At 39.7% G+C, this 288,358-nt stretch overlaps 3 protein-coding genes across 8 annotated transcripts in view; 2 read left to right on the top strand and 1 right to left on the bottom strand.

The window, feature by feature from the left end:
* Nucleotides 1-58,213: 58,213 nt before the first annotated feature.
* PTPRR (protein tyrosine phosphatase receptor type R) lies at nucleotides 58,214-205,064 on the top strand. The gene is made up of 14 exons (XM_054058098.1): nucleotides 58,214-58,360; nucleotides 70,417-70,721; nucleotides 130,747-130,860; nucleotides 135,135-135,290; nucleotides 142,659-142,769; nucleotides 148,545-148,807; nucleotides 170,100-170,286; nucleotides 176,734-176,818; nucleotides 183,582-183,661; nucleotides 185,699-185,836; nucleotides 193,655-193,765; nucleotides 194,926-195,083; nucleotides 197,307-197,420; nucleotides 203,880-205,064. Exons 1-14 carry the CDS (start codon nucleotides 58,300-58,302, stop codon nucleotides 203,971-203,973), a joined length of 1,977 nt encoding a protein of 658 aa, XP_053914073.1. The 5' UTR covers nucleotides 58,214-58,299; the 3' UTR covers nucleotides 203,974-205,064.
* Nucleotides 205,065-205,622: 558 nt separating this feature from the next.
* Nucleotides 205,623-271,123, top strand: PTPRB (protein tyrosine phosphatase receptor type B). 5 transcript variants are annotated; one of them, XM_054058054.1, is made up of 34 exons: nucleotides 205,623-205,771; nucleotides 207,052-207,441; nucleotides 215,718-215,956; nucleotides 221,562-221,838; nucleotides 228,737-229,015; nucleotides 229,365-229,622; nucleotides 231,172-231,435; nucleotides 233,680-233,949; nucleotides 235,933-236,193; nucleotides 238,998-239,264; nucleotides 240,563-240,826; nucleotides 241,777-242,040; nucleotides 243,013-243,276; nucleotides 244,005-244,268; nucleotides 245,121-245,390; nucleotides 246,012-246,275; nucleotides 247,108-247,371; nucleotides 247,761-248,042; nucleotides 249,244-249,522; nucleotides 251,533-251,682; nucleotides 252,944-253,187; nucleotides 254,321-254,427; nucleotides 254,959-255,058; nucleotides 256,640-256,723; nucleotides 256,841-256,858; nucleotides 256,964-257,045; nucleotides 257,506-257,596; nucleotides 258,802-258,878; nucleotides 259,686-259,820; nucleotides 260,887-261,009; nucleotides 261,221-261,384; nucleotides 262,484-262,619; nucleotides 265,722-265,842; nucleotides 269,738-271,123. In XM_054058054.1, exons 1-34 carry the CDS (start codon nucleotides 205,717-205,719, stop codon nucleotides 269,767-269,769), a joined length of 6,639 nt encoding a protein of 2,212 aa, XP_053914029.1. In that variant the 5' UTR covers nucleotides 205,623-205,716; the 3' UTR covers nucleotides 269,770-271,123. The 5 variants fall into 5 exon arrangements, with proteins under 5 accessions (XP_053914029.1, XP_053914037.1, XP_053914045.1 ...); XM_054058062.1 differs by having other exon boundaries at nucleotides 266,867-271,123; XM_054058070.1 differs by lacking the exon at nucleotides 229,365-229,622.
* Nucleotides 271,124-287,789: 16,666 nt separating this feature from the next.
* Nucleotides 287,790-288,358, bottom strand: part of KCNMB4 (potassium calcium-activated channel subfamily M regulatory beta subunit 4) — a 19,829-nt gene continuing 19,260 nt past the window's right edge. For both annotated transcript variants that reach the window (XM_054056099.1, XM_054056100.1), the window contains one exon: nucleotides 287,790-288,358. This exon is cut by the window's right edge and continues 50 nt beyond it. In XM_054056099.1, coding sequence (XP_053912074.1) covers nucleotides 288,240-288,358 — 119 coding nt within the window. In that variant the 3' untranslated portion in view covers nucleotides 287,790-288,239.

Below are 288,358 nucleotides of genomic sequence, written 5' to 3'. Positions count from 1 at the left end.
AGCTGGATGGTGAAAATCCTGTGGATTTGGCTTGTTACAGAAATTATTGCAGCAGAGCATTCTCAAGCAAAAATATATTACGTTTCCAAGAATGTTTTTTTCTTCTCACTATGGTTGGAAGTTTTGCTCTTTATTTTGCTTTTAGTTAGCTTGCCTAATCTGTTCCTCTCTCTCTTTTTTCTCCTTTTAGGAAGTTAATTTGTGAGTAACTTTAAAAATGGAAAATATTTTTAAAACTATAAACAATTTCTTTTGATTTCTTGTGGGGGTCCGTTAGCTGGCACTGGTCTAAAGACGAAATCCCATAGCTCTTGCAGCTGATTTGTTTTGATTTTCTTCTTTGGTTTATTTTGTAGTTACACAGGCGGGATGGGTGGAGATCAGATTGGTATCATTGCGATCCCTGCTATATCCGTCATTTCACAAGTCTGTTTGCTTTACAGAAATGATTGGTGTTGATTTCAGCTAGTATGTATGAGCTGGTATATTGTGCTTCTCTCAACAAAATGCACCTACTATATCCAAATGCAAGAAGAAGAAGGTTACTTATCCATTGCTCACATGTACATCAAGAAAGATCTATCACTTCTTTGGAAGTTGTGAAACAGCCTCTCCTTTGCTGTGCATAAATTTTCTGTTTAGTAAACAGCTCTGACTTCTTTCTCACCTGCTGATATGACTTTCTCTGTGCAAGAGGCAGCCAAAATTCCACTTCTATTATTAAAATATCTCCCAAATCCTAAATCCTTTGTTCTGCAGAAGATATTGGAAGCAGCTCTGGGCTGACAGAAATCAGCTGCAATGTTGACATATACTTCACAGGGTCTAAGCTTTCATTCAGTAGTATTATACCAGAGTATATATCTTCAAAAGATTTTCTCATAAGAGAATTTCTCAGTCTCTACTCTTTTACACATACTCAAGATGGGAATAGATGATTCCCTGTTAATCTAAAAAGGTGCTTGTCTAGATGCCATATATTTAAATCAAGACAGTATTACTCTTGTCACTCGGTGATTTTGCACCTGAGGCCCCAGAAGATACAGATACTGGCACCACACAAAACAGGTAGTGGAGATTAGGATTCTTTATGTGTCTTGCAGCCAAGAAATCAGATAGTTGCCTTGATCTCTGCCAAATATAAAAAGGTACTAAACAAACAAAGGCATAAAAAACCAAACTAACAAACTGAAGAAAAACCAAACCACCAGTCATCTTCATTTGTTCATCCTACTACTTGGCTCTTTGGCAGAGATAGGTAAAACACTTCTGGGCACATTTATACTATTCTGATTTCCTAAGACTTAATTTATACCCAGTCTTCATGAGAGAGAGAACTTGACGGCACCAGCAATATGCAAAAACTCAAGACTGTGAGTAAAAGATCTGTGCAATGGGAATCTGTATTAGAAAAATGATGGTACTCAAGACAGAGAGCAAACAGTCAACCACAGAAAGCTCAATGCCCAATTTATTGTTAACTTAATTAATCAGTGCCGGCCACATATGAATCCAAAACTTTGTGGAATTGGGTATTATAGAAAACTTTCAAAATAGCTTTGATCTTTGGGAACTGTGAATAAAAATACAAAACAAGTGAATGGCAGAAAGGGGGCTATAACAACTGATGGTGTAAAGTAACATGAGCAAGCAATATCACCTAACCTACCACTAGCATTGTAAATTGTTTCTTCCGTGTAATCTAGCACATCTGAGAGTGACATTTGAGAGCAAGACGAGAATCTTACAGAAGAATAATGCTGGTGCTAAGTCCATTTGCATATGCTTATGTCTGGCAAATGTTGAATTAATCATATACTCTATTCAAGGCTGTTGTTTGAATCAAAACTGTAGGTATAAAAATTGCTTTTCACATAAATTGGTTGCTTTAGTATTTGACCAGAGGAAATAAAGTTGTTGATCTGTTATTTTTCAGTTGCACTGCATTAAAGTGTGTACAGAAGGCTTGATAAAGTATTTTTCATAGAACCATTATTGTGCGACTGATTTATGTGGCCACTTTGATGGTAAGGAAGTTTAATTAGTGATAGCTGCAGTTCTTAAAGAGAATTTTAACAAGATGCCTCACACATGAAAAGCACAGAAGTTTCTTTGTTCTGAACAACCTCTAACAGGGTGTAGAAGGAGACTTTCATTCACTCCATTCATGCTGATAAATGAGTAGGTTGCTTTGAGCAAGTAAGCGGAACAAGATCACAATACCACTGAGCATCAAGTCTTGGCCCACTTAGGGAACAGTTTCGCCATTACTAAATTGATGCAAACATTTTAAACTCTCACAACATCAGTGACGATATTTTCTTCATACTTCATCAAAATGGAGCTTCAGACTCCAGAGACACTTTTCTAGCTGTGTCTACTTTTATATCCAGGATCTAAGCTATTTCCCCTCTGCATGAAGAGAACTTGCCACAGGTGCGAAGCGAGTAATCTCATCCAAACACAAGAGTTTAGAATAAGCCAATTCAATTGCTGTAATCAAATCTGCTGAAAACAACCTTCCACTCTTTTTGTTGCAAAAAAAATAAGGGTGGCTAGTATTGCAAAGTCTCATTAATTCAGGCTGTGTACCCGCCTGAAGAACATAATGCATTCTCATTTTTAAGGCTATTAGATTTTGGAAAGGAAACAGGTAAATAAGTTTTTTGAACCATAAATCTGATGAAACTTTCAAGAAATCCTTTGGTGTTGTTTGAAAGGCAATGCCTACACCAACAACTAAAGGAGGCCAGGGATCATTATCTGTACTAAAGGCCAGCTGGCATAACACTGAACCTGTCTACAGACCCAGAATCATCGCTCTCTCAGAATAAAGACGTCAGGCTGCTTTACGGGAAGGGTTCCTAGCAGTCACTGGATTTGAGTAAGGTCTGTGGCAACACTAACAGGTGCCAGACAGAACTGGGTAAGAGTCCACTCATCATTTCATTGCAGTTGTGAACCTGGGTGTAAGCTGTGCCCTGACTGTTTCTTATCTACTGAAATAGATGTAGTTAAGGCTTTATCCTGCAAAAATATAGTTACTACTGAATAAACTTTCTTAGCAGCAAAAGACCAGAGGTTCAAATGGAACACAATATGTTCTGGCAGGACAAGATAATGATTTCGTGGTGGGAAAAATTCCCTGATAGTTTGATATACTTTCATATGTTCTTTAAAGGAAGATCCCCAAAGAGAAAGTTTCATTACCTTAATGGTCTCTAAGTGAATCATGATCAAATGATTTTTGATTATTATAACTACAGCAGGTAGACTATCGGATAGTGTCTTGAATCCTTTTGTAGATGTAGAGGTGGCAGCTGTCACATATTTTATAAATGCTCTGAAATCTTACAACAGTCTGCCAAGAGAGTGATGGGAAGAAACAAACATTTACTTCTGATCTCTTAAATGTATGGCACGTAAGAGAAGAACTGTAGGCTGAGAATTTGTCAGACATCAGGATTTATGATAAGACTAGGAGAGGTCAAGAATAAAATCTTCAATTCTTTTTGATGAAGCATTTTAAAATTCTTAAAATAAAAGGTCTAAGAACTACAGTGAATAAAACCTCTCTGCAACATCATGAAGGAACTACTTCTCTAGCTTTGACAAATCTAATGGGAACTGTATTGGGCAGTTAACTCAGTCTCAAAAGAATTCAAAAGGCGGTGGATGGACACAAGAGACTAAAACCAAAAAGTACAAATCAGTTCCACATTAACTAGAACTAAACTGAATTTCCAAATGCTAGTGAGATGTTTTAGAAATTAGCTTTTGAAAATATATACCCTGTTTTCCATCGGGATCCCCTCTAAACCTTCTGTATACAGAATTGTGAAGTTATTTTGTGACGTTTTGTCTTCATCTTTAATCTCCAGGACATGAAGTCCTGTGACTCCATGGAACTCTCACATTTGACTCAAATAAATAAGCTATTGATAACAAGGATGATTGTCAGCGATGGGGACGCATGATTGAGTTCCTAGGTTTACTTACAGTGGATATTGCCATATGCAATAAAATCTGAGGCACCTACAAATAAGTTAAGAAATACACAAAAGGATTGATTGCAGAATAAGACTACTGATTTCTGTGCATGCAGAGCCAACGTTTATACAAGCATAGGCTTTAAGGCACGGAGATATTTCTCACTGAGGGCATCCACACACACTGAAGAGAGCTAATACATAGACTCAAACAGATATTTTTGGTCTTCAGTGAATATTTTACTGCAAAGACAATGGGATTCAGATGTGCCATAAAAAAAAGCCCAAAACAAAACACATGTATTTCTTAGTTGGCATAAGATAAGGAGATGTATATAGCCCCATATATTTGAAGTGTCTCAAAAAACAGACAGGATTTTTAGCCCTCACAGTGCTGTTAACGTCTATCAACTTTCTAAAGGTAAGGAAGCAGACAGTGTCTCTTGTTCCTCAGCTCTGCTATTGCAATATCAGTGCAGATGCCCATTGTAATAAAGGTTACTCATAATGTAAATAGTTATCAGCTCTTCCACTAAGAAACCCTGAGCCAGACTCTCCAGCACACTGCAGTGGCTGTGCACTGAATCAGCTCCAGTGCTGCTATCTCTCTTCCCAGGGTTGCAGGTGCATGGCTAGACCCCTGCTGCAATTCCTCTCACCTTGGCCAGCCATGGGGAGCCCCTGCTAACTGGATACACTGCTGTGCCTGCTTGAGCAGCTCCCTTCTATCTAAATTCAGCAAAAATCTGGACAGTATCACCAATGAAAAAGTAAGGATTAAAAAAATAAGCAGACAACGTAGGAGACACTCCATTGCAGTGGACAGCACTGCATCTTGGGTCCATAATGAGTGATATGGACTTCCTGTGGTGGTCAAACTTTAGTATATTCCTGCTAGTTAACTGGTGTGAATTTAATAAAAATTAGCTGGCAGGTTACTGTTTGTTTTTTTCAATAGTCTCATACATAAACTTTTATTCATATGTTTTATAAGCCCTGTCATTTGTGGCTTCCTACAAATTTTTCCTTTAAAATGTAACAAATCGATCAGAGACCTGAAATTTTATTAATATAGGTCTTTGTCATGCCTTTCCTGTCATTCACACCTGAGGTATCCCAGGGAAATCAGCTGACTGAGAGAAGTCAACTGTAATCAGGACAGTTACCATACAAATTAGGAAAAGCAACAGTAATTATGCAACAAATTAATGAATATATTAAAGTAAATGGAATTCTTCTTTTTATTTCACGAAAAGTAGACATAATTAAGAGTAGAGACAAATTAGTGTTTTTTGGTGTGACAAGGGGAAATGTTAAAGTAATGGGCAGATGGAACAGCTAAATTGTGCAAGCGAATAAATCTGGGAGGTAGTAAAAACAAATGATTAACTGAATGCGCTGATGTAACTCACCAAATGAGTACAGTGTGAAAATTAAAGAGCAGAGTGTGCACAGTTACCAGCAAAACTTACTCCAATTTTCAAAAAGAGTGACATTTTACATTAGTATAGATATGCAGAGAGATATATAGATCCATATCACACCTTCCATTGTGCAAAGGATCTTGCAGACTCGGGCTTATTTCAAAGAATGGTAGCTTTGGGGCATATCAGCAAGTATTCTGTTAGTTCACTTATGAAGGCTTCCCCGGTGAGGTTCTCCTATGGGTATCTGCAGTTTGAATCTTGATAATACCTTCAAAGCTTCTCCGGTGGATTCAGCCTGGACAGAGTATGACATGCATCCCATGGCACTCATAGTACTCATGAATAGCCTTTTTAGTGCTTTCTTCACCTGTTTGAAACACGCTGCCTATGCTGCCCGCCAGCATTGCCCAAGATCTAGATATTTGTCATGAGAAGCCTTCCTCATGCACCCCCATGGTCCACCTGGACCCAGGTGTATCAACCCACGTTGTATCCGTACAGGTAGCTTTCTACTCTTTATTTGACATAGTTTTTCCTTAATGAGGTCGTGGTATAAGACCGTCTTGTGAGGTGGGCGCTCCTGATAGCAGTACTTTTGGCCTCATAGGCAAGGTGACTACATACTTTACATGTATTACCAAGTCCTTGAAAAAAAAAACCTCTCACCAAATGTCTTGGGCTCTGAGGTGAACGTAACCATATTCAAGCCATCCTGGTGGAGAGTTGGTAATAGTTGGGTCGCCTGGGCACTGTAAGGGAGCACACCGGAGAGTGAGGTGCTGAGTACCTGAACCAGACATTTTCCCTTCCAGCAATCCTTTTTCATTATGAACTCCCCATGGTATTGTCCAAGACTAAGAAGTTTGCCTTTAAAGCAGCACGTCTTCTTTCCATATTTGTTTTCTTCTCATTTTTTTTCTCTAAAGCATGCACTGAGAAAGAATATATAACACTCCCACAAATCTCCATCTGTATTGCTTGGCACCTTGCCTTCTGCAGTTTTGAGGCTTTTCACCAGGAACGTTCAGCAAATACACTGGAGCCTGAATTAGCACTTATAAGCTTTTTTAGTGTGATATGAAAGCCTTTTGGCAAAACTAAAGGCAACCAATTCATATAGCATAGGACATCAAAAAGGCAAATTTTTTAACTAGTGACGAGTAAATGTATTCTTTAATTTCCACTGCTGATGTTTAGAAATCTCCAGTGTTCCAGGATGGATTTTACTGAGGTATAGAATGTGTAGACAGTGAGAAATAAATTTTTGTCATACAAAATGCACTGATACAGTTTGCATTTCCTTTTTTTTAAAAAAAAAATATTTCAGTCTTACTGAGATTTTTACCTGATCTTCACCACTTTTGTCAAAAGTTGTTTAGTTTTTCATTGCTGAGAGCTGACAAATAGCTTTACGATGAGCAGTCAGCAGCTTTTGCAGGAGAAAACTAACATTTTAAAATTAGCTGTCTCTTATAAGAACATAGTTCTCCTACAATCAGATGGGGTCACCAAATTGTCCTTAGGATAGGACTGACAAGGTTATGCTACTGCTCCAATTCTTGTACTGATTCTTCCTTTATTGCAAGGGCTAAAATGCACATTGCTGTTTTAGTGTCCTGGAAAACAGACAGACATATGCACCAATGCCTTCTTTCTGATAAAAAACAGTGCCTGCATCCCAGGCATTACTATTGAACAACTATAAGAAAAAAGGAAAATGTGTGTAAGAAAAGGAAACTCTACACAAAAGGAAACACTTCACAGAGAAGTGGTAGACTTTGTGTGATATTATTGCAGTTTTTGTTTACTAGGAGAATATGCTAAGTTAAGAGTTACATTTTATAGGAACATAGTGTCTGAGTGTTAAGGTTGGTAAACTACTCTTTTAAAGCTGAACTTGGAACGTGAATGAACGATTGCATTTTGTTATCTGCATGCCTGTAATTACTGTAACTCTCCGCTGGATGTCAGTACCGCTTAATACAAAAGTTGGCTCAGAATTCACTGCTTAGAGCAGAGAAAGAATTGCTTTTAGAGGTGATTACTACGTAAGAGTTTAATTAGTTAAGGAATGTAACTATAGCATGTGAAACCTCATCCATTTGGAGGTAGGCAGAAGATAAATTTAATAGCAAAGATATTTCCTCCCTTTCCTGAAAATTTAAGGTTGCAACTGAGTTTCCATTATGTAGCTGTTGTGCATATTTTTTGCAAAAATTTCTGTCCTGAACAGTTTGGTAGAACTGAGTACCTGGTGTCTATAATTTCTACAGATGATAAATAAAGTATTCTAGAACAAAATCACCCTAAAACCATTGCAAGACTATCTTCCACTTTTTACAGAGAGAGGAGGCTTACAGAACTCAGGTTCTTGAAACGTGCTGCACAAAAGAAAGAAACACAGAGTAAATTTTCATTGAAAAGATTTGTTAAAACCACATGGCTGGTATTAAAGCCAAAATTACTGATTGGCTTGAATAAACCTTAGTTGAGCTCTGAACTTCCAGGAGCTTCCACTCCTTTTGCTCCCACCTAAAATTGATCCCCCAGTGCAGAGTTTTCCTCTACAGAGCAGAGGCATGGTGGAAGTGTTGAAGTAAGAGCCAAGAGAAGGACTGCAGAAGAAGTGGAAACAGAATGAAGGTAAGGAAAAAGGGGAATAAAAACTCCCTGTCCTGTAGATATAGGGATTTGGAGGATATCCTGTATTCCTTCAGAAACCGTGGTGAACTCTCACTCATTAAAAATCCATTAAATTAGTTATTCTGTGGTGCAAATGCAGTAGAGTTTAGCAATTCTCTATTATCCTCCTGCTGCTGTCAGCATAGGTGAGGACATGACTCCCATAGAAGAGGAGAGGGAAACTGTGCTGATCATAAAATCCAAGTTAGCAGAGTATAGTTTTAAAATGAATAACATTTAAAAAATATTTTCTTTTTTTCAGATAACCAGTTTAACATGGTACTTTAGGCAAAGTAGGGGTCTTGGGGATGGGTGGGTTTTTTTCACTGCCATATGTAGCAAATCGGCTGAAACAAAATGTAGAAAATAAAATTAACAGAAGTGATGTTTCAAGGATTGAACTCCCAAAGTTGAGCTGATGCCAGTGGCACCCCATGCTTCTGTGATTCTGTCTAACAATGCCTGCGGTATTTAACTTTCATAAGGATTTAATATTTGATACTGTGACAAGATTTTTTCCAAGCATGCATGGCGGGTTTTTTATACTCTTTTTTTGGCATATTTATTCAAAATGTACTATATTTAAGATTGCTGTAATCACATACATACATTGGCTACTGGCCATAGTGTTCGAGCTATTAATCATGCCCCGGAATCCATGGCAGATGTAAAAATTAAGTTTTGTTTATCAAACTTACTCATTGGAAATGGCAGTCCAAGAAATTTACTCCTTTGGATTTTGACTTTCCTTATGTACTTCTGGCAAAGGGTTCAAGGTTTTAGAAAGGTGTAAATCATATTTTTTCTCAGTCCAGACAGTGTCGGCACAAAACAAGAATTATTTTTCCAGAAATGCAAACTCTTTTGTTTGGATGGCCTTTATTTTTCTGCCAAATTATACCACCAATGTTATTTCTTTAGCACTATTTTCCATTATAACCCCATCTTTCAAGAAACAAATTGAAGCCTTCTACCCTTGCAGAAATTTCAGACCCACAGATATGACCACCTTTCAACGGAATTGGGAAAGTGGTCTCCAGTGATAGCCTTGGGGGATTCAGGCTATTTTTTTCCATAAATAGCTATATGGAATGCCAATAACTGGTAAGGAAAAACAGGTACAAGAGGAAAATTGTTTCCATTATATGATTCGCAAAAGCTCTGTCTCTGAAAACCTTAATATATGGGTTTATTTATTCAAGATAGTGCTTTTGGAAATAACTATCATGAGTACCACTTAAGCTGAAGGGGCCCAAAATGATTGTAGTGCTGTTTCTGTTGCTTGTTAGGATATGAAAAGCTCTTACAACCCAAACTTCATTGAGTTTTCTATTAAAAAGAACAAATTAGGTACAATAGTACAGGAAAGAAGAAAGGAAAACCAACTAACATGCCTAGAATTATGGGACAAAAATATACCCACCATATGAGTGTACAGAGTGCCACGGACTTCTTTCTGGGTTGTTGCTTTTTGCTTGCAAATTGTTTTTGATTTACAAGCATTCCTTTTATATACATATATGATATATTAAAGTGTAAGAACTAAATTAATTCCAATTGCCTTCTGCTTGGACAAAATATATGTTAATGTCTGGGCTTTATTTTATTTGACTTCATGTTCCAAACATTGTCAAAATACATCTTTTTTCTATTTGTACCACAGATCTATATAGCACTGTATCATTCAAAAATCAGTTGTTTTCTTGAGTATCTTATAAACTAACCCAAATGAAGTAAGTACCCGAATGACAGTATGTAAGACAGTGTACAAACACCAGTGAAGAGCGGGTCAGCATGAAAGGGAGACCTCTATTCAAATGCAGCAAAAGTGTTTGGGTTTTGTTCCCCTAGTCCTACCTGCTGCTTCGCTGGTGCTTCCATGGTAGAAGTGTGGTTATGATGGTCTTGTCTCATAAACTTTGAGGAGAGGGTGATTGAGACGTTAGGTGGCTAATTCATTAGGTGCCTAATGCTAAAAGGGGTGAATAAGTTGTGTTCAGGGAACAGAAGACTGTTCTGAAAAGAAAGTTGTTCATTTTGCAGGAAAAAAGGGTTTAAAAAATACACTGGTTGTTTAATCCAGAGTGTTCTGGCTGGTGAACCCTGTGCTCCTCAGGTGGGGATACATACCCACCAACAAAACCAGCATTTCCCCCTCCCAGGTGAAGGCACTTCCACCAGGTGTTCACAGCCCTTGCCCTGGACCTGGCAGAGCTGTTCTGGTATGGTATGCCAGTGAGGCATGGGTTTATAGGGGACAGGACAAGTAGGAGAGAAGTCAAGTAGAGGGATTAAAGTGTTGTAGTCTGCACTGGTGTTCCGTGCTAGGGGAATGTACTCCTCTTGTCCCCCATGAAAGCCATGGTCAGTTGAGGAGTGCTGGCCAGGTAGCTGCATCACCTACCTGCAGTGAAAGACAGGCTGGCTCCAGAATAAAAAGATGGAGGATCCTCCTGCAACATTAGGAGTGTTGAGGTTCATTTTATTTGCCTGTTTTACTTCCTGTGAAGCAGAATTTTTCCCATTTTGTCGAGGAAGGTAAACATAATCTAAACTCAGTTCAGCCTGAACCAAATAGGTGTCTCACTTGGCCTCCAAAATGAAATAGCAACTATCTGCAAAGCCCTGAAGAAAACTGTCACGTTGATTTGAGCTAGATATGTATCAATTCAACAGTTAAAATAGGCTACTTCAAGAATTAGTGGTAATACCCATGCAGTTGTTATGAGGGCAAAGATAAGCAGTATATAGAAGGTTCTAGTTCTATCCATGAATTTAAATGTGGTGATACAAATTCATTAGACATGGTGCTGCTCAACACATTCATTATTTATTTTTTCCTAAATAGTCCTCTCAGGTTTTGTTTTTTACATTTTCCTACATTTCGCCTGCTTCAAAGTCATGTTGTTTGCCAGCATCTTACTTGTAAGCAAAATGGGTAAGATTTGTTTTCTGAAATGTCAGCATTTCCAGGCGTCAATTTCCCTCCCTTTTCAGGCACAGAACTGCCAGAGGAAGGTTGGCTCTCTTTTTCTGGCTCCAGTGTGAGTTAAGTTCAATGTTTCCTTAAAAAGGTTTGTGTTTGAGAACAGCTCATTTAAAATAATAATAAAAAAAAAACCCGACCCAAACTCCTAAACAAGGACATAGAACAGAAGAAAAAGCTCTCAGCTTTGGTTTGAAAGCTCTTAAAGAGGATGAATGCAAGGGGACTAGTGAACACAAACAGTTCTCATCATGCCCCTTCTCCATGCCAACATATTTCTTCCTTCCAACTTCTGATCACAAATTAGTAGTTTAGTAACTGACCCTGTAGTGTTTTGGACTATTATTCTATTTGGGTCTGCTTTCATTTAAATAACAACCATCTGGTGGTGTCTCAAATCAGATTCATGTGATGGACTGTATATAATAACCAGTTCAAGGATTGTCAGGGGAAGGGTTAACATTCTTGCCCTGAGCAGAAGAACCGCAGCTGCATGCTGTAAACTTCACACAAAGATTGTCAGGGTAGAAGGGCTGGGTCAGCTGTAAAGAATTAAGCAAATCCCTCTACTACAAGAAGAGGGGAGAAGAGGAGTGGAATTAAGAAGTCCTTTTCTATTCTTGCATTTAGTTCACAGTAAAACAGGTAAAGGAGAATATTTGAGGAATACATTGAACCTTACCCTCTATATGATTTTTCCTCATGTAGGAGCTTGATTTTTGGTCTCGTGGAACATGAGTAATTCATCTTCCATTCTAATCATGTCCAAGGTTTGCAGAAGGTGTGTGGAAAATAGACCACTTGAACCTGCAAACTCATTCACTGTTTGTCTGGACATTTGTATCCATGCTGTCAATCTAATGTTATGTTCCTAAAGGAAAGGTAGAAGATTTACTCTATGCTGAAATGTTCCCTGTGCAAATTCTTCTTCGAGGGCAAGATTGAATTAAAGTAGGATGAAGGTGTCTTATTTTCCCCAAAATGTTAAAATCCTGCTTCAGCACAAAAAGAAAGTCCGAAAGGCAGAGCTCGCTGAAAGGTTTATCACAGGGATATGGGGAAATATCAGATCTTCCTGCTACAATAAGTCATGGGGTCGCTGGAAACAAAAGTACATGTCACAAAATGTTAGAGATGGAAAAAAAATATAAGGGTTGGTTGACTTTGCATATCCAAAGGCTCTTTTGTGGTAAGAAGGAATGTGAAATGCTGCAACATGCTGCAGAAAGGAGGCTTTCAGAAAAAGATGTGGCTGAGGATCCTATTAGAGCCTGGGACCATGGTAAGGGTATAGTCCAGACTCCTCGTGATTGGTGGGGAAGGCCACGTTCTGCTCTCTTGTGTTTTTCTGTTTTCTTAAGTTTTTTGAACTCATTGAGGTGCCAAGGATTATCAGGCCTTGAGCTTTTTCATTTCTCCTTTTTAGCTGTGGGTTGTAAAATAGTATTCTTCTCTGTGTCTATGTGATTGCAAGGTACTTATGTATATACAGAACCTAAGTATGTATAGATCTAAATATATGCATGTATATACATACAAAAACATCTTTAAGAATATAACTCTTAAAATACCTCATTGTGCAAAAGCACAGCTACGTGTTTATCTTTGTAACCATAAGGAATCCTATCGAAATCAGTAAGATTTGTTCCAGTGACAGCAGAAGCCTGAGACATGTTTTGACAGTTCAGAGTATGGGTTGGCTTTTTTGTTCAGAGCCCAAATCCAGGCACTTGTTGTTCATCAGAAAGCTGCTGCATCTCAGGTGTCTTTGGAAGAACTGTCTAAGTGAGAAGCAAGCTACCTAAAACTTCAGTCCTGCTTTCCTGACTTGTGTGCGTTGATGTTTTTTAAGCTTACTTGTTTCCTCTGTAACCGTTGTTGCACTGCATGTTGCTGTAGCCGCTGTCCATCTGCGGTATTTAAAGCAAGACTCTTGACAGTATCTGCTGCTGACAATGGGAAAAGCAGATTTTTTTCTAGCTTTCTGGTTTTCTTTTTTTTTTTTTTTTTTTTTTGGGGGGGGTAAGGCTGTGCTTGATATATGAAAACATTTTTCACAATGATTAGATAAATCCCTCTGAAATTTGATTTGTTGGGTGGGAGGAGGGGAGACGGTGGAAAAAAAAAATCTATTGTCGAAAGTTTTTCAATAAAACTGCAACAACTAAGACTCCAGACCAACAAACACTTACACATGTGCTTAGCTTTAAATCTGAGTTAGGCCCATGGGGCCTATATTTGTATTTGATTAATGACAATTATTTGAAGAAAGATGGACTGGGTAGAATCAACTGGGAAAATATATGAAGCTATAAAAATCTATGCTTACTGTAATCTATTGTTACACTGTTTCAGTTCTGTTATGTTCTTTTATCTTGCGTATTTGGCACACGGCTGTAGGTTTCTAGCATAAGGAAAAGGTTGCACTGTCAAATTCTGTTTAGGTTTAATGAGAAGTGTGTAACTAAGTCCCCGTTTGCCAACATGAGCCCAAGCAGAAACTTTATTAACACTAGGGAACTTGGTTGCAGAACTAGGAACTTAATCCTAATGAGCTCCAGGGGCTGATCTCCCTTTCTTTCTTCCTCTGGTGAGTTCAGTAGCCCCGCTTGTATGGTTACAAGGTTGAACTTACAGTATGATAGCAGCATCACTTTGTTAACAATCCCCTTAACCCTCATATCTGTTTCAACTTGGATGTCTGCAAACAGAAACTTGAGCACAAAGGTAGGTGGAGCCAGCTAAGAGTTTGTAATGGGATCCGCACAATCCTGCAAGTAGTATTTTTGACAATATGAGAAATAGTAGGGTGCTAGGATGAATCCTACTATGATAGTATTATCAGATCACAGCCAAGCTCCGAGGCTCTGGATGCACAGGCTCTACTTATGTGGGTGACTGCCAGGTTTTTCAAGGCTGCTGTCTGCATGGGTTTCTGCCTTCATCTGCTGAGTGGCTCTGGAAGAACCAGCAGGCCCAGTGCTCCTACCTCAGCCTAGGTGCTTCTGCCCCAGCATCATTGCTCCTGCCTCAGCCTGGACACCTCCCTTAGACCAACTTTGGGAAGGGGAGGTGCCAGGATTGCAGGAGAGGCCGTGCAGCCACCTAACTAGTCTTTTCTTACTGTAGAGACATTCTTACTACCCAACACTTTCTTTCCACTGTGGCAGATAGAGAGAGGAGGAATAGAGTACCCAGATTTAGCATAAGACGTGTTTAGTCTCAGTTCATGTTAGCAGCTTAGAAAAGACACTGCTTTGAGAGCACAACTCAGATGAGGAGAGCCTGAACATGTCCACCTCTAAGCTATTCATGCTCCCTTTGTAGCAAGTGGTGAGAAACAGCCCATAATTCACCTCGGCCTTAGGGCAGTGGTAGGATTTAGCTCCAGACTGACTGCTGAATCCAGGTTCTACGTGTAGGTGTCTTAAACGTAAGCCAGGTTTTCAAGTGTCTGTTGTGGTCAGTGGAGATATTGTCTATATAGAGAAGAGGAATTGGAGGCAGTTCAGCCCACTACAGGTAACAGCATTGTAGGGTGAACTGAGTTGCTTTTCTGGTCTCTACTGATTTGTTGACTGGATTTCCACTACTGTACTGAAAGCTTAGACATATTGCTTCCACATATGTACCTACTTCTGATATGCTTTTCGTAAACTTATCCTGCCCCAGGCTGGGTCAGGAGAATCAAGTCTTCTAAGTGCCTTTTCGCCTTCACTGTCTTCAAAGTTAGGCAGCGAGGTGGCACAAACTGTAACTCAGCTTCCCTGCTCTGAAAGGAGAAACAGAGCAGTGACAACTCCTGGAAAAAGACTTGCTAGGACAGAGTGTGCCAGCTGTGGTTGGGTGAGGGGAGTAGCAGTCTTCTCTGGCCTGTCTCTGGCTCAGGCTTCTAGTTCCTAGTGGATGACTTCAAGCTCCTTCTGGAGTACTCATTTTCCAAGTGCATAAGGACTTAAGCAAACTGAAAAGTCAGATTAATTTATTAAATATAAAGACATTTCTACAGTTAGGTCCTTAACTCACTCAAGAGTTCAAAAACAAATGTAGCCAGGCTTGAGATGCCTAAATCCAAATTATGGTTCTGCACATGTCGAGTAGTGCTTAAGCTCTTGAGAAGGCCAGACCATACTCAAAAATAATGCCTAACCTTGTTGCTTTACAAATAATTGACTGACAAAATTTTCTTAGGGACCTTATCTGCAGGAGCTGGGTTAAGACCATGAATACTGAGTGAATACAGGTATTGCCATTAGCACTGTGAAGTCACGTTTGTCTTCTAACTTTCAGCGTAGTGAGCTTCTGGTTAGAAAAGAGAGATTAGCAGGACTGAAGGTGATGTTTTCTGTATTTCCTAGAATCTACTCCACTCTGAGTAGAAAGCTATTTTGCCATGTGAAATCTGCTCTGAGGAACCTAACTCTTCCAAGACCTCTGTAAGGACTTAAATGCATTGCAGAGCCAGGACACAGTGAGATGATAAAGGTGTCAACACCCTTGTTCCCTTGTGAAGTTGGCACTCAACTATGCCTATGCAGTCAGACACTCATACAAGTTAGTAAATCTGGCATCTAAACTGCTGCTTCAAACTTAGCCTGAAAATATCTTCTTCTCTGAACTGCTGGGTACTGCTGTGCATTGTTTAAACAGCTGCAGAGCTCCATTCCTGAGAGACCAGAATGCTTGCACTGAGTGAAGTCTTGTATACATAAACACAGTTTTGTGTACTTTTTTGGCATCTGCCTGGATAAAAGGTGGTTTATAAATAGAAGATTATCATTGTTGTACAGTGAGGATTATATGTCTAAGACCGACTAGCTGTAGGGTTGATACAGATCTAAATTTTTTTTGTAGTTCTACCCAAATGGAAACCACTAAGACTGAGACAAAACAGCTACACAACACTTAGCCATTTAGACCGTCCTGTTCTGACTAAAGGATCAGATTCTGAAAATGTGTCTGTTTTCTCCTAACCTGACTAAGAGAAGTGGTCTTAAACATATCAGGTCAGGAAAAGCCTACTGGCAAAACCAAACAGAAATGACACTACATCTACCTCTAATGCATGAGGTTGTTAGACACTTAAGAATAATTATCTACAACTCAATACTGTGGATTCAGTGGATATAAATAAAACAGATCCTTGCAGTAAAAAGCTTTTGCAGGCTAACCTTTGGGACATCAGGTCTCTCTTCCTTCTGCTTCCACTGCAGTTCAATTCCTATTGCAGGAGTACTGGGCTGTAGCACTGCTGCTGGGGTGATGCACCGGGAGTTTTGCCTTCCCAGAACCTGTAACTCAGGGCTGTAATCACACACAAATGTCCTGCAGAGACTATTTGACAAACTCCTGGGAAAGCACAGGAGTCATGGAGTCATTTAGCAGAAATTGCAGTGTTTGACATGTCAGGGGACTACTGAAGTACAGTGGAGGTTGGGGGAGAGATTTCAGATTTTATTTTCTGTCGAAGTGTGTTTAACATCTCTTAAAAGACTCTAAAGTAAACAAACTGAATAGTGCTTGAATAGGCTAATATAGTTGTTATTATGCCAATTATTTAGAAATAGTCTTGCCTTTAACAATATATTCCAGAGCCAAGCATGGAAGCCTGTCATAGCACAGTAGCAGGGATATATAATTTTAATATGTAAACTAGTAATAAAACAGAAGCAAGTGTACGTGTAGTAATAGCAAATTAAATTCCACGCACATTATCAAGTGGAAACAATTATTGGGTCCTATCAAATGCAAATTCCTGCAGTTGCCTATCATGACAAGCTATAGAAAATTAAAGGTTTGGCTTCCAGACATCGTCTTGTCATTTTCCAGCTATTGGACCAGCAGAATCGGCACTGGAACAAGGATTTGAGCCCTAGACTTCCCTCACCTTAGGCGACTACTCCAAGAGCTATTTTTTTGGCTGTTTGGTGGTGGTCCTCTGTCTGTACTTTTGAGCAGAGTACATTCCATCATCAAGCAGAGAACACTTTCCCAATCACTGTTTCATTGAAACTGGCACACACTGTGAAAAGCTCTATTTTCAGTGAGTCAGCACTTTCCAAGCAAAACCCATTTTGTCAGAAAATTGCCAGCTAGTTTTCACCCTGTGCTAGCTGCACATATTCCCTGTAAGGAAAAAAAGCCCAGCTGAGAAGGATGGTACAGCTGAGGTAGGCGATACACCCAGCATTCCCTACCATGGATGCATTTGACCAATTACCCTGGCTTTCCTCTGCTTTCCCAGCCTGCAGCCTGATGCCTGCTTCATATGCACAGCACTACTGTTTGGTTAAAGGCACAACGCGCGAGGATTCACTAAGGGGTGAAATATGGAATAATCCTGCACAACGAATTGGGCATGAACTTAATATGAGATGCAAGCTGCTGTTAAAACAATTATTTCTGTACAGTAATGAGTGTCACAGATGAGATCGGGGTCTTACCAACCTTCAGCACACACCCTCCATTCTTCTCCACCATGGGTATTCCATTTTTAAGTTTCTTTATTTTAAAAAACAAAAAAAAAAAAGGAAAAAACACAACTCCCCTGAAAAATATATGTATATCTCAATAAAAACGGGGAAAAAAGTGAATGCAAAAAAAGGCAATTGCATGTGACCAACTGCAACAGGTTAATAGATTTTAATATTCACATTTTTGGGAAGTCACTTATGTAAGGAAGAGAGAGGAAAAATAGTTGAATAAGTAAATAGTGAAATAATGCTGCAAGAGAGGAGTAACTGCTTCAGGAGGTTATAAGTGGGAATAATAAGGTGAAGAGCTGCAAACTAAAGAAGATAAAGTTCACAGCAGGAAATATGAAAAACATGACAGAACAAAGCAACAACTTGCCTCATATTGGTAAATCAGGCAAACTGATACTAGATAAAATTAGAGAAGCCCAGATCTTGGTGCATGTTGCTTTTTTCTTTTTTTTTGGGGTGGGGTTTGGCCTCTGAAGATGACAACAAAGTTCTCAGTAGTTTCAGTAGGAGCTGGTTTCAATAGTTGAGCTCTGGGGCTGGAGAGTATCTCACAGCAGTGGTGCTGAAGGAGACAGGAGAAAGGGTTGAGTGGCAGAAAGGTGGTACTGTATTATCTTTCCTCTCCCCTTCCTTCTAAAGGAGGATTTAATACCAAAAAAACCTGCTGCAATATGGACAATCTTTTTTTTTTTTCTTTTAATTTAAAAGCTGTTGTTACACAAGCTAAGGGTTTGGTTTAATTAGGCTACAGAGCACAGGCTACTCTGTGTTATTCTGAGTGATAAGAAGCACGAGGATCAGGAGTTGAAATTTATAGACTTATAATACATTACTCTGATCAAGAACAACCTGATAGCAAACCACATATATCCATCTTATGTAACTTGTCTCTAAGGCCATTTACATAATCAGTTAACTGAGAAATGCAATATGGTTCTACCACCCTAATGCCTTCATTCATAAGTATTTTGCCTTAATCAGGATAAGAAGGCCCTTTTGCTTTCACCAGAGAAGAGTCCTAAATACATTATCATTCTTCAAATGTGGCACTAGTTTCCCTGGTTTCTATAATATAAAATGTCAAATCTTGAATGTTTCATAGTTCCGCTTAAATGTGTTTCCTAATTTCAGTTTTGGAGAGAATTAAAATTACTGAGCTCTGTGAAAAAAACAAATAGAGTTTTGAGCTAGAAGAGAGAAAAATATTTCTATAGAAGGGAATCTCATCGCAGGGATATTTCAGCAGAATGGCTCTGCTCTGGGCATTCAGGAAATATGTACTGTGGTACCTCGTAGATGAGTGGAAAAAGTAATTATACCACTTTGAGAAGGAAGTAATTTGATTTTATTACCCATTTGGGCAGCATGAAGAAACACCACTTCTAGTCTGGCCATTTAGTGACGCTAACAAGTGCCTGTTGTGACTTTAATCTAATTTGGCCATGAAAATAACATAAATGTGAACTTTCTGCAAATGAAGAAATTGAGCATTGGCCAGAAGGTCTTGGAGCTATTGTTGGACCCACCTGGCTGGAGGTTGAAGAGCCAGAGCAGAAGGCAATAGAAACCACGCAGCTCTCCTGTAACCATTTTTTCTGTGTTGCAAACCCATGCTTATCTTTCTGTATGTGTTTGAATAACACTGATTTTACTGGAATTAAGCTCATGTTTAAGTTTGAATAGGGATGAATCCAAGAGAGTTCATAAATCCTCTCTTGTGAACTAGGAGGTTGATGGCTGGAAGCCAGCACAGCTGTAGTGGTGGCGCTCCCCAAGTACGCATAAGGACATTCTAGGCCTGCCAACAGAGATAAAAACAGGTTAGTTTTGCTTGAAAAGGTTCAGCTGGAGTTTGGAAACTCCACCTCATTGTTGTACACTCCTACAAAACAGAACTGATGCAGTGATAGGCAAGGGAGATGCTTCTAATTGTAGAAGCTAGCACATAACCAAATTTTAGATAATGTTTGTTAAGGAGGGAGCTGATGTGCTGTCTGTATTTCTCTATATTTTAAGACCTATCAATTGCATATTAGGTGCCAACATAAAAAAAGGGGGAAAAGAAAGAGATAGTATCTTAGTATGACCTTTTCCCATCTTTCATCAACACTGAGCAAGTTACCTCTTTAATCTGCATAGTCTGTGTTGGCTGGAAGCCTGGGAACCAAAGCGTTCACTGGCAGCTCAACAGCCACTGCTTCAACTATCATCTGGGATGAGTCAAACTCATTCTTATTAGCAACTAATTTGTTGTATAACATAGGCAGCAGGAGGACATTTCAAAAACAATAAAATTTCTCAAGGATTTGTGATCTACTAAAGACAGCACAATATGCTGTCAGCATAAACTATGAATACAAAGAGATTCGGATTGTCTTGAGATGGAGGCATAATATGCTTGGTCCTGCACAGCAGTTACTTCTTTATCTGAATTAATAAGGTGACCAAGAAAAATAGGTGTTTTGTTTACAAATTAATAAAATCACAATATGCATCATGTCATTAAAATTCTGTGATAATAGTGTTTACCAGTCAGGAATTTTCTTTGATTTGATGTTAACTTACAATATGCTTTAAAACCTGTTAAAAGTATGTCAGAAAAAGAGAAGGTGGAATAGTAAAATACCCTTAAATGCAAAAAAATTCTTGTTGGTCTTTGTGAATATGCAACATACAAAGCTTTATGATCTCTGTAAGGAGGTAGAAAAAAAAATCCTACCCTTGATTCCTTCCTTATAGAAGCAGAAAGTATTCATCAGACCAATTGAAAACACAGTTTGGAGCTAATTAAATTTAGTCACAGATTTCTGCTGACGTATATTGTTTTTCAAAACTATAGGTAAACAAAACAACGTATTTTTAAAACATGATAAATGGCAGTTTCTAGTTCTTCTACTGAATTTCCGCATTATTATTATTACTGCTATTATTATTATTATTATTATTATTATTATTATTATTATTATTATTATTATTTTTATCTACCTTTCAAAAATTGTTCCTTAAAATCCTGAAATTTTTTTTTTTCATTTCAGTGAGCAAACTAAGGAACCTGACTTCAATCACAGACCTTTGGTCTGCTGTGAGAATTGTTTAAGGTGAAGAGCTGGATTTTGTGTTGAATTATATTTTTCATGAACACTGCAAAGGAAAAACATGAGCTTGATAAAACATAACCAAAATTAGTGGTTTGGGATGCATTGGTTAAAACAAGAATGCTTCACTTAAAATAAAATCAGAAAGTCGATTAGGAGAGAAGTAGTGTGAATGTCTCCTACTCCTCCTCCCTATAGCTGGCTTTTCCTTCTGAGCTGTGTTCCTGCCTTGCACTGCAGCCAGAAGGACTTGCAAGATACAGCACAGCTGGACAGTGGTGGGACTATCCTGCACCCTGGGGGTTGTAGTCGCATGGAGACAATGAAATCCCGCAGCTTTTGGAATATTCTGGGGTGAAAAAAAAAAACACAGAAAGTGGGCTGTCTTAGCTTCCCATCAGCTAGAGAAGACGAACAAAGCGGCATAATAATCTGCACATCAGCCAAGTAATGTTCAGGGTATGTGCAAGAACCTTTATTGTTTCTTACCCCTCTATCAGTGAAATGTTGCTACTCAAAGCTTTTATTGTTTTTAGAAATGTTGTCTTCTAAACTGCACAATTAGATTATATACAAAGCTCTTAGCAGTTCAGTGCTGTCACTGCTTTCTTGGACATATCCCTCAGACAAACTTCGATAGTACCGAGTATTATTGCCTAAGAATTTATACTTAACCAAAGATACCTGTGCAGACTGTCCATAAACTTTCAGTAGAGCAGAACCTTACTTGTATGGCTTATTTATCTAACCTGTTTCTCAAAACAATCTACACAGTTCTATAAGAACCATAGCTATGAAAACCTAGTTTTCAGTCACTTTATTCTTACAGTTGACTAATACCTATACCTGACAGCATATTCTCACAGTACTTTTTGAAATCTTTGCCTTACTATCATAATCGGCTAAAACTGGTACAAACACTTTAGGGAAGGAAACAAAGAGGATTGACTAAGCACGAGTCTCACCTCCTTCAGAAATCAATTAAAACATCTCCACGCTCTTATCAAAAGCATAGGCAAGTTTGATATTTAGATTAGTATGATTGATAAAGCTTTTGTGATGGAGTACTTTAATCCTCATATTCTCATAATTTTTTTTTTTTTTACCTTGCAAAACATTCAGTTGTCATCGCATTTTACTGGAACTTTCTGAAAGAAAAAAAAGGAGATACGCGATATTAAAACACCAAGTCTTCCTTTGTCAAAACTGCCAATGATTTGTAGTGCAGGGAAGTCCTGTGACTGAGGTCTAGAGTGAGTTAAACCCTGGAAATATGGCTTTGTTTTAGTGCTGAGCCATCAGGTGTGAATATTTGTCTGGCTGAGAGATCACTCAGTTGTTACTACTGGCTAGACATGCTGACCATATTGCTGCAGCGATAGTAATGCTCTTATTATTCTAGTATCTTGTTCAGAGCTAGAAAATCGAGATTGCAGTTATGATGCTTTTCTGGCCACAGGGAACAGAGAAAAATACATACTTAATCACACCAAAAAAAAAAAAAACCCATAAAATATCTGCTAATTTAGTGATGAAAAGAAATGAATATAATACTATAATATAATGAGTTTTTTTTATATCAGTGGGTGGTCAGCAAAGCTGGCTGATAAATCTTTAGTATTACTACACAGGCCAACTAAACTGAGAAGCCTAAAACAAAGGTGGAGAGTGCACTTAAGACCTGGCTGAACCAAAAGAGTGCCATGGCTGAGTCAAGAACTCTTGATCAAACTTCAGAGCAAAAAGGAAATGCACAGGCAGTGGAAGCAGGGACAGGTATCCTGGGAAGAGTACAGGGATGCTGCTGGGTTGTGTAGGTCAAGAAGGCTGAGGCGTGGCTGGAGCTGAACTCAGTAAGGGATACAAAGAATAATAAGAAGCTCTTCTACAGGTGCTCTAGCCAGAAAAAAAGAAAGTTAAAGAAAGCATACTACCCCAGATGAGCAAGACCAGGAAACTGGTAACAAAAGACAAGGAGGAGGCTCAGGTACTCAACAACTTCTTTGCCTCAGTCATGACCAGCAATCTCTCTTCTCACACCTCTTGAGCGGACAGACTGTTAGGTGGGAGAGCAACGTCTCTGCCACTGTAAGAGAATATCAGGTTCACAACCACACAAGGAACCTGAACATACATAAATCTATGGGACCTGACAAGATGCATCCCAGAGTCCTGAGGGAATTGGCTGATGTAGCTGCCAAGCCGCTCTCTATGATATCTGAAAAGTCATGACAGTCTGGAAAAGTCCTTGGTGAATGGAAAAAGGGAAACATGGCACCCTTTTTTAAAAAGAGTAGAACTAATGACCTGCCAGCCTTATTTCTGTGCCTAGGAAGATCATGGAACAGTTCCTCCTAGAAGCTATGCTCAGTGAACATGGAGGACTGGGAGGTGATTCAAGGCAGCCAGCAGGGCTTCACTAAGGGCAAGTCCTGCCTGACCAACCTAGAAGCCTTTTGTGCTGGAGTGACTACATCAATGGACAAGGGAAGAGCTATAGATGTCCTTTATGTTGACTTCTGTAAGACCTTTCACTCAGTCCTCCATGACATCCTTCTCTCTAAATTGGAGAGATACCAATCATGGGTGGACTGTTTGGTAGATGAGGAATTGGTTGGATGGTTGCTGCCAGAGAGTAGTGGTCAAAAATCCAATGTCCAAATGGAGATTGTTGACAAGTAACATCCCTCAGGGGTCCATGCTGACAACAGTACTATTTAATATCTTCATCAATGATGTAGACAGTGGGATCAAGTGCACCTTAGCAGGTTATCAGACAACACCAAGCTGTGTTGTCAACACCAAATTGACACACTTGAGGGTTGGAATACCATCCACAGGGACCTGGACAAGGTTGAGCAATGGGACCACATGAACCTCATGAGGTTCAACAAGGCCAAGTGCAAGGTCCTGCACCTAAGTCAGGGCAACCCTCAGTAGCAATACAAGCTGGGGGATGAAGGGCTTGAGAGCAGCCCTGCAGGGAAGGACTTGGAAGTACTGGTGGGTGAAAAGGTGGACATGAGCTGAGAATGTGCACTTGCAGCCTAGAAAGTCAACTGTGTCCCAGGCTGTATCAAAAGAAGTGCGGCCAGCAGATCCAGAGAAGTGATTCTGCCCATCTACTCTGCTCTGGTGAGACCTGCAGTCACTTCTGGAGTCCTCAGCACAGGGTCTTTCATGTTTTACTCTGCTGCTTATTTTACTGAGATTATTAGATCTTTATGGTTTGTGATAGGGATGCTACTTCGTGTCCTGTTTCCATCAACAATCATTAGTACACCCATTGGGACATCCAAGCTACTTCAAAAGAAGTGCGGCCAGCAGATCCAGAGAAGTGATTCTGCCCCTCTACTCTGCTCTGGTGAGACCTGCAGTCACTTCTGGAGTCCTCAGCACAGGGTCTTTCATGGGCTTGTGGGTCCAGGGGAGGGCCACAACCATAATCAGAGGGCTGGAACACATCTCCTATGAAGACAGGCTGGGAGAGTTGGCGTTGTTCAGCGTGCAGAAGAGAAAGCTCTTGGGAGACCTTATTTTGGCCTTTCAGTACTTAAAGGGGCTCATAAGAAAGATGAGGACAAGCTATTTATCAGGGCCTGTTGCAATGGGAAAACAGGTAATGGTTTTAAACTAAAAGAGGGTAGATTTGGACTAGATATGAGGAAGAAATTTTTTACTATGCGGACAGTTAAACACGGGAACCTGTTGCTCAGAGAGGTGGTTATTGCTCCATCCCTGGACACATTCACAGTCATGTTGGATGGGGCTCTGAACAGACTGATCTAGTTAAAGATGTCCCTTCTCATTGTACGGCAGTTGGAATAGATGACCTTTAAAGGTCCCTTCCAACCCAAAGCATTTGATATTTCTAAGAGCTCAACATCAACCTGCCAAACCCCAGTGACCTGGATACTTCCACTGTGTACTTAGCTGCTTAAGGAGAGGCTCAAGGCAATCGGCATCTGTCTGCAAAGTAGTTTTGCATGCATCACAGATCTTTATGCATCCTGTGGTCAGTGACTGAGCTCGTCACACAACACATAGGAAACTGCTCATGACAAATAAGCATCAAGACCTCTATATTCATTTAAAATAACTGCATGGAATAATGTTTTACTCTGTTGCTTATTCTACTGAGATTATTAGATCTTTATGGTTTGTGATAGGGATGCTACTTCGTGTCCTGTTTCCATCAACAATCATTAGTACACCCATTGGGACATCCAAGCTACAAACTGTGAGCCAAGACCTGGGTCACATGCAGTCTATTTGTCTGTATTAGCCGAGAAAAAAAATAATGTTCTGTTGGCACAAGAATGATTTGAGAAGAATTTCAGATGGTTTAATGATGCTTGATCTAGTTGTCTTCATGTGAGCAAACTGTGTATAAAGGGAAAGGAATAGTAAACAGGCTGCAGCCATAAAACATTATTTTGGGAAATTCTTCCTTGAAACAGAATTATCAATTAAACACTGCAGTGTTCCTAGTCTACAATAGAGATGTCACAGCCATGTTGCCATTGCTTGTTTTGTCAGCATCCGTTCTGAAGCTACTGCAAGTCTCTTTCTCTCCACTCCCCTGAACCCTGACTCTCCCTCCCTTATAGTTGTGATCTGGTCCTGTTTCGTTTAAACTAAAATAAAATAATTTGTATTATCTATACTAAATGAGACAGAGGCTGCAAATAGCAGTAGCAGCATTCAGTCACTAGGCAGTTTAGATAAATAGGAGGGCAACTATTTTATACAAAACCAGTCATAAATTACCTTTTCACTTAGTGACACTTTTAAAAAGTCTAAAAGTGACTAAAGCTGCTAGAAAAGCATTGGTTTCATCTTATTGGATTGTTAAATATTAAAAAGCTAAATTATATTTAATCTGTATCTCTGCATGCATTGCGTATGTTTCATTGCATACTGGATATGTTTTGATACACAGTCTATTCACAGTGAAATTTACTTCCTTAAGAAATTCATGCAGCTTTCTAAATATTTACAGAGAAATGCTATTTATGCCTTTGGTATTTTTCCTGCTAATGGAAAAAGTAGAAAATATAAATTAAACCTTGAGGCATTTGATTTCTATTATTGTCTCCTATGATCTCTTTGAACAGAGAGATGTTTGGAAAATTAAGGTCTGAGCAGCTCTTTAGTACAAAATTTCTTTCTGCAGATCAAAGCCCTATTAACATGCTACAATGTTTAATGATCACTTCCCTGGTCCCGCTGGCCACACTGTTTCTGATACAACCTGAGATGCCATTGGCCTTCTTGGCCACTTGGGAACACTACTGGCTCATGTTCACTCTGCTGTCAACCAACAACCCCAGGTCCTTCTCTGCCAGGAAGCCTTCTAGCCTGTCTTCCCCAAGCCTGTAACACTTGTTTCCCAGGTGCAGGACTTGGCACTTGGCCTTGCTAAACCTCATCCCGTTAGCCTCAGCACATTAATCCAGCCTGTTCAGAGCCCTCTGTAGAGCCTAGGTACCCTCCAGCAGAGTGGTTCATTTTTTGGAGCCACATGGAGATGGCCTGCTCTTGCACCACCAAGCTTTACTTCTTGAAGAGCGTCCATCCCTCCTGGGATCCTTTGGACTCCTCTTTAGGACTGTCTCTTGAGGAACATTATCAACCAGCCTTCTGAACATTCCAAAGTATGCCCTCCAGATGTCCAAGGTGCCCGTTCTACTGACCCTCTTCCTTATTTCTCCTAGAAACGAGAATTCTGTCATCTCATGATAGCTATGCCCCAGGCATCCCCCAACTGTCACATCTCCCACAAGGCCTTCTCTGTTCACAAAGAGCAGGTCCAGTGGGGCACCTTACCTTGTACATTCACTCACCTGTTGTGTCAGAAAGTTGTCTTCCACACATTTCAGGAACCTCCTAGACTGCTTCCTTTCTGCTGTATTATACTTCCAGCAGACATTTGATAAGTTGAAGTCTCACACAAGAATAAGGGCTATTGATCCTGAGACTTCTCCTAGTTTCTTGTGGAATATCTCATCAGTCTCTTCTTCCTGGCTAGGTGGTCTATTGCAAACTCCCACCATGATATCTGCCTTATTCCACCAATTTCTACCCATAGACACTCAACCCTATCATCACTATCATTAAGCTCAAGGCAATCAAAACACTCTCTAACACAGGGGGTTACCCTATCACCTCTCCTTCCTTGCCTATCCCACCTGAAGTGTTTATAGCCAACCATGGAGGCATTACAGTTATGCGAGTTTCCATGATGGCAATGGTATCATAGTTTTCTTGCCATACAATGACTTCTAGTTTCTCAACGGTTTTACCCATGCTGCGTGCATTTTTGTAGATGCACTTTAGTTGGGCTATTGATCCCACCACGTTCCTGAGTCTCAATTTCTAAGTGACTCCTCACTGTAGTGTCTAACCCATCCATAACTTTTACATCTTAGCTGCCACTTAGAGTGCTATCCCCCACTTCCTCTGAGGTGGCAGACCAAAGGGCCTCACTAGCACAACCATCCTTCAGTCATTGTAGTGCCATTCCAAGGCTTTTCTCTATCAAGCCTGGTTTTGTTTCACTCCCCCTCTAATTTAAATCTCTATTGATTAGCTAGCTTCTTGGTAAGCATCTTTTGGCCCCTCAGGGACAGGTGTACCCCATCCTTTGTCAGCAAGCTTGGTGTTGTGTAGGCTAACCCATGGTCAAAAACTGCAAAGTTTTGCTCCTCACACCACGTTCAGAGCCAGGTATTTATTTCCTGGCTCTTCCTACTCCTTCCCTTATCATTATCTGTAGTTGTAATGACAGATGAGAACACTACCTGTGCCTCTGATCCCTTCACAATATGTCCCAAGGGTCTAAAGTCCCTTTGAATTGCCCTCAGGTTTCTTGATTTGTTTACATTACTGCCTGCTTGGAAAATCAATAGCAGATAATAATCCATGGGCCTAACCAGGGTTGGAAGTTTTCCTTCCACATCTCGAACCGAGGGGTCAGATAGGCAGCAGACTTCCCTACTTAATGGATCTGGTCTGCATGTCGGGTCTTCTGTTCCTTTCAGAAGGGAGTCTCCTGTGACAATGACCCATCTTTCCTTCTTTACAGAAGCCGGTTTGATGGATGGTGTATAGTGTCTTAACCTAGGCAATGTTTCTAAGCTGTGAGACCCAACATTCACATTCCACTCCATCTACTAAATTTATCTTTTCACCTGAATGGAGAAAGGATGGGGAGTCCTCTATCACATGAGGCATGACTGCCTGTTGAGTCTGAGGCCAGGAGCATAAGATGTTGTTCCAGTGGTCAATCTCCCTCTCACACTCCCTGGTGGTCCTCAGCCTGCTCACCGCCTCACTGAGTTCAGTCACTAAGTGGAGACATTCTTCCATCTGAGGACACCTTCCACAGGTGAATTCCCCACTGGTGTCCAGTACCAGCATAAGAGAGGGGCATGCCCTGCAGCCCGGCATCTGCATGCTGCCACTCATCAGGGCTCTGTCTGGGAGGCTGCCTCAGTCAGAGATGATGCAGAGCTTGGAGAGGCCTTAATTTTCTGCTGAGTGACGCCATGGCTCCCTGGTACTTCTAGCCAAGGTCCAGTGCCCTGCCCACATGCCTTTTCTGCAGGCACTCCCTGCCTGCAGGAACTGCCTTGCAAACTGCCTCTCCACACTGTTCTGATGCACAACGGCCCTGTCTGCCTGCTCCTGCTTTCTGTGCTCCTGTTATTGGCACTCCTTGTGGGCCCTTTAAATCTCCTGCTTATGCTTCCAGGAATGACCCCTCCAAGTCAGCTGCCCACATGAGAGCTGCTGCTTCCAGGAGTCAGGAATTGCTACCCCAGACTCCCTCCTGGGCTTACCTCACTCTGGGAACCACCTGTCTGCCTCAATCCAGCACCCAGCCACGGAAATTACCATCCCTGGTTCTTGCCAGTTGAGTCCCTTCATTCTGCAGTGGCCACGTAAAACAGATTGAAAGAGTTATCTAATTCCACACTTCCACAGATGTCACTTTTTCTAGAAATCACTTAACGAGATTTCCCGGATAGGCTGTGAAATCTCCATCCTTGGACATTTTTGACAGAGACAATGCTAATTTAATCTTCTGCTGGTGATAGTCTTGAACTAGAAGACCCCCCTGTACATCCCAGACTACATATCTGTGGGGGTCCCCCCCTTACTGGTGACAACACAAGTCCAGATAACGACCTTTGACATAGGCATTGATGATTAGATGAGATGAATGCCAACTTCAGTCTCAGGCTGCTTCTGTACACAGTTTGCTCTATTTTGATTACAGAGATGTACGTATTCCAATTGTTCTGTGCTAATCAGAAATAAAGTCTTCAGTAGCAATAAATATTAATTAATGGTTAAGTGTGTTAACACCTAAATATACAAATGTTAAGGGGGATCTCTAGGCAGAATAATTTAGGTCAATTTGAGGGAGGCATTTAAGTTAGATATTATGAGTTCTTCAATGTAAATATCTACCAGTGTAGATTGCTGCGGCAGAAACTTAGACAAGTAGCTTTAACTATATATCTAAGATGTAAATAGCTAAATATTAGTGATGGATGGATGGATCATAGATGGGATGTCAGCTTTTTTCCTAAAGAATTTTCTGCCTTTTCTTGGCTTTTTTAGCTACAAGGAAGCAGAGATTGTATTCCAGATACAGCTGCTTGAAAGAAAGAAAAAGTATTATTAAGAAGAACAGTGTTATCTGCTCTTTTTACTACAAAATATGGGGTTTAATCTTCCCTTTTTTACTTTTATCCATTACTAATTTTCACCACAAACTGGTTTCTCAAACTTTATTTGTTTCACAATAAAATAATTAAGTTGTCATTGGAAATAGTAACATTTCAGACAAAGTAAATCTCCCTTTCTCTCCAATACTTTTCATAGTAAGTAAAAATGCTACATGTGTTCCCACTGTATAGGAATAAGGGTTTGGGATGTGCTCTTGGATAATGGAAGTGTGCAGAAGATGAAACAGGGACCGACATATTTTTAAGCAATAAGATAGCAAAAGAACCCTAAGCTGCATTACAGGAGAACATCAATGACAGTGAAGAGACTGCTGCATATCACTGCAGTAATGTTACTATTTTTGGAGCATTACACATTAATTATCTAATAGAAATATCAGCATCTGTTCTTCGAAGATTTGTTCAATTTAATAGTTCAAGTACATAAAATTGTCTGTGAGCGAGGGTTAGTGTTGTTTTTTTAGTTTGTGGGTTTAGCACTTTTGTTATCTCTCACTCTTCCTAACTCCTTTACTGCACTGAGGTATGGCATGTGCTGTCAGCTACAGTTTTATCTGAACCCTTTCCCTGTAACTTAGAGAGCAGGAGTGAACTCCCTGATAGACCATATAGAGGTTCTGGCTCTTCTCCTCTTTCTGTTCTAGAAAACTGTTTACCATTTGTTGTTTAGGGGAGGAATGAGACATGTTCTGGTTATGATAAAATGTACTCTATCGAATAAATGGGGCTGGCAAAATTTCTGAAGTGTGGTTAGACTCTGGATTCATTTAATGTCCTCTGAAGCTTCATTCCATATTTTCTTTCTGCAGCCTCACATGAAGGACTAGACCCCCAGCTGTTTTAAGTCAATACAGCATCACTGACAACAGCTGTCTGTTACCCAGGATAATCTGGGTGTTACAACACTCTGGAACACAGAAACCTCAGCAGTGCAACAGTTTCAAGCTCTGACCTGGCTTACTCAGAACCAGCTTAAGCAGCCCTGGCTGGAATCCACTCTGTAGCTGGTATCATTTCAGGTGCTGAGCCATGTGAACAAGTAAGACTTGTGAGAGTTGACACAGTCTGGTCATCACTGTATCCAGGTTACCAAAGCTTTCCAGACATGGTTGTGCTAAAGACAGCAGAGGCATTGGTGAAGCAATCCAGTGGAGTCCAACAAGGCCAATACTGGACATAAGTTGGAGGTGTCAGCAGAGTCAGTTTGCTTTCCAGAAGCAGAGAGTCTCTTCAATGGTCAGATCAGTGATATAGGCTCAGCACTCAGCTGCGTTTCTCAGCAGCCAAAAACCTGTCAGGCACTAGATTGCTTCTGCAGAATGAATTCAGAACTGTCTTTTCTTAAGGAATCAGTATATCCCAAAACATATCTATCTGCCTAAACCATCTATACAATCTGTTCATATACAAAGGACATTCATCCATCGGTTTGTGAGAGCTAGAAGTCCTGTCTAAAGGCTTTGGCTAAAGTTATGTTCAGCTCCTTCTCCAGTATTCTAGTTAGAATCAGAGAATTATAGAATCGTTAAGGGTAGCAAAGGCCTCTAAGATCATCAAGTCCAACATCAGCCCAACACCACAATGCCTACTAAACCGTGTCCTGAACCGCAATGTCTACACACTTGTTGAACATCTGCAGGGATCGTGACTCCACCACTTCCCTAGGTAGCCTGTTCCAACTATTCCTCACTCTTTCAGTAAAGATGTTTTTTCATAATAACCAGTCTAAGCCTCCCCTTAGCACAATTTGAGGCCATTTCTTTTTGTCCTGTCACTAGTCACTTGGGAGAAGAGACCAAGACCTGTCTCACTACAACTTCCTTTCAGGTAAATGTAGAGGGAGATAAGGTCTCATCTTAGTCTTCCTTTCTCTAGGGTAAACAACCCCAGTTGCCTCAGTCACTCCTCATTAAGATTTGTGCTCCAGACCCTTCCACCAGCTTTGCTGCCCTTCTCTGGCAGCGCTTCAGCAACTTGGTATCTTCTTGTACTGAAAGAGCCAAAACCTGAACACAGTATTTGATGTGCAGCTTCACCAGCACTGCGTGCAGGGTGATGATCACTTCCCTAGTCATACTAGTCACAGTATTTCTGATACAAGCCAGAATGCCATTGACCTTCTTGGCAACCTGGGCACACTGCTGACTCAGGTTCAGCCAGCTGTCAAACAGCACCCCTAGGTCTTTTTCCACTGGACAGATTTCCAGTCACTTTTCCCCCAGCCTGTACATTGCATGGACACTTGGTCTTATTAAATCTCTTACAATTGACCTCGGCCCATCAATTCAGCCTGGCCAGATCCTTCTGCAGAGCCTTCCTATGACACTCTCACCCAGTTTGATGTCACTTATAAACTTACTGAGGGACCACTCAATTCCCTCTCTGAGATCATTGATAAAGATACTAAACATAACCGGCACTGAGACCTGGAGAACACCATTTGTGACCAACCATCAACTGGATCTAATTCCATTCACCACAGTTCTCTGGCCTTGGACACCCAGCCAGTTTTCAATCCAGTGAAGACTATACCCGTTTAAGCCATGAGCACATTGTGGGAGACAGTTGCAAAGAGTGAAGCTGAGGTAAATAACATCCACAGCCTTTACCCGATCCATTAAGTGGGTCACTCAGTCATAGATCGCGATCAGGTTGGTCAAGCAGGACCTGCTTTTCATGAACCCATGCTGGCTGACCTTGATCTCCTGGTAATGTCATCTTTCCTCTCATAAGAGGAAAGCACATAGGAGCTAGATATTTAACATCCTGAAAAAAATACCTTTTAAATTTCTCGCTGAAAGTTTTGCAGAACAGACAATTTGAAAATCAGTTGCCTAAACACAGGAGTTTCATATCTGTTTAGATCCCTGAAGACATAAACATACTGTTTAGCCTGCAGATAAGTATGGATCTTCCACAGGTACTGACAGCCCCAGCTGATTGTGCTACAGCAACCACATGGCCTGTACCTTTTCTAAGTCAACTGAATTGAGTCCTGAGACTACTCACTGCATCTTTATTTGACTTCATGGGCTAGAGCTTCTGCAAGCAATGGTCAAAGAACACAACCCACTAGAGCTCAGGACTGGTAGCCATGTAATGTTAGTTGTGTTTGGAGAGGTCCAAGAGTTAGGAAGAAGTTGATTTGTCAGAGCATGAGTACTGGACGACATGGACAAACTGGAGAATGTGACCACAGCTAGTGCTGCCCCTTAAACTGAGTGCAGGGAAGAAACATTTTGTTTATGTAAACAATATATAACATCAAAACATAAGGTCCCTGACTTTTTTTCTTCTTTTTTCTCCTTGAATTTTTATGGAAAATAGATTAATCTGTCCTATTGTGTGATCCTGCAGCTTCGTGGAGGTATCCCTCTCATACTGCTTTATAAACATAACCAGTGTTTATCACAAACCTGTGGCTCACCATTTCTGAGGTGGGATACAAGGTATCTAAAAAGGGAGTAATAATAGGCTAAAAGTGACCATGTGGGTCCCAAAGGTGCTACAATTAACACTCAGCAAGGGCAAAAATTGGTTGCCTTTAATTTGAGAGAAAATCATATTTGTTTCAAGTTTATACTACTTTTGTCCTGCTAGCAAGTACTTGAATAAATGCAGCGTTTTACATAAAAAAAAATGCAACCCAAAGGGAGGCAGCAATAATTTAGCTCAGAGAACTAAAAAAAACCATAGACCTCTCTATTTCTTATTAAGTTGTCAGAGAAGCCTCTCCATATCCTCAGAAGAAACAAAAACAGATGAAGTCCTACATAGTCCATTCTCTAGTAGGAAGCCGATCATATTTCTCACATCTGTTACCAACGTGGCTGATCTGCTCTGTTCCCATCAGAGGGATAGTTAGGACATAAAGTATTTGAGGTTTTGCCTTTTTAGGATATACGCTTCTCATCTTGTTATGTCTTTTGTTAGTTTTACAGCAGTTTGATGTTATGAAGAAGCCCCTCCTTTTCTGTCAATAATACAAGGTCATCCTATCAGAGTAAAATGATATATCACCAGCTTGCATGCTTCAGGCATTTAAATAGATCAATTTTATTCTGGTAAAATTTAGTAATGTATCTTTACTTCCTGCTTTTCCGTGGACAGCCAGTCCACAGTTAGGATCAAAATAACCGCATATTAAGGTGATATATAAGACTTAAAAAAATCAGATATTGTGAAGATCTGAAAGTACAATGTCATAATGCTTTAGTTCTGGGTAAGTTTTTGGTCTTATGAACTATAAATAAGTTGAATGATGGAAACCACCTAAATGTTTTATCCATTTGCCAACTTGCCAATATGCAGCAAGGAGAGAGGCAAACAAACAAGTTGATAAGCCTTCAAGTCTGTATGGCCTACAGAAAGAAATACAAGGATGAAACTGAAGGATCACAGCACACTTGTAGCTTCCACAAATGATAGTGAACTCTAGAAACTGCAGTACAAAATGCTTCTGAAATGTAAAAGTCTTTGTCAAATCCAAAGATCGGTGTCTTTGTAATGAAAGCTTTGGAAGCACTAAGTCTACCAAGTCTCCCAAATTTTAGAGACGGAAATTGCTAGAATAAGTCCATATGACTTGTGTTCTTCTGAATATCATATTCTAACAAAATTTCATTATTTTCTCCTATTTCAATCAAAGATATAGAGAACAGGATAATGTTTAATCATAATATATAAGGTAGCGATCAGAAAAGACCTTGATATCTTGTATGATAATGTAGTCAATAGTGAAATCTAGTCACTTCTAGCAATGACTTGAGAATAGAAATAGATGTAGGAAATGTGGGAGATCACTGAAAAGTAACTATAACTATAATTTTAATTGTTTGTATGTTACATGGGTGAAGACGAAGGGAGTACCAGCAGAGAGAGATAGAGAAGTAATGAGCAAGCTCAAAATGCTGTCATCAGCCATCAGGTAAAGAAATATTGAAATATCCATGATGCCCATCTAAACAGAAGAACATACAGTGGTGAAAAGTCAGGGATGCATCTGATGTTTTTACACTCACCTGAGAAATTTAAAACAATGAGATAGATCAAACACAGAAGTGTTTAAGGAGGTTAAAATCTGTCATATTCTGCTCCATAGAAACACGTGCTAAATATTTCAGAAAGAATTGTCACTTAAATGTTAAATTTGCCACAGGATATCCTGGGGACCAAAAACTGGAAAGTATATTTCTAATGGATGACTTGAAAAAAATCAGTCTCTTAGAACAGTAGAAGAGCCTATTTCTGCTTAAACAGGTGTCACAGAAATACCCACCATTAAATATTATACATAGCAACAGCAATTTGAACAGCTGGTAAGAAAATTTCACCTTCTCTGTGAAAGATATGCAGAAAAAAAAAGAAAATAGGAGCAACTGCAGCTGCACAACCATTTTAATGTAATTTCGTAGATTAATACACACTGCTTGTTTCTGTTTTTTGGGGGGACAAAACCACGTGTCCATTTCAAGGTGAAGAATCAGTGAGGCTTTTGATTCTGAATCACGACATCACATAAGGGATAAAATTCTTTACGCTTCCAAGTGATTAAAAAGCACTGAGATCCTTGTTTTGTCTCTTAACTTTTGGATGTCAAATTTATTTTTAATTACTATGTTCTTTCAACTATGTTTGGCATTGTAAGCAGATGTTTTTGCTCAAGAATTAAGACTATTGGAAACCAATATGTTTCTTAAACTAGTTATGTTTTTCCTCAAAGAGAATTCTGATCTAATTGGCATGTATATTAAAGGGATTTCCTGTTCTAAATATACTGATTTCCTCAACTGTTGTGACTGTGGGTAACATATGTCTTCAAAATCCTCAATTATCAATGTTTCAGAGTTCATGCTGTGAAAGCTCAAATATCTCACACAATTTTAAAATTTCATTCTTAACTTCTGAGTTCAGCTGGATTTAAGGGCATTTATGACCTTTTATTATGATACATGCAGTATATTGCAGGATCAGGACCTTAAGTGTTGCCACAAGACAATATTCAGAACACGACTTTCTGGATTTTGTCATTCCGAATGTCATAGAATTGGCTCAACACAAGAAATTAAAAAACATCTGGAAGGCGTCACACTTCATACTGATGGTACCTACTAGATTTAGGTAGAACAGCTCCAGACAGTGTATCTTAGGTTCTTATTGTTGTTTTTTGTTGTTTTTTTTTTTAATGCTAGCTCTGTTGGAAAGAAGTGGATACACACATAGCTAAGTTCTTAAAAATGTAGAAAATCTCACGAGATTTGAATAAGAGTTGAGGAGAAGAATTTAGGAGAAACTACTATGACAGTCTTGGGCATGTCATAAGTGTGTCAGGTTGAATATAGCAGAACAGATAGTAGGTGAAAGAACCAAGATATGCAGGATAACTGAAGTTTTAACAAGAAGTATTAAGTGGAATATGAAATATCACATCCATATGCTAGAGAGACCACATGTTGAACAGAAGGAATGGTAGACTATCAAAGCAGTGACTTAAAATTTGTTAGGTTTGGCAAAGCAAGTCATAATCAGTACAATAAACAGAACACTCGAATGCTTAAATAACCTTGAAGGAATCTTGTAACTGCAAACAGTATTTTCCCCTTGATTAAAAAAAAATTGTACTAATTCTTTAATTATTATGTTTTCAGTTTTTTTAAATTTGAGGGTACCCAGCATTACTATGTTTTTTAAACAGAAAATACTACACTCTTGTGAAAATGCCACCACTTGTTAAATATTGCATGAAAAATATCTACACTTCGTGGGCAGCAAGTAAAAACAAGTACAGCATATGCAGCAGCAAACTACTGAGGAATGGAATTGGTATGTATGTTACCTTGCAGTATTATATCATAACATTTTCATGCATTATTTACAGAATTGCTTCACTCCGTGCAATGCTGGACGCTTCATCCATTCTTTTAGAACAGAGACAACTGGAAATAGCCCCTAATCAAAGGGATTTGGTATCCTCCTATCAACACGATATAGACAGAACTGAGAGTCAAGTAGTGAGTGGAACCAAGTCCACCAACAGGGCAGAAAGCAAACGCCCTCTTTGCCCACGCCTCTCCAGGTGCCTCTCCACAACGGGCAGACCTAGCTGTGCAAGGCAGACCAAAGCACAATGTGGATGAGGTTTCATCTGCTTCAGAGGAGGGGCCAAGACCAGAAAGACACTCTCCCCCTCCAGATTACTACAACTGCCAGGAGGAAGAAAAGGTGAGTCATAGTTGTAGGAGACTCCCTGCTGAGGGGGAAAGAAGGCCCAATGTGTCGAGCAGACACTGCTTGTAGGGAAGTCTACTGCCTCCTGGGAGCCTTCCAACCCAAATCAGTCTATGATTTCATGATTCTATGATTTGATGGGTAAGAGCACTGGGTCCCAGCTCCAAATATGAAAAACATGTCTGTTGTGCGACATCAGATAATAAGGTGTCTCAAACAGGAAGGTGTTGATTGTGATGTAGCCTTTGTTTCCATCTAGAATATACATAGACTCATTTTGTGAATTATTTGATTTGGTGGAATGACCACTCATTCACTTTAAAAGGGGTATACCCCACAAGGAAAGGTTATGTGATTTTTGGCTGTTAGATACTCCCAAGATGCCTAATTAATCTCTGAACATTAAGGTTCTTGATAGACTGAAGATGAAGTGCCTGAAATGCATTTATTGTGATTTATAAGAAAACTGGACATTAAAAAAATAGTACTTCTGTTTGTCAGACACTGTTCCAAGGCATTTTTTTTATGAAGTAGACCCACTGTGTGCAGCAAACTTCTATAGCATGGCAGAAAACATATGTGTTTGTTCACTTACTCTTAAGTATGGATTATTGTGAAGCAGCAGAAAGTTTTCCATGTGGTTATATTTTAAAAGAGAAGGAGCAGATAAAAGGTGGATTCTTAAGGCAGGATTTCTTTGCGAAAACAGGGCTCTGTACAAATGTTAGCCATTCAGATGTGAACTGCAGAACCAGCTCTACTTACAGGGAGGGTGGGTGTGTACAAGCAACAGTAGGGTAGGATACTAGCACCTTCTCCCGCTTTAACCAGACATGGACAGTCCATAATTCTAATGTTTTTTGTGACAGCTGTCTCAGTCACCTATGCTGTGTAATTAAAAAATTACATTTCTACTGAAGTAGATAGGAAATCCTTTCAGCCAACTTTGATGTTTTACTGTTTACTTCTCCCCACTGAATTCAAGGCTGAAACGAAGATGGCAACTTCTGCTTAGGTTTCATCTGTATTGCCAACCCACAGAGGTGCAAATGTTCAGTGGGGCAGAGCTCTGCTCTTCCCCTCCAGGGGTGGAGGGCATCCCTCCTTCCTGCAAAAAAAAAGTTAGAGAAAGAGGGAGAGGTCTCCATTTAGGTACAGGGAAGTAGGAAGGGAGTTAAGAGACAGAAGAAATAGTTTCATCCCTAGGCCTAAGGCTTTCCAGTGAGATTATGATTTCAGTTTAATAACTGGAGCACAGCTTTTTCTTCCCAAATTAAAATTGGCAAGTGTGTAATGCAGAATAATTGCATATTTTGCGTGCTAAAAATATTCAATTTTACTTACTCCCTAGACTCCAGAGGGTTTTGATACTGATTTAGGGATATTTAACAGTGATGGCTGTTTAATAGAGGTGATTTTTAATGAATGCAAAGTACTAATTGATGACTGTGAAGAAATTCCTTCACCCTCTTTGGTTCATTTTCTTCTTTGCAACAGCATAATAAGTTTTGGCTTGCTTTGGCTATCATTAATAGTAGTACCTTTGCTAGAAAAGGATAATTAAGAAATTCTCAAAAGAAGAAAAACTCCTGCAACACCCTTGTTTACTGTAGTTTGCAGTTCTGGACTGTAAAAATACTTTAAAGTATATCAAGTTGATCTGGAGGGCTGCATATGACAAAAGTCAGACCTTTTTTCAGCCAAGTTGCCCTGAAAACCTCTTCTGTTTCTTGACCTCTAGACCAAAGGCCAAATGACAGCATAATGCTGTGAAGGCATGAACTCATCCCTGCCTTCTGCTCCATTGTGGAATAGCCCATTTCTGGGACCCAAAGGTACAGATGGTGTACACATAAACAAATAATTTTTCTCATATCCAGAATTATGCCCATTTATATGCTTGGAAATTCCCAATGCTACATCAACTTATCAGTTTTTATCAGTGCAAGGAAGACTGAATCTAAAGCCAAAACCAAGCTTGAAACGTCTGGTCAGCTTTTGCTGGACTGTGAAGACCTGCAAAATGCATCTGGAAATTCATCTGCAAGTTTGAGCCAGACAATGAAGCCAAAGACTACAGGAACATTCAGCATGGTGAATTACTAAGTGTTCAGAGGGAAACTCTTCCTCAGTTTATCTATTCCGAGGTCATTGATGGTTTCTGTAGGTTTTCAAATGCTAGTCTGTTGCTGGCTTTTAGCCAAGCCTATTTCTGGTTCCAAAGAGACTCATCCTTTTTTCAGGCTTGCCTCTGTTACATGAACATTTATTTGTTTGTGGGATATTCTTAGAACACAGAAATGAAAGATCTCTCTGGCATTCAAATGAATTCATTCATCTGATTTATTTGTTTTCCCTAATAGCACAAGAGGTTTCAGCTGAATATTTATTTGGAAGGGCTTGGTATATAGAGAAATGTGAAGAAAAACAAATGTTTTTGTTCCATTCACATTAGCTGGCTATATTGCACATGGAGAATACACAGCCCATGTAGATGCAGAAGAAAAGCCAGTATAAATGTTTGCTTTACAGTATTCAATAAGAATGGCTGGAGGCATAACTTGTTCTGGGGAAAACTGCTTGAGTTCTGTCTTCAGTGTTAACCACACAGCTTTCTGTTTTTCAGACTGGGTGTCTTCTTTTGACATTAGTATCTAGAGACTTGGACTAAAAGTGGGGTACCACTCCAACACATATAGAATATACAAGTAGACAGAGCAAGTGCACTAATGCATGTTCACTTTTAAGAAAGGATAGGAACAAAATTTCCATTACTTTGGAGGTAGAAACAGAGGCTCAGCAGGCTGTAAGGAGATGGTCCACACTCCTGACTTAGGGACTACAGCAGAGTGGCATTTTCATTAAAAAGGGCAATGACTAACTCAAACTTTCTGCTCATTAGGACATCGCATTTAGTTCCTTATGAAGGAAAGAGAGAGAGAGAGATGAGATAAAAGTAATACAGCAAGGCAGAATGATCTAGGCCTCTATAATTCCTTTAATTCAGTCCATGTTTGGATGGGCCTTGAGCAGACTGGTGTAGCGAGAGGTGTTCCTGTTCATGGCAGTGTTTGGAACTATATGGTTTTTAAGGTCTCTTCCAACCCAAACTATTCTATGATTCTATGATTCTATTTCTCTCTGTTGGCTACATGGGCAGCAGGGATTAACAGCCTTGAAGAGAAGACAGTTTCATAGGTTTGCTCCTGTCCTGAAAGATATCATTCTTGTGGTGCCGACAGCTAGAGGACAACCTATGATGGTTAAGATGGCTGCCTATTGTAAAGGCAGTGCAGCAAATCGCCCAATATCAAGCAGCTGAGCCAGTAACCTCGTAGAAAATTGTCCTGTGATCTCCTAAATCTGGCTCTATAATTGTCACAACAAGAGCCAATGCAGATCTAAATGACAGATGCTGTACAGCCTGTGGACATACCCCGTGATGTGGGAGATTGTGCCACATTGCTAGTCTAAATGATGGAGATAGATAAGTGAGTTTAGAAGATAATATATCATTCTTCTCTACTGTATATCTGTACCCGATCCCATGGTAATATTTATCTCAGTATAGCATTGAAGTGCAGTACTGGGGTAATGAAGACTCAACAATGCTACAGATTTCTTTGGTATACAAAGTTCTTCTGGTTCAGTTATTGTTTTATTTTTTAAAGAGCTTGGACACAGAATGCTATCGTGAAAGTGAAAATGTCTGATTTACTTTTAAAACTCAGCTTCTAAATCTCAGGTGTGTAGATAGGAAAATATTTGCCAGTTTGGTTTGCTCTTGGAAAATATGTTCTTTTATCAGAGAAAATAACTTCAAGCTTCCCATACTAATAAAGTTGAAAATGACATTCTAGACTTCAAATTAATGTTATTTCAATGTTATGAGAATGAAATATGGCTATGTTTTCATACCTAAATTTTTTTTAGAAATTATGTTCCACTACATTTTTTAACAATTTAATGAGCCTGTCTGTTGAGAACAGAAATTCCATTTATGAATAGCTGTAGTTGCTGAGGGAAGCTGGAAAAAATGATCATGGCAGGCTCAAAAACCAGAAGACCAATAAAAAGAAACACAAATCTAGTATTTCTTAATATTTGGATTTTATACCAATGCCATGACTGTTGGTGGCCTGACACTGTGGTTTGGCAGTCCTGCATTCATTCAAATCCTAAATATTTTTCAGCTCAGTTGTGCTCTCAGACATTTGTGCATATGAACAATTTGCATATGAACAAGGCATCTGTGCAGAAATAAGTCCATTTGTTCTTAGCTATAGCTACTCATTATTGACTATTTATTATTCAGTCACGTATGAATAGGAACACATTGTGGAAATTGTATTATTTCAGAAATGCTATATAAACAGGGCTTAAACAGTTCCCAAACTAAATCTCAAATACTTGCCATAAAAGCTATTGCTTTCTAACCACAGGTCTTGAAGTGCGTCACAGCAAAAAGGCAAGATGCTCACAGAAATGGGGAGCTGATGCACAGAGCAGTGAAGTGACTTTTCTGAGGTACTGCAGTGTCTCAGTGACAGACTTCTGTACCCCTATGGTTAAATGCCTCAACCTTTCTTGTCGTCTAAAAATGTTCTGTTCATGTGGCAGTGTTAAAGCACTGAAATTCTTCCATGGTCATTTTTTAAGACAAATTACTCTGTTGTCTTGTCCAAAATGGGTAACTATTGACTTGCACTGCTAGACTCATATGGGACAGATGAATTTCTAAGCTGCAATTATTCACAATCAAAATGTTCTTTGAGTAGTAAAGTAGTAATACAGAGCATATGCTAAGGGGAAAAATTTAATTTACCTAAGAGTTTTTTTGCAATATATACAGAATTCTTCTTATTCAGTTCTATACAATGAAATTTATTATCACTTCTCTGTTTTGACTCCTGTATATTCTGACTCCTAGTTCTTCTGTACTGTCCTAGTTGACACTGGAAGATTTGAGTTATACCAAACTTTCATTTAATCTAAAATTTGAGATTGTCTCCCTATGGACCAATCACAATTACACTTGTTATTATTTACAACTTACAATTATACACGTATGTGATCAGGCAAAAAAAATATGTCCCATTTGTGACTTTTAACATTTTCTCCATATATACTTTTAACTACTAAGACGTGACAGTCAAGATATCTTATGAAATATTGTGGAAAGAGCTATTATTAATAGGTTTTCATAAATATTTGTTTTAAAATTTTGTATATAAGTTTCTAGGCAAGTGTTGGAATAAAGCAATGTAAAATTAAGACTAAATTTTACTGATCTTAAACTGAATCAAATCTGAAATTATCTCTTCACATCAGACCCTCTAAATCGATGCATTTTTTATGAGATAACAGCTGAACGAGTTATAGAGTCATAGAATTGTAGAAACACTAGATTGGAAAAGACCTTTGAGATCACCAAGCCCAACCATACCTATCACTACCAAATCATATCCCTAAGCACTTCATCTACACATCGTTTAAATACCTCAAGGGATGGTGACTCAATCACCTCCTTTGGCAGCCTGTTCCAGTGCTTGATAACCCTTTCGGTAGAAAAGTTTTTCCTTATATCCAATATGAATCTCCCATGGAGCAGCTTGAGGCCATTCCCCCTTGCCGTATCACCTATCACTCCAGCAAAGAGATCGACACCCACCTCTCTAAAACCTCCTTTCAGGTAGCCAGCAATAAGGTCTCCCCTCAGCCTCCTTTTCTGCAGGCTAATCAACCCCAGTTCCCTCAGCCGCTCCTCGTAAGACTTGTTCTCCAACCCCTTCACCAGCTTCATTGTTCTTCTCAAATATATAAGAAAAGTTCTGCATGCTGTCACATAGACATTAGGTCTAATATTTGCAGACTATTGGCAAAATTAATTGGCAGCCATCAGGTTGAAGTTTAAGAGTTACATAATTCATTATACAGCTTTGGATTTGGTTGAGAAGAGAAAATAGGTACCACTGAAAAAAATGGATCTCTTTTATTTTCGTCTGCCAGGGGAACCCTTAAGATCAAATCTGGCTTTCCATGTGATAAAATTCATATGGAATCTTGTGAGAGTTTACAGTTTTCACATCACCAATAGTCAGTTTGTTTCCATCGAAGAGTTTAGAAGCTGCCGTCTTATTTTTTTTTCTGCCTGCTGGTATGTTATAGCATTCACACCTGCCAGAAAATGTCAGAATGTTTATTCCAAGAATAAAAATATGGACACATGTCCGCCTCCCAAAATAAATAGTGCAGCAGATATATTCTGTAGCGCCTTCAATACTCACAGGTTGGAGTTAGTCATTCTTCCTGTGAGAGGGTGGCCATCAATCACTGTCAAAGGGAGCCTTGAGTTTGGAGTCAAGAACAGGGTGCTTGCATCAATGGACAAAGAACACAAGGAGCCTGTAATGAGATGATATACCTTTCCCTATGTGTAAACGGCAGCATTGTAAAGTCCCCAAAGTATCTAGACTTGAGGTAAAAAAAATGCTGTACAGAGACTTTGCTGGTTTGCCAAGCAAATTGTCTTTCAGTCACAACCTTCTCCTCCCACAAGATTGAAAGTGAATATTTTCATAATAAAAAGAAATAATTAAATTTTTGTCACTGCCAATGGAACGTATTTAGCAGTCATCTACATTGTTTTACTGGAGAAAAAGGAAATCTTTGTTCTGTTGTGAAGTGGTATCACAATTTTAAGATGGCAAGTTCGTAAGAAACACCAAAAGTGATATTCAGAGAGTAATTTAGTCTGTCAAACTTCCTCTTTTCAGATAAATTCTAATAAACCAGTCTAATTTCAAAATCTTCTATTTAAGTGGTCTGAAACTAGAACAGAACAAGTAACGAAAGTTTTACAGGAAATAGTAATATTCTCTTGCCGGGGTAGGAATTGCCTAAAGTTCTGGCTCAGTAACAGACTACTGGGGTGACTCTGGATTAGTTATTTAATCTCTTTTTGCCACAGTGCTTACAGAGAAGAAAATACTTCCTTTGAACTTTTTGCTTTACAAGGCAAGTATTGAGGAGCAGGTAATGTGGCTTGAATTCATCGGATGGAGAATACAACAGAGCTTCAAGAGTGAGTACAAATTTTAGTTTCCCCCTAGAGTCAAAACAGAGGGATAAGAAGATCCTGAGACCCTTAATGTGGTCCACCTATGGTTGGAAAGGACCTTTGACAGCTCCTCACTTCATGCTTTCAGAGCATAAGCAGCTTGGGGTAACCACAATTCTCATCTGCTATTTGGCTTAGTTAATTTGCCAAAAATAATTAACTTTTTTTCTCCATGACGTTATGACCTCCTCCAGAAGAGCTGGCAACTTATTTCTTCTTTGTGTTTCATGGGTCAAGCTCCATAGCTAGACTGTTTCCCAAGAACAACTGCAGGACAAAACACCTCTCACACATGACCTCATATAAATACAAGAAGGTAATGAGGCCTTAACAGCCTCACGTCTGCAGCACCCACAAAATCAACGGTTTCAGATTTTTCTTCTGAAATTTATTTTACGAGGTGTCTGAAGCAATTTTTTGGTTAAAGTTCTGCCAGTAACAACCTCTTAACTTTCTGAACTGCACTTTAGATGATGGGTTGAAAACAGACAGGAACTCTTTGGCTGTCAAATAGCTACTTATCCACACAGCATTTAAGTCCTCACCTTTTCAGAAAATAAAAGAACAATTAACCAAACAAATAAATAATTAAGTGGTTTTGAAACAATAAGGCTTAGAAGGGTCTGAAATATTGTGACAAAAGCGTACTGGCAGTCTAAGAATGGATGGGAAGCAGTGGCATAGAAAATAATTGCAATACTCATGCTATTTAAGTATTTTATTATGTTGGACTAAAGAGAACGGAAAAAAAACTATCAAATGTGCTGTTTCCAAATGAGGGTCTGGGGAGGTGTTTCAAAAATAACCTATTTCAGAAAAACAAATGAAGGTACCTAGCACAGTTGGTCAAGGCATTGTCTGAAGTAGGAGAATTTGTATTAAATCCCTGATGGAGTTGCACACCAGAGGGATTTGGACCTTGACCCTCACATCCTGATCAATGTTACAAGACTACTTTATTTTCTGTCTTGTTTTCCTTATCTTATACTTTTTATACTCCAGTTTCATGACTGTTGGTGAATCTCAACCCAAATTTATTTCTGTCAATTTCCTGCACCCTTCAGACAGTGGAAGCACCCCAAATATGAGAAATCATCTCTAAGAACAAATAAAAGTAGGATAACAATGTAAATTTTCCATTTCCTTGAAATGCAAATCACAGCCAGAAAACTGTATTGTCTCCCACTCCTCCTTATGCCTATTCATTTAATGCTTTTCTTTATTAGATATATTTTTATACAGATAAAATGATATCTGAGCCTGGAAACAAAAAAAAGTCTTACTTGGAAAACCAAATCAAACCAAAACAAAATAACGTTTAGTTGATTTTTAGCTTTCTTAGATGCAGGTGAGCATGAATACCTGCATCAGAAACCTCAGAGTTTTGTAAGTCTTTGGCAAATGCTTGCTGGCTTTCAAAATCTCTGAATTTAGCATTCATGTCTCAGCAATGAAATGTAACCAAGGAGACACACATTCCCAGGCAGAATATCTTTAAGTAGCATAGGTTCCCAGACATGGATAAGGAGAGTAGAGATTTGTGTGCTTGTAACCTGTGAATTAATGTTACTGTGAATATACGTTCTTGGAAACAAACATCCTGCAGACAAAAACTAGAGGTGGCTGGCAAAGGCCCCCGTCATTCCAAATCTGACAACTATCTCGTCAAATATCTCAGGACAGTCTTATTAGCTTCATCCTAAGGAAGTTCAATGAAATCTTTAAATTTCTCTGAGAGATTCCACATGACAGGAATTTCAATTCACATAAAACTCTTGATGTTGCAGGCTAGTCAAAAGGCTTTGATTTTTGCCTTTCTCCTAGTTGCTCCTAGCAAAATAAAGACTCAGTCTCCCACAGTACTTGGCACTTTGTAGTGCAAAAGACCGTCCATGAAATGTTCTGAGACGGTGTCAAGAATGATGTGAAGTTTCTGGACAAAATGAGAGCAAGATGACAAGCTGAGGTAAGTAGTAGTGACTCACGAGTTTAGCTGATACATACATTTGGCAGTCACATATGGGTATGAATTGAAGTTTTTGTACTTCCTTTTTTTTTCACTTCAGTCATCTAAGAGGGAAACAGCTTGATCTTTTGAAATTAAATTAGACAAGCTGTTAATGAAGACTAATTGCTTTGCATAATTTAAAATACATAGAGAGAGGTCCCTTGATCTGTGCAAGCAGTACTTGGGCTATCACTGGGGCCGAAGACAAAAGGTATCTCCAAGCCATTCACCATTGTCCTAATCTGTAACAAGGCTGAGAGCCAAGATGCCCCCGAGAAAGTTATAGCAACCTAGAAATACACATCACTGATCTTTTGTTCTGCCCTGTCATATAGCTTAGTTGTGCTTTCATGCTTTAACGGGGAGGGAATGTGACTGTTCTCCCCCATACAGTGCAAGGTTCTCACTTCATTGACACAGAAACTTTCCATGCTGTCCTGGCGAATATCTTGTTACCTCATGAGAGCCAGGAGCCAGAATCTGCCTGAAAGTTTTACACTTCAGGATATGTGTTTTGGGGGATAGAAACAGGGAGAGAAGTGAGTGTGGAGCTCTAATTGCCCAGTGAAGACTATGTTAGGGACCTACTTAAAAGAGTGGGTTCCCAGTAGCATAAGCAAGGCTAAGTCAAGGGGACTGGGGTCTTGTCTTCTATCATCCTAGTGACACATTCCCACATTCCCTCCCTGCATTAACCCTGTGGCCAAACATCAGATCTCTTCAGGGAGCTCATCCAAAACAGAAAATTAATCTGATTTTTTCCTCTGGATTAGTTTTTGGCTGAGCCAGCTCACCACCTACCAGACACAAGAAAGAGCGAGCAGGAATGTACAGCTGGAGGCAGAGGTGGGGCTTGCCACACTACTGACTTAGATCAGCTCAAAATGCTGTTCAACTGCACTCTTGAGGGTGATTCACAGCCTAGTTTCTCTCTATAAAAGTAAAGAGTCACTAGGGAGCAGTAGACTCTGCATAAGGCAAGTCAGAGCACCTAAACTTAACCACCTCAAGTCAGCGGTGTGACCCCCCATGTTGAAACATGCTGTTATGCACTAATGATGCTCTGGACACACTTGGGTGACTGATGGGCTGGATCATTTCCCCCCCCAATGTTTATTGATTTAGCAAACCTGAAGGAAAGAGTGCTGAATCTGGCAATTATTAGTGACTCCATGCTGTAGCCTGCCTGTGAGCATACAATGTTCTGAAATATTTTCTAAAGAGCCAAGTTTAACGCAAGCTAATATAACCCATTTATCCTCTTCACAGATGATTACTTCACTAGCAACTCATCTACCTCTTCTTCCAGTCTCTTGTCTTCCTAACAGCATATTTTCTAAGTTAAAATACATGGATACAACCCAGTCCAGTATGTGTGAGAGCACCCACACTGCCAAATTTTATTCATGTAAATTTATGCACTCAGGTAAGGAAAGCCATCTATCCCTGAACTGCTGAAGTACTCACTGGAAAAAAAGAAGCTCTTCCAGAAGCATGCAAAGTGTGCTTCCTTTCTGAATTACTGTGGGAAACCCAGTTGCTTTCTAGTGATTAAAAAGGGAGCCTAAAAAGCTTAACTTAAAACTTAGACATAGGAAGTTAAGTGTCCAAAATTAAGCATTTGGATAAAAGTGTCATCAAAATATTTTCAATTTTCTTTGTCTGCAAAGTGAAAAAAATATTAAGGACATATGAAGCCAGGCATTGCTCATTTTGGGATGACTCTGTTTCTAAAGCACAGAAATTATAAAGTATGGTTACGTAAAAGAATGAAAAAAGGCCAGGATTCTACAGCCATGTACTACAACCACTATTCAATTTTGAGAGAAGTTATTCTTGGTCCATGAAAGGAAAATCAGACAGTGCAAGTGAACCGAGGCATTTGGAGAAACCATTTGGTGAACTATTGAAGTTCTGTACATTAACTCAGTTTCTGAAAATATGAGTTGCTGCACCATTTGTTTAAATACCCATTACATTTAAAGTCAGAAAAAAGTGCTCACACTGGTGAATAGTGACATCTAGTGTGCATTCCGACTGATACTGAGTATCCTTTGAAGTCTTCTTTGAGACTGAGCCTGCTACTTGTCTTAGTTTGGTTTTCTGCTATTTTAACTTTATAGTTTCTTCAGTCTCAACTGCTCGTCTATGACAGTGTCTAATGAATATAAATGGAAAGTAGCTGTGAGCCTGAATGGTGAGGGAGTGGGGTCTTTGAAAAGGGGACTTAAACATGATAAATAAAATATGGTTATGTGTCCTGAGACAGATTTGCTGTAGCAGAGGAATTATGGTGGTAGCAGAGTTGCCTAGGAGACAAGCATCAGGCTGTCAAATGGTCAGGAGTTGCATCAGCCAGGAAACCACAAAGTCTACGTGGTTCATTAGTTCAGCACTTTTCTGGTAAAGTTTCTATTTCTTGGCTCCTGGGAAGCTCCCAGCAGAATTCACTACTGCTGTCTCCTGATGGAGATCCCAGGGCATGTAGCCATATTCACTTTCACTTGCAGTCAGGGGGTCTTCCCAGATACTGGTCTGAATTTTCCATCAGGTAAAGTCAGCATTTTCCTTCCGTACTGGAGTTCAGCCCAGGACTGTGGGAGCGTGTGGACACATCCCTATAACAGTAAAGACATTAGAACTTTAAAATAAAATGCTTCCTAATTAAAAGTACTATTCATTTTACATTGCAGCTCTGTGAAAAAGTGATGACTGGGATGATCTTCCAAGAATCCCTGGACAGGGGAAGAGGTACCTAAGAGAACTGGAAATGCTGCTGTGAAGGAACAATTGTCAAAGTTCAGAGTGAATCTCAAAATGAATGTGGGGATTTCCTAGTAAGGCGGGAAGTGTTCAAGAATCTGGGAGGGGACACAGCTGATACAACTGACCCGACCCAGCCAAAGTGATATTTCATAAATCATAGAATCATAGAATCATAGAATCATAGAATCATAGAATCATAGAACCATAGAATCATAGAATGGTTTGGGTTGGAAGGGACCTTAAAGATCATCCAGTTCCAACCCCCTTGCTGTGGGCTGGGACACCTCCCACTAGATCAGGCTGCTCACAGACCTATCCAAGCTGGCCCTGAACACTTCCAGGGAGGGGGCATTCACAATTTCCCTGGGCAACCTGTTCCAGTGTCTCACCATCTTCAGGAAAAAAATTCTTCCTAATGTCAAGTCTAAATCTTCCCTCCTCCAATTTGTAGCCATTCCCCCTTGTCCTATCATTACATACCCTTGTAAAAAGTCCCTCCCTAGCTGTCTTGTAGGCCTCCTTCAGGTACTGGAAGGTTGTTACTAGGTCTCCTTGGAGCCTTCTCTTCTCCTGGCTGAGCAACCCCAACTCTCTCAGCCTGTCCTCATAGCAGAGGTGCTCCAGCCCTCTGATCATCTTTGCAGCCCTCCGCTGGACCCGTTCCAACAGTTCCTTATGCTTCTTATGTTGAGGATTCCAGAGCTGCACACAGTACTCCAGGTGGGGTCTCACAAGAATGGAGTAGAGGGGCAGAATCACCTCCCTCAACCTTCTGGCCACATATTCGAAACCATGTGATTTTATGCTCAGTATTTAACCGGGGGACCTGGTCAGGGGGAGGAATTTGTCTTCAGGAGTGGGGCAAGTGTCAGTTTTCCAGGTGGTAAGCTATTCAATTGTGTAACATTGGCTTTGTATATTCCATTATTGTTACTGTCATTGTTCTCTTCTTTAGTTCTACTACTGTTTTCATGCTAGCCCACAAGTTTTACCCTTTCTTTTTTATTCTCCTCCCCATCATACCAGGGTGGGGCATGGGAAGAAGAGAGCAAGTGGCCATGCATTGTTTTGTTGCTGGCTGGGACTAAACCTCAACAGGATTATAAATGGTTTTGAAGTAAGCATACACCAACCTGGAAGTCTTCAACATTCCATCAGCATCCACAGCTGGATGCTACATTAGTGCTTGGTCTTCAAAAAACTAGAGAGGCAATCTCTCAGCTGTGTTATAAGCGACCATTATATCCAATTCCATCTATCCAAAATGTAATAATCTATTTTATTAAATAAATTGCATATATTTTATTAGTATTCTGAGAGATATTAGGCCAAATTCAGCAGTGTTTTTCAAAGCAATTAAAGTCTAAGGGAACAATATTTCTATATCTAAGCTAGTTTAAGAAGGCAGAATCATTTAAAACCTAAATTATCACGTCAGCATTTGAAGAAACTCAATAGTAACAGGAAGGCTTGGACTGAACAGGCTGGATCTGAACAGGCTGGATCTGAACATTGGGCTGATGAGACCAATGGCATGAGGTTTAACAAGGCCAAATGCCGGGTCCTGTACTTGGGGCATAACAACCCTGTGCAGTGCTACAGACTAGGAGAAGTCCGGCCAGAAAGCTGCCTGGAGGAGAAGGACCTGGGGGTGTCGGTTGACAGCTGACTGAACATGAGCCAGCGATGTGCCCAGGTGGCCAAGAAAGCCAATGGCATCTTGGCTTCTATCAGAAACGGCGTGGCCAGCAGGTCCAGGGAGATTATTCTCCCTCTATACTCGGCACTGGTGAGACCGCACCTTGAGTACTGTGTTCAGTTCTGGGGCCCTCACCACAAGAAGGATGTTGAGGCTCTGGAGCGTGTCCAGAGAAGAGCAACAAAGCTGGTGAGGGGGCTGGAGAACAAGTCTTATGAGGAGCGGCTGAGGGAACTGGGGTTGTTTAGCCTGGAGAAGAGGAGGCTGAGGGGAGACCTTATTGCTCTTTGCAACTACCTGAAAGGAGGTTATGGAGAGAAGGGAGCTGGCCTTTTCTCCCAAGTGACAGGGGACAGGACAAGGAGGAATGGCGTCAAGCTCCACCAGGGGAGGTTCAGGCTGGAGACCAGGAAAAAATTTTTCACGGAAAGCATCACTAGGCATTGGAATAGGCTGCCCAGGGAGGTGGTTGAGTCACCTTCCCTGGAGGTGTTTAAGGGACGGGTGGACGAGGCGCTGAGGGGCATGGTTTAGAGAGTGTTAGGAATTGTTGGACTCGATGACCCAATGGGCCCCTTCCAACCTAGTCATTCTATGATTCTATGACTGGTGAAAAACTATGTTATATTCTGGGCTATGTAGTTCCTGAAACTGGAGGATGAGAAGTTTATTTTACATAAATGTCTTATCATAAGCTACTTGAATGGATGAAATACCCATTGTAATGTTAGCTTTGTATTGTTTCCTGTGTCATGGCATTTATACTGTTGGTTTCTTTTCTCTCTTTTTTTCTTTGGCAAACACTGGAAGCATGCACACATTTGAGGAAGATTTGTGCAAATATCTAAAATGTTAGGAAGAGAATCTGAAGACTGTCCCACCATATTACTACTCTTCTTGTTTTATCCTTAGGAAACATGTAGAACATGACCAACTCATGGAGGCTGCATTTTAATAGTAGTCACAACAGAATCAAAACAAAGTTTTCTGGGCAACTTAATATTGTTTCCCAACTGCACATTTGACTTTGCTACCATAATACTTCTATAACACTATGACAGAGTCAAACATTAGAAAATATTAAATCTTTTATAGTCTTTACAAGGGAGATATAATTAGTTTCATGGAAGATAGTTGCGTTCAAAACAAGAGCTTCACTTTTTTTTTGAAGACTACTGCCAGCTGTGATAACCACACTGCCACCAACACTGTCTCTCAAGTCCTGTCTGATGTCTCTCAAAACAAGGGCTTTCCTGCAGAGAGCTACTGAGAAGTTTGCTGTTATGAGAGAAAGAGTTGCAACATACCAGTGGAAATATGACACAAGAGCCAGACTGTGCGGCAGACAGGTTATGGGGGCCAGCCACCTCCATGCGATAGAAAGTGTTTGTAGGACAGGGAGAGCAAAATCAATTTTCCCCTTCACACCACTAAGAATCTGATAAAAGCACCATGGAAGGACTGGGATCAGACGAGAACATTTATCTTATGGTGAGGTCTTTGAAAACGTGAGTGCTTTAAGAATAAATCTTCAGCAGTGAAGGCATTTTGTCAATAAGCATGTGCTTTGCTATTTCCTTCCTTGCTCCTAGTACATTTAGTTTATGGTCTTCTCAGAGATCATATTTTAGATAAAGCAATGGATGGAAATTGTTTAAAAGTCCAAGAGAGGGCTGTTTAACAATCGTTTGGGAATCCAATGCAGCTTCCTGACAGATTAAAAAGTTAGATTAGGGGTCTGCCTAGGATTGTATCCAAAAAAGACAGAGCTAGAGCAGTGATACAGTATTTAGCCATTCTCAGCTGGTTTAAAATATGTAAGATTTAGCAATACCGTCTAAACAGTGAGGTATTTGACTTGGCAGTGTAAGCCTAAACACAACGTTTCAATTGAAACCTGCCATATGGGAGTATTTTTCTCTTCAATTTGCATTTTATAAATAACTTGGAACTGTACAGATTCCCAAGAGTCAACAAGTTGAAACCATTATATGGACAATATCCTCTATGACCTGAGCCATTTTGAGCACTGCAGGCTATTTTCCTGCTCAGGGCACCAACTACTGGAGGATGTGTGATGCACTTTGCCTGTGGCTTAGTAGAAAAACACTACTGATTTAAAGATGGTTATTAGTAAAATTGTAATGTTAAATCATTCCAGTCTTGTCAGAGTATTTTTCTCACTTTGAAAAGGTATCTTCTTTTATACCAGTGATGACTGGAGAACATAATAAATATGTATTTATGGATGAGGTTTTGGGCAAATTCCTTTCTGCTAGGAAATGCTCCAGACAAATAAAGGAACTCCTCATCCTTTATTAGTTAAGGATGACTAATAAAGTCAAGTTTTAAAAAGATAAAATACATTATCTGTAAACCACTAAACATTTTTTTTAAAGACTCAAGACAAAAGTTTACAATTCTTTATTTTTTGACTCTTATTTCCTTTTAGACTTCAAGTTGTAAAGTGTACAAAAAGCTCCGTACTTTGTAGGAATCTAATTATATTTGGCAGCAGTTTGCATAACAATGAAGTATAAAAGAAAATGTAAGAGAATAATTAACTGAATAAGGGTTATTATTTTTATATGTCTATTGAGGTATATTTGAATTATTATTATTTGTCACAACACCTCAAGTGGCTTATTTTTATAAAGCCACTTTTCAGACTTTTTAAGACTTACAATTTCTATCTGTTGATCATCTATAAGCCTACAGGTTAGTTTGCCTGTGATGATACATTACATAAGTATGATCAATCATCAGCTGTAAATGCTGATCCAACTATAGCCTACCTTTGTACTTCTGTTACATTAAAATAAGACTTGTTGCTACTTGGAAGTAGTAGATATTCTGGAATCCATATGGTTAGACCATATTCAGTGATGCAGTCTTTGTTAAGGCCTTTCCACAAAGGGTATGAACAAAAAGAATTTAGATTAAATAGCCATTCTCTTACCTCATGCTCTGTTCTTAATTTTTCTCTTCCTTTTATATCAATTAAAATGTCATGGTTAATAAGCACATTTATGTTCCTTATCTTTAATCATTTTGTCCCCTAGGTGTTGGCAAGGGAGCCCATGTGACTAGGAAAGCAGGACTGTAGTTCCTAAACTGGCATTAAGAGTAGCAATTACCAAATGCTGGCCTCTCTCTTTTTTTTTTATTTTTTTTTTATTTCTCTACATTATAAATTGCAGAGGGGAGCTTTGTTTGGATAAATTACTTGCTGCTTAGCAAATCTGAACATGTTTTTTTCAACCCACAAAAAATCTGTCATTCTTTTCCAAACTATACTGTTTACTTTACTGTCCACAGACCCTCATGGTTCTTTGCCACCTACTCCTGTTTCCCTGACCACTTTTTATCGCATCTCTTGTATTTTCCCCCCTCCCTTACTGTATTTCAGATTTACTTTTTCAATCAGACTACATCAGAGTATTAATACCTGTGCTGTCTCATGTTGCTAATATTTTTCTTTTCACTCATACCTGTTTCGATATTCCCCTTTCAGCTTCTTTACACTGTCAGAAGCAGGTCAGGAAATAGGTTCCTTGTATCCCATTCTGCCACCTTGTGACTCTCTGCTGCCAAGAACAGTAGTTACAAGCATCAAAGACAGAACAAATAAAAGAAAACGGTGAAATGGTACCTGGGCTGTATGAAATCAGCGGTGCCACTTGCTGTTCCAGGTATTTACTATGAATGGACTTGGATAGAGAGCCACAAATGTAGGCTAACATAGAATTGTTGATTTTGTTCTTGTGGAGCGCTGATCAGCTCAAATCCACAGATATCTCCAATTAAAAATCTGGAAAAAATACCTATGAGAACAACTTTGTAAGAAAATTTAAGAGTCACCCAAGTAAATAATCATATCATGTCTTAAATTCTCATTACTATCAGTGGAGAAAAATAGGCATTTGGGAGCATGATTCATCCCAAGGTTGACATCAAAAAGAGGTCAGATGAAATATTGTCTAGGACTTCCATTTCTCTCTCTTGATAACAAAGGGAGCTCAGCATGACCAGCTCAGAGGAAGATATCTACCTTGCAGATGTTTCAGGTTAGGTGAAGTGAATCCTGCAACTATATTTGGAATATTCTGACCTGTGTTTTCACATCCCACTTTCAGGCAAAACAATGGGACATCTAAAGCACCACAAGAGAAAGAAAAGCTGACATTTCTGGCACATTTGCACAGTTAGACTTCAGATGGAAACAGTGCTGAAAGACCTTGCCAAGGGCAAGAAGACAAATAGCCATCCTTATTATTTCAAATCTGTTTAAAAGTACTTTACCACTAACTACAAAACTCTGAGACAAGCTATCATCAACCTGGTAGGAATAATCAGCTTTGTATTATGTTTATTCCTCTCCTCCTTCGCATGGAAAATACAGAGAAAGCCATAACCAGCACCTAGATTACCATCTTCATTTCCCCTTCCTTTTTGCAGCATTGTAAACTCCTGAAGATACTGTAGAATGCCATAGCTTTTGGGCACTGTACTGGAAAGCAGGTGACCCGGAGCTATACATATTCACATCGAAAGAAAATAATATTACTTTGCTGGCAATCTAAATGCATGAATGAAACTGGCTGCCAGAAGGGAAGAAATCAGCATGGCTAAATGCATTTGCAAAGACTGATGTCTTGCCCTCAGTACTGGTTAGGGTTACCTCAGACCCTTACAGGTCTCATTCAGTACTTCAGCTGTTCGCACTGTGGATTAACAGAGGTTTGTCTTGTGTCTTTAACAGGCAGCTTTTGGTCAGATAACCCTTTAATCCATTTGATTTTTTCCAAGCAGCCTCATGAAACAGGAGTGAAATATTTCTACTTAAGCTATAGTTACTTTCATTACAAAGAAATAAAATAAAATTATACAAAAAATTATAGCACTATCTTGACAAAATCTGGATCATGGTCTTGAAATTTCAGACCTACACACATAGTCACAAATACCCTGGCATCCCCTTTCTCTCTCTCTCTCTCTGTCTCTGTCTCTTATGCTGTCAAAGTTTTTGTTGTCTCTCAGCTAAGTCACTGTCTGCTTTTCTTGTCCATATTAGATATTCTACAAAAAAAAACACCGGAGAGTCTCAGACAGCCTTAGAAGACTGTATTTCTTTAATGACAATACTTATTAAGAAATATGACTTTTGCATTGATACAATAATAATTTTGCCCACAGGCAATCTCCCAGGACAATCTACCAAGCTACTCTCTTGACACTTTTCCTGTAGCAGTTACCTTTCTGCACTGTTAAAAGAACCCCTCTACCCATTCTAGCAATATTATTTAGTGTGAGACCTAATTGTACACGTCACGAGCTTTCCTCTGCTGAGATCACTGTATGCACATGCATGCACACACACAAAAGTAGTTATTATGCTGATTTGTATTTGTCTCTCCAAAGAATCCTTTGATCTATGCATATAACCTCCTTTTCACCTCCCCCCCTCCTCCAGCCTGCTTTCATTTATTACTACACAGTGGCTTCAGTTTTCTGCTGAAGCTTGTCAAAGGGCAACAGATTAATCTTAAAGAAAAGTGTGATTCTCTCTTCTTCAGATTTATTGTTGGCTTACTAATCTATGTGTTGCTGCTGTCTTAAACTGAAGATTGGTTTTGAATTTGGCTTTTATTGCTCTTGCTTCCTCTTAAAGCAATTTGTCAATGGAAGTCTAATGCAAAATGATTTGCAAAGAAGGAAGATGGCCTACTCAGCATGACAGAGGAGGAAAACAGTAAGAACTCTAACACTTGGACAGGCTCCCTTAATTGTAATCTATATCGAGTGTGACTTCTCAGCAGCATACTCAATCTGCCACATCAGAAGAGAAGAGGGTACTATGGGAAAAACATTGAAAAGAAGTAGTAGTATCCCATACCAGGGACCTCACTTATAATAGTGGTAATGTTCAGAATTCAGCTGAACACTTAATTCAGTTCTAGACTGAATACACTCTCTCAGAGTAAGCCACTCATTAGTGATCTCCACTCTGTTAATATCATGTTTTGTATTTGGAAAGAAAATAAATTAATAAATCAGTGAAGTTAGAGAATTCAAGCTGATGCAACATGTTTTGTCTCACTTTCCGTGTAACTGCTTCCCACTCCACAGTAATGCTTCCATTTTGCATTGATGGGGCTGCCTTTTAAAAAAGGCGCATTGATATAAAATTCAGCAAATTATTTAGTCTTAGCTTCTCATTGAATTCAGCTTAAGTATGAATTGGATGGCTAAATGTTTTCTTGGATGTGGGTTTAAAACCATATCTCAAGACATTTCCCCTATGGAAAACAATTTTCTTAAGAGAGTAGTGGTGAGTCATCCAGTTTTTGTGCCTTAGGGCTCTGTAAGTGAGATGAGTAGATATTGTTAAAGCTCTCAATCGTATGAAACAACAGCTGCCTCATCTGTAACCACATGGGGAAAAATCAATACCATTAGCTTCAGTGGAGTTATCCTGTTGACATAGTTGACCCTAAATCCTTACCTAGAACATACAAAGGTGATCACTTGTGGACAATAACAAAACATCAGAGAGCTGTAAGTGACTTTTTCTTGTGTCTTTCCCCAGGAGTTGGCCAAGTTGAAATTTGCACTGCGCAACTTAATGAGGGAAGTAAGTACAGCCTCCTACTTGTTTTTCCTGTATGTATACGACTGAAGCCTGGGTGCAGAGGAATTGTAGTTGTGGGAGCAAGACTGGGGTGCACTGCACTGGCAGAATTCTTCCTTTCATTTCTTCTTTCATTTCTACTAGTTGGAACTAGCAGCATTAAACTGGAAGGGGATGTGCTGCAATTTGTATTATATATCACCACAACAAGTTAAAATCTCAGTAGAGGAAGCAGCAGAAATCCCGTGACTTAGTAGGGCATCTGAGGCACAATACCTACAAAAGGTATAGCAGAGATGACAGGGCTCAAAAATCCCCTTGATCATTTTAATCCCCTGTTTTGGGCAAACCTCACTATTGAGCACTGTCTTCCAACCCAACCCTTTTCTCACATTGCAGACAAGCAAACAACCTAACTGTCTATATGTATGTGAACAGCTGTGTGGGGGCTGGCAAAGGAAGCTCATTTGCATATGTACAGCCACACATGCGATCACATCTAGATATCAGGCCCTGTGCAGCCCTTTCCATTGTTATATGAAGAAAATTTCTGCACGAAGATTCATTTAAAGCCACTTAGAAGCAAGTGAGTTGTCTTAGTCTCCTCTGTTATTTTGCAACTAGGATGATCATTTCAGCCACAGACCTGACCGTGCGCATATGCCACATCCAGCAGTATCCTGTGGATGGATCACTCACTGAGTAGTGACATATCTGCCGCTTCCTCTCAAGGTTAGCCTCTAGTGAATCTTTAGATCAATTAAACTCATCTTTAGAAAATTATCTCGTTACAGGGCTGTTTCATGTTTGGCCTCTTTATATGGGTCTCTGATAGCCATACAACCAAAATTGCTGAGTGTCTCCCGAGAAGGTGTTGCATCAGTCTGGTCTGAACCACCGCCTGGTGTTCAGCAGATCCCAAGCAGGTGTTACTTGATCAGCCCTGATTTTCACTACGCAGGTTTTGCTAACTGCCTGTGCTATACCACCGTGTGTTTCACAACATATTGGAGGGAAGGGTCGTCTTGCAAGCACAAAACCACGCACCATCGAAGCCCTCGCAGACGCGCCGAATGCTCAGAGACGAGGCTCATGGACAGGGGTTCGCTCGCTGTCCAGGGTGCTGAAAGGCGCTGGCGCCTCCCGAGGCAGGCGTTATCTCGCCCCCACCGCCACCACAGGTCTTCCCACCCCGGCTGGAACCGAAGGGCCCTCCCTACACCCCCCACCCTCGTGCGCTCCGTCTCCCCGTGTCACCGCCCGTGCTGTCCCCTCGCCTCGCAGGCAGGTGAGCGCAGCCCATCGCCCCCGCTGCGCATGCGCACCGCGCTCCCAGGCATGCTCACTGGCGGGGGCTTGGGGGAGGCATCGGGACGCGGTGGCGCGGCGCTGCCCGGCTCGCCTCGCCTCAGCGCGGCTCGCACCATGCGGCGGGCGGCCGCGTGCCTGCGGGCGCTCTGCCTCTTGCTCCACCTCCGATCTGCAGGTGAGCGGGGAGAGGGGAGGGATGTGGGGGGCACCTGTTGTGGCGGCGGGGGGGGCCCCGCGGGGCGAGATAACGGCGGCGGGCGACCGCCAGTCCCGGGCGGAGCGAGCGCCTTTCAGCACCTTGGACAGCGGGCGAACCCCGCGCCCCGGATAGCGGGGAGCTGGCCGGGGCTGGAGAGCGAAGGGAAACCGAGCGCCTTCATTCCCCCCACCTCCTTTCCTTTTCCTTTTCCTTTTTCTTTCTTTTTCCCTCTTTTTTTTTTTTTTTTTTTTTTTTTAATTTACCTTGGACCTGAGACGTTGCTGCTGGTGTTTGCTCGTGGCAGCAGAATATTTTAGGAAAGGAAATTTCAGCTGCGACAGCAGGCGTTTCGGCGATAGCAGTGTAGCAGTGATAATAAATCCTCTCTCTGCTTTGCTAGCAAAACGTGTGCCTCATTCAGAAATGTGGCGAGCGATGAGCGCCCCAGTATGTGCATGAAGTTCCACTGCCAGTTTTGTTCTGATAGTCAGAGCTTGTATTCCCGGCGCAAATCTTAGGTGTTCTCTTAAATCGTGAACACCTGCTTATTTTTCATAGTCTCTCTCTCTCTCCTAACCAGACTTTAGCGTTTTTACGCTTAAGAAAGAAATAAGACCTGGGGTGACTGTGTAATTGAATTAAGTCCTCAATCAGCAAAGTTGAAGAGTTTCTTTGGTTTATCTTTTATGGCAAGCGTAGCTACTTCTTAAGTAGAAAATGGCTGTTGCACTCTGCTTTAAACTTCCCTAAAGTTTAATTAAGGAAAACAATGAAATACACCTCCTAGGTTCTAACTCTTTGACTCTCAGGATTTGGGATTTTTTTTTTTTTTTTTTCAAGAGAGGTTGTTAAATGCAACTAATTTGCATTGTTTTATGGCAGACTCCTTAAAAATAATAACTGAACTTCAAGTCTCTTAATGTTGAAGCAGTGCATGAACGTGTATGCCCCACTCCAATAAGCTGTGTTATGAAAAATAGTTGTTTATTTAGATATATCAGGAAGTGGGCACTGCATACATTTGTTAACTATTGCCTGGAGAAGTGGTTTACCTCAGTTACTGGTATTTCATTGCCCTGGAATATGAGGCTACACTTTGTAACATCTCAGGAGCTTCCTTTCTGTATGTCTATGGTTGGGGAGCTCCTGTTGTTATGCCTTATATTCCTATGTGCAAGAGATTATTGACTGAACAACAGGGAGAATTTTGTGATCTGTGTGAATAAAAGCCTTAAGCTGCTTTTAGATTGTTCTTTTACAACATGTATTAAAATGATCATCTGTACAAAATTAGTGTACAGCCTCTCTTTGACATAACATGCCTTCTAATCTCAATGTATCTTCTATTAATAACAGGCTTTGTGTTAGTTGTTATGTCCTTCATTTTTCTATCCTGGGTTTATGTTCTTCCAGTAAGTCATTTACTTTCCTTACATTTACTAAGTTTTGCTTGTTTTATTAAGTTACTGGGAATGCATACAAAAAAAGCTTGGACTTAATTATGGGAATGTCTCTAATAATGAGAAAAAGGGAGGAAAATAGATATTTATATGGTGTTACTTTTTTCCCTGGGCAATTTTGGATAATATTTGTTTCACAGAAGGCAACAGAGAGGATCAACAGGAGCTGAATTCAACCTTTGCATGTTGGGCACAGATCCCATTGAGCTGTTTTTCCTCTAAGGCAGGGCTGCATAAAAATTGCTCTCATTGGAAGTCATTGAAGATGTCGCCACAATGAAATAACATGTTTCTGTTTCATCTGATGCAAGCAGAAAATCTGCTCTTTATGTAGGTTACCACTATGGTCATCTTTTATGTATAGCCTATATTTCTGAACTATTAATGGTGATTTTGCAGCTTTGGTTCACGTGGAATCACAAAATGCATTCTACTTGCCACTAGTGCTAGGTCACAAATTATATCACAAATGTAATTTTTTTTTGTAATGAGATGGAAACTGCTTGGCTCTTTTGTTCTGAGGCAGAATATACATGAGGCATGCTTCTAGGGAATGCTAAAGACACTGTCAGGAGACATTAACAAAATCTCCTTTGGCATCAGTTGGTGATAATACATTTTAGAGGAAACAGAAGTCTACATTTACTTGAGCTAATGCTACAGCAAAAATAATTCATTCTGTTACATGTTTAAATAGTACTTTGTAATGGAAAGGCAATGCATGTCATCTTGCAAATCTGGTTTGCCATGGAAAGAGAACTGTACAATATCGTGTTACAATAGCCACATATGTATTCACACAAAAAAATGGAAAATATTCTTGTCAAAAATATGATCGGGAGTTTTCATGTGCTTGAAAAGGTACCACTTTACTAAGCTGATGTAGATACTCATTCCAATAAAGCATGACAGCTATGTAAGCAGAAAATTAAATACAATAGTGCTGTTGGTATATCTATATGTTGCTTGTTGAAATCAAAGACACTTGTGTGTGCATCTGGGAAAACAGAATTAGGCCCTTCTGCTGAGTGCAGCAGGTGAAGTAACCAACATATATAAATCTTGCTGTTGGATGAAGACCTAAATCTGTAGCTACTGATTACAGGTCAGCATGAACCTTCAACAAATATTATGTGTTGCATGAGAGACTGCAAGACAGGGCAGATTATACTCTTTTTTTTAGCAGATATGATCTAATACATGTTCTTGCAATAAAAAGCTAATGTCTCCCAAGATGACTAGGAAGCACTGTTTCCTTTTAAAAGAATAGCAGGTGGTAGCAAAAACACAAAGTGATGCATTAGACTAACTTGTAATTAGAACCATTTGCGTCATCCAGATTACTAAACTAACTTACTATTTCACCTCATTTTCCTTTTTAAGAAATTTCATTAAGAGAGTGAAAATATGAAGTTAATCAAACATCCAGTCACATAAAGCTGGTTGGGAAAATCAACTAGACTAGAAAAACCTTACTGAGTTAACAATGACAATATCAACCCACCACCTGTCTTACTTTAAAAATCTCTCTTTAAGAGAGCATTTTTTTGCAGAATTTGCTTTCAAGATGAAACTCTGGTTTTGGAAAAGCAAAGAGTAAACAGTTTAAGACTTGGTCAGGTCATCTAAGTCATGGTTTCTTCAGCAAAGGCCTTACACTAGCTTGCTAAGGGCTTCTGTCACCCTATTTTATTGTACTCTCCATCAGTGAAGAGATGCATTGTCAACCTTAAGCTAATATGGCCCAGGACTTCCCTACTAGACTTTTCAGAGGCATGTAGATCCTTGTCTTGACTTCTGGATGGATCCATTCGCCATGCCCATCAGCTGAATCAGGTAAAGTTCAAGGTAGGAAATAATGGAATTTTACCTGCCTGGAGCAATGCTATAACAACACAAAGACTGCTTATACCACAACTGGAATTTTTTTGACCACAAACTAACACTCGATTGAGTGGAATTCACTATGTGTAGAAACATATTGAAAATATGCTAGACTGTTTCTCAGTTAATTGTTACCGTAGTCCAGAGTGTGATTTTACTAAGTTCTGCTGAGCAGAAACTAGTACTTCAGCATTCCTAGTCAAACATGTACTGGATGGTATTCTCATGGCTGGAAATGACTTGAGTGTACTGTGGCTTCTACTTAAGTGCTGGGAGGCCTGTTTTCTAAAAAAATGCAGAGTGTGTCACTTTTAGAATACTAAAATACTTTTAGAGCAAATACTCCAAAATACTTTTAGAGCAAATGCAAAGGAGCTGTTGATTTAAAAAATGTATTGGAATTCTTCATTACACTAACATAATTTAAAAAAAGGTGGTACTTACAATTGCTGCCTCTAGAAAACTTATCATTGGCCGCGAGTGGGAGTTTTTACTAGAATAGACGTTTCTGCCTTTTACTAGTAGACTCATGGATAATCACAGGGTAGTCATCTGTCTTTTAAAGGTTCTACTCAGGAGAAATAGTTTTATAATTCAGTATCTGACTTAATATTTTTGAGGAAGTATTTAGTTGTAAAAGAGACTTTTGTCGTGTTTTTACATGTGGAAATTCTTACCACTCATAATTTTGAAAATCATTATCTTCAATGAGAGGTTTATGTCCAGTGCATCCATTAGGAAGTTATTGAGGTTTGTGATCTTGGAATCCCTGCCTAATTTCATTTGTTGTATTACAAGAAGACTAAAACATTTGGACAGCAAAGGCTGGTTCCAGCTTCTCTGGAGAGAGAAGCAGGAGACTTGATGAAAAACCATGAACTGGGCTCTTGGGGGAGTCTGGCTCTCTAGAAAGCATCTAATGGGATAGCAGTAGGTGGCCCTTTATAGAGGTGATCCCCCTCCACAAGGGTGTTTTGAGGCTTGATATGGGCACTAGGAGGAAGGGCAGGACACTCACTCCATAAAGCACAGCCATTGTCCTCTAGGATTTTCATCATGGCTTTGGAATAAGTGCTTGGAGAAGCTTAATAATATCTGCTTAAAAATCCTCAGTGTGATTTCCCAGGGTATTTACTGCAAAAAAAAAAAAAAAAAAAAAAGGACAGCCAAAACCTTAAGACTGAACTTGACTTCTGCTCATACCAGTTACAGATTTCTGTGGAGAAACTGTGTATCTTGTGGAGATACTATATATTTACATCCACATTATACAGAACAGAATTTAGCCAGAACCTTCATTTGAAAAATGACAGTAATCACAAAATTAGCAGATCGATGCGGCACTTTCTCACATCTTCTGGGAATAAAAGTCTGATGTGAGACTATACAGTACATTAGTGCCAGGACACAAGTATGGCAGAATACTTAAGTGCCTTTGGGACCAGTGGCTCATCTCTTAAGTCACATGAGTAGACCTAGTGAAATCAATGGTCTGCGGTATTCAGTTTCATTATTGACATATCAGGCAGCAAGCCCATAAAACCAGACGCAAATTGTCTTTTTCAAAAAGATACCACTAATGTGCTCAGTTCAAATTCACTGTAGCTGTGGATTTTTTTGGCCAGAGCATTTTTTTCCTGCTGAAAAGGACAAATTCAGCAAAAACAAATTTGTAGTTGTTTCTATTTTCAGCAGATGGCTTATTAGGCAAGGAAAAAATTGCTTGCAATCATATCCCTTTCCCCCTGCCTCTCTTGTGCATAGTCCCTCTGTTTCTCAGGAATGCTCTTATGCTCTCTCACGTGCATGTGCTTTCTCATGCTCATGTGCACAAATACACACAAAGAAAAGAGATTGTTTATACATCTGCTTACAGGTGTATACATTCATCTGTACACTCATTTTGTAGGAATTGATTTTGTCTTAATTTTTCATTTTCATTGAAAGTTCTGAACATTTTATTCAAGGGTGAATCAAAGCATTCTTCTAAATTTTTACAATTGCCCTTTTCTGTGCTTGCTTAGCTCTGTTGCAGATTACTTGCTCTGAATTTTGACAGGTCGTGGGTAGATTTCCTTTGCTGCAGAAGGTCTGGCCTTTTGATTACCAGACCTAGATAGGAAAGCGCAGAATCTTTCATATGAAGGACTGAACCTTGTAGCTGTGTAATATGATTTTGCCATTGCAAAGGCAGGCTGATGTTGAGGATTATGTTCACTACATCCATTAGGAAATTATTGAGATTTGTGATCAAAAGTTATTAACTCTTTGCTTTTCCAGGACCATGTTTGCCCGGTTTCCCTCATGAAAGTACTTTTAAAAGTATGTTCTCTTGTCTAGCTAAAAGTGAAGTAATATTTTTTCCAATAATTAGCTGCATTTTATTGGTAATAAGTCTTGGTCCAACTTGCTAAAGTTTTTGTTTGGCTAAAGCTGCATAACCTGTCCTAATGAGGTTTAGGTTTGATTGAAGTACTGCTTTGCTGACAGTAAGGCGTACTGTTAACTAGACAGTACAGATACAAGGCATTTTGCCTCCAGACAGCTTTTGTTTTCATTTGTGCTTTCAGCATAATTTAAAATATTTTTATTTCCCACCAGATATTTTGACTCCTCTTGATATATTTTAAGATTTTTTTTCCAATAAAATAGATGAAACAGGGATAAAGCAATAGACTTCTGTATCTTTTACAGTCACAGTCAAAGGAAGATCCCCTTGCCTGCACCAGAAGGGACAATCTTCAGAGCCAAGAGAAGACAGAAGTCTTTTAAAACACAATAGCAGTGTTTATCCTGTGTCTAGAAATTACCAGTAGTTAGCATTTCCCTTAGTATCTTTGTCATTGAGATTCCTGAGAGTTAGAGCCATGCTCATAAATGGATAGCATATTAAGCAATTGAGCACAGATGCTAAGAGATATTATTTTTTCTCTTCCTCTGAGCCAATATCTACTTGGCCTTTACACAGACAAGCGAGAATTGCAAGCTCTGCTCTGCAGGATGTGAGACCATATCCATCTCTATGCACTACAAAGAGGCAGGAAATGAATTTCCTAGCTGTAGGAACATTGGCATTATTGGAAAGGATTGATCAATGGTCTGCATAAGTACATTGATCTGCCTCTCACAGTGACTCTGGGTGGCTGTTCAAGAACGGATGAACTATTGTGCAAGAACTGTTCAAGACCAAGCCTGGTCAAAGTCTGAGGTGGATTTATAGGGTGCAAAGAAAGGTTGTATGGGATGAAGAGCATCTTTTCGATGGTAAGCTAAACAGAAAGAAAAAAAGAATATGAAACTCAGGGTACAAAATTTAATCAAATTTTAGAAAGCCTTTTTACTGAAAATGAGAAAATATTTGGCTTGGCATTAAGTACTCTAACTCAAATTGCATTTGAGCTAAATTTATCTTCGAAACCAATCAGTGAAGTTTCAGCATGTTTTTCTCTTATGAAATGACTCTATATTTTCTGCCTTTTTTCCGCCAATTTCTAGCTTGTTAGCATGAAAATCTCAAACTGTGTAATATACCAAGATATCTGCAACTATAAAGAGACTTCAGTGTTATTGTAGTACTGGTTATGGTGTAGTGAGTTTTAAAACATAAGCACTGTGTGTCTGTATTCACTTGTGCATTTTACTTGCAGATCAAGTATAGCACAGTCATTCTTTCAATGGATTTGAGGTGATGGCACAACCTACAAGTAGTAAATACATACCATGCTTCTCAATACAGGAAATGGGAATGCTCAGGAACTTACTTAATTATGAATCTAATTGGTTCAGATTAAAACAAATAATAAGACTTAAGACAATGACTTCAAATTGCTTTTCAAGATGCACATCAAGACTTTAGACACCATTATCTTGGCTCTGTCAGGTTTGCAAAGGAATGTTGTGTCCCACTGGGGCTCTCATTTTCCAGTCAAATAAAGTTCTGATTTCTGCTCTAGAGGACGTGAGATAAAAAACATTCTAAAGCTGTGATATTTTTATGTTTTAACAAGATAAAACCCTGCTACTGTGTTACTGGCCTATTATTGGATCTCAATTATCTTGAAGGTTTTTGTCTGTCTGTTTTAGAGAAAGTGAAAGTATTTGGGAATTGGGAATATAAGAATTTTCTGGCAGGTTGCTTTAAAATGAGTTGTCAACTGTCTGAGAGTATTCAGGGAGTCAAGAAAGTCTAGAGAAATCTTAGGATTTCTCTGTTAAGCAGAGACCAACTGGGATAGTCAAACGTGCCCAAAATATCCTTAAGATCAGATTTACTGTCTATGATAGGCTTTCATTTCTGCATACATGATAAACATTTGTAGAGTAAGACAGGCTGAGCAGAATGTACTATCTAGCATTAATGTGATTTACCCATCTATTATCATGAGAAAACGTAGTGCTTCCCATATTCAGGGACCATGTGGGTATTTCACATGGGTTTCTATTGACCCATTATCCATCACCTGTAGACTGGATATTTTTTTTCCCTTTTAATTAAGGACAGAATCTTGTATGTTTCTGCAGACAACTAAGAAAATGTGAACACCTAGTTGGAACAAGTAGGAACAGCTCAAACCAGCAGAACAGGGAATTTAGCAGGGCTTTTTCTAATTTTTCTTTCCAGGAAGAATGATGAAGACACACATGACAACTGGTTGCAATAGTGGAAATGCTGAAATTAGCACAGTCAGTGGTTCAAGATGTAGAAAGCATGCATTCTACATCACTTTGGAGCTTCTTGTTGCTCTTTATTAGTGGATAAATAGACAGAGCCTAAGAAACAGAGGTGACCAATCGTGACATTTTGCGTTCAGAAGAACTGGAAGAAAATCAACAAATCGTACCAATATGAAGTCACAGTGCAGCATATGTTACCAAAGGGAATTGGAATTGTTATTAAATGAGATGATCTAGGTGAAAGAGGGTAGGCTGTTTTCCAAGAGCAAAGGGAGATACAAACCTGCTGCTGAGAAGTTCTGATGCAAGTTTAAAAGCCATGGATTATTGTGCATTTTGGAACAAATGATGAAATAAAGTTTTCCATTGACATAAAAAAGCCGTACTTAGTTGAGAAATAAGTGAAGATTCAACATCTTTTTGATGAGAAGAAATAGCATAGAATCACAATCTGAACATCCAGTCTGCTCTCCTAAGTGCCAAGGCAGAATAAATTATAAATTTTTGTAAGTACAGTTGAGGAGAGGGGATTTTAGGAGAAGGAATAAAATTATTTTAGTTAAGGAGTGATATCGGCACCTGTTGAATATTACAAGTCAATCATGAAAAGCTCTGCATTCCGAAGCAGAGTTGAAACAGAGTAGTATGAGCAGACTATCAAAATTCACTTCAGGATCAAGTTTGCTGAACTTATGGAAAGATACCTCTAAGAATTCCATTTTTCAAGCCCTATTATTTGAATTTCCATGTGTTTTGGGGTATCTGAAGCTTAAAAAGCACTACAACCACTCACTTTATGCTATCATGATGTGGCATCTCAGTTCTTGATAGCTTCAGATGGTTGCACCGGAGGCCACAAAGGAGTATTTGTTTTTTCCATATAAGTGCAGGACTTGACACAGGAAGCACAGTGTTGTCTCTCTTAATGCCTAGAGACTAGTAATGCTCAAAAGTGTTGTGTAATGGAAGAGCTAGTGTTTCTAATGACTTACTTTTCCAAGTGCCTCATTGGTGCATACTCCCTCTGTTCAGAGCTGAAGCTTAAGCAGTAACATTTTCCCCCCTTCATCAGATTAAGAGGAAGTTCTAGGTTTCCCTCTAATGTCAAAGGTGGCCCACTTGTTAGGGGCACCTTAGGCATCCATAGAAGTCTGTGAGCCAAAGTCTGATCCTCGTTATGGCCTTATCCATAAACTGAGATTAATGAAGTTTTGCACATGGGGCACTGTAAATGCATGTAACCCACTTAAGCTACTGGGACTATATGGATTTCTCAGAAAACCAAGTTCAGCTTAGTGATTTTCTTGGAAAATACTTGAACTTCTATGCTGTCAGCTGGGAAAAAATAGATTTATATAACTGTAAAGAGGATATTGTGTAATTAGACTGGTTAATTTCACATTTCTACAGGGATGGCCCATTACCGAAGTATATTTTGTTGTCCATCTTTAAAATCTGCTACAATGGATTATGTATCAAATCTGCTTCAGGGACCTGTCACTAACATGATTTTAAGCATTCTAATGGAAGTGAGCCCTCTGGGATTCGGGGGGAAATGGTGATACTGTTATCAAAAAGCACTGTGATTCATGAGCAGGCAAGAGTTTGAAGGGATTCCTTTAGGTATTGTTTTAGCAAAAACAACACAACTGCTCAGGTTTTTCTGTGTTAGTTTGCATTCAGTCAGGATTAACTCTGAAGTCACACTTGGGATTTACTTTAATGTTATTCAGTGAAGAATTTAGGCTAATACTCAATTATGTTTTCTTTTCTGTTTCGAGTAAAAATAAATGAAGTAAATTTGGAATATTGGTAGGACATGCAATATAAAGAATTCCAGGAGAAGCACAGTGGCTTTAATACCCTTGAAAACAAAGGAATATGAAGGAAGGAAGCAAAGAAGAACCTCGGGCACCAAATGTGTCTGTAGTTACATTCCTATACATTATCTATGATCAGTTTTGGAATACTGGTTGTCTGTGAAGGAGATGTGAAAATAAGTTCATCAAAGAGGTGCCTATGAGAAGTAGGTGACTCTAAGAAGTGCTGATTTCCTTATTTTATTTTGCCATTCACAAAATTCACTAAACTGTCAGGTAAGACCAGCCCTCAGGATTTTATCAATGAGGCCAACCACCAGTGAGCTTATCAAGCTTTGAAATTCAGCTGTCTTTAAGCCTATACTCTGCAGTTTCTCTCTTTTTTCTCCTTCTGTCACTCATCTTCCCAATCAAAGCCTGACAACAACTGTACACATGTGACCATAGTGGTCAACTAGGGACTTGTCAGTGTATCTTTTTACCATTTATGAGTAACCTCAGGTTTGACATAGTACTTTATACTAGGAGGATCTCTGTGTCCTGAAAAAACACAGGATTCTGTGTTCTGTCTTCTTCCTATTTATTTTCTGCTCATGTATGTTATGAATTGCTTCACTGCCTACTGACACAAACCCACTGTTGGCAGAGGATGCATTTCCCAATGATGCATAGCAATACTACAGCACAGATGAGGTATTGTCCTTGATTTTCCTAACCAAAACTTCAGGAGGAAATTAGGTCAACAGAATGTAATTACCTACACTGAAATCTCCTAAGGGCACTGGGTAGAGCTATGCAAATGACTGGTTATTTTGATTTGCTTACACAAGCAAAAAGCAATCAGAGGAAAAAATCAGTCTGAATAGAACAAAATTGTTTCTTGTTCAACCTGAATTGAAACATGTTTTTGGTTCTTAGCTATTCTTCATAGCTTATTATGAGAATTAAAATAACATTGATTTTTAAATTATTTTTTTAAAACTAAAAATCAGTGCACAAATGCAACATTGCCAGTAACCCCAACAGCTTCTGAAGAGAAAATTTCAAGCTGATCAGAGTGAGCTCTCCGGGTTCAATATTCTTAGAACACAAAGTCCCTTTTGTACCAAAGTGCTCTTAGAGTGTGCTTCCAGGAGGTGACTAATGCAGCTTCAGTTAATTTTTATCAGTAAAGGAGCTGAACTTTACCTATTTTTCTGCTCAGAGGGACAGCCTGACTTCCAGACTGGGAGATGAACCGGGCTGTTTTGGCTGTTGTAGCTGTTCTATTCTTCACTGAAGGAACTGAAGATTTACTAGGTTTCATTCATTAAAAAAACCCCAAAGCAACAAACCTAAACAACAAATAAAAACTCAAACCCAACATAACTTTAGTTCTGGTTCCTTTTATAGAGACATAATTAGGAAGTACTTTGGCTATCAAAAGAAACTTCTTTTTTATTAATATACAGTTTATTGAAAGCATGTATGTGAAAAGAATTCTTGTGCCCAACACCAAGTTATGCAAGGTGTGGCTAAATCCACACACCTGTGTCTCCTATGCAGAGAGCCATGTGCTCCATTGGCTGGCCAGGGAATGCTTGGCTATAGGCTGGGTCATAACAGGAGCTGGCACGAGGGACTATAAGACCTCCTAATCTAAGCAGATAATCTAAACTGAATAGGGAAAGCAGAATTATGATTATGAACTCAGGCATCTGAACTTTACCATTCTTTTCTTTCTTACATGTTTAAGTCTGATTTTTGGATCTGATTCTTGGCCTTTTCTCCTCGAGTTACCATGTACAAAAGATGATCACAGCAATTCTCATCTTTAGTATTACTGGTTGATTAAATAAATCAGCAAGTGGACTGCATATGTTTTCCTGTTGGAGTTAATGCTGATAAAAGAATTGAACCTGGCTTAGGATTTGCCCTGCTCTTGCACGTCATTTTTGAAATGTAACCCTGGCTTGAAGTATAAATAACATTTTTTAAAGTCCTGTATAAATGAGTTTAAGGATACACAGTAGTCTCTCTCTAGTGTTGTTAAGCTATTGCCATGGAAATTGCATTGTGGGATTTTAAGAGAATTATTGTATTCCACAAATATGCCTTCCAAATCTTGCAGAACCCAAAGATCTCATCAGATTTCCCGCATTATCCACAGAATATCCAAGAAAGACATTCTAAACCTATTCTTCTCTTTCTGCAGGCTGCTTTTCTGGAGACAATGACCATTTTTTGGCAATTCATCACCGAAAGAGTGGGAAACCTGTGTTTATTTATCACCATGTGCAGAGTGTGGAGAAAAGTCTGGATACAGACAGTTATAAAAATTCCAAACAAAATTTCCATTCTGGTTCCCACAACAAAATAAGCAAGCTGCACCCTGCAATAATTGTTAAATCAACCTTCCCTAGACCTGCCTATGACCCATCCCTCAATCTGTTAGCTATGACTGGTCAAGATTTGGAAGTGGAAAATCTTCCTATTCCTGCAACAAATGTGATCGTTGTGGTAAGTGCCTTTTTTTCCTGATTTCTGGAGTTGTTTTGTGAAAATATGCCTGTTGATAACTACAGACATAGACTATAATGTGGAATATCCAAAGTTCATATTCCACTGCCTGGCTGATCATCTAAATCTAAATAATAGCCACACATCTTGAAGCCCTTCACTTCAGTAGAACTTGTATTCATATAGCCTCACCATGATCAACAAGCAATCTGATGAACAAAGGCAGAATATAGCCTCTCTGTAAGTAAAGAACTTACCTTTGCCTCAAATGCCTTTAATTCTCTTGTCTTGATTGGTAACTGTACTGCTTTTACTGAGTGTGTTTTAAATCTGTTCTGTAAAAGGCACAAGAAAATGTACTTTAGGAAGCGATTTAACAGAGGCAATGAAGTTTTAGATGGATGATGCAAAGGTTTCATTCACTTCTATTTCTTCAGTGAATCTACCATTATGCTTAAGTAGCTGTTTTTAAACAAGCCTGTTTCTTGCAAAGAGTAAGAATTATAATTTTTTTCATGTAAGTCATAGGTACTTCTGGGAGATATGAGCTGTCTCTCCTTGTTCAGTTGACTATGTGTGTAATCATTCCCATTTCCAGAAAAGTGATGGTTGTGCTCCCTTCTGCAGTGGAGGACATGCCAGTGGGGCTGCTGTTTTCTCACCCTTTATGCCAGTGGTGCAGCATACTGCCAGTAGATCTGTCCTCTGAGTAGTGGGCAGCATTCTGACTGTGTTTGGTGCAGCTCTGCCTTAACCTTGTGCATACTTAGCCCAACTTGGTTAGGGAGAAGAGCACTGGGCTCATCCTTCTCCTTCCTGGAGAAAAGAACAACTGTTCATAATGGCTTACCTACTCATTAGTGTGAACTAATGAAAACTGAAACAACGTGACTAATTACAATCAGCAACTATTTGCCTATTTCTGTAAATTACTTTATACGGAATATGCTAGTTTAAAAGAAAATGGCCTTTACGAATGAGGAAAGAAGTTAGAGCATAAAACACTGGGGCATATCAGCATGCAATGTGTTTCAGAGTCATGTGCAAGTTCTGCATACAGTTGGTGCCTCTAGAGATCTGCCCTCATGAATACACTCAATACAATAAAGACTAGTGACATGGAAAAGAATAATTAGGAAAAAAAAAAAGGGTAGTAATTTTATTAGTCTAACATTAAAGATTGATAGGTAAAAAATAATACCAGAGAACAAAGCCCAAAAAGCTTTACTCTGGACTTGTTGCATCCCACATGAATGAGATCTCCTAATTTGAGATTAGATGGCTAATACCGTCAATGGACTAGATTCGATTGTACTCAAGTTTCCATATCATAGCAAAACAATGTAGTGACAGCCTTGCTTTACTACACACATGCCAGCTGTACAGACTCCCAATATTTAGTGGTACTGATCAGGAGGAGGAGATGCCAAGCAAGTTGAATACATCCATGCCCCAAGCTAGCCTAAATCAGCAGGGCGAACTCCATAGTAAAGGTAGCTGCTTTCTTTTTTTTCCATAGCAAACATTATTTCACCTCCTGTGATGGTGAATCCTTTCTGTTAGTGCAAGGAACTCAGAATATGTATGGCTTCTCATGTTTTCATTAAATTATGCTGTTACTTATGACTTGTTATTTTAGTAGAGCTTTGTACACTTTTAGAGACCTGCAGACCTCAATTTGCCATGGAAGAATCCTGCAAAATATTCTGAGGCTACCCTGATTTTAGCTGACTGGCTCTGTGCCTGCTTAAAAAGCTAAATGAGGCAGATTTTGAATTGGCAGTCACATAAAAAAGGACTTATTAAATCTACATTAAGTTCTCATTAAGTGACCTCAGTCTGAAGCTTTGCTACTGCATTTCCAAGATGGTGCTGCTGCTCCAAAGCCTTCTGTTCTGACTGTGAACCATATGTGCTTTATGGGGGGGATAGCATCATGAGCTAATCATGACATGAAAGCTGTTTGTTGTTTGGGATCATCAGCTATCTCTGGATGTGTTGAAGGATGGTGTTTTGTGGCTTTTTAATGTCATGCTTTCAGAAAAAGCCTTTGGGGAAGCATATATTTCAAAGCTGAAGTGCTGAGAGCCAGACATCTCACTGGACTAATCCCACAATAAGAAATTTGGAAAGTGTTTTCTTCCAAAGGGCAGCTGTCCCACAGCAGGGTGGCAACCACAATCCAAGCTCAGTCCTAGTCCTTCCAGGTTTCTGCGCTTCAACGTTTTGTTTCTCCCTCTTGAATTTTACCTTAAGGAGATTGCCATGTTAATGTCCATGCCAAGGGAGTCTGTTTTGTTTTTAATACATGTTTATTGCTCCCTCTTTGCTTCAGACTAGCACTTACTGTTTGTTGCTGCTTTTTGGGTTTTATGATATAGGGCAAGCGGCCTTGTTTTATCCTGGCTGACCCTTTTTGTTCCAGCCTTTAGCAATGTTGTTGGTTGCTCAACTTGAAAGGGCAATTGCTAGTGTTAATGCTTCCTGTAATCCAGTTACAAGACTAGTGCACATTGTGATTTAGTATGAAAGCCAGCAACGGGGTTATTTTTTTTTAAATAAATCAATGCTGTTGCAGCTCTGCAGAGTGGGGGAAAACTGAATTAAATCTAATTTCAGTTACTTGAAGTCCATTTTCTTCATGGTCGAGGTGGAGAGGTAGGGTGAATGGATGCGTAAGGTAGACTATTACAAGGTTACATTTTGTGCTAAGGACTAGACCATCTGACAAGCAAAATATTGCCAATGCCCAGCAGAGTGCTATGAAGCCAAGAATTCTGTAGGTGTTGTGTCAAAAAATGATGTTTTGTGACTCCATCAATAAAGAGCACATGCTGAGAAGTAGTTTTATTAAACCCGGGGATGTTGTAGTGATTGTTTGCCTAAGGGAGGAAGAGGAGGCATTTATTTTCTGGGAGTGAGTTTTATATAAGTGAAGGCTTTCCATCGTGTTATCCAGTATTAAGTCCTTGTCTTTGTGTGTGTGTGTATTCAGTACAGATTGTTTTTTGAGGGAAGTGAGGACAATCCAGACCTTTTAGAAGCATTTTGACTGCTCTGTAAATGCCTTAGTGCTTAACCATATGTTCTGTTTAGCTATCTCTGTAAGTTGCATGAGACCAACTCATCTGAAAATTGTTTCATTAACATATGGAATTACATAATCTTTTTTTAATACTTGAGAGTTTTCTATTTGTATGGGTTTATTTTGGATCTCAGAAACTATACGCTCTTTGAACATACTAGAGTTAGTAGTGAAAAGAACAAGTTCTCCTAATGTTTATTTGTGTTTATTCCAAGCCTTTCCAATACTGAATGTGAGCACTACCAAGGTCAATGCAGTACATGGAAAGTAGAAATGGTTTGTGGGTAACCACTTATCACTTATCACTTATAAATGTTGCTGTCTAACATGCTTGTTAAAAAACCCACACTTCCAATCATACATATATACAGTTAGGGCTGAACTTGAGAGAAAAGCAGAAGGACTTTTTGTAAAGGTTACAGGCCAGACTACATCTAAGTATCATCTCATGGAGGTGCTAAAGCAACGGCTTTTGTAACCTGATATAGTTTAGTCTATCCAAAGTCTTAGTGTTGTACTAAGATTGGGTGAAGCTCCTCAGATGCCTTTTTCACTTGTATCCTGTGAAGTGTTTGAGAAATGTAAAGGTAATAAATTTCCTCAGTATATCAAGATTTTCCCTTTCACACCTCACTACTACTGTACACATTACAAAAATGTGAAAATCTGTCTCTGTTTCTGTTGCTTAGAAAGGTCACTGCACTGTACAGTAGCCTAAAATTCAGTCTATCTCTTCAGTTGGGTTTGGTTTACATGACTGTAACTGAACTGATTTAACTATTTTCTCTCAGCTAATGTCATTAGGACTTAAGATTCCCACAGCCACATAGATCTTCTCTTTGCCTTTTCCGTGGTATTTTGTGTGAGGCTGAATACTTCAGAGCTGTAGCTCTGCCATACTGTCACACCTGTTTTGTCACCAATGATTGAACCATCTACCTTCAAGCACACTGAGGACCACAAGGAAGAGCTTCAAGTACTAGTGAGAGGATTCAGTGGAAGAGTAAAGCACATGGAAGTACATATCTGTAAGTAGATATTCACGTGTGAACTAGGTATTGAAACTTCAGTATAGGCAGTGGGAATCTAGCCTGTTGGTAGTCTATTAAGATATCTTCTAAAAAAAAAATGGATGATCAGAGAGTTCATATAGGTCAGGGAAGATATCTAATAGTCAGACTAGATGTGGTCATCCTGTTTTGGACATTAGTACTGACACAGGCTATTTCTATATCAGTTTTCTCACTGCCCGAGAACAGCACCAGATGCATTTAATCTACCAGTGGTACATAGCTTTGATGTCTACTTCAGTGTAAGAGGAGTATCTCCCTAAGCCCAAACGGCTCTAGTGACAAGATTTCTATTGATGATAGTGAATGCTTAAGCATCGGCTGCACACTGACTACTTACATTTTTATATATATATTCATACATACCCACAGACATGTACATTCAGTGCCATCTTAATCTCGATGTGGTACCAGCTTAAACAACACATTTTGTATTGAAATAATGTGTAAATCATCTCCAAATCTAGGCGAAGTTCAAGTAGGTGGGTTGCTTCTGGGTGGCTTTGGTAGCTGAAAACCATGAGGCTGTGAAATCACAGCAGAACTGCTTTTGCACTTATGTCTAATTCATCCCACAGTACTGCTGTATCCTCTTGTCTAACTTTGTTCATACTACATACTCAGAGAAGATACATCTCTGGCTTGCTTACTGACATGGCCTTACACATATAAATTTAATCCTCCATGAGTTCCCCATTTCTTGATGCGTCAGATTTAATTACTGGTGTCAAGGCCCAGAACTCATATATGTTATTTTCCCTGATATTTTATTTCTTTGTTCCCAACACCTTTTTTTCTGTTGGACATGTTTATTTTATTTTTCTAATTCTTTATACTTTCTGTGAAGCCGTGGCTTCTACATAGAATGGCCTCTCTAAGGCCACAGGATGTTCTGCTCCCTCCTCCTTTATGTTTCCACTCAAGATGTATTATTCATGCAAGACTGGCTTCTTCATTTTAAGGATCACCCAGACAAAGGGAACCAGACTACAAAATATCCTTTCTTCTGAACCTTGAATTTGCCTGAACTGATTGGCTTTGTTGAAGTGCCATAAGAAGTACTGTATGAGGAGAGCTTGATAAAAAGATGTGGGGTATTTAATCCTTCCAATCATTTTTAGACCAAAAAATATTTTCCCTGCAAGTACATCTTTTTGTGGAAACATTTAATATAGTTTTGTGCTCACAAATAGGAACAATGTCTGTAGAATTTGCTTTTTACTTTCCTTAAATGAAAAATACATGTCTGCTTTCAGTGGTATTTGGTATGCCCACTTTTTCAAGGTTAAGTTCTAATTTTCCATGGGATAGTTGTAGATATACGTATATGCAGTTCTGTCTTTAGCTAGATGTAGTTATACTGTGTTGAACTAATGGAAGTGACTAAGGAGGTACTTTTTGAATACTGCATGAACTTGGGGTCTTAGTCTCAAGTCTGTCAGACTCCAGCTCCAAAGGACATTTACCTTCTGGTACACAGAAAGACCACACATGGGTTGGTGCAGTTACTCAGAGGGCTCCTCTGTATCCTATTCCTCCTGTTCCATAAAAGTACCCTAAGTTCATTCCCTCTGTAGGCCTTATGAAGAGATTGTCAAAATACTTATGAAAGTATATTAAATTACAAAATGTGATGAGAATAAGGCAAAAAAAATATTTTATGAGATAGGAGAACAAATAGTTCATAAAGTGGCAGCTCAATGAGTGCTAGGGCAAACAGCCAAACTAACTGTCTATGAAACATAACAGAAAGTCAGATGTCCCATTATGTCACTTAACTTCTGTTATTGCCAGCCTAAGAGAGGGATTGGCACTGCACCAGGCAGAGGAGGCATAAATAGAAAATCGGGTCTCTAAGGTGACTTCTCAAAGGACTCTTCTGAGGAGTAAAATCTCAAAATCTAGTAAGGATTAACTATGTCCTTCTCCATTTCCAGGTCATGTGTTTGTCTGATGCTTGGAACAACAGAGGACAAGTGCTATGCTGATAGGCAGTAAAGTTTTAAGACCTTATTATAATTATAGTGCTGAATTGCTAGCAAGCTGTAAATGTTAATCACACATTACAACAGTGCACAATATCACTCAGTATCCTTAGTGTGATTGTTATAATCACTGCTGTGCTCCTTTGCATTTTACATCATCAGACTGAACACTAAGCCTTCATGGTATTTGGCTTGTAGTCTCAAGTTCACCTTCTAATAACACATTGATGCTCACCGTTATCTTAGTCCTTTCTTAAGTAATTCTACTAGGCATAACATGTCTGCAGCAAGCCTTGCAAATAGACCTCGTAGCCTGCAGCTCTGTCATTCTGGATTTTGTTTGCACAAAGAGATCTGGAGAATCTGCATTAGTTGGCCTCATTTGCTTTCTGCTTCCTTCTGTGCACTTCAGCAGGGATAATTGCATGCTGAAACATTATCATGGTATTGTGTTTGCTGTCAGTCTTTGTGGAAAACAGGGAAAGTTGTATTAGGTTGTAACAAGCACTAAAACCTCCTTAAGTCACCTTTTTGTCATCTGCCTTGCAAAATGTTAAAAGAATGTTAGTGAGATATTCAGCAATATAGTGCTTTAATTGATTAGCTTACTGCTAGCAACTTTGGGGGTTTTTTCTGTAACATTCAGTGGGATGGTAAAATTGCACAAAAGCTAGTGGTATCCTTCTCAAATTGCCCAGTTCCTCTTTGATCACAAAGTTTCATTTTCCTGCTTTTTTTTTTTTTTCACTTAAGTGAAGATGATTCTTGAAGTCATTTAGTTTTCTTCATAAGCTGCACAGTGTAAATGAAAACTAGATTTCAGGAGCAGGCATGTTATATGTTTCTAAATTAAAGTTTGAATTTTCATTGACTGTTAGGATTGTACAGTTCATCTGTAAGAAAGTAGGTATCAACTGTTCCATATCTCTTCTTCAGTTGTATGTTCCTATAACTGACCAGTCCAGCTATAAAGTAGATACCTGTGAATAGCAGAAAGGAATTTACCTATGTTTTTCCATTCTTCAAATTGCTGGGTTTTGTCCTCCAGGAACATCTTTCTTAACTATCTATCTATCTATCTATCTATGGTAAAACGGAGATTTTACATGAAATTGGATTGAGTTCAGCCACAGTCCAGACAAATCATTTTTGGAGGTGCAGGGGAAAAATGTGAGAGAAAGGCTGTATACCCAGATGTGAGAGATTGCTCTAAAGGAGGCAGAGGAGAAAACCACATCTGAGTCTTTTTCATTTCACGTCATCTAGTCACTGAGCTAAGGGGTACAGAGCACCACTTATCTCATACTCACAGATGCAAACGTTTGTTTGACCCAAAACAAATTGGTTTAGCCAGCTGAAAACTTGGGGAATCGTTGATCTTGGGTTGATCCAGTATAAATTTCTTGTATGTGTTTTGATTTGGTCTCTGAAATAGGGAAAACCCCCACAAATAAAAAACCCAAACAAGCCCTTTGCTACCTCCTTATTATTTACATATTCCTTATTCCTTATTATTTACTTATTCCTCTGATTGAAATAGGCTTCGGTGCTGTTTCTGTGCCATGTTCTACCAGATTCCAGGAGAAAAGACCCAGTGATCAAGACAGCAGTGGGTTTTCTATCCCTTCTTTTTGTTTGGCTTCTTTCTGGCAATGCCCAGACTGTACTTCGGGTGTTTCAGTGTTCGTCTTTAGAGGTAGCCTTGCAGTCCTTACCAGCTGGAACTGCACCGATTCCATTACCCTGAACAGTATAGACAGTCATTTAATTCGGCAGGAGTTCAGGAGATTGGTATACCACTAACAATGTTCTATTTTCGTTTTACAAATGAACTGAAACCTATTACTGCCTAAATTTAACAAAAGAAAGGGAAAGATTCCTGTCATACAGAGTTCCAGGTGCCATAGCTGGACTCACATGTGCTTAACATCCAAAAATCATAAATTAAAAAAGTGGTCCTACTAGGGTCATGAGACCCACCGATAAATGAATCAGTGACTACTCCCCACAATAAATCTGTGCATTGTGGTGATAAAGTTCAGAAATAAAGACCGAAGAATGTCCCCAACAGTGACATTTAAGAGGTAGATAAAGGGCACTCAGATAAAAAGACAGCATGTGTTTCCTTATCAGTCAATGATGTTTTGTTGGATCTGGCAATTCAGCCTCTTGAATAATCCACTTGGTTTTTCACTTCTGACATCATTCTTAAGAAAAGTGACAGCTTCTAAGAAGTTCCTCAATAGATGGTTCATAATGTGTTCTTGTATGTAACCCCTTAAATATTAAGCCTTTTAAAAAATTGCTTTTAAAATATAAAAATAGTATCTTTTATGTCATGGCTACATTAATACATGATTTTTTAAAACAATTTTGAATCAGAGAAATATTATTAGGAAGCAGAGCACTATATAGTGTGTTCTTCTGAACACACTATAAAATGCTTCATAAGTCAAGTATTACTGCACTTCAGCATCTCTTTTGCAAAGAATAAATATTAAATTCTGAAACGAAAAGTACAGGCTGGGAAGATATTGGAGTTTGAAAGTTATTGCATAGCTGTCAACTGAATATTTTGTCAGTCACCTCGGTATCAAAACTGCTTATGGAAAGGGGAATAACCCAAGGAGGTAAGCAGAGAGGTACAAAGTCTTTGTCTATCTGTTGTTGTTGCTAAAATAATTTAATTGATGTTTTGCTGTCCTTCCTTTGAAGGTCAATATTAGCTGACAGTTTGTAACAGAGCTAGTTCTTATTTGGCTCCACACCACAGTAAACTGGTGGAAAATACTTTTAGTGGAAACAGTGCTTTGACTGACTGTATGGTAGAAGCATTGTGAAAAGCGGTGTGGACATACAGCAAGACTGCTAATATGATAGTGTTGAATGGCATAGGAAAGTGGTTGACAGTATACAGTATATCTTTGTTTCTTCAAACAAGAACTGAAACAGATTCACATCTCAGCCTTTACTAGTTGTTGGAGAATAAGAGTGGAATATCTGCTTTACATGGATTTGGCTGGGGATATGCATTCTCCTTGGGAATGGTCATTGTGTAATGAACTCTAGCATAGAAATCAATAGCAATAGAAATGGAAAATTTTACATTTACAGTATGCTGAAGTAAATTTTGCTTCATCAACTCAATGTCACTCGTTGAATTGAATTTCTCTTTTTCTTTTGCCCATTTTCCTGCTGGTGTTTTTAGAATAATAGGTTATCTTTTCACTGGTGCCAATTATACTAGTAATCTTGTTTTCTTTTTGAAAATGTCCTGAAAGAAATAAGGATCATTTCTGTTACAGTCCTGTGGTGTTCTGGTAAGACTTAGGTCTTTCTGCACTGTTAAGCCAAATTGTTACTGATATGCTTTCTTTGTGCAACACATAATGTATTGTCTAATTAAGAACACAGCTCTGGAGAGTAACCTTTACAAATAGATATGCTATTTCAGTTTCATATAATAAAAATTATTTCATATTGTAACAGCTTAATTTCGGGTCCTGCACCATGTGGTTCCACAGTAGTGCAGTCTTCTGAGCTGACAAGTCATTAAAACACAAATGTTTTCGGTTAGTGGAGGAACCACCTTAAATAAGACACTCTCAGAGCCTTTGCATTCTTTAGGCAAAGTATAGCTAAAATAGTATAGGAATTATATTCCTTTTCTTAAGGTGACGATGAAAAATAAGCCTGAAACAGATGATGTCCCCTAAACCTCTTTTCATGGGCCTTCTGTGGTGCTACAGGATGCTGTAGTTTTGTCTAATAAGCCACAGTAGAGCTGTATACAGGCAATAGAAATTAACTTGAACATTAAAAATACTCACTCACTTTCTTCCACTCTTTTCTGTTTAAACTATAGCTACACCAGTTAAAGACCTCTCTCCTTTGTCCATTGCCTACTATAACATGAACTTAGTTTTAAAGGTTTCTACATTGACCCTGTTAGAAATAGGCTGTTGAAGGCTGGCTGGAGTGGGAGGAAAGAAGGTGATTATTAGCTGCAGGGATACTTCTCTGACATACTTTATACATACTTTTGTGACTGGAACAAGAGACTGTTAACTGGAGTTGGGAGAACATGTAAACTGGAAAATTAAGAACACCCAGATCATGAAATAGCAAGAAAGCTATTGAATGTTGATTAAGAAACCACCAACAGCTGACTACTCTAGAAATAGGTAATAGGGCAATAATTAAATATATGGATAATTTGAAATCCATACACTAAATCAAAGATTTGATTGTAGCTTTAATTTTTAAATATGCTTCCTAAGAATCTGCCTGAAAATTGATATAACCTTTAATGAAATAAGTATAATGTGAGGCTTTCAGTAATGAATGAATTAGAAAACCATATGGATGCATTAAGTGGAATAATAAATGTACCATACGCAAAAGTAGGACATCCATAAATCATTTATGATGTCCCTTCTCATCAGTTCTTGGCTTTTTGAGTCTTAATTGAAAGCCAGGGTAGCTAGATATTAGAAAAACTAAATTTGTTAGTCAGATAACAGGCAGCTTTCATTAAAGCATTAATTAATTTTAGAAGGCTGAGGGCCTGATACATTAAAAATGCTTGCAGAGCAGCCCTACTTTAGTCATGTTTTTTTTCTATTTTAATTACTGTCTTCCTCTGGTCAATGAAAGTTATTCATGTTCTACTTCTGCTTCAGAAAGCATGATGGGATACTATTGTGTTCATAGAATTAAGTATTGTCTTGCCCAAACAATTGCAAATGCTTCAAATAACTGCATGGTACAGTAACAAAAGTAGGATGGCTATTCTTAGAGTAACTGGGAGCGAAGTTGTTTCCTCTTTCAAAAGCAGAGATTTAGAGGACCTGTGTTAGGCAGTTCATTCTATGCACAGTCCTTTGTGCCAGTAAAGACAAGGGAACACTACAGAAGATACCTTTTTCCGTTTTTCTTTTCACTTTCCTTGTATTTAAACATATTAATTTAAACTCCCTGTGTATCGCCTTTAATAGTTCCCTTCCTAGAATCTAATCTCATGAAGAAGATGGACAAAATAAACATTTTGCATCACTCATAAAATTAGAGCATAATGTATACACTGAAATTAATGTAAGACTTAAGCTACCAGCTTACTCTGCCAAAGAGGTACATGTCTATGCAAAATGATTAGAGTTGTTTTAATAAAATACTTCAGGGAAAAAATTAACAAATAACTGCATTTACAATATTGGTTCTGAAAATATGAAAGATTTAGTCTACCAATAAAATTATTCAGTATGAACAGCACATCTTTGTGGTGGTGGTAGTAAATACACAAAGGAAAAGTAGAGATAGGCAGCTTATTTTCAAGGATAATTTTTATTTCTGTCCAGGTGTTAAGAGTGGGATGTTTTTATAATTATTTAAGTTGAGAGACTAAGCGATGTTGTAGATAGTGAGAAAAAGTCCTGATAATGTAATGTAACAATGTAAAGGTATAACTTAGTAAGATCATGATGTAGATGTACTGGGCACAGAGTTAACACACATATATTAGGGCTTGCTAGTCAAGGCCTAGCATCAATGCCCAGAGCCAGCCATGTCTAATGGAAAAGTCCCTTGGAGTTCCAGTGCTGGGGAAAGTGTTGCAGAACATGAGGAGCGTTAATATCAGTGTTGAGTTATGATATCTTCCTGATGCTGAGCTGCCACTGCTTAAGAGCAGTTTTGGTGTCTCTACATTCATGCACCATTAAACTGAAATCTAAGGGCAACTGAGAACTGAGTGTATTTCTAGGCCAGACTTGGATGTTCCCAACTGGCCTACCCACAGTCAAACTCTTTATCTCATTCTCATGTAATTGATCTTTCTTCTTCTGTAATGCTACCAGTATGTTTGGCTGGCCAGCCAGGTGTGTTCAGTGGTTGGCAATGTTTGGCCCACATCAAATTCACTTTTGCTTTATACCGTTCTCTTTCAGTGCTCTTTAAAACTGGCCTGGCTTACAACTTTGGGCTTTCTTAGGGACTAGCTAAAATTTTCTTGTGTGCCCTGTTTGACTCATGAGCTGCCATTTGACCAATCCTCATCTGCTATTGAGCACAGCTCTTTAAATTTTTTTAGTAAAAGTAAGAGGCTTTAAACAAAGAATCCAGTTCTTTTGGCATGCTGAATATTCATTTCTTTTGATCAATCACTGAAGAAATTAAATACTTCAGAAATATGTGTCTGCTGCCAGAAGGGACTGTTCAGTCACTGTAGCCTCATCAATGTCTTGTGTGTTGCCAGTCCCAGTGATCCCAGCCTTTGCCAAACACAGCTGTATAAGTTTGGCAAAAACTGCTGGCTTTTTTTTATTGTTTTACTGTTATAACCATCTCCATCCATTGTTCTACTGCTATTGATCTTCGCTCTCTTGGCCATGTTACTACTATCCTAGTTTCTTCAATTATAATAGAAAGGCATTGACTATAATATTTGGCTCCAGTACATAGTAATTTATTTTCTTGGCTTGTCTACTTTAATACATAAGCTACATCTTTGCTTTCTTAAATGTTATTCTGCCTGGAGGCTGCTTGGCTCTGTCTCTATCTTTGGATTTTTTTTTTTCTTTCCCTTGTCTCTAATTGTGGACTTCTATCAAAATTAATTTGAGGCTTTGCAATATCAAATACCTTCCCTTTGATATCACATCAGCTGCCAGGTAGCTCTATAACAGCTTATTAGTTATGCAGTGGATCACCCATTCCTTGTAGCAATTGAGCAGTACAGAAAACTGATCAAGAACTATTTAGACACTTTATTTGGGAGGTAATGAAGAAATGGGAGTCATGCATCACAAAATTATGAAGATCCCCAGAGCTTAGGGCATAGAACTTCAATGGGCACTCAGGTACAAGCGCCTCTTCTTCCACATCGTGGTAGGATCCAAGACTCACGAGAAGCAAACTAGTTAAGTCACCCAAGTCAGGTTATTTGGTGTCCTTATCTACTTTTAGTAGAGACCTAAGAGAGGCTTATGCAAGCGGTGTTTTCAGTGGACCTGAAGTTGACTTTGCTTTTGATGTATGGGAGTTCCGGAGGGCCAAGTCTCTTTTAGACACTGAAACGCTTTGCTCTCCTTTCCAGATCAATTTTTATTTATATATTTGGACTGAGTATAATCTGTGGCATTGGCAGAAAAAAAATGTCTGGAAGTCTAGCAACACATTATTTCTCAACAGTATAAGACTCAAACTTTTAAGATGAAATTCTGGGGACAGGATCTGGAGAAATAAGTTATTCTTAGCTTTTCTTGTGCTAATGGCCTGTACAAAACCAGGAGGCAGTGTATTGGCATGAGTCTCCACAAAGATTTTCCTGATAAGGTTATACCGAGTACCTCATAAAACCTAGATAGCAGGGAGTTTCTGCCTCCTTGATAGAAAAAAAGTCAAAGGAAATACTATAAATTAAAAATGCAGGCAAGTGTTTCTGTACAGGCAGATATGGCCCCATGCAGTCTGTGTGCTTTATCTGGTAGAGTGAGAAGGGATAAGCTGGTCTTCAGAGGCAATATGAGTCGGGCTACATAAACAGAAAGGAATGAATAAAACTTCAGTGTAGTGGATCTAGCACACTCAATTATTCTGTATTTGGAAAGATCACTTATTATCTATGGAAGACTTTAAAAAATACTTCATGTATAATTGGAAGTCATTTAGTTAAAATCATTAGGTCAACTAGACAATCTTTTCAACCAAACTTGCACTACATTACTTCTGCATTGTTCATTTTTCCCTGAATCGTATTTTCTACTGGACTTACGGCCTGATACTACTGATGTGAATTGATGTGAAACTAACAAGGATGAGAGTCCTAACTGCTTGATATGTTTTATGTTGCCCAATATAAAACTTGTATTTCTCTCCATTTAATCAGGCATGTAACATGTTCAAAAGCATTGATTCAGAAGTACATTGCCACAGTTTTCATGTATCCTTCCTTTTTTTTAATACTTTTCTGGTTTGGCTAACCATTCCATGCTTGCTATACAGTATTTTCACTTCTTTTCTATCCTTCTCCTGTAATAAGTTTGCTGGAGTTTTTGCCCCCAAAATACTTAGTCTGTAGTGCCTTCCTAAAACATTTGTCTCACCATCCATTCAAACTGTCCTGAGTGACGCTGTTCTTCCATTTATTCCCTCTCTGATATGTGCAAGGAAATTAAATCCTTTAATCCTTTCTTCATCAAAACCTTGTCTTGCCTTTTTTTTTTTTTTTTTTTAACCTGTGTTTGATCTTCAGGCTATGATAGGGCAAATATCTAATCTTACACAAAATCTTTCATAATAAATACAAACTTGGAATAACACTTTAAACAGCACGTTCATCTTCCTTGCTTGTGCCTCCGTTTAGGTGCTGGAAGTAGAGCTCTGCTTTACTCCTAGGAGTGTCACATTGGTATTCTGCACACTTCTGCCTATTCACTCTTCCCTTTTCACATCTTCTCATTCTCCTGATGCTCTATTGTTCTACCCTCCTTTCTGCATCTTTTCTGTGTTATTCCTGGCCACAGGCTACTACCAAGGTTTGTCTTTGGTATTCAGCCACCTTCACCTTTGTCTTTCCTTTCACCTTTTTCTTTTAACCCCTCTCTTAAATCTTGTAGCCTCAAACCATTTCACTGATCTGTTTTTCTTCTCCATTTGTACAAATTTCTTAACCCACACTTCTCCTTGGTTACCTTTATAGTATCTCCCTCTTCAGTGGAGACACCTTTTTTTTTGCCCAAGGCCCTTCGTTACCAGATCTCTGACAATGCTATGGATATGCAGACATTTTCTAAACTGTAATGTACATTTTCTCACCATGTATTTTGACAGTAGGTCAGGTGTACTCAACTCTGATTTTAGTCAGATGTTTTGATTTTTTTTTATTATTATTATTCATTTTATTCATTGCAAATAACTGCTGTGGTTCAGTGTGAGTATTTCTAAACCTATCTGCATGTATTAAGTTAGGAAAAAACAAATAGAAAATATTCCTGTTGTTGCTATACGGTTGCTTGCATCTGCAGTTCTCCATGGACTTCTGAATTCCAGGTACTGGGGATTACTGTGGAGCATGTACACCCATGTACTTACAGACCTGGAATTAATGATGGTATAAGTGATTTCTGAAAATCCCATTTAAACTCAAAACTAAAATGTACTTTGAAGTCCAAGATTAAATTTTTCTTTTTTATTCTATAAAGTGTTATAGAAAAAAATACATTAATGGTGCCTAAAAGAAATTAAATTAATATCTGTTCACAGGCAATAAAAAAGTTACCTCAGCTGAAGTAAATATTAATTTAATTTATTTAAAGTTGTACATGTCAAAGATCATTTAGTCTTATAAGAATATGCCTTATAAGAATATTTCTTAAGCGTAAGACATCGAGTAGATTGAATTTGTACTCTGTGGAGTTTTGGAGGGAAATCTCTAGTGAAAATACACAGAAAAATATTAAATAGCAATATCCTCCACCAGATGTCCCTGCACTCATAGGTGGTAATGACCAATATTCATTCAGCTCTCTAATTGCTTTTATTAAAGGCAGTTTACACACAGTGTATGTACTTCCCAAGTCTCTGTTAACCACTGTATAATAAGATCATGAATAAATGGCAATTACATTAACAATATTAGAGAGTGTAGTTATGAAAATAAATTATAGGAGTTCAATGTTAATTTTCTACTTGCCATCTCAGTTTTGTGTGCTTTTCCTTCCCTTGGGAAACAGTCTATCTTTATCATGCATTGCATGGTAGAAGTGACAAATATCGCTTAAATTTGTAATTTATATAAATGCATAAATGTAAATATAGTTAGTCATATAAATATTACCGATCAATGTGTCTCATCTACCAAACCTCTGTAAAAGACTCTGAGCTACTAGAACTGACAGAACTAGTGAATTGGAGGAACATGGCTTTTGTGAACATTTCTTTTAACTGTGGTAGCTGTTGGAGCAGACTCTAGTCACAGTATCTGCATCCGTGCTGGGTGTTTCGTTTCTGTCAGCGGTTCCCTTAGCTTGCCATGCAGCATGCTTCCGCCTGATGCTCATCTGTCAGCTGTCCGTGCATGTTTAGGGGCTACAGCAGGACTGTGAAGTATCTCTGCTAGAGTCGAGAGGCAGCAAAATGTAGTGACGGGCCACTTGGTCACAGGACCCATGTCCAAGCCTTCCTTTTGTTTTCTGTCCAAGTGCCACCATGGCATTGCCCAGGTTGGCAATGTGCAGTCCTGGCAAGCTCTGTGAACCTTCCCTACCTTGGTGTTCTACCACATCTCTGCAGAGGCACTAAATTAGTGTGCTTAGGTACAGGTGCCCTTAGGCAGGGGACAGTGCTTTGGCTTGGAGGGGCCTTCTTTAGATTAAAAAGGAGGTCTATCTCTTGGGAAAGGTCACATGCCTAGTGCTCCAGTGGCTGCTCTGGGTCATTTTTTCCTCTCCTTTTTGCTACAAGGAGCTGGTGGATGATGACAAAAGTCACAGAGGCCTTCCTGGGTAGGAATATGTGGGAAAGACACAGGATGTTTGTGTCGGACACTCAGCAGATCCAGGCACTCCCTGCAGTGTTGACATTCCTAAGCCTATCTGAAGTGTCGTGGGAGCTGCCACGTAGACCTTGCTTTGGGCCTGAGGTGTTCTTGCAAGAATCCAAACAAATAAGCATGGATGGACTACAGATTTACAGAGCCAAATCTTGTGTACCTGCTAAACAATATTTGTGTTGAAATCCCACGTGTTTATTCTCAAGAGTTGCTCTGTTTTATGGAATTACGCTGATACTAAACACATATTTGCAAGAATGCATCTTTATTTAGTCCTGATAAGTTAACTTAAAAGTGTAGACAGTCATAAATTTGTAATAGTAGTTGTGACTCTCCAGGTGCTTCCATCTTTGGCAATGAATTACTTGGTTAATAATGGTTTTATAACCAATCTGCTGCTTTTTAATCATAGTTACAACATTTTGCATGATGCATGGCGTTGAAGATTTCTGTTGAATGTGTATAAATTTATTCATGGGCATTCCTGTTTTCTTCAGCTTTTTAAAAAAATTAAATTGTACTTAAAAATTCTCACTAAAACCAGGTAAATGTTTATTGCCCATTAGTAGTACCTTCTGTTAATGATGATAGAGCAAACCATTCAGTTTCTACCATCTTTCAATGTGTTTGCAATTCTGTCTTTTAGTACATGCATGTGACTTTCCTGGTTGGTGAGCATTTATGTAAGTTTTCATACTAGGTACATAGATTGATCCGTCAGCAGGTGTTCCATCTTAATAAGGTCTCTGCTTTCTGGAGTCTAAGCACTGTTACCTTGATTAAGTAAGGGAAAATCAGTGCAAGACAAAGGAGGCAGGAAGAGAGTAAGAAAGAACAGATTTCTTAACTAATTTGGAGAAAATAACCTGCTTCTGAAAGCAGCAGACATCCTTATCTTGGTGGATGTGGTAAGAGTTTACCTTTCCTATGTTAAGATAGCACCTAACACTTTATTACATAAAATCATATCTTCTATTTATGTATATTTGTGTGTATGCATTATATTTCAAAATGGCATATTGCATGGAAAGTTCACTTTTTAGTTGCAAATTATTTTGTTTCCACAAGACATTGTCTCTCAAGAACAGCTATCAAAGTAATAACAAAGAATGTTTACTGTCATAGCCCAGTAAAACAGGCATGAAAGATTATTTTGAGTCTAGGTATTAGAAAGTGCTACTCAGATTTTCAAATCCATAGACCAATAAAAAAAAAATTTTTAAATATTTTTTCTCAAAAATATATTTATTTTTATTGAAGTATTTTCAGTTTGTGATATACCATGATATTAATGTAAAGAAGCTTTGAGGAAGAATATTTAGTGCAAATAGAAGAGTTTATGTGCATTTTATCCCAATGAAATATACTAAATTTATTTCAGTCTACTGAGCTAACTATATAACTTAATCTTGTTATTTTATTTGCAGTTTCCTGGATTATCTCTAGCTCTTTAATCTCATAGAGTACCATGTTTATTACACTGCTTTCATGAGCTGGGGAACGGCACTGGCTGAAAAAGAAAGAGATAACAAAACTTCTTGCACAACTTTCTTAATTTGAACGTAGGAATGTACACCACCTGCTGTAAAAGCAGTAATGAAGTTTGATTATGTAAGTACTTGTAATTTTTAAACAGATTTTGTGCTTAAACCTTGAAGGAATGATATAAAATAAGCAAAGGCCTAATAACCAAGTTGTGACTTAGCTCTATTTTAACAATATGCTGCAATAAAAGAGCTCGTCTGTAGTTACTTGAAAGTGCTCATTACATCTTGCACTTTTAATTATCTAAATTTCAGTTTACAGACCAGTCTAGCACTGATTAATTTTACAGTGATGGCAGCTATGAAATATTACAATTCTTGTGTTAATATTCTATAAAGTGTATATCATACAAACATGGGTAAGTTTTGGTCAGCAGTTGACATATTTTTTGTAAAATTGCTTCCATAAAACTCTTTGTAGAGGACTTAAAATCCTCTTACTCTGACTTCTTAGAATTGCGTTTGCTGGCAGTGTAACACCAGTGATTAGTCTGGCAGAGCTTCATGAGGAGAGTTGACAGCGGATTTTTTAAGTGAAGGAAAAACATAGGCAGTAGAGGAACTGTGTTAAGTAACTTTTTAACCATATAAATTTGATTAACAGTAGTAAGGTGAAAACATGGATAGAAAAAAATGTAGAATAATTCAATGATTCTGGATATTATCTATATGTCTATACAATGGAAATAAGGTCTTAGATAATAAAGATACACTATTACTTCTTTAATTCTTTTCTTTCATGCTCAGTGTACCTCTATGCCTGCGTGGTTTTTTGTTACCCTGGTGTGGTTTACAATCTGTAGGTGTATGAAGAATACCTGTGTGTACTTTGGACCCATAGGTGTTTCTGGCCCAAGTTCTAGCTACATCTAATTTGTGTCTCTGGGGATCCATTCAAGTTCTGGGTCATCTATGTGCCTGTGTCTTACTGAGAAAAGAGTCAAAGTTCCCATTCTAGGAACAATTATTTTAATTAAACGTGCTTTAAATAAGTAGCTGCACAGGGAATAGTACTGTATTCATTTCTAGAGTGATGATAAAAAAAGGCTCAAGTTCACTGGTAGTTTCTGCCTAGTTAGGACTGAGCTCTCAGTCCTTATGAAAATGAAATCTACAGGCCCACAATAAGTGTAATATCGAAGCACAGCACATGAACGAGGAACATACAAGAGTCAGAATAAGCCCTGTCTGTTTATACATTGTCATTTCAAGTCTTGTATATATGACTGTGTCATCTGGAAGCTCTCAGGTTTCAGTGAGCATGGACAGTTACATTTTGTTGTTGCGAATAGCTGACCAAGATTATATCTGTGGTGCCAGAATACCTTTCTGATAGCTGCAGTACTTGCTGTTGATGAATGTGATGCTGAGCTCTGCCCGAGACCTCCCTGCCAGGGTCTTCAGACCACTAGAGCTGCCCAGAATGCAGCTATCCTTCATTTCTTGCCTTGTCCTTTCTTTCTCCCCATAAGGACTAATAGCACTTATTATATGCTTTTTTCATGCACAAACCTAACACCTGATTGTCAGTGAACTAATCTGTTTACATTTGGCTTAGCTCCATCAAGGACAAACAATATTAAGTCTATTAAATAGCATCCTGGTATTTGAGAGCATTTGTGCATAAGTTTTGCAAAACAGTCCTTAAAGGTTGTTTACACAATGAAAAAGACAATTCTCCCAACTTAGCATATTAGTTATTTCTCAAAACATTTGGATCGCAATCTAGGATAAATGTAATATATTCATAAAGGTAAAGATCCAGGAAGAACCTTTCCTTCAGCAGAGTAGCTGAAATAAATAAACTGTTCCTGATTCTTTAATTGCTTTTCTTTCTATGACTTGTCATATCACACGATAACATGAAATAAAATAAAGGTGCATTTGTCCAATCTTGTGGCCCTCATTCAAGCTGAACTCCACATACTTCAATTCCAACCTCTGCCTTTTAGTTGTGCTCTTCTTGCTACAATAATAGAGGTGAAATACCTGTGACAGAAATGGTACCAGAGAGGGTAGAATATGGGAGAGCAGTTGTTTGCTTGGATAACCATGGCCTTGTCAAACAGCTTGTTTGATTCTGGTTTGGGGGAAGAGGCTAAGAGAAGCGTGTTCCAAGGAGGTCAGAGCTCTGTCTCGAGTCTGCACCCTTTGGAGCAGGGTGGCTTCCGAAAACATCTTTCTTCTAATTACAACCCTGAATCTATCAAGGTACGCTTATATTTCAGAGGCTACCACACACTTAGATGTTTTAGCCAAGCATCTTCATATTTTCAGCCTCTATAAAGATCATTCTCCTGAGTATTTATTTGCTAATTTGATCACATAGCCCCCTTAGAAATCTGAGTAGCAAATAAGGACACATTTATGATGCCTGTTGTAAAGAGCTAGATGTAAATGAACCAGATTAGCTACTGGAAGCAGTTTGGCCATCATAGCATAGTATACTTAGTCTGGTTAACTGGTATGCTTCAGGAAGCTATTTGGTTTTCTCTACACTGCACATCAAAATACCAAGACTCAGCAGGTGACATCTGCAGACATTTGATGCACAGGAATGGACCATGTGGCCCTAAACCCACTTTTCTTCTGGTTCATCAGTGTGAGTGTAAATGGTGCCACCAAATGTCCTCTGAGACGCAAGATCATAAAATAGTGGCAAAATAAAACTTCTGTCATAAACAGGATATCAAAATTGTTGCATGATATAGATATGCGCTATATAGTATGTATTTATTAATAATCATGAATAAGAGGAAAATTAATTTTTAATTCTCTGCAATGTATTAAACATTAAAGGATGGAATGAAATTCTGTTCACGAGCATAAAATGAGATGCGTTACCCAGTGGGCGATGTTGCTTTATTGCTCATAAATTAAAAATGAGTACTTTTTGTATGTGTTTCATTATTATTCTTTAGGAAAAAATACTATTTTTTTTTGTAACTAAGTAAAAAGTACCAAATACTGGTATAAATATTTACTGGATTAAAAAAACAGGGAACAGACTTCAGGACTTATTTTCTTCTGTGCCTAAAGCAGTCACTAAATTGTGGAGTCACAATCACATGTGTTATTTATCTCTCCCCTCAAAAATCTAGGCTTCTTATCTATACACTGAAGTGGCTTCAAAAGGATGGAAGTCCTAGAATGACCTCAGGCTTGTTAGCCAACACTCATTCCTGGGAAATTTTGCTTGAAGTCTCCTTGTAAAAGGAAGAATATTGGACCCACAGTTTTTCTTCCTAATATCCCTAATCCCTAAATTGCTACAAAGAGGTAATAAAGATACATTAACTCCTATATTGTATTTGGTGTAGAAACGGTCTAAGCATAAGCCAGTAAGTAGAGTCCTCCTGCAGAGCTCTGGGTATGACTCCTGATGTGGAATAGGGTTTAAACCACACCACTGTGCACAGTGGTCTTAATTTGGTCACCAGCTCCAGCACAGATTTTATGCATGGCCTGACTGTTCATGCCTCAGTTTCCCCTCCATTCAGTCAGGATATTATTTGAGTTTGCCATATACAGAGGTAAATGCAAATATACATTCATTAACAGTAAGTTTCTCAAATATAACAGTAATCACCTTAAAAAGGAAAAAGCCTTAAAAAAAATTAAAACCAGTATATAAATATGCATGAAAGGTGCTTCTAAGGTGAATTTTCTCACAATAGCAGCAAGGAACCCCTGAGTTTCATGGAGAAAATATATTGATTGAATTGCCTACCTTTCTGGGTTCTTATAGTTTCAGTTTACAATGTATTTATATGGCGTGAGTTGAGTTCAATGGCAAGAAAATCGATCCAAAACTATGGTAGGGGTTTCCTAGTTCTGTATATCTGAAATGCAGAGTTAAAAGCATAGGGTATTTTTACTGCAAACTTTTAGAAATTAACTCAGTGTGAATTAATTTCTGAGAAAAAAAAAACAGACACAGTTTGCATTAGAATCAGAGATTCAGAGTTCTAGGAAACTAATTTCTTGTAATACTAGGTACTGTAGAAGATCCGAAGAATTGCAATTTTATGTGCAGTGTTTCCCCATAAAGCTGTAACACAATGAAAATCACAATGCAGTTTTTTTTTGGCATTATATCTTAGGTAATCCATTCAGTAGGTTGGATATGGCTTTATCTCATGGAGATAGATTATTTGTTATGAATCCATATCTTACAAAAAACATTGCATTAATGTAACCATAAAAACCTGACACAATGAGATATGCCTTATGTAGAAAGATATCTACATTTACTTCTATGACAGTCTAAGGAAGGCATTTTAGTGGAACTATTGGTAAAACTGTGATTCAAACTCTCAATATGTTGGGGTTTTTTTTTAGTGAAAAGCTTAATCTGCAAAGGTGGTGTTGCATGCAGATGTTGCCGGTGAGGTAAAAGCAGGGCATGAAATTACAGACTGCCATCTAACAAATTAACAAATTATTTTGTAAGTTCTGCCTGTCAAAATCTAAAATTTGTGATTAGTACATGGTGCTCAGTTTAAAGCTTTTGACATGACAGACTTCAACACTGAATTCTACTGCAACTAACAGGGGAGATCAGGGAGGTCAAGGCTTATTTCTTGTAGTCTTACACAGGCAAATAAATCCTTGTTCCCATCCTTAGTATCTTGATTTCAGAAAGCTTGCCTCATCTCAAATACATTTTCTTGAAAAAGCCAAGGCTGTGACAAAGAGATGATTGGTAAAACCCTATGCATGTTATTACATGTCTTTTGGTATTTTGCAGAGGTTGGTGGTTAACACTGCAGATAACTATCCCAAACCAGAGAAACTCTGTAAGCAGTAGCGATTATAAATTGTAAAAATTCTCTCACAAAGGATATTAATTATAAAGATAATAGGGCATGCTTTTAAACTCCTGTATATCTTTCATTTTTTTCCTTTTAAAATGAAAATTTTTGATTTTTTTTTTCTCATATTTTTGCCCAACATTGTGGATATTCTGCAGGAAATTATATACCTTTGTTAGGTCAAAAATTCACTTTATTTTAGCTTTCACCTTTGCTTCCCAGTTTTATAATTTCTTCTTTTCTTTTTCCTGCTATGTAATTCAGTAGAATTAATTGTATCTCTGCTTATTGCAGGGTTGGGTTTTATTCATATTTTTTCCACTTTGCATTCTGTAATTCTTAAAAACTTGAAAGGATTTGGATAAGTTAGATAAACATTAAGAAAAAAAACGAAGCAGAAAGAGAAAAATAGGAAAACTGGAAAGGAAATGAAAATAAATAGCAAAGCTGGAAATAATTTCTTCTATTCCAGCTGATGACAAAAAACTTGGACTAGGGATGAAGAATTACTGGGGGAAAAGCATGTATCATAGTTTTTGTTTTCCAAAACTAAATCAATGTAGAATTCCACCTGGAAAAAGGTCAAGTTTGCCAATTTGTTTTCTTGGGGCTATTGTTGGTTCTCTTTTTTTCTCTTTTACTTATAAATTCCATATTAAAAACATTCAAATATTTTCTTTTGTAAAAAATGACACCAGGTTATTTTTCAACGGGAAAACGTTGAGATGGAATATGTCATCCAGCTTTTCTGGGGCTGACAGTTTTTTGCTGTTGTGGATTACAGTCATGAGTCTGAGAAGCTATAAATGCGAATGCCATCAATTTATTGATCACAAGCTCCATCAGCTAAATCAACTGGTAATTTCTAAGTTTCATTTTCACTGTTGTGCATTGTTCCTTATTTGATATCATGATAGAATCATAGGATCATTTAGGTTGGAAAGGACCTTTAAGATCATTGAGTCCAACCATAAACTAAGACTGCCAACTCCACCACTAAACCATGTTCCTAAGCACATCTACACACCTTTTAAATATCTCCAGGGATAGTAACTCAACCACTTCCCGGAGCAGCTTGTTCCAGTGCTAAACAATCCCCTTTCAGTGAAGAAATTTTTAGTAATATCCAATCTAAACCTCCCTTGGTACAACTTGAGACCATTTCCTCTTGTATTACTGCTTGTTACTTGGGAGAGGAGATTGATACACACCTTGTTACAACCTCCTTCCAGGTAGCTGTAGAGAGCGATAAATTCTCCACTGATCCTTTTTTTTTCTGGCTAAACAACCCCCATTCCATCAGCCACTTCAATGTTATTGCATGTGGGCAATGCATAGTTAAGAAAGAAAAATTTAATCTCCATTAGGAAGAAAATATTGTCACCTGTATCAAACTTTGAAATATTAGACTTGGTGCGCTTTCTCAAATAGAAGAATGAAAGTAAGCTACAAGAAAAAAAAAAACAAACATTTCAAATTATAGCACATCTTGCAGAATTTTTTGTGGAGAAACCAGTGAAGTTGTCCATCTTCCAACTGCTGCAGGAGGTTTCTACCTTTCCCAAAGAATGTTAATTGCATCTGCGGTGTTGTCAGCCCTACCTCCCTGCAGTGGCAATAGTGAGGTGAAGAAAGTCAGTGTAAGCACAAGGTTTTACAGACCGCAGGGCACCATTCTGCACTTATAATCAAAGACCTCTGAGGTCTTTGTGTGGCCCTTGAGGAATGTGCACTGGTACCTGGGGAATTGCTCTGCAGGGCCACTTCACATGAATGATTCAGGTCAATATCTATTGAGAAAAACAATTGCAGTGGAAAGACATTTGTGACTTAACAAAAAACCTGAACTTACAGTTTTTCAGATTAGCAGACCTTCTCATTATTATTAACATTTTTGAAATTTTTGTTCATGTGGTCCTGTTTCAAATTTTTCTAACAGTATGGCAAGAACTTAAAAATTAATTCAATTAAAAATATTTGTATCTTTCAGAGAAAATAATTCCCTCAAAACCAGAAGCAGCCACATTATCTTGTTTAACTTCCAGCCTTGTCTTGGCAACTGAATAAAAGAATATGAATCAAAGCCAGTCTTCACACAATATGTTCTCTACTTTACAGTTTCTCTAGCTTGCAAATTATACAAAATGTATTTAAGGATTTCAAACAGTGCAGTTTCTTCCTAATTCCAACCATGCATGAGTATGTGGATCTGATTTACAGTATAATTGCATCGGGATGGAATAGAAGAATCAGAAAAAGTCAGTTCGTCCAAACCCCACATATCTACCTGCATGATGGAACTATGAAGGTACAATTTCCAGCATTGTAGAGAAAATAGACGATCATTCAGAGCAATACAATAAAAATGTAATATGTTCTGTCTCTTGTATGCATGTATATGTGCCCATATGAGTGTGTGAATGGTATTATTTAGTGGTATCATCCATTTTGAAACTGTTCTCCAAATCAGTTTTCCATGCTTGCTAGCACATTTTCCTCAAAGAAGCACAAAGTCTCCTTGCACAAAAGAGCACCTAATTGCCCTGTTTCCCGTAACTCCCCGTATAGATGTGTATGTATAGGTATAAATGTTTTATATATATATACACATATATGTTATACGTATGTATTTTTATACATACATGATGAATATCATAGGTATAGCTGTTATGGTACAAGTCTCTAAAATGCTTAGTAAAATTAATTTTCATAAAACAAGTCCATCAAATCAGATTTCAAACCCCTCAGTTATTTTGGGATGCAGGTTTTACAACCACAATGCTCAATGAATATTGTTTTTTAAAAAAAAAAAACTTTTAATGTTTCTATGCTCTGAATGTGTGCTGCAGATTTGCACTGAAGTAAAACACTAAGTTGTTTCTAGGTTGCTCTTTGTTTATCATATTAAAAACCATGGTGTATTCTTCCATGGATGCACACGTACAACTCCCATTAGTATTACAGTAAGTGTCACACAAGCACTGGGAATGTAGATCCCCAAGCTCTTTATGTTATCCTCCATTCATTGTCATGTGGAGCAGAACAGAATAATCTGAAAATATGAAGGCTGCTGAACTAGAGCTATTGAGCTGTATTATCCTTGCTGCCCTGATTCCACAGAAACAGAAGTAGCAGCAGAACTGATAGAGACAGAGCCCCTCCCAAACCCATAAAAAATACTCAATATTGCCTTTTATCTGTGTATAGGTGGTGTAACAGATATTGATGACTAAGATTTTTCAATAGGTCATTACAGATAACATTAATAATGTCCTTCAGCCTTAAAGGTGGTGGAAACATGGATTTTAATTATGAATAAAGTATTATGTCTTTATAATGTTATCGAGTATAGATAATTTTCAATATAATATAGATAACCTTCCAGTACCTGAAGGGGCTACAAGAAAACTGGAGAGAGACTGTTCACAAAGGCTTGTAGTGATACGACGAGGAGCAATGGGTATAAACTGGAGAGGGACAGATTTAGGCTAGACATAAGGCAGGATTTCTTCACCATGATAGTGGTGAGGCACTGGCACAGGTTGCCCAGGGAAGCTGTGGATGCCCCATCCCTGGAGGTGTTCAGGGCCAGGTTGGATGGGGCTTTGGGCAGCCTATTCTAGTGGGATGTCCCCACACATGGCGCAGCAGGAGGGGGGGAGGGACAGAGTGGAATTGGATGCTTTTTAAAGTCCCTTCCAACCCAAACTATTCTATGATTCTATGAATTTAAGGAGAAAAATCTACTAAAGCAATGCGTTCTACTGAAACAGCCTTTTATGACAATAACTTGTTCTGTCAGGGAGTTTTGACCAAGATTTTAGGTTGCGCTTTTTTTAGCAAAACTGTGATAAAAAAGTAGTGGAAACTTTTGGCCAGTAGCTAAACTAGCTCTAATGCAAATAATATTGGTGTGCAGTTTCCATACTGCAAGATGTGTCTACTGTCCATTTAAATGTGACCTCACTCAGAAATTCAGTCCCTTGAGGTGCTGAGGGTCATAGTTTAGGGAGTGTTAGGAATGGTTGGACTCGATGACCTAGTGGGTCCCTTCCAACCCAGTCATTCTATGATTCTATGAGTCTATGAAATATCAGTTGTTCTTTGCGGAAAGTTTAGAGAAAACTGATAATTCTAATGCAAATATTTCTTGGAAACCAACTCATTTCCTTGGATTTTTTAAAAATATGTGGGGTATTTTGCATGTACTTTTGTGGAAGATATGCTTAGGATTTTCCCAGCATATTCTGAATGAAATGAACAGCCTGTTCAGTAATTCAGCTCTATTAATAGATAAGCTACATTATCATGCCTTTATCTGTTTAAAGTTCATATATCTTCCTGACTGTGATCATGAACTCCTATGCAGTATCCATAGCTTGCAAATATTTGTTCACTTATTGCTGGTTATTGTCCTTCTTACCTGCAATAAAGCTAAGTAAACAGTTACAGGCAACGTGCTTATCTCATTGGTAGGCTGCAAATGATGAATCAGAGTGATTATTTGGAAAATAGCTGTTTCAGAGCAAAGAAAGCCACCCACCTTGTGTCATCTTAGAAACTTTTAAATATACTAGAAGAATATCGGCTACAAAGGCCAAACAGATCCAAATTAGTAGGATGTTAACATTTATTTGTAATGTAAAGAGACAGAGTAAAAGGTCATAGAAAATTTTCATTACTCTAAATCCGCCAGAGATGTAGCTTCCCCCTGATATGGGACAAACTGTTCTGTAAAAGTGCATTCGCAAATCTCATTTTTATAGTTCTTGTTTCATTACTCTCTGAATTCAGTGGCAAATGTTCTGATGGTATTAATGGCTTGTCTCTTGCACCTTCAGGGTTTTATTCAGCAATTAGTCCCTCCATTGATGTTTGAGGAGGTCATACTCTCATTGCATTGTCTCAGTACTGGGATATAAGGCTGTCATGGGAGGTTATGAGTAAGGTGAGAACTGATGTTATAATACAGATCCTTACTACAGTTCCTTACTACATGAAAGGAGCCATGTGGCAGTGCTAGGTAGGAAGTAAAAGAAATAAAAACGAAACCACCTAAATTATCAGTCCAGGAATATGAGATTTCTTGTTTGCCTATTTACTGAAGATCAAGTGCTGTGAGTTTAGTTGGTTTTGCATTACTCATTCATGTCTAAAGGTCACTTCTTTCTAGTCCTTTTCTATCATTTTCTTCCCGTGTTAATTTTCCTTTTATGTTTTTTATACTGTCTCATTTCATTTCTTTCTGCTCATTGCATCCCTAGATAGGGATTGGGGAAGGGTGAAAGGGAATACTGGCTATGTCTAGTAGTATTTCTTTTCAACATTAGACTTACCTATGTGACTCAGCCGTACTGCTTCTGTAATGATTAGTACTAAATATCTTGACCTTTCATTTCACCACACGGATTGACATCTGACAGAGACCAGCAAATAAGTGGAGGTTGCCAATCCATCCACATCATCCTTTTCCAAAGGTCATTCATTGGGTCCCTCCCTCCCTTCCTTTTATTGAGGAAACATGGTGCTTCCTTCTCTGATACCAGAGGAGGTCACACAGAGAAATCCAGTCTTCTCTGAAGAAGCTTCTTAATGATAAATATTTTTATCTATATTTCTATTAAAAGACAGTCTTCATTTTGGATCTTCTTCAGGGCTTATGCTGCCATGTTATACTGCTATGTACTGCCTTTCCATTTTTTGCCCTATATTCCATGGAAAATCATTAGGAAATCTTCCAGTATCCATCCAAATCATGTCATGATTGGACTGTGTGTCCTTTCCATCAAATGTTATGTATCATCCTATTCAAAAGCGTTGTCCTGCACCCATTACTGTGTTATCTGTATAACTTTTTTTGTAGCAGCCTGGTTAGCATATGTCAGGTGAATCACTTCAGCACTCCTATGCTAAGTAGGTGTATATCCTAAAGCTATGTGAAAGCAGAGAGTCAAGGAGGTTAACACGAAGAATCACCTTGAAACAATGTCTAGGTTTTTCTCTATTCTATTTTCCATTCAGTTCTCCGGTGGGCTAGGGAAAATATTTGTGCAAAATGGTTTAATTTTTTATGAAGCTATTGAAAGGTGCAAGAGTTATATTACCTGCTGAGAAAAGAAGCCCAAGTGGGCGTGTAGCATAATTATTTGAACCTGTCTGCCTTAGCAGTGAAACATATATTGCATACATTTTAAAAGTTGTGTTGGCCTCCCAGCATGAGCTGTTCCCACTTCTTACTAAATTTAGCATGACTGCACAGAAACAGAAAGGAAAAAAAGCAAATAAGCCTTGAATTTTTACTTCCATTAATAGTTAATTGTTAACTGCATAATGTCTTACTTATGAGATGATATTATACAGACATTCTTGTTTATTACAAGTGCTGTGGTATTATTAGAGACAGGAAAAAAATCTGCAAACAAATGTGATCCTCAGAGAAAGAAACCCTCTGAGGTTTCTCTTCCACTTAAACTGGACATCAGACTCTAACAAGGAGTACATCTGGAAAAGTAAATCAATGGTGATGTTTCCTAAAAAAAGAAAAAAAGAAAAAAAAAGGAGCTCAGATGTTCTTTAAATGTTTTGTGGTTCTGTATTGGTTGTGTTAATGAAATTTATTCTCTGTAGATGATACAAATGCACATGCTAATGCTTCCTGCATTAGTACATGAATTCCCTTTTCTCTTATGGAAGAGCAAGTCTCTGGTGAGAAACTGAATTCATGACAAGATATAGGTCAATATCTCCCAATATGTATCTAGGGTGATCCTCCCACCATCCTGGAGGGTAATGTGGGTGGTAATGAAAGGTGCAGGTATTAGCAGAGATTAAAATAAATTAAATGAGCTCTGCTAGTCAGCAAAGGCATCAGTTATTCTATTCTCACAGACCTGATTTTTAAAAGTCATGGGAACATTTCTGATGATACAGGATAAAATGGAATGTGGAGAAGCATCAGCTTTTCTACTTTGACATATAGTTCATGCTATGCCAGGGAATGTTAGAGTGAAAGAAGCCTTCCTTTAAGAGAGGATGCCAGGTCCCTGACTGGCTTGTGGTCTTCTGGCTCTCCCAAAACTGGCAGCTTCAAAAGCAGAAGAGAATACAAATGAACTAGTATGTGTAAGTTGGCAGTTAGGCTGCTGTCATTAATGGGAAAGGTGATCCCATGCAGAAGAAAACATCAGACACTCAGCTGTAATTTTATCATTTTTGAGATGGTGATGAGCAAAGAAATGATATGTCAATGAGAAATGGAGGTTGTGATTAGCCTTCACAACATCTTCCTGCTTTGAGACAGTGGCCTTAAACTGCCTCTTCAATAAGTGCTTTGATTTTTATTGTAACAGTAGTTGCTAAACCTGATTCCTACTGAAAGCATAAAGGCAGGATTTAAGCATTTCCAAGGAATGCATGAGTTAAGTGTTGTGAGAAAACATTTTTAAGGCAAGGAACTTTTAACGGCGATCCCTGAAACTTTTTTTGCAATCCCTTCCTAGCAGTGATGGGATTATTTGTATGTGAATAGTTTAGTTCCTGGGGTTCTTTAGTAAAATAAATAATATGGATAAATGCTTTAACACACATTTCCATTGCCAGCAAAGAACAGTTACTTCACCAAGCTTTGAAGACCTATGATGAGATGCTGCATAGAGATACATTTACTATTAGAGTGCCTCTCTGCATTTTCAATAACAGGCAATGCCTGCTAGATAACTGATCGATTACCTCACATCCTCTTTAGTGCTGACATGACTTGCAGCAACCCAGCTGTCACAGTGTGTTTCAACTACACTTGATTCTCCCACGTGAAAATGTCTGAAAAGCTGATTGGCACAGATGTAATTTTGTCTCCCAGTTGCAGGGAAAGATACAATTAAGCAGCATACACATAAGGGGGAATGTGCAGTGCACTGATGCTTTGTTAAAACATTAGGTAAATCTGGAAGAACAGGGATCGCTGTAGCTAAAAATAAGGCAAGTGAGTAGCTAAATTTCTCCCTGACAGGGGCAGAAGTTTATCATAGAATCATAGAATATATCACAACCATTGGTTTTCCCATGTCCACTGCGGTGGTTACCCCATCATGTAAAGCCACTAAGTTGGTCATACAGGACTTGCCCCTGGTGAAGCTGTGCTGGCTGTCATTAATCACCTCCTCATCCTCCATGTGCTTTAGCGTAGCTTCTAGGAGGATCTGTTCCATGATCTTGATTCACCGACCAACTTAGTGGCTTTCTATGATGGGGTAACCACAGCAGTAGACACAGGTAAACCAACAGATGTGATCTATCTGGACTTCTGTAAAGCCTTTGACACAGTCCCCCACAACATCCTTCTCTCTATATTGGAGAGATATGGATTTGATGAGTGGATGGTAGAGTGGATAAGAAACTGGTTGAATGGTCGTATTCAAACAGTAGTGGTCAATGTCTCAAAGTCCAGATGGAGATCCATGACAAGTGGTGTCCCTCAGGGATCCGTGCTCATACTGGTGCTGTTTAATATCTTTATCAATGATATTGACATCAAGATTGAATGCACTCTCAGCAAGTTTGCAGATGACACCAATCTGCTGTAGTTGCCACACCGGAAGGACGGGATGTCATCCAGAGGGACCTGGACAGACTGGAGAAGTGGGCCTGTGTGAACCTTATGAGGTTCAACAAGGACAAGTGTAAGGTCCTCCACCTGGGTCGAGGCAATCCCCATTTTCAGTACACAATGGAGGTTGACGTGCTTGAGAGCAGCCCTGCAGAGAAGGACTTGGGGGTGCTGGTCGACACGAAGCTCGACACGAGCCAGCAATGTGTGCTCACAGCCCAGAAAGCCAACCGTATCCCAGGCTGCATCAAGAAGCATGGCCAGCAGGTCGAGGGAAGTGATTCTGCCCCTCTATTCCTCTCTTGGGAGACCTCATCTGGAATACTGTGTCCAGTTCTGGAATCCTCAACATAAAAAGGATATGGAGCTGTTGGAATGGGTCCAGAGGAGGTCTACAAAGATGATCGGAGGGCTGGAGCACCTTCCATATGAGGACAGGCTGAGAGAGTTGGGCTTGTTCAGCCAGGAGAAGAGAAGGCTTAGAGGAGATCTTATAGTGACCTTCCAGTACTTGAAGGGGGCCTATAGGAAAGCTGGAGAGGGGCTATTCATAAAGGCTTGTGGTGATAGAATGAGAGGGAATGGTTATAAACCTGAAAGAGACAGATTTAGACTGGACATTAGGAAGAATTTCTTCACCATGAGAGTGATGAGACAATGGAACAGGTTGCCCAGGGAGGCTGTGGATGCCCCATCCCTGGTGGTGTTCAAAGACAGGTTGGATGGAGCCTTGGGCAGCCTGCTTTAGTGGGATGTCCCTGCCCATGGCAGGGTGGTTGGAACTAGATGATCTTTAAGATATCTTCCAACCCAAACTGTTCTATGATACTATGATTCCATGATTCTATGATTCTATGATCTTCCCAGGCACAGAGGTGAAGCTGACAGGTCAGTAGTTCCCAGGGTCACCTTTTCTACCCTTTTTAAAAATGGGCACAGTGTTACCCTTCTTCCAGTCACCAAGGACTTCTCCTGATTGCCATGACTTTTCAAATGTCGTGGAGAGTGACTTGGCAACCACATCTGCCAGTTCCCTCAGGACTCTGGGACGCATCTCATCAGGTCCCATAGACCATGTTCAAGTTCCTCAGGTGGTCACAAACCTGATCCTCCTCTACTGTGGGAGAGGGTTTACCCCACTGGTCACTGTCTTGTTGTCCCATGACCCAGGAGGGGTCAAAAAAGTTGTTAATTACCTCAGGCTTCTTGTCTGTTGATATGAGGTCACCATTTTCAACCACCAGTGGGGGTATGTTCTTTTTGACCTTCCTCTGCTGATTGATGTGCCTGTAGAAACCTTTCTTGTTGGTCTTCACTTCCCTTGCCAAGTTCAGCTCCAGCTGTGCCTTGGCCTTCCTAATCTCATCCCTACGCAACTGAGCGGCATCCTTATACACATCCCAGGTTACCCGTCCCTGCCTGCACTGCCTGTGCAGTTCCTTCTTCTAGTTTACTTTAACCAGCAGGTCTCGACTCAGCCATGCTGGTCTCTTCCCTTCCCTGCTGGATTTCCTACATATGGGGTCTGAGAGCGCTCTTGCATTTTATGGAAAGTCTTCTTTAATATTTCCCAGCTCTGTTCCACTCCCTTGTCCCTGAGGACCATGTTCCAGCGTGGTCCTACCGAGTAATTCCTTGAAGAGCTGGAAGTCTTCTTTCCTGAAATTTAGGTTCCTGACCATACTCACTCACCCCATATCCCTCAGGACCTGAACTCCATCAGTGCGTGATCACTGCAGCCCAGGCTGCCTCCAATCTTAATGTCACTGATGTTTGTTTCATAACACAATCTCAAAAATTAAAAATACCCTGGCTTAAGCAGGAGAGCAGCACCATGATAAATTTAAGTATTTTGGAAATTGTTATTGCCAGTGAGCAGCTGGCAATTAAATACTTACTTAAATGCCACATTTAGAGGAATTGATATATTATCCTCCTTCTTAAATAAAAACATTTTGAAAGATACACACAGGATTCGTGGAAAGCTTTCACTTCTGATGCTTGTAAATAATTAATTAGTAGGGATAATTTACTGGTTTATGTTATAAAGGGTTTAAAAAAATCCATTCTTCTACTTTTGCCAATGAAAGGTAAATGCTACTTGAGTGCCTATGCTTATTTTCCAGTCTTACGTCTTCCTATTCAAGACTATAGAGAGAATTATTTTGTCATACGCTGCCTCTACCATCTAGTGTTATGAAAAATGCTAAATGGGGTTTTTTTTTTGTCTGTACTGAATTATTATCCCTGCATACTTCATCATAGTTGCTATAAAAGAGGACACAGCCATTCAGTTACAGTATTTGTTGTTGCAGATCTCTGAGTTTGTGACAGGAGAGAGGGAAATAACCAAAAATAGTTTCAGGGCAGATTTCTGGTTTGCAACTACACCATATGCCCACCACGCACAATATGTCTGATTATTCCAAAAATTGAAGTGTAGATGGTAAAACATGATGAATGAAATACATGGCTGGTATAGCACTACTGCCTTCAGATAAATTACACAGGCAACAAATCTATCCCAATGACCTCACAGGTACATCTATTTTCAGACAGCTACTTGCGGCTGTTTATCATTCCAGCGTAGTTCATCGTCATATCAGTGTAATTGAGAGGTTTTTTCCACTCCTAGAGAGCTTCCAAACTGGTTCTGAAACAACTTAAAAATCACTCCCCTGTTTTTTCCTTAGTTTATAAAGAAATTGAGCCTGTCTGGTATATGTCCCTTTCATAGCAGCATCCTCTGTGGGGTTTTAACTGAATCTGTATTCCAGCAAGATGTTGTGAGCTTCTGCTTGCTCTCTAATAAGTAAAAGCATCCTTTTGTTTTCAAGGACGCTGTTTTTATTAGATCACTGTTGAGGTTATTAAAGGAAAGACTCTAGAAATAGTCTCTCACCATCCCTCTAAAAAGTTATGTATTTGATATGTATATTTTCTATGAAACCACTGCACACATTCCATCCCGTTAGGCTGTGTGAGGACATGTAGCATAGTATTATCCACCAGTAGGCTGTTACTGATTCCAAAGTTCATAAACTAATATACTTTAGAAGGCTTATACAGAAGTGATTTAAATCTTAACATTACAGATGTGAATAAACTATCCTCCATCATTTTTCAGAAGCAAAGTGTAAGAGCTTGCGTCTGAAAAAGGTGGCATGGCAAAAGTCATTTGGAACAGGCCAGAGAGGAGACCCACAGTGAAGAGTTTTGACAGAAGTATGTAACACCTTGGAATAGTCCTGATTTCTCTTTCTCTGACAGAGAAATAGGAATTTTCTTACCATCACATTTACTTACTTAGTAAAAACCTACCTCAAATCCATCAGTGTAAAAGGAAAGGTTCTGACTGAATTCAGGCAGCTTTGGTTCCAGATTTTTAACAGGTCTGTACATTCTGCTTTGTTTGCCTAATTCTCTTCTGTTTATTGCTGCTGGAAGAACAACACAGCTCCTTTGTCCTCCTCTCAGAAGCTGAATATTTGACCTTAGAAGAGTCTAGTTAGAAAAAAGAAATCTGTAGCTTGTATCTGGTGGTCAAAAAGTTTCACATGAAAATCCGTTATTTAGGGACCCGTGTTTGAACTTACCATATTTGTCAAATCTTCCACCTGTTCTTTTGAGCTCTGTCTAATCTTATTTATGCCTTTATATGAATTAGATCTAATAGATTTGATTACAAGGATGTCTAGAATAAAAGAAAACAAGTGCTTTCACTTGCTGACCTAAAATTCTTTTTTTAGAGTCTAGATGAGAGAGAAGCAGCATGGGGCACTGAGGTGGTCTGTGCTTTATCACGAATAAGGAACCGTAAAACCCTCAGAAGTGTAACTCACCAATCTGTCCAATTTTATCATGCAAAGATCTGGCCAAATGATATAAGCAGGTTAAACAAATCTTGGAGGCAAATGCCTTGGGTTTGGTTTGTTTTTTTTTTCATCACTCAAACTCAATATAGACAAAGTGCAGATACTGTGTGTCAAGTCAATGGCAAGGCTAGATTCTGCATCACTTTGGTACAACAGTAAGCAGACAACTCTTTGGCTGTTCTGGAATTTTTAAGGTTCATTTTTCTTTGATAAGGATGAAATGATCATCAGAGTACCATCTCTATTATTTTCATTTGACATTTCTTTCTCTTTAGGTCATTGTCATTTTTATACGGAGAAATTAAAGAGTATAGACTTTTCTGGGAGATTGTGTGTCAGCTAGGGAGCAGGGCGGGCTTTGGCATCTAAAATGCGTGCAGGAAAACATGGGCTTGTTGTCTTAAATAGATTAGGAATAAAGTAAAAATTTTAGCAGTGCTTGATGATGTCAACAATGACATTTCCAGCCACATGTAGCAGTTCATGCTTCACAAAGAAAGCGTAGTGACTGTTAGCAAAGTACAGGAAGACAGCTCTGCATGATTTGAAGTTCATTCATGTCTGAGGAAAATTATTCTTGACTTTCTAGGTCCAGAAAGCATATTTTGAAAACAAAGTCAAAAGCAATGGAATAATTGCAGGAAGTGGTTTAAATGCACAAACAGCTAGGATAATCCTGTGGGTTTTAGCACAATCACTGCTTCAAGAGACTCTTTTTGACATTCTCAGAATTTCTCAGGCTAATAATTAAAGTGAGCCAGGCTATTAAAGATAATAGATAAAAGTAGTACATGATATGAAAGAACATTTCTTGCTGAGATAATAACAGGAAAAATTAACTATGGAAGTCAAGTAACAGTGCAGAACTCAACATATTCCAGCTCTAGGTTTTATTCGGAGGCATTTTACTTTCATCCTCTGGTTTCACCTGCAGGGAGAATACAAGTTAGCTGTACTATCTTGAACTGAAGTAGAAAGTTCATAGCAAAAAAAAAGTTTTAAAATTCAGATCTTTCCTTGTTTGAATAAGTTCAGTCCTATTAATATAAAACTGATCTGTGTTCTAGAATAGAGTATTTAAATTAGTGCCTTTTATACTGCTTTATTTAAGCAAACTCCTTCTTCTACCAGCAAGTTTCAGGAAGACTCCTCTGGATGAGGAAGAGGGTGGTGGAAAAAAAAGTGCACTCTCATTTTCTTCTGACCAATTCACACTTCACAGGACAAAATGGTAATGAGGATGAATACTTAGCTATATCAGCATTGCTAAGGCTAACATGAATGTCTAGAAATTAATCTTTTTTTAGACAGGTTTGGTTTTAATTCACTTCATAATGAGTTAGGATCAGTAAATTGATTCAAATATTTTTGGTCAGCAATACATTTATCACAAAAAGAAGTCATCCCCAAAAGAGTTCATATTCAGGTCTAATGCAGTTAAGTAGCTTTAACTAAAAAAAAAATGAACTGGTGAGAAGGGCAAAGAAGAGGACACAGAGAATTCCCTCTGTGCAGCAGCTGAGTCTCTAGAATACTTCCCAGGGGAGGGGGGGCTCTTCATCATCTTAAGGGGATTTTCAACAGTTTCTGGACTATCTGCTTTTTTGCATTAGATGCTTTCATTATCTTCCCTTGACAATTTTTACCCAATGTGAGATAATTGGAGATTTCCTAGAACACTAGCTGTAGCACGCAAGCATTGTCAATGTTCTGACCAGCAGGCTAGATATCTTTTTTTATCATTTTACTGACTGAATGTGCTTTATATAAAATGGAGGGGTTTCTGAAAGAGGTAATCAGGCTTTCCTTTGCCGAGGGCGCTAACTGACCCTGTGGGTGTCACTTTCTTCTGGGGGCCAAGAGATGACAATTAAGCTCTCCCAGCCACAAGTAGAGTGTTGGACCTTGTATCCTGCATTTCCTATGGGAGCCTTCTGACCACTTTGCTCTCTCAGCATAGATGGAAGTACAGACCAAATCTGACTTTTCATTGTCTTTATTTTGTCTGTAAGTACCCAAGAGTGAAATGCCAAATGGAATATGTCAGTAGGAAATGCTTTTTTTTTGGTTCCTCATTTCAGCGGGAAGTGAAAATTCGTAGTATTACTAAATTTATGCAGTTTGTCAGATAGATGAAATCATTCAGTATTTCTGCAACCCTGCAGTCAGTGAGGGCTGGATCAGAAATATTGAGCTCCAAAATACACGACTCTTCCACCCGAACAGGAAGTGGAACTGCTTTCATAGTATCAATAACAGCAGGCATCCATTATTCGGTGACAGGCAAGCAATGTTGGGGGATGTGGCAAACATTTTGTCATTTGTTACACCTAATGTGTCAGAAAAGAGGGCAACTCTAAGGCCTGCTGAGCTCCGTCTTGCAGAACATAAATTGCCTGCCTTTATTGCGGGTCATTATTCACCATGACCATTAGAAAGAAAGGAAGATCCCCTTGAAACTGCATAGTTCTGTGGGGACAGAGCACGTAGTCTGCATTTCCTGCCTTCCTTACTTGCTCTATTTCTCCCACCAATAGCTGGATTTTTGTGATAAATGGCAGCATTGTGTATAATTAATACCATGTATAGTTTGTATATCAGTTTGTAATGTACTTAGACATCCTTCTAGAATAAAGGGCTCACCATTATCTCTGTGTATCACAGGCTTCTGTCTTGTCAGGAGATACAGTAGGGCATAAACTTCTTGCCATAAATCGCTTTCCTCCCACGCCTTGCAGTTTTACAAAAACAAGGCATCTCAGAAGTTCCGTGTTTCATTTTTATACCATTAAACCAAATCTTTACCTCTCACTCTGTTAGTAATTTCCTTTGTTTGTGTTCCTCACTCTGAATCAGTCATGTTAATTTAAATAGTGGAAGGTCTGTACAACCACTAAAAAAGAGAACGTCTCAACTCCTCTCTCCCTGTCCAATTCATATTTTGTGGTTCAATCAACGGCTCAAGAAATTAATAGTTAAAATAAAATAATGGCAAGTATGAACTTTGTACCTGGATCTTTTAAAATGTTTGCTATTAGTTCAGATATTCATTACATATAGAAAGCTACTAAAAAATGTACTGTATTCAGTAAAAGACATGAATCTTTTAAAGCCTGCCTTGGGTTGGAGAAATATTGTTATTGATTATATTTGGATTATTGTGGTTAATCACTATGTGCGATTTGCAATGTTCAGGAATGTGGTTAATCACTATGTGCAATTTGAATGGTCAGAAAGCATAACATGCTTCTAGATCTGCCAGATACCTCCCTATTATATATAGGGTTTGCAGTAAACTGCAGGCTCTGCTGATGCGCTATTTGAACGCATTTTTGTGATATGTTTGATTTATTTGCTGATAATTAAGATGATGAATTAAGATGATGAATTTTGTCCAGGAGAAATTGATCCTGCTTTATTAAGGTTTTGCCAGATCTAAATTCTGAAATTACTATGTTGTCATGTCTGCCTATATTTAACTCTCCTGACTCACAGCAGTGACTAGGACAAGTTCTCCGCACCATGTGTCTCTTGGTTGTAAGTTCTGCTCCACCAGACCAGACGGGAGATCAGTGGCCTCCCTACAGGAGAGGCCCAGAGTAGACTATGTGGAGTAGTAATATCACAACTGTACCAACCTAGCCCAGCCCACAAGTTTTCTGAACCCCATTTGCCAGAGCCCTTCAGTGTAATATGCCAGAGTTTTAACATTTTTTCCAGAGCTGCAATGTATTGCTGGTCTTTCAATGGAAACAATCATACTGTTCAGCTGGTGCTCATCTAGGTTTGGAAGGTAGTTGCGTTTTTAGAATCTGAATTGCTATTTAGCATTGATCTGACATCAGTTTCTGAAGCTTGTCTTTCTGAAACCTTTATTTTCTACCAGTAATATATTGACAGATGGAAAAAACACATTTGTTACGGAGATAAATTTGTTAGTATATGATCTGTTAACCTTATACAGAGAAACAGCTGAGTAGTAGGAGTTAAGTAATAAGTCCATAACAAAGATACACACTAACAGTGGAGAGCTGTTATCATACACAATCAAAACAAAGACATTTTTGTCATTACTCTTATTTATGCAGAACAAGATAATATACAGTGTAGCCAACTCTTTTTGTGCTATTTTACAAAGCTTTTCCTATAGTTATGAATAATTTTCTATGCACTTAAAGCATAAGAGTGATTTCACACAGTCATCAAAGCAACGTTACCCTGATAAATTCCGTTGTAAAGTCCCCATGTATGACAATGGGTGAAGTACTCTGTAGGCCTCAACCCTAGTGATTGAAGTCATTTAATGTTCTTACTTTTTATTTTACATAATTTAAAATTTATTTATATAGTACTGAATGACTGAAAAAAACATCTATAAGGCCCTGATAATGTGTAAACGCTATGTCTATTTTGGATATAAAGCTGTTGTCAATTTTATCTCTGAAATAATGCTGTTCTGTGAAAATGTGGGTAACAGGACAACTAAATTGTACATGAAAACTTTGTGTCCTTCTCTAAGGACTTCAAGCATTCAAAGTCAGTGGAAGGGTAATTTTCAAATTATTCTAAATATACAGAAATGTACTTTTGAAAGATGTCTTTTTCTTGGGCCATTTGAGGCTGTGAAGAACATGGAGGGGAAGGATAGGCAACATACAGCTCCATTATTATCTCTTAGCTGAGATTTTCCACTGAATTGTGCCATTTCTCAATTTCTAGAATGGCTGCCATTCAAATTCTGACAATGTGATGTTCGGCTTGGTCAGTTAAATAACTAAAGTGACTTTTCTGGATATAATGTTGTCATATGTTTGAATTGCTCTGTTCTTAACTTGATTTCTTTTTTTTTTGTATATGTGAAATTATTTGGATGCATTTCACATACAGAAGAATAACAACTGGTGAGGGGATGAAGAGGAGTAAGCTGTAGTTACCGAAAAAGAGGATAGCCTTTACCATATGCCGTTATATAGAGTTCTTGTCTTCAAACCACATCCTATGTGACTCTTCATCCTTTATCTAAATCTGTATGCCAAAATGTGTCCTTTCCAGAAGGCAAAAAATATGAAAATGTATCCTGCCTTGCAATGACAGCAATTCTGCTGAAACGAAGTAGAGGTTTTGTACTTTAATGATTAAATTAGAACAAGCACCAGCTTAAACAATTGTCTTTGGCATTCTGGGTCTAGGTTAGATCTCATATTCCATGAACTATAGAAAGAAAGGACTGCAATCAGAAATGACCAAGCAGAAAATCTGTCTGAAAATGTGTACGTGCATGGCCCCTTTATGGCCCTGCATCAAAAACACCGGGCAGGTTAGAAGGCAGGAAGCTGAGTAAATTTCAGATCATATTTAGGCTCAGAAACCTATCCCAATCTGACAGCTTCAGCAGAGTGCTTTGGTCTCTAGCGATTTCTAAGGGGAAAAAAGAAGGTTTTTTTTAATATTGATGCCTAAGGAGATAGTCTTCCTGCGGCTTCCATGTGCTCTCCTGCTATGCTTTTAATGAATGAAGAAAAATCTAAGGTTGAAATCTATATTATAGAAGCTGTTGGGGGCACTGCTATTGAGCTCAGTAACTGCAAACTCACACTTACATAATTTATATAATTATCACCACTTTCTAAAGAGAAGAGAGTTTTAAGTGGCTTTCTTCAAGCTTGTAGAATATCTTACACGTGACAAAATTTCTCTTTGGAAATAAATGTTTGAATTTTACAATTAATTATGACATGAGAAATAATCCTAGAAGAAAGCATGTAGAAAAGAAAATATGAGATATTGCTATACTAGTTAATTGTAAAAGGGTTTTTTTGAAACCACATGAAGAAAACTTAATTGAAGCACAACAGAGCATGTGGAGCATATCATGTCACGGTATGCCCTGAGGTGTTTAGGCGGAAATCAGAATTTTGTAGTGCTAGCACATCCCAAAGCAACTCTGCAGCCTAACCTGTGCATTCAGTCCACCAACATAGATCATATGAATTGCTGCACTGTTATGTTGCCTCCTCTTCACATGATGGCTTCACCCACCCAGAAGGAGATGGGTTCAGATCAGATGAAGGTGGTGGTTCTCCAGACAGTGAGCAGTAGACCTTACCAAGCATTGATGTTGGTGCAAGAAGTTTACTCAGGTTCACAGAAGGAACTTCAAAGAGAGATCTTTTGAAGATTATTATTATTATAGCAAATTACTGTGTGATCAGAAAATCCCCGAAGCCAAAAGTGATTTGACACAGGATTAGCAGCAGGGGAGAGATTTCATACACTTACTCTTCCTTTAATGTTCACTTACAGCTCTGCATGAGACAGCATTGGGAGAGCTGGACATTTGGTCAGAACCAGTAGAGCTGTATGCTTCTCTTGTAGTAAACTGTAAGCACTGGCACAGTATAAGTGATGGTTTAATTTTATTTCATCTTAAGACTTTATGCCAATTTATGCACAATGAAGCATGAAATAGAAGACATATTTCAGAAAATTTCATGCAGTGAAGTGTTATGAAGGAGGTGTCTTCCTCCTTAAGGTGTTACACGAATAAGAGATTTGTGAGTAGTGCTGGAGGCTGTCACTGCATACATGAACTGTCCATGATCATATTATTAGTGTTTTGTAAAATGCAAAGGCTAATAAACAGCAAGGCAGCAAAGTGATGAAACATAATGCTGAACATGTAAACAATTTTGTGAAAGTTAACGGGAGTATTCATATTCCTTGAATGATCATAACAGCTGCTCTGGAAAAATGATTGCAAAGTGCCACTCTTGTTCTTGGCAGGTCTACGCCCTTTGTTTATTCATAAACACAGCTGTTTAATATTAGATTCAATAGTAAGTTTCCATTGTTTCATTGTCATCAACCCTGTAGATTTGGGAAAGTGCTCTGGATGAAGCACTTAAACAGCGAGCCAGAAAGCTTCATACTGAAAGAAATAAATATTTTTTTTGACTTTCTTACTTTACTGATTTTAGTTTATTCTGTGTCATTTTTGCTTAGAGAATTACTTCCAAGTGTTTGTTCTAGGAGAGAAGTTGCTGTAAGTCTGCAGTCCAGGTTCAATGCATAGAACAAACCACTGATTCTGGCTAGTTTTTAGTATTGTGTTTGATTTCTTCTCATAGAGTGGTTGATACTGCGAGGGGCCCCTGGTGATTGTGTAGTCCAACCCCCTGCCCAAAGCACGGTTTGTTAGACCTGCAGGTTGCTTAGGACTTAGTCCATTTCAATTTTGAATATCTGCTAGGATAGAGAATTCATGGCCTGTCCAGGCAACTTGTACACATAGTAAAAAAGTGTTTCCTGAAATATAAATGAAACCTCCTGTGTTCCAGTTTGTGCCTATTGCCTCCTTGTCCTGCCACTGAGCACCACTCAGAAGAACCTGGCACTGTATTCTTTACTCCCTCCCATCAAATATTTATACAGATTCCCAAAGACCCTGTTCTACCTTCTCTTCTCCAGGCTAAACAATCCCTTTTCAGGAACTCCCATCAAGTTCCAGCAACTGCTTTGGAGCCACTATCTTCACAGAAGTACTTTTGGTTGCACTGCTTTTGTGAATAGCAGTGGGTTTCAGATCACAGGCATCCATGTATTTGGAGTTCATCAGGATTAACTGTCCCTTTCATTCACAGCCATATTCTTTGCATTTCAGCAGAAGACTAGAGCTATTGCCTGAATCAAATCTCTGCCGCTGCTGAAGGCATCCACACTTCTTCCTAACTCCAGCTTACTTCAAGCTGAACAGAAGTCTGGGGCACTTTTTGATTTACAGTGTCTAGCCTCTGTAAGGTGTGAGGCAATGAGCTAACGTAAGAAATTCATGTTTCCTCATTTTGATGACACCGACTGCAATATAGTCCTGTAGCACAGACCTGGCTCCTAGGCTATGTTGCATGACCATAGGATTGAAAGGAGAGCTTTTTCTGTCATAGGTATTCGCTTCAGTATTCAGGGTTATGCATTTATGGACTAAACCTAAAAGCCCTAGTCCAGGTACTGTGAAGCACCTGTTAGTTGCAGGCAGGTGAAACAGGGTCCAAAGTAAAAGAGAGACATTAAAGCCCTGAGCAAGCACTGAACACTTCACTCTCTTCCGTGTCGATCTACATAGAGCAGCAAAAAGAGTAAATGGTGCTCCCAAGGCTTAACTCACTTCTAGTTCATTTCTTTTTGCACACTTTGCATCTTTACACTGTTCTGTAGGAAAATACGTTCTGAGATTTCCACAGAGGAGAATGTTCTTTTATTAGATTGTTATATCTGTCCACTGACCTTAGACAGAAGCAGGAATTATCATTTAATGTGAGGAACTGTTAAGCTTATCCAGCAGAAACACAGCTTAAAAAAAAAATGTTTTGCTTACATTGTGTTTATGCTTTAAAATCATTTAACCTGGGCATGTAATTTAGAAAATAGGGTTTGATGATTGTTCATAATTGCCTGTGTTTTCTGTGATCGGTGTGTACACTGTTCAAAATTGATGTTGCTAATTAAATAACAGAAAGAGGAACCAGGCGTTAATTGCAGTCTGTACCGGTTGTCTCTCAGGTGTTTTGTGTCACCTGCTAAGTCCTAGCCCATTAGCAGAAGTCAATAAGTGTTTACAGAACTGGAAACAGCTGGAGAGTTACAAAATCACCATGTCCCACAGAAGCTTGTGCAAGTGAATGTGTGGTCATGGTTGTGGTCCTGCTCATGGCCACCAGCATGAGCAAGACATTAAGGAATTGAAAAGCAGTAGAAAGTGACATCTTGTATGCAGGTTTCTCTGTTAATTACAGAGATACAAGATATAATACCCAGATTATTATATTACCCAGAGAAGTGGTAAACTTCTCTGATGTGGCTATACAGCTTCCAGATTGTTCAGAGGTTGAGTAGGGGTTCTATTCCCATAACCTTAGCCTGCATGGTGTCCTCAGAGTATCTGTTCATTTCATTATCAGATATGAAGCTTGATTCACTTTCTGAGTCACTCCTTTTAAAAATATATTTCTTTGCAGCTGAATAATATATGCTTTTACAAGATTTGTGTTGTCTTGAGTTTAGCTATTAAGCACATGATATTCAGGTCTGACCTACCTTATTGTTTATCCCATGTTCCCTGATTCTGCATTACCTTTAATCTTCTGTGTTATTTTCATGCTTCTTTATGACTTTCTATGGCTCAACAGACTTCTAAAAAGGATGTTGACTAGCAGAGTGCTAGGAACAACTTTTTAAAAGAGGTCATCTGTTGTAGCATTTTACAGATTTACCTTCTACTTGCTCTTTCAGCATCCAATGCGAATGGAATATATAGAGTATGCAACACATTACTCTCGTCCCTTGATTTCTTATCCCTCAAAAAATCCCTAGAAGTAGTTCCTTCTTTGTTTTTTCTATCATTGTGAAAATTTCACCAGGTCAATGTGTATCCCTGTTGATATTCAAATAAAAAACTCAAGTAGACTTAAGGTTACTGGCCCTAAATATCCACTGATAGTTTTTCTTCCTTTAGCCATTGCCAGCAGTTCATGTACACCTTTTTTTTTCCCCACTGCAGTATTTACATGGTTATCAAAAGGAATAAAAAATAGACTTCTTCACAGAAACATAATTTCTATTATTCTATTTCTAATCTTTTCACAAGCTTTGCAGCTTTCCTCATGAGGAAGCACTTTTTGGTGTTCATAAATGGGGAATGTCTAAATGTCAGCACACACTAGATTTGAAAACAGTGCAGCAGCATCTGAAGGGCCAGAGCATATTTGTAACTCACAAAATATTTCCCTGTCTCTCCTAAAGGGACTTATTAATTGTGCCCATACTCAGCAGAACCATTTACAAGTTTGAACTGTCATGTGTAGACTATTTTTTCCAGATGTGCTGGATATATGAGACGAGAGCCTTAGGCGGGGCTAGCACTGCCACTGCCATGGTCACTATTTCCAGAAATCCAAGCAGTCTGTAACTTGGTTTGCATGAAAGATAGATGAGCAGCCCCAGTCTGAGGTCATATTCAGCATGAGGCTCTTTAGGAAACCCTGATTTACAGCCTTTTTATAGAGATGGAATTCATATCCAGAAAGACAAACTTAATGGCACTACAGAAGTACAAATACCACTAATGCTGTGAAATTATCCGCTTCATCAAGTTTACTTAATAAAATTTGAATGTTGGAGGAAAAGATGAATGTAAAATTCTCCCTAGGGAAACACACTAGACTGATAATATGAAATCTGAATTCCCAGTTCTCTTTCTTCTTTTCCAAGTTTCTAAGACGGTCTGTTATTGCTTCTTAGTACCAGCTCTCATCATCTACCTTCCAGTTATTTCAGCTCTAAACTAAGACCGGCACACTGCTGCTTCTCGTTACATCCACATGTAATATTTCTTCAGTCTAAAGTAAACAACCACATGCTCTACTGATAATTAAAACTCTACATGTGTTCTATCGTACTTGATGTTTGCATAAGTATCTTAAGGATACAGCCTTAAAAATCTCACGTATCCAAATAGTTATCTTCCATAAGAATATGGACTGTCAACTAGCAGCTTCTTTCTTGCATAAAAGATTTGTGAAAAGCATCTTTCTATGACAAAAATTGTTTTCTTTTTTTACTAAATCATCTCAAAGACGATTGTGAGCTGCTCTGTGATCTGTGTAATTTATATAGGAATTGTTAGTACAGAAAACAGAGAAGAAGATCTCATACGGAATTAGAATGAAATTTAAGAACTTCACAGTTAGTTGCAAGATTAGAATTTCTAATCATAGTCTAACTTCAAAAGACTGATGAGTCATAAATATGTTTTCTAATTATATGAGGTAAAAAAAAGACACCATTCATCTGATAGGACAAAGCTTCTATCTTGTTTGAATTATGCAAGTAATTTAAATGCTTGCCCTGTAATTTGCATATTAGATATGTAATATATTATGATGCCAATTAACTGCAAAAATTGTTCTTAATAAAACAGAGGAATCTTTAATGGTATAGAATACAGGCTTCAAACAGAAAATAACGTACATAATGAAGTACATAAAAAGAACTTAGATTTACTCATCTTTGTAAATGATCTATGGGCAGACCTCTGTTTCTGTACTTTAAGACCTACGTCAACTTTAGAATTTTGGACCTTTATTATGGTTAGAACACTAACATTTTCTGGCATAAATTATAAAGTATACCCCCAAACCCTGGAAAATGAGATGGAGAGGGAAGTTGACCAGAATTCTGTGTTGGTTGTCCAAATCTTTGTTTTTACTTATAGCATTCACATTACATACCTTCTTCATATTTGTAAGATAAGTACTTTTTTTTGATGCACTTCTCTTTCTTCAGACCTAATGAATATTCTTAATCCCCATCACTAAAGTCTTTGGTGCGCCCACATGAAAAGAACTACAAATGTAAGTGGAAAATTATTATTTATTACTAAAGTGTTCTTTCTTGCTCTCCCTGTCAACTACCATGACATAAACTCTCACTGTGTGTTTGAAATTATTTGAGAAGAATACAAGCAATTGTGCATTTAACAGAGGAGACACCATAATGGACCATATTATACCTGCCTGACAAAAAAAGGCCTGACCCGTATAATATACGCAATAGTAAGGGAAGAAATAAAATTACTATGTGGATGATCAAAAGATGTTAATACAAATAACAGCAATAGCATCTATTACAAACTCATGCTGTTGGTTAGATCAACATTCGCAGCTGTCTAAAACACCTCTGAGGGAATACATGCCAAGTATGTAGGAGCATGCCTAGCATGCCAGGAGCTGCTTTAGTCTTCACAGGGCTGGTGAACTCTTGTTGAGCAGAGGTCCTGCCCTTTGCCTCATTTGCACAACATAACTTTAGGTACCTCTTAGCACAGATCTTTAATGATAATGAAAGCATCTCTTTTGTACAGTCACGTTCTAGCAGGGCACAGGAAGAGCCACTACCCACTTGCAGCGTTCTCCCAGAGGAATGCACCTCAGGAGGTCTGGGGCTGCTTATGTACCTGCAGTAATAACTGGCAGTGAATCAATATGCTTTCCTTTCATCCCTGATGAGGGGGGATGAAAATAAGATGTCTAAAGTCATGCATGTGAATGTAACCCTGGCAGCAGAGGCTGATCAGCTCTCAGAAAGGTGAAGGATACCGGAAAGTTGTTGAGAGACGTATATAGGACTGGTAAACGTGACAGGCTGTATTGATGAGAAGATAAAATGGCTTGTGTGTAGATGGATGGAGATTAATTTAACTGAGTATCTTTCGTCTAACTTGACAAATATAAAGCATATGTTTATACAGTTGAACAAAGAATTCTCCCTCATGTATTTCTGTATCCTGTGACAAGAGGTAGATGAAGAACTTAGGGCAAAATTTTCTCAGCTGTGACATTCAGCTTCACTGATTTTATTTCTCCTGTTTCTTGCAATAACAGTTTGTGGAAAAATCACAACTGAAAAAAAAAATCACATTTTTAACACCTATTTCCTTTGATGACAGAGAATATTTAAGAATGTTTACTTTCCTCTTGCTGTTTCCTTTGCTTAAAACAGTCAGATTTCTTTAGAAAATGTTTTGATTTATTTTTCTAAAAATTTCCTCTTTTCCCTCCAGTTATTTGATTATGCAATTTCTGGAAGATTTTCTGGGAATGTTATATTTAATTGGAAAAAAAATCACAAAAAAAAAGAAGATGGAAAAGCTGTTTAGCTAATCTAATACTGCATTTTTTTATCCCAGTGTGGGGTTGTTCTGTTTAATCATCCATTATTTTTGCTTAACTTCTGAACTTTTTTAAATAGACACACCTCCACTGATAAATTTAAGCCCAAAGTTTTAGCTGTAAACTGAGATAGATGTCATACAGCCTTTTATTAACAGGCATAGATGCTACCAGTGTGTCTTTTTTCTGGGAAATAAAGTAGATCCCCTGTATTTTTTATGAAGCCTATGAGCCTTCTTGCCATCATTTGCAAGACATATTTTGATATGACAGTTCTAACACAGATACTACTCTGAATCAGAGCCATACACTTGGTTTCTGGGAAGCTGAGTATCTCTTCCCAGACGTCTCTTCTTGGCTGCACAGATCAGCAGCCACAGAACCAATGGGGAATCTCCCAGGTTTCCAGAGTGCAGGGAAGAGCCAGGAGAAGGGCATAAAGATGCATGCACTGCATTCATACAGAGGAGAAGTACCTCTCAAACACAAATGGCACTGTTTGTGGTTACTTGAAGAAATCTGGAAGATTACTTCTTATATGTTTAAAGAATACTGTTTAAAAAATAAGAAAGAAATAAAAAAAGAAGAAAGAAATAAAAAAAGGAGAAAGAAGACTCCCCACCAAATTTGCAAGTGCTGTTTCTCATTGAAAGGATTAGGAATTATTTTGCTTTTATGTATCTGTAAGCATGACAAGGCAAACAATATTCTCTTTTAAGACTGATAAATTCTGAGTACAAAAGGGGGGGAAACGCATTTTTCTCAATCTAAACATCTGAGTTTGGCTTTGACAGCTGTGTTGCCTGGTAAAAAAAAAAAAAAATGAAGACAGAATGCTCTTCCGATCCTAAATAGAAAAGACCAGAAATTGAAGATCCATGAATTGGGCTCTGTCTCCCAGTCATCTTAGAGCAGTAATATCCTATAATACAAGGCAGCACAGTTCTTCATCTTATACCTCACAAGTGGAGTCATCTCTGAAGAGAAGACCTCCAGACGGGTCTGAAAGTCGTTTTCTAAAACTTTCTCCCTAATGATTGAGTCAGAAAACTTACCTTGTATTAGGACAATTGGGACGCAGTGTATGTACCACACTTCCAAAGCCAGAATCCTGAGTCTTGGAGCCACTGGTCAAAAATGCAACACACTCATTAGCGTTAACAGCAATCATTGAGGTAAAACTGTCCTTAAATATTTGAAGATTTGGTGTTAGTGCTTTCCCTTAAGCTGTGCCTTCTCTGTTCAGTACTAGAAAGAAGAGGAAAATCCTTCATCTGGCCAGCTGCTCTGGAAAAGGGGAATTTGTATCTACTAGCCTCCGAAATACATTCAGTATTAGCAGCTTCAGGAGGTCAAAGATCCTGAGACAGCTGCCAAAATCATGAGATTGTCCTTTTACCTCCTTTGTTGTTTCTGAGCTTATAGGATTCACCCACAACCATTAATGATTTTCCTGAAACTTTGAGGTAAAGGGACATAACTAGTCACATGAATCCATGACAGGATAAAACCCAAAGTAATGCAAGTTTTTCTTAAGAAAAAAATGCAAGTCCCCAGTGATTTTGCTTGACTTCGCTTAACGTTGTTTCAAGTTCACAATAGTGAAAGGAATATAAAGTGGAAATTGTGATGGTGCCTTGTATTGTTTGCACTATGTTCATGTGGATTGGGAGGGGAAAGTCAGTGATACAAGTTTTGCTCCAATAATTTGTGATTGTGGCAATGATAATGGCTCTATACAGACTTCAGCTAAAATGCTGAAAGCAGATAAAGGCTCAAAAGGTACTGGTGAATTGCATCACACTAAAGAGCCCTTGTTGTTGGACATTTTTTCCCTGAAAATGAGATGCTGATCTCTCAATAGCTAAGGTCTAAGAGTCTCTTCTTACTTTGAAAGTCTTAGCTGTGTTGGACAAAAAATCCAGACTGTCCTAGGACATGAGATGCATTCAGGGGTTGCACAAGAACAGTGTTTTGTGTAAATATTTCAAACCAGTTAAGCCAAATATATTTTTCCTTCTTCATATGCTCAGGAACCACAGAGAACTATGAATATGTGACAAAAGGGAAAGTGTTTGCCTCTTTGTACAAGATTCCCATTGTGTGTGTTCAAGTGGACTTTGCCTATCTGAAACTACCAATAAAAATTGTCTCTGAAAATAAATGCGTGAGAAAGCTAGGACGTCAGCAATACTGAAATCTTACTTTGATTTTTCAAAGTAAAGAGGAGTGTTACTAAAGAGAGTAAGTCTGTGGGAGTCTTTTGGCCACATCAGTTCCTGAAAGATGTGAAAGTTGCTGTATTGTCTGTTCCTAGTTTTGTTCTTCATTACTTTGTAAGGTTACATACATACATATCTATATATATGTCTGCTACAAACTAAATTTAAAATTCTGGAGATAAAAAGACAAGAATGATTGTGGGGTGTTTTTTTTATGTCTGTCATTTTTCTGGAAGGCATTTTGATGTATTGAGGACCGTTTTGCAAAGCCATACCAGGAATTTAAACTTCAGTAACTAGGAATTGTTTGAAAGATAAAAATAGCTGAAATGAGGATTGTACAAAAGGAGCAAGGAGAAACAATACTCATTTTCTGACATTTAGAGCTATACGCCAGCTCTACTTAGGGATCTAAAAATTGGACAGAGAAAACAAACGTATTATAAAGCACTGTGCGGAAGGGGCTCGAAAGGATCAGTTTGCTCTGAAGATTACATCTGGTTTGGGGATGATGAAATAGGATGTGACTGGTACAATCATGCTGTGCATAAAAGTTGTATGGGACATAATAGCACTATGTATTTCTTTTATAATGGAAGAAATGATTTTTTTGCTAATATTGAATAAGGACAGATAGGACAATTTTATGGAGCTCATTATATATGCCTCTCAAAGAACAGAAAGGTAGAAATAGTGTTCAGCTGAGGTCTTCCAGCTCTCCTTGTGTTTTCACTTCTCTGTATGGTCTTGTACTTTTCCGTCATCTTGTCCTTTTCAACTGTCTACCATAAGGGAGGAGGGCAGAGAGAGGTGGATGTAGGAAGGAAAAAACCTAGAAAACTATCTCTGCTTTGAAATGAACTTCAGCTGTTATGTTAAGAAAACTGAAATACTTCGTCATGAAGTAAATCCTAGTCCTTGGAGAAATGCAGCACCAAATTAAAAAAAGACAGGAATTAAGTTTTGGGGGCAACATTAAATGTTCAACATATGTGAAAGGAATTAAAAATTTCCATCTTACATATCTGCCTCCATCTTCTTACTAAAATACGAAAAATCTGGTGAAACAGTCAAATACTATTGTCCCCATTTTATAGACATAGAACTGAAGCGGGTTAAAGAAGGCAAACTTGGTAAGGCTGGAAGCACAGCAAAATTTCAGCCTCTCCTTCTTACTAGCAATCAATTTGCAGTAACTGCAAATGATCCCAGTTTAGTACTCTTTAGATGTAGTATCCTTGTGGCCAATTTAAAATGAATAATTTATTTCCACACAAAGGTGAAAACTGTCTCCTTCCATTGCTAAGTACTTAAGTTCCTCAAGGTGGTGAAGCATAAAGTCCCCTTTGTCTCAAAGAAGCTCTAGAAAATCAGCCACAGAACCACTGAAGCCTCCTGCCCCTCTCCTCCTCCTTTCCAAAGGGCTCCCACAGTACAGACATCTTCTGGGACTGTTACTATTTAATCACAAGGCTGTGTCAAACTTGCGCCCCATGGACAATAGATAACCTTTCCTTCCCCTCTCTTACATCCCCTCGGGAATGAGAAGCATGCATCCCATGGGCATTTAGGATAAGGTATTCTGCAACCCTCTGACTCAGATAAGTCTATTAGCTTTACTAGGCTCTGGATGAGATTATTGCCCTACTGGGCTGTGGGGTGGTAGCCTTATATGATATTTAGGTGTTTGGAAGCTGTACATACCTTCTGACTTACAAACATATTATGAATGGTTAATGCAGAAATGATAAAGAAGTAAAGGCAAATGAGTACAATGAGCATTGAGAGGACAGAGTAACCCACACTCTCAGACTGTCACCACACTAAGTACTTCACACTATGGTATAGGAATGACCCACAGGACTCAAGACAGGAGTCAGAAATAACCTTTCATCTGAGATTTTACTTCAGAAGAAAGATAGAAGACTATTCTGTGTCTTCTCATTAGGTCTGGTTGGTAAATCCTTATTACCTTGTGACACAATGGTGTCAAATGACACTGAAAGAGCTGACTGTTATCTTTGCTAGGAGTCTGCAAGCCCAGAGATTAATGCAAAATACAGGACCAACAGAAATCAAAGTGTGCTTCTTCAAGACAGGCATTAACAAATCTTATCCTTAATAGCCTGAATGCATTCTCACACACTTTTAATCATCCATGAAGGTCACAGTCATTCTATAGCTGACTGACTCACTGCCTGAGTGCATGTAAAAGCTCAGTGAGGGAATCTTGGACAAAAGCCAGACCTCACAGATGGAGCATTTCTCACTTTTGTGTTGGTGCTTCCTACAGAAGTGGTCAAATCAGCCCCAGATCAGCTGATCTCATTTGAGAAATTAGTTCTTCTCCCCGCAAAAAGAAGTGTAAATCTGTCAAGTAGCTGAGACAAACCAGTTTAGTCATATCACCCACCCACTTCCAGAGAGCTTTGCCAGTCTGTATGGTGGATGCCAGCAGAGTGCCTTGGCCCCACCTCAACACCTGGTACAGCATCTTCATCCTCTGTGATGCAGCAGTCTCTAGGAATGTCCTTAATTGGTACCTGCATATGCAAACAGGACTTGTATGAAACACAGTATCTGATCCAGGATGATAGTCAGCACTCAAACTTTTTGATAACAGACTGAGAGACTTATCCTTTCATTGCAGTAGGGTTTGTCTTAGTTTCTGTTAGAGGTTCAGCTTCAACTGTCTGATGAGATTTGCAGTATGTCTCTGATACAGATTTCAGGAACGTAAGTGACTTTCAATATCCATCTAAGCATCCAACCCTTTTTCTGCCTGTTGTTCAGTTTTTGGCCTCAGCAGCTTCCTGTGGTAAAAAAGGTCTGTGGATTCATTGCAGTGTGTGAAAGACTGCTTCCTTTTATAAATTTTGATTTTCTCATATTTTAATGAACATTCACTTGAAAATCAGTAGGGGGTAGACCATACAACTGTCTTAACTGATTAAAATAACTCTGTATTTCCCACTATTGTTACTTCTGCCTTTGATTTCTTTCAGAAAGCTCATAACATGCATAAATATTTCAACGTATATGCTTTCATGAAAAAATTGATCAAGAGCCAAAATTGTTCTTTAATGCTATGTAAGAAATGCATATATCCAGGAAATATTATATTTATTTTAAGCAAAGATTTTCCTTAAAAGATGTGGGCTTTTTATCTAGTAAAAATGTGAGTGAAGTTGTACAGTGTCACATCTTGAAAAACAACATCCAAATATACAAATCTTCCCTGGACTAATCAAGACCGAAGTAATCATTCCTATCACTTCTTAATGTTTATGCAGAATCAGTTCAGAGGTTTTTTCCTCATCACCCAGATACTCTTTCAACAAGCACACTTAAATTTTTGGTGGCCACATGTAAAATTTGGAATTGTTTGGCAGACTTCTGTATTCTGCAGCCTCGGTGTCTCATTAGAAACTGGATGGCTTCAACAGAAGCATGTTCTACATCGAGAGCATTTATCAATGCTTTTCACTGGTTCTTGTAAACTCAAACACAGGTCTGTAGTTTTCCTATTATTTCAGGTGATTTTTAATACACTTTTGCAGAAAAGCCAGGACTTCTCCCAATTTTTCATTTATTGCCCTCTGAACTTGCAAGTATTTAAATGTCCCAAGATTCATATTTCTAGTTCAGCAGAAATATATTATACATGAAAGTTTGAATAGGTCACTTCAGGCAACTGCTGCTACACAGAAACATGATGCTTGTTTAATTAATCACCAAGAATAATTGATTTTATACTCAGGAGAATTTTATCTTAGTTTACAGGCATAATTCAGAGTTTAATGTGAAACTCATAAAAGGGCAGGTTTGTTGTCCTGAAGAAAATAACACTGTAGAACAGAGGTAAACAGCAGAGGAGGGAATGCCACCTCAGATACCAGTTCAGTTTAGGGCAAAGTACCTTGGGAGTGGCACTTATCATGACAAAATGCTTTGTTCTAGTTGCGTAATGCTGGCTGAAGACATGCTGGCTTCTATGTGATACCTGGACTACATGAGACACTAAACTTGCTGTAACACAAGACTCACATATTATAAGAGCTCAGATTTTCTGTGGATGTATACTAGGCACGTGAGCCAGCCGAAGGGGCCAACCTGATGCCCAGTGCAGCTGCTGTCTCAAATCATTGGGTGGCAGCAGGAATGCAAATCTAACATATCTTTTAGAGGGAGAAAAGAGAAAATACAGATGTTCGTCCAAGTTGTTGCCATATTTTTTGTAGTAGCCAAACTGTACAAATACAGCTGCAACACTTTCACCTTCGCTCCTGATAAATACATCCTGTTTTGGTTGTAATTATGAGTCTGTCTAATGAGGGTGACAAGATGAAACAAGGTGACACCAATTAGCAGTAGACACTGTCACTGTGCAGGCAGCACGGCAGGGTGCTCACATGGTGGGACTCACAGCATAGCCATAGTCCAGTATTTCCTTTAGTGTGAAAAACATTTCATAGCATTTCTGGTGACATTAGTAAAACATATATAAGTAAGTGGAGTACAAACAGGTATAACAACTCTTTTCTGAATTTTCATTTTTGTTTTGCCTAAGTAAATAGGAGTGATTATTATATGTTTGTTTTTAAAGTTGCTTTTCTTGATTTTAGCAAAAAGTAGAACTTAATATCCTATAGCCCTTAAGCATGTGAAATTCCTAGTATGTATAATTTGCTGATTTACTTTTAATCTTTGTTCATAAAAGTATTGGAAAGACTTATCCTTTAACCTTTAACCTTCTTCATCCTTGATTGTTTTTCTTCCTGTATATTCAAGTAAACTGCAGGTTTGAGAAAACACCTGTGGTGGTAGGGTCAGGAGGACTTTGGAGGGGAGCAACCAATGTATAGAAAAGGAATGGTATTTTTAAGGCTCATTGCAGAAACAATATCACCGAGGATAAGGAAAAGATAAGAAAGGGAGGCATCTGTGAATTTTTCTTGAGAAGCAGAACTTGACAAATTATAATTTATTTTAATATTCTAAAAATATTATTTTGGAAATTGTGTTATACATCCAACCCCTTCTTGTTTTGGTTTTTTTTTCGTCTTTAACATGAAAATATCTATCAAAAAGCCCTCATAGGATCTCACTTATGAATGGTCTTTTGTATTTTTCCGTGCTGCGTTTCCTTTTCTGGAACTCTGTCTTCCCAAGTTTTCCACTACAAGCAGAAAACTCCTTCCCTTCAAACTACCTGTTTTGCTTTATTCACATAAGCCTAGAAACTCTCTCTACAGCTGCAATATCCAAATGAGTAATTGCTTAGGGAAATGGGACCTCCAGGGTGTTTGCCTCTAGGCTCAAGAAGTCGCTATTGCCAACAGTGGTAGGGGATTCGAAATTGTAAACTCCTTCGGGAGTAGGTTGCAGTCCACGATAAACAGTGCAGATGAGCAAAAGGTAAATGATTGATGCTATCTAGCTGGGATGCTTCAGCCTTTTCTTCTCCAAAGCAAAAGGAGCAGCTAGAAGAACACAGTAAGGCATAATTTCTGTATCTATGCTAACGCTTTGTTTTATTTATTTCTCTTTAGAGGGGTTAATTTTGCATTTTATTGAAGGTGGTGTTAGAATTCATGATGATTTTGTCTGTGTAATTATAACCTGTAAATGGTTGGACAGGTTTCTATTATACGAGTAATTCTCCTAATGACAGTTTGTACTGTTTGTCTAACGCACAGATATTGTTGCATTTTTAGTTCATCCATTATCATTTTTCTGTCCTAGTCTCTTATCTATATGTACCATAGGCAACACTGGATCTACAAATCCCATAAGAATGGCGCGATAATGTTAAAATATTAAAATTTTAATAATGTTCTAGCAGTTTTTTATTGATAGGAATAGTTAGGGCTTTATATTTTCTTTCTCTTCTCTATTTTCCTTCTATCTTTTCTTTTGTTTTTAGTTTCTCTGACTAATATTTCTCGACAAAAATTGTCATAATTAACAATATGCAGAAAGGCAATTTTGTACCAGACTCCCAGGTCAGACTTAAATTTCAGTCACCTTCAGGAGGGCACATGCCACAGTTGAGAATAAAATGCTCCCAAATGTTGCCTTCATCCTAGATCTTGACAGTGCCAGTATAGGCTATTGCATGATAACATTCACGTAATTGAGGAGACCTATTGCCTTTTGGTGCTGAGTAGGCATAAATTAGCCTGGATTTTATAAGAAGGAACTCAGAAGAAGGGTATAATCTTGCCCTGTCCCTGACATTTTACATGAGCCTCCAGAGCTGGCCACAGGATACTGCACTTTATGTGTCTCCAGTCTTGTCGACTTCTGCTTTATGCTTTTATGAATCCAATACGAACAAGGGGGTAATAGAGAGCACAGAGCACATTTGTTATACACTGCTCACTATGAAACAGGTTCTCTCAAGTCCCTTCAAGCATTTCCATACATTATCTTTCACTGTTTGAGTTAGAAATCCCATTCCTGAAGTGGCAGATTCTGGCTTGCTCTCACCTCTTCTCAGGAAGAAGCAAATGTCTGATGTAGCACAAAGGTGGCCCATGTAGCCCTTACTTAATTCTTACTATACTGGGCCCCTCACTACAAGAAGGATGTTGAGGCTCTGGAGTGTGTCCAGAGAAGAGCAACAAAGCTGGTGAGGGGGCTGGAGAACAAGTCTTATGAGGAGCGGCTGAGGGAACTGGGGTTGTTTAGCATTGAGAAGAGGAGGCTGAGGGGAGACCTTATTGCTCTCTGTAATTCCCTGTAAGGAGGTTGTAGAGAGGAGGGAGCTGGCCTCTACTCCCAAGTGGCGGGGGACAGGACAAGGGGGAATGGCCTCAAGCGGTGCCAGGGGAGGTTCAGACTGGATATCAGGAAAAAAATTTTCACAGAAAGGGTCATTGGGCACTGGCAGAGGCTGCCCAGGGAGGTGGTTGAGTCCCCATTCTTGGAGGTATTTAAAAGATGGGTAGACGAGGTGCTCAGGGACGTGGTTTAGTGGCAGATAGGAATGATTGGACTTGATGATCCAAGAGGTCTTTTCCAAACTACTGATTCTATGATTCTATAATTACCAGGGAATTAAGCCTCACAGTAACACCAGCAACTGAAAAGCAAATCCTTCCAACAGACAGCCAGGCAAGGTTCTTATAAAAAATGTGAACTTCTTCTTAGTCAGATACTACTTGGAGTTTGGTTTTTTTCGATGGATAGTCACACACACAAAAAAAAAAAAATTATTGCTGCACAAGAAACACTCTGATATGACACTTAAGGACAAACGTCTTTCACCCAACTTAGGAAGTTTCCTAAAAAGATCCTGAAATCTCCAGCTGCAAGGTCAGATGATCTTTCCAAGAAGGCTAATGCCAGACTGACAGATGAGAATGCTGTAGTCTTCAGGCTTTCTCCAGAACCAGCAAGGAAAATATAGCTGTTACAGACACAAACACACTGTGCAGTCTTTTATGACTGTTACAGGACATGGTGGACCAAATTCAGATCTGGTAAAAGGAAATGTGAATCTCCTGAAAATAATGGAATTCCTTCACATTTTATTGTCCCTGGATATGATGAATCACTATCCCAGCATAATAAATCTATAAGAATTTATTACTCTTTAAGATTTTATGTTTCATCTGAAGCTGGATATTTTTCTTGCTGTTTAATTTCTGTGTCTTTATCAGTGAGCTCTTAACACTCTATTTAACATTTAATGTCATCTGATCCCCTGCTCAAGTTTGTTTAAGTGAACGTATTTGATTTTACGCCTGCTAATTTTGCTCAGTAACAACAGTTAGTATTATCCCCATAACTCAGGGTCACTGGCTCAGACAAGCAGTTTCACGCTCTTTATACCATCCTGATCAATCTCTAGGGACCCTCACAATAGCCTTCCTCTTTCGCCACAATTCCTTTACTCATTTACACAAGGAGTGCTCCTCAGAGCAGGCTGCGAGCTTTCAGCATGGTGATGGCTTCACAGCTCCAAACCAGTTCTTAGTTGTTGTATCTCTCAGGTTTACCATGGTGGGAGGAGCCAGTCAGGAACAGAATAAATGGTGCTCAGATCTGTTAGATCTCCCTGTGTCCCCACCCAAGACATTTCTCTGTTTCAATGGCAAAGCTGGAGCTAGAATAGACTCAAGATGTTTCTCTAATTCAAGAAGAAGATTTTGCGTTTTGAAAACGCCAGGGTAGAAATGGTAATTTGAATTGCAGAAACCTGTAATGCTTCCAGCTGGATTGAAGCTCAACTATGTGGTAGGATCAGATCTCAGCTGACGCATCAGGACTTGACAATCCCATTAGTTTAAAGGAATGAGAAAAAGTGGAAAAAAAATAAAAACAGTACTGATGGAAAAATCAAAATGAGTAGAAAAGGGAAGCAATATTTTATGGTTTTACATAATAACTAGGAAATACCTACTTTTAAATAAAAACAACAGCCAAAGTGTGCGATGCTCTTTTTCTCTGAGAAAAAAAAGCAGCCTTCCTTTCTAGACCATAATCATATTCACAACGTGATGTCTGACCCACGGATATTTATTCATTTTATGCAGCTCTGGTTAGGAAGGAAGAATACTTCCCAGGATCCTCAGAGCAGCAAGCTAGTCTATGGCTTTAAGAAGAAAGTTTAAAATAAAAAATACTTTTCAGGTCAAGACAACTGGCTCAGTTAGAACTTACTAACCTCCTAAATCAGAAGTTGCCAGAAACACTACAAGCTTTCTGTGACTGTCTCACATACTCCTCTTCCCTTCCTTCCCTGCTGCATTCTGTCTGCAAAGGGCATGTGGAAGTGAAGGAAGGGACCCCAGAATACCACATGGAATTATTGGCCATCAGTCATCACATGAAGACTCCATATCTGAGTCTTCTTGGAAATGGAAGATTTTAATTTTTTTTCTAGCTGAAATTCCACTGACTTCACAGGAAGGATTTGAATTGGAGGAAATATTTAAATTTAACTATGATTCTACCACACAGAAAGAAAATTCTTCAGTGATATAGCTGGTCTCTGCTGAGAGCTATAGCATTCTCTGACTCACATGAGGAAGTTTTAGGAAACTCAGACAAGTGGCATGTATCCAGAAGTTTCTTTTTTGATCTTAGAGACCGCTAATCAAAATTAAAATTCTGTAATTTCACTACGTCTGACTCATTCTTCACCTGCAGGGGAAAAGTCTAAGATGATATTTAAAGCAAATCTTCATTGTGTAAATCCAACATCTCATTCTTTAAAAGTGAATTGATGTTTAATGCTTGACTTTCTTTTTGAATGTAGTAACTGTGTTATCTTGAATACTGTGACTTGTCCAAGGAATTTAGTCAAAAATACTCTCGGACTTATTTTGAATGTAGTCAAGGAAAAGCGGTATTTTGCTAATGTGCAGCATCTAGAATGCTTAAATTTTCCTTTGGATTTATTCATTATTGTGATGCAAGTACTTTGCACAGATTATCATTCTGTGGAAAAAATAAAAATAAAAATTTAGTGAAGAGTCCCAGAGATCAGTCACCTCAGGAACTGAATGTGTTGAATAGGTTATCTGACAGGTTTTGTTTTGCAGACACTGCAAATGGATGTAAACAAGCTGAATATTACATTGCTTCGGATATTTCGCCAAGGAGTGGCAGCAGCACTGGGACTGTTACCTCAGCAAGTTCATATCAACAGACTCATTGTAAGTACCAAAGGTCTGTGTATAATGAAATCTACCTAGTTATTTTGAATTCTCTGCAATTTATTTTCCTGTTACTATGGAAAAGTGCAATAAAAAAGGACAGAAAAATACTTCTTTCCAGTATTTTTTAACTGCACTACAGAAAAACTAATCTCTGTTACAAAATTATTTAAATTTTCTTTTGAAAGGAAACCATTCTCAGTTACAGTGCAGAGAAAAATTAAGTCAGATAAATCTCTTTTGTGTCCTATTCATAAGCAGATTTCTTATCCTTTAGTTGTCATTCCAATGCAGTTCCACATCACAGTCATTAAGAAACTTATTCATGTTTTGTTTCTCAAAGGTTGAATACTGCTCAAAAAATACACGAGTCTGCCTTTCAAAGGCATCTTCACAATTTATCCTCACACTTTCCATTAGTAAATTAAATGTCTTCTCACTATATTAATATTCATGTTTTTCTATTCAGCTATAATGATCTGTGCTCCGAAATGATCTTGTAGACTAAGGTATCACATTTGCAAAAGCTGATGACAAATTTTCTTCCAGCAACAAAGGCTTTTTAGAAGCAAATGTCATTGTATTATTTTCTGTATGTGCTTAAGAGTATGCATTCTTAACATTTGTCTTTTTATGACAGTTTTGCCCTGAAGGAAAAAACCTCAACATCATGTGTGTGCACATTCACATTGCAGAGGGAAGAAGAGTTATTTTATTGCACATGTAGGTTGAATATTAGGGGAGAAAACTGACAGGTTCAGCATGAAAGTATTTTCTGCCTTGATAACTTGATAGGATTGTATACATCAAAAAAGATTATAAAACGCCTTCAAATGCTGTCTCTGTAAGAAAGGATCACACAAGAAGTACAGCATAAAAGATCAATAGGAATGCAATGCATCCCTTTTCATGTTCGCCAAGGTGTCACTCATTCATGACGAGTGATGCTAAATTTCCTTTTGTCCCTGGCATTAACCAGAATGAAAGGTTGAAAGACATATTGGAAGAAAATCACAATTAAATGAGAAATGTTCCAGAGCTTAGGATGTGCATTTCAACGTAATAACTCACCCAGTAGCTTTTTTACTATGCTATGTGGAAATTATGTAAATAAATAGAAGAAATGTTATTTTCCTACTGACTTCATAGGTTTTTCCTTCTTCCTCCCATTTGTGATCTAATGGAAAATGTAATGTCATTTTCACCTGAATATAGCTCAGAATGCAGTAAGTGCTATTAATTAATTAGTCTTCTCAACATCCTGTTAAAGTCTGCTATAAGTTAATATTTTAATGATGTAACAAAGAAAGCAAACTTTTGCCTTGTTTAACCTAAAAGTCACACAACATTAAAACTCACAGGGAAGAAAAATACATCTTAGGAGACATTAATTCCACTTTGCATCCTTCTAACCCGAGACAGTTCCTCTCATATAGAGTACTGGCAAGCAAGCAGAGCACATCAAAACTCATCTCACCTCTCTTCAGCCTAGTCTAAGCTACTAATCTAGGCTCCCCGTAAAAGCAATGTAGAGAAGGCTAACTGGAGGAGGAGAAGCATTGAGATCCCGATTATTTTAAAATGGATTAAATCATTCTCTAGAGATGCCAGTCTCTCTCTGCTGACTTCAGAAGCAGTTTAGATGACTAAAGTGTTGTAAGCGGATTCTCTTCCAAGCGAGCAGCTCTCAGAAGTGATCAGGGGCAGAGCAGCCGGGATGAGATTGGGCACACAGAGGGCAGAAGGCCTGCTAGCCTTTTATATATAATAATACATAATGTGCCAGGAAATAATAATTGGGCATTTCCAGTGCCTCTTTAACCTTTCCAGTAAATCCTCCTCCCATAAAGGCCTTTTAATGTGCAGAGGAACTCATAAACAAAGGAGGCATGAAACGTGGGGAATGCTGTGTCCCCACCAAGCCTTGTCTGGTGCCTGCACCCAGAACGAGCCACCTGCCCACATTGGAGATCCAGTAGGACCACAGATTCAAATCAGCTTTATGAACTTGACAGGTCTCTGCCTTGCACTGATGGTCCAGACCTGTAGGTCTTTTTTAAGACCTTCCCCTCCTCATAACCCTGCTGATCTTAACAGCCTCACTAAAGAATGCCTGGTCTCACCAGTAGCTAATGCCAACCAGATGGACCAGCAGCACATGTGAGAGGACACAGAGCAGATTTAGGGTAAATGTGTTTGAAAGAGTTGCTTTCTGTGCAGCTCTAGATCTGAATGCTAAATGAAATATTTTAAGAATAGCAAAAGATGTCTTCTTCTTCACTTCAGTAAAGATAATGATGCACGTTCAAGATGAGGGGAACGAGGCAAGGGAAATCAGTTTTATCCTGTTTTGAACTGATCTCTCCCATCCCAAAATGATGAATAACAAGTAAGCAGATGGGTGAGGTTCTTGCCTGTGCAGGTAGCAATACAAGTAGTAGCTCCATGCTTACCTTGCATGTGCAGAACCCCTGAAGTCTGGACTCTACATAACAGCCTGGGCTAAGTTGGCCATAGTCCTGGGAACCTGCATTCCCACACCTTGTTTGGATATCAGCACTGTCTGGAGTGCTAGTCTTAAGGTGCTGTTCTAGTCCAGCACAACCAGAGGGACCCTCTGGCAGTCTCTCCCTTTGTTCCCTTGCCACAGATTGAGAATCATTGATATCTCTAATACAGCACCCTTTGGACTACTAGGACTGCATCAAAACACCAGGGTAGGAATTAATAGAGGGGTGAGCAGGCATTCTCAGCTTACCTATTAAATGTAAACAAAACTTTTTTTGTTCTTTCAATTTGTTGTGGCATTTTAAGGAGTTGCACTGCGGTTGACTAAGAAGACTTCATTGTGGTATGTGTCTGCCATGTGTTGACACAGGATTAGTAATCAGTGCCAAGAAACTACAGTGTTATAGAATCATAGAATAATTTCAGTTGGAAAAACCCTTAAGACCATTGAGTACAATAATTAACCTAAAACTGCCAAGCCACCACTAAACCATGTCCCTAAGAGTCATATATTCACATCTTTTAATACCTCCAGGGATGACGACTCAACCACTTCTCTGGGCAGCCTGTTTCAACACTTTATAACCCTTTCAGTGAAGAAATTTCTCCTAATATCCAGTCTAAACCTTCCCTGGCGCAACTTGAGATTGTTTCCTCTTATCCTATCTCTCTTTACTTGGGAAAAGAGACTAACACTCCTCACTACAACCTCCTCTGAGGTAGTTGTAGAGAGCAATAAGGTCTCCCTTCAGTCTTCTTTTCTCCAGACTAAGCAGCCCCAGTTCCCTCAGCTGCTCCTCATAAGACTTGTGCTCCAAACCCTTCACCATCTCTCTTGCCCTTCTTTGGATCTGCTCCAGCTCTGCTCAAGGTTTTTCATGTAGTGAAACTGACCACAAAACTGACCACAGTATTTGAGGTGCACCCTCACTCGTGGCAAGTACAGCGGGATGATCACTTCCCTAGTCTTGCTAGCCACACCATTTTTGATACAAGCCAGGATGCTGCCGGCCTTTTTGGCTACTAGGGCACACCACTGACTCATGTTTAGCACCTGTCAACCAGCACTCCCAGGTCCTTTTCTGCTGGGCAGCTTTCCAGCCATTTTTCCCAAGCCTATAGAATTGCATAGGGTTGTTGTAACCCAAGTGCAGGACCTGACACTTAGCTTTGTTGAACCTCATACAATTGGCCCCAGTCCACAGGTGCAGCCTGTCCAGATCCCTCTGTAGAGCCTTCCTTCTCTCAAGCAGATCAGCACTCCTGCACAGCTTGGTGTCATCTGCAAGCTTACTGAAGGTGGACTTGATCCCCTCATCCAGATCATTGATAAAGATATTATGCTAAGCATGTCTGTTTAAGGACCACCTTCTAAAACAGGTCTGCATTTCAGCTCAGATCAGATGAACTACCTGCTAAAAGCCTTCCTGACACTTTGCCCATGACACCATTGGATGGCTACGCCCCTCACCACGTTACATTGCCCTGCCTTGTTTGATGATTTTAGACTCAGGAAGAGGGTACTTCACCAACAGAGAAGGAGCCAAAGCAGGCACACTCATGTATGGTAATTGCTTTTTCTTGCACAGTCAGCTGGCATTTATGGAGTCAGGAAATAGGCATACTGTCCTCAAGGAGCAGGTTGCAGCCTTTATATTAAACACTTTTGTTATTGTAATTATATTTACCATCTATAAACAGTAGAGATTATTTAATCTCATATCTTTCCTATGATTCTGCTTTTTTTTTTAATTTTATTTTCGTAGGGGCAGAAGAACTGTGTGGAATTGTTTGTGTCCCCACTGAACAGAAAGCCAGGAATTTCTGAGGCGCTCCCATCTGAAGAAGTCTTGCGTTCCCTTAATATCAACATTTTGCATCAGAGTTTATCACAGTTTGGAATAACAGAAGTCTCCCCTGAGGTTTGTTATCAATTTTATTATCTGTAATTTGTAACAGATTAGGCAGTTACTACATCCCTGTTAGTTTTCAGGATGAGGTTCTCAAGCATGTAGCAGGAAATGTATAAGCTAAGATGGCACTACTGCTGTAAGGCAGTTATACAGTTAGCCCTGTTAAATAACTTTAATAGTACTTCATTAGGCTATTTAAGCATTAATATCCATGTGCCCCTTACACAGTTAGGTTACCATTGAAATCAGAGTTGAGATCCTAAGCGTACATCAATTGCCTTAAAGGAAGTGTGTCCAAGCACTTTTAGTCTATTCATGTGGCTCGGCATGTATAACAATTTCAGTAGAGAAATAAATGAAATGCAGGTATCAGATGTGAGCATTACTATCCACGTAACTTGTGGCTAACAGGATTTTGAAAAACTGGATTTGTACACTGTACCCATGCTTCTTTCTGTTCTCAGAAGTGAGAGATTGCTTTTGTTTACCTGCTCCAAAAAGAAGATAGAAATAATACTTGCAGCTATTATTTGTATGGTTACATCCATTTTTTTTGAAAAAAAAAATCTATTCCAAGGCAGAGACTGCACTGCCATCTCCAGTGTCCCAGATGTTACCAATGAGACAGACATCTATAATAATTTTGGCTGACCACTTGAGTTATGCATAGCAAATTAAAAAAAAAAATGAAGGAAAGCGAATCATTAAGTTCATGGACATGGTCACATCACATTGCTTTTTATTTAGTGTCCTAGAAGCCTTCACCTTCATATAAAGACCTCAGTATTTAGTGTGAGCTCCAAATAACTTCAAAGATTTTATCAAGAACCAGGATTTTCTGTGTAAGCTCCAATTTGACAGAGGAGCTGTTTATGTCCACTGTTTTGGACATAAAATTCTTTTTAGTAAAGTTCCTAGTATTTTTACATCTTAACCTACATCTGAGCCATTGCTGAGTTATTACCTGATACATTCACTGGTATTTCTACTGATTACAAAGCTTTTGGTCATTTTAAGTATTTAAACTCTGTTCAAGAATCTGTCTTTGGTGAAAAAATAATGCAGTATGAAAACAAGGCCAGTTTAATGTAATTTTATATGCTTTACTACAGCAGCCTGCCACTATGCAAATAAGCAGATTCTCGGGTTTTAGCTGTTCTAACACAAAACGAAGCCATGTAGTGCTGTCCAAATGTCAAATCAGGTCTTTATACAGCCCATCAGTAACCTGAGCTAAGCTTCCTTTAGGTCAGGGTTTCCTTTGTTACTGAAGCATATGAGTCTTATGGTTGTTATAGATGCAATTATCTGTTCCAAGTACTTCAGTTACAAATAACACTTCAGGTAGACACAGGACAAAAACATCTATGAATAATAGATGAATGGAGAAATGTCATCAAGCTATGAAGAGATGCTAGAAAAAAAACACAGTGCTGAACTCAAGATCTCATCTTGAGTTAGATATATTTCAATAATCTGGAATGCTCAGATATTTGGATTTTTTTCTCTGGGGAAAAAAAAATTAGACAACCAGATGGAATAATTTAGAAAAGGATTATTAGAATGAAAGTTGCACAGACTCTTAACTCCTTCTAATACTGTTGGAGAAACAAGAGATTATTTTAATATTTCAGTTGCTAGCAGATTATAGAGTGAAGGTCCAGATTCTGACAGAAATCATGCAGCTTTACACTAAAAGGTATTCCTTTTGGACCTCAATAAATGCTTATATGTGTAAGGCTTCGCAGAAAACAGCAGCTAAAAGACAACAAAATATAATCTTTACTTGCTTAACCATTAACCAGTTATTTACTCTTCTCTCAACTTGCTCTACAAACAAATTGTGCCAAACAAAGTAACAGCAAAGAAAATCAAATCAGGCAAACCTCTGAAGGAAGATAAAGTTATATAAAGCTTTACAGAGCTTTGACACATTATTTTACCCATTGTGTGTGCATATTCCTGAGCTATCAAACTTAATTGAACTAATAATTTGTACTCTTCCAACCAAATATTCTGAATGCCTCACAAACAGTATTGTATGCACATTGTAAGTGTACATGTGCAGAAAGGAAACTTTATCTGCATCTTTCTAGTTGGATGGCTGACACAGAGATGATAGGATTGGAATTTGTCTTCTTTTTTTAGCTGCCTATTTCAGTATGAGCTGCCTAAAGCTTGAAAATCTACTGTGTCTCTCTAGAGTAAGCAGAAAGAGAGGTTCAGCAGGCAGTTCATCCTGTCTCTGAGATACCTCTCCTAGGATTGCTTAGTTTACACTTTCTAACAAGGTTTAGGCTTAAGCTAGACCCCCAGCTGAGAGGGTTAGTGGTGAAGGAGATTACCCTGTTCTAAGGAACTTTACCACTATGATGCCGGAAAGCCGAAGTGGAAGACTGAAGCTCTCTGTTTAATGTTTCACTAGAAAATTTCAACCCATGCACTACTATAAACAGCAAAAGTCTCAGTGGATGTAGGTGGCTAGAACTACATTTCCATTCATTCCAGTAATAATTTGACAGTTCACATCTGCTGGTGCATTAATCACTGATTGGTCTATTTTCAGTTGAATCAGCTGACCGAAAATTCATATCCTAGTTTCTTCTTTTGCAGTAGCTGAAAGAGCAGATTTCCCTGTTTGCTTTTGCTGTAGGAACCACTAGAGTCCTTGACTGTCTGTTGCAGAATGGATTGTGTACCTGTGGGAATGTGAAAATTTAATTTTATGGAGTCATTGCCCTTTCAGGGATCCAAGGAAATGGCAAAACCTTCCATATGTCCTTTCTCTTTCAATGGTCTATTGTAGTTGTAGTATTTGCTCTTTTATTATTGTCTATGGTTTGTGTCTGAAGTGTGAATTAGGACCACGTTCTTCTCCATGGTGCGAAGCAGGGCCAGGAGCAGGCTTCCACAGGACAAATTACCAAATTGTTGCTTGTTGGTGGGAGTAAGTGCATTGATTCAGGCAATCCATGCTACTATGGTGTGAGAATCCTGGCAACCTAATGTCTTTAAATTGTGCTCAGAGTGAAAGAGAAATACTATTGGCTTTTAGGGCTTAGCAGAGCACAAGAGAACTTGAAGTGGTTTTGAATGACAAAAATAACTGAAGTTACAGTGAGTAAAGTAAGGGTTACTGTGTTTTGAGAGATAAGCTAACTGCCAGCTGGGAGTTGTGGCACTAAAGGAGAATTTTACAGAGTTCATGCAAAAATTATGCAATCCCAAAATGTACCATCACAGCCTCCTTGTGGGTTGCCTTTGAAGTGCACAATATTAATTTGTTAGAGAAGAAATCAAAGGAAATAATCATGCACTTAAACCATACAGAAACTGTAAGTCATTGTAAGGACAAACGATCAAAACCAATAGTTTAGAAATTACAGCAGCCTAGAGTGACAGAGGCAACTGGGCACAAAACAGAGCACGGGAACATGCTCCTGCCATCACACAAGGCAAATGTAGCATTAGACCTTCATGGGTGCAAGCAGAGCACCGCAACAGGGACAGGAGCCCCGCAAGCCTCCCAGCTCCGACATGAAATCACAACACTACTGCACACACATGTAAAGTAGAGTTTTGGGGGATTCTTTGTCATAGGAGATGTTAAATGCTGCTATCCAGTTTCCTGGGAGTCTGATAGGTCACCCATGTTCCTACATGTTTTCACTGGGAGTGGAAGTGATTTCTTGGCAGACTTTCCTCACTTCCTTTTAGTTAACATCATCAAAATAGCAGAAAAAAAAAAAAAAGAGCAACTCAGTATGAACTTCAATGAACCCTTTTTGATCTTAAGTTTGATTCTCAGCTCCCTGTAAACTGTCCTCTGAGCTCAGACCTACAGCTTGCCATGCTTTCATTAGTGTTTCAGACCAAGAAACTAATTGGGGTTAACTGACCCAAACTGCAAATTCACCTTTTTTCCAGTCAAGACTTACCTTCCCTGATACCTTGGCAGGATCTTTCAGCCACAGATTCTTCCTTAACTTCAATTATGTTGAATTTAAACTGGATAATTCTGCCTGAATGACTCACCTGATTGTGGAGACTCCTTGGGGAATGCAGTGAAGCAGTGTGGGACGATGAGTCTCCCTCCCTGTAGTCAGGTTTGTTCTGTGACCTGATGGTGGCTGAGCTACTGGAATCCCTCTACCAGCCCACCTGCTCTGGTGTGTGTGTGTCCCCCCATCTTTATCAGCTGTGGCTTTTTGCAGCTTAGTTTGACTTTATCTTCCTGCTCCGTGATGGCAGTGGTACATTCCCACTCCTCAGAAACTATCCAGAAGTCTTTGTGGAAAGGGCACCCAACTGAATGACAGAGATGTGCAGTACCATCAGTCAGCTGAGACACTACACATCTCCATGTGGGGAGCTCATTGTCTGTGATCACGGACACAAGTTCTCTGTTTTTCACTTTTTTCCTTAACATTTGTTCAGCCCCTGAGCTTATGTTTCCTGGACATCAACAATTTGTAGTGAGCACAGCAGTTCCCATTTCTTATCAGTTCTCCCAGATTGAGGAACAAAGTTTTGGATGGACAGCACTGACATTTCAGAAAGCAATTCCTTGCTGTGGGAGTGAAATGACTGAGTTACTGTAGATTGCAGCCTCTTTTGTCATTATGGAGCAGCGTAAGTAATGATTCTGTTGTCACACATACTCCTCAGTTAGATACAGGGGATAGATTTCCTTGGGTAGTAAGGATACTTCTTCAGTGTTTCAAAATGGTGTGTTAGACCTGTTAAAGTTGAGGCATACCTTTTTTTTACCCTTTTTACAGCATTTGTTAATATTTTTTGAACTTTATTTTTAGAAAGAGAAATGAAGGGATAATGTATCCCGAACACACGTACTATTAGACAGACATTACAGAGATTAATTCTCTTAGATTCAGTTATCTATATGAAGTCTATTATAAAATATTTTAAAAGTTTCGTAACACTAATGAATTACAGTTTATTATAGTCTCTAACTAATTGAGTCAAAAAGTCATATTAGCTCTTTATTTACTTTTTAGTGTATTTGTCCCTTCAGTGAAGAGGTACAAACCCCCCATTTACTCACTTACAAAAGGTCAGTATGGCCAGTTCTCCCTCAACTCCTGCTTTTTATCTAGATTTCCTCCTGAAAGATGTGAAACACAGGAAAGCCATTAGGTAACTTACCAAAGGTCAAACAGTTTATAGTTTATAGCTGCTGCTGTTGCTGTGGAATTCCCATGGAGCTCAATAGGAGCAGTCCCTAGTGTGGAGCAGCTGCACTTTCACGCTCTGAGCCAGTGCTGGGACCCGAGTCCTGTGCTGTGAGCACAGCAGAATAACCTTGCTGTGCTGAGGTAGCAGACTGCATGGGGAGCACCCCAATAGAGTGGCAATGCTGTTTGGATATGTCTAAGAATCATTTTTGCAAAATATTTGGCAAGGTTTCTGGCTTGTCTCTGAAAGCTCCCGTGCTCACTGAGCACAAGTCTAATACTTAAGAAACCTTGTTAACCTGCTGATACCTGCAGTACATTTAGGTCCAGATCATGAAGCTTTGTGTGATTACACACACACAAACACACTAATTTTACAAGGGCTGTTTCTCTAGTTTAACAGAAGAGGATAAGGGATTTCCACTCTGGCCTCTAGGTCCATGACTTCCAAAGAAAACTCTTATTTATGCTTTCAGTTCTAAAGCAGCAAACTTTTGGTGGCACAGACACATTCTTTTTCAGAAAAAAAAAATCCCTGTAAATTAACCAAATACAGCCAAAAACTTCTCTAAATGTTTGTGTTTCACGGCAGTATGATCCGTGAGTTGTCCTGTGACTGCATGGTCTTGAATCTGTGTTGCCTTACCCCTTTTCAAACCAAACAGGGCACAAACCTGTGCTGAAAGAACTACTATGAAAACTGTATTTGTATTTGAAGACCTATGAAAACATGCAGCAGGTTTCTTTCAGCTTGTGCTGTCTTCCCAAGTCCATGCTCTCCTCCTTCTCAATAGTCCTTTCCACATGAATTCAGTTTTTCAGAACTTTCCATGGTTGAAGACTGATGAACAAAAGGATTTTGCTTGGCATGTTAACTGTTGGAGAAAGCTGGCTAATCGATAGCAAAGATGACTGTATATCATCTAAAGTGCTAGAAGGTCCCTGCGGTAACACAGGTCCAGTGAGCACTCATCTTTAAATGGAGCAACTCTTTCCTCTGTGGAAAACTCTAAGCTGTCTTACACAATGTCTCTGGAGAGGAAAAAAGGCCACCTTGAGATGGAAAGACAACTCACTAGTTAAACAAGAAGTTTAATTAAAGCCATTAGGGAATTTCAATGAAAGAGAAACATCAAGACCTTGAACATTTATAGTGGAAACCAGAATTTAAGAAAGTAATTTTCACTCAGTCTAAGAATTGTACTGAAAAAAAGCACTTCAGGAAACAAAAGCAAGTAGCTGAAAATTGGGAGAGCAATGTCTACTGAACTGCTGTCATGGAAACACAAGATGACATACTTTATTCTATTGCAGTTAGACTGAAGGTACATGTACCCTGTTTCTACTACCAGATCTCTGTTTGGAAACGTAGTGAAGTTTAGCTAATTAACCAACTCTGTACACTGCAATAAAGCCAGAAATAAATGCTTTTACAATTATTATTATATCATAATCCCCAGGAGTTCCCCAAGAGTTCTGGAAATTTCAGTGTGCACAGCTCTTCTAGAAATGTACTATCAGCAGGAACCCAAAGTTAATGAGATTACTTTAAGCATAATCAGAATTATAGATAGACAGATAATGAGATTACATTCAGCATAATCAGATTTTTTCACATATGCACATGTATGCATGTGCATTACTTAAAGATGACAGTGTCAGGACTTCCCAGCTCATGAAGATAAATCAGCAAGTCATCTGCTCTTTACTCCTGTGTCAAGTGTAAACAGTCTCGAATCTGACACATGGGTGCTGGGGCTGAAGATAAGCACTGGGGAGAATGAGGCAGGGCAAGTGGTTCCCACAGCCCACGCAGGAGCACTGCTCTTTTACCTGATGAGCCAGATTGTTTCCAAGAAAGACCACGGGTCTTGTTTGCTTACCTTCAACCAGCCCATGACTTCTGGTGGGGGATTATCTCAGGAGCCACGGAGAAGGTCTTAGATCATCTTGTGTACTGTTGGGACCCATGGTTCGCATGCAGACAAACACACGGAGGGCAGGTGGGGAGCATAGCTGAGGTGGGTCTGCAAATAGCACTGTTCGAATTGAGTGCCATATACTGTGGAATGTGAACTGTGACTACACTGAGGAGGGTGATTAATGCCTGACGAGAGCTATTTAATCTGTGTACGCTACTGTGTAACTTCTCTTCCTCTTTCTGTTTTATTGCTTAAAAAAGAAAAATGTTTTGCAAGGCCAGCGTGAAGCAGACAAAATCTGGAGCAAAGAAGGATTCTATGCAGTTGTCATATTTCTCAGCATCTTTGTCATTCTAGTAACTTGTTTAATGGTAAGTTTCCTTTCTATCTTTTTTTGCTGTTCTTTACTTGATGCCTTTCTCAGTTTGAAGGAGAGTCATACATTCTTTATACGAGAGGTGTTTTCTCAGAGATGTTAAAAACTCCACCACATGGTAATGGTCAATCAAAATGCTGTGAAACCAAAGTTTGAAGAATCACATTTTTTTAAATATTTTCGTCCAATGGAAGGGTATAGCTAGAAGGAAGCTGAAGAAATAAATAATGGTCTCTTAAATCTGCAGAGTAACTGTGAGTGATACCTTCTCAACCTTCTTACTAAGGTCCCAGATTCCCTGAAGTCGCATTAGCTGCCTGTACTTCAGTTTTATTGGATAGTAAAAACAACTCCATACTGACACAATATTGTCAATGCATAGTTGTTAGAGTTTGTGTTGGTGCTCATGTACCAAATATATAAATTTTAAACCGAAATGACTAATAAGTACAGGAAGGAATGATTGTATTTTTTAACAGCTTTGCCATTCACATTGTGTGAGTTCAGTGACAGGTTCCTGGGCATTAGAGATACTCATAATACACTGAATGTGATATGTGCGAGAGTCACACAGAAGATGACAGATGACACCACTGACATTCCTAGGACAACTTTTGCATTTTTTCTGATATTGTATCTCACATGTTTTAATTTGCTGGCTGGTATATTTCTTCTGTGGTGCATAATTATAAGAGTTTACTGAATTCTTTGGTGATTCTCCGCATTTATGAACTCACAATATCTTGGAATCATTTGAGATATTTTACTTTCAAACACATTTAATTTTCTTTAGCCTAGGTGGGTTGTCCACTTATAACCTTGAGATGGAAAGAATGTTTAAGCCTAAGATTTTAATAAATGATAATTTATAAGAAAATCTTATTCAAGCTTTAAAAGTCTCCCTAAGATTTGAAAAGCACTTATTTTCTTACAAAAAAATGTTGCTTTATTTAAACTCTCCTTCCTAGTGACTTCCATTTCTCTATGCCATCTCACTCAAAAACAGCAGCATAACTCAAGAAGTTCCAGCTTTTACTCAAATTTTTAACTTTGAAATAGCACGTATTTTGGTCATTATGGGCTGTTTAACTGGAAAGGTATAGAAAATGCTGTCTGTCCTTGTCCTGGTCCTGCACAATATTTTCAATTTTCACAATATTTAATTATTTGGAATATTTAGATGGCACAGGAATTGTAAACATTGTGGAAGACAGTATCAGAACTTAAAATATTCTTAAGGTGCTGGAGAAAATTTAAGAAGTAAGAAGACTGCTGCCTACTAGGGACAAGAACTCTAATCACGTGCTTCAATACAGTGTACAAAATATGTGGCAAAGCTACAGTGGGGGTGGAGGTCTCTGTCAGCTGGACCAAGAAATTATCTTTGATGTACTCCAGGAGTCTCCTGGATTGCCTACAGCTTGCTGTGCTACTTCTCTAGCTTATGTCAAGGTGGTTGAAGTCCCCGAGTAAGATGAGAGCTTGCAAGTGCGAAGCCTCCTGTAGCTGGAGGACAAAGACTTCATCAGTTGTCTTACCTTGATTGGGTGGCCTGTAGTATACACCAACCACAAGGTTCCCGTTGATTCTTCCATCTTTAATTTTTACCCACAAGCTTTCAACCTGTTCGTGGCTATTCTTTAACAACAGCTCTTCACGTTCTATCCCTTTCCTGAGATAGACGGCAATGCTTCCACCCCTCCTTCCTGGTCTGTCTCTCCTGAACAGCCTGTAGCCATTGATAGCCACATTCCAGGCACAGGACTCATCCCACCACGTTTCCATGATGGCAACCAGATCATATCTTTCAAGTAGCAGGGTAGCTTCCACCTCTTCCTGCTTGTTACCCAAGCTTCATGCATTAGTGTAAAGGTACTTCAACTGGCCTGCCAGTTGCATCACCTTCCCAGTGGACCTTCTTTTGCCTATAAGGTGTTTTGGAGAAGTCTCCTCCCTAACACCTGACCCCTGACACCTGTCCTTCCACCTTTTGTTAAGGGCTAGCTTGGTGTTGTCTTCCTCCCCCTTCGTATCTAGTTTAAAGCCCTATCTACAAACCTCGCAAGTTCCCAGGCAAAGATCCTCCTCCCCCTCTGAGAAAGGTGGCTCCCATCTGAAGCCTGTAACCCCAGTGCCATGTAGGCCATCCCGTGATCAAAACCCCCAAAGTTATTGTTGTGACACCAGCCATGGAGCCATGTATTAATAGCCTGGACCTCTCTGAGCTGTTCTATGTCACCACCTGTTACTGGGAGGAGGGAAGAAAAAATCACTTGGGCCCCTGATTCCCTCAGTAGCCATCCCAAGGCCTTAAAATCACTTTTAATTTCCCTTGGGCTTCTTACAGCTGCTTCATCGCCTCCCACATGGAGCAGCAGTAATGGGTAATAGTCAGTTGTTCTCACTGGGAAGTTTTTTGGTTACATCCCTTACCCGGGCTCCCGGGAGGCAACAGACTTCCCTGTGAGTGGGGCCTGCTCGACATATCGGACCCTCTGTCCCCTTCAATAGAGAGTGTCCTACAACTATGACTCTGGAATTTGATGATTCCATGAACTTTGCATTATCAACAAATTGTGATGATATTAATTTTTACTACTGTTTTGGGTGTTCAGTGAATTATGAGGAGTTATTTTATCTTTTGAGGAAATAGTTACTTAAATTATGCCTATATTTTCAGCTTCGTTACTGTATTTTGGAATTTCTTTAATGAGAAGAATATTGGATAGTGAAAAAATGCATTTCAGCATACAATTTTTATGCAAAGTGTCACTTGTTCTTAAAAGTTTCAGGACACACAAAATGATGCTGGACTTCGGAAAGCACTTTGCTTATTGAATATTTACCACTAACTAATATCAGCCCACCAACTTCAGCTTTTACAAGGTTAGAAATTTAAAGTAAAATTAAAGATACATATACTAAACATACTGCAAGAGTATTTAATACAATTTGAAATTAAGGGGTTCTGTATAAAGCAATCCTAGATTGTCTGAATTCTTTCATTCTGCTTCTGTAGAACTTTTTATAGTGTATTTAAAGCATGATATCCAAGTGCCTCCCAGCAATCCATCAAAGAACACAAATAACAACTGTCACATTTTTGTTCTTTCATCCACTCCTCAGGGTTTGAGGGGAATTTTGTTAGTTTTCTTCTTATGTATACACACACACAATAACTGTGCTCATGCAGAGGTGCTCACACAGCCTCACGCACATGTTGATAAGCACTTGTTAGAGAGAACACTTTTCATTAGAGAGAACAGTGTTAATTTCCATGATTTCTGTGAGATTTTACTCTACCATCCTGGATGCCCTAAATATCTTTAGGCAGATGAGTTTTTATATCACCGTTCCACATAACCATTGCCAAGATCTTCCTTCTGGAGACATAGTAATCTTATTGGGATTTTCAGTCTATCTCTGAAGATGAATAAAAGAAGTTTTCACTTGTAGTTTGAATGGGTATATAGGAGGTATTGGCCAAGCTGAAGCGCAGCATGTCAGCTTTCCTTTACAGAAATCTGTAAGGAGTGAATGCTGTCGGCACCTTCCATAGAGGCTGGGTCAAAGGGGAGGCAAAATGCCCTGTTGGACTGTGGCCTTGAACCCTGGGCTTAATGGATGACAGAATTATAGTTGTCCCACTTAGTGTGTCCAGGAAAATAGTACTTTTTGGTTTCAGTTCCTCGATGCCTGTTGACTATCCCTGCAATGAATCTTGTGCAGTATCGGTAAAACATCAGTTTTCCTAATTTAAGGGCTTCATACTTATTTCCATCCATGGAAACTGATGCATTTAAACTGATTTGAAATATGACTATATCTAAGTTGTTCCCTTTGCAGAGCTTGGTGACTGGGCTGTTCACTGTCTTTTTGGCCATTTCTGTTTGTTTGACTTTCACATGGAATTCCTTAAAACATGATGGCCCTGACCACCCTTTCTGAGGAAATTATGTTAGGTTTTAGACCAGATATGGTTCTTCAGCTTTCTTCCAACTTCTGACCCTTTTCTAGGGTCTAGTGAGAGAGTATTAGAAAGGATATGAAATAATACTTGCCCAGGTTTATTGAATTTAAAAACATAATACCCTGGGTCTCCAAGGGATGAAACTATGTCAAAATGTATCTGTGACAAGAATGTATGGTTAACATTTTCATGACTGTGAATGTCTGAGTTGTATACCTGTTGGTTACCAGAAATAAATGAGACTAAAGCAATCACTGGAGGAAAAGAGGGTTAAAATATTTCAAGCCCCTGTTTTGTCTTTGCTGATACCTATATCCTTGCTTCCCAGTAGGACTGTTTTTCCTGCAAAATAATGGCAAAGAGCAGCTTATCTTATCCATGCAATTTAATTCTAAACTCTTCTGAATGAACAGATGGTTTACATAGCTAAGTCTTGTTTAATGGGTATATTGCTAATGACATTAGGTCAGTTCCCAGCTAAACCTCCAGTGCTAATCCTTGAATAAACAAACTCATCAGATGTATCCAGTCTTCACTGGAGAGTGAGGGAGTGATAGATATTTATGTGGCTAGTGAGGTAATAGTTGTCAAAGAACTTCTGACTTGCAGTACAAAAATGCTTTGGTCTAGACTTTGTCTTTATGGTTTTGCAAATCAGGATTCAATTTGTATGCTTTACAGCAACAGATAAAGCAGAGTAGAAGGTATAAGGGTATCAGCAAACACCTTGAAAAAGCTGTGTAAGTGCCTTTCACCCACTCCCACATACAATACTTACTATGGTAATTCTCATAAGTCTCTTAGGTTGCAAGGCACATTTTGAAAATGGCACAACTACCGCTCAGGAATCTTTTTTTTTTTGCACCCCGCTCATAAGAGCTAAGATATGTTAAATAGGCGCAGCGCAAGTTCCTTTTGAGTGACGTTACGAAGCACACGCTACTCACCAGCCCTTGCAAAGCTAGTGTACAGCAACATCAGCGTGGAGTTTGGTGGAAAAGGATCAGGACAACTTCAGAAAAGCTTTTGCCAGAGATATCTGACATTCAAGTTCATTAGGAATAGGTTAACAGAGAATCAGAGTATTAACTTGTTTAGACATCAGTGTCTTGGTAATTGTAAAATATGCTTTTCTGAACAGATGCTTAAATGGCTTAATAGGCCACACACTGCTTCAGCTTCATTCCAGAACATGTTGTATTTCTCTGTGGATGTTGAGGGATATCCTTATCCTGAGGAGTATTTCAGAGCAGTAGCAACCTACCATTATAAAAGTGGCCTAGTAAAATTACTCCATTCAACCATCAGCTCCATGGAAAATGAGTAAAAGCTTTTAAGAACACCTGCTCTAAAACCAATTGAGGCTGCTATAATTAGAAACATGTACCTGGATATATCATGAGCATCTGTTTTATTTTGTGTCATTGTCTCTCTTGTATTAAAGTCGTTACAAGTTTTCCTACAATTACTCTCTTTACCAGGATTTCCTTCTTCACTATGTCTTTTGTAACTATTTTTCAATCTATGTTATTTGCCCCTTTAATAATGCAACTGCTAGTATTGCAAATAATTACTGGCACATAATGAGAACTGTTAAAATCCCTATTGTCCACGTGTACACACTGTGGTTTATGTAATGGAAATATTTATCCTGTTGTGGGAAACACTATGTAACACAACTTGTGGATTACCTTCTAGGAATGAAATCCACATACAGGAATCTTATCCAGCATTTGCGTTACTTTTCTTGCCTTGTTTACCAGGAAATTGAAATTGGGGTTTCCTCTTTAATTTTTATAGGTTCTGTACAGATTGAAGGAGAAGATACAGTTGTCACTCAGGCAAGAGAAGGAAAAGAAGCAGGAGATCCACCTCTCACCCCTTCCTCTGCAGACATCTCATTCTGGGTATAAGACCACCAACAGAATGGTCCAGCCTGAACAGGCTCCAAAAGTTGTCAATGTGGTAGTGGACCCTCAAGGTCAATGTGTTCCTGAGCTCAAACCTCCCCTGTGTGCCAGTCCGTCTCCTTTCAGAATGAAACCTGTGGGGCTCCAGGAAAGGTAGGATTGTGCCCAGCGCATTCAAGATTTATTCTGATTTGTTATAGTCATGCTACTGTGTTTTGCTCTGTCAATGAATGGAAGACTATGCCACAGACGGACATCTGAGAAGTGAGATTTTGGTGTGCTAATACCTATCTCATGTATTCTCTCCTTTTTGTGTCTTTTTATACAAAAAAAAGGTCCAGAGGTTTGGGCTGAGAATAACTGCAGTACTGGAGTTCTTTTTGATAATTTTTATCTTCCCTTTCCAAAAATTACTCCAAAGAAATAATTTGTCATTTTCCATTGATTTTTACGTGTTTTGATCCTGGAGGTCTTGGCAGAGGACACAAGGGCTGGTTATGTTTTGTCAGCAAAGGACATTCTCATTGTCAGGGAGTCCCTAGCACATGGGAAGCTTTGAAAGAAGAATATTTACAATGAGTCCATTTACCAATTTCATACAGTGTTTCAAATATCACCTTTAGATAATTTTTCTTCTTAAATCCAGCTTTCCATAGGGTTGAGATACAATTCAAGGTCTACAGGCTTTACAAAAAAAGAGAAAAAAGTGATTAGTAATGAGACCAACCCTTGCGTGCAGCTTCTCAGAAATACTTGGGTACCAAATCTTGCTACTCATTCCACCTTTAAAAAGTGGGCCATTGCTCTTTTTATAAAAGTAGTTATTCTTCCCATATGAGAATGCACACTGACATCTGTCTGTTCTCTGTTAGAAACCTATATAATTTCTTGCCTGATGGCTGCAGGCCACTTTCATAAAGCATCAGTGCTCTGAATAACTAACGCAGCATGCAGCCACACAGCTGAACTCTTCTACCCTGGCACAGATGATAAATGAAAGAACAGACACCATGCAGATATGATGTGGAAATCAGAATGAAAAGGAGACCAAGCAAGGAGACCTTGTCTGTGAGGACTCTCAGAGTTGAGCAGTAACCCTGATTCAGCTTGAACCGTGGAATTTCAATGACAAAGATTTTATCAATGGCTTTATGAGCCCCAGACAGGACTAATGGAGATGAACTGAATCTTCCATGAGTAAAGATGCTGAAAGGCAGAGCTGTCATAAAATATTTAGTGATATCATTGCAGTTAGAAAAACAAGGAAAAACAAGGAAACAAGTAAATACATTTTGATAGAGGTTCTCATTCCACAAGAGCCTAAAAATAAAGTACGCGAGCATAGGGATCATACAGCTAGTTTGTAATACCTAGTACCTAACATAGCATACCCAATAATTGAGAGAGAAAAGAAAAATTATTGATCTAGCATCTTAATTTCCACCACCACAGATAGGAACTCAGCATCTAAAACTGCTAAACCACATTTCATCCTTGGGAAGTACAAAGTTCTCAGTTAGGTCAAAACAGAGAGCTGAGATACAAAAAGGAGGCTAAACCTGATGTTTGATCAAATAAACCAGGCCTTTCAGTGTATTATGAGCACTTCTGTTTCTACTGTAAAAGACCGCTAATATACCGTTGTGGAAAAATGAAAGTAATTGTGATAATGTTCCATTCTGCAGTTCTTTTTGAGTGTTTAACACAGTTACAACTTACCAGCCCAAGTCCACTTCTAAGAAATGGTGGTTTAAATTTATTTCAACTTCTGTGATACGAAGGTCTGGGGATCTGAAAACTTTAGAGAATAAGTTGTCTTCTATTCCTCTGAAATAAGCAGCTATTATATGTGGGTTTTATTTATTTATTTATTATGTCCTCTACTATGAACAAATTTACACACATTTTGGAAATACAGAAACTCTGGACACAAAAAGTAATAATGCAGCAACATGTTTTGCCTCATACATCATCTAATGGCCAGGTGTGTGGACAGCTTAAAACCCCTCTCCACCTTTCTGCCCCACAACAACCTCACACTGGGCACCCTACAGCCATCCAGCCATCCTCATTGCACGTGGAAGCAGTGGAAATTACAGCCTGGGTCTGCACACTGCAAGCAGCACTCTGTACACAACACATCTGCTTGTAGACCTTTCCTGTCAGTATGGAGTGGGAACAAGCCTAGAGGTCCCCTCCTGCTCATAGCCACAGCTTGTGTGACTATTCAATAATGTTTGCTACCCTGATTTTGTTTTTTGCTGGGAGAAGAAGCTCTTGGCAAGTACATGTGGTTATGTGGGCTCCTTGACAAACTTAGCATTGAGACTCCTTTGACCAGATGGCTTGATGGTGGTTCCTGAGGGGTATTTTCTAACTATCCAAAAAGTATGGTTTAATTCCTTAACATAAGGTGTAGTCATGAAATGTCTAGTACAATCCAGAGCAAACTCCATCTATTCAAAAAGCACCTCCCATACGGGGACAGTCTGAGAGAATTGGGCTTGTTCAGCCTGGAGAAGAGAAGGTTCCAAGGAGACCTTGTAGTGACCTTCCAGTACCTGAAGGGGCTAGAAGAAAGCTGGAGAGGGACTGTTCACAAAGGCCTGTAGTGATAGGATGAGAGTGAATGGATATAAACTGGAGAGGGGCAGATTTAGGCTAGACATAAGGAAGAATTTCTTCACCATGAGAGGGGTGAGGCACTGGAACAGGTTGCCCAGGGAAGTTGTGACTGCCCCATCCCTGGAGGTGTTCAAGGCCAGGTTGGATGGAGCCTTGGGCAGCCTGGTCTAGTGGGAGTTGTCCCTGCCCATGGCAGGGAGTTTGGAATTGGATGATTTTTAAGGTCCCTTCCAACCCAAATTATTCTATGGTTCTATAAAAAATAAATCAATGGACCGTGGGCCAAACCAGGCAGTGAGACAACTGCTGTGCCTAGACATCTAGAAGGGAAGTTTGTGACAGTATCTCTGAAAGATGGGGCAGAAAATCTGGGTGATGCGTGCCTCTCAAGTTCTTCCTGTTTTAAGAAGGATACCTAGATGCAAAAATATTGTGGAACTCAGTTTTCACAAAGTGCCACATCAGCAGAAGGCCCTCTGAACCTTTCCATTTTTAACAGGAATAGCATTGGCTGGTACAGAGGCAAACCAATTGTTAATAGACCGCTGTCCACGAAGATGCTTCTGAGAGTTTGTTCAGCTTCTTAAAACGTACTGCGCTTCCGAATACTAGAGCGTTGCTTTCAGCATACCTGAAAAGGCGCTTACCCAGCTGTTTCTGTGAGACGCCCCGGGTTTAGCAGCATTTGCTCCCCCAGATGCGGAGGGTGCGGCAGGTGATGCGCAGGCGGAGCGGGCGGGGGCCGGTACCCAGTGCCTCGCCGAGCGGGCGTGGGGAGGGCGACACCTATAGGCAGCGGGAGGCACTGCAGGTGCCCGCGTGCCCCTCTCTGCGCTTGCAGCTCTCAGAAGGTGAACGTGGGTGTCGTCAGTGATGCGCTGTCACAGCATCATAGCGCTGACACCTGAATTCAGGATGTAAACAATCCTTTTCTCCTCCTTAAGCATATCCGTGAATATTACATCAGTGTTTTATTTTTCTAGTTAGGCGTCTGTAGGTTTATATGAATAATATATTTTTTCCTTCAGCAGAATAAGGCTTCATTTTTTTTCTGCTGCTTGGCTCAAAATTCATCATGATGAGAGCTGCCCTGCAGAAAAGGACTTGAGGGTGCTGGTTGATGAGATGCTGGACAGGAGCCAGCAATGTGCGCTTGCAGCCCAGAAGGCCAAACTTAGCCTGGGCTGCATCAAAAGAAGTGTGGCCAGCAGAACGAGGGAGGTGATTCTGTTCCTCTATTCCTCTCTTGTGAGGCCTCACTTGGAGTATTGTGTCCAGTTCTGGAAACCTCAACATAAGAAGGATATGGAACTGTTGGAACAGGTCCAGAGGAGGCTACAGGATGATCGGAGGTCTGGAGCACCTTCCATATGAGGACAGGCTGAGAGGGTTGGGCTTGTTCAGCCTGGAGAAGAGAAGGCTCCAAGGAGACCTTATAGCGACCTTCTGGTACCTGAAAGGGGCTACAAGAAATCTGGGAAGGGACTGTTGACAAAGGCTTGTGGTGATAGGATGAGGGGGAATGGGTATAAACTGGAGAGGGGCAGATTTAGGCTAGACATAAGGAAGAATTTCTTCACCATGAGGGTGGTGAGGCACTGGCACAGGTTGCCCGGGGAGGCTGTGGCTGCCCCATCCCTGGAGGTGTTTAAGGCCAGGTTGGATGGGGCCTTGGGCGGCCTGATGTAGTGGGTGGTGTCTGTGCCCATGACAGAGGCGCTGGAACTAGATGATCTTTAAGGTCCCTTACAACCCAAACTATTCTATGATTCTATGACTCTGTGATTCTATGATTCTATGATATGAATGGTTTCAGCCAAAATCAGGATCTGGTGAAGTGGGATGTGATATTTTAAATTTAATTCTGGCATGCCAGGCATTGAAAATTCTTGGAAGAGTGAGTTATAAAAACAAAAGCATGGCAGGGTTATAAATATAAATATGTTACCACACTAGCACAGAATTAACTTGTTTTACAACTGAATTTGTCAGCTTTTTCCTCAGCCACAGCTGCTGTAAGTCTTAGTTGTGGTACTGTTTGTGACTGGGATGACTGTATTTCAAGTAACTAGTGCACAATATATTGTTTTGTTCAAATTAGTCACTATCTCACATGCAAAAGTACCCAGAAGAAAGAAAATGTGGAAAATAGTTGAAAAACACAAACTCCTTTAGAAAGTCTTTTCAAGCATTTGTATTCCATCCAAGCCACAATGCCTTAAAACTATGGATATTACATCTAAATAATCAGTGGGAAAAATCACAGCACTATGTCTTTTCAGACTGTTACATATTCATTAGAAAATTATTCTCTCCAAATCTTCCTCCTGTTTAGGTATCAAGGTGTTAGGGGAATGCACATCTCATTCAGACCAAGTAACATTTTCATGTGCTACAACATCAGGTTTTATTCTCTGCAGATAAACACAAGCAAGTGGATAATATAATAGAATAAAAAAAATGTCAAATAGAGCAAAAATCTGGCAGACAGGTGAAATAATAAATATTTTTAAAATGTGAAATAAAAGAATTCTGCAATGGTATGGAAGCACTGCTGGGACAAAGGAGAACAGAAGATAGTCTGTAGAGGGGACGGCAAGCAATGCCAGCATGAGCAAACCTGGAGGGAAGCGGGCTGCTCACTGATATCATTCAGCCATTCACCATGCAGGTTACTGATAAGTGTGTAACCAAGTCTGCAATCAGTAAAAAATCAGTAGGCAAATCAGTAGGCATCAAAATAGAAAATAGTAACCGAAGATCACCTAAAACAATGCCAAATCTAACACATAACAGCACTGAATCATGGCTTGAACTCTCATTGTGAGGACCGTGTGTGATTTTACTTTTCCCCACAAAGCAAAGCAGTAACATAAAACCCCTATGCCACAGGTAATGGTCTGTAACCAGTAAGATTTCTCTTACTATCCTGAAGTTGCCTGTAAATTGACAGCACAATTCTTTTCTCCAGTTCTACTCAGTGGACATAGTGAAGTAAGTATAATGAACAAAGTTAAAATAATACGCATTATAAAGCTGCTAAATGCTCACCCTATCCACTTCCTTACAACATGAGTAAAAGAGAGATTCTGATGGGAAAAAAAAGGCAATACATTTTTAAATTATTTTTAAAAATTGAATTCAGCTAACCCATATTATGCTGTAGAACTGACTCCAAAAGATAAAGTTTGAATCAGGAATGTATTAGCAAGAGGTACTCATGCATATAGTCACACAAATAATGAGAAAAAATATTGTTTTCTGCCTGCCTTTAGCATTCTTCTTCAGCAACATCTTGTACTCAACACCTTTACAGATAAAATTGTGGGCAGTTTGGACTTCAAATTTGGAGGAAAATTCCTCTGTTAATGTTGATGACTCTTCTATTAGTTACTCTGTATAGGCATACAAATTAAGCTACCTAACAATTCTGGCCACCTAAACAATTTCTGTGCCCTGTCAACTGCCATCTGGATAACAAATACTATAGATGATAAATACAACTGTAATACAGTTTTTCTTGGTGTTAGAAAAAAAAATCCATTAAAATGAATCATTACATTCACAATACTTTATACCAAATAAGCGTCCTGGTTCAACCTCATAGGAAATGTTAAAACACAGTAAAAAATCTTATGTGCTCTTTGCTTCTTTAATATAATGGCAGCTGCATATCAGGATATCACTGTTCAACCAAATCTTCACTCTAACAGATAAGAAAAATTCCAACAATTCATTCTGGTTGTATTCTGATTTTTAGATCAAAAAGCACAGTTGCTGCAAGTATAATTATGGTTCTGATCTGTTATCTTTATACAAAACCCTCCATCATGATTAATCATTTCAAGTAATGTTCACAGCGTAGCACCTTGCGGTGGGAGTACTGTAAACATGCCACGTTTTGTTTTTTATGACACGAGCATGGGACCTTAATATATTTACAGGAAGGAGCCTGGAATTTCCTGGCTAAAATATACTTGCTTTGCATAGATTTGGAGGATAATTTTACCCTATTGTGTGGAGCTGAATATGCTTTCTGCATTCTTAATTTAAATCCTAGGGATTGTTTTCAGGAAAATGTCAGTGTAATTGTTCAAAGCACAGCTATGTGCCAACAAAAAAGTACTATCTGGAGAACAATTTTACAGTGATATCCCATCAGAAGGAATTTGCAAAGCACCAGTGGCCAGTAAACTGAATTTGAGGTGAGAGGCTGGAATTTTTGTGCTCCAGCCTTTCTCTGCCATCAACTCATTACAGCATTTTGCACATGACATGTCAACCTTCTCTAGCCACGCTCCCAAACACTGGATAGACACTGACTGGCTGGTGTGTTCATCTGAAGAGATGTAGCAAAGATGAGAAGCTTAACCTGAAATACAGTAAAAGTACCACATGCTGCTATTTGCACATTTATGAAGAGTAAACACAGTAAAAAAAAAAAAAAAAAAGCAGCAAAACACCACTTTCTGAAGGATCTACATATGCATTTCTTTTATTTGGCAGATGTCTCAGCTATATTCTGTCCTGGTCTGTCTGTCAGATGCACTAATTATTTCAATACACTCAGAAATACTTATTGCACTGAGGCCAGCTAGCAGACATTCTGTGTCTGTGCCCATACTGCCGAGCTCTTTTTACCTCCAAAAGAGCAGGGGCTGGATGCAGAGTGCCTACTGGGAACAGTTTGTGCATGTGCTGGTTCCCAAACTGTGCCAGTGAATTGCTTTGGAGCATTCCTGTAGGCAAAGGCTGAAAACAAGCCAGGCTGCAAGGCTTGAAAAATAGCAATATTGATTACCAAGTTTCAGTGCCTGGGATTGTTTCCTGGCACCGTTCAGTTTCTTTTTCTAGATGTAACTTGCACATAAAGAAGTGTACAGCTGGTGTAGCAGCTGAAATGAGAGGAGCAGTCCCTACTGTGGGCAGCTGCTTATGGGATGTGCCTTTTAGTAATGCTTCTTTCACCACAGGGTCTTCCTGCAGCCTGACGTTGTGGCTTCCCTCCTCCTCAGGCCATCTCAACTAGCTGGAAGGCCACACTGTGACTGCTGGCCCCTGCACTCTGAGGGAAAGGGTAAAGGCAAGGGCTGAAAACTTGGGCTATTGGGGTGGGAGAAACTGGTCTAACTAACAGGGAACATGAAGTGGGATCCAACTCTGAGGGTCTCCTGCTCAGTGCCCAAGATGTCTGTTTTAGCACATGGATTCATGACTAGAGCAAGAATAATGCTTTACCTCCAACTTGCACTTGTGTAACATTTCTGTTACTGCACAGTCACTCTGAAAACTTTTTGCAAGCACTGGACCTCTCAGTTACACAAACGTCTGTTCTGTCCAACCCATTACAGACGTCTTTGCTTATCTGCAGTGTAGGAAGAGAACAGGAATGTGAATTGTCCCCTTTCTCTGGAGGGGAAGTGAACTCAGGCACCAGCCTAACAAAGACCCTTTAAAAACCATATTTTAACTATTTGAGTCCTGGCTGCTAAAGTGTTTTGGCTGTAGTTAGGGCTTTTTAAAGCAAAATTCAGTGAGGGTTACAACCTACACAAATAAATGCAAATAACTATGCACCATTACCCAAGCATAGACCCACCATCCGTTTCCCTTTCTGTCTAGCGCCTCTTGCAAATTACTTTGGTAGGTGGTACATTTCCACTCTTAGCTCCATCTCTGCTTTAAATTGTCCCACATCCGTTTTTTTTTTCCCCTTGCAAAGAACTAAAAGCTCTTCAAAACACGTGACGTTCATTCCTGGGAGTGGATAATTCAGGCAAATTAGCCCATCCTTGCTTGGAGAAGTTATTCTACTGCAACTTCGTAGTCCTCTCAGATGCCAGCAAGTGCTTCATTTAGCACAGAGCCCATGCCTACCCATGGTTTTTCCTTTACTGTCTTGTGAGGTTTAGTCAGGAATTTTGTAATAATTTTATTGTATTCCCAGGTCTCTTATCTGGCGTTTATTCTTGTTACTCCAGTTGCTACTGGTTTTAGCTTGTACACAGGAAACCGCAGTGCCAATTCCAAACCGCAGTTCCCAAGGTGACAGGAAACCCTATTTGGTCGGATGTTGATTGTGCTTGTCTTTACTGCTCCACCCATCGCATTTTCTTCCTTTTTGGCTTAAGTTAAGACAAATTAATCAGTGGCCGCCATCTGGTAGACAGTTTTGGTGGTTTTGCAGTGATTCGTCCAGCTGATCTTTTGAAAAGTAACACACAGCCCAAGAAGCTGAAGGGAAATATCCGTGTTAATATTTAAATGCTTCTCAAGGCCCAGGGTCAGATGGGCTGTTGTTGCCCTGGGCACATGAGTAATTTGAGTTGTGTGAGTAATCCCCTGGCCGTTCAGCAGTGGGTTTAAGGGTTTTTTAAGCACTGTTTGGTCAGAGGGTTAAACTCCAATGCAGCTTTCCAGTGACTGATTTCCTCAGCTCCTCTCTGCCTCTGCTTCCTTTCTGTCATCAAACATCCCAAGCAGGGATGTCTGTGTCTGCTCCACCAGGTGGCCTAATGTGCAGGCGGAGTGGGATATCTGGGAAAATGAGGAGAAGAACATTAGTTGAACTTGAATGTTCTGAGCATCTCGGCTCAGCCTGTAGCAGGATGTGTCCATTGTGACTATTAACAACTAAATATATCACCTTTTCACATGGGTGGGTTGGAACTGCCATGCTCAGGCAGAAATAGTGGGAGAAAAGCACCAGTTTCATGATGAGACTGGGTTGTAAGGAGGATGAGGTACGTTGCATCTTATGAGCCCTTGACTAGAACCCACTGTTACTGGTTTGAGTAATATGAAAAAGTAGAAGGGAGCATCCCTACCAGGTATATAAGGTTTTGATATTTACAAGGAAGGCTGATTTTTCAGATTTGGGGGCTTTATAGAAAAAAAATGTCCCCATTAATGTCTGAGAAAAGCTAATACTTCAAATTAAAACAAAAATAGTCACCTTTACTCTTGTTTTGGAATGCATTTCTCACTAATCATGCTGTTCCTTCTAACTTTTCTGCAAGGCAGCCTAAAGCTGAATTTAGCTTAGTTCCCCTTAATTTAAAATGTTAGGAACAGATACAGAACACAGTTAAAGAAAGCAAAGAAAAACATCAAAGTGCCCCCAAAACTGCATTATTAAATATCCAAACATATCTTTGAATTGCAAGAAGCCTTGTGCTTGTCGGTACTAGCATCCAGCTTTTATTGTAGCCATCGGTTAATATTCTAAGCCATGGATTTCTTCTTTGAATGTAATCATAATTCATTTTGTTTCTGTGCTTTGTCAGGAGTACACTTGCCAATTATGACAGTTGACTAATTATACTGCTTCTTTTAGGAAAAATCCAGTTCTGGTAATTCAGCACAAATCTCTTATGCAGTCAGAGCTAGTCTGTACAGAAAGCTTAATATTGCTAGCTAGCAGAAACAACCCTTGTTTGCAAATACATCTTTGCTCAAAGAACACTATGTGTAAATCTGTGGATCAAACTATTTCTCAGCTCTTGTGAGAGAGTCTCTTTAGCATTTTTATTAATGTAGTACCTGAGAGCCTCAGCCACAGATCAGGATCCCTCTGTGCAAGGCTCTGTATACACACAAAAAATGAAATGATCCTCTATCTAAAAAACTCAAAATCTAAACATTAGACAAGGTAGTAGATGCATACAGACAATCAAGCACATCTCAGGAAATGGAGAAGCAATAGTATCATGGCAGAGATGATGATGCCCAGAATATGCTATGAGAATGGGTCAGCCAAGAAATACTGCCCAGAGGCAGTAGCTGATTTCATACGACACTGACATTTCAGCCAAGTTCTTGCTAGAGTTGTTCATCTGCTTTGATACCATCACATCCATCACATTTGGTTTGCCTTTGAACCTTAGCTAAGTACAGCCAAGAGGTTTCAGGAATTATTTTTATTTCCTTACTAAGACAAGTGAGACATTAATTGGTTAAGTGACTGACCCAAGATGATATTACATATCAGTGCCCTATCTTCATAAAATACCTGGACTCTTGAACTCCTCGTTCAGTTCTCTAACCAGGGCAGTCTGTAAGAAGTGATATTTCTTTCTCGGACAGGGACTTCCCTTATGTCGCCTATCAAAGAATATTCTTCTGGTGCTTAACAAGCACAGTGTATTGTTGTTATTAATTTATGATAGCTATAATTATCCATGTTATGTTAATGCTGTGATTTGATAACAGGAGCAAAACAGAGCTCTGCAACTTCAAATGTCTGTTCAAATATGCGATAGGCATCAGAAGGGGAAGTACTGTATATAATTCCCACACAGAAAAATGTCGTTGTTTTCTCTAGAGAACTTGGTCCCAGTGCTTTGGCATGACCAATAGCGGCTCCCTGGAAAGGCATGCTGCCAGTGAGAGATCGGACTGGTGCTGGGCAGGAGGCAGCTGAGCCTACCCCTTCACCAGGGCTGGTGCGTCTGCTTCCCACCATTTCCCTGGCAGCCGCATCTCCTGTCTTTTAGATGTCTCAGATCCTTCCTGCATTGTAGCAAATTCCACCGAAGGACTGCTGCATAGTCCAGAGGCTTTCTATTCCTTTCCCTGGACTGATAGTGGATGTAACAGCGTAGCCTTACAACAAATGAAGGAAAACAATCAGAACAGCAGGAAAGTACACAACAGCTAATAAATCCAGTTTGCATGATCTTGTTTCACTTTAGACTCTGTATAGCTTGTTTTGCCTCAGTGGATTTAGTGATACATCTGGGAAGAGAATTTGGCCCACAGAGAACAGTACTGAATAGATTTGCAAAAGGCAGCAGCATTGTGAAAAGCAGAAATCTGGTATTGTGATTAATCTTTTAAGGTAGTTCTGTGGCTACAGAGAATGCATTTGCAGTTTACTGATAAATTTAGAATAAAATAAATGTTTTCTGCTTCATCACAAGGATTTTCCCAAATGCCTAGTGTTCACTATTGCCTGGCTCTCCCAGATACAGAACTTAATGTCCTGGGACAGCACAGAGGTCATAAAGTGAACTAAGAAAGCTATTTGAAGGAAAAAGTCACAGAAGGGAAGACACCAGGCACAAAGATGTGGAAGCAAACTTTTGTTTAGGACATTCCTAAACTACAGGTTGCCAGAAACTGAAGAGTATACTAAAAATAAGTAAGAGCATTCATTACGTAATTAAGTAATTCCTTGTCCTTGCATTCTTTCCCTAAGCACCCTCTTGCTGGCCATTGTTGAAGACAGGATACTAGTCAATCTTTGGTCTTACATAGTACACCAAACCTACATTCATATTTCTAGACCACCCCCTTCAATGTACATTAATCTAACCTGTGTTACATCATGAGCTTTATGGAGCCCTGTGTATTGAGAGCATTTGTACTGAGATAGATGGGGTGGAGGTAAAGTTGAGAGGGAGTTTGGTTTATTTTCACATACAACTTCTCCGCCTTTCTCTTTCTTTCATAATGCAATGTTCATTTAGGGGAACATTTGCTTTTATCAGAGTCCTCAGATTTCCCTCCTCTATTCAATTCATAGAAGTGAAATTAAATCAAGTGATTTAAGTTTTTTGATGCCATGAATCATTTGCTAATACAGAACTATGAATCTGAAGCAATTATAATTTCACTCTGGAATTGCCAGTCTGTACTGACTCATTGATGGTGTATATGAGGAAGAGTAGATCCAGAAATACTTCATTCTGGCCCATGTCTTCATTTCTGGGCACAAGTATAGATGCATATCCCTTCCCTGTTGCCCAGCCTATGCAGTCCCCTATAGGAATGTCTCTGATGAAAGACATGGCCTTCAAGGGATGTGCTGAGATCAGCAGAATGGGACTCCAGGTTGCTTATCCGTATTCCTCATCACACACGCAGCTTTAAATGGGACTGTATGGCTCAGCAGTACCTCTTTTAGAGGTCTACCTAATCTCTGAAGAGAAGGATAACATACACCTTGCTATACAGACATTTATATCTATCTTTTAAAAACATTACTCTGTTTCATATTGCAAGCCTAGATGGATTTCCGAAACTTTATTTTCAAAGGGAATCCAGGCACTTTGCACATTAATATACTTGTTTAAGCAAGCTTCCCCAGAGAAAGCAAGTCTGAAAAGAGAGACTACTAAAGTGAATCACAAAGAAGAAGCTGGGAAGAAAGGTTTATTACCTAGCTTAAGTGTCAGCTCTGCAAATTTAAGAAGCACCTGAATGGCAGACTTGAGTACACGTACATGGTTCCTGTCTATTGCAGCCTAAATCCCATCATCTAGCAGTATGAAATAAGTCACTCTAGAAATGTGACTATGCCCTTCAAATTGTATGAGCTAAAAGGATTTTAGGCTGCACAGGTGGCCTTAGATGCTTTGTCCACTCTGCGACTGAGTGGAGCAGTTTCGCTGGCTCCCTTTAGAAATATCCATAGATGGCGCAGCTCTGTTGAGCAATGTTGCGTGTCTGGAGGTTTTACATTCTTCAGGAACTGTTGCTGTTCAGTAATTTCTTCAAAGTACACTAACAATTCATTTGTCTGCTTAGAAATCTTCTGTGTGACACTTGCAGTAGTTTAAAGATAATGAAGACCAAGTCAAATAAACAAGGAGTGTGCTTTTTTATTATCTTAAGGTTGACAGAGTGTAGTAAACGCCTCTTTTCCCAGATGTTCCTTCCTGTCTTTCCCAAATGGCAAATGCACCAGGAAAGAACTCATTGTACTGATTAGTCTTCAAGTCACAATAAAAAAATAATTTTCTCTTACTGGTACTGTTGGAAGACACTGCCCATTTACATTAAGAATAGTCCCATCTGTGACTTTTTCAAGGTGAGATGGCTTTGGTTAAAGCCTCAAAACAGCACTGAAGAACATTAATGTGTGACTAGGATATATTTGCTTTTTTGGATTTAAGGGTTGTAGATTATACACCTTAAATGAGCAGCAGGTGCAGGATAGAGGCAGAGTTTGTGCTCAAGAGATTTATTAGTATGGAACACATGAAACTAAATGTACTTAATGATAAGGCTCCTGCTAGGCAAAAAAAAATCAACCAAAAAACCAACCCTAAATCAAAACCCATGAACATTTTTTTCATCTAAAAGCTAAAAAATCTAACATCAGCCCATTGTTTACTTCTGTACCACAAGGCTGACCAATTAAATAAGAAAAAATCTCAGTTAAGCAGTTTAAAAAAAATACTTCCTAGAAGTTATTGCCTCTCCATTCTCATTTATCAGAGCAGTTCTCTTATGCTGTGGTTCTCTGAATACTGCTAGCAAGCACCTTCTGGGCATGCTGCAGTGCTCAATAAAGAAGTGAGTCTTTTGTGTGCTCGGAAAAGTAGCCAGACTTTGCACCTGGACAAGAGATCTAAATGGGAAATGGTGGTGCCTGGTTACAGTTCCTCCAAGGCATCATGGAGGTACTTATGGACTAAGGCTGTAGGGCAGCAACTCATACAAGTATGTAAAAAAAAAATCTTGCAAATTGATTTAATTTTTCTCTGATTTTCAAGTAAAAGATACAGCAGACGGAATATGTGAGGGGTTTTCAACAATTATTGTTCTCTTACCTTAAATAGATGCATTATCTGAGCTCATTAGCACGTGCATTTGTTTAATCTGTGCAGCTCTAACAGCTAATTATTGTTCCTTTCCATTTTCTTTTCCCTTTCCCTGTTCCTTTAATTCCTTTTGTTTATATTCATTTCAATTAAATTAGCATATGTATTAATCAGAGAGAGAAAGGTCATCTGATATTTTGTGCAATGAGGCCTCTAATATGAAATAGGGCGATGCTGCAATGCAAACAGATAATAGCAATAAGTAAGGCTGCATTCAATTAAAGCTCTACCATCTAAAGCAAATTAACCATAAATTAGTAAACATTTATTCAGCTCTTTGAAAAAACAGCTCAAATGAGCACGACAAATTAGTATCTTCCTTTATTTTTACTTCTGAACATTTAACTCAGTTTTCCCTCATGCTGAAAACATATATATATGCATATGAATCAGAAATAGAGTTTTGTGTTACCATTCAAATTTTATTTGAGAGAGAAGTTTGCGTGACAAAATGCAATTTGATTGTAGAAATAATCTACAGGAAAAGATGGGAGGTTGTATAAGCTTTGCATTTTTGAACAGTCAGTTCCCGTAGCCAAGCAGCACAGCCTTATCGAGGGCAGAACAGGAGTGAATTGGCAGAACATTAGAAAGCATGATTAAAAGAGGGAAAGTTGAAACTACTCTCATGTCAGCTGTTTTCCTCTACAGGATATTGAGCCATTCCTGTCCTAACCAGATACTGATTGCTTAAAACTTAGTCCAGAAGTACTTGTCAAAACTGTTTCCTCAGTTCATTTTGACATGCTGAGCTGTGAGTAGATCCTGAGAATTGTTTGCAATTTAGTGCGAGAAGTATTGGCCTCCTCTCGCTCATGCCTGTGGGAACAAGATCAGACCCTCTGGTAAGAACATGAAGTGCCTTCACTTTCCAGAAAAGTTATTTAAACTCTACAGCTGAGGCTCTTGATCAGTTTCTCTGGACTCAAAGAAGGCTGGAAGATGCTGCCAGGTGGTTCCTTTGTAGCTAGAGCTGCAGAGGACTGGAAGTATTGCCTCACAGCAGCCATATATCCTTCCCCTTCTCCTTTCAGCATCAGTTTTTCAAGTGACAAATAAGTGGTAAAAAATAATAACGCAAAACTAGAAAACTATGAGACAAGCAGTATGAGAGAGAAAATATAAGCAGAAATGGCAGATCTTTCCATGAAGTGGTATAGGATATTGTACTTCATCCTCTTGCCTCCCTTATAGTCCTGAGCTTAAATATCCTCCAGCTATGGCCTTCTGGCAATAGTTGCCTTAATGTTACATCCAGCTTATCCTCCTTACCCTCTTTGCACTGTAAATGGGGTCCTCTAGTTGGTGAGATTGATCTGCCAACACGAACAGCTCCATGATTCTTCTCGGGTGCAGGTGACTGTGAGGCAGAGTAGAAATTTTATAAATATCAGTAATATTAATGATGGAATTGCTAGGCAGCTTGTGGAAACATCAGCCTAGTATCCACTTGTCTGTCCAGGATCTCCTCTGGAGAGTGAAAAACAAAGCCAGAGGAAGGTTAATCTGTAAGAGAAGCAAAGTTTTGGAAATGAGGTCAGGAGCCTATGTAAAAGAAAGAGCACTGGTATGTGAGGCGATGGCAGGAGAGGGGGGAAGATCAAGTTTTGGTCACCTGCACGCCGAAGTTCTGAAGGTGAAACTCTTGTCTTGCAATCTTTTTTTTCATGCATAGTAAAGTTGCTGAAGATGGCCCAACACGAGCTGAGTGGAATAGGTTATTCAAGGTATTGGGCTTTATGAATTTAGACTGGCCATAATGCATATTATGCTTTAATACAAGGGAAATCAGTCATTTTATATCTAGTCACAGATTTTCTATCAAAATCAGTTTGCACTCCTCTGCTGTTGTTTTTTAAGACAATAATTGATGAAAATAATACTGAATCTTGAAAACAGTTGAAGAGTAATTCCCTTTGGAGAAGAGTACCTACAAAAATTGATTACAAAATGATTGTAGTTTGGGAAATGACATGGATTTACGGAATCTTAGCTTTTGGTCCTGCCTCTAGCACTAGTTCTTTGGTCATGTTAGTTGGTTTATGACGGCTTCTGATTTTTGAGTACTTCAGTTTGGACATGATGTAGGTTTGCTTTGTTTAGAAGTGTCAATAATCTCAGGTCTGAGAGGGTTCCTAAAAGCTGCAGCACTTGGTCAAGTGAAAACCAAAGGCAACCGAGGACTGTCAGCAAGCAAAGTAGAAATCATTTGAGAAACTGAGTTATCATCATGAATTTTTCAAGCGTAGCATCTGTACTGCAATGTATCTAATAGGGTAAAAATAAAAAGGACATTATACACAATGAGTAATGTGTACAATTATTTATTTATTAAGATGACATTCACATAGTTACCTAATGAATTTTTTATTCACTGTTTTCTCAAACTAATACCGTTGATATTGATTGACCTTTGTTGAAAGTAGGAGTAAATAGAGGGTAATTACACTAATGGGTATTGTATGTTATCAGAATTTGTGGGGTTTTCTATCAGAATATTCTCTAATATGTGCTGCAGAACAACAGAAGACTTATGAGCTCTGCATTTCCAAGAAAATAATGTTGATACAGGAACAAAGAATCTTCTTTTTTCAAATTTGGATTGTCAATAATGGTGTATTGCCATGTGCTTAGAAGACTTGTTTGAGATAGTACACTGATAGTCAGAAAAAAATCCAACAGATTACCACACTTATTAATGCAGTCATACTCTCAGTCAGCCTTACTTTCCCAAGGCATCCAGTAATATAACCAGTACAAGATTATGTGTTTCTGGCTAGCAATACAGAGCAAGAGTCATATATAAGCATTTGTGAAAAATACATAAACCATTCTAATGCTTGTTAGAAACAAATATTGCTAATGATACTTTATCAAATTATATTTCACTTCAAATGATAGCCATCTTTTAACTTTCTGAGAACTGACTTCAATGGATATTATAAATCTGGATTTGTGTAGAAATGTCTGTCATATATTTGAAGATCCGTGTTACTCTTTGCCCAAGAGTGAAAGAAAATGGCAGCTTATTTAGTCCTTTGCCAATATTTTTTTAACCTCTCTTTATTTCTGCTTTTCTGCTTTTTCTTCTTTCAACACTTTCTGATTTTTCTTGATTAAGTCAATGGGAGTTGACTTAATGCAGCATCCTATTTTTATTTATTTTATATGGAAATACAGAATTAATAAAAACAACATTATATACTTTTCTTGTTTACTGTGCTTTCCACACCACAGCCTTATATCTACATTTGTTCATCTACATGACCATGCTTTTCTCTTAGCTGTTTTGCTAAAGCAGCAGGAAAGCCGAGACCTAGGGATTTTTTTCCGTTGCCCTTTATTACAAATTACTCTTTTTTGCTTTGAATTACTCAACTGAAACATAAAACTAGGTAAGCAGGAGAAGTCTGGCACCGGTAAGGTAGTAAGTGGTGGAAACCACCTGCACAATTGTGCTCTCTCAGGGCAATTGTAGTAGTGCAAAACCCACATGAATTCAGCACATTTGCTGATGTGGACCAGCAAGAGGAGAGAATTAGGACACATATCTAGATATAGCCTGTGAGCACTAGAGAAATAAGATGCATGAGGGAATCACAATATTTTTCCCATTGTCCCTGCAGTAAAACCAAGGCATAGTAGCCCTGCGGCTCATGCCTGGTACAAATGGGATCTAAGGACCCAAAGCAAACTCCCTCTCCAGCAGCTCTGCTTTTCCCGCTAATTAATGGCTTCCTTCCACCTGCAAGGCTAACACAGCTCCTGCCTCAGCTCTGCAGAAGCTCAGCAGAGAGACAGAGGATGGAGGGTACAGAAGGAAGCGCCTCCCACGTCTGCAATGCCAGGGTCAGAGGGCAATGGCTTTTGGAAGGCAGCAGGCATCAGTGCCACTTCCAAAACCTCTAGAGAGAATGAAAAGCCAAGGACCAGGAATGTGGGCGTTGCATTTTTCAGGAGTGCTGAATAAACATGGGAATGTGTATTTAAAGAAATTATCCAGCTTAAATAAACAACTGGGAAAATGTGTCAGGTAATTGGATTTTCATAGTCACCAACTATGGCTTAATTTTAGGGTCATGGAAGACCTGGAAATGACCTCACTAATGATTAATAGGCTTTATTAACCTGGTGGCCCTCCAAGGTGAACAGGTGGAGCTTCCTTTTTGGAGTTTTCAAACAAACATTGCATTAATCTTTTTTTAAAATTATTTAATTTTTTTTATCATGTTATGAAATAAAATATGCTTCTATAAAGGTATTTTTGAAAATACTTTGGTAGATTCTCATCAGTGAACTTGTTGCTATTATCCAATCAAAAAGAGGGCTGTAAGTATGTAGTAAGACCCCCCTCTGGGAAACTAGACAATACACAGACAGAAGTGGCTTCCTGATTGCACTTATTCACGTACCCAGTGATGAGGTGGCCATCCCAGCTGCTGAAACTTCAGTCTTATGCTGATTTTAATGTATTGTTGTCACGTATGTTTACAATTCCTCAGATTCCTCATATGAAGCTCTTCCCATCAAGACACAACCTCAAGAAAGCACTGGGGGAGGTGTACCATAACAACATCTTCCTTAATTTGGCACACTATTAACATGGGGGATATAAAGAATGTAAAGTTATTTAGAAGGTAAAAAAAAAGAGTTGTAAATATTCAGAAATAAGGGGAAATGCGTGTGTGTAGCAGCTTCACTCTAATTTAAAATGGAAAGATACCAGTATGTCGTCAGGAGTTATATACATCTCATTCCAAAAAAAAACATTTAGTTGTCTGACTTGAAGTGTCACTGGTCTGATTGTGATTTCTGTATTCAAAACCTGTTGGAGACAAGGGGTAGTTACAAAAAGCGGGTTTTGTTTTCTGTGGCCAGATTTGTGCAGTTCTTCCAATAAGGTGGGAAAAGGTAAGCTTACTAGCTAACATCTTTCCACTCAGGTAGTAAAAGAGAAAAGAATTCTTGCTTTCTACTCCTTCCTACAGAAAGTGAACATTTTAACTGTTGGAAGAACATAGTGAATCCAAGGAGTCCAGACGAGGACTCAAAACTATAAGCGTCTTCTACTAGGACATATATATGCATGATGGATTCAGGCCGTCCTTCATCTTTCAGAACAAGGCAGTATGTTCTGTTTTCACACCTGTTCCTCAGCATGGTCTTGAACAGAGTAAAGAAATCTGATTAATGCTAATACTGCCAATAATATTGCTAATGTAAACAATATTAAAATCTTTTTATTAGCTGAAGCATACTTCTTCAAAAGTGTTCTTCGAGATGCCCATTTTTATGGAAGCATTACCTTTACAGCTATTATCTATTGTATATCATTTTATGGACTTTTTCTACTTTTAGAAAGACCCCTATCCTTTAGGCAATTCTTTTCTGCCCTATATTCAATTTTTATTCAATATGTAGCTCATAGTGTGTTAAATATGCATCTAAAAAATATTTCTTCTTTCCAGAGTAAGTTATTTGATTCTCAACACCAGTATTCATCAATAATCCCCATAAATGGTAAAAGCTGCAATCTCAAAGTTATAATTAGATCAGGTATATTTTTTGTTGTTGTTAAAAAGGAAATAACCTTTTTGCCAAGACTGTCAGTTATAACAATGTAAAAGCCAAAGAAAATATTAACATTTTCACTGTACTTTGTTACTGAACAATGAGAATACTTTTCCTCTATATTAGGAAATATCAGTAGGCTCTCCCAGAAGTACGTCTGGGTCTAAATCACTACCCATTTCTCAATCAAAGGTAGCCTAAACAGCTTTGGAGAGATTCATTCCACACCTCATCTGTGGATTTCTGGATTGTTTTCAAAAGATTGGGTTTGTGATAAACACCCCCAGAGCTACCTGTTTGAGGGACTGCAATTTTCCACGGAATAAATTACTAGTAGTGGTCAGAAGAGATGCTTTCACAGGAGTAACTTTGTGAGAAAGCAGGTTAACAGGATGTTTTCCTTGAGAAGTGGAACTGCGGGATCCACTTCCCCCAAAAGTGGGAGCAGTGTCCGGGGAGCTGGGATGGGTACCTGAGCCAGGATGCCCCCACCAGGACTGGCAGAGAAGGTCACCACAGCCAGCTCACAGCATGCCAACCTCCCAGGCTGGATACGAGCACTGGTACCACCAACTGGGGCTTTGGCATGATGCAAGGTGTGTCATGAGCCACAGGGCACTACTGGTAGCCTGTGCTTATATCAGTTACTGCTCAGAATGCTACTTCACTTCTGCCTACTTCCTAGCAGAACTGGCAGAATCATACTCCAGCTACTTATCTCTGCCAACAGAAATTGGTTCTCTATACCCTCAGAGGCAGCTAGTTGCCTGCGACTGCCTGTGCTCCATCTTGCCTCTCCAACCTCTGCTTCTGTTTCTGACTTATTGTTACCATCTGCGTGCCTGGACAGCAAAGTTTTTGCTATCATCCTGTCATTTAAGCTGAAATATGCTTATAGACAGTATGACACAATGTGAGATTCACTGATGCCACCAAGTTGTCTTATCTCTTGGCCATTGTTGCTTTGTGTTTTGCTAAGTGGCAGGTGGGTGACTGAAGTAATGTCTATTTATGCAGACTGACATGATAGAAATTATTTAATTGAAAAGAATATTACTGAAGAATCTGCTGACATGTACAAGAGGGAGGGAAGTGTGTCAAAGTTGTGTCAGAACAAAAAAGATGGTTATGCTAATATGGTTACAAATGAAAAAGCAATAAGCCTTACCAGTACTTATTGTGGTGGCAGAAGATCAGAAAACAGAATAGCGACACCAAGTAAGAGCCACGATATCTAAAAAGACAAATAATTTGCTCAATTTCTGTGAGCAATTCAATTAATTTTCAATTTCTGTGAAACATTTCTTCCTTACTAAGATATTACTTTCACATTTGACATTCACGAAGATTAAGCAGCATATAGGGAGCAGTTTCTACTTCCAAGAATAGTCCTAATAGTTTCTCCCTAGCACATGATTCTTGCCAAGTCAGTTGTTACACTGAAGAGGTAGAATGATATGTAAAATCTTGGTTTTCTCACCACCTAGTGCTTCCAGTGAAACCAGTCTTGCAGTCTTTGCACACCTAAATTTCCCAGTGACTCCACAGGGTGCATAAATAACTCAGAACTATGCTGCGTGAGTATGGGACTTTAAATAACACAGATCTGATATAACTGTTTTAATTATTTTTTAACACAGACGTGGCTCCAATGTCTCATTGACTTTGGATATGAGCAGTCTGGGAAGTGTTGAACCCTTCGTCACTGTGCCAACTCCACGAGAAAAGGTAGCGATGGAATACCTACAGTCAGCTGGACGCATCCTGACACGGCAGCAGCTTCGAGACACAGTTGCATGTTCTCATTTACTTCAAACAGAATTCATGGTGAGTTTCATAACAAGCTTTAAATGAGGATTTTGTAGATAATTGGCACAAAAGAAACTGTGGGAAAAAACATTTGGGCAACATTTTAGTGTCAAGGTACAAATATAGTAATTTCTGGAGAGCAGATCAGGTTGTTCCAAGGGAGAGTTCTATTCACTGAAGGCAGATAAGTCAGTCAATTATGCCCATGGATAATATAGATACCTCTTGATTTGAAGCCCCATTCATAGATAGGATGAATGTTGTATTAGAGCTACAGTATAACCAACCAGGACTGCAACACTGTGACAGTTTCGGAAAGATTATAAGGGCTGCGATGACAGAAAACACAGTAGTAACTGGAGATTTGTTTATTCCCACGTAAGCATCACATATGTCTGTAATTTGAAGGCTAAATTTTTAGTCACTACAAATGACCTTTTTGAGCAGACAGGGACACCACAAAAAGAGAAGTGGCTCCCGAGGCGGCTCAACATGCCTTTAACAAGCATTCCATGTAGCAAGCCTAATATACTCAAGACCAAAAAAAATGAAGTCTTCTACAGATGTATTTAATATTGAAATGGGTAAGAATCTAAACTAAAGACAGTAGCCAGGTAGAAAGAAGTCATAGCAGAAAAACTCAGTCAGGAAAAACACATCATTAAATATTTTAAGACTTGAAAAAGATTGTTACTGAAAAACACACAGATGAAAGAGACGATCAGAAATAAGGAAACACTCTTTATGAAGGAAATAGAAGAGAGCATAAACTTAAGCTACATGAATGTGAAAGCTGAATATGACAGGCCAAAAAAAAAAAAAGTTCGAATTTTTAAAAAACTCACACCTTCAAAGCAGAAAGCTAACCAAAGAGTACACAGATCAATAGATGATCAAAAAGGTAAAAAAAGGATTTGGAGAAGGGGAAGCAATAGGACAGAAGTGACTGCATTATCTGCGTTGACCATAGAAAAACTTAGGGAATTTCCTACTTATGTGGTAGTAGATTCACAGAGGTCACTGGAGGATCTGTTTGATATTGAAGCATTAATGGAAGAGAATCTAGAACAAATCAATAAAATTAATAAAAGCTACTCACAGGAATAGGCTGATAGGCTGGTATTCACCTAGGAGTCCTAGAGGTGTTCATATATGAAATAACCAATGTATTGACTGGGCAGGCATAACCTAGCACTTGGGACCCAGAAGCTGAGGAATCAGAGGACCAGAGGGAACCAGAATTTTTCAGAAGGGTTCTAGTAGAGATCCAGAGAACTGCAGGCCTAGAAATCTGCGGTTTAAATAAGAGAAACTGGAAGAAATTATAAAAAAAAAAAAAAAAAAAGAAAAGAAAAGAAGCTGGTAGATACAGAAACAAACACAATACAGTGGAGGAGAGTCAACAGAGTAGCATTGAAAGGCTTTGTAAGCTATATGGTTCCTTCTCAGAGTGAAAGGAGTCCAGTCCCAGAGCCATCTATTCTGGAACACCCATTGACAAAGATGTTTATAAGTCATATGGAAAAGAAAATAAAAGGTAAGTTAGCAAAGTTTGATGATGATGATATGGAATTATCGTGGATAGTAAAATTGCAAACAGACTTCAAAGAAGATGCGGAAGGATTTTATGATAGTGATGAGGAAAAGGAAATTCAAGTTTGAAAAATAAAATGTTATACATTTGGCGGAAAATAATTTTCTATACTTTGATGGGTTCTGAAATACAAGACTAAGAATCTTAGGAAAAGAACTAAGGAGTAATATTGAAGATATCTTTATTACATTGGAAAAATAAATATTGCACTCACTACTACGTGCTGTTCTGATCTTTCCACCTGAAAGTACATACATAAACACAGGCTAGAGCAGCTTTTGCGTACGGAGATACTAAATAGACAAGGACTCCTTTGCCTAGAAAACACTGTGAGAGGGTCTGTGAAATCATTATAGCAGGGAGAAGGTGAATATGGAGTGATCATTCATGGGTTTTCATGCTAAAAGAACAGTATCAGGTGACCAATGCAATACAAAGGAAAGCTTGTCCCATTTTTGTAGTTCCCCGAGATGCTTTGCTACCAACAGCTGTCAGAGGGTACCACAGCAGAGGAACTTAATATGAACAACCTTAGCCTAAGTCTTTTTGGCTTTTACAACTCATTAGCAAATTTTTTAAAGACTGGTTTAATAGCTCTAATTTGATAAATAGAGCCACACAGAAATGTGTATACTAACAAGGCATTTACGAACAGGAAGATCTATATAACCCGCTGTGCATACTACAGGTCTAACAAAGACATACAAACAATTCAGTTCTTATTAAATGTTCTACAGCATGTGATCCTCAGGTTTCATTTTGTTGGCAGTTCGTGCATATAAGACAATAGAATAGACAAAGAGTGCCATCTTACTCTAAAAATAGATTTCATTGTGAATAATTGCAAAAGGAGTCCTTTTGTTCACCTTTGAAAGCCAGGGTTCATGGTAGAAGCCATTTGCTTAAGAAAAATAAACCACTTGGTTGTTTTACCAAAAATCAGTCAGACAGTGTATATGAAAAAAATTATAAGCATTTAACATACTTTTATCACCGGTTATGCCTTCAGTTCAGTCATTCTGCTGCTTAGGCAGGAAAGCTAGAAGAAATAACTTCATCATGTTTAAACAGTTTGTACAGACAACTTGGCACCTCCATAGAATCCCATTTACTTGAATCCTCTCATACAGCATCTGTGCACAGCTTTGGGACAATAGAGACTCAGATTTTATTTGTCCCTCAGGGGAGCGCAACATGACTTTGGCCACTCAGTGTTTCCACAGAACTTTATTGAAAAGATCATGACTTGTCTATTTCATTTTTAAACCATTTTTTAAAAACGTGTTTTAAGCTGAAGCTGCTGAACTATATCTGTTTAATATCTTCCTTGCTACAGATATTAGCTTCAGTGGGAACTTGAGGCACGCAAAGAACGCAATATATAACCCTCATTCATTCTGCTCACTCAGCTTGTTTTAACTAGCTAAAGAAATACAATAAGACAGTCTGCCTGAAACTAAAATTATTAGTTCCCATTAAAACTTTCCAAATGTGCAAAAATGGAGAAATGTTCAAAGTTTGCAATGGAAAACCAAAACGAGCAGTTTCAGGTTATTTTTAATTCTTTAATTAGCATTTAATTTTTTTAATTAAGAATTTAGGGAGCATTAACTTTATTTTCTAATTGTAAAACAGAATAAGTTACTATCAAAATATTTTTTCATGCTAGCTGTTGAGGGAAGGAGCTATTATCCTTCAGGTTTTTTTAATGCTGACAAAAAGTTGGGCTATTTTTACTTGGGAAAATATACCTGATTTGCAAGGAGAAAGAAACATAAATTCCCCAGCATATACTTTAGTAGCCTGAGCTGCTACTATTCAAAAACCAGAATGTCTAAAGTTGGCGGCAAAACAGAAAAATTCATTATTCCTGAAATACTGGAATGTCAGAAAGTACAGTCCTGCATGGGAAAGTGCCAGATTGTTATATGTATAAAATTTGGTTCTCATAAAAATGGAAAGATGGGTACAATGAACATTTTCCTGAATTTTCGTAGATTTTGCCACTTTTTCTTGAATGCTTTCAGAGAACCAAATCATATCTTTTCAAGTGTACGAAGAGTTGTAGCATTTAAAGGCCAATGTGAGCCGCAATATCTGTTATTAGCAGAGTATTACCCAGAGAGATGAAGGAGCCGGTGAACAAAGGCATATAAGCACATGCATGTGTAATTGCATGCACACAACTTAGCACACGAATGTGTGCAACTTAGACGTTATTTGTAATTATTTATATTACATATATGTAAGTTTAATAAAACAAATTCATATCTAGTCTATACAGCTAATGACTTTATATGCTAATATGTACACATTCATGCCATTTGCAATCTGCTGGGCTTATTTTCCCCCATGTTAGCAGAAATATTATCCCCATAATATCCTGAATTTTTTTCTAGAATCATCTCTTGCATTTCATAGCCAGCTTCAGAATAAGTGACTTGTCTGTGGCTGTGATCCATAGTGTATTGTCTGATTTGTGTCTGTGCCCTTGGCCCCACAAGTATGTACTGCTGGGAGGAGCCCACTGACTAGAAAGTGTTTACAGGATGTAAGTGATTAATATTATTAATTGACCTTGCTGGCCCAGAGAAATGTGTTTCTGTTTCCAACTTGGTGGCGTTTCTCCATCTGTCAGTAACTCACCAACTAATGAACTATTTTCAAATTTCAGCAAGCATTAGGAGCAAAATAGCCAGATGGCTGAAAGAGCCCCATTGACCATTGACTCTTGTGCAGGCGAAGAACTCTTATTCATACATCTTTTTTCCAGTCTCAGTAGATGACAGATGTAGATCACTTTAGACAAAGGCTTAACATGTTTCTTTCTCTCAGTTGATGTATAGTTGAGGAAGGAAACCTTTCAGAAGCCATGCGCCGATGGTGTTTATACAAAGCAAGAACTGAACCAGGGAATCTCTAGGTCAACCACTAGGCCAGTGTAAGGCACTTGCAGCCCATAGTAGAGCCAGTTAGGACTATTTGGAGCCCAAGAGCTGAGGAGAAGAGTTTCACAGAGGTCACCCCTTGAAGGGATGAAAGTAATAAATGGGTATGAGAGGGGTGTGGGAGCTCATTTTGTAGTTCCTGTAAGATGGAGGGGACATCCGAAGCAGGACAGAGGTGAGATGGTTTGACCTGAAGGAATGGGGATGAGATTTATGCAGGAATGGACTCTTAAAAGTGAGAAGATCCTGTGCTTAGCACAGGGATCAGGGAGGTGAAGAAGGTTTTGGTGAAGTACGTGCAAGGAGAGTGTATCTTAGCAGTAACACTCTGGCTGGCCTGAAATGAGAGGCAGCAAGTCATTCTTTTGAGAAGTCAGCTGAAGAGCAAGGAAGAGACTGAGGAAGAAAGAGGATGAGAGAGGAAGAATAAAGGTGGTCCACTAAACACATGGCTATACAGCAGAGAAGGTAGAGAAATAAGAGTTGCTTTCCCTGCTTGGTGAACCAATGTGGAGATCTGCTGGAAATCATCCTTGGCAAGGTGTTAGAAGCCTTGACCCTGTTCCTTTAAAAACAACCGACAGAAGCCAGTCATGCTGGGCAGGACCAGAGCTTGGGTCTGAAGGGCAGTGGCTGCGTATCTCATCTGTGTTGAAGTCCTGGGCAGACCTCTGCCTGTGGAGTTAGAAACTGGCTGATTTTGGAGGAAAATCCTTAAGTAAATTTTCCAATGGCACAAGTAGAAGGAGATTTGTGCCAAATAGGGTAGGAACACACCTTTTGTGCATCCTTGTGTTCCTATGTGTCTGTAAGAGGTAATTATTTAATATGCCATTGTCTCTTTGGGTAAATGTCCCAGGCTAGCAATGAAGTTTTCAAGTCTCTAGTAATGACTATGCTTTTAAGTAGAAGTATTGATTTGCTGAAGATCAAATTCCAGCTTACTGTAAGATAATATAAATAGTGCTAGGCAAAAAGAGAAAAAAAAATCAGTGAAAAATGAAGATCTAAGAGAACTAAACCATTTTTAAATGTGAATTTGCCACAATGTTTTAATTGCTAAAATGTTCTTCATGATCAGGAAGAAAAATCCTGCAAGTTTCATCTTGCCATTTTCACAGGGTTGGTTTTATTCGGCTGTAAGAACACTTTACAATGCTTTAGGACCTGAAAAACCCAAATTATTCCTATGTGCTGTTAGATCAAATGAAATATTTTGATCAATTAGGAGTTGGAGAATTTTTACTTTTCATGCTGACAGACACTTTAGAAACTAGTAATTTTAAGTTCATCAAGAGTTTATCGTTTGTATATTTTTTGAACTTCAAGCAAACTGTCATATCAGTTACTTGCATATGTGTATTTAAAGAAAACAGTGCCAGTCAGTTACTATAAGATTGAAATGAGACTCTAGCGCTTCAGATTTTTGTTACACTTTTGAGTCACTGAATGCAAGAGACTAAGGCACTTCATTCTAGTAGTTTTTGTAAAAAGGAAGTAAGGTCTTTTACTGACATTGTTAAAGGCTTTGCACAAAATTAAAAGATGTTAATATATATTAATATTTAATTATTTTGAAAGTCCCTCTCCTGTTATGCAGAACGTTGTGCTTTTCCGCTACAGTGCTGCACTTTTCAACTCCACTTTTCTAGAACTATTGTGTATTTTAACCTCTCTCCTAATCCTGTAAAAGCTTTGCTTTTAATAATTCTTCAGAAGTGTTCCTTGGAAGTCACCTCTTCAATATTCAACTCCTTGTGTTTATTAAAGGAAGGGTGTTGACAGACTTGAGGTGGGAACTACTTTTTTTCTTAATAACTTTGATGTCAAAAGACAGTTGTGTTACAGCAGATGGCCTTCTGGTGATAATTTCCTGCACGGCTCCTTTGGAAACACCAATCTGATTTAATTTATTTTTTATAGGAAATACCAATGAATTTTGTGGATCCTAAAGAAATTGACATCCCGAGTCATGGAACTAAAAACCGCTATAGAACAATTTTGCCAAGTAAGTGAGTTTGCCCATGGTTTCCTACTATGACATTTAGTCCTGCTTTGAATATATATTGCTGTGAAATTCTAGCAGTCTTTATCTTTGAGTGAGTACTGTGTACCTATTCATAAATATATTTACATTCTATGTAGAAAGACAACAGAGCCCAGTGCTGTAGGATTGGCAAATGCAGAACTGTCACTGGATGCCTCGGCAGGTACACACTTTGTCAGCACCCCAACCACGTGGTGAAATACAGCCTAAGTGCATGCTTGTTTTCTCTGGAGGACAGCTCAAACAGATGGGTAGAGAGAAGTCTGCTGTGCCTTGCAGTACTTCCCCTGATCAGGAGGATAAGAGGACTGAGACTGTTTCCTTCATCACAGCCCACACCATCTTGCAGTCACTGAATTCTCTCTGGTTGGGTCAAGCTATTTGAGGTCCTGTCCAACGTTGAGAGGGTCAGACTGAAAACAAGTGCATCCTATCCTTCTTTGTAGTGGACTTCCACCATTATCAGTCCTCTGGTGTTGTTTTTCTTCTGCATGCACCATATGGCTTTGAGGAAAACTATTTACTTTAGTAAGGAAACTGCTCTTACACAGTGCTGCCTCATCATTGCTGTAGACTTGTTATTGCTTTGCTCTACTGCTTTTGTTTTTTTTTCATTGGCCCAAGTTATTTATTTCTGATGAAGTAACAACTGCTTTGTTATAATTAGAGGTGATTGAAAACTTTTTCAGTAGAATAGTTTTCCTTCAAAATACATGTGTATCTGATTGTCATGACATTTGTTGGGGAATAATGGGGCATTCCATTTTTCCTTTATTACTCATTTTCTTTTGTGTTCAGTTTCAAAATAGGTTGCAGAAGTTTTAACATTGCACTAAATACATACACAAACAGTTCTGGATGTGTAATATCTTGACATCACCAAACTGAAAAAGTGCAGTGGTTCAAAACTTTGGGGGACACTTCCACAGAAAAATTTAAACACATCCCTCCACTTGCAATGAAGAATAGTTTTTAAATGACAGCCTATCCTATCATCTAGAAATTTGTTTTCTAAACATCTCTATAATGTTCTTGTAGGCCTACATTATCTACTAGTCATGCAAATTCACACACTTTAAATGACAAGATTTCTCTCAGCAAGTCTGAATGCATTGTAATTTGTTCACATCATGCACAGACCTTGCAGTCAAATTAATGAAAACTGATGGCCTTCAGCCACTAGATTAGTTACAGAAATGTGATATGTAGCTGGGAAAGAAACTCATTGTGTGAAGTCCTTGCTTCCCTTCAGCCCCCAGTAAAATTCCCATTGACTTCAAGGTTAGTTCATCTATTGCAACTAATAGCTGTGTGCAGCTAGTTCAGTGGAGGAATGGTAAAGGGAATTAAAGAAAGTAACTAAATGTAAATTATATACCAAGTAATTAGAAAATTCAGCATCCTTTAGTGTTTGGCCCAGTGTCAACAGGATGTACACAGAAGGTGAAATCCTGACTCCTTTGATGACAGCAGGACTTTTGCCATTAGCTGCAGTGGAGCCAGGATATCACCAAGCCTCCCTCGACCTGGTGGGTGGATATTTGGAAGGAGTTCTCCCTTCTCATAACAACTTGCATCAGAGCTGCCCAAGCCGCCGTCAGGTTCGCCTTTGGCAATGCCTTGCAAATGCAATAAGTACTGTAGCACTGAATTGGGACACAACAGCTGAGCCCTGGTTGATGCTGATGAGCTTTGAAAACCAGCATGCATTTGTGTTTTCACCTCCAGTAAGTTGGGATGTGCTGCTAACTCCGAGGCACGTTTTCAGTCCAAGCACACTGCCAGCGCACACCACAGCTCTTCATTGACAGGCGCTTCGTAACCCTCTTTGACAGAAATCAGAAAGTCTGTTCTGTGTTAGCACCAGGCTGTTTCAAAGAAGATAACTTGAGGACTGAGGCACATGCTGATAATAAATACTTGCACACCCCACACCCAGTCCTAGAGGGTTTGGAAACGATTTGAGCGATTAAATACAACAGCCTTCCTGGTTTCCTGCTCAGATGATATCAACCCGCTGCTTCATACACGCGCATCAGCTTTTCCATTCCCAGTGCTGGGTGCGTCTACTGAATCGAGACACCTGTGTTGACAAGTGACATTTGAGCTGATGGATTATCTCCTGAAAATGCCCAGTCCTGCCAGCTCCACCCTCTGCGCTGTGGAGGATGTTCTCTTTTTTTTTTTTAAGAGATAATTGTGTGAAGGGTACATGAGGACAGGTTCACATTAATAAATACTACCTATCCAGACACATTCATGTAAAATAAAATGCATGCCTAATGAAAATTATTCTATATTGAAACCTATGAAGTGAAGGAAATGTTACATTTCTATGAAAGACGTTTCAGTTGCAGTATAACATAGCCAACACTCATGGAAACACTAGGATGCTTCTTTAAGTTTTCTAAGCATTATTTGCTTTATAATAATAAGCTAATACAACTAATGAGGCAAAAGTGTGGATTCAGAGGCAAGTGGCTAAACTATTCCTTAAAATCACTGTTTCTCTATCCCTCCTCCTGACTATGACCCCACCCATTGGTCCTGCCAAACCTCAATCTGTATCTTCAGTAGCATTTCTGCACCTACTGCATTTCTCACTCCCTCTCAGCAGGTTCCCAATCATGCACATATTTCTCAGTTTCTCAACACAGTCATACACATGTGGCAGAACACCAGCCCCCGCGCTCCTGCCTCATTCTCTTACTTCACATCTTCCCCTTTGCCAGCTTGTCTCCTGCAGCTTTTGCTACATATCCCCACAGCAGGACATCACCTTCAAAGACCTGTATCTTTTCCCCTCCCTATCTCACTTTTCCACTTCAAACCAGAAGAAGAATGCCTATGCTGCTTCAGAGCATGTTTATGATGGAGCAAGTGGCTTAATTCTGTTCTGTGGGCATTTTCAAGTGTACAACATATCCAGGGTACCTGGATGTTATTCTTTATTTCTTTCTGAAGAGTACCTTCAGGGCAAAAGCCTACATGAAAACACTTGGCATAACAGGAGATTCACAGTAACATGAAGGTAGAAAGCACTTGGTGGGTCAGACCCACAAGTCTACAAGCTGTTGCTTGAAATGCTTGCACTGCAACTGGTTCTAGCACTCCAGCTAAAGGCAAGGGGAAAGTTAAACCTAAATTGTAAGAACAAAGCACTTTACTATGCAAGCTTATGAACAGATGATGGAAAACAATTCTCTCAATGTCGAGAACTTTCAAGCTTCCTAGCACTACAGTCGTGACTATGAATGGTCATGTTTGCTCCAGCACTACTCCCTAGTGAAGGCAACAGGATCACCAGCAGGCTTTCAAAGACTAAAGAAAAGAAATCATATTTACAAAACAGAAGGAGAAAAACTGTTTCATCTTAGTAGAATTCAACATCAGTTCACCAGAGTATTTTAGTATATCAACATGAGTCAACAAAATATGATCCTGGTTGCAGTCACCAGTATCGTCACATTTGTAAATAGACAGTACTATAATAATATATCTATGTTACACTGCATAGTTAAACAGCTAAATAGGTATTTAGGCAGACCTTATTTTTAGGACATAAGGAACATTCCCTTTGCATGAATGAAACTTTAGTTTGAAGCACATTTTAAAATGTAGAAGCACTCACCATGATAAATCTGTTAAATTTTTCATTGAGAAGTCCTGGATTATATTGGAAGTGCCAGGAAATTATTCAGCTGAGATTAAAAAGCAATGCATAGTTTACAGGCATTTTATACATGAGGTGTTTTGCAACAGCCATACTATTTGCAAGTCTAATAGCCTATTCCTCACCTGGCAGAGATTGGGAATGCAATCTGGTATGATTCTTTCAGCTTCTGTGTTACAATATTTACCGAATAATACCAGTGTCTGTAAATCATTCATAGACTGCAAGCAAAACCAGGCAAAATAGAGGTGGATGAATTCCAAAATGCTTCAATAACCAAAAGATATATGATATTTTGGGCTGCAAGTGTGAGTGTAGTCTGCCTCAAAAGTTTCATCTTCCTTTCCCACCCACAAACCAGAAATACCTTAAGGACAGCCATTCCTACTGTATTTCAGATCTACTGTCAGTAAAGCATCTAGGACTGGTCTACGAGTTAAAAAGACTTATTTTGGAAGTGATACAAATGCAAATATACCCATGCCCTAAAGAATTCAGAACACAGTAGCAGGTAAAATGGAAGAACTAAAAATGACCACAGCACATCATATCCACCATACAATGAATATAGCCTTTGCAGTGAGACAAAGCCCTGGGTCTTCACGTGAAAAAGTGGTGTACATGGAGTGAATGAATCTCCAGTATCAATGACAGTGGGAGAGGCTATCCAGCAGTGTGATCAAACAGTCCAGCTTGTTCCCTGCACCAGGTAGTCTCGTATGGGCAAGCTACAGCTCCTTTAACACCTTTCTATTCCTCCAGCCTGATAAATTCCGACCAATATCAATGTGTTAAAGATATAGTCTGAGTTACTCTAATGGGAGAGCTATTCCAGAGTTCCTAGATATATGGAAGAAAAGAGCAGTAATTTTGCCTTAGATAAATTGTAGGAGACATTTTTTATTAGCAATCATAAGTGCTTAACAGTTCTCCTGTGTTTCAAAATGCTTTACAAACATTGATGAATTCAACCTTGCAGCCACCACCTGTGTCTTTCTGCCGTAGATTCAGACTCTCAGACTTTGCCATCCTTGAGAAAAAGATTATTACCTTCAGGGTAATTGTCATTCAGGGGGAAACTAATTACTTCCATTTGTGTCTGATGATTGCTTAGTGGCTCTGGATCTTTAGAAACACATAGATTTTCCTCATTTTAGAGGTGAACTTACAGCATTTACCTATTTCATAACTGATTGGGGCTGTTACTTTAGAAAAGATTCACATTCGGAGGCAGTGTTTGTTTTGTTGATTGGAGTTGGAAGGAGGTCTCAGAAATTGTGAAACTGATTTAGCTGCTCCTTAGTAACAAAGAGATTTATCTCAAGACATGGTGATTAAACTGGATGTTGAGTCTGCTTGGAAGAGGTTTTTTAAGGTAGGGGTCAAGCTACACTAGAATCAGAGGCATTGTGTGAGCTAGAGGAAGTGGGTGTTTTTTCAAGGCTATGTAGCCTCTGGCATTTGTGGAAATGGCTAATAATCATTCCCCTGAAAAGGAATGAGAGGTTTCCTGTCCTTATATTGTTAAGGGCAAAAAAAACTCTGAGTGAAAAAGTCGAGAAAGCTAGTACAAAGAGAATTTAGCAAAAACTAACTAGGGTTCATGTTGTGCTGTTTAACACAGAGGACAATACTTCCATACACAGACTTCGAATTAGAATTCATTAAATCATTTGCACATTTTCAGAAACATTTTCAAAACACCAGTTTAGGTCCTGCAAAGGCTCCATTCCTGTCCAAGATGCTCCTGTGACCTCCAGAGGGAAAAGGATATAAAGTACGTTTGGGATCATCCCTCCTCTTCCTTTGATTGGCAAAGGTTTTATCTTGTTCTTTGGAACAGGATGAGAAGTCACAAAAACTATCTAAAAGCAACACTGAAAATACCAGGTTTTGCTACAGCATATGTACATCAGTTATATATTTCTCGTATAAACAGCAGGGCCAGGTAATAAATAGTGTTTTCTTACCAGTCACCAGTTCAGCATCCACATACATATCTTTGAACACATTGCCTAGAATGCACTCAGCAAAGCAGCTATCCAGAGACTATTTCCAAACCAATAGGTCTCCATGTATTGTCAAAAAGCTGCTGATTCTAATTAATTATTTAAGCAAATTGCCAGAAGAAAATATTATTTTTATTCAGTACAGGAATATTTCCATACTATTTTGTCAACAGTAGAATACTTTTTTCAGAAACCAAGTGAAGAAAGTCAGTGTGCCCTGAGGCAGCCACAACATAGGCCCTCACTCCCTTTCTGTTATGCTGTGTAATTGAGAATATACTAGCTTTAATTCCAAAAGGGTAATGCATGGAGGATCCCATAATCACAAACGAGGAAGCAAAAACTTCCTTTGCAGGAGGAATTTAGTAACCAACAGTTCTATACTCAACAGAACTGGCCTCCGCTCCATTCTGGGTCATCCAAAACAGTGAAGGAAAGAGTGTGAAGGAAAATGTTCCTGCATTTTGACATTATGCCTCCAATCTAGTACACACAAATTGTGTCAGATGAGACCACAGGACTGAAGAGATTACCCAGTTCAGCTCCTTACAGTGAACTTAAGTTGGCATGAAAACACAGTTGATTTCATCTCAGGCAGAGGAAAATTTTCTCAATTTAAATCCAACTGTAGTCATTAGAACAGTACAGCTTCAAGCAAAGATATCAAAGCTGAATCCAAAGGCGTTGATGTAATTACCTAGCATCACACAAGTATATTGCATGGGTTTCAGAGACAATCTAGATAGGTCAGCTTGGTACTCAACACAGGCAGACTAGACCTTGCTGAACATTACCTGGACTTGTTGCTTCGGTACACACAGCTTGCTGAAATACTTCTGCACAGCCCAGTGCTGCGCAGTATAGATGTACCTTAGTCTCACGTGATGATCCTTTGCAGAGAGAACAATGTGATGCATAATGCTTTAGTGTTTGACAGCTGCGAATAACAGTAGATTATTTTCTTCAACAGATCTTTTATTCTTTATAGAAATCTTCTAATTGTGGGTTTTCTTTTCAATTTCCATCTTCCTTGTGCTCTTAGATCCTCTAAGCAGAGTGTATTTGAAACCAAAGAACCCATCTGACTCCCTGAGTACCTACATAAATGCTAACTACATTAGGGTAAGTAAATGTACACTCTTCATGTGATTTTGAGAAATATTTTATTTGGCACATGAACAGCTGATTTTGCCAAGGTACCACTCATTTTATTACTACACATTTTCACTGACAATTCCTAATCTTTTTGTCTACATCAGTGTGATAGAAATAGTGTTTCCAGCAAAGACCACATATCCATGAATGTACTAAAATGGTTGCAGTAAGAAAACAATTTACCTTTTAATGGTGACAGATATACTGATATTTTGGTAAAGAGACGTAAGCTGTATGGTTACTCATTGCAGTCATGTTATCCACAAACAAGTTCAGTGATGATGACTCTTTTTATGCCTAGCTACATCATCAGTTATGTAAATAAACTTTTAAAATAAATAATAAAGTCAAAGTAAATACTGTAACAAGTTTGTGAAAAGAACCATAAACAGATGTGTTAATTATACATATGTGGACAGCACACACGCTTTCACATTTTATTCCTTATATTGAATGATACATGATACAAAGGCTTTACCAACATGAACCCTTTATGAAAGCATTTTTCTAAGTGTCATCTATGTTATCATCCTCAATGTCACTCACCCATACAGAGCCATCTTGAACTTGTGGCACAGTGTATGCTGAATGAACTACTAAAAAACTACTTCAATCATGTGCTTGGAGTGTAGTCCTCTACCTGCAAAATTAAATGTTTTGATTAGAGTTATGTACCAGATCCTCAGCTGGAATAAATATAAAAGTGCAATTGAAATTTGGCCCTGGAATTCTGAAACGATGTTGCTTATTTAAATAACAGTACATCAATATTTATGTACACATACTCCAAGCCCCTTACCCTGCCTCACTTTACATCCTGTGCTTTCAGTGTTTTGTATGAAAGGCATCATTATGTAAATAAGCAGAGTGGTTCTCTTTGTAGACCAACTCTCCTATCAGTCAGGCAGGTCTCCTTTTTCCCCATGCCACCACCCTTCAGGCCAACATACGGTGATTTCTCCTTCTGCAAACACTAGCTGGACTGTCAGCAGCTGCAGAAAAATACAACCCAGTGATGAAATGAAATTTCGTGTCCGTGTATGCAATATAATTATGCTTGCTGGGATCCTGACAGACCTATCTTGGACAAAGTACGTTCAGGCAGATTGGTGAGTAGAAAGAGGACTGATTATACCAGATGAGGATGTATCCCATTGGTTCATGGAATGAGTAACAGCTGTCAAGGAGAAACGCACCCAAAAGGAAGACCCACAGCTAGAAGCTCTGGCATCACCTCCAGCTGTTCTCCATTCACTCATCCTCTTCAGACATTGCCAGGCTCTCCTGATCTGCATTACAGTTGGGCACCCTCTCACTGGACAAAGTCACAAGTTCCCCTTCTCACCTGAAAAATAAGAAGGCAGTCTCTTGGTTTTCCCATTTCTTCCTGTCGTTCCCTTTCCTTTGCTTCCCCACTGTTTGCCTGACCTTTCTTTGACCTCCTATACACTTGGGTCTCTTAGGACTCCCTATACTGATATGCTGTCCCTTCTATATGGTCTCATTCTTCCTTAGCAAAGATGCATAGCGGAGTCTTTGACTCCACAAGCATTCATGTATTTTAAATCTACTTTCCTGTCATGAATCTTTATAGACACCAGTTTCATAGTTGTCGTCATTTTTTCTGTGGCTTGTTGACTGTAAACTATCTTGTAAGCACTGTGGCAATATAAATCATGAATTAAAGTAGCACTGGATGATGGAAAGCCTTAACAATTTGAAGAACAGATTAAACTAGAAGAAGCCAAGTAAGCAGGGAAATTTGAGAGGGATTGATGTATTCTCAGGACCATTTCAGTCCATCAAATCAGTAGTTTCCAGAGGAAATGCTGTTCTACTGAAAAATTTCTGATCTGCTCTACTGTTACTCATAACTGCTTTCAGCTCAAATTACTTTTTTTAATTCCAGATTTATTTTTGTGTTCTCTTAGAATATTCACCTGCAATTTTAGTCAGCTATGTGAATTTAAAGTCAATGCTTTTTTTTGTCTGTTTCTAAACCAGGGATATGGAGGTAAAGAGAAGGCTTTCATTGCAACTCAGGGACCTATGATTAATACCGTGAATGATTTCTGGCAGATGGTTTGGCAAGAAGACAGTCCTGTCATTGTTATGATCACAAAGCTGAAAGAAAAAAATGAGGTATGACAACTAGCCAAAGTAAGAATTTATTCATATGGCTGCATACTGTAGAAAGAACATTAGCGGATATGGGCAGATAACTGGCTCTTAAATACCCTGGTAATAGACAATGTGAAAAGAAATGTTGCGGTAGCCAAATAGACCAACTGTTATTGCATAGCAATCATGAAAGGTGTATTGAAAAAAAAAGACAAAAAGCAATTCCATTTTCTGGGGGATCTGGTCAACAGCAAGTTGAACATCGGCCAGTAGTGTGCCCTGGTGGCCAGGGAGGCCAACCATGTAATGGGGTTCATCCAGCGTGGTGTTGACAGCCAGTTGAGGGAGGGCATTGTCCCACTCAGCTCTACACTGGTGTGGTCCCACCTTGAGTATTGGGTGCAGTTTTGGACACCACAGTTCTAAAAGGATCTAAAGCTACTGGAGAGTGTTTGGAGGAGGCCACAAAGTTGATGAAGCGTTTGAGGGGCAGCCATGTGAGGAGCGGCTGAGGTCGCTTGGTCTCTTCCACCTGCAGGGGAGACCACATCACAGTCTGCAGCTTCCTCATATTGCGGGGAGGAGGAGCAGATGCTGGTCTCTTCTCTCTGGCGACCAATGATAGGACTCAAGGGAAAGGCATGAAGATGTGCTGGTGTGGGATTGGACTGGATGCTAGGAGAAGTTTTTTCACCCAGAGGGTGGTGGAGCACTGGGATATGCTCCCTAGGCAAGCAGTCATGGTACCAAGCCTGCCAATATTCAGAAGCATTTGGTCAACACCCTCAGACACATGATGTGAATTTTGGGCTTGTCCTATGCAGGGACAGGAGTTAGACTCAATGATCCTTTTGGGTACCTTCCAACTCAGGACATTCTATGATTCTGTGATTCTAGGTCTCTGCTGTAGGGTTCATAATTATTTAAGAAACACCTAATTTATTGATTGGTCACTTCTGTACATCTTGTTACTTTCTGGTATACAAAGAATAGATGGTTAATGTTATGACTAGAGGTTTCCAGACACATTTGGAGTTTGTGCTTTGCTGTAATGGCAGGTTCTGGATCCACTCCAGATATTACAAATCTTCTGGACCATCCCATAAATACAGTTTGGGCTCCCAAATGCCAATACCATGAAAGGACTTAGCCAGAATGGAAATACACAGCTCTTTATCTTTGTACCAACTAATGATGACAATTGCATTTTAATTGCTAATAGCCATCTAACTGCCTGCTATCCATTCTGTGACTTTTGTATCAATTCCCAACTACATTTTTAATAGCTATATTTAGTATTCATGTAAATTGTTGCCAGGCTTTCCTTGATAATGCCAGAGTCCATATTTGTGACTGCCAGACATTAGGAATGAAAATAACTCTCCTATGCACAGGGCCAACACTAAGCTCTGTTCCGGAAGACTGAAATTTAAAGAAGAGGTTTACAGGGCTTGTGGACAGGAGAGAGAGATATAAAGGAGTCTGAGTTTTTTCTTGAGTCCAAACTGCTAGACTTGGTAGCAATTCCAACTCAGGTAGGTACCTCAACCAAGTCTCAGCACCTTGCCAGGTAAGCACCTGCCCCTGCTCCACTCGCACCCTTGCTCTTCAAACTCAGATGCCTGTAATGATAGAGAAACAGTTTATTCAGGCAAAGTTCCCAGTTCAAATTTTTAGGGGACCAAGATCCTGGGTGTGTTCCCAGGACTCAAACTCACTGCTCCATTTAAGCATGGACTCAGTAGACATACTCTTCTTTCCTCTGCCCTTGACTGCTCCTTGGCTCTTTGTCACTGTGAGTCTGGGCTTCTAACATTAATGTAAAATAACAGTGGATTTTAAGAAAGCTGTAGATAAAAAGTAGGTTGGTTCTGTGAAATATTCCAAGACATATTCCAAGCCAGGTGCCGTTTTGCACTAGACTGTTCAAACAAGTGTCCAGAAGTCTACATTAATAAAGTTTACTCCTAAAACCATAGAAAACTTACCCCAGCCTGACTGGACAAATGAATAAGTATTTCACTGAGGAAGTGCTGACTATTTAAACACTCACATCTGACACTGTGTAAGAAGAATGACTTGAAAGAAGTGCTCAGTGGTTTCCATCGTGTCAGGAAGCCCTGTGTTTACCTGAGTTACGCAGGCTGTAGGCACTGGTGTTTATCTGCATTGTTGTGGCCTGGCAGTGGTAATTTCCTCCTAACAGAAAGGAGGGGGAGTCTCAAATCGTTCCCAGACTATGTAGAGAGGCTGTGTTTGCAAAAGTTGTCCTACCCTGTCTAGAAACACTAGGAATTCTCCCACCATTAGCAGGTTCCTCCCAAAAACTTGTTTGCTGATGAAAAGAAGACGGCCACGCTACTGGCTATGCTCAGCTTCTCAACTTCACTGTTAAAGCATTTGCTGTCTATAGAGAGAAGGCAAAAGCAAATGTTATTTAATATAATAACTCTTCATATTTTTTCTTCTCTGCAGTCTGCTTCATCACCATCATTTTCAGGGAGGTAAATCTGCAGAGTATGCACATACAAATACCTTCATATTTGAAATTGTATTTATCCACTCATACACTTCCACCACTGCACAAATAAACTTCCACACCTAATTCTCAGATATAGGCCCAATTCCTTAGTTTATATAATGTAGGCTCCATCTGAGCTATAATATACTATAATGCATATAATATTGTATAATGAGGGAGATCTCAAATGAGAGACACATGTAAAGCCTTAATCTCAACAGTAAATTCATATATTTAGCATAAATAAAATTATTTGGGACATTAGTGCCCTTGTTTAATGTACTGATATGATGAATGTGCAATGAAAATGGGAATTGTATGGAATGATGATAAACACAGTTTTCTATAGAATTACTTCCTTCCATGAGATGAAAAAGTGGTAAAGACTTGCTGTGGTAAAATATTTTGTAAGATGGATGACGATATAATCATAGAATCATAGAATGGTTTGGAAGGGACCTTAAAGATCATCTAGTTCAAACCCCTGAGGCATGAGCAGGGACACCTTCCATTAGACCAGGTTGCTCCATACAACCTGGCCTTGAACTCCCTGGCCTCCAGGGAGGGGGCATCCACAACCTCCTTGGGCAACCTGTTCCAGTGTCTCACCACCCTCATCATGAAGAATTTCTTCCTAATGTCTAGTCTAAATTTTCCCCTCTCCAATTTATAGTCATTCCCTCTCATCCCATCACTACATGCCCTTGTAACAACTCCCTCCCCAGCTTTCTTGTAGCCCCCTTCAGGTACTGGAAGGCCACTATAAGGCCTCATTGGAGCCTCCTCCAGGCTGAACAACCCCAACTCTCTCAGCCTGTCCTCATAGCAGAGGTGCTCCAGCCCTCTGCCTCATCTTTGTAGCCCTCCTCTGGAGCCTAACATGAAAGCAGAGTGCTGAGCAAAATGCTTATTTCAGCTGTATCAAAAAAGAATGGAACATTAATTTTTTGGATTTTCTTTCTTTTTCATTTTGAAGTCTGATTAAAAAAATGGAGACTGATTTGTAAAACAGTAATGCTGAAGGAACTATGGGTGCTGTCAGTATTTTAAGCAGAATCTGTAAAACCTGTCCTCAAAACTATCCAATGTCTGAAGAGACTGGAAATCTACTTGTGCAAGGAGACTCCACAGCAAAAGAGTTTCTGCATGAATAAATAAAGAGAAACTTGGAATTCTAGGCTATAATTTAGGGTTAGTATGAGGAAAATCACATCTCATCTAGTGACCTAGGCACCCTCCGAGGTCACTGAAGAGCAGTAGTCACCTCCAGAGGGTGATCCATCTCACTCTAAGACAATGAAATAATTCACCCGCTGAAGGTGATCATCTCTAATTCTGTAGTAATATTTTAGGACACAATCTTACAAAGCTTTATCCATGAGACACATGTAGACTTCATATATTACTGAGTTCAGCCAAGACAACTGAGCAATGCAAATCAGACAAATATATGGAATGTAAGAATTGGTTGTATCAGCTGCTTTTTGTAGTTGTGAGATGTACTCCATAGATAATGTGCATTTAGTTTGCCTTCAAAACTTACTAGCAACATTACCTGTTAACCAGGAAATGTGTTTGGGAAGCATAAATAAAGAATACCATACAGCATTCTGCAAGAAGGATTGGTACTAACAGATGCATTAAACATGTTTGTTCAACTCAGATAATGTAAACCTTTTTGTTAGTAATTATCTAGGACAATCTTGTTAATTCACTGTTCAAAGCTCATATTATTTCTAATTGTAATTTTTTTTTTCCCTCACATTGTCTACAGGCATGCTTATCTACACATAGCAAAGTAGATTTCAGAATTCAGAAATCCTACCTTTTATAGAACTCACAAAATCTTCTTTGAAGATTATTTATCATTTGAGTATTGGCACCATAGATATGTCTTAGGTTTTTGAAAAACTTAAGAAGATTTGGTCCTAACTTTGGGGATTTTAGTATATGAAGACAAATCCTGCAAGCCCTCTTAAAGTATACCACTTATGCCTGAGTTACCAGTGGCAGTAAATAGAGGGTGGGAGTAAAAAGGGATTCTGGAATTCAAGCTTTGTTGTAATTTATTACTACTGTGGGTCAACTTGGTTTTTAACACCTTTAATATGAAAATTTGTTGGTATTGCTATATGGAAATATGTGGAGCTGAAGTAGAGCAACTCACAATTATTTGAGAATTTTTAAACTAATTTTTTTTTAGGGTCCAAATCCAGGGAAAGTAAAGCAGGTAAATAACACGTCATCTGAGTGAGCCTCCCTCCCTTCAGCAAAATCGGGAGACCTGTCTGCAGAAGGAGCACTTCTGGCAAGTTAAAAAAATCTGTGCTCCTGAACACAGAGCGAGTGCAGCAAAGAGCTGGTGCCAGACCCAGACCGAGGCAGGACCAGATCCAACTCAGTTATGGAGATCCACCTCAGGAGCAGTCCCATGAAGCCTGGCACCCAGTGGGCGTGGGATAGGGCACACAAGGAGACAGGACAGGGGCATGCAGCCCTGTCAGGGGGGGAAGGGCAAAGGCTGAAATTAAAGGTCACATGAGATACTGTTTCTTGTATAAATTTCCTGTTCGGGTCAGGGAATGTTGTTTTTTTCTGTTTTGTTTTTTTTTTTTTAAAGAAAGGTCGTGCACCAGATCAGAAATAAATAATCATTTATTAGCAAAAAGCTAACTAGTGGGAATGAATCTAAGGGGGGAATTTGAAAGATGTCAGGAAGATGGGATTTTCCACATGAAAGTAAGAAGCTTCCCAGGCTTTTGACTGCCATGCAAGTTAATTAGGATTTCTTTTTTTTTTTTTTTTTATGAGATTAAGCATCTTTTAAAAAATCCTGTTATGTGTTTGCTGATTGCATAGAAAAGTGTACGTTCAATCCCGAACTCACAAAACATGTGACCTATTTAGAGAGTGCTGTGATGAACATACTGAAAGGGAAACCATGCAGCCTGAAAGAAAGGCAAAGAACAGAATGAGGACCAGCACAAAGGGCAGAGATGGAGGACAACATGATGATAAGAACAAATGAATTCTTCCGATACATACTGTGGGCAATAAGTTTTTACTGATTACAGATGTGAGGCAAGAGAGCATCCTGCTTAACCACTGTGTTTGGCTTTTGAGTGGTTTTAAACTGTACCTCCCTGAGACTGGTGGAATTTATAAGGTTCAAGCAATAGCTTGAGACAATCCACTTTTAGTTGCCTATGCTCCTGGGTTTTTTTATATTATTTTTTGTATGTCTAATATTATGTCTAATTCTCCCATCTTTATCCTTTCGTTGCAATTAACTTTCAAAAACATGCTAATTCCCCCAAATATCTGTCTTCTTAGAAGTGTCTGAATCAGCTGAACACAGCACTGTTTTCAAGGCTATTTTTTAAAGCAGTAACAGTCAGTATTTTAGAAAGATAAAAGCTTTTTAAAATTTAAAACACAGAGACTGTGTTAAAAATAATCCATTGTATCTCACTAAATGTAGATGAACTGCTAAATGAAAGTTATTTTAATGAACAGCCCCATTTCATTGTCCACCCAGCACAAGTTGCCAATTCCAGTTCTGGGAAAGAGTCAAGAAAAACACTCTTATGGAGTGCCTGAAGGCTTTGTAGTGAGCGTCGCATGCTTGCATTTATCAAGAAATCTCAGGGGCTGACTCAACTATTGTTGATTGTCAGGGTACAATTGTGTATTTAAACTTTTCTTTTTCCCATATTAGCACTGAAAACTACACTCCCAGGGAGGGGCATGAATTACAGATCTGGTAGATGATAGTAGATATATGTGTCACATGGAGGGGACTGTGGAACTCATGAACACTTTTTTTCATACAAATTTCTGAGTATTTTATTGCCATTCTTGATGTCTTCGGGGAGAGAGCAAATTTAGGATGCTCGAGTAACTCTGCAAGAGACAGGATTTGAATGAAACCACTCAGAATGGTCAACATTATTTCAGAAAGTATGGCTTTCACACACCTTACACTGTAAAGGTAATGAGTATCTATTTTTAGAATAGTACTTATACAACAAGGATGATTTGGTTCAATCAGCCATTGGGTTATCAAGTAGCAGCTTAAGGATCACACCTGGTGGTAAAGCCTTGCATTTCACTGATGTTTTTCTCTGATTCATTTTTAGCAGGATTTACTGGGAGTTATTGTTTATGGCAATTAATTATAGTAAAGGGATTGTTTCATTTTGCTGCATAATACAGGCTACTGTCTAAATAGTTACCAATTTCTATAGCAAGAGTTTGTGAGGAAATGCAAACAAATCCTTTCTGGGATTCCAGTTATTGTAGAATTGTCTGTTCCCTTGGGTTGTTTGTTGTTTTTTTTACCTCTGCATTCTATATTAAAAATAAAGTTTTCTTGGATTGGTCGGGGGGGTTATTTCATGAACAAGTAATATTTGCCAGAACTATTTCAGAAAATGTGGCATTCAAACACCTTACACTCTTAAGGTAATAAGAATCTATTTTTAGTGAAGTATTTAGACAACAGGGATGTTTGCTCTCAGGTATTCTATAGAGATACTTTAATGGAAATTACTATGAAGTTGCAGTTGACTTGAAGATAAGGAAACTATTGCAGGGGAAAAATAAAATGGTTCATATTGTAAATACTATTTCTTCATCTTCTTTTTAGTAGATGCTTGTCAGATACATTCCTGAAATACTATAAGACTACTGATTCATTAATGATTCTGTATATATCTTGTGTAGCTCTAGTGAGACCGACGGATTTTTTTAACATTCATTTACAGTAAGTTATCTAGTAGACTCAGATCCTGCAAAATACTTTAATGTGCACATTAAGTCTCATTGAATTCAGTAAGATCTAAGGGTACATTTACATGTTTTGTTGTATCAGGGCTCAGTAGAGTAAAGAGGATAAAAAGTCTTGTGAGGAGAGGAGAAATTCTGAATCTCTTGCTCAGAAGGCAATCACATTTGGAAAGATTAAATTCTATAAATTTAATTTTAAGAATTAATGAATGTTCTAGAAAAAACAAGTTTCATTTTTAATGCGGAAAATAATTCCTTTAATTGAACTTCATTGATCTTTTAAGAATAAAATCAGCTGTTCAAAGTGTTCAGTGATAGAGATCCATACTTGCAAATTCAGATTCTGAAAATCAAGCCTAGTACATTCATTAAGAACCTTACAATATCTTATATAGGAATGCTTCTGACACGAAGAACACCTCAGTTAAATTCATCTGAACTTCCCAGACAAATACATTCTCTGTAAAAATCAGATATTAACATGGCTTCAAGATCCACTTTGTTGACAACAACTGATCCTTGCTTTCCAGAAATGTGTGCTCTATTGGCCAGAAAAAAGAGGAATCTATGGGAAGGTTGAAGTCCTTGTTGACAGTGTGCAAGAATGCGAGAATTATACTGTCCGTCAGCTTACGATAAAGGTAACAATCTACATCTGAGAAGCATTATTCATAATGCTTTATTTTTTTAACATTAAATTAAGTTAAAGTGGGGTTTTTAAGGGCATAAATTTTTACAGGAGAGTAACTGAGCTATGAAGCTCACAGCTGCAAGGTATGTTTGAGACCAAAGTGCTGGAACACTTATATTGCTGCTTTTTATCACTCTGGCAATAAAAAAAGGTTTCAAAAAGATGGCAGGTTTCACTCTCTTGAATTATATTTGATTTGAGGCCTTTTAGCACTGCCAAAGTGATGTAAAGGGATTTTTGTTAAGGAAAGCATAGCATCATTCTGAAAAAGATACACTGTTCATGTTGTGTGCTGAGTGCATCCATAGCCCATTTGAGAAGACAATAATATAGGGAGTGTTTAAGGAAAGCTTCATGCTTTCATGATTCTGACTAAATATAAACTGCAAAATAAAGCAGAAGCTCGTCTTCTAAGTTTCTCCCCATATTACACTTAGATGCTATCTGATTGCATCATCTGCTGCCACTGACAGAGCATTACAATAAATAATGAATTGGTATAATTTGTTTGGTGTTTCAGCCCAGGCAGTGAGAAGTGGGCAAAAGTCATATTATCCAACACACATTACTCTAGCCCATATTTAGCCTCTTTGCTTGTTGAAGCAAGGTACAGCAGCCTCTGCTGAAGAAAATAACTGAACAAACTGGGATGTTTGCTTAATCAAGAAGGGCAGTACTTCTGCACCTTTAACTTAAATACTCTTGTAATTTTAGTATCAGCTTCTTATGATAACGTCCTTAAAAGGAAACAAAGATATATAATAATTTAGAAATTTAGGAGTCCAGATCAAGCTAATCTCTCTAGATCTTATGCTGGTCTAACACAGACCTCTGACAATTCCCAATTAACAATATGGTCTGCATGTCAGTAGTGAGATGGACAGAACAGAACTTAGCTGGAAAAACAGCTAATTTTTCAGGTGCATAAACCCTTGTTACAACTGCATCCCCAGAAGCATGCATGTTCCTTGCAATTACATCCTCCAGGTCTAATAAAAAAAAAAAAAAATGTTACGTCTCTCTTAACGTTTTTGCTGTCTTTAACATTGAGAGAAATAAAAAGAACTGTTCTCCACAAGTGTATGTACAAAATCTGCATGATTTTTTCAGCAAGGGAGTCAATCACAGAGCGTGAAACACTACTGGTACACATCCTGGCCGGACCACAAAACCCCCGACAGTGCTCAGCCTCTGCTGCAGCTCATGCTGGATGTAGAAGAGGACAGAGTGGAATCACCTGGCAGAGGGCCTGTCATTGTGCACTGCAGGTAATTTGCAATTCTTCTCTTAAATGACCAAGGCCACAGCAAATCACATCAAACAGTCCTTCTCCTAAACAAAGAACCTGCTTGGGGAGGAATAAAATTCCTCTGATCCTCTTCATGCTAATTGACTTCTTCTGTTCATGTTTGAGGATTTGAGTTTTGGAGAGAATTCCCTCGTTGCTAGAAAATACTTTCTGAACCATTCTTCACTTTCTTCTAACGAACGCTGTTTCTAAAAGACCAGACGGAAAAATTAATTTGCTTCTGTTTCTTATTTATTATTTTCTTTCTTTTTAGTTTTGCTGCATAATTGCATACCTAAGTCAGATGCAATGTTCCGTGACCAGTTGGCTTAAATTTTGTATAGAAAGTCAGTTTTCAACAACAGGTATCAGGTACAAATTTGGAGACCAAAACTCATCAGTACTAAAATTTGTGAATATTTTCACAAAGTCAGGTGATTTGGTACTCAAGAACAAAGTGCTATTCAGTACTCAAGACCAGCGTGTTATTGACACAAATTGTAATGAACCAGAGAAAGTCCTTCTAATCATTCTAAGTAAATTCCATTTTATTGCTTTATATTGATACGTTGCCCATGTTGCTGTTTGAGTAGTAGGAAATAGTACTGGATTTGTTATATCAGTGGAAAGAAGTAGGTGAAGCAAAACAGAAAAAAAATTAAAATCAGTATTTCTGTACATGCTTTGTCTCATAACTCTGACGATACATCTCTTTCAGTTGGGATAGTACTATTTTTTTCCCAGATGTACATCAAAACCAGAACTTTTAATCTTGAACCATTTTTTCTCCATATTTAGGAGATTTAGAGAAATGGAAGCCAGATTTGAACCACCCATCATTTTTCAAAACCAGAATGTGATGAATAAGGAACTTTCCCAAATTTTATGCAGCTGTTTTTATCAGGAACTGTAGTTTCCCTAAATAAGCCACAAATCTGTGGATGGCTATTAATAGTCCTATTTTTCCAATAAGGATCTTCAGTAATGAAGGTCTTCAGAAGAACAAAGTGTCCTTCTGAGGTGAATGATATGACAACAAGGTCTGTAATCATGAGCAGGAATTTATTCATCATCAAAGACCCAGATATCATCTCAGTTGTGTTTAAATTAATAGTTATTCAGTGACAACTCAGCTATCTATACACTCACTACGCTATGGTCTACAAATGGGTAAACTCACTCACAGTCCATTTTGTAGTCATATAGTTTGTTCCCTTCTAATCTGAGTTGCAGTTGAGGTCATCCAGGACTTATAGATCCCATGCACACTTTTATACTTCTACCTCAGACACAACTGCACAATTCTCAGTTATTTCTAGAGGAGCATTACAGTGCACACTTGAACAATGACCCTTAATCTGAAGCAGAAATTATTTAATTATTTCTTAATATGACACAAGGGGGAAAAAAAATAATTAGCTTTTCTGTACATCTCTTCTTGTAGCATGTCAGCATGAGGTGCTGTCTTACACACATCAGTGTTAAGCACATTCAGAACTCAGGATATAAGAAAGACTTTGCTTGTTTTACCAAAGTAGTTCCTATTCTGTGAAAGAATAGGAAAAAGAGTAAATTTTTGCTTTAGTCCTTAGAATAAGCAGATCTGATTACACACATGCCAAGCACCCAAATTTCCAAAGGAGGAAAGACAAGAATTTTTACTTAAATTGAATCAACAAGGCAGAATTAGAACACGGAATTATATTCTGAAATTGTAAAACTAATTTAGCCCCATTTAGTCAATGAAACCAAACTGACCAAGAATCTAGACAAAATGCCATTTTCTGCTTCAGAGAAGAATCAGCACTTTGACACATTGGAGGACTTGTAAGAGTTTCTTAAATAAGAATAAGGGACAAAAATTTCATGATCACAAACTTGACACTGTTATAGTTATTGCTGGAAATTTTTGCTTTTTTCTCCTCATCTGCTTTTTCTTACCGTACACTTGTGTGTGAACTGAAAACATATAAGCTTCACAAACTACTCACAAAAACTGGAGTGCTGGAACAGCGCACTCTTTCATTTCTTTCTAAGAAAGTGAGCTGAGATGTTACCCTTACGAGTCATGCACCCAGGAATTTCGGGTTCTAGCGATTCCATGTTACATATTTTTAGTGTTTTCATATCTATTTAGGATTTTGCACTTAACTCCTTTGATCTGTGAATTCCATTTCCCTATTAAATTTTGCCTTCTTTTCAGTGCTGGCATAGGAAGAACTGGATGTTTTATTGCCACGGCCATTGGTTGTCAGCAGTTGAAGGAAGAGGGAGTTGTAGATGCATTGAGTATTGTCTGTCAGCTACGAATGGATCGGTGAGTTCCAGAAGAACAGTAAATAAGTCAATAATTCTGAAGTCATTACTGAAATGATTCAGTAATGATGCATTAACCATTCTGAGTCTTTTCACAGTTGAATGTTGCTTTACATGAAGTGGATGTGATCACTATTGCTGACTCTTATGACAGCACTAGCTGATTGACTATTCAAAGTATCATTTGTATTTAGATCCTGAGTAAGGAATGTTATTTTCAGGGTGAATTTTCATGAGACTTCACTGAAGGAAATTTTCCTGAGATGGCAGCCCTGTGGTTGCTGGGCACTTGGCACTCCTCTTTTCCCCTCTTAGAGCTTTCTGCTGTCTGCGTCATCCCACTAGGACACAAGAGACACAAGGCAAATTGGAGGCAAGGGATCGTCTTTGAGACTGGATTGACAGGGACAATCAGGCTTACTTAGTGCTGCAGCAGAGAGAAACAAACCTGGTGCTGTTGCTATGTCCTCAGCTGTGCTGGGGGTCCTTTTGAGTTGGGTTGGCAAACTTGAACAGCTTAGGAAAATAGCAAGCCATTTGTTGCAGAATTTTCTTAAATCAGATGACTGAATCCATGACTGAATTCACAGTTTGGGAGCAGGAACACTGTAAGCCAGTATCGTTGTATAGTACTTTGTTTTGTGAAACCATGGCTGAAGAGAGATTTGTGTTGGAAAGGAGGATGTGGGTATTGTGCACAATGGAAACTGCTAGTTTGGTTGCTTTTCTTTCTTATTCTGCCGGGGGAAGCAGGTTTTTTATAAAGTAAATAAACAGGGTTGCACCAAGTCTTGTTCTTCTACTGCTATTTAGGTACCAGATTATATAATTACCTTGCAAGTTTATTAACTGCTTCTGACATACATTTCTTCTTTAAATGGAAACAACCCATAAGGAAGAAAGTGCTGAAAAAGAGCTCAGGTCAAAGAGGCAATAAAAGATTTTTCTGTTTTGAAGAGCTTAGGAAGGTACTGGAACCACAAATTGCAGAAGGACCAGAATCCATCTAGCTGACTATGTTTATGGATCACCTCCTCTGTCTTCCCTTCCCACACACATTCATCATATGAGAGATTACAATGTGATCCTTACAGGGCAACATGAGCCACTTGGAGTCTAAAATTCTCTAAGGGGAATTCCTAACCTAAACATCTCAGCAACAAAAAAGATGGAAGAGGTGAGCGGAAAATGCTTACTCTGTTTTAAATTACCAACTCCAAATTTCCAACACTTGATTCTGATTATCTGTTCATGTTATTGAAAAAAAGTTTGTAGTGCTCTCCTCCATTTCTATTTCTAGTATTTCTATTATAAGATAACCTTTCTCTTATTGCTTTTGCACTCCACTGTAGAGAAGCGGAAGCAAATTCTGCTCTCAGCTACATCATTTTTTATGTCATTATTTCAGCCATAGAAAAAATAATACAAAATTTCAGCATTATAACTGACAACACAATTTCATTGAGTGTATCTGACTAATGAACTTTCTTCCATGTATTAGTATCCTAGATAAATGTGGAAAGAGAATGAAAATTACCCGATTATAAACATCCATAGCAGCAATTTCTATGACACAAAGCTTGTTGTAAAAATTCCTAAGTCTTGTGATTTGCACATTCCTGTATTTTTTCAAGTTTCAGATGATATAAGCAAAGCCCAGAGATTTTGTTTAAGGCACCCCAGCTCTTCATATTCTCATGAACTGCCTGAGATAAAAAGTATATATGTGTTTTAATTTTTAAAGACATTTTTCTGGGGAAAGCTGAGTAACCAAAACCTCCTTTTCTTTTCTTTTTCCAATTAGCCATATCGTAGAATGGATCTCACTCAGCTGATAGTCAGTTTATAGCAAGGATTGCTAAAGCAGAGCTTAGTAGCTCCTAAGACTACATTAGCCAATGCCAGCTCAACCGGATTGCTTGTTCATATAGTGGAAGAATATCACTGTTACATGGACAAAGCTCCACGAGACCAGCTTCCCCTGATGACCCAGACCTGACATAGTGGTTATCAGCAGGTGGTGTGTGAGATAGGGTCATTATATGTGGCATGAAACTGGAAGAATGAATTTAACATTCCACTAGACACAGCTGCAAGAGCTGGCTGTGGTCTTAGCTGTGTTGCATTTCAGTTATGAGTGCGGCCAACATTAGCAATGGGGTACAACCAGGAGCAGAGCAGGAACAGAGATGAAACTGTCTTCCTCATGATGGTGGCCAGCAGATAATCTCCAATTTATTCTAGGTACATCAGAAAACAGAAAAAAAAAAACAGAAAAAAAAAAAACCTCAGTAGAAAAAGATGGTTTTATCTGACCATTTGGGAGGAGAAACCTGACTAAGATGTGCACTGAATATTTCATCCCTGATACCTCATCTCCCCTAAGCTGCCAGCCAGGTTTGCTCATACTCAGACATGCATTATCCAAAAGCAGATCTACTGATGGAACAAACCCACTCAATAGTATCCACTTGTGTGTCAACTTTTTGTCATGAGTCCACGTCCACATTTCTACCAAAGTCAATTGAGCCATAGGAGAAAAGAGCTGCCCTTGAGGAACTCAACAGTGATGCTGTAGTGATTTACCAGAGCATTCCCATTGCCCAGCACACTCAGTGAGAACCTAACAAGCATCCAGACAAATTGCAGATGGTGGGAAAAAATTATGATGAAAACCAGTTTAATTAACTGCCTGTTTTGGAAACAAGAGTTTAAAATCGAGCTCCAACAGAGAATGAGACAGGAGAGAACTGTTCCCATGTAAATTATGTCTACGTGTCACTTTTTTCTTAGCTTTTCAGTATAAGTTAAGGGGTGAATGGATCCGGCAGAAACTGTCTGTGCTGAGCTAATATGAGGAAATGGACCATCCACTCAAAATCTTGACCCGGGATGGAGATACAACCATGCTCTGTGTGAATTCATAGAAAAGCAGACCCATAGGTCTGCTCAGATTACTTTTTTCCCCAGTTCATTTTTTATGTTTTGCAACAGAAACAGGAAATGTTTGATGTGAGGCATCTTCAAGACATACTGTGATATCGAGAAACTTTGCACATTTTTAACCTTAAGGACGCATTCTTGGAATAACGTCTGATAACTTTGCTCTTGGCTCCTCAGACAGGATGAAAAGAGTTTCCAGTGTGCGTCAATTCATTGTTTAAGTGTTTTGACTAATCGCTTCAGGTTAAAAAAAAATCCCCAACCCCACATCACATTCATTCTGGAGCGGACTGCATCCAGCTGCGCTAGCTGCAAGCCAGAGGGCAGAGTAAGGGACTCTTCCTTCCCCCATGGCTGCCCAGGCAGAGCTGGTCACAGTCCCCAAGCCCTCGGGATAGCAGGAGCTACTTCTTCTGAGCACCAACTCAGGGAGACTCAAAGAAGCAGAGTGCCTAGCAGCTCACAGAGGAGCTGGCAATGTATGCTGGCAGAGGACAAAGGCCCCACACCCGGAGGTGCTGTAGCAGTGGTTCATCCCTTCTGGTCACTAGTGACATGGGAGAGGAAACCTCCCTCCTTGAGCAGATTTCCTCTTGAAACACTCTTCCATGCAGGCTTTTGCACAAATTGACGTTTTAGGGTCACAGATAATTCCTTGCTATTAAATGTGAACCTTGCACAAGAACAGAAGGGAGAAAGACTTGGGGATTATTGGTAGGTGAAAAATTGGACATGAGTCAGCAGTGTGCGCTCACAACTCAGAAAGACAACTTTATCCTGGGCTGCATAAGAAGAAGCATGGCCAGCAGGTCAGGGAAGGTGATTCTGCCCCTCTACTCAATCCTGTTGATACCCCACCTGGAGTACTGTGTTCAGGTCTGGAGCCCTCAGCACAAAGAAGACATGGACCTGTTGCAGTATATCCAGAGGAGGGCCACAAAAATGATCAGATGGCTGGAGCATCTCTCCCAAAAGACATGTTGAGAGTTGGGGTTGTTCTGCCTGGAGAAGAGAAGGCTCTGGCAACACCTTTTTGCAGCCTTTTAATATATAAAGGGGGCTCATAAGAAAGATGAAGAAAGCCTATTTACTAGGGCCTTTAGTGACAGGGCAAGGGGTAATGTTTTTAAACTAAAAGAGAGTAGATTTAGAATATATATAAGGAAGAAATTCTTTACTGTGAGGATGGTGAGGCACTGGCACAGGTTGCCCAGAGAAGTTGTGGATGCCTCATTCCTGCAAGTGTTCAAGGCCAGATTGAACAGGGCTTTGATCAATGTGATCTAGTTGAAGATGTCCCTGCCGATGGCAAAGGGGTTGGATACATGATCTTTAAACATCCCTTCGACCCACATCATACTGTGATGTTCTGTGAATCCTGCATATAATAACACTGACAAAGACAAGTTGTCTGAACCTCTGTATAAGACTTAGGTGCCCCTAAGCTGGCAGAGATGTGTGCTTGTTTGCCCATACAGGGTTCAGAAGCATCATAACATCTTGGTTATGCTTGTCAGCACATGGCAAACACAGTGGTGCTGGGCCCTGCCCCAGGCAGGCTTATACATGCCTCCTTGGCCTTATAGATGCTTTCTTGGGCATTCTGTATGTTACTTCAGCACAGAAGATGTAGGAGCAAGGATCACCTCTACAAACATCCTAGTGCAGCTAAACTTGTCTTAACCTGCCCTTCCTGGCAAGTCATTCTCCTTGGATATGTTCCCTTCCTCCACCTCTTTCACTCAAGCGGATCTAACCTGGGAAATGCATTCCCTTATCACACATCTTGGGGGAACGTTGATGGGGTTGACAGCGAGGGAAGCTGGCTGCTAAGGGATTGCGTGGGCAGGACAGGACGCAGCAGTGAGGAGGAAGGAAGGAGGCTAAGCAGCACAGGACACCAGAGCAAAGCCCTCTTGTCACCTTTAGACTCTTGATGGATCTCCAGGCAGAGAACAGGCACAGAGGAGAGCAGCTGAAGGCAGCAGGCAGCCAAGAGTTTTGAATTTGTGGATATCTTTGTTGGAAAATCTAAGATGCTGTTGCATTTTGTACCGGATGGCACCATTTAAGGGCCTGTGATTTCATTCCTAGGCATAACACATCATAATATACATGCAGCTCACTAAAAGGTGTTTTATGGTTGCCCGCCTTCTCCTCATTGGAGGAGCAGCAACAGCTGGTCATTTGCTTAAAGGAGCAGGTATTATTTTAATTATGCTTTTCCTACCAGAGCCATTTAACCATCCACTACCACTGAGGAAAGTAAAAGGAACTTACAGTTGTAGATAAAGTTCTCTAATACTAAAGGACAATACTTGTACAGTCACTTTCACTGTTTTTCAAATAGCTTTGTATATCAGCCGACCCTTTTGTTGCTAGGGTGTCAGAAGGCATCACATGGGGATTTGTCAGACGTTCTGTAAGATGCCTGCTTTGACATTGTTTTGATCCAAATTCCTCATTAATTTGATTGTTTCAATGAAGATCTAGCTGAAGCCAAAAACAATACACACCTTAATCTCTTCCTTCCCACTAAGGCCATTTACTCTTTCATCCCCCCAAAGGTAAATAGCTGCTGCAGGGTAGACTGAGGATGAACTGGGGGCTTAGTTCTAGAAACTAAGCTTTGAATATTTTTATTACTGAGATAATAACAGTGGAATTAAGTAAATTCGAGGCCTTATTCCATGAGAAGTGAGACCTGGAAGACCTTAGTCCTGTCAGAAAGAGGCTCAGTTTACTTTCAGAGCTGAATGGTACCACTCTTACTAAATAGCATCCTACTTCCTGCAGGACATGATCCCCTTCCTGCCACACTGCAATTGGCACTTGAGATGTGGGACTTGATCCTCATTCTTAGACTTGAAAAAGGGATTATTATCAACTGGATGTATTTAATGTAGACATCTAATCCAAGCTGGCTGCAACTAGTCCCTTAAATGGTCAAGATAAACTTTATTTTATTGTTGAAGCTGAAATGAGTCACTGCTGTAAAATTTCTTAGGTGGCTGCTGTTCAGACAGGATGCATTGTAGGCATTAGAAAGAGGACAGGAAGAGCTGTTCTCTGCACAGGCAATCTGAGGGTCACCAAAGGTTACATTTTTAGTGAAGGACAAAAATGAAAGAGCAGATTCTGACTACTCTCTTGCTCCCTCAGCAGTAATGCTGTGTCTATGTATCTGGCTTTCCTTGCCCAAGTGACTGCACCAAATGTTCTATGAATGTGTTGAATTTGAAATGTAGGTTTCAAAAATGTAGATGCCAGATGCTTTCTTCTCTTGTTCTTACATTGATGGAATCGGGAATGATGGTTCACTCGGGGCTTGTGCTGAATGGTTTAAGATATGAACAAAGTACTTCTGCTCTGGCAAATCTCCAATTTACTCAAGTTAACCTTAAGTCAGAAATTGGGAAAGGGACCTGTATTATCTGGTGGTCATGGGGTTGGCAGGGGCTGGAGGTTGTTGAATTCTCGAACTATAAGATTTCATTCTGATGTGTTTCCTTTTGAGGGGTGGAATGGTTCAGACCAGCGAACAGTATGAATTTGTGCACCATGCACTGAGTCTATATGAAAGCAGACTTTCTGCAGAAGCTGTCCAGTGAAGCCAAGGAGGGTAGAACCGAATGTCAGTCTCTTGAGGTAATTTGTTTCATTACCTACCAGCAGCTTCTTCAAGGAGTTTACTGCAGTGGGAAGAGCGGCTTTGAGGCCGGCTTCTGAAAGGTTTGCGGATGGTTTGGCAAAAGTATAGAGATTGCTGGACCCTTACTGTATATGAATGTATTGTGAGCTTCCCAAAAATGATTTATAAAGAAGGTACCGTATTGACACTACATATGGTTTTCACGTATATATCTAAGGGTGGGTTTAATACTGTAATACTGATATCTGCCATATGGAATGTATGTATGTGCTACTGCTGCAGTCAGATGGAAATTGGAACTTCCACAGGAGAAATGTTTATCAAGTGTATAAATGCTTTAACGTTTGCAAACTGTCTTGTGAATGGACTGTCAACTGTACTGTAAAGTGCTATTAATGATTATGTGGTGAGCTTGTTCCTTGGCCACATAATATTCTTGCTGCTAAAATTGCAAGTGTTCGATTATGGATTAAAATAAAGAAGATGAGATAAAAAATAAAAGTCTTGTTTTTGAAAATATTCAAAAGCAGTAATATTTTATATGGAAATATATGTTCTTCATACTATTAACTATTAACTACTAAATGTGTATTTACTGTAGGTCTTACAGAGCAGTTGCAGAGCACAATATCTGTTATTCAGTGTGTATGTATTTACCCTATACTGTTGATTGTCTTTGAACATGCTTCTGCTACAGACCTGAATCCAGTGTATTTGTAAATTGTGTAAGTCATTTTACTTTTAAAAGAAACTTTGTAGCATATATTAAATGGTAAGGATTTTAAATATTTGTCTGTCTTTTATTAAATCAGGATTTTTTGCTAATGTTGTTTATCTGCTCTATCCCTTTCAGTAAGAGATAGATGCTTTTAGTGATATGGACTGTTCCATGACAGGTTATACATGACAGAAAATGCTATTATGACTGTTTCCTTTACCGTTCAGTAGGAGTTCATTTTTAAGCAAAGTTGGCATTATGAGTTACAGCACTGGAAGGTCTGTTTACAGGGTATAATGAGTTTTTAATGCAGTGATGTTGATTTTGCTTCATACTGCTAATAAATTACACTTGATATAAAATATTTACTGAAGTCTCTATTCTTCCCTACAGTAGTTAACGCACCACACATTCTTGTACCCCCATAAACAGGGACATCTCAATACAATTTCATTAGCCTCCACCATGGCTTTAGGCCACTTAAGAGCTTTGACTCCTCCTCTTCCCCTTTTTCTTCCCCTTTCCACTTGGCTTTTAGAACTTGTGAGTTAGAAGTATCGACATTGAGATTTTGCTTGATTACATACAGTTACAAAAAAATGTGTATTTGGATAATACAGTATGTACTTATTTAGCACCATCCAGACCATCTGCAGACTGGCAAAATTTCACAGGCAACAAATTACACACAAGTATAACCCCTTTTCTTTCAGTCTAAAGAGATTCAATATCATCTGTTTTAGTTCCCCAGGTGTTTGAAAATCCCTCTTTTGCTTCTATTTTTCCAAAATAAAGCAACTAGTAAACACTGAAGAATCATATGAAAGGACAAAGTGGTGTAAAACTCACCAAAACAATTGAATAGAAGGAAGTGCTCGTCACTGACTTTTTCCCCCTGTGAAGGCACATTTCCTTCCTAGCCTTCGCTTCACTTATCTGAGGTGGATTTTTTTAAGAGAAGCATGGGGAGTTGCTAGAGGGAAAATGGATTCTTTATTTCACGTCCTGGTTTCTACCTGTCTTGCCTTGACATTCTCAGGTAAGTGTCTCTCCTCACCTCCCCTCCGCTGTATTGCTATTTCTGTTACCGAGCAGAGCCCTCTGGGGCAGTTGGCAACTTAAGAAAAAGGAGTCTCTTCTTTGCTAACATTCATACAAGAAGACTGGGGGGCAGGGCCAACATAGCCTGTTCTGTTTAGACTTCTTTCCAAAGGAAAATAAACTTTCTCCGTCTATGATGGAGATATCTCTTCTTCTTTTTAAAACTATCTCCTGCTAAATAATCCAGGACCTGAAATTTGGGACAAGCTCTTTGATGGGGAAATTCCTATTTTTTTTTTATTCTTATTTTGTGAAACTTCCAGAGCTAAGGGCTTTCTGTGATAGTTAGAAAATACCCAGGTCTGTAAAAACAGGAGGATGACAAACCTCAACCAACAGAAATAAATACGCGTGTTTAGTTTAGCATTTTGCAACTTATGAGGCTGGAAATGTTTAAATAACTGAGATTATAATAAGAGGAAAACATAACTAAGATGTGTGAGAGAGGTTGCATTTGAAATATCCAGTTCCACGTTCTGTAAAAGGTATGGATTGTGCATTGATAACTTTGGGGTTCTTAGATGAATGTATTGTAGTTTTCTTCATTTGAGTGTTCAGAGTTGCTCTTAAGTGTGGTGGCACAAATTGCTAATCTAATGTGATTCAGGATAGTGACAAAACTAACAGCTAACTGGAGTAAATCCAGTAAAATAGATGCACTTCCTATCAGTGAAGAGCCTCCATTCCTGTAATGACACAGGCACCGAGAGGTACACAGACGTGATAATGTCCTCTTATATGTTTTCTTCAGAAACACTACGAGTTTTGCTAAAACAATTTCCAGACAGTAAACTATACTGCAAGAAGACTGTGTCATAAAATGGAAATTAAATGGAGAGTTTGTGTAGATCTCTGCATGCTTTCAAGCAGGGGAAATGGGCTATTTAAAATTAGTATTTAAAGTCGATAGCTCTTGGATTTCTTTTATACCCAGTTTATTTTTTTCTTCATTTTTATATATAATCAAGTCAAGGCCACCTTTGCCACAATAGTTGCTTTTTTTTTCATCCTCATTTTTTACATTACCAGCACTTGCATCGTGTGGGTTGTACATTTGGGTTTTCTTTAAAATAGGTTTAACACATGGGAGGATCATGAAAAGTTCACCATATGGAAAGCAGGAAGAGAGATTTACTTGCTGATGCATTTTAAATCATTAATTTGCTTTTTGTTAAATAATTGTCTGTATTGTGTTTTTCTGGAATTTTCCTCTTCCAGAAGGGTTTCTGATTATCCATGAACAGAAACAGCAGTGTCTTTCAGAAAAGAGAGGAGTCATTATGGAAAAGTGCAATATGACCAACCTCAACCAGCAATGGCAGTGGACAGCAGATGACAGGCTCCTTCATATGAAATCCAAACAGTGCCTGAGCATCTCTACACGCTCTGCCCTGTCATCTCGCAGCATCATCGTTGATTGTCCCCAGGCAGTCAGGTGGACTTGCCACGAGGATGGGCTCCTGAAGGTGGCCAACAGCTCTCTCTTTCTCACAAAGCAAGGTCAGAAGGTAATGGCCAAACAGAGTAAGAAATACCTTCATACATGGATGCAGCTAGAAGCCAGCGAGACGGGAAAACCTGTTTATGTAAATCTGTGTTCAAAGCAAGGTGAGCTACTCCTTCAAAGAAGTATCCTGGAAGTTTTGGTAACAAAAATGTCTGGTCTATGCTAACTCAAATGTTAAATATTATTATATTGTATTTATGCAGAAAAACCTTTTTCAGAGTTGAAAAGAATTTAGAGGACCATGTAAAGAACAGCTGAGATGAGTGTTGTCTTTCTCACAACTGGTGTGCTTTTCAAGCCATTTTATATTTTCAGGATGTCTCCCCTTTTCTCTACTCCCAATCTTCGGCTCAAAGTGCTTATGTGTAAACTCAGCTCACTATTCTTGTGTCATTTCCTTTTTCACTTTTAAACAGATTTGTGGGTACTAATTCCTAGTACTTTTTTAAAAATGTAGTTGTTTAAAAGTCCTTCTACTCCCCATTCACTTTATCATACAAATCCAGATTCAATCAAAGAATACATAGACAAATCAAATACGTACACAATTATTTCTCTGATTAACTCAGATGCATGATTAGAACAGCCGTATGGTTTACCCATTCACATGTTTACACAGTGTTGCTTTGCCCTTAGATGCAGTATATATGAGAACACTCAAAATCCTGAAAATAATGAAGTGAATCAAAAATCTCCAAAATTCTTGCAATAGCACTCGAAGATGCATGCGTCTGCACATACACTTACAGATGTGTTGATATACCTGTGATTTCCCATTCATAGCAAAAGGGAAGATAGAACAGTTTGAATGCTGCTTAATAGCACTTTCCTTGATGTCCTGTTGTTAATCCTTCCTGACAACCCTGTTGACATTCTTCTTGTATAGTATTAGGCAGTTCTTCATAGTAAATAAGAATAACATGAAAAGTTACAGTTTTTATTGGGGAACACACAATTTATTCTTGTCTTTACAGGGTTAAAAAAAAAAACTTTTGCATATGGCCAAGTTTTCAGAACATTTAAAACTAATTCCTTGTTTTTTCTAACCTTTCTAACCTCCCATTCATTGTAAGGCAGGGTAACATTTGTTTCAGTAAATTTACACTTGCAGATCTCCACTCACAGCAAAAGGACTACACACCTGGGTGGAAATCTAAAAGGCTTTCAGAGTCAGGGAATGGAAAATTGGCCAACATGCTATCCCAACCCTCCCACATATTTTAGGAATTAAAAAGGCAAAATCATTTGAAGTCCTGTATTTAAGGTGAGTATGACTTTCTTATTTGAAGACATCATGAAAAATTAAGATTGGGTACCCAGGTAGTGTTCTAAATAGCTGGATGATGTGTGGCCTAACGGTTAAAGTAACCTTACATCCTTTTCTTAGTCATATCAGAGGAGGAGCAATTTAAGACGAATGAATACTAAGTAAGGCAATTGTCATGGAGTATTAAAGCACCTTGTAGTTTATTTACTGTGTTCAGTCCTTTAAGAAATTAGCCTTAATCTTTCTGAAATGCTTTCTGTAGATAAGCCTATTGATCCACCATGTCAGTTACCTCCTTTGTGACAGCTCTGGGTTGCTCTGCTGAGAAAACAACAGTTTATTATGATCCTCAATACCTAACTACAAATTCCAGGCATACAAGAAACTCATAAAGAGTTGAAGTAGTGCAAAGAGATTAATATTATTATTGTTGTTATTATTGTTGTTGTTATCATTTTTACTGTTGATGTCATTATTATTATTGTTATTTTATTGTTAATTTTTTATAATATTAATAATAATAATAACAACAACAATTACAAGAACAAAATCTAGTGCCCACAGTGCTGGTCTTGACATTTATATGCATGTCAAAATTTTCAGTGTTGAATGCAAAAAATTAGTGTGCCAAGAACATCTGTCTACTTTCAGTGAAGGCAGTAGTGAATCAACCTGAAGTAACATATTCAGTCTATATTTAGTGCAGATAGTAAGAACTGAACAAAGTCTTTGGAGCTGAAATGGCTGTAAGTTTTTCTGCTCCTGACTAACGGAATATTTTGATATAATTTACCCTTTGTTTCCATAGTAATGATAAAAATGATGATATTTTGGCAAAGGAGTAGCTCACTGAATTGCATCCCAAACATCTTATCAGCCCCGATATAGTACAAGCTCCTACCTTTTATTCTGTATGTAATTCAAATGTCAAGCACGATTTTTCTGAGCCTGGGGAAATTCTGAGCTTGGATTTGGATTTCAAACCAGCCATCTGAAATATGTTTGGATATAGATTTTCTGCTACAATCCTGACTTCAATGAGTCTTTGTGGGAATCAGGATGAGTTTATATACATATCCCACCTCTGTCCATTCAGAGATCATTCTACATCTCAACAGCAGACAGGCCTTCTCACAAAAAGCCATGGTTAAATCTGACATCTGGTTGAAACAGCTAACATGAAGAAGGGTCAGGAGGTGTTGATCTCCCTTGTCATGGTGAGACCAGTTCTCATCAAATTCAGGAGATTCTAGGCAGAGAGAGGAATAGTCCCAAAAGTGTTAAAGCCTTCTTTTCACTAGCTGGCTGTTGGAATCAAAGATTCTCTAAGTCCAGGATCCAGGAGAAGGTAGAGGAGTGCAAACAGGGAGGAGGAAAATATGGGAGAGATGAAGGAGTAGAAGGCCAAGTGCTGGGTTCTGCACTTGGGTCACAACAACCACACGCAGTGCTACATGCTTGGGGATGGATGGCTGGAAAAGAACCTGGGTGGCTGGTTAACAGCTGACTGAATATGAGACAGTGGTGTGGCCAGGTGACCAAGAGGGCCAACAGCATCCTGGCTTTTATTAGGAATAGTGTGACCAGCAGCACTAGAGAAGTCATTGTCCTCCTGTACTCCGCACTGGAGAGGCCACACCTCGAATATTGTGTTCAGTTTGGGGCCTCTCAGCACAAGAAAGACATTGAGGTGTTGGAGCACATCCAAAGAAGAGCAACAAAGCTGGTGAAGGGTCTGGAGAACAACTCCTATGAGGTGTACCTGAGGGAACTGAGTTTGTTTAGCCTGGAGAAAGGGAGAGTCAGAGGAGACCTTACCGCTCTCTCCAACTACCTAAAAGGAGGTTATAGCAAGATGGATGTTAGTCTCTTTTCCCAAGCAACAAGTGATAGTATGAGAGGAAATGGCCTCAAGTTGTGCCAGAGGAAGTTTAGACTGGATATTAGGAAAAATTTCTTCATGGTAAGGGTGGTAAAGAATTTGAACAGGCTGCCCAGGGAAGTCATGGAGTCTTCATCCCTGAAAGACAAGTAGATGTGGTGCTTAGGGACATGGTTTACTGGTGGACTTAGCAGTGTTAGGTTAATGGTTGGACTCAAAGACCTTAAGGGTTCTTTCCAACCTAAATGATTTTATGATTCTAAGACATGTGCACCTTCCTGGCAGTCTTGGGAAAGGGGAAGAGCACCAAAGAAAGGTGGCAGAAGGACAGAAAAGACAGCAACTCTTAGCTATTTTTACAATTATGTTAATATCTCTGGATCTTCATGATTTCCTCACCTTCAGTGATTGTAATGACTGCAGCAATACATCCAGAGGTTCACAACAGATTACATTTTTGTGTGCCCGACGTTCACAAATTTCTCCAGCATAAATTAGAACAGTGAGAATCGATATTTTTACTCATCTTCGAGCTGACCCAAATTTTTTTTCCTAAAAACATTCACTCAAATCTGGTTTTATCTCCTTGAGTATCTCTCCTTATATTATAGGATTTTGTAAGTGAAAGAGCTGGCACCACCTATGTGAACCATAAAATACCAAAAATGACTTGAGTTTTCTTTCTTTGGTCAAAGCAATATGTGACTGATCACTTTTGCTCGGCTGTACCTGGAAGAAATTCACCGATTTCAGATCCTTGGACATAATTACAAGTCCTTGTATACAATCCAATAGTGTACTGACAGAAGCTCAAAGATAAATGTGTTTTTACATTTTGTAAAAAAAGAAATGGAAAATTCTGCACTGTAGCCTAGGTCTTTGGTTTTCATAAATTTTTAAAGTATCAGTGAGCCACAGCTAAGAGAATATAGAACAAATTCAGCTCAGCTGCTTTCATAGTAAAATGATATAATGCTATGAACAGCTTTCCAAAACAACCAGGAGGATGGCAACTTCTGCTTTACTATTGAATCTTCTGCTGCAAGTACCAGTATAGTTGTTTGGAATGGGAAACTTCATTATGGTATAATATAATGATACAATATTCATTATTACATTCTCTCCCTTTATTTTGTATGGATCTCTGTGTAGAAGCTGGAGTGGGTTTCAACTTCTAGGCATCTAAAGGCAGGTATCCAAAGGAAGGATTTAGTCCAGATGTCTCAACATTGATACTTTTTCCATTTGAGATGCTCCAGGATATCCCACATGACCTCTGACTGCCTACCCAGCAAGACATAGATCTCCCATGAGTCCTATGAGAGCCCTGAAAAGATGTCTTGGATGGCATAGGGTAGTTGAGATTGCACTAGGTAACTATGTTTAGGCAACTGACCAGGTCCTAGGTATCTACATAGTAGTTACTGCTCTGAGTTTTCTTCAGCAGAGCTGTAATCCATGCAGTTAAAGGAGTCTGGATACCCTTCAGTGACCAAAATTCAACTTCAGAGTGAGCTGAGGCTATCCAGAGTGTCAGAAATAGGGCTGACAGAGCTACGGTATGTATTATCACTACAGTTACCTGAAATATTCTGGTACCACTGGTGCTGGAAGAGCCTCTAAGTGGCTAGTTCAGCTTTCCAGAAACAAGCAAGTAAAACCACAGCTCAGGATTAGACTGGGATTTAGAGAAATTTGACCTCTCTGACATGAGATACAAAATTCTACATTTCAGATAATGAAGGTAAAAGATTTTCAAGTGGCATAGATTTTACAGTTTTCAAAAGGACTGCATTGAATAGGAAAGTGAGGGCATTTAGTGAATTTTGTTCTTCTGTCACACTCCTCCATGCAACAGAAATCTGAAGCACGTCTTTTAAATACAGTCTTTATATTCGCAATCTATTTACAAGTAGACAGCTAAAAAGTTAATACATTTTGTTCTGCACATACACAGATCTTAAAATCACCCCTTCTAGTTTCAAGTCTTGCTGTCAGCAAGTTAGATGCAGTCTTACGTAGTATGTGGTTCTTACACAATAGAGATCTGATTCATTTATGTTTCACTAGCGTTTAAGCCTTACTTTTTTGAAACTGCGCTTTTGCTTTAAAAGCGTAGGCAGATTGATACCATGCAAGCTATTTCAGAGAGCTGCACCATGCCAGCTTGTCTGAGTCTGAAAGCACCACTGTAGAGTTCTCAGTACTTGACAACCACCACTCTTGCTCATCATACATAAAAAACGTATGGATTTCCTTTCCTTGTAAGCGGCCTGCTGCTGTGCAGATGGATGCAGTCTGCAGTACATCCCATGGACAGAATATGTGCTTCGTCAGAATGTCATAATTTCTCCTGGGTGTGCTACTGGTGATTACAATGGCATGTTCACATGCTATATATCATTCAGCCACTTGCAATCAACATCAGTGTCAGTGCTGCAGTTCTGTTCCCGTCAATAGTTTAATGACTGATTGCCAAAGAATTGGCTAGAACAATGCTAAACAATTCTGAAAAATCACACTGTTGAGATTTCTGTGCGCTCTACTGATGTCCAGACAGGAGATGGGTTTTTTCTGGTTTAAAATTTTGGAACTTAAGTTATATATAAATCTGTTTGCTTGGGTCCTATTACATGCAGTTTTCTTTTACGAGTGCCTGCTGTTGAAGAAGAGCTATGAGGGTTCTTATGCTGGGACCATTGTGAGTTTCCTTATAAAGAGAATACAAACCTGGATTCAGATTTTCTTGAAGTGAGGGCAGATATGAATCCTAGTGCCTGAAGTTCTAGTATGGCATAGTGCTATGCACAAGCCATTTCCATCCACAGGTTACAGGTAAGAGATTGCTGTCAGTCTTTGCTGAGAAAGATCCTTCAGCTGGAAACACAGGGTAGACCAGAGCTTAGCAAGAGGAGTTGGGCTGTGCAATGACCATGTGATTGTTCACTGCACCTCTTCAGGTTGGTGGAATGTTTCTGAGGACCAAGCATTTGGCTTTTACAAGGGTCAAACTCCTGAAACATGGCTTGAACAAGGAATGCTGGTTATTTCCTGGCTGCTGAGTCCCATAAATGTCGTTGGAGCATCAGCTTTCCTAAAGCACAATTGCACTGGAACACAAATGTCTTCCTGTTGGAATCACTGCTATTTGTCTGTAAGCACAACCGAGATTTTTTTTTTAATATGTTTTTTAAGTTGGGTGTGTAAATCTATATTTAGGAACCCAACTGAGCAGCCTTTGTTTCTAAATGGCTGCTGACCACTCAGATGTACTCTCTTTGTAGCTGTCTTTCTATCAGCAAGTTCTGTTCCTCAAAGAACTTGGAGATATCTGAAAGGCACAAAGCCAGCAGGCCTAATTCTTTCTAAGTCCATGGGGCTGGCATTTCTAGTTGTCTGCTTCAGAATTCCAGAGAATCCCAACAACAGGAGATCCACAGGAATGATGACCCACATGGAATTTAGACTAAGTCTGGGCTTGTGTCAGCTAATGGGTTTGTTTCAGCATCTGCCAGCAGCTTCAGCAGAGGGCTGCCCCTGCCAGACTCTTCCCCATTCTTTTGCTGGGGGCAGGACAGTATGTGACAAAGGACCACAGACAGGCACTCCACAGGGGATTCTGCAAGTGCAACAGCAATAGCATGAGGATGATCATGCAGTGTTGAACCAGACCTGAGGATTCAATGAAACCCTTTGCACAGGTATAAGAGGGACCAGAATTAGATCTGTAGTGTTGTTTTCAGTGCCTTGATTTGGAAAAATATTTGATCAACATTTTTTGTAATTAAATGGAGACTTGGAGATTTTTATTCCCAGTGAAACAGTTAGATAAAAGGAAGGGGAAGATTTAATGTGGTTATCAACCCATTCCAACAAACCAATGCATTTCAAGACAAGCCAAAACTGTGTATCAGGCTAATGCAGTGTGCTGTCAAACACAGGAAAAACTTGTGTGAAAGTGTCTCTTACAAGGGCATACAATCTCACTTTTATTTCTGGGTGCAAATTAGAGTTCTGCATGTTCTTTTATATAAACATGCTAGCGTATATATTTACGCATACAAAAAAACTCCCATCACATCGACTTCATGGAAGCTCACCCACTGATCCTTTGGGTAAGAGGTAATCACACATTGGCCTGCTAAGACATCATAATTGCACACCAAGTAATTACATTTGGAAGCTTCTGCTGCAATTTAACCCAGTCATTACATTTTTTTAGAGGGTTTGTGAGCTAAAATTGTTATAAATGGCAAACAGCCCAGTGGCTCAGCAGCAAAACAAGGTTCTGTCATGCTGGAGACCCCAGTTCAAGGACAGACAAAGTGTCTTGGGCGTCGAGCCAATGCACACTAACTGTGCTCCAGCAATGGCAGGGCAGCTTTTTGTGAGGAGAAGGGGCCAGTGACTAATTCCAATTGCTCGCTGAAATGTGATGCTACCAGATGTAGAGGCCACCACAGCTTGAACCCTGCCCTCACCGCCACAAAGAAAGGATATTAAATACATACCAATGGGGAGGAAGAGCCATGAAAATGTGGAGGAAAAATATGTAGTAAAATCTTTCCTGCGCTCTAATTGCAACTTTGGCGTTCTCTGAAGGATACGTGACTAAAACAGCAAATCCACCATTATGTTTGCAGACTCTTCAGTTAATTGATATGATTGTTAGCTGAACCTAATTCAGGGGTTAGCATGGTCTCTGCATGGGACTGATTTAAAAATCCAAGAGGAATGTCCCATGTGGGCACAAGGAATTTATCTTGAATAAATATCTTGAACAAAAAAATTATCTTGAACGCATTATCTTGAACAATTATCTTGAACAATGCCATATTTTGAACTTAGCCAACAAAAAGCAGATGAGAATCTGGCCTGTGTGCTTAGAAAGGTGGGGGAGCTGACAACATAAAGCTGAAACTCTGTACTATTTGATAGACTCAAGCAGGTGAATGAAAATATTGTGCTGTAAATAACAAAGTACAGCCTTTCTCTTCATTTAAAAGCCATTGATAAATGGTATGAATGTTCAGGGAAATTTTTTTTCCTACTTTTGTTCTGCACAGACTTTGGTATTGATGCAAAATACATGTTTGCAATGAAAACAAAAAAAAATATAGAACTGACAGGTGCATTTAAACTACTTAGAAGATACATCTATTGGCATCTGAAAAATTGTTTATAAATATGTAGAGCTGATTTTAATTAATTTCCTTTACTTGTCTTAGATCTCCAAGACACAGTGACTTCTGTACCGAGTACTAGACCTACATCCTCCACTTTAAATGCTGTTACCTCCAGTCCTGAAAATCTGCTAAAGAGTAGCACAGAGACGTTCATCAGGAATGTGACTGAACACTTCAGTAAAAATCTTATTGAAAGCCTCTACTTTGACTTGAAATCTGCAGTAACAGAGAAGCCTTGGCTTCCAACAACTACTTTTCAATACTCTAGCACTACAGAAGAGGTAAGGCAGCAGCATTATCGATTGATTTTTATTAGGCCTGCTCCACTCTGTGGAGCCTGATAGCTATTACAGGTTGATGTTTAGTGGACTGAAAAAAACCTGTGGGACTAAGCTTTGTTCTTTATTTTGATGGGATGATTCAGATAGTGCCCTTTGCTAGAAACACAGCTGCAGAAAAATTCTGCTTCTTCTGTACAGCATAGTTCTGATGTGCACAACGCACTGGGAAAATCTCTAAGCTAGAGGGAAATGCTCAGGATACCTGGGAAGCAATGAAAATCATGGATGTAGCAGGAACCTGGGTATCTGCTTTGAGTGACTTAGCCTCTGCCACTGGTTTGTTGCATGACATAAGGGTCTAGCTCTAATTACAGTCTAAGAACCACAGTATGGTTTATGACTTTATTTAGGATATTTGAGTCCTCAAATTACATATGTGGATTACAGACAAAAGCAAGTGAAATCTGAATGCTTTAATTTGCCTTACAAGAAACACTATCCTTGAAGCTGGTCAGCTTATCTACTGATGTATAGGCAGAATGGAGACACACAGCTACTACTTGATCTCTGCTCTGTTCAACCACAAAGCCTTGGCAGAGGAGGGAACAGGGGTGCCAACTATGCAGTGGGCATTCAGTACCTCCCCATCAGTTTCTAGTCATATTTTTTTGAGTGAGCAAGGCACAGTTCAGTAATTTGAGAGCAAATCTGGAATCATCACTGGCAAAGTTTGCCTGAGCTAAAGCATGCAGGATATTATTAGTCGCTGTATTGATAACAAGAGTGGCTTAGAGCTGAAAATACCTGAATTCCCTGTGGCTTCTTGTCCAAGAGACCACACAGCACTCAATATATCGGGGCGGGCAAACATATTGATTCAATTATTACTTTGGGTGTCAGTGTTACTGTGGATGAAACTAAGAAATGTGTTTTGTATTTGGGAGGGCTGTGGATAGAGCAATCAGTACAAACTGGTAGAAACATCACTAGAGACTGGGAGAAAGGAGTAGTGTTACCCAGGACTATGTTGATCCAAATAACCAACTCGAAGGTTTATGGACCCTGTCACTGCTGTTGTAGTGCTAGTGAGGGGAAGAGACTAAACTGATGGATGCACTGCACACTGTTCCACAGCTGATGGAGACAGTTCTTTTAAAATATGATTATACCATCTTGGTGCAGGAAGGCTGAGCTAATTTCCCCATGCCCTCTGTCCATATGCATACCTCCTGCACAGAATTCTGTTCTCCAAAGAGAAATATCCTATATAATCTGGTATTACCCAAACTGCCTCCAGCACTTCTTCTAAATAATCACACCAGTGCTTGAGAAATCACATCGTTTGAACTGAAGCTACTGCCTCCTGTGTTCCTACCCTAGTTCACCACCTGATTCACATGATTGGCACTGAGTAAGTCAATTAGAACAAAGCTTTCAAACCAGAATCCTGATGATAAGCACTCTTAGTATATCCATGAAAAAAAATCATTAATATCTGTACCTTAGAACCTCCAGGTGAGCATGGACATTTGAATCTAGATACAGAATTTTAGACACACACAAACTTAAAATCTTTTCCTCCATATTCCAGTTCCTTTGCCTGCAAATTGGAGTTAAAATTATTTTTGTCAAACTAGCAGGAGTTAAAAGGATTAATCAGGTTTAACATGACACTTTGGAAACACATCTACCAAGTAAGCACTGGCGATTGCTGAGGAGACAATACCTTGTCTTAACTGCCTTTGCCCAGACTAGACCCTCTTGTTTGTAGAAGCAAAGCCTTAATGTTATTTGCCTGTGAGCATACCCATTTTGGAGGGGACAATGGTGACACTTCAATTGAACAAAATGTTTGGTTTAGAGCAGCCTTAGATTTCAAGTAAAACTGCAGCTTGCACTTTCAAGCCACGACAAAAGCTATGCAAAGCCCATTTCCTCCTGATTAGAGAGACACAGAGAAAGGCTGGTGTTAAAAAAAAAAAAAAAAAAAAAAAAAAAAAGAAGTCAGGAAACCTTGGGAAAGTGTCTGAAAGGGACTTTGGAGCCTGCTATTAGAGACACATCCGGCCACTCCCAAAACTCACTTCCAGTTCTTCTTTTTTTCTTTTTTAATTAGTTTCTTGGCTTGCCACACAGATCGGTAAGTGTTAAGGCTGTGTGACTGCTGATTTGCTAAATGCCCATTTATTCAGTCTGGAAATAATTACTCGTATTATCTTGGCTATTCTATATAAACAGATTGCCACCAGTGAATTGTGGACCCCCTCCTGTTTTATTCCACTGTTGGCATAGTCATCTGTGGTAGATCTTGCTCTTACAGCAGCTTTGTGCTGGATAATCGGCAGGAAGGAGTCTCAAAATCCTTAATAAACCACTACTTTCCTAACAACATAGCAAAGTAGTTTTAAAGATTTTACAATAGCAAGAATAAGAGTAATAAAGTAAGAACTTCTAAATTATGGGCAATGCTAAGAAGCAGCAACATCACTTTTCTCCACTCATTATTTTACATTAACTTTGAGAGACAAACAGACTTTCCCAAAGTCTTTAAATTCCACCTGTGGCAGTTTCCTTTCCTGACATTTTTAAGTTTGCACTGATTCTTTTTTTTTTATACTTTCATACACAACATGTACTTAACTAATTTACACCTACATACCTGAATTATATCTTCCCTGCAAATTCAGATTATGGATGTTTTCAAAGATTTCTACAATGTGAGTTCCACTTTCCAAGAAAAAGCAAGTTACTCCAAATATTCTCATTTTCTGAGGGGGGTTTGAAGTAATCCAGACTTCCCCATAAGCTTTAAGATTTGCTCTTCTCCAGTGCTGGAAAAATACTGGTGTGGTTTATGCCATTAGGTGTCAAAAGCACGGTCATCTGAAGATGAATTTAGGCTGTAAGCAATCTCTCATCATGAACTGATTACAAGACCCTATTTTAGTCTCAGTTTGGATCTAATACAAACACCTTGCGTTTTCCATCAATGGTTTATGACTGTACAAGCTCTCTGAGACACAGTCCCTCCTTTTGTCTGAAGTACCTGAAACATCTCTTTGAAGAGAGATCTTTTTCTGCAACTGGCTTGAGAACAGCGCAGTAACCAACACATATTTATATCATCACTCATGTCGATGTTCATGAAGTTATTAACCATCCCAAGCCTTTAGAGATTAAAGCCCTCTTCCAGTGCCACGTCCCAAGGACCAGGCATGGAGCTTCACTGGAACAAAGCTTTCCACAGGTACAGGTGCCACCCACAAGTGCTCAGACCTTCAGTTCCTGAATGAGAACTTCTGAATGAAAGCTAAGGTTTTTCAGACATCTGCATCTCCTTTGACAGTTTCATGCTCAGAAAAACCATACAGTAGTAGCTCACCTAAAAGGCAGACTAACGTTTGTAAACTCTAGAACCTTTTTCTCCCCAGAATATGACAGAGTGAAATAGAGACAGTGTTGAACTTGCTTGTGGTCCTGCTTTTAAAAGTTAAAATCCTACATGCATCATACAGTACAGAAAGATGCAGAAAAGTGCCATTCCCATGTGAAGAAAGTAAATGCCAAATTCCTCTCTTATGCAATCTCCAGTTTACCCCATGGCTGCTATGTTATTGTCCATTTGAGTATCTGAAGGTCCAAAAGATTTCCACCTATGATTGTTCTCCATTACCCCATCTCACATACATACATATGCAAATTTTAAGAGGCTGAAACCTAAATGAGAAGGAAATGGACACGCATGATAGAAATTGCTGCAGACAAATCTGGAGTGGCACACAGCTTGTTTGTTGCAGTCTGAAAACAGGGAGATTTTCTAGCTTTCCGTGGTGTGTGTAATTTTAGCTTGGGAGTTATTCAGGGGCTGTGGGAAGGAATTGTTTCAAGGACACAAGTCGATGCTCAACAAAACAAGAAGCTGGGATAACTTGAACATTGACAGATAGCGTACTCCTCCACCGGTGTCTGGAGCTGCAGGCAGCAGCTCAGTATCAGGCTCTGCCAGGAGTCTTCTTGCCACAATGCCACTCTTTGTGATGCTGCAGGGCTGGGGAGAGGATGGAGGCCTTGGTGGTCTGCAACCAACCCCTAAAAACCTCAATGTTTGGGGCACAGGAGATGGAATGGTGGTTTAGTGAAGGCAGAGGCCAAGAGGTGGGGCAGGTGTGAGGGGTGGCAGGCATAAGAAGTGAACATACTGGGTGAGGTGGCCATGGTGTGAGGCAAGTGTGAGGCAAGGTGGCCATGAGGCAAGGCAAGGCGGCATCAAGTGCGGTTTGGTAGTGACAGGTGTGGTTGGACTCAGTGATCACACAATCATACACTCACAGAATCATCAAATAGTTTGGGTTGGAAGGGACTTTAAAGACCATCCAGTTCCAACCCTCCCATCCCACTATACGAGGCTGCCCAAGGCCCCATCCAGCCTGGCCCTGAATACCTCCAAGGATGGGGCATCCACAGCTTCCCTGGGCAACCTGTGCCAGTGCCTCACTACTCTCATTGTGAAGAAATTCTTCCTTATGTCTAGTCTAAATCTGCCCCTCTCCAGTGTATAGTCATTGTCCTTCATCCTATCACTACAAGCTTTTGTAAACAGTCCCTCCCCACCTTTCTTGTAGCCCCTTCAGGTACTGGAAGGTCGCTATAAGGTCTCCTTGGAGCCTCCTCTTCTCCAGGCCCTTCCCTATCTCAAAGTTCTTTCCCAGCCTAGGGATTCCATGACTCTATGCTATTAGTCAAGCGAGGAGCTGCAAGAGCTGCTGCCCACTCCAACAGCGGCACCTCCTGATGGGGCAAAGGGCCACCAAGAGCCAGGAGGAGCGGGGTCGGGGGGAGAAGCCCCTGGGGAGAGGCGACATCGGGAGGAAAGAGTGAGGAAGGAAGGGAGGTGGGGAGGGAGAGGAGAAGGGAGGAAGGTGGGACCCGCAAGGAACGAGGGCGGCATCCCGGGAGCGGGCGGCGGGTCCCGGGACGCGAGGAAATCGCCTCCTGATTGCGGAAACCGCGGGGAAGGGCTCCGGCAGAGTCAGCCCGGGTCAGAATAGCAGCGTGGGAAGCGGCGGCCGCCTCCCCCGCCTCCTCGGGCAGCCCCCATCCCGTCCCGTCCCACCCCGGCGGCAGGGGAAGCCGGGGCAGCCCCGAGCGCATGCAGCCAGCGGGGAGCGGCGGGGAGCGGGGGGCCCGCCGCGGCCGCTGCGCTTCTTCGCACCCCCCCGCACCCACCCCCGCCGCTTCCCTCCTCCCCTCCTTCCCCTCCCCGAGAGGGTTTTCGGGGGTAAAAACTGTCGGCGATGCTGAGCTATGGAGCGGGGTTCGCCCTGTGGACGGCGCTGGCCCTGACCAAGGTGACCGGGGTGATGCGGGAGTCGCTCCCTCCGCAATTCGCAGCTGAGCCCGGGGAGGGCACAGCCGGGTTTGCCCCGCACCGGCACAGCTGCAGCGGGGACGGGGGTTCGGGACGGGGTTTGGGGAGGGATGAGCCCAAGGAGGGCAACCGGCTGCCCCCACCAGCCCCGCACACAGCGCATGGGGCACCCCAAGGAGAGCACCGGCTGCTAGCGGAGCCCGGCCGGGTCTCTGATCTCTTCCCCGCTGTCCGCAGGCTGCGCCGAGAGAGGCTGCGGGATGCCTCGCCAGCCTGATGGAGCGGGAGGTGAGCGGGCAGAGCGTGCGGCTGCGCTGGGGCGCCGCGGGTCCCGCCTGCAACTTCAGCGTGGCCGGGAGCTCCGAGGACGGGGAGGCGGCCGGCTGCCAGCCCTCCCCCGCGGGCAATGGCTCCTTCGGCTGCACCCTGCGAGGCCTGAGCGCCGGGACGTGGTACCAGCTCCGCATCGAGCCGCTCGCCGGCGGGGAGGCCGTCAACATCTCCCTGCGGACAGGTACGGGCGCGGGGCGGCGGGGGGGGATGCCAGGCTGTGCCTTCCCTTCCTCGCCGGCTGGGAGAGGAGGGGGGAAGGCTTTACAGCTCCTGTAAACCTGCAGTGTTTGCTGAACGTGGCTATCCTGCGCTTGAGTTGTCTTTACCCCACTGCCAGGCGTGACCGCTGCCTAAAGTTAGCCCAGGAGGCTTGAAAGGAGAAGATGCTGTCGGAGACTGGATCCACCCTGGGAGTACATTTCTGCTGCTCCTCAACCCCTTAAGCTGCCATCCAGCAGGATGCTTTAAGAAGTAGAATCCCCTAACATCCTTTGTGCTCATGCAAGCCTACTGGCTTTGCAGTTCCTCAGGTGACAGCTTATTTACTGTGTTTAAAATACCTTCTACTCATCAATCATAGAATCACCAGGTTGGAAAAGACCTCTTGGATCATCGAGTCCAACCGTTCCTATCTGCCACTAAACCGTGTCCCTGAGCACCCCGTCTACTCATCTTCTAAATACCTCGTGGCTGGTGGATCCTGTTTGAGGATAGCTCGTTGTTTCGGCCCCTTTCTGTACTTTTTGTTCTGTTTAACCAAAGTCTGAAAGTCAGAAAGTAGGGCTGAAACTTCTTGTTTGTACATTTTCCTTGAGTGCAGCCAGTGAGGTGTTGTGATGTACATTTGTCTACAGGACACCTACAGTGTCACATCTCTGACTGACTGTAAAGATGTTCCAGCAGCCTGCCAAAGTGTGCCAAGGAAAGCCCCCTTTCTGCATGTTTGTGTGTGCATGTGAAAAACTTAGCTGGGAAGCAGTGAACAATACAGAAGCCACTGGCTGCAGTGACAGAACTGGGCTCTTTCTACCTGTATTTGTGTTTTCTTAAAGATGGTGAAACACAGTATTGCCCAACCTCTGACTGTTGATAGCAGAAGACTCAAAACAGTGATGTCTTAAATGAGGTCCATTGTTAAATGCTTCCCTGATTTGTTCCTAGAGCCTTAGCTTTGCAGAGGTATTTTGTAGCTTTAGTATTGAAGATGACAGCAGCCAAATACTTAACAATTACTGGTTCAGAGACATCAGTTGCTGTCAGACCCTTTTCCCTGCAGTAACCACACAGATTCATTAAATAGCCTTCATTAATTCGCTTTGGTAACTCAAAGTAAAAGAAGCCTAGTCTGCTGGTGTGATAGCTGTACAGTAAGCACAAATCATGGCACTATGTAAAAATGAATAATGGTTTCTATGCAGACAGAGATTTAAGTCTGTGTCATGCATCATTCCAGGTGTTTTTAATATTGATGACTTGTAATTTGACAACAGAAAGAATAGATCAACCATTATCAGAATGACAGCTATAAGTCACCATCACTGCTGGAGAGTAGAAACCTATTATTGAATACTTGCGTAGAAGACGAGAAAAAGACACCACTTTAGACCACATTTTGATTAATGAGTAATCATTTGGACAGTAACTTGTACATGTCATTTATTACTTTTTTTTATCAGTAAATAGACTTTGCAAGACTATAAGGTGACAAAAGTGATTGGAAACAACTGCTGATTATAGTCATATTATGTAGCTCATGTCAGTGTGAAAAGGCTGATTGAAGCTTAAGTTGAAATACTGCAAATTAGTGGACCATAATTGAAGTGAGGCTTATGTTTGGGTTTTTGATAGCAAAGATCAGTCAAAAGCATGAAATAAGGAGAGAGGAACCATGGAGGTTTCCTGCAAAGACAGCTGCTCAGTTTGCTCTGTGGTTCCTTGCTTTTCTTGATTCAGTTACATCTGTGGCATTGCTTGATTGTGTTTAAAATACACAATTAGCTCCAAAATGTGTCAATTTATTTTTTACTAAAGAGTATGTAAGGTTTGTTATGCCTATCAACAAACCCTGATGTACTGTCAATACTATGTTTTTAATGCAGAATGAGGGAGGATTATTCCTCTATATGTTTCCACTAGGGGCAACATTTTAAACCAGTTTTCTGGAACATGTTTTTCACCTGTTCCTTTGTAACTTGATGTCAGTAGTTTTGTTTTATGATATGCTGAGACTGAATGTCCATACACATATGTTCCTGGAAACTGTGAATATGGCAGCATGAGTAATATTTTCAGCTATATTGCAAACAAAATTCCCACTGATTTGAACAGTAGTGTAACTGAGCTATCATAGGCCATCTAAAAATATGATATCTGACCTTGGTACTCAGTGAAGTTCCCTTCCTGAGCTCTTCATTTAACAGATGGGCTGAGCTGTGTTTACAGCTTAAACCAAGGCACCTGACATTTTAGGTGGTTGGAGTTAAGTGAGAGGAATCCCATTTCATATGTTTACTTCTGCAAAATGAGGTTTTGATTGTCTGTATCGTCTCGATACAATAAACATACACAGAAAAAGTGGCAGATTCTTTTATGTACCTAGTTCAGAAGGCTTAACTTTTTGCTTATATTAAATCCTGTTAAAATTTTAATGTGTTTATTCCTCTTAGGAGTTCACATTTCATCATATTTCTTATACAATGTGCTGGAGTAGTTAAACCCATAAAATCTAAAATGTGTTGTTAGATTTTGCGTGTGATCTGTTCTCATTAGAACTTGAGGTAAAGGCATTGAATAATGTGTACTGCAGTTGCAGTTGTAATGTGAAGGCTTGGAAAGAACCAAATCCCTAACTTAATTTGGCCTTTTGAGTATTTAATTTCACAAGAAAACCATAATTATGACAATGAGTTAAGTTTATATTATTCGCAAGTTTGATATTCCAATAGAGTAAGTTTGCAGCTCACAAAGACAGCATAAACTCTCAAGTAACACCGGATCCTTCATGAATCTTTGAGTAGAGAAGCAGCTTTTATTTCACTTGTGGGTGTAGGGATCTGAAGTCTAATAGTGTATGGAATACTGGTGCAATAATCCACACTAGTCCACTAAAGTGGAGTCTCTTTAAACAAGAAATTTTGATCTATAGCCTATCAGTGGCATGCATTTAATCCTCTAGAGCAGAATTAAAACAGGTCCTCCAAAACAATGGAAAATACACTCACATATGCACAATATAAGACAAATATGTGCAGGCATGCAAACACACATGCAGTGTTGGGAGTTGTGCTATTTCGGTAGAACAGGAAATGAAGAAGAAGTTGATAACACCGTTTATCAGCTCTGAGCTGCAGATAAATTTTCCACTGCAAACCTGTGTTTAAAGATGTTAGTAGGCACAAGTCGGCTTATTTATCTCACAGTAATATTTACCATTTGCTATGCTTTTTTGTGTATATATATACATAAAACAGCACATAAAACCATACAGCTAGTCAGCATGCTTAACGTTGTGAAGTTGGGACAGCACAAGGACCAGCTGGTCCTTTCATGTTATTTTCTGTATTCTCAGTGAAACTGCTTTGGTGACTGAGAGGTACTCTATGACAAAAGATGTCAGGATTGTGTCTTTCTTGATTTCAGATAAAATACTTATTAAGCTCTCAGTTCTCCAAATGCCTGTGTATCAGCACAGCCATATAGTTCAGTAGTGTATTTTCAGTGAATCACTAGTCTTTGATTAAAATTCTAGTTAAAACCAGTAGCATCCTAAATTAGTTAAATTTATGAATTTCAATTCTGAACTGAAGTTCAGATTTGAAATACTGGTCTTGAGAGCCATCAAAAAACAACTTGGCAATTCTGCTTCCAAATATATCTTCTAAAACAGGCTCATAAATGCCATTTTCAACTTTGTTTTCTACAAAAATATCACAGTGATGTATTATGTTACTGCCTAATCCAAGCCAGTCTCTGTACTGAGAGAATTAACAGGTAATTTTTTTTTTGTCAGAAAAAAAATTAAAATAGTTGAATGAAAAGAGGTTAAAAATTCTACCTGCTAAGACAGACTGGTATTTTTCCGTTGTGAGACATAACTCTGTAAATGCCAGAAGCATGGCTTGGCCATGTGTTCACTCCTGTAAATTTAAAATTATTTGGGACAAATCTGATTTATTAGCCATCTGTAGGAACAACTACTATGACATGGCTCTGACTATAGACTGCATAATTCTATTATCCATAATCATGTAATGGTTATCGTCATCATTTAAAAGGCAGAGTACAAGAAGAAAATAAATAACCACATTTTAAAGATTTTTCTAGGTTGCATATCATCCCAAAGAAATAGGTATTTGTTCTTAATAAGGACAATGAAATCAACACTTTTTACTTAATCTTCAAAAAAAGTCCTTGTATTACTGTTTTATGAATAGAGAAAACCAGGAAAAGAATGGATAATTTGGTGGGGAAATGGTTTAGACTGTCAGGAATTCCTTGTTACTCAGTCCAGGGCTCATATCTCTCAGTAATTTTTTTTCTCATGCATAAGATAAGGCAGGAGTGCTTCTGTACTTACAGACTATGTTCAGGAGTCGTGTCATTGAGATTGGATGTAACCATATATATCATTTCTACAAACTGTATCTGTAGCGGCAGTTCACACGAAGCATATCCTTTCCCATACAGTGAAAATGGAGGTGCAGTGTAATTCAAACAATTTAAGTCTTCTGGAAGATTCTTTTGTAGACCAGAAGATCATGTAAAGCATTAATTCATATAGTATCAAATGGTATAAAAATATCTTTGTGAAAATATTTTATTTCTGTGATATATCAGTGTTGTATCATTGCCAGCAAAGACTTGTATAACAATGTAAATGGCTTTTAAAGTGTTTGTTTCCATCCAGGGCTCTTTCAGCCTAAGCACTTCCCAATCTCATTGTTCCTTTGTTCTAGCGGATGTACAAAGCACTGAGTGTTTTGTTTTCTGGACCAGATAGATTAGATAAAGTTTGAATTTCTGAACTTCACCTTCTAGGCACGCAACTCTTTTCTTTGCTAATGCACCTTGGGAGACAGATTACCCAGACAGTGTAAGTGCTCCTAAAAATGAAGGAGATGTCGTCTTTTGTAGAATTTAGCAAATAATGCAATTACAATGTTGATTACTGTTGCAGGACTAATGAGCGGTCGACCTTATTGTAACTTTGTCAGAGAGAGGATGAAACTTTTTGACAGTTTTCATGACTGTTCTCTTTATATCAGTCAAATTAAAATTTTTCTAGATGGCTGCACGTGTGACCATATATAGAGCTGGAATTTATTTCTGGCTCCCAAAGTTTGACCTTTCTAATTAGAACAATTGCCTTCAAGGCACAAGCTTATACTCCCACTATTCACTTTTGCCAATGTAACAGTCTTTAGTGCCTTAGTACATATTATAGGTGGAGCTGGTAGTCAATCCCATTGTTAAGATTTCCTGACACTTTTCATTAAAACCTCCTGTTTCAATTGCTATAACTGGGTGAAATTTTAACTATTTGCACTGAGTATGATGTGCTTGGTCTTTGACTTCAGAGTTTTTTTTTCCTTTTGTTTTTTTTCCACATTTAGGCAGAGTTACTTTGGCATTTAAGAAAGAGGTCAAGGAAAAAAAATGGTTATTTCTATTTATTGATTTTGTTAATTTAATTTTTGTCTGTTTTTCTGAAGAGCTCTAGCATCTCTATGGTACAAAGCAAGAGTCTGAATTTAAACAGAGACCTGAGATCAAAAGGACAGAGTATTTTTCACAGATTCACAGAACCACAGAATTGTTGAGGTTGCAAGGAACTTCTGGAGGTCATCTGGCCCAAGCCCTCCGTTCAGGCAGGGCCACCAAGAGCCAGTTGCTCAGGATCATGTCCAAACAGCTTTTGACTGTCTCCAAGGAGGGAGATATTCCCTTGGAATTCCTAATATACTTGATTGACAGAGCATACCATGAAAAACTGGCACCAGTATGTTCTCAGCGGAACTTTGTAAGAAGTGATTAAACCCTCTCCACCATCCAGGCTTTGAAGAATCATAGAATGGTTTTTGTTGGAAGGGACCTTAAAGATCATCTAGATTCAACCCCCTTGCCATGGGCAGGGACACAGCTTAAAAAAGCAGCTTAAAGGATGCTAGCCTCATGATACTCCTACCGCTCTATTTGTAGGGTGTGGTAGGTCTGACTTTGTCCCTTCAGGCTTTACAGTGCAGTTTTTAATTACCTGATCTTGCACTCTCTTATCTGCCCTGTTTAGGGAAAGAGACAGCAATGACTACATTGGAAAAATGGTCTTGTTCTTCTTGATTTAAGTCTGTGTTCATGTAGCGACCTCCATTCTCAGCCTGGAAGCACCATGCACCACTCCCTGTCTGAAGCTAGGCAAGAGTAGCACAGTATACTCATGTGGAAGCCAAAATTTATTGCTCAGTTGTTGGAAAACCTTTAATCTTTAACTCCTAAAGTTGTGAATGCTTTATTTTGCTACCGTGTGTTGTTTTGCAATACCTTTTTAATATGCAGTTGCTTAACCTTATTGGGAGACATAAATGTCAATACCTTATTACACCAACATGTAATTAATTTCTTTTGATCTGCATGGAGTCTGGTGAGTGATGAAATACACCTGGAGAATAGAAGCAATCAGGAGCCATTGTATCTATAAAGCTACATTGCACTGAGGCATTGAGTTTAATTCGCTGGAGTTTCCAGTTTGCTGTTTCTTATTAAGATTGTTACAGTTCTACTGTCAGCGGATTTTCAAGGTTGTTACATCCATAACTGGAAGCGTTTTTCTATGTGTGTTTGTGTGTGTGTATACAATTACACTCGTAACATTTCTGAGTTCTGCAGGACTCTCTTGTAGACAGGTTTCAGTAATACAATCTTTGTAAATGGAAAGAAAAAGACTTTGGAAAGCTTTGTTAGCACGATGATGATAGTGAGAGAATTTTGGAAGGTTTTTTTGTACTGTTGTGTAAAACATTAGACAATCCCAATGCAAGAAATACTGGTTTATGTTGATTTTTTCTTTTTTCTTTTAACTACAGATCCCTTACCACCACCTCGTTTTGAAATTAATAAGGAAAAAACTACGCTCACAAGCTTGCAGGTTCAGTGGGACCCTCCCTCAGGAAAGGTGGACTTGTATAACTTAGTGTTATTTGATCATGATAATAAAAAGATAGAAGAAGTCTCCATACCAGGAAGATTTTCAAGAACAGAAAATACCTTTTCCAGTCTCATCCCTGGCAATAAATACAAGATTGTCCTCAGTGCAGTTGCTGGAAATAAGAGTACCCCGGAACTTCACATAAGTGGATCTACTGGTAGGATTTCTTTTACTGTAGTTCATCTAGATACAACCACTTGTGGCAGTTTGCAGTTCTCCATTTTGAAATGAAAAAAAAATCTATAATTCTTCTACCTAGCAGGATATGGATGTAAGTATCTATTGCTTATAGGCAGAAATAAACAAAACATGAATCTCTGACGAACATAAAGAGTTGTTTGCTAAGAGTGGAGGCATGTTGTTGTGGTATATTTGGACATAAATTTGGGGTTGGGTTTTCACTAACCCTAAAGAAACCAAACATATTTCAAAAGTAAATCTTCAAAATTGTTGAAATTGTGGAGATAACCGTCAGTCCTTAAGCATGTGAGGTTTTTTCCCAACAGTGCCGTCCCCTGTGAAAAACGTTCAAGTCACTGTCAAGACAGACACTATCCATGCTTCGTGGTCTCCTGGCTCTGGTCACGTGGATCGTTACAAGCTGATGTTACTGGATAATCATGTCCTGGTTCATGAGATTCACCAAGAAGATCCTCTGACCTCCTACACTTTTTCAGGACTTACAGCAGGCCACTCGTATAACCTCTCTATCATAACCCAGGCTGCAGGATTGGAGAGCAGCAGTTTTCAAACAGTTAGGACAGGTATGATTTCAGAATTCATCACAACAAAACAAGAAGCTAAGCCCATAATCTAATAATGTTATGGGACTTATTTCAGAATAATGAATTATTAGTATTCCAAGGGTATATTTCCAGACTTCAGTGGCTAAATTACCCTTGCCCGATGTTTCTCTCTAAAGGCTTTAGATGGAGTTAGAGACACCATAAGATTATTTAGTTCCATGTGTTAGCCCTGCAGCAAAGTTAGTGGCTAAATTAGCATGTACAGTGTCTGCAGCTAACTTAGCTGCACTGCTTAATGTAGGCAGCTTCAATAAACATGTAAAATTAGGTGTTAATAATCAGAGCCCAAGTGCCCTAGTTTCACCTCATGTCTGTGAAAGAGGTTCATCTGACCCTTGTATGAACCTCTTCAGTGAACTGAGGTAATGTGCGGTCTGGTTATTTCACAGTACTGAAGGCAGTTTAACTCCGTGATTTTTACTTAGCTGAATGGGAAATACAGATCTTGCGAGTTTTTAAGGAAACTATTTTCTGTAATTTTTTTTCTCTGGATTGCAAAATAGCTGTGTTTCTGAAAAGGAAGTAAAAAAAAAATGTAGAGCAGGTTAAGAACTTTAAAACTGAATGGGTTTTTTTGGGAGGGGGTGTATTTGGTTTTGGATCTTTTTTCACAGAGAAGTATTGATTCACGGAACCAGAGTTTTAGAAATGAAGGGGGTTTTTGAGAAGGTTTTGTAATTGTTGAGAGAAGGATAAGGTGATATCCTACTACAGTCCAATGGTCAAAACACTCATAAGTAAAAGCAGAGTCGTGCCCTTGCTTTCTTTAGTTTCTGAGAAACTATGGTGCAGTTTCTCCTGCAGAAATCTCCCCATGTAAATATAATTTAATGTGATGTCTAGGGCACAGAGATGAGTGCTGTTGTCAGCTAGGACTCGTTGTTCTGGGGATTATACTCTTGTTTTATTTTATTTCTTCAGAATTCCGTATTTCTTCCTGTTGTGGGGTGAAAAATTTTAAATCCCACAGGTTTGCTCAGAATATAAAAGCACTCCGTCTAACTTGCAGCATGGTCTATTTCAGTACCTACTGTGCCCCAAATCTGAGAAATGAAGATATTAGAGGTAGCTATGCTTTTCTTTTGGTGGAACATTTGAATAAAGGAATTCAATTCCAGTCCCTCCTACACTGATGTAAATCAGACATAGCTCTAAAGATGCTGGAGCATTTACCAAAATGTATGCAAGCATCTCTGTTTTTAGAAGCGTGTGCCTAGTCTGTTTTGTAGTCAGAATGACTAGTGTGAATGCAGACGTGACTAACAGATTTCCTATTCTTTGAAATGAGAATGGGCATTGTAAGTGGTGTCAGTCAACAGTAGAATATCTTAAACAGGACTGGGTTTGGTTTCATTGTGACCAGGCTTTGCCCTTTCACTATTCAGGCACAATACTCGACCTCATGTAACTTCAAAAGCAAAACTTAACTGTCGCAGTTTGGAGGCAGCAGCTCTTATGTGTTCTGTGGTGGAAGTATTTTATTCTCTTTCTATTTTCTTTTGTTTAGCCCCAGCTGAAGTCCTAGATTTGACAGTGACAAATGATGACAGCTTAGATGCTTTAAAAGTTAAGTGGAGAAGACCTCCAGGAGACCTCAGTTTCTATAATATCACTCTGTCTCATCTTGGATCAGTTAAAGAAGTCAAAACTCTACAGCCACTGGTCACTGAGACTCACTTTGACAAGCTGACTCCAGGACGTCTTTATCAGGTTACTGCTCGCACAATCAGTGGTGAACTGTTTGCTGATCGGATGGCAACTGGCAGGACATGTAAGTCTTCAACTTCAGTAAGAACATTGTAACCAATGCTATTTTTGTCTACACTGGCCTTGTAGAAAGTAATTGTAGGAGTCAAAATAATTTGAATTCCAGGCAAAATAAGATAAAGAGCACAATATTTTTCCGACAGTACCCCTTCCTGCCTCTCTGGCAGCAGTTAATCTGGCCGCCAAAAGCAGCTACATTATACCTTGGGAGCAGGAAACTAATGCGGTTTTGGACCTTACAGTTGAGTGAGTCTTACAAAACTGTTACACACTACTCCACTCCTGACCAGCTTTGTTACCATGAGTTCAACTTGGCATAGTATATAAAATAAGTTACATTATGGGGAAGTCTGCATATAGTCAAATTGGTAATGGATTTTTATAAGTAAATTTGCCAAGTCTAATATTATCCCTTGCTCCAGACACAAATCTACAAATAGGAAATGATTAGGTCTCGGCTTTCTTTACTACCAACAGTATAGATTAAGGAAAGCATGTGGCAGCCTGGGTAGAGCTGGGTTGTGTTTTGTTTATCTTCTTTCAGAAGTATAATTTTCTTCCATTATCTCTTGTATGAGTTCTGAACCTGAAAAATCCTGGCATAAGTCTCCCACAGCATTACTGGTCACAAAGACGTGTCATCTTCTCCACAAGAGCCTAACACAAGCAGGATTTAGATGGAAAAAAAATATATAAGTGGATGAAGAATACATACATAAATTTTTAGTAGTCTCAGGACCAAAAAATATAAAGTGTGTATGTGTGAGAGACATAACAGAGTATTTATATTAGTGAATATTTATCATCTACAACTAAATATCTTTGGCAATATCTAGCAGCTACCCTGTTCTCAGTGCAGGCTGAAAAGACTTGAAAAGGCTTTGATGTCCAGTAAGTACAAAGCTGGACTGGTTATATGCTTGTCTTTTCTGTTTGTCTAGCCTACCGATAAAGACCTTTAAAATTACCATTCCATCTGAAGGGAGAGCTCAGGCTCTCACTCAAACTCCTGATCCCCAAATTTGTGACCTAGACCCAGTACTTTCAAAACTGAGGCTATGGAAGTCCCATTTCCAAGGTTGCTGATCATGTGCAATTCCTTCCCTTGACTTTTCCATGGCTACCAAGAGATTTGAAAATGGAGTTACTTCAACAGAAGCTTATGGCCTAAAGATAAATTTGTAAGTCCAGTCTGACAGGTCTACAGATACTGAAGGGGTTAGACTTTTAGGATCCCTCTGTAAATCGCAGAGAGACAGGTACCCAAGAACATAATCCACATCAGTGTGTATTGAGATGGTGCCTACAGCAGCAGAACCTGCTGAGGAATATTGTCTCCCTAAGCTATGCCTGTAGGAAGTGAAGCTGCTAAGTATTTTGTGGTGCTGGCAGGAATCTCTCAATCCTTTGCTAGGCACCAAGCAATTAAATATTAACTAAGCGAGAGAAAACATGGGAGCGTGATTCTAGCTGTGTACTTTACAGTTAATGCTTGTTGGTGGCCTGGAGGCTCCAATGCTGATCTTTGAGTATTTTAAAATGAATCTATAGGTATCTTAACCTAGAGGGTCTGCATCTGTCTTCCAGTCTCAGCTTGGTGTGCTTAATATTTATTCTATGAAAATCCGTAAAGCTTCAGTGGTCCAGTGTGACCTGCAGCAGTAGGGCAGGAAGGCTGAGCATGTAAATTTAGGCCCCGTGAAGTATGTGCTTTAACATGGAAGTGGAAGGGAGTGGGTGCTTTAATGAACGTCAGTTTGTACCTCAGTACTGTACAGCTGGGAGAGACTAGGACAGACAAAGTCTTTGTGGAAGAAGCCATCAGAGTTTGCATTTCTGCTGCTGATGCCAGGATTTCACCCATAGCAATTAAAGTTTTGGCCTTAGCTTTGAAAAACTGGTTGACAGTTTCTAAGTGACCTCAAGTCTGGGAAACAGCTGAGACACTACCCAAAAACTGCAAGATGCATCCAAGAAGTGGACAGGGGAAAATTTCCCTACCCTAAGAAGGTTTCCCCATTTCTGATGTTGGAAGCCAGCATTGAAAAAGTGAGGCATTTGTGTGAGGAAGAGTAAAAGTTATCTTTAAAATCAGAGCCAGCCTTTGTAACAAGATACCTCACGTTGCTCTGACTGATCCAAGTACTTCTACAATAGCTATGGTGTGAGACAGGTTTTGCCCGTCCGCAGTTAGGTCTTACCAGAAATACCTCACTTCAGAATTACTCTCTTAATCTCTGTGGTTTAGTTCCCCAGAAAGTTTCTGAGCTGAAAGCAAGTGGTGGTGGCTGGCTGAAGTCTCTGCGAGTGAACTGGTTGCCCCCTGCGGGAGACTGGGAGAGGTACCGCCTGCTCCTGTGGAACCACTCAGCTCTGCTGCTCAACACCACACTGGAGAAGGAGGTCACAGAATACCTTATCCACGATTTGGGCCTCATCCCGGGGAGGCAGTACGACGTGGATGTCATTGTGGAGAGCGGCGACTTGCAGAGCAAGACCAGTTGCACGGGGAGAACAGGTCAGTGTGCTCATCTGGGAAGTGTGAAAATGCAGTGTGCTCAGCTGGGCTGTGGGGATGGTTAGAGAGAAATAGTACTTGGGAATCCACAAATGAGTTTTGCTATTGATAAAAAAAAACACGCTCCCTTGTGAAAAACAGCAATAATTGTTTTTAGCAGTTTTATGAAAATTTTCAGGATTATTTTCATGGTAAATGAATTTTCATAGAATCATAGAATTGTTTGGGTTGGAAGGGACCTTAAAGATCATCCAGTTCAAAGCCCCCTACCATGGGCAGGGACACGTCCCGCTAGATCAGGCTGCTTAAAGCCCCATCCAACCTGGCCTTGAACACCTCCAGGAATGGGGCATCCACAACTTCCCGGGGCATCCTGTGCCAGTGCCTCACCACTCTCTTGGTTAAGAAATTCTTCCTTATGTCTCAAATTGTTCCTTACGTCTAGAATTCTTCCTTACATCTATTTTCAGTGAAATGTTTGGGAGTTTTATCACCTTTCTGTCATGGCTGAGGGATAACACTACATATATCACGTTTCGCCATTAGATTTTGTAGCTGATTGCAGGCACCCTGTATAGTACTTCAAAGAAGGCAATATAGATTTTCCTGTGTTGTTCATCGGCATGTTCAGTGGCAGATTGGTTTCCTTGCCAGCTTGTATAACTAATGAGTATCAGTAGTGTTAACCAAAGCTGGCTGAGGTACTTGTTTGTGTGGCAGTTCCGTAACATTCCAGTTCTTGTTGCTGTTCTCCAGAAATAAGATGGTTCAAGTCAACCTTTCCAAAGGAAATCCATATATACTGCAGTAACATTACCAGAATTCATTTAGAGCCACATCTGATTACTTCAAACTTAAAAAGAAATTGCAATAAAATTGTCAATGATTCTGCTTTGTGAATGCAAAGAAAGTACAATTCATAAACAATTCAGAAGAACAAGAAAACTTGGAGAAATATCAGGCAAGGCTCAAGCCTTAGTCTTATCTCACAGGTGAATGTAAGATAAGTTAGGGCTATGCTACTTTATCCTCACCCTTCCAGGTGCCCACCTTTCCTGCTACACCCTTACCTGTCATCCCCAAGGGCTTAATTTGGTTGATTTTGCACAATGGGAAGACCAGTAGACACTGCAAAACTGAAGCTTTTTCTGACTTCTAGCCAACTTGATCAGAGCAAGGCAGAGTCTGATCTTGCTTACTTTGATATACATTACAAATAACTGAATTTTATGGTGTTACTTTTAATTGACACAACTAAACAATTAGAACATAATAAATAATATACAGCACTGGATGTATTACAGTTGTATTTGACTCCACAGACAGATTCATAATGTATGTGTTACAAAACATAGGTATTATGCCCTGTTCTGGCATAATTTTCTCTTACATAAACCCACAGTCTTGGAAAGTAGGTTGAATTTCAGTGTAACAGTGACAAAACTAGATTAGGTAACTACAGTTAGGTGACAGATGCCCTCTATGGGCGTGCATGCACACAGACACAGATACACACACAGAAATTCACTGATACAAGGTCAAATTCTTTCTTTTATAATACTATAAATTTGGAGTCTCTCTAGGCTTTCCTGAGATTCAAATCGATATCACTCTGACTCTATTATTTACATCCTTGTTTGTCGCAGCTAAATTAGCTAAGATGTATTTTATGGTACAGATGTTTTATATCCCTGTCTAACTCCCACAGTTCAAGGAGAAGCTCCTGGACTTCACTGAATTTCCATTCATTCTAAAATATGGCGTAAGTTTAATCCTAAGCATTACAGTCATAATGCATTGCCAAAGTCTGCTGCCACAGCCTTTACTGAAAGAGCAGCACAAATGATAGATTCATAAGATTGGCTTCCTAGAGAAAGGTGAAGGATTTCCTCTTGATTACAAATATCTTAATTCCCTACAGAAGCTTGAGATATGGCATGTATGTTCACTACAAAGTCCTTACTTTTTTATGTACTTTTCCAGCTCCAGAGCCTGTTCTCCAGCTCCGTGTGAAGCATGCTAATGAATCTTCACTTAGTGTCATGTGGATGACCCCTGTTGCAGAATGGGACAGCTATGTGGTTTCACTGGGAGATAGGGATCTGACTGTCATAAAAAAAGGGCTTGCAAAAGAAGCTAAGGAATTCACTTTCACTGACTTGGTACCCGGAAGAAAGTATACAGCTACCATCACTACCATTAGTGGAATTTTAAGCAACTGGACTTCAGTGGAAGGAAGGACAGGTATCGTCCCATCTAACTATTTTAATATTTGCTCCTGTTAACCATTAAAAACTTTCTTTGCTTTCTAGTGAACTGCATGAACTCTGTCTAAATCTCTAACGTCTTGAATCTATGTTTGTTTCTTCAATAGAAAAGTTCTGTTTCTGAGACTCATTTCTTACTGTCAGTTATCTTGTATTGTTTATTTAAGGTTTTGGGGAAATGGGTATGTAATTCCTGGCAAAACAGTTTTCTGAAATATTATGTCACATCTGATCAACTTACATGAACACAAGATTCCGTATTAAAAGAACAATTTTCACTGGGTATCTTCAGGAAGGTCACTTCCTTGATTCAAAGCATTCATCATCTGGAAAAAAAAAAAAAAAAAAAACACCACCACTGCACAGGAAAATGTTGCTTTAGGGGGAACATTCCAAGGCTGACCGACACAAAACATATGTGACCTTGAAAATGTATTTTGAATATCTCTGCTGTTACAATTCCAGAATCTGTATCTGTTACTTAGGATGATGACTGACACAAGGAAGGTCCCATTCCCACCCCATGCAGGGTGCTAATTTTGTGCACGTTTCCAAGTTTTACACCATATGTGTTGCTTTATTCTGCTTGACTTATGCATTCTCCAGAGCAAGCAAAATCTTAAAATGTAGCTCTGGTTTGGTACAGCACAGGGAAAAACAAGCTGCTAGTGTATGAATCTAATCATGCCTGCGGCTTGATAGTGGTCCTTGGTAAAGTGTCGTAACTCCTTCCAGGGCCTGAGAAGTTTTACTTACTCTTTCATTTCTCTGCTATGTGATTAGATAGCTGGAATTTTACTTCCTCCTGCCTTATGCCCCTTTTGGAGGCCCATTCAGGCATGAAGGTTATAGTGTCCCACTTCACTAGTATGAATCAATGCTTGAAAATGCATCAGGCAGGGTTAGAGTGTCAGCATTGCATTCAAAATTATAAAGAACAAACATCAGTTAATTTGAATGTAGGTCTTAATAAGCATTCAAAACCTCTAGATTTTCTTTTCAGTGAGACAGCTTACTAGGCTTGCGAAATATTGCTGTAAATATGACAGAAATGGGTCTCATACGTCCCAGACTGGTCAGCTTCTAGTGAAGCCAGAGGTATCACTGAAAGTGCCTTTAGAATCATAGGATCATAGAATCACCAGGTTGGAAAGGACCCACTGGATCATTGAGTCCAACCATTTCTGACTCCCTTAAACCATGTCCCTAAGCACTTCATCCACCCGTTCCTTAAACACCTCCAGGGAAGGCGACTCGACCACCTCCCTGGGCAGCCTGTTCCAGTGCCCGATGACTCCTTCCGTGAAGAATTTTTTTCTGATATCCAGCCTGAACCTCCCCTGGCGGAGCTTCAGGCCATTCCCCCTTGTCCTGTCCTCTGTCACTTGGGAGAAGAGGCCAGCTCCCTCCTCTCCACAACCTCCATTCAGGTAGTTGTAGAGAGTAATAAGGTCTCCCCTCAGCCTCCTCTTCTCCAGGCTAAACAACCCCAGCTCTCTCAGCCACTCCTCGTAAGACTTGTCCTCCAGCCCCCTCACCAGCTTTGTTGCTCTTCTCTGGACACGCTCCAGAGCCTCAACATCCTTCTTGTGGTGAGGGGCCCAGAACTGAACACAGTCCTTAAGGTGCAGTCTCATCAGTGCCAAGTACAGAGGGAGAATAATCTCCCTGGACCTGCTGGTCACGCCATTTCTGATACAAGCCAAGATGCCATTGGCCTTCTTGGCCAACTGGGCACACTGCTGGCTTATGTTCAGTCGGCTGTCAACCACGCACAGAAATGTGGCACTTCAGTGTCTTGTTGAAGCTTACTATGTTATGACAGCATTATAAAACAAGTGGGATTTTTTATTCAGTCTTTTATAAACATTATATGTTTTTTATCTATGCACCTAATTTTCTGGCTTTTGTTAATGTTTTCTAATTCGGTGCTCTGTGTGCTGAAAGGTTGATATAAAACAAGAGATGAAGCTTGCAGTCACATATTGTAAAGTTAGAGTGTTCTTTATTTCAATTGTGCTTGGTCATATAAACAAAAATACTTAGAAAAAACTATATCCTTGCTTTGATCAAATACTGTTATTTTGGGTGAATTTTGTGCTAGATATTCCATTTCTTTATGTTCTTTCTTTTTCCTTTTCGGTCTGGCTAAGCTCACCAGCTTATACTTAGATAAATGTCATGTTAGTTTGACAATTAATTCAACTTTGATGCTAGGAAAAGTTAATATCCTGCATATCTTCTGGCTTAAGAAGTAAAACTGAACCTATCCATCTCACTTACCCCCAAAATTAAGGGGGCTCACACTTCTCTGAGGTACAGATGACTATGCTTGGGGTATTTGTCAAGCTAGTTTGCCATTTAATAAGAATGAGAGATGGGGAACAGCAGAGGAAAGTGAGAACGGAAGATACAGACTGTATTTGAAATAGTCATCACAAAACCAAGAGATTTCCTAAATTGATTGCTTTTGTTTAATGTTATTTATAAAATGCCATCTCTTCCCATTCACTGATCTTGAACCATTTTGGTCTGACTGAGAAAAGCTGTGCTAAAGCCTGCAAGACCTTTCTGTGCCTTAGATAGTTTCCCATAGACCACATCCCATCAGACAGGAAGCAGTCCATAATTAGACTATTTTTAGTCCTGTTGAGACTGTCTGCAAATTGGAATGTTCTTTTGATGCACTTCCTCAGTGTGACTAAACTTGGGTTGTTTGTGGGATTTTGTTTTGTTTTAGTTTGTTTCTCCTCAGTAACATTATGACAATTTTCTTTGCAGTGCCAGCCCAAGTGACTGGTCTGACCGTGACAAGTCAGGGATCAACCAACAGCTTGTTCACCAACTGGACAAGAGCGCTGGGAGATGTAGATTCATACCAGGTGCTACTGATACACGAGAACGTTGTCATTAAAAATGAGACTGTTCCCAGTGAAACCAACAGATACCACTTCTATCCCCTGAAGCCTGGTGGACTCTATTCAGTTGTTGTCACCACTGTCAGCGGAGGGATATCTTCAAGGCAAACGATAGCAGAAGGCAGGACAGGTAAAAAGAAAATACTCCAGCATGCCTTTTGTGGATTCCTAAAAGCTGAATTTGTTAAATAGTCTTATAATTGAGCCACTGGACTGAGAATTCAGAAATACAGGAGTTTCAGCTATATAATTCCTGCATGTGACCTCAAGCACACTGTGGATTCAGATTCACATTAAATCAGCTGTAGGGAGTTAGCTGCTCTGCCTACAATAGGAACTCTGTGCAGCAGGATTACCCGGTAGGCCAAGACAAAAATATGCCCTGAGAATGATACAGCTGTGGTGGGTTAATCACTCCTTGGAAGGGACTTTATTGTTCCATTGGCTAAATGGCGTCACAGGGTGATTTTTCATTGCTTAGGTGTACAGTGAGGTGTGCAAATTAGCAGCCTAAAAGTGGTGGGATGAATTTGTGTCTCAGTGTCTCATGACCCATTCTTTTTCTCCAATCCAACATTAAGGAATGTCCACCAGGGATAATTCCTATATAAGAGGCCCTCCTATAGAACAGGATTTACTTTTGCATCAAATTCTGTGAGTTTAGTGATTCATGATATTTAGATAGAGGGAAAAATAGATGGTGCAGTGCAATTTCACCATTTATGTGAATTTGGCAAAGGCCAGGCATTCTGCAGTTTTTTCCAGTCTTCTCCTTGAAAACAACTATTTTCAGGTTAAAAAAATTAAAGCAATTAAGAGACAAATAACATTAAAAAGTTTAATGTATATACGTATTAATATCTTCTGGTATTTTTTACTCTGACGGCTGATAAGCAGCCCCTCTACTGAGTTAAGTCAGTTCAATGCATCAAAGACCGGTGAAAATGTGGCAGCTCATTAGGATTAAGATATCCCTCTGTAACAACTCTGATAATTTTATACCTGGAGATGGTAGTTCTGGCAATGTGTAGCCTCTGAGCTCACCTTAGTGTCTTGAAAAACAAATTACATTCATGTTTTGGCCACTAGGCGTCAGGGAACTCATTGTAAATGAAATGCATTCTGTTATAGGCCTCAGTTTCATCCAAGACTCAGTTGTTTTTGGTTTTGCTTTGGCTGATGAATGGCAATTTGAAAGGAAAACTCATTTTCTAGGATTTCAGGGGAGCTGGAATCATGCCACCATCAAGACACTGTATTCCCCTCGCCGTATTCAAAGAAGTGGATGAGTGCTGGGGGGTGGGAGTCAGTGCAGAACACCTCAGAAATCCCAGACTCCTTATTTTGCAAGGTGGCATTCCAAGCATTCTGACAACAACAGGAATTGGCTAGTTAAAGCTCTTCTGTTTATTCCTCTTTGTTGTACAGTTCCTTCCAGCGTGACTGGAGTAACAGTAAATAACTCAGGTCGCAGCGACTACCTCAGTGTTTCTTGGCTGCCGGCTTCTGGAGATGTAGACAGTTATCTGGTGACACTCTCTCACGATGACCAAATTGTTCAGAGCCTCACCGTTTCTAAATCCTTCAGTGAATGTTCCTTCAGCAGCCTTACTCCTGGGACGCTTTACAATGTGATGATAACCACTAAGAGTGGGAAGTATGAAAATTACTCCTTCAGCCAGGAACGAACAGGTAAAGAGAGCTTCTGAGCGAATCCATTTGCCATAACCACTTTGTATAGCCATTATCAATGATCTATCAATATCTGACCAGACTGGGATGGATGAATAAGGATTAGAGGGTCAAACCATAACAGACTTAGTTTTATGTTTCTGCCCCTACTACTGCTTTGTGTCATGCAAGATTACTTTAGCATAAATAAAAGTCGTGTGTCAGCCCTTGTGAGCAGAAACATGTATCGGTTTTGGCTCAAATGCATTTTTTTGCCCTTTCCCCCTCTACCTGGGCATCCCCCCATAAAGTCACTCAGACACTGAAAGAACAGGATAGGAAGTAACAACTAAAGAATTAGTAAGGTGTCACATAAATGAGTGGCACCCATGTCTGTTGGGTTTTGGCCACATAGCATACGTGTCTGTGGTTTTGGTCATGCAATGTTGAATGAGAATATAACAGGAATAGAGAAATTTCAGATAAGAGTGGCAATAACCATGGAAAATTTCTAAAAATTTCCACAAAGATTGGAAAGATGAGGACTTTCACACTTGGTAAACCAGTAAAATAGAAGAGATACTGTAAGGGGCATTAAAACAACAGAGTATCAAGTTACTGCAGTTCTAGTCTATTCATGATGTAAGTGAAAATGAAGGGGACAGCCATTTAAAGAGAAACAACTTCAGGAGTAGTGTAAACCTGTAGAACTCACTGCTATAAGCAAAACTGACCAAGGTACCAAAAGATGAAAAACTGGAGAGGTAAACCATTGTCATATGATGAAAATCAGGCTGGAAACAGCAGTTACTAATTTAGAGAGTAAGGTATTGCTTAAATCCATGTTGTGGTCTTTTTGCAACTTCCTTAGAAAAATCTGGTGATTGCCACAAATACAGTCCACTACAGCAACTCCTGCTACTTCTGAAGGTTATTGCTTTCTAAATCTCTAATTGTGCTTTTTCTTTCAGTCCCTTCAAGTGTTCAGGGACTAACTGTCAGCAATTCAGCCAGAAGTGACTACTTGAAAGTGTCCTGGTTACACGCCTCTGGATATTTTGATGATTATGAAGTCGTCATCAAAAACAACAATGATTTCATCCAAACAAAAACCATCCCAAAGGATGAAAATGAATGTGTGTTCACTAATCTGGTCCCAGGGAGGCAGTACAGTGTCACAGTCAGCACAAGGAGCGGGAAATACGAAACTAGTGAAAGGGTCTATGGCAGAACAAGTAAGTAAAGAACCTGGAAACATCCTGGGACACTCCAGGATTTTTTTCTATTTACTTGGGCTCAAAAATCTTGTATAAATTTAGCATAGAATATTGAGTGTGAGTCTTTAAATGTGTGTCATTACAAATAGGGAAAGTAGTATTTAGTTTGTGACCAAAGTTTAAGTTAGAAACGTACAAAAAGTGAAAGAAAAAAAGACACTTGTGCTGTGAACTTGGAAAGCTAAATCTTGAAACACGGAAAACTGAAAAACAGACTTGTACAGATTTCCAAATCAGTCTAGTATTTATGCTTAAGTTAGGCCAGAACGTATAAGATGCAGGTTTTTCTAGTCATGGAAGTGTATAAGAAAGAAGATGGGCTAGACCTTACTCTACTCAGATTACCCCAAGAACTGGAGTTGAGAGCATGGGATAAGAGTGATGAGGTGGCGAGTTGTGAGCCACTAGGGATCTGGATGTGATCTGCTTGTCTTCACCTAGTGTGACATGTAAACTAATGGGCTGTGCTAAGAAACCAAGTTTATTAACACAGATGTAGCACTGGGCAAAAATTACTGACCTGCATCTGACAGGAGTTGGGAACTATGCAGTGTGGTGCTGCAGCATACAGACAGCTTGCCTCAGGTCTCCACTAACTCAGAACACTTCTTTGTACCACATTTGTTGTACATGCAGATCCTGGTCAATTTTTGTTGCTTATGCATACTGCCTGCAGACTCTTTTATTATTAATGTATTATTTTTATGGTGATAGATTGTGGATTCCCTGTTCTGAAGTGGGACCTTCCAGTGTTAGATGTGGTGCAAACCACTAGCAACAACCTTTGCAAATAAGTGCAGTCCGCTGCTTTTCCTAGGGAACTGAATGAAAATTTTTAGCTCAGGAGCATGGCTTAAGGGCTGTTGTCTCTTTGCTGTGATCTGGTAATAAGTACTGAGAACTTTCCTGTCTTTCTTCTCACCTCTTCAGTGCCAGAGTCGGTGAAAGAACTGACTCTTAGTAACAGAAGCACAGAAGATCTGCAGGTAACTTGGTCAAAGGCTGAGGGGGACGTTGATAAATATGAGATTCAGCTCCTCTTCAACGATATGAAAATCTTCCCACCTATTTTCCTTGGGAACACCATTGAGGAGTATTGGTTCACAGCTTTGACTCCAGGACGTCTATACAAAATTCTTGTCTTGACAATCAGTGGAGATGCACAACGTGCTACTTTCATAGAAGGCCTGACAAGTAAGAAATAATGTGGTGTTTAAAATGTGTTGAGGCTTCTCTAGAGGAAGGAATGAAGAACAGAAAATCTGTGGAGAACCACGATATTATTTGAGCTCCTGTAACACTGTCGCGAAGACAGATCTCATTAATCACAGTAGTACTTCAGCCAGTTTGATCTGTGTTTAATAAACAAATGTCACAGACAACAGTATTTGATTATTGGCAGATGATTTGATTTGTTACATGGGAATGGTATTGAGTTGTCAGCGTTTGGGTTTCTGCTATTCCCATGCATGCCAGTTTGCTTAGTGTCTCTAGCTAAATCATTAAACTATTTTACACCTCCCTTTACCTATTTGAAATGAATGGCTGAAATTACAAATGCAAAATGCTTCCTAAGTAAGTGTACATAAAGAGCTTTGATTTTCTGAGATGTTTCTAAAGCATCCTTCAGAGAAGAGGGAGGTTATCCAGATAAAAGAAGATAAAAACTTTTTTCCCACTTAACATACGTTTTCTTTACTTTTCTTCCCATAAACATGGAATTGCTTTTCTAAAATGGCACAATCCTACACAAATGTCTTCAGCTTTATTTGTATTTACATTTAGATGAAATTACTTTTACCTGTAAATGCTCTTTGTCCTTTGAATCATTTACTGTGTCCATTAAAATGTAGGATTTAAAAAATCTGAATCAAACAGGATATTTGTGAGCAGGTGCCTTTGTATTCCTTTTTCTTTTCCAGTTCCAAGTACGGTCAGAAACATTCATGTATCACCTAATGGCATGACAAACAGCCTGAAAGTGAGCTGGACTCCTGGAAGTGGAGATGTTGATTCCTACACAGTGACTATATTTCAGCAAAACCATCAGCTTGATTCCCAGAGTGTCTCCAAACATGTCTCTGAGCACACGTTTCACAAGTTGGAAGCTGGGGAGCAGTACCAGGTGGTGGTGCAATCTAACAGTGGCACCTTGCACAACAGCTTAGCAGCTTTTGGGAGAACAAGTATGTTTCTTTTGAGACAAACAGCAAGTTGCGTTATGTCTTCCCAGAAGCTGACTGTTATTAAATAATGTTTATGAATGTACCACTGGGTGTGTGAAGACCCATACTCATGAGAAGTTTTTCTCTCACAGAGCATGAGTCCTTATTCTTGCAAACACTTAGGCATGACTCTGTTAATACCAGTGACATCTGCCATGTGAATAGCTTAACCTGGGTTAATGTGGAATTCAGGTCCCCAGCCCAGTCTGCCTTCATAGGGTGAATGCAGTTCCATACCTCCTCAGTCCTGTAACTGTACCTATCTGACACACACATCTGCAGGGCTCCGTGTAGTCAAATATGGTGTTCTAGCAGAGCCCATGGCATGTTCAAGGCTTGTTAGACAATGCATTGCTCCAATATACTGTGTGTCAGGACCCACAAACAGTGGAACACCTTGTTTTTAAACCATCCTCTCTCTTCAGCACCTGCATGTGTGTGCTGTGGCCTTGACTTTTGTGCAACAGCTGCTGACTAATGTTTGCTGTTGTGTGACACTATTTTGCACCAATTTACCACTTCTTTATTTTTCAGTTCTTCTTCACATGCCTTTCTTAACTATCTTGGTCAGTTATGTCACTCTCCTTCTCCCTCTTTTCATGATTATTTATGTATATCTCTTGCTTCTCCGTGCCATGGTCATGATGCTCTGTAACTTATTTATCTCTAGGAATTATTTATCTATGCAAAGACATGCACAGATTTTCCAACAAGTGAACATACAAATGCATAATTAATTGCTCTATTCACAGTTATGTATTCAATGGTCTGTATTTCACCTGGTAATGTCCTGCCTTTAATTGTTGCTTCCAGTTCCAGCCCCTGTCCAGGAGTTATTAGCCCATCATGCTTACACCAGTCATTCCTTGTTAGTAACCTGGCAGAAAGCTCCTGGTGTAGCTGAAAGATATGACATTCTGCTCTTGAATGAGCAGGGAATCCTCCTGAGCAACAAATCAGAGCCAGCTACTTCCAAACAGCACAAATTTGAAGATTTATTAGCTGGCAAGAAGTATAAAATACAAGTTTTGACAGTCAGCGGTGGACTCTTCAGTAAACGAGCAGAAACTGTTGGTCGAACAGGTAATTAGAAAATCTTGGTTTATTTGTATCACACTCAGTCAGATATCATCAAATACGTGAGTTGTCTGTATATTCTGATTCTGGAAAGATTCCACAAGGAACAGATTCCAGATATTTATGCATTATTTTTCCTGCTATGTGCTTGGTATGTGAATCTGAAATTTATTAGCATAGTAATGTGGCCATGGTTCATTATAGAGATATTGAACCAAAGAACTGAATGCTTTCCCCAATCTATCTGTTATGGAACCACTTGAATACTTAATTGTCATCAAGTTTTTAATTGACACTCACAAGGCTCTTTGCACAAGATTTGTTGATAGTACAGTCCTTTAAACTTAGAGCCAAGTCTTGCAGTCTTTACTCAATTAAAGCTTCTTGTTAGAAACTAGTGGATGGTACTGTGTGAGCACAGGCTGGAGAACCAGCCCTACTGGGAAATACAAACATTGTGTTGGAGAGACTTACTGGCACCTCATAAATGCTTCTGAAAGCTGACATTACTTAGCTACTTGTGGCTTAATTGAAATGTATTCCAACCATGAGTTGTCACTTTATTAAAGACTCAGCTTAGTGGCTAGACACTTTGATATTTAGTCTTGCATTTATCCTTCTTTTCAGTTCCAGCAGCTGTAACAAATCTGAAGGTCACAGAGAACACCACTGACCAACTGTCCTTCAGCTGGACCACCTCACAAGGGGAGCTTGATTCATATGACATCTTCCTATACAACCCAGACAAGTCCCTTCATGACAGGATTTCAGGAGAGCAGCAGCTCCAGAACTGTTCATTCCAGAACCTGCGGCAAGGGAGGATTTATCGAATGGTGATTGTTACTCACAGTGGAGACCTCACTAATGAGTCTTCTGTCTTTGGAAGAACAGGCAAGAACATCTTTGTGCATAATCTGTCTCCAGTGTGGTGCTAATGGGGCACATCAGTGAGCTGGTCTGAGTCTGATCTTCATGCTAGATTAGAGCAACTATTAGACATACCAAAAGTGGTTCTTATGTATTAAAAGCATAAAGGAGGAGGTAAATTCTGAATGATGTGGTTACAAGAGGAAAAACGAAGCAGGAGTTCCCAGGTAATCAGGTCAGGAAAAGGACATTCCAATGTATGCTGCCTAAGACTTAAAGGAAAACAGCTGTGTCCCATTGTAAAAGCAGTATCGTTCTATTAGTGGAAAAGACAAAAGTCAAATCAAGTAGGGTTAATGGAGTAGACAATCTGCCAGTGAACTAAAACTTGTTTCACATGGGGAGCTCTGGCTGCAGCTCTGTGTTTGTTGAGCTGCATTTGGGAAGCAGTCTCCTAAGCAGCTCTAGCAGCCCTGATACTCTGTGAAACTTTCTTTATCCTCTGAGGCACCACACAGTCACCTCTGTGTATGACTGCCTCTGCACTTTCTTCATCTACCATGGAATTGGATGTTTCCAGACATCCAATAAGTGGGGGAAAAGCTGCTTAAAAGCTTGCAAAACTATCCAATATAAATATTTTAACCTCTTTTGGGGACAGTGTCAGTTCAAAATAAGAAAGGAAGCTATTGAGATATACTTCCTGATGCTTCCTGGCTTTTTGGCCAGCTGTGGTGGCTGTCTTGTTTATTACATGTCTGTCATTACAGGATAAGTGTAAGGTCTGCTTGACCTTGCTGCTTCTCCTCGCCCAAAGGATGTTCTACATAAAGTAATATTCATCCCTTTTTTTCAGTGCCAGCCCCAGTTGTTGGTCTCAAGGCATCCAACCGAAACATGACAGACAGTCTGTGGTTCACCTGGGGTCCAGCAGCAGGAGATGTTGACTTCTATGAGCTGACTCTTTACAACCCAAATGGGACACAGAAAGAAACATGGCACAGGAAAGACCTGAAAGAGTGGCATTTCCAAGGGCTTATTCCTGGCAGAAAGTACACTCTGGTTGTGGTGACTCACAGTGGTGACCTGACCAATACAGCAAACGCTGAAGGAAGAACAGGTAAAAGACACAAAACCTTTGGAATTTTTGTTTATTCACATCTGTCAGAATTCACATTTGTTCACAACTATGGAACAGACTCATTCTGAGGGAGGATTTATTTAAGAGTCACTGAAGGTGTAAAGATAAAGGATATCCTTAAGCGTATTAAACCAACAGAGTGTGATATTGTTCAGCAGTGTTTTTCATTCAAAGGCTCAGGAATATGTAATGTCTGTGAAAGTCACTACCATCAGCACAGGTGCAGTAACTGGCTGCATACATGGGATAATATAAACTACTTTCGATGCATGAAGATAATAATGCATGTTTCATCTTATTTGTCTTGTGTAAGAAGTTAAGAATCTCTTTTGTCTTTTTTTTTCCACTTCCTCCACCTTTCTGTGTAGCACCCAGCCCTCCCAACACTGTATCATTTACTGATGTTGCAAACACTTCTTTATCCATCACTTGGCTGGGTCCTCCAGACTGGACGGACTATGATGATTTTGAATTGCAGTGGCTTCCAAAGGATCCCCTCACAGTATTCAACCCCTACAGCAGCAGCAAATCAAAAGTACGCATCATCTATGGCCTGCGACCAGGAAGACTCTACGAGTTCAGCGTCAGAACGGTTAGTGGTGACAGCTGGAAGACATACAGTCAGTCGCAGTCTGCAAGTGTGAGGACGAGTAAGTAACAATTTCCATTGCACCCTAACACTCAGCTGGAGAAGATGCAAAACTGTTACATCTTACCAATTCCTTTCACAGTCAGTAATTTCCATTAATAAATTCATGAATAATTAGCAATGAATTCAGCTGATTCTAAGCCCTTGCTGTGTGCAAGGTGAACTGTTTAAACATTGGAAATGGACATACATTTGCAGTCTTCACATCCAGAGTGATGCTGTTTGGTTGTAGAGCCTGAATCAATCAGTAAAATAATGTAAAAGTTTCAGGGGTAAAATAAGGTAAAATAATATCCAGATTTCTCGGACAGTAGGCTATTGAAATAATGAAAATGTTTCTGAACAATCCGACAGGAAGAATGAATGAAAACCTGCTGTACTGCATTTTAGACTGGAATCAGAGTTTCGCTGCTCTGCATTTCTGTCCTTGTCTGTGTATCCATGTTATCTTTAGCAATGTCAGTAGCAGGTTGATTTGAAAAAGTGATCTGGAATTGTAAAAATAACAGATCTTTGGCAAACCCTCATATCACTTGGGGTGAGATTCAGCTGCAAATTGACATCTATGTTTAGTAAGCTGAGTATCTCTTTAGACTTCATACAGCATATTAATTGAGAGCATAGATACCTCTTTCACCTGTGTTTTATCACTTAAAGGTAGATGTCTGCAATCTGAAAGTGAAATCTCATTCTCGTTACGTGTTACTTGTAATAAATAGTGCTCCAATACTACATGGATCAAGCATACTTCTGTGGTATGCTTCAGTAAACGGACACACTGCATGCTACCCAGGAAACCAGATCAGTTAGGAGGTGACAGTGTCAGTATTGACAGATACTTCTGACCTTATGTAACCTCCAAGTAAGTTGTAACAGAGTCCTAACAGTCCATTGCTTTCCGGTGTTGCTGTTCTTGTTGAAACTTCACAAACAGTTTTGTTTGCTTGTTTTCACAATTAATTACTGAAGCTTCACAAACCTGATGAGGCTGATGTCGCTAGATCCGACTTCAGATGGCTAAAAAGAGTTAGACAGCCTTGTGTAATAATCAGGCGTCACACACGTGGAGGAGAGTTGGGAATTCTGTCTCCCAGCCTCCTGCTCTGGTCAAATGATACAAAATCTAGGGGCTGTAAGGTGAGCAGAGTGTATGATCCCTGTCCGTTTTCCCACTGAGCTTCAACTTCTCAACATTCCTCTAGAACCAGACAAGATACAAAGTCTTCATTGTCGGCCCCAGACCTCTACTGCCATTGCGTGTTCCTGGACTCCTCCTGATTCTGACTTTGATGGGTATAGCGTCGAATGCAAAAAAATGGACACTCGTGAAGTGGAATTCTCTAAAAGGATAGAAAAAGACAAATCTCTGCTTAATATCATGACCCTCGTTCCCCACAAGCGATACCTGGTGTCCATCAAGGTGCATTCTGCAGACATGACGAGTGAAGTAGTTGAAGACAGCACCATCACGATGATCGACCGTAAGTGGAATGCAGAGTTGCCATGAAAGGAGACAGTGAGCAGCAATAAGCAATTGCTTGTGTTGGTTAGGCAGCAAAAGGAGTTTTGAACTCCAGAACTGTCAACTTGTTGCACTGGCAATCTAGTTGCCAAAATAGGGTCACCCTGCCCTTTGGTCCCCCTTGTGACAGATGATGTAAGATTTTAACTGTATCGCCTCTGACAATAGGATTTTAACTATATTGCCTCTCATTCCATTGCAAGACCTGCTTACTTGGCTCATTCGCAAAATATAGCCTGAGAAGCATGAAAAATTATCCTGTCATTATGATGTTCCGCAGCAAGGATGCCCTCCTCATCACACAGCTTTAATGGTCTTCACAGTTGCTGTTTGGCTTCCTGACTGTTTCCCCTCATGAATGGTAACCATCCTCAGAACAAATACCCATCAGTAAGGACATTGGATTGTGACAATGGGTCCTCTTTGGGCTCTCTATACACTCTTCTAAAGTGCTGCTTGACCAAATCACTTGTAGAAGTTATATATGAGGGAGGATGACAGATTTCTGTAGCAAGTGCTTTCAAACAGCTTCTTCAGTTTCTCTGCCTATAGGTTGCTGATTGTGGGGCAGCAGGAATGTCTGCTGGCTCCTCTGCACTGCCAGGCATCACTGTGGTCAGCAGCCTGCCATTGCTGGCCCTAGACCTGCTCCAGTTTTTTAAATACCTCTGGATTCAGTGGCACAGCACAACATAGAGACCTGAACTACTCCAGGGCTAAACTAAAAAATGACAGGATGGCCAGGAGACCAGTCTTCAGTGATGTCTCTATATCATCTTCTTAAAAGCCACATTTGTGTGAAATGCTACATCATAAAAAAATATGTTTTATTTGTGAGCTAGTGAGCTAAGTTTCAGAGTTCAGTCACCAACCCACCTTCTCCTTTTTCCCATTAATCACCTTTTAATTGCAACCATGTCACCTTCTGCCTCTACCACAAAGGATGCTGCAAATTCAGATGAAGTAAAAACTAGCTACTCATGTCACAAGAATTGAGACTGAGTCCTGTTTGAAGGTTAGCTGTTTCACGCTTGTGCTTATTTGATTTGAATACAGCTGCTCTCCCAGGCTCTGGCTAACACCGAAGGCCCTACCTCAAGGGAACACAAAAAATTGCAGCCAGGCTTTGTAGATCTAAGAGGTTTAGCTAGACAACATATAAACATGAAAATTTTTGGTTCTTTTTGTGATCTAAAACCTTTTGAAGTTTAGCCACCTGCTTATGTATTTGATATTTCCCATACATGCAATATAATTTCAGTAATGCAGATTTTTAAAAGATTCAGCAATGAGGAATTGACCTAAAGTGGAATTCAGAGTTGCCATAAAAGGAGGCAGTGAGCAGCAATAAGCAATTGCTTGTGTTGGTTAGGCACTTTTGCCGCACTTGTCCTCTAAAGGTTTTCCCTACGTACTTCACTTTCCAGTTTACTTCTGCTGTGTCACTGTTCGAAATACAGCTTTCGATCATACAAAGAATGTTTCCCATTGAAATTCTGCAGTCAGTCTAGGAAATGGTACTCTGTAGTTGAATGCTGTATCTGGCTGACTCAGGGCTATTGCTTTGAAAAGGAAGTAATAATTTAGGTTTTTAAAATAGATAACTAGTGAGTATACTAAGTGGCCTTCAAATACCTGGCTTAAACTTGTGTCATTTTTAGCAGTTACAATATTTGATTTCACAGATTTAGCACTACTTTAATGCATTTCCATATGGGCTTCTGCAGGAATTCCTGAGGAGGTGCCACTGTTATCATGGTTAAGTCAGTGCTGTTTTGTTTCATCCTTTGACCGTTTCCCTATGGAAAGTGAAGACGCTTTCCTGATTGCAAAGAGAATAGAGTCAGAGACTTGGGTCCAGTTAGCTGAGCTTTGTTTTATGTTGCATTTCACTTGCAAGGTCTAACTCACAGAAAATACATAGATAAGGCTTTCTCTCTGCATTTCTTTTTTTCTTTTAACTACTCAGGTCCCCCTCAGCCACCTCCAGACATCCGAGTGAACAAAAAAGAGGTGCTGATTACCAAATCCTCCATCAACTTTACTTTTAACTGCAGCTGGTTTAGTGATACTAATGGAGCTGTGAAATACTTTACTGTGGTTGTGAGAGAGGCTGATGGTAAGTACCATGGTTTAATACCATTCTCTCTATAGCCTGTAGAAGTGAGGTGGGGAGGTACAATCCTGTCACTGCACAGCAAAGTAGCTTCTCCTCATCTAGTGACTGAGTTTCACAGTGGTTTTGGATCTATATCTTCTGCCCAGCCTGGAGGCTTAGGAACTCGGTCTTCTCCTCAGGGAGTCAGTAGCAACTGCAAAGCTCAGCCAGAAGCAGTAATTTGCTTTGGGACTCTAGGTTACATTCTCATGTATGTTCAGGAAATTTCCACAGTAGGAGACTGGTATTGGGTGCCATTGGCTGTGAACACAGAAGAAACTGCCTTGCTGTGCACAGATCTCAAAAGGTAGTTTAAATGTTAGGTGGGCATACTGAAGCAACTTTTTTGAAGAGCGTTAGTAAGCCATACTGAGAAGGTACAGGTAGTATCTCCCAGATGGTGTTTTCTTACTGAAGAAAGTGACTTTGTGTACAGCACTGTAAAACAGAACAGAAATTGTCCTTTTAGCATGCGTGGAAACATTCTTTTCTGCAATTGACCTATAAGTGACAAAACAGATGGATGTCTGAACAATTAATATCTTGTTTTTAGAAGTGCCTTCATTTACTGGCATGGCAGGACATATTTTGTGACCCTTGAGAAAGTTTCTTAATCTTTCTGTCTATCAGCCCTTATAAAAAAAGCAGAGATGATATTTCTACTGTCTACTCTGTTCCTGCAGACTGTAAAGCTCTTTGAGAAAGAGACTACTTATTGCCATGACTTTGCCTACTGCATCTTTTACACATTATTGTGACTTTCCATTCAGTACTCTTCTGTCATTTCCTATTGTAGCTTTTCTCTATATACAGTAGACTTGTCAGTGCATGGATTTTTTTTTTTTTTGCTTGCTTTTTGATATAGCTAGTGGTAGGATCCAGGAATCTTGATCACAGAAATTCCTACCAACACCACAGGAAAAAAATGTCCTAGCATTGAATTCTACCTGTGCATGCCTATTGCAACATTGTAGGTGAAAAAGTTTCATTGAGGTCTTGTGAGGAAATCTGTCTGAAGTTCCCCAGAAAAATAATAGCAAGGCTGGTACTAAAAACAAGTACCCTAACCACTGTAGCTTTTTTTCACAAGATAGACTGTGCAGCCTCCAAGAAATGCTAGAAAGCTGGATAAGAATATGTTGGAATGACTTGAGCCTATAAACTGCATCACAATAATGGCTGTGGTATGTGAACCTTCTGTCTTTCTCTGTACATGATGTAGGTAGTGAAGGACCTAAGCCTGATGAGCAGCACCCATTACCTTCCTACCTGGAGTACAAACACAATGACTCTATACACATCTACCAGACAAATTATTTTGCCAGTAGGTGTGCTGAAAACCCTGACAGTGACTATAAAAGCTTTGACATTAAGCTTGGAGGAGAAATGGAAAATCTGGGAGGAAGATGTGATCCAGATCAGCAAAAATTCTGCGATGGACCTCTAAAGCCTCGGACTGCTTATAGGTTAGATTTATGTTGGCAGTTCTGCTCTGTCAGATTATTAGGCATGGTGCTGTCTGGATGCCTGATACTCTTGAGCTTCTGTAGATTAATAACAGGGTGATATGATGTTCTTTGTCTTTCACTGTGAATTTATAAAAGCTTTATCCAGTGCCCCAACTCCATAGATATGAACCAGTCCTTCACTAGCATGGGATTGATATAATTAATTATGCACAGAACTCAGTGCAGTGAGTAAGTTTATTTCCCTCAACTTGATGGAGAACTCTCCTATAGCTGTTAAATCTTTCTTTGGAAAGATTTAGAACGGTAAGCTAAGCCAGAAGAGTGCTTAACAGGAGAAGGCAAGGATTCTTCACTTAGTCTGGTTGGCCACCACTGCCCCACACCAAGTCCTTTGGAACAAGATAGAAAAACTGGGACCTTATTCTAACCTGTGGCACCATACTCAGGCTCCAGATCTAAGTGCAGGTTACCTATCGGGTGTAGAAGATGGTAGCTGCCAAGTCCAGGTTCAGCAATTGTACAGGCTGTGAAACCAAACATGAACTCCGGTACAGTTCAGTCATGCCCCTCCCACAGGCTGACACTCTCCCAAGAGGTCTGCAGGCTTCTCACTGGACAGCCACATGGACAAAAGGCACATGCCAGATACTGCACCTCACACCTCTCAGCTTCGTCATCCTCAAGACAGTGCTACCCTATGACAATCTGCCTCATTAGTGCACATTTCCCAATAATTCATTCTGGGAAACACCCAATGTTACCAGAGAACCAAGAGGACTGTAATATTCTCTATTAGCACAGCCCACCCAGCCACATGAAGGGAAAATATGTCCCCGCTGAGAAGCATTTCTGGGTCCTTTCACCACTGCAGCTGCTGCTTTTCCTGCCTTCAGGCACGGTCTGGCTGTGTGTGCCATCTGTTACCTCTGCCAGGGTACCCAGAGCCCTTCACCTGTACTAGCCGGGCTCTTCCAGCTATAGTATTTAACTCAGGTGCTGGCATTAAGAACTGTCTGTGGTCAGTGGAAATGTTTCAGTTATCTCTAAAGGGCAAGTGAATGTGTTCTTTCCTGTACTGTTGATTCTGAACATCTGATGAGCCCTGACTTTAATGGTACTGTTTCTTTCAGGATCAGCATACGAGCTTTTACCCAGCTCTTCAGTGAGGACCCAAAGGAACTCCCTAAACCACTCTTTGCAGACACCTTCTTCTCTTTACCGATCACTACAGAGGCAGGTTAGTTTCAGGCTTGTTTTTCAAGGACGTTAGCGTGTGAATATATATTGCGCCCCAGAACACTCTGGTATCTAGAGTATGTGCAAGGAGTAGAACAAAAAGACTTGTTCACGCAGTTGTTTTGCCTGTCCTGAAGGCTGCTCCAAAATAAAGGTTGGAGCCATGGCTTATCCAGCTTTAGTCTGAAAATTCAGAAGACTTCTTGATGGAGCTGCTGACAGTAGAACAAAGAGTGTGTGTTTAGTGAAGCTATCATCAAGGAAGTTTCAAAGAGCAAGAGAACCAAACTCCAGTATAAAGGGGCTATGCTTTCTTTTACTGTTGCTGAGAGTGAAAGATTTTGTGTAGTGTTCAGAAAAAATAAGGACAGAAAATCAAGGCCAGGTTTTGTCTAAGTGTTTAAATGTCTTACATTTCCTTGTATTTAACCATTTTCTTTGGCTGATAATAATACATTCCCTGAAAGTTATCGATATTGTGATTCTTCTTATCTTTTCTTCAAGATATATAAATACACTGTTTTGTTTCTAGAGCCTCTGTTTGGAGTTATTGAAGGTGTGAGTGCTGGCTTGTTTCTGATTGTGATGTTAGTGGCTGTTACTGCTTTAATTGTCTGCAGACAAAAAGTTGGGTAAGTTGAGTCCCTTTATCAGTCTCTGTTATTGAAGTCAGATCAAATTATATTCATTTAGGCAATACAATATTTAAAGTGTAACTCTAAAATTGGAGGAATGCACTGAACTATTCAACACATAAAATCTATGTCAGAATTATCTTGTAGAAGATCCATATAACTTAGTTTTCAGTAGAAATTTGAATAGTCCTGAAAAACTAGTTTATCATTCAAACTGGATGCATTTTGTCAAAAAATGAAATATTTCAAATTAATTTCATCTGCATGGGAAGATCTTGAAACTGTTCATTGAGACATTATGATTTCTGTTAAAAAATCTTAAGGTATTGAGGCATTACCTCAGTGTACAAAAGATTAGTTCAAACTTTACTTCTGTATCGGGTTTTTTTTGTGAATTTTAGTTGTGTATTTCACATATAGATTAATTTAAATAGTGAAAAAAGTTTTATCCGTTCAAGCCATTTTGCATAACTGAAAGAGACATGACATTATTGATGTGAAACTCCTCATGGTTTCTGAAATTAAAAAAATTCAGCATTTCCATTACACAGGAGACTCTGAAAATCTGAAATTCAGTTCTTTTACTAATAAAAGATTAGGTCTATTTTGTTTCTATTTTGCTTTTCAGGTGGCAGAATTTCACATTCAAAAAAAACTTATTTTCTGACTCACCTTAGCTTTTAGCCAGAATGGATTTACCCTTTAGCAATACTGTTCTTAGACAGGAATAAATTCAATGTATTCCTCTATATGCCATTGCAAAGAAAAAATAGGTGTAAATCATCAGCAATATTGCATGTACGGACTTGTGCACTCCTAAACATCTCAGTACAGAGTGACATACAGAGCATGAATAGCGTGCAAATTGACGTGTTTTCCACCTAACACATCTCAATGCATTTTTTTTGGTATAGATAAAGTTCAGACACGAGTGTGGTTTCTTGTTGTGAGTTCTGTAGCTAGCAGGACTGTAATTATACCAGTATGGATTTCCCTCATCATACATAAAGAGGAAGTGTTCTCGAAGGGAGGTGTGTTGAAGGAAGAGATGGCAGTGAAAGGATGAAAGGCCATGCAAATGGTATGGAGTCAGTACCAATGCTGTAGCTTTCCCAAAGCCTACTGTGGTGCTGCTACTTACTCCTGCTATAAAGCTGGGCATCTTCTAGAGGCCTGGGCTGCAAAGTGGGTGTGCTGGAAGCTATAGGCCTTTTACATCTCTGAAAATCTGCCTGCGTGTTCCTCTCTGCGTGTAGAGAATCAACTGATTTAGGGCCTGTCTTAGCATAGGACACCCTCCTTGATGATAGGCTGGGCTGTGTGTTTCAAAGCAAGAAAGATATCTTATTGCCTGTGCGCATGCACTCCACATCACTATTAGCAAACTAAAATACATGAAAACTCTGTGCCACAGCTAAGAGCAATGTCACATGATCAGAGCTACAAATCAAAATAAGATTGTCTTAAATTCCTTTTTTCCAACTTAGCAACAGTTTTCCAATGTAAGTTATGTTATTGGCGGCTCTTACTGTTATCAGAACATAACAGTAAAACAGAATACCTTCCTTTTCATTACAGCAGTGGCCACGAGAGAACTACACCAAGGCTGAACATTCGCAGGGATAGGCCACTGTCAGTCCATCTGAACTTGGGGCAAAAAGGGTAATGTAAAAAATTTTGTTTCTAAGCGCGGTATTTTGATATGGCATCATGGATGAACAGTCCCCTCTGGTCACTCACTGATGAAGTGTTTCTTTTTTCTTTTGAAATCATTTCTAGGAACCGGAAAACTTCCAGGTAAAAAGAAAAAAATTATGCCTAAAAAAGCTTCTTGATAACCAGCTGGATAAATTGTGACTGTGATTCATCCTGTGATTTTCTTCCTCCTGTTGAATATTTTAGTCCGATCAAAGTCAGTCATTTTGAAGCACACTTCACCAAACTTCAAGCAGACTCCAACTACCTCCTCTCCAAGGAGTATGAGGTGGGATCCTAACCTAGGCAAAGGACTAGCTTTATGAAGGGGCGGGTGGGCTGAGTCAGTGGGCTAATGCATTAGAAAGGCCTGCATTTGTTTGTCTTGTTCACACAAATCCAAATAAGTTTGAGTGTCTCACCCAAACTGCATTTGTCCTAGTGCAGAAACCAGCTCATAATTTGGCATAGCATCTTCTGGTTGGCAGCCTCTGCCTGATACCTGTCTGGTTGAGGTTAGGTGTATTCATTTGGATGGCACATCCATCTGATAATACATGGAAAACACCTGCCAGCCATGTGCTTGCTTTAAACCAGTTTGATTAGCTTTTTAATTTCAGTTTGTTTTTTTAAAAACCTACCCTTTCTCTGTCCATGGCCTTTGAGAGCTGATAAGCAATGTGTCCCCCTATGTTGTCACATCTTTTAATTATTTTCACCTCACATTTTATTCCTATCCTTTTTTGCAGGACTTGAAAGATGTGGGTCGAAACCAGACATGTGACATAGCACTTCTACCAGAGAACAGAGGGAAAAATCGATACAATAATATATTGCCCTGTGAGTTTTTACATTTGGTTGTGTAATATTACATCACACTAGCTATTTTTCACTTTTTTTTCAGCAAGCCTAGCGGAAAAGAGAGTGCAGGCAATCCCTTCTCTCCTTCCTGTCAGAGATGAAATACTTCTGCTAGCTCAGGTTCTGGTGCTTGGAAGCAGGTGATGAATGGCCCGGAATGGTTTCACACAGACCAGTAATTTCATTTCACACTAGAGGGGTAATGACTAGCATTCAGTCTAGAGAGGAAAAGCTCCAGCTATTAGGGCATTCAGTCACTGCTGATAACAAGGACAGTAGAAATAACAGTAGGGTTGTTTACATATGAGCTATCATCCATTCAGGGCTTTTTTACAACCTTGCCAAATCTTTCTTCTTCAGAGGACACATCAAACCTACTATACAATGCAGAGCTAGTGTAGGTTTGCATGGTAAGCCACATGTGTGAGATTAGACCTGTTCTCCGGAGGCAAGACCTGTCATTGAGAGTTTTCCCCTTAGATCTCCTATCTGGCAGTTTTGAAGGTAACACGTGCTGTGTATTCAGGAGGAGCACCACATGACTTGCTGTTCCACATGCTGCCCTGTTGCTGGATGTTGTATATGCTTTGAGCACGGCCTCACAGCATCTCCTGTGTTCTGCCTGCTGTGCTGCGCTGAGGAGCATGCCTGTGAGGTACAAGAAACAGCTCCTGACGGAGATGTAACATGGCATTATCTCACAAGTCAGCGACCTGGTGGCTTAGGCACTCTGTACTTCTCTACAGAGAGTTCTCTAGCTGGGGAGGACAGGTGGCCTGCTCACACGCGTTAGCTCAGGCACTGTGCAGACCACTGAAGCACTACGGCTCTCTCAAGCGCTGGGTACTGCTCTCCAGTACAGGACAGTGCTGTCAGGATCAAAGAAGGATGCTGTTCTGACGCTTCTGTTGTCAAAACAAATCCTCTGCAACTCAGAAAAGGAATTTTGGGATATTCACTGCTTCCTTCTCACCCATCCATCTCCTAGCATTTGGAACTATCCACAACACTTAACAGATGAAAGAGACAGTACAAATATAAACAGTTATCCCTCTAGATTAGCCCTCCATATAAAATCCTTTTAATAATGCTGCCAGTCCTTTCACGAGTGCATTTCTGTAAATCAAAGAGGGACTGAAAATCAAGACCTAGCCATAAGCCTCTTGCAATCAATTTCTTCCTAGACGATACATCAAGAGTGAAGCTTTCCAATGTGGATGATGACCCTTGCTCAGACTACATTAATGCAAGCTACATACCAGTAAGTGACTCAAGGATAGTGTTTTACAGTCCTCCTTCCAGTGGTAATTTGTCCTTCATCTAAAACTGAATATAAAGCTGTATGCTTAAGGCTCCCCTCCCCCTTCATTTATTATCTTGAGCTAAAAGTCTGAGAACTCATTTTGTGGGTGTGCTGAAAGGCTGTGTCTGACTGCCATTAAGTTAACTGTGAGTGATTTATGCAGCACTTAAGGACACTTTCTTGGATTGCTCTAGTTCTGTAAGATAGCAGGTCTAATTGGCCAAGGACACGTTTTTAAAGGTCACTGATTTTATACAGTGTCCACAACAACTGTAGCTATCACTGCAGGAGTCATCCTCCTTGTGGAGCTGTAGCTCATGCTGACAGTGTTGGCACCTTGCGGGATGGTGAAACTGGCTGATATTAAAATAATGCCCTTTGCCAAAGACTTGTGAATGACAATAGCAGTAGCTTTAGCAATCCAGATTTCAAGCCAGAACTCAGCTAATTTATTAAAAACGGTAAACAAACAAAAAAAAAAACCCAGCAGTTCCAAAATTGCTTGAGACTGCTCTGAACAATAGAACAATGAAAACACTTTGACTGCCACAAAGGGAACAGTATTTGGAAACACTGCTGCCGTCTCTTCCCTCTCTCTGCTCCAACCAGCCTTCTGCTTACAGGTCCAAGGCAACAATCAATACTCTTACCCCAGCAAGGGCATTGTTGCTGCAGAACCCTGGCTGCAACCCCACGGCTTGTTCAGTTGCTAGAAGATATTTATTCTGCCTTTATGGAAACTAATGGAGTTCTCTTTACTTGCAGGGCAATAATTTCCGCAGGGAATACATAGCGACTCAGGGCCCTTTGCCTGGCACCAAAGATGAGTTCTGGAAGATGGCATGGGAGCAAAATGTTCACAATATTGTCATGGTAACCCAGTGTGTTGAGAAGGGACGGGTGAGTAGTGACTCTTCTTTATTATTAATGACTGCTTTAGCATCTGGTAAAAGTTTATGCTTATTATTTGCACCACATAAATGCCAAAGGCCCCTGTCAAAGAGATACACTGTAAGAGATAAGATATATAATCTAGATACTGGAGGCAGATTAAAACTGTGAAGTCAGGATACAGTTACCATTCCAAGAACACGCAGCATGTAAAGGCTAGAGTTAGCAACAGAGCTCAGTGCTTCTGGTCTCTAATCCAGGACTTTACTTACTGGTACCAATACAATCCCATTAAGCATGCAGAAGGAAAATGTCCTATTTGCCACAAGCAAAAAATATGTTTAGCACATCAACTCAAATTAACTACTACTTGAAATACAAGCTCTAGACAGCAAATGTTGATCATTAAGTACGTGGAATTCTCTCTAATGCTTAAGCCCTGATGTAGTAAGCAAAGAGACCACTCATAGACTTAATAGTCTTACTGAGTGCAAGTGTAGGTAGGTTGTTTAGCTGTCTCACCAATCTACCTTCTCAAGAATAACCACATCCTGCACCCTTTGTAAGACAAGGACTTGATCTGTAAAAAGATTTAACAGACTTGGAAGTACCGATCATATAGTGGGACACATGGGAATACTTCCTTTCAGTTTACCATTTTTTCTTGAGGACGTGGCAAAAGCAGATTCAGGACAGGCAGCCACTTATCTCCTTCTGTGCCTCAGTGGCTCTGAGTGGGATCCCACTATATCTCAGCAATAGGTGGGGAAGCAGGCACTGAAGGCCTAACTCTCATCCAAGTAGAGCTCAGAGGAGAGTTGGCACAGAAAATGTTATGGCATCTAGAAGGGGGCATCAGTGAAGTGCTTGGCATTCCCCCCATCAGAACATCTGTGATAAGAACTTCCACTTCCAAGCCCCATCCTAGCCTACTTACCTCCCAGGCTCTGTTTGTTGAGTTAACATGGCAGGGGGCTGCATCTCTCTCTGAATTCAGCAGCTGCATTTCTTCCTTCGTCCTCAGATACAGGAGCCATTTTGGACACTAAATCTCTCTTTTCCCGTGTCCTTGCAGGTGAAGTGTGATCACTACTGGCCCCTTGACCAGGATTCCTTGTACTATGGAGACTTGATTGTTGAGATGCTATCTGAGTCGGTCCTTCCAGAGTGGACGATACGAGAGTTTAAAATCTGCAGTGTATGTTTGTGTTCTTTGATTTTTCTTAATTAATTGGCTTTAATTGGCACCTGCAAGGCTAACTTAGGAAGATTTCTTCTGCTGTAGCACAGTTGCATCGTGCCCTGCTCGTCTCTGGTGGCAGCTGTAGCATTTGCTGTAAAGGTGCATGTTGTGTATGTCCCCTCCTGTCTTACCTGTTCTGAAGACCCACACTTTTGTATCCCATCAGGAAGAGCAGCTTGACTTAACGAGGCTCATTCGTCACTTCCACTACACTGTCTGGCCAGATCATGGTGTACCAGAGACCACACAGTCCCTGATTCAGTTTGTCAGAACTGTAAGGGATTATATCAACAGGACCCCAGACACAGGACCAACTGTTGTGCACTGCAGGTATGTGCAGCGGCAAAATGTCAGCAGCATAGAGCATTTATGTATACCTTTGGGAAAATCCCAAAAGTTCATACCTGCTAGGCCATGGACAGTACAGAATCTGAGAGATAGCTGATGGGCTTGTCTCCAGATACACCAGAGGAGCATTCCCAAGGCAGATGCACTCGCACACAGCCTCACCGGGTAAATGGCCCAAAAATAATTCTCAGGAATCCACTGTGTCTCTGTGGGACCACTGGAGAGGATTAAACGTGTCAGCAGCTGCCAATGCTTTTGCATTCTTACATTGGCTATGTGCTGCTGTTGGAGCCCAACATTTGAATCACAAAGGGATGTTCCAAAAACATAAAGTATACTCAGGAGTGTATCTACATACAGATGTTGAGACTAGCTCCATCCTTTCCCCCATTCTGACTGAGATTCCATCTCCTTACTGCCTTCCCATGCTCTTTTGCTGTTGTTCTGTCTCTGGCAGATGTAGGGCTGATGTTTTAGCTCTGCTTCATGATCCACCACTACATACATACAAAAATCCACTGACCAGCTGCAGCATCATACAGGGTTACAGAGTGAGAGAGAGTGCAGCGTGGTGCTGTGTGTATCTTCTGATAAAGTCATATACTCATTGGTACTACCAGAATGTAGTATCTGATCCCTCCACCCATTATCTGGACTAAGGGACGCATCTTGCATGACCCCGTCAGAAGTCTACTGTATCAGTGGCAGGTCGAATTCTCTCTTCCCAGTCAGCTGTCTCCAAACTCCACCTCCCAGCATTTCAGCTACTGTGGGATAATTTGCCTTGCTCTGCCCTTCCACAAGGCACAAGCCAGCTCATGTTTTAGAATGAAGCTTTCTGGTTTATACCTGAAGAGAAGATATTTAAAAGTTACAGTGAAGTGCAGGGTCTCTGAGTTAATCCAAAGCAGGAAGCAGTACGGGTAGTAGTACAGATACCTCTACTATCACTATCCTTTCTGCCTTCCTAAACAAGTTCCATTATAAAATGTTTGAAGTCTCAGAGATGCCATTTGAACAATGATCTTCTCACCCCAGAGATCTGAACTTCACAAAAGCAAGGGTTGTTTTTTTTTTCCAGTGCTGGTGTTGGTAGGACTGGCACTTTCATTGCGCTGGACCGAATTCTGCAGCAGCTGGATTCAAAGGACACTGTTGACATTTATGCCGCAGTACATGACCTAAGGCTTCACCGGGTTCACATGGTTCAGACAGAGGTAAGTTTTGGACAGCCTACAATACAGCAACACCAGCTGCAGTATATAATAATCAGTCTTATCTTAAAGGCTTTCAAAGCACTTCATAGTTACTCTGCTGTGAAATACTAGTTAGCTGTATTTTAGCTCTGAGAATTTCTAGTTCAGGATTGTTTCTATTGGCTCGCATACAGCTGTCCAAACCATAACAAGTGGTAGCTGTGCTTCCTATAGATTTCTCCTATTGGCACTGGGCCACAATCACCCCAGCAGTGTTATGCAGCAGATGCTTAACAGCACATTGTTGTGTTAGTGCAGCGTCCAGTAAATAAGCGTTCGGCAGAGGTAGGTCCTTCAGGGATGGGTTTGGAAAACAAGCCTAAACCAGACAGATAGGTCGTCATAATAGGGAAAAGGAATGGAGGGCAGAGAAAATTAGATGTACATAATTTTAAAACTCTAAGCGCTGTGACCTTGTGGCTTTGCAGTTCATTTTTTTATTGAGCTGCTCTGTTATTTTCATTAATGGAAAGTTGATCAGCATTCTCCTAACATACTGTGCAAAGGCAAATACATTTATTCTCAAAGTGCAGAAGAAGTACGTGCTTGGTATTTCTTTCTGTACGTTTAAAACTGCAAGAAAATTACTTTATACTAATAGCAGCTAAACACTTAGGATCTGGTTTAATAAAGGCGAGTTGTAGAAGCAGTCTCCACATTTCCCTGTGAACTGTAATAGAGGAATCAGAACAAGATGGGTCTGCCTATTGCTTGGTACTAATGGAGCTCTTTGTTGCAATTTGGAAACAAAAATATCAGTGACAGCAGTTCCTGGTAGATGTAAAAGTTACACATGGGTATAAAAAGAGGCTTAACTGGGAATGCAAAAAAAACAGATTTCTTGGAATTTTCTTAATCACAGAAGACCTCCCATGGAAGGGAGACATATTCTCAGCCTGGTCTGGGCATCCTCAGAGACAGATCCATCTTACCTTCTCCATTCCCTTCAGCTCTAGTCAGTGCAGGCAGAAAGGAATCTCTGGGTGGTGGCTCTTTTTCCCCTAGCTGGAAGAAAAGAGGCAACTACTTAGAGATTCTGAATTCAACACCAGGCTTATAGATAACCATAATTATGTGATACAAAGCCCCTTTGCCATGAGCTTGACATGACATCCAAGCCAAAAGGCAGCCGGATCAAAGTGAAATATCTACAGCCATAGTGAGGAGCACCCTACCTTCCCACTAACAGCACTAAATGCACTTCGGCCCCCCATGCCAGCAGTGACGCAAGCCTTACGCAGATCCCTGTTGTAACCAGTCCTGCCCCTGGAAAAATTTGCAATCAGCATCCCAGAGACAAGTTGACAGAAAGCTTTTGCAGCTCACAAATACTTATGCCACTTGAGCTGTAATATCCTTGTAGACTGACCATGTAGCTGTGTCAGTGCACAGCCACTGAGCTGCTGTATGCTCAGCAAGTCTTCTTAATCTGAACTGTCAGTTGCATCTGTACTTGGTTACTGATTTGGATCTATCTTTCATGAGGGTAGCGTAGAGCACAGGCAATACAATCTCTCATCCTACTACAAGAAAATGAAGCAATTTTTTCCTGGAGTTTTATGATGATTCAAAGTTTGCAATGAGCAATGAATTACAAAGTAATTCTTACACATCTTTTAAGAAAAAGTAAAGAAAATAAGGAACAGGGAACGGAAAGATCTGCTCCACAAACTCGATTTGATGTGCTTGAAGACCCTAGTTCTTGTCTTGGCTTCAACAATCTGTTTGAGTGATGAGCCAACAGCTACATCCTTATCTGTTGATGTAGCGGAAGCCAAATCCCACTGAGGAGTGCAGGCCAGCAGATAGGACTGTATCCAGTGTGGTGCTCCAGCCAAAGGTCACAGCACCATCATGCTTGATATTATGTAGTCACATTAAAACAGTGGCACAAAATACTGCCTTTGCTTCAGACTCGGCCAAAAGCTATTCAAGACAAGAGACTGCATCTGGAGATGTGGAGGAAAGTAACAGAAAACTGTGTCCGTCAGCTCAAAAGGCAGGGGCCTCATCACAGCAGTTGTAACGCAGACAGAGAAGCTGTCTGCAATTTCAGTCTCAAACGGTCTCTGCCAAAGTAAATCTCCATACCTTGGCCAACTTTCCACCAAACTGGTGGGTGGGGTTCAGGATTCTGTGTATATATGTGTATAACAGCAGGCATCCTCACTTTCCCAAAGCCAGAACATTAAGAAAAATGCACAGAGCAATAGCTGGATTTCTTGTGATAAATAAGTAAAGATGATGTTGGAGGAGAAAATGCATGTGCTTATTGGAGGAATTGTGTCTTTGGTATAAAGAATATTAAAAAGATACAACTTGATATATAAAGATTCTTGGCCTAATTTTCGTGCACCATGCTATACCAATCCAAACCCAATAATGACCAATGTCATAAGCTACAAAGAGCAGCAAAGCATGAGGATCTAACAACCTGCTCTATCAAGGTAGCTGGATAGTCAATAACATGCTGACTCTCTAATTTGGTTGCAAATACCATCTTAGTTCCCTTCTATGAAAAGCACTCTTCAGAAAAAAACGGTCTGTCATTTGCCACATAGTCAGAGCAATCTTATATTGGAGAAGAAAAATACTACTTTTGCCAGAAAATTTGAGTTCATCAAAGTTCTATGAAATAGTTATATACAATGAAAAAATTACGTGGAAAATATTTCTTTTCAGAACAAAAAAAATCAGGAAATTGTCTTCGCTGTGTGATTCCTGTACTTGTTAATCTTGTTACACATACTTTACACCAAAGCATTCAGAAGTAGTAGCTGTCCAACACAGCATTGTGTCAACTTATGCTTCTCAGTTGATAGAGCTTTAACTCATGACATGATCTGTCAAAACATATTATGTTCATTTATGTTTTACTGGTAGCGTTTGGTGATCACAAAAGTTACTAGTGTGAAAAGGAGATTAATTCTAGAAGTGTGCTTTCATTTTCAACACCACCCTTGATTCTTTGTGAGGGAGTTAGCCTGCAATGATTTTTTTTTACAACACAGAAAATTAAATTATAAAATTTCTCAGAGTGACTTAAAAAAAATTATTTTGCAGTGTCAATATGTGTATCTACATCAATGTGTGAGAGATGTGTTAAGAGCCAGAAAACTTCGCAGTGAACAAGAAAATCCCTTGTTTCCAATATATGAAAATGTGAATCCGGAGTATCATAGAGGTAAGTGCAAGTTTATCAAATTGTAAACTGTTTCAGATGTAATAGCTCATTGACAGTATAATTGAGGAGGAAAATTGTGCTATCGTTTGCCATTGATATTTGGTTTTGTCCTGGACCTTCATTTCTTCACTTGTCACTCTTGCAATTGCATCTGTATTTCTTCCATTAGTAGTCATTACAACATCTCTTCCTGATCCTACCTTGCTTTCATGCTCTCGCTGTCTCACATTTCATTATTCCTGTGCTGTTGGGGAAACTGAACCCTTTCCCTATCATGACATCGGCTTCCTCCTTTACCTCACCAGTGTTTACACTATCCACTTTTAAGAACACTGAGGCCACTGGCTGGGCTCAACTGGTTCTTCTGTCATTCATAGAGTCTGGTTTCTGTCCTGAATCACCCTCATTTGCTGTTGGCCATATAGGTGGCCTTAGGAGACTTCCCATCAGCCTTGACTGGATCATGTAGGTGTCCAATGCTGTGTTCTTTCTCCCCTGACTCTCCATGCTTCTAGATTCTTTTTCCTAGCCTGTATCCAGCCCCTTGGCAATAAGAATTGCAAGATTAGGAAACTTGGCACTAGCATTGCCCTTCACCTTCTGTTCTCATGGCCAGAGGACCAGTATGGAGAAGCTGTAAGAAGAGGTGTCTTATGTGTCGTGGTAGAGCTGTAGAAGTTTCCAGAGGCAGACAGCAGGTAGCTCCTCAAAGCTGACATTAGGAATAGAGATTATTTGATGAAAGATCAAACAAATTTTCTTGATCTACCCCATAGAAATCAGAGTCATCATCGACAGGTAGAGCAGGCTTCAGGAGACCAAGGACTCAAATAACCAGGGTTCCACAAGCTGGGACTGCTAGTGAAAGCAAAGGTGCGATCTGCTCTTTAGCTGTCAGATCAGTCACCAGCCAGTGCTGCTGCCACAAAACTACCTTTCAGAGCACTGCAGTCAGCTGGCAGAGTTGAACGCGAAGCCACCTGGGTCTTTATTTTTTTCTAATCTCAATTTTCCTTGCTTTCAGATGCTGTTTATTCAAGGCACTAAGAATGTTACAGACAACTGCTTTTGTGACCACATTTGTTAACTAGGGAGTTTGTCTGGGTGTTTTTTATGTATGTATTTCATGCACTAGAAGGGTGCCAGACTTTTCTGTTGAGACTGTGTATAATTTATTGGTCTGGTGGTTTTTTTAAAAGATATAATTTAAGTGTTATAGATTTTAATGTATATAATTGTATTTTGGCATTATGTAAATATGTATTTTTTCTATATTGTTTATATTAATATTAAGCTTCAAATAATACTATTTTTTTCTTATCTCAGTTTTTATGAACTGTTCTGCATAAACTATTTTAAATTGTATAGCTAACAGGACTGCTGCATTTAGGGCAGTATTGGCATGTAACACAGGAAAAATCCTATAAGGAGAACCTCTTTTTTTTAACTAATCCAGTGTTTGTGAGATGAAATAAGCTACTATTAAGCAAGGGAACAGTAGTCGTGTATAGGAATTACAGTGCTACTCTACACTTTAAACTTACTGCTTTTGATCTGACAAAAATGGGTATAACCCAGAACACAATGACATACCTTTTACAGAACTCATTAACAGCCGAGCATAACAGGGTTCATCTCACTAGAAGCAACTCTTTCAGTCTAATGTGACATAGTAAAAAAATATCAACCAACATAAGCTGCCGTGAAGTCTAGTAGACCTTTCCCTTACACACACATGCTTTGAGGGGAGACAGGTCACATTCTTATTTCTTTACACTGGTTTAAGAGAGCAGAATCAGACCACAGCCCGTGTCTGTGTATTTTCACTTGCCTGCAATAAAGTAAGAAAAGTATTCAAGGAAATCCCTCACACGTTCATATTAACAGACCTGTAAGGATGTGAAGTCTGGCAACTTCCAGTGCTGTACCATGACTGCTAAAAAAGTAGAGAGATTATAAACATATTGCAATGAAGACATATGAAGGTATAAATCCCACAGTTTACACAAGTGGCTTCAGTCTTAAGCTGCTTGCAGCATAGCTGCCTTGGCCTAAGTGTTGGTCTTCTTTGAATACCACTTGCTTTCACAGACGGGATGTGTGGCTCCAGAATGGCTGCACAGAAAGACTCTTCCGTTTAGATGTTGTCTGATGTAACCACCGCAAGGGCAGCTGGAGTAGAAAAAGGCTCATCAGTAAACCAGGGGACACAGGCTGGTAGTCTGTGCTAATCATCGGATGACTCAAAGAATGTAGTGATTAGCAAGAAGTACAATCAAAAGCACTCACCAGGTATCCTGCCCAGCCAAGCGGATTAGGCACGTCCTCTCTGCTCTTCTTATTCAAGAGACTGGTTGGAACATTCTGTTCAGCTATTCTTTGTCTTTATAAAATGCTCTCCAGACAAATGGAGAAGAGGCAATGCATAGCTCTCCTTTTATCCATCTACCCATACTTTACCTAGAGAAAGCTTAGCCTGCTGCTGAAGACAAGTGCCTAAATTCCACTATTATTTTGGAGATAAATAAATATTTCTGAAGGCCTCCAGAGAACCAGCCAATACACCTAAGTGTGTAGGTGAGGAACTGCTGTGATTTCATCATGACTTATTGGAGCCACACTCTCCTTGTGGTAGGAACACCTGCCTCACAATGACTGAAGAAATCTGCAAGGCAGATCTGACATAGTTTTCTTAAATTGTTCCGAAGTATAACCAGCAGGCGTATGCACATCTGTGTCACTCTGGTTTTCCTAGGGAGAAAAAAAAGCAACCTGATAGTCCCTCTTCTTTCCTACTCCATCTAGAGCCTCATCCTTTCTTGACCCAATATCCTCGCATGCCTCAGAAGCCACCCTTCATATCAGCTTTCACGGCTGCTCAGAACATGTAAGCTTGGTTTATCTTTTAGGTGTCTCTCTATGAAAATGCTGCTCATATCTCTTGTGCATCCTCTTTGGTCCCACACAAACCTCATGATTCACCACCCTTAGTGGGATCTGAAGAAGGACGGAACTGGTGTTATAGTGAAAGCCGTTTTCACAGAGGGAAATTAAGAAAATCACAAAGAAACGTGCAGTTTTTCTGCAGGTCTCTTTTTTCTCCATTTCCTTTGCTAGATAGATTGTAGGTTAGCAAGCAAGGACAAACAAGCGTGGCAGATTTAGATCAATTATTGACCTTGCTAATAACATCTGAACTTATGGCATCATGAAAATTGCCATTGTGTTACGTGCACTGCATTTAGTCCTTTCTTTTTGCAGCAGTAGCTGAAGAATGAAGATCACCATGTTAGTTACCAGCAGTACAATTACACTGTGAAGACATACCAAATGTACCCTATAAATTATCTCACACTATATATTACTGTGCCATTTTTTATGCTGAAGGAAATGGAATTCGCTCAATAATATATGATCTGAGGGCAAAAGTCTGATTGTGTACTATGTAGGCACATTGTTCATCATTTTCAGAAAGACAGACATCGTTCTGCTTTCTTTTAGCGTTGTTTCTCAGCTCCTTGCTCTGTACCTATAGTTCACAAATCTACACCCAAAATGACGATGTTGTAGCAGACGGCTGTTTTCGTCTTTTCTCTCAGCTAATAATGGATACAGTCCATAAGCCTTTTCCTCCTCATCACTTAATAACACAACAGGTGACCTTAAGCACTCTGGCACAATGCTTTTGAGCAGCTTTACATCTCTGCCTGGCCACATGACATGTGAGACTACACACACACACGTTACTGTTCTGGTTCTGCTTTCTAGCCAATTCTAGTGATATGAAACCAGTGTAAATCTACTGAGAATAAGTAAAAAGTATCTATGTAGCATTTTTTTCAATATGAGACACCTACTTATCAGTATAATTAATTATATTTACTGTGCCTCTAAGCTGAAGAACAGGACCGATGGGAGATTGTTTAATGTAACAAGAATGAACTTGAAGGAGCCTATGTACTGAACAAAGAGAGCTCTGAAGGAAAGACATCCTCTGTGAAGAGGATGTTTCTCACTGAATGTCCACGAATGATGTTCAGAATTACCTTCCTGATGTTTCCCAATAATAATGTTACAAAGCAAGCCTAGTGTTGTCGCTGATCCATAAGCTAAGATTTGCACACTTGGAGCCCAGTCCTGTGAATCTCTGCATTGTCCACAAAGCTACCTGAATACTTCCATGAAAGTCAACTGGAATGCTTGCCTGAAGAATATCATTCCTCTTCTGAAGCACTTTCAGGGTTGGGCTTTTAGATTAATTCAAAAATTTGTATTGAAAGTTATTTAATAATGAAAGAATTGTAATAAATGTTTTTTTTAATCTGTGCAATACAATTACAAGATCCACTACCGATTGTAGGAAAAAAAGGAAAAAAAAAAAAGAAAAAAATAGATTTTGCATAGCAGGAGTTGATAAATGATATTTTTGTTACTAATGGAACACAAAAATGGGTGAGAGAAAAAGGCATACTGTGAAGATGTCATAAAAGTGCAACTTTATACATTTTTCTCTGCTGCTATAGTTATTTATACAGCTTATATATGTGCCTAAATTTGCCAGAAATATTATTTTATGCCATGATATACTATGAATTTCCTTTCAGTTGTAAAACAGAGAAAAGAAAATGTGTGAGCTTTAAGTTTATATTATGTGTTATATACTGTTATTTACACTTCGACTTTGAAAGCAAGAAGTTAAATAGTATTTGACAGGCAGGAGTATCTGAGCATTAAGTTGTAGTCCTCATCCTGGGAGTTAATATATGGGCTAGAGGGATAAAAACAATAACCATCTAATCACTGTATTAGCATCTTCTCCCAAGGCCACAGGTCGGAGAAACGCATCTGATGTTCAGAAATGCAGCCTACCGTAGCCACAGCTTCCCTACCAAGGAGTGGCACACCAGGTGCTTGCATTTATTCAGATTTCTTTCAGTATTCCAGACATGCAGTTTGTGTGAATATAATGCAATATAAAATGACAACTGCTCCCTTGAAGGCCCTGTCACAGGCTCTGGAGCTGTGAGCTCTGGGACCTGTGGTCCCAGGAGGCTGCAACTTAGAATAGAAGATGAGTGTGCCTCTTCCATGCTGAGGCAACTCACTGTAGACCCCTTGTTCTCCACTGTCCCTCCCAGGCAGATGAAGTCAAACTCCTCACATGTTGGTAGCACCACTATGGCCAAACCGGTCTGTTATCAGTGACCTCACAGATCAACAGCTAGTTCAGACTGGGATTTGTTTTTTAAGACTGGCAGGAAATACTGGAGACTAGGGCTTAGTTAAATTTAGCAAATACTGTGGAATTTGGGCACTTGCAGCATCAATGATGCTAGCAGATTGATATGCATGATGATTTGGTTGTGTCTTGGTTTATTTGAAAGCTAAGGAAATACTGTAAGTAGCATCAGGTAGGTAAATATATATTGCTTTACAGCAGGGCGGTATGTTATAGTGAAAACACCCACAATTTTGGACTGTGCCTACCCATAAATTCTTTGCCAGTGCCCGGAGTAAAGTGTCTGAAAACATCCTCAGCACATATTCCATTCTGATATGCTATATAATTACTTATATTTGTGTTCCTAACAAACGCTGGGTGAACACAGAGTTGTGCCATGATTGTCAATTTAATTTATGCATTCGTTAAGTATATTTTTATATTTCTAGCTACAGTCAAGAAATCAAATATATTTGAGTGCATTTTACACATTTTTATAAACAGTTCATGAATAAAACATTCATTTAAAAAAAATCACGTCTTCATCTTCTGTTTGACTGCCTTTGCATTATGGATTTTGTTGTCCTGCTGCTCAGAGAAAAGGTCGTAAGTGAGTTTGATTTCAACTGAGATGGTCTTCAGAGAACATTAAATTCATCAGAAGCCTCAGCCTGCTGGGGGAAAGAGGGCTCTGCTCTTGCCTGCTGGCCAGATTAGTGCCCATGCGGAAAGATACCCTTCACCTCCCCAGTGCTCTGCCCTCCCCTCTTTAATAAACGAAATACTGTCTGGGTTATACAATGGGTATTTGAAACAGCAGAGCATATTTAACTTGAATGCCTGTTATTTTAGAGACATTTTGCCAGGCAGTTGTACCAATTAACACCGCACTGGAGCTCCATCACTGCCTACCACCCGAGGATGTGAACCATACTTTTTAACAAATATATTTCTTTTCCTCCTGCTCTCCACAGTGCTTAAAAACCATTAGCATTCTTGTGGGTTCAGGATGCTTGGCAGTAGTGTGCTTCTTGCCAACACTGTGTCTCAGTTATTCCTTATTTGTCATCAGAAGTGTTTAGGACAAATTCATTTGGTTTATTTAAAAGGAAGAAAGATTTATTAGCTTATATGTTATATTGTGAGCTATTTGCTGAGAGGCTGTGTATTGAAAGCTGAGGGAGATGTTAGATTTTCTCTTTGTGATAGAAAAGCCTACCTCTGAGCCATACTCTGTCCTGAAGACAGTGTAGACACAAAAAAGCCAGGAATACAGATAAAATAATGTACAGTTAATATCACCACACAGGAAAAACGTGCCCAGCATTGCAGAGAAGAAGAAATAAGAATGTTTAAACAAGGTACAGCACGGAAACTGAAACACACAGGGTCTCTTCTAGTTTGGCATGAACATAGTGGCTGGTTCCTATTAAAGTATTGCCAGAATCAAGTTTTTAACTTTGGATCTGATTTTTTATCTGGGCTGCATAGCTGCAAGCTGGCTGTTTTGTCTTTTAAGTCATTTCCTATAGCAGTGCTGGATAACAATATCCTTTTTCTGCCAGTCCCAGTCTTCACTATCAGTTGTTTCCTAACCTAGAAATAGCTGCTGGTGTGAGACGTCTTATGGCAGGCATGATGTGGCAATATCAATATGTCAGCAAATACCACAAGTGAAAATTTCAGGTGCTACTAGCTGAGCCTTTGCACATCACTCGGGTACAATATCAGTCCTGACCTGTCAAAAAAACGCACAGCAGAAAAAGAAAAGAAAAGAAAAGAAAAAAGAAAAGAAAAGAAAAGAAAAGAAAAGAAAAGAAAAGAAAAGAAAAGAAAAGAAAAGAAAAGAAAAGAAAAGAAAAGAAAAGAAAAGAAAAGAAAAGAAAAGAAAAGAAAAGAAAAGAAAAGAAAAGAAAAGAAAATGAAAGGAAAGGGAAAGGAAAGGGAAAGGAAAGGAAAGGAAAGGAAAGGAAAGGAAAGGAAAGGAAAGGAAAGGAAAGGAAAGGAAAGGAAAGGAAAGGAAAGGAAAGGAAAGGAAAGGAAAGGAAAGGAAAGGAAAGGAAAGGAAAGGAAAGGAAAGGAAAGGAAAGGAAAGGAAAGGAAAGGAAAGGAAAGGAAAAAAAGAAAAGAAAAGAAAAGAAAAGAAAAGAAAAGAAAAGAAAAGAAAAGAAAAGAAAAGAAAAGAAAAGAAAAGAAAAGAAAAGAAAAGAAAAGAAAAGAAAAAGAAAAAAGAAAAAAACCCAGAATTCCAAATTAATTGTGGTAAATGTAGCATGTTGGAGGAGTTGCCAAAAGCAGGGTCACTTTTCCTGTTCTGAGGGTCATTGGTGGTGATGCGTGGGGGGCTGTGAGATGAGCCTTGCGGCAGCTGCTGACCAGCCATGCATGGCTGCCCAAGTGCCAGGCCAGGGGGGAGACAGCGGTGACGCCGTGGTCTCTGCTGTGACAGCTGATCTGTATCGATCACTTAACCACCTGTGGCCACGCCATTGGATTGATCTGGTGGTTTTCATCACTCATCGGCTATGAGTGCTACCTCTGCTTGCTGAGCATGAAGTCACTCAGGGTGTGCAGTGTGCACTTCCAGGAGTATGCAGGGAAAAGCAGGACCCAGCAGTGTCAGCAGGTGCGGGTCTTCAGGCACAAACAGCCCCAGGAGACTTCATTCCTGCTTGTATCTGCACAACTAGGCATGTGTGCCTCATGGTTTTTGAGCTCTGACTCCTGCAGGTATCTGATGTCCTCTTAATATCCAAGTTAGATGCTGTCATTTGTATCATGAAAACTTGCCGCAACAAGTGGCTTTGCTTAGAATGAAATATGGTCCCTGCTCCCAGAGGCTTGAAGTAGTCAAGGGGCACCTTGCAGGCATGGAGGCACCAAGGTCCAATAGAGCAAAGCTTTTTGCAGACCTCAAAGTATTTAAGTCTCCGGGCAAAACATCACCTTGGCACCTACAGCTTTGCCATTGCAGAGGTCCAGGGATCCCCAAAAGATTTCCAGGGATCCCCCTGAGGGCTGTCACTGAGCAGGCACAGGGAGAGGGTCCACACCAAGCCCAATTACAGACTACTCTCCCCACCCCTCCCGACCCAAATTCACAGCTGGAAAGGATGGCAGGATCATGCCCTGGCCCCCAGAGGTGCTCCAGATGGGTGCACACAGCTTCAGGAGTCAAAGAGGGAGGAAACTATTAGGAAGCCCAGCTGACTCTCACGGTTCCTCTCTTTGTGCTGCGACCTTCCATCACTGAGCTAAGGAGCCATAGCACCAGTGGTGACCGCAGAGGCACACGGCGGGGTCTTGCTGATGGGCTCACTGCTCCTCCACATACCTTCATTCTTGGCTCAGGGGCCGGGAGCATGAGAGCACTGCCAAGAGCCAGGCCAAAAGGGTGACAGCCATGGCCTCGTGCAGCAGCTGAGTGCCAGGCACTGAGCTTCGCTGGCAAGTGCTGCAGCAGCTGGGCCAGGCAATTTTGTACATGGCCTTCCTCATTTTCATGCCAAAGTCCCTGCCAAGTTACACACCGTGTCCTTGCCTGTCTTTGGTATTCAAGCACTCAGGCCGGCTTATGAGCCAAATGAATAGTGGAGAGCAGCTGGAGCAGCTGCCTCTTACTGAGGATAAAGGCAGTGTTTTCCCTCTCTCTCCACAGTACTGAGGCCACACAGCCTGGTCATCAGGTGTTACCTGAGGCTTGCAATTTAAGACCTCTCAGGACAAGAAGGGGTATGAAACCATGTATTTCTGCCCCCACAAACCTTCACCCATAGCTCAAGGAGAGTCACTGTCCTCTCTAAAAGACAAGGCACAGGCATGAAGGGATGAGCTGAGTGACCTCCTCCTAGGGGTATGTGTCTCCTAGCAGCCCTGTTTTACATGCTAGCTCTAACGAATGCTTTTTCTACCCACCTGTCTCATCTGGGCTGGTTTGCGGCAGGATTTGAAACTAGACATGTTTTGCTGAGCAATGTCCAAGTGCCCCCTCCTGCATAGGTCCAAAACCTGGAGAGCAGAGAGCTGATGATCAGGCTAATGTAGCACCTCCTCCATAAAAACCTTTTGGTGGGTTATTGGAAGCATGACTTTTACTTCAGTCCTTCCTTCTTGTGGAGAAAAATGTACATGCAGTAAGTTTTTGTCTTCACTTCTAGTAGAGCTGTAGCATTCTCATCAGCTCAGAAACAATCGCTTTCTCCCTTGGATACGGGAGCCTGGCACCCAGATACCGTTGAGTTACATGCGTCGCGTACAGGCTGCACTCGAGAGGCACTGACCAAGCCACTGCCTAGCCCTGGCTCCCTCCATCTCCTCAAACATGTTGTAGCAGTCACCTCTGGCATCTCAGATCTGAAGTACATTCTGGAGAAGCTCATTGACTGTGGAGAAGGAATGAACTCTTAAGAGTGGTTCCATTTGAAAACACACAAATATTTCCAGCAGAGAGATGACTGTCTGGGGTAATCACCCCAGGCAGCCAAAGGGGTTTGGAAGAACCATATTCCAGAAGTGTCTATGTTTCATTAAATACACAGAAAACTTAGATTGACCAAGCAGTCATCTAAATATTCATCTGCAGTGCCTAATGTAGACATCCATGGGCTTAAATGAACTGGTTACTATCCTTGTATCCTGGTCACATTTGGGGATGGAGTAGAGGTTGAGTATCTTCACCCTACACAAAGGAGATGGTTCTGGGGCCTCCTTGGGGTCTTCAGACCCTCGCAGCTCTGCAGGAGCCACTCCATGCTTTCAGAATAAAGCTCTGAATTGAAGCAATGATGTCCTTTGGAGGCTCACTGGGAGGTCTGTCTAAACTAAAACACAAGCCCAGTTCTTACATTAGTACAGTTTCTTCCCTAGGCCTGCAACCGGTGAGCAGAAGGATCTGCAGCTGAAGTGTCTCCACCAATCATCAGAGGAGCAAAATGCTGGGGGAAAACAGTGCCAGAGAGTTCTTCAGAGAGGAAAGTAACCACATTGGGTAGCCCCATAGGACACTAGCAACTACATCCCTGCATCAGACTGCAGCTATGATGGAATCAGCAGGGAATATGTACTCCTTTAGAAATTCTCCTTGTCCTTGTCATAGACACACATATATATGTCAACAGGGATGGGAGTATATCTCAAATCCATTCCTTTGCATTGCCACAAGATGCAAAGTTATGAAAATTATTTTCACATTGAAATTTTACTGTTAGAAGTTTTAAAAATTATCTGTTCCCACTATAATCAAGGTCTCTCCCAGTCCATTCGATACATGAGGCAAATGTGTCTGATTTTTGCCCAGACCAAGTTTGAGGCTCTAGCACAACCAGTATAGAAACGAGGCCCTTCAATTTTGTTTTCCATCCCACAGAGACTAAAGAATCCTGAAATTAAGAAAGATACTAGTGGCATTACGAATAAGAGAGACCAAACTTCCTGGAAAATCAAACGCAGACCAGATGGCACATAGTAAAGCTACCCAAATAGATTTAGTGTGAGCTGTGCTGCACTGTAAAAACACAGAGTAAAAATAATTGGATGCAGAAAGCAAAGTGAGGGTGATCAGAATGCTCCACACAGCTTGGCTAGGGAAGAAAATGTTATGCAAATAAAGGACAGGTACAGAAAGGTCCATGTGTTAATTGGGTGCATTTCTCTTGCCTGTCAATGATGGAAGAAGCAGTAATGAAACCACTAGGAGAAGAAGATGGGTACTTGCAAAAGCAATAAAGAGGTATATAATGTCCAAAGTATCAAACGGATCAGAAAATATATTCTCAAGACACCACACATGATAAATACCAACATCCTGCTATCTTATCAGTGCATCTAAAAGACACCTGGAGCCAAATTATTTGTAATTATTCAACTTTGAGAGAACAAACTGGTAGGCAACTGTAATTAACTAATGTCCTACAGATGTGTGCTAGAAAGGTTGGAGAGCACTAAAAATATCCAAGCAGCCTGTTTCTTACACATCAAGCCAATTAGATTTGGTCAGGCTGTGACAAATTTTCTGTAAATGTTCTGGTGAATAAGCAACTCCCTCAGCCCTTCCAGCCGTTCCCAGGTTGGCTGAAATCTTGCCTTTAAGGTGTCCAGAATTTCTATGGCAAAAATGGAGGAGGGAGAAAACAAAAGGAAGAGCGGGTATGAAGTTTGTTGTAGTTTGATGTGTTTTCTGCCTACCAAGGCAGGTATGAAAATTTCAGATCCTTGACTTGGCAGTTGTCTTGAGCATGGATTTCTGTTTGCTCTGGTGGGATTAGACCTAAACATCTTGTTGTACTGAGTCCATTAGAAGAAAAGGAGAAAAGACAGGAAATATAGTGAGTGAATTTCTACTTCTCTTGTCTAGGGAAGATATTCATTTCATTAGGGAAAAATCCACATACATCCTTGCTGGGGTGGAAAGGCAGCTAGGAAGAAGGATAAAGCCACCAAAGAACTCCACCAACTTTGTGGTGACATCTTTTATTTAATTACCCTTGTCTATCTGACACACCGCCAGAGACCAGATGAAGGAAAAGCCTGTGAAGGACCGCATGGTGTGATCAAGGTGGGGCAGATTATGCAGTGCAAGCAGGAGCACGTGCACCTTGCCACAGTGGGACCCACTTCTCCTCCCTTACACAGCCTCACTAAGGAAAACTTTCACTGGAATTGCCTACGCGAGCTGCTGCTGTCCCTGAGGAAGCAGCTCTTGCCTGCCTCCTCCTCTCTGGCCTCTGTGCCGCCCACTTGTTCCCACATCCCTCTGCTTGTTGCCACTCAGCACAACAGACTGGGGAAGTCATCTGTGTTAAAATTACCTTGTCATCAACAAAAATCAAATGGCTATTTTTAATCTCACCAGTCAGTTCCAGGAGAGAAAGTCTGAGGTTTCTATGCAACCTCTGGCTGGCAGGGTTGTCAGACATTGTTCTTTTTTATTTCTCAGGCCTCTCCCTGCTCCCTTATCCCACCTGGTCTGGCAGAGCTTGATCTGCCCCTCACAAGTCCCACCAGGCTGCCCCCAGAAAATGAGACTCCAACCCAGTTCAGTCTCTAGACTGCTACTTATCTCAGCGAGGAATAGGAATGATGGGTTTGAAAAAAGTGGTTCTAACACTGGCTTTCCCATAGATGCAAGTATGACTGATGACTGGGAACCAGCCTCAAAGAAGAGGGGCACAGAGGAAGGCAAAGAAACACTCTGGACAGCAGGAGAATATGTATTAGTTCGTGCCCTGTGTTATGCCAAGTGCACGAAAGCGCAGCATGGTGGGACTTCCTTCCCTGCGTGGACCTCCTCCAGGAGATGCAGGATGAGGGTTGTGTCAGTGTGACCAGGTCTCATTTGCTCCTGAAATGCCACTTTTTGTCTTCTAGTACCTGCATACTGAAAGGGAGAATTGGGTTTAGAGGCTCCACAAACAAATTTCTCTACCTACATCTCCATATCCTCCCCCCTCTAGCTCTTATCTCACTAATTAAATTATACAGCTGAGGAAAGTGATTTGGAAAACAGATGGCATGCAAGATGCTATAGAAAACAGTGGTGCATTTTAAACCTTACAGCAGAGACACAGACAGAGTCGGGCGGTATATGGGCCTTGAAGTAATTGAACTTCAAAGGCTGCTTGAGGGATGCCCTTTAAGCAGAAAAAAAAGAATGGCTGTCTAACCTCCAACTTGATACTCACAATTAAGTATTAAAATGAAGCTTTTCCCCCGAACATTGTGGCTGGTCTAATTTAATACACAAGGTGATGTGGTCTAACCATGATTCCTGGCAAATGTCAGTAGTAGGAAATATGGGATTTGGGCAACATTGGATCTTGAAGCAATCCGTTTAGCCTAGCGGTAGTCTCGAATGTAAGGGGAATGACACCAAAAAGAGCAGATCATTCATTAAACAATGTGAAGCGCTAAGTCCGTTCTCCCACTGCCCTCCTTACTTTTAAGACCATAGTATGGACTCTACAGGGCAGGGCTGGGCATGGGCCAGGTGCCACGGCTGCTGGCAGCAAGAATGTTGTGTCCCAGATCTGCTGGAAAAGCACCACTTGGTGGGACCCCACTGCTGCCTCCTGGCCACGGCACACCTAACGGGGAAGGAGAAGAGGAGCTCTTCTGCTGACATAGCCAAGGAAAGGGGTTTGCCAATGGTATCTGCTTCTGGATCAGCATTAAAAATGTCTTCACTCAAATTTTAGATGGTAAAAGAGATTGTGCTAGCTTGTGTTGGATGGGGCCGCTGCCTCTTTCCAGGAAAATGGCACGGTTATCAAATCCCACCCTCTGAAACAGTGCTGGAGATTGCCTGGTTGTAATGAAAACCAGCAGGGCAGGAGTTAGGGGAGCCTTGTGGTTGGCAGCTGTTTCCACCACTGAGTATATTTCCATACAAAACTGGAGGTAATTCTCAGAAAGACTAATAAACTGAACATAAAGAGTTTAAACTGTCCAGATAAATAATGGCAGATGTTTAGCAAAAGAATAACAGGCAAAAGCATGAGTTAGGTAGTGCCTGCCGTTCAAAGAAAATTGGCTCGAGCTGCGAGGGCATTGTTCAGAAGACCAGTAAGAGGCAAAGAAACTGAGAACGGAGGGAGGAAAAATCCATCTCCCTTCCCACAGATGTGTGAGTACCATCCCCTGCTAGCAAATGACTACTTTACCACTAAACTTGCATCCAGTGTTTGCGGTGGAAGCAGAGGCGAGCACTCACTTGCAATCACACATTCTGGCCTGCAGAGCTGGCTCCCCTGGAACATAATTAGCATATAATAGGGTTGCTGATGTGCAGAAATGCTGAATTCCATCACAAAACCTGCATCGTCCTGCGGATGTTTTCAGCAAAGCAGGAGGAACTGGCCTAAGCAGCTGGGGTAGCAACTAAGGAACCAAGATCCCTGCATTTCATGTCTGTTTCACTGTCCAACCTTGTACATAAGGGCTAAGCTCTGCAGGCATCAGGTCAGCTGCCTGTAAATGAAATTCTCACCTCCCGGGGTTATAAGGAGACCTATGACCTAATTAAAATCCATGTATGAAAGATGCTACGAAAAATAACATTGCTGCCAGCCCTCCTCTTCCTCATCCATTTGCCATAAATATAGTCCCTTGAAAGGGGAGGCAAACACTTCATTTTCAGAAAAGCTACAGCATTTCTTACTTTTTTTTTTTTTTCAGATTTCATAGGGGATACTTGGTAGTGTTCAAATGCAGAGGGACGAAATATCAGAACATTTTTGATTTACATAATGAGTATTGCTAATAGCAATGCTTGACTTGGCAACACAGTCTTCAAGGTTATTTAGCAAAGCACAGAGTGTACATCAAACAAAAAAGAAGTTTCATTTAATACGTCTTTGCAAAATAAATATAAAACTAATCAGTTTGGCTTTTCACTTTTATTCTGCCTTTTTGTTTTGGCTATCAGTAAAAGCAATCTTCAAAATGCAACATATGAAGCATTAGACAGGAGTGAGAGAGAAACAATAAAACGAGCAGGAATGCAAGTTGGTACAGAATGTCTTCGATCATTATAAAGCTAATTATTGAGAGACAGAGCTCAGTGTGCATGAATACAGAATAATGATGAGTTTGGTAAACCTTTACCACACAATATGTATGTATGTTTGTGCCTGGAGAATGGGCGTTGAGGAAGGAAGTAACAGACCGAAATCAAAGAATATGTGTGTCACTCCACAAGCAGGGTAAAAGGAAGGAATAACTCCCAACCCCTCTTACTCAGAGGCACAGTTAACATCGCAATGAACTTTCATTACGCAGCTTTACATTAGCTGCCCTGTTGCTACAAAATGGGCTGTAAATCTGTACAGGTATTATGTATGAAAATAAATAATTCCCATAAAGTTTCAGGATAGGTTAAGACATAATTTGAACAGTAGATCATTAAAAATTGATTTAAAATAAGGAGTTTTGCCTAAACCTTCTTTAATTTTACTCACTTTGCACAGTGAGGAGTCCTTGGGCACACGTACATGTCCTGTAAGTGAGGAAAACTGGTTACTTGGGTGCATGACTATGTTTTGTGCCCAAAATACTTTTGGACAAAAAAAAGCCAAACAACCTATTCCCAACCCCCTTGGCACTGACACCAGTGAATTTTGGGATGTTCAGCCCTGAGATCAGCCATGCTGCTAGCGATATCGTGCTGCTGCCTGCTGGACCCAGTTGTGCAAACTCCTTCCTCTGGGGAAGAGTGTAGATAGGGGTTCTGTGGCCGTGCACAGATTTGCAGCAGAAACATGTTGCCTTTCGGGGAAAAAAAAGAAATCAGCATCATGGTTCTGACATGCTGTCCCCAACATGCAACCTCGGGCACTAGAAACTGCCTGAATTGCTGCAAAAATCCCATCCAACACAGATCTAAACTTCCCAGTAATTTCAACTTAAAAAGCATGGGAAATACACTTTGATACGAGACAAACAGGTTGAAAAAAAAGGTTATAACAGGTTAAAAAATCCCATCGTGGTACTCCCATATACACCCCAGAAGTCTCCAAGTGCTAACTACTGGAGAAAAGGTTATGGATTCAGCCTGGGGCACGAGACAAATGCTATCAAAGCTGGCGTTAACTACCAGCAATCACACCAGTGTGCTGTCTAGTACCCATGTGAAGACTTCAGTCACATTTTTGCTTGCCAAGATGTTTCCTCCCATCAAATGTTATATTTGTTCTGTCCCTCCAGTCTTCATTTATTACCTTGCATGTTTCAGGAATAGAAAAGACATTTCATTCTTCTGCTAATATTCTTCTCTTAGCTCCTTATATTTGCTGTTGAATCTTCTGCCCATCAAACTGGAGCTTGCAAACCTCCTGCATATTTTAAAAATTCGATTAATTTGCCCTTACCTTGCCATTTCATATTATGAATAAAGCTACCAAGACACCTCACCCCACACCTGCGCTCAGTATCTCACTGTTAATTATTGCTTTGTGTTGACAGTTCTGCAGCCCATTTTCAATCTTCCCTTGCTTGTTGCCAGTCTGCTCTAAATTAATATTTTAAATAAGATCTTGAGACATTATTTAAATGCTCCCTATAGTGTATTGCTTCCCGTATATGTCTCCATTAGTCTCCAGTTTGGCTGTAAAAAAGCAGCAAAGTTCACAGGACACTATTAGCTTTTAATGCACCAGAACCATTTACTGCCTGTGATTCACTTGCAGATTCACAGCATATGCTCTGTATTTTCGGTAAGGATTGAGAATTAATCCATCAAAAGCAAGAAACTCTAGCTAACTCCAAAATTTCAAACACGATTTTTTTTTTCTTTGGTATAAGACTAATTTTTCATGATTTTTCAGAAAAAAAAAAAATGGTGAGGATCTAGGCTACCCACCACATAGACACACTGACTTGTGTGTATTTGATCCTTCCAAACTAGTCTAGAAACAGCCTTCCCAAGAGTTTCATGGTTAATTTTTAATCATCTCAAAAATTATTCTTCAGAGGAATAGCGCAGGAAAAGATAGTTCAGCCCTTTTAATCCCAGAAAAGATTTCATGTGCTACCAAGCCCATGCCCTCTCCAGCATTTCACTTTTGCCTTTAGGTAGGAGTACCTTCAGCAATAGCTCAGGGATACGTTCTCACCCTGCAGCCCCACACCCTCATAGGGTTTTCAATGAATGCCAAATATTATATTACATCCCGGAGATGATGCTGCCTCTGACACCGGCAGGCTCGGCAGCAGAGATCAGGGTAGACACTCTGCCCCCTCTCTCATGGGTAATGAAGACCAAACCAGGGAGCTGCAAGTGGGGAGAAGGGCTGGAGAAGAGCTGCTCTACTGCCAAATGGAGAAGGGCTATGGCTCTGCTCAAAGCAGCTGATCTGCAAAATCCAAGTTGCAGCCACCCCTCCGCAAACCTTAGCATAGGGGCCTGTGCTTCTTGCATTGAAATGCATTGAAATTGCATTCTTGCATCGCAATGCCCTGAACTGAAATGCAGCCACGTGTGTCTATAGAAAAGACACAGACTTCAACACTGGCTTGTGATGTGGCAGGTGTGATCTGAAATTGCTTCTTGTCTGAACTCTGGATTCCTCCTAACCCCACAGCAAGGGAGTGGAAATGCCCTAGAAGTTAGCTCTTTAGGGGATTTGAAACAAAAAGTTAGCTACTCTCATCTCTTTTTTAATTGAGCTTGCATGGGGCCAAATAGTTCAAGTATTTTGTCCAGGATCCCTCAGTTGCTGTCAGTTGCTAAGCAAGTGTTTATACACAAGAGCTTACTTTTTTCCAACTGCTTTTAGTGAACGGCAATTGGTATGTGAATAAATAAAGGGATAAAGCTTAAGTTATCTGAAAAGTTATGAAAATGTTATGCTGTGTAAGTTAACATTTGACATTATATCAGCTCATTAAACTAAATTACAGGCAGATTTATATTTTTTTAAATGCAATATCAAAGGTGATTACTGCATTTCTGGAAAAGCTAGTTCAGGCTGATTGTTGTAAGTACTGTGTACTGTTTGGAAATTTTGTATAGAAGTTGTAACTTTGCAGCTATGCTGATGTATTTTATAACAAAATTTTACATCCAAATTACAGGTATAGAATTCAATGGATTATCCTTATTCCTCATTTCCAGCCATGCATCCAGTGCATGCAAAGTGATTCTTTGGCATACAATACTTAAAAAATACTTAAAACCACTAGATCACCAAAGAGCTGTGAATTAAACACAGTGCAAGTAATGGCATTATTCGTGTTGCCATACCAAACCAGAAAGAAAATTGCACAGCCTTTCAAGTATCAAACTTTGGGGTTGGTTTATTCAGTGGGTCTGTAACTGGGCAAAGCAGTGTGATTAATTGCACACATATTCCCTCGGAGGTTTTCCCGCTCGTGCTTTCTGCAGCAAAGATTGTTAGCTTGACTGATCAGTGTAGCAACCTCTTAAGATGTGAGAGGGGGGAAGGGGTTGGTTTCTGATTGAAAGTTAATGGAGGAATAGCAGCTGCTGCATGCTGATAAAAAAATCACACTCAGAAATAAGCTGATTTTTTGATAACTTCAGCTGCAGGATTTCTGTCAGGCACTGCAAGAAAATATGATCATGATACAATAGGCTTCACAATTAGGAATTCTGCTGTGCTTTCATCTGATTACCTAAACATAAGCCAGGGCCTGAGTATTTTTCTTTTCTTATTAAACAATGTTCTAGTTGTCTCTTCTTCCATGTGTTTATTCTTGGCTTTAAAATACTTTTGGCCATTTAGGCTAAATTTTGCATAAACACAGCTCCAGCAGGCAGCCCCTGTATTTGCAACACTGAGCAAAGAGGCTTGCACATCACGTTCCTTCTGTTAACAGGCAATTCACACTGTCCCGCTGTCCTACCAGACCCACACAGGTGTCAACTGCACAATCAAAAATAGTTTTTATTTTCCAGGTAAGGTCTAAACTCCTAGTAACTTGCATTAGACTCCTCCTCAAGTTTAGTTAGTCCCTACACCTTATCTATGAAAACGTTTTAAATATTAATCTTTACCCTTTCACATTTCCCAGCTGGACTCTGATGGGATAACACACACTTGATGGATCCTTTCATGTAGTGAGTGAAATGAGCCGAGATGCCTGATGCCCTCTGCAGACATCCCTGCTCCTGTGCAGGTTACACCACAGCCCAGGGTTGTGAGCAGAGGGCAGGTGGGGAAACTTTGCAGGCAGCAGCACCGGGGCTGGTGTGGGCATCAGCAAGGCTGAGCTGAGGTGGCAGGTGCATGAAGAGCCCAAGTGATAATAGCCCTTCACATCCAGACTGTGCAAGATCCCTGTCAACTGGCTATGTTTACACCAGAAATGACAGGTAATGATCTTTAAAAATACCCTTGTATACCCCCATGACATCCTTCATCTCTGCTCCAGGCATTGAATTAAGCCCCTCGTTCAGTCCTAAATTTTCTAACTTGTTGTGAAATCTCATCTTTTACTGGCAACATATAAACACATAAGGCAGGAAAAATGCAAAAAAAAATTAAATAAATAAATAAATTGTTCCCATTAATTCAAGTTTTAAAATGAGCCTAAGAAGCTAACAGAGAAAGATACTATATAAACAAATTGATTTAATTACACTACATGAAAAGAGAAGGCAGGTCTTACTGAAGTGAAGCAGCAGACAGCACGACAGCACTAAATTCCTCTAAGCAATAGCACATAAATATTGAATAAAATGTGAAAGTCAATTCTGCAGATGCCTCTGGAAAAAGCAGCCACTCTGGCTGCAAAAACACTTCAGAGAATATGCTGCAAAAACTGGAAAGCCACAAAACCAAGGGGGAAATCAGTGAATAATCCGCTAGAAGGAAATCCCCAGCTACCACGATCAACTGTGGGATTAGAAAGACATTTCTAAATCAGCAAGGTGCAGGCTGGGACAGAAGAGTGAATTTTAGGATTATTATTTTCCCCTCAGCATCACATACTGCCAAGCTAGGGAGATACTTTGCATGCCAATTTAGATGTTTAACTTGGGATGTTAATCTCTCTGTAAAATGATTTAATATCATCTTTGTACCATTACCTACTTCCAGAGGCCTTTGCAAACTGCATTTCTAACACATTTAAAGATATGACTGCTGATCAAGTGAGCTGCATCAACCCAATTAGCTTCTTGCCTTTTGATCGGAGAACCAGCTGCACGATTCGGTCACAAAAGCTTCTAGAGCAAAGCTGGAGAGGATTTTGTTAATCTGGATTTGTGAGCCCCAAGCTACTGTCTTAAAAATCCATGATGAATCTGTGTCACTGTGCACTTCCTTCTCCCCTGGGAAAACAAAGGATGCATACATGCAGAAAATCAGGGTTATTCCCCTTACCTGTAAGAAGTTACTGAGAGGAAATAGAGGAGCTGAATTTGACACCATCTTACCCTGACAGCCAAACCACCCAGCAGTGGCAGCTTTCTATGATTTACAGAGTGTGAAAAAGTAATACACATTAAAAACAAAGCAGTAACCAACCCTTCCAAACAGGACATATGCGTGCAATGTTTCTGCAGTCTGCTGAGGCACGAGAATCACAGAGATGCAAGTGAGGCCATGGCAGCAAGACATGAAATGTGAAATGAAATGCTGTCCTTCGCAGCACAGTATTTCCAGAAGTCACTTTTCATCCAACACGCTGAGAGCTCTCAAACTCTCTTTGTCCAGTATACCCAATGCTATTCTTTTTGACAGGCAGAGACAGAGGGTACCTGTGTGAGCCTGACAACAGGCACCTCCAAAGCGGTGATACTTAACAAAGAGAACTGGAAATTTTTTTTGTGACTAATCCACAGAACTGGAAGTGCTTGAACATATGCAACCAACACTCATCAGACTTTTATACAGAATAACTAGCCAGGAAGCATCAAGTTCCTAACCTCCAGTAGTAGATTTCCTTAGCTTCCTTCAAAGGAACAGCTATCCCAATGTGGACTAGGACCAGAGAACTCTTCAAAAGTCACATAGCAAGTAAGGAAGGGAGTGCGGAATGACCTCCAGTTGCCCTGATGCCCTCATCACTGAGAACCACAATGTCCACAATGTGCATGAGTTTACAAAATAAAATGCCATACGGAAATCAATTTTTAAACACAAAATACTATTAATCTGAGATGGAGATTGGGCCATACAAGCAGGTTTGTCACTGTGCCTTGTGCCAATAAAGCTTTCAGGATTTCAAATCTAGCACTTTCCTCATCCTTGGGAAATACTTCTCCAATGTGTTAAAAGCTTAGCAAACCATAAGGTATTTAAACATAACACTAAGAATATCAGAGATTAATACAATTAACAGTATGGTTAGAACTGCAGAACTGTTAATGTAGATTAAAATATGTTGCCAGTAATCACATGCTGACAGACTCACTCTCCTGACTGAGCCACATAGCTTCTCTTCTCCACTGAGTACCACCTCTGCAAAGAAGCATAGCTGGTCCCAGGGGTGCACGACCCCATGGGGGCGAGGACAAGTGCCACAAAGCTACTCTGGTCTTGGTCCCTAACTACAGCATGCAATGGGTGCGCTCAGGGAAACTGGCAGAAATACAGAAATCTTTGCTCTAAGTGGTCTAGGGCTGGTACTCCCATCATGAGGGGTTGGAACAAGCAGAGAAGGGCAACCCAGCAAGATGCCATGCCCCGCCTGCCTTGTATTCTCTGGAGCATCCCCTTGCAGGGACCTTGCATGGAGCTGGTGTGGCTGAGATGGGCAGTTCAGCAGCAAACACTTGCAGCCCTACAGGGTTGATGTCCTTCTCCGGCCATCTCTGGAGCCTGGTGACATGCATCACACCACAGCTCACAGGCTCCTCTCGGCAAGCGCTCAGACACTCCACTATTTGGTGAAATTGCTGGCAAAATGTATTCGTGTAAAACCACTCCAAATCAAGTCTCCCTACAGCACGCTCCTTACACCTTACATTTTGATGAAGATAATAACTGAGAGAGGGCAAGAAAGACTTTGGGGACTGAATACAACTGAGGCAATCAGATTACACCCAGTATTCAATCACCTTTTCCAATATTGTTTTGGTTTTTTGAGAAGTATTTCTGAGAGATTTCTATATTTCTTCACAATGGGTAGGTGATGGTGAAGAATATCATCTAGGCAGAAGTTAAAGTTTGAATTTGAAAAGAGAGTTCTACATAATGAAAAAAAACAAAATCAGCATAGTATAATATTTGGCTTGAAGTTTTTTTTTAAAAAAAAGACAAAAAAATGGTTAAAAAAAACCCAAACCAACCAAACTTTATTATTTTGGAAGTACAATCTATCATAAAGTAAATATTTTAAATATTTAATACTAAGCAACAGTAAAGATCCCTTGTGGAGATGAAATCAGCAACGTCAGGGTGGGTTATGAACTGTCTCTTAGTACCACTAGGAACTGGGTAGCTGCTGTCTGGGACTAACAGCACACAGCATATTTGGTGCAGTGTAGATTTTTTTTGGTAGAATATAATTATTTACTGTCATAGCAGAAGAAGCAATTAGCTGGCATTTCATTGAGCAGTTTCCCAAGAATAATCCTGAGGAAAGAGTGACTCCACCATCAGATAGGACAGTGGAAGGAGGTGCAGCTGAGCACCCCACAGACCTGCAGGTGTGTCGAGTTGCCCTACTTGAGACCTTCTTGTAGGTTTTTCTCTTCCATCAGCAGCCTTGCCATTTATAAATGCTTCTTCTTTTTTATTGCCTCTGCTCTGACAGCCAAGCTCTTGGCACAGATGGTCAGGACCACGATGAGAACTCCGACCAGGAACGTAACCAAAGGCCAGAGGAAGCAGT

The sequence above is a fragment of the Cuculus canorus genome, chromosome 1, assembly GCF_017976375.1.
Source record: "Cuculus canorus isolate bCucCan1 chromosome 1, bCucCan1.pri, whole genome shotgun sequence".
NCBI classification, from domain to species: domain Eukaryota; kingdom Metazoa; phylum Chordata; class Aves; order Cuculiformes; family Cuculidae; genus Cuculus; species Cuculus canorus.
This window is presented reverse-complemented; position numbering and strand designations above follow the sequence as displayed.

Bases quoted from the DNA above. Each gene is read 5' to 3' on its own strand.
- PTPRR (XM_054058098.1), top strand. From the start codon at position 58,300: ATGCGGCGGGCGGCCGCGTGCCTGCGGGCGCTCTGCCTCTTGCTCCAC. The intron at 70,722-130,746 runs GTAAGTGCCTTT...TTTGTTTTGCAG, and splicing joins CAACAAATGTGATCGTTGTG to ACACTGCAAATGGATGTAAA. The intron at 176,819-183,581 runs GTAAGTGAGTTT...TTGTGCTCTTAG, and splicing joins CTATAGAACAATTTTGCCAA to ATCCTCTAAGCAGAGTGTAT.
- PTPRB (XM_054058054.1), top strand. From the start codon at position 205,717: ATGGATTCTTTATTTCACGTCCTGGTTTCTACCTGTCTTGCCTTGACA. The intron at 244,269-245,120 runs GTATGTTTCTTT...TGTTGCTTCCAG, and splicing joins AGCAGCTTTTGGGAGAACAA to TTCCAGCCCCTGTCCAGGAG. The intron at 261,010-261,220 runs GTATGTTTGTGT...GTATCCCATCAG, and splicing joins GAGAGTTTAAAATCTGCAGT to GAAGAGCAGCTTGACTTAAC.